This window comes from Solea senegalensis, linkage group LG1, assembly GCF_019176455.1.
Source record: "Solea senegalensis isolate Sse05_10M linkage group LG1, IFAPA_SoseM_1, whole genome shotgun sequence".
In the NCBI taxonomy this organism is placed as follows: Eukaryota; Metazoa; Chordata; class Actinopteri; order Pleuronectiformes; family Soleidae; genus Solea; species Solea senegalensis.
The window spans coordinates 18,785,941-19,074,298 of NC_058021.1; the positions used below are offsets into that span (position 1 = coordinate 18,785,941).

General features: G+C 41.5%; 2 protein-coding genes and 2 long non-coding RNA genes across 12 annotated transcripts in view; 1 reads left to right on the plus strand and 3 right to left on the minus strand.

Moving 5' to 3' along the window:
• astn1 (astrotactin 1) overlaps positions 1-14,882 on the minus strand; it is a 371,669-nt gene extending 356,787 nt beyond the window's left edge. For all 6 annotated transcript variants that reach the window (XM_044033647.1, XM_044033610.1, XM_044033638.1 and 3 more), the window contains exon 1: positions 14,528-14,882. In XM_044033647.1, the coding sequence (XP_043889582.1) occupies positions 14,528-14,843 (316 nt within the window). In that variant the 5' untranslated portion in view covers positions 14,844-14,882. The remainder of the gene's footprint in view (positions 1-14,527) is intronic.
• Positions 14,883-46,526: 31,644 nt separating this feature from the next.
• On the plus strand, positions 46,527-222,907 carry brinp2 (bone morphogenetic protein/retinoic acid inducible neural-specific 2). The gene is made up of 9 exons (XM_044031466.1): positions 46,527-47,276; positions 126,658-127,113; positions 153,920-154,110; positions 158,869-159,050; positions 167,095-167,200; positions 181,904-182,140; positions 214,208-214,430; positions 219,301-219,607; positions 219,974-222,907. The coding sequence occupies exons 2-9, from the start codon at positions 126,725-126,727 to the stop codon at positions 220,793-220,795; spliced, it is 2,457 nt and encodes an 818-aa protein (XP_043887401.1). The 5' UTR covers positions 46,527-47,276; positions 126,658-126,724; the 3' UTR covers positions 220,796-222,907.
• Positions 65,011-67,875, minus strand: LOC122773085. Of its 3 annotated transcripts, none has more exons than XR_006360853.1 (4): positions 67,569-67,875; positions 66,465-66,496; positions 66,173-66,265; positions 65,011-65,943 (listed from the first exon to the last, which is right to left on the minus strand). It is a non-coding gene; the product is annotated as an uncharacterized LOC122773085 (long non-coding RNA). The 3 variants fall into 3 exon arrangements; XR_006360855.1 differs by lacking the exon at positions 67,569-67,875 and adding an exon at positions 66,978-67,436; XR_006360852.1 differs by lacking the exon at positions 67,569-67,875 and having other exon boundaries at positions 66,465-66,971.
• A 51,169-nt stretch (positions 222,908-274,076) lies between the features above and the next one.
• Positions 274,077-274,978, minus strand: LOC122779214. Of its 2 annotated transcripts, XR_006361529.1 has the most exons (4): positions 274,754-274,978; positions 274,595-274,666; positions 274,429-274,518; positions 274,077-274,335 (listed from the first exon to the last, which is right to left on the minus strand). It is a non-coding gene; the product is annotated as an uncharacterized LOC122779214 (long non-coding RNA). The 2 variants fall into 2 exon arrangements; XR_006361525.1 differs by having other exon boundaries at positions 274,595-274,978.
• Between the last annotated feature and the right edge of the window lie 13,380 nt (positions 274,979-288,358).

Below are 288,358 nucleotides of genomic sequence, written 5' to 3' on the forward strand. Positions count from 1 at the left end.
AGCAGTTCCTGTTTGGTCATTGCCGCAAAGATGTCGGTAAAAACATGTACTTATTCTCCAGGTCGTTGTTGTGTTGTGTTATAGGAATAAGAATTGCTGTTTGAAAAAACACTGTAGATAATAAATAAATACTATTTTCTTTGTTTTGTAAGTCCTGGTGGATGAAAGAATAAAATAGCAAACAACAAAGCTTAAAAGTTTAAAACAAAAATTTCAGTTTTAGAATAAAATGCCATTAATTTCAGCGTATTAGCACTGCATCAAACAGCAAAACACATTTTTATGATTTCATCCTGGTGACAGCCTGGACCAAAGACTATTATGGAGTTGTTTAGTCTCGCACATCGGAAACAGAGGGAGTTTCTCCAAATTTGGCAGAAACAGTTTACTTGGACTTGAAAATGAACTGATTAGATCTGAGTAACTAAAAGGTGCCTGTGACCTTGGATTATAAATTAATTTGCTAATTAAGACAAGACTGCGATGCTATAACACTGTGAAGTGATAACAATTTACAAATATATACGGTCAAATGTCTACTTTGCTGTGATGGCATAATTTTCTGTTTCTGGACAATGTTCAACAGCAGAACTCGGGAACAGAAGGCGATATTGGAGGCAGTGATTCCGGATGATCTGATTACCAAGGAGCAGAAGGGAGTCAGGTCTTTATCAGAACGTTCTCTCACACATGCATTATTTTGCGATGCCCTTCATGGTCATTTAGTCGACAATTAGGCCGGATTCCCGATCAATGCCGCATAAGAGGAATGACGATGATGCCGAGTATGGCTGTAATCATGAATGTGAGCCATTTTGTAAAAAAATTAGGTGTTGGCAGTGGCAGAAGGCAGGGGCCACTTGCCAAAAAGCTGATTAAAAACTGACTTGAGTTGATATGTAAAAGACAACTATTTTTGTTTTGTTTTTGACTTTCTGTCGTTCACAAAGTATGTGTGAAACTATTTTTTGGAGTTAAGGTTGAGTTTAATATTCAATGTTTAATAGATTTAAATACTGATGGAGCAGGTCACCATATTGCAAGGATGAGTATTTGAACTGTTCCCAACATGTGCAGTAACATATTTACATATTTCATTTCCATAGAAGATAAAACAGTCCACAAGTAGAAGGTTTAAACAGCAGCCTTTGGGATATGCTAATTCTGATTCACATTAGAAAACTATTAATTGCTCAGACCTATTTAGTTGTTCTACTTTTACAAAGCCTGCAACTTCAGTCAACAACAGTCAAACTAAATTGTTAAAAACTACAATTCCAAGAACGTGTCAGACAAGACACATTGAGGTCAAGGTGCACAGGAACAAATGCTAGTCTTTTAATTCACCCTTGACCCAGGCTCCAGTTCAGATATAATTTTACCTTGTTTTGATAGTGTTGAGAACAAACCGGGGGGGAAAAAAGTGAAAGAAGTGCCCTATTTTGGGTGATGACGGGTTGATCTTAAGCAACCATATATTTCCCTGGATTCAGACAGAGAGAGACTGACATAACAAGGTCAGGAGATGCCAAAGGAATACTGAGATGTGCCAGTAGCTAGCAGCAAATATCAAACAAGTAAACTTTACAAACAAAAGCTTGAGAAAGTCTTGACTACTGGATGAACCTGCATTTTATGAGTGAGATGACAGTCAACAAGGGATGCTCCAATTGATTAGTGACTGACAAATATTGGATGATCTTTACGTCCGATCATCTCACCTTGTTTGTTTGTGGTCATAAAATCCTGAAGCCAAAGTAGCTGACTTAACATTTGTGTGTGTGTACTGGCATGGTAGACTGGCCAGTAGATGAGTGAGTTTACTCTAACACAAAACCAAATATGTTATAAATAAGTATGCAACTGAGCATGGGAAGCAGATGTGATATAATGCCAGGATGAAACATCAGTCAGCAGCGAACTGATCGCACGTGGATTGAAATGCTTCCGGGCTGCATACGTCCTCCAAATACCTAGAGTTTTTGGTTTTGGGTGGTGGATTCTGTGATTGCATCTGATGATGTGTTCTGGACAGATTGGGATTGTTCAGACTTTTGCACAATCTGAACTTGACTAGATAACTCAGTATGGATGTTCATACCAGGTTTGAACAGGGGCTTAAGGACGTATAACCAGATGCCAGCTGCACTACTTTGAAAACCAGCTGCTCGTTAAGGCTGGGCGATATAACGGTAGTAAGAGTTATACCGGTATATTTTTGAAAAAGACATGTAGTTAAGAGACAATACCGGTATATTATATATTATTTTCATGTCCCACCCATGCTATGCATCACGACAGACATTTGAATGAAAACGTAGCGGACATGGTGAAGAGTGAGCAGTTGGTGGCTAAGAGAAAGAATAGTAGCGCTGCTATTTTCCTAAATAAAAGGTGTACTTTTACTGCGATACATTTTTCTTAACCATCTTCATTACTCGTTAATACAAAATAAAAGTTGAGCTGGTGACCTGACGATAGTTTAGAGCGGCACCAGCTGTTAGCTGCAGATTTCGGCTCCAAGTGGACTTAAAACACACCAGCGGCTCGTGGTTTACCGTGTCCGACACAGAGGCTCTGGTCTCCGGGTTTCAGCTTTCAGCTGTTTCAGCTGTCAGCTGAGTGGCCAACCAGTGAGCTAGCGAGCTAACCCATTTTGTTCAAAATATCGCTATAATATCTGAACATCTGGACATGAGGCCACTTCTTTTCAAAAGAACCAGCCAAAGGTTTAACCTGAGGAACTGATGCTGATCAAACGCAGCTTGATTTTATTTGTATTGTATTTTAGCTGAGAAACAAGAGTTTTTACACCTTCAGGGAATCAAAGAGTTTTGTGCAGAGTTTAGTCAAACTAAAACTAACCAGCCGTCTACACTGACAGGTAAAATTCGTTACTGCCTTTGAAATGATGTCCTTCTCGTCGTCACGCCTCTCCCCAAGGTTGAGCAAGTGACAGATCGAGGCCAGCCTGTGATGACACTGGCAAATTAAGATGTATTGCTCTTACAGGATGATGAAATCGGGACATCAGAGAGGCAAACCTAGAGACTATTCCTCCATGTGCTGCCTTTAATGGAAGCTAATCTGAAGAACCGCAGGGGAATCTGTTTTTCATGGGCGTGAATTTCTAAATGCTTGTGTGTGTGTGTGTGTGTGTGAGCACGTAATGACAAAATTCCTCAATCTTTCATTTTGTTTGCTTAAAGAACTCCCAAAGGAGGTGTGTACATGGGGTTCCATAAATTACTAAACCCTAATCTTAAAACAAGGATGAAACATATTTCTCGCTGGTGTCTGACTGTTTGTCCAGCTCCTAACGCTCTCTGTGAGCCTGCATACAGATTACAGTTCCTTTTCTCCCCTTGATCTCCCTCTGGCCTGACAGCCTAATAAAACACACATGGGCAGCTGTAACATTTGAGAAAACTATATCAACACGTTGCAAGGAAGCAGGGCCAAAACAGGCTATGTGTGTTTGAGTGCGCTTTAATGTTGCTGCCATGATTTATTTGTTTGCATCTGCAACAGGGCTGACTTTCTTGGGAGTGAGATTAATATTAGAAATGTTTGCCTGTTTCATCACGGTAGCAGTGCCACTAAAGATGGAGAAGAATCTGTAGAACCGCTGTGTTACTCGGGCTGGGTATGGGTTTTTTTTTTTATACTTGAGTTTAACATGAGTTTTGAAAGCAGTCCAGTATTGAAAGTTTGCAATGTTGACACAGTTTGTTGAAAGAGATGAAAACATTTCTCAGCTATTGCATCTGTCGTCAATAATATCACGATACGGGGGTGACAATACGATATACTCGTCGGATTGCGATAAGCAACTCCATATACTGGTATTTTCCCCATCAAAATAGTCTACTTTAACTATTTCAACTAAATCAAATGCACAAACACCGTCAAGAATACTTCTATATTAATAGAACCTTTCAAAGAATTGATACAGAATCAAGCGTCAGAATATTAAGATATATTAGTGTATAACCGAGTAGAAATGGACTCATTTGTTGTTTTTAATAACCCACATTTGATGCTCCATTACTAACAGATCTGTCTTCAAACATCTGAGAACAAATGACTGTTTTTTGTTCTTCTTTACATGTCTAGTGTTTCAGTGACTTGGACTCCAGCCCTCATGATTCCAACATGAACTCAAGCATTGATTGCATTTGGAGTTGAAGATGAAGACTACAAATTTATTTGTTGGTTTCTGTTATTTTGCATACAGTAATTTGGCTATATATATATATACACACATATATATATATATATATATATATATCTATATATACACATATATAGATATATATATATATATATATACAGAAACAAAGCCAATAACAAGGGTGAGAGGATGAAACTGAAACTAAGTTGGCCCTGAGTTGAACAGTATTTGATGATTTGATACTTTATTGCTCCGTCATTGTAATCACTGTTCAGTTCGTCAGTGAGAGTACTTTTAAAAAAGTGCTACAGCAAATATCTGTCTCTCATTCCTCTTCCGACTTCTCTCACTGCGGCAATAAAAATGCCACCTTTCTTTAGAACTCCTGTCTAAGCACCCGATCATGTTGCCGTGGAAACCATTCACTGCTTTCCAGCTTCTTTGCCTCTCTCGTTCGCTGTCTCTGCATCTTTTTGCTCTCCTTCTGTCTAACTCTTCCTGTTTGCCTTGATCTCTGCTTGATATTTATCACAGCTTTACCCTCAACACAAGGACAATAGAGGAGGTGAGAGCTGTTGTGGTGTTGGTGGTAAATCAGGGTGCACGGCCTTCGCAAATCTGGCCCAAAGCACACCGAGCATCATCATCACCATCATCACCATTCACACACGGCCGGCACAGCTACCAGAAGCAATATGGACTGAAGCATCTTGCTGTGTCTAGCGCAGCAGGGGATTGAACCCTTTTGGTTAAAAGATAACCCACTCTACTGCTCGATCCAATCCCGCCTCAAACCATGCATCAAGTGAGCTGATTCCTCTATAAAAAAAAAACACAACATCCACAAGTTAGAGGCCAGAGGATATGAAAACAAGTCGGTGGCACTTTGTTCAACCCCATCGTACTGAAGAGCATATCAGAGCGATGATGCCACTTTGACTGAGACAAAAACAGAGTCAGAGGTCAAGACGGTGAGACTGTAGTGGAGGGACGAGCGGCAGGTGCAGTTCAGTGGCCAGAGTGGAGAGTTTAGAACTGAGATGTGCAGTGAAGGAGGGAGACAGAGGTACACACACCTGAGCCCTGTGGTTTTTAAGCAGAACAGGCTGCAAGTGAAGTCATTCCATTTAAAAAAACAATTACTTTTGGTCTGACAAAGCACACTCAGTGGTCTTAAGCTATGCTCAAAGCACGTGACTGATCTGATCTGTTATACAGTACATCGGCAGTAACAGCAGCAACACTGAAGGCCACTGTGTGTACACAGACGGGCACAGAGGAGTAACACTGGCTCGGTGTGTGTTGGAAGGTGCAGCAGCAGCAACATAACAATTGTCTCCACTGAAAGAACACAATGCAGTGTAACACCATAGCAAGACATAGACCAGATGGGAAATGAGGGAGAGAGAGAGACAGCGAGAGAGAGAAGCTGACACAAATTGCTAGGCTGTGACCATTTCTTCAGCCACTGTCACTCAGCCTGTTCAGTGCAGTAATGATTCACTTTTCCTTCTGCCTTAACATTCCGTAAAAAGAACAGAAACATATGATGATTGAGGCTATTATTGTAATGACGGAGATAAGAGTGAGTCAAATCATGATGATTTGAGTGTGTTTTTTTAGTCAATGTTGCAATTTGATATAGTTACAGAGTTGAATATCTGTCAAAATTATTTATTTTGTGCCCCTATAGTGTCAAACTAAACTTATACAGTACATTGTGCAGCCCTATATTTGATTCTGGAATGAAAAATCACACACTGCAGTAGCATTTTCTTTGGGCTTCATAACCAAAGACGGCAGAATGTGTTCTCAGATACTGTCTGTTCTCCAGATGAGTGAGTGTGATGAATACAGTCTGCAGCAAATATCTCTCTCTCGTTCCCTCTTTCTAGTGGACTATAGTCGGGGTTTAGTGCTTCGCTGCCACCGACTTGTGTAATAACATCATTGCTACTTTACATGAGTGAGGGCACAACTGCTCAGCATAGCAGTGTCAAAATCCATACTGGGGGGAAAATCTATACCAGTCCACTTTCTTTAGCATTTACACACTTCACATCACTTCCAGTAAAAGTTTCATCAGTGCACCGAATGAGAGTCATAATCCCAGCAGAATTTCGAGAAAAGGATAAAAACTGGGAGTTGGAATGGAGCGAAAGCAAAGAGAAAGAACTTCACACTTCTGTGTGAATAACATCAGTGGAAATGACAATTATAAAATATATGGATATATTCCCTATGTTTGCACAATAGCCCCTAGAGACAAATCAATCAAAGGTAGTAGGGAGAGATTTTCATGTTTTTAATGCTACCTGAAGGCTGTTTTTCATTTGCACTTGGGTCGGGAGCATGAGGAGAAAGGTGTTTGTATTTAATATCTAAATTATACAATATTTTCATTAAAAATACTGTTTTTAATTGGACTGCAGTACAAGACGTAATGCATAGATTGAAGAGAGTGCCTGGTAACTAAAGTTTAGCACTGTTTTATGTATTATTTGTTACACTTAGATACAGATACAGGAAAAAGAAGAAGAAAGAAATCGACTGCCCTCATTTCTAAAACTCAGCAACGACGTCAGTGATAAAAAAACCACATTGTTTGACCTCTACCTCCTTTAAATAAAAGTGATATCTTTGAAGAATATACAGTAGTTAAAGCAGCAATAGCAACCAATCTAATGGTTGAAGGACTTTTGTCTATGTATACATTACTGTATAGTGGTGGGAATCGTGATACGATACGTGATAAATAGCCACAATCCTACAGCTGAAACAATTGCTTGATTAATAATCGATTATTAAATTAATCCACTACTATCAATCTACTAAACTATTTTGATAATTGACTACTCGGTTTGATACTTTTTTCATGATTTCCTGGTTTCTTTGCTCCATATAACAAAGAAATCCTTAAAACTGAATCAATTTGGTTTGTGGACAAAACAAGACATTCGAGAACATCATCATTTCTAGGTTTGACAGACACTGATCAAACTTTATTAACGTTTTCTGACATTTTATGGGCCAAACGATAAGTCAATTAATCAAGAAAATAATCAATAGTTGCACGTCTACACGATACCAACAATATTACGATACAACGATTCTGCGATCATCAATATATTGCAACACAAAGTGATAGACTATGATATCTGTCTAACTGAAGAAATTTAAATTGTTGCAGGTTTTTTCTATTTATTCACAACATAGAGAAAAAAGTGCATAAAGTCTAAAAACTCCCTCTTCTTCTGCCAGGTAATTTCCACCCAAGTTTCCCTCATTCATTTGAGCAGTGCCGCCACGAGGAGACATGAAGTAGCACCACCCGGCAAGTGAAACTGGCAAGGATTGTTTATTTTTGAACGCCTTATTTGTTCATTAAAATATTGATATTTTCCCTGGTGTATTGATTATCATATTGTACAAGGAAGGATAATGTTACACCACCAAATTCCATATTTTGACCCACCCCTACTGTATATACTGTAAAAAAGTCATTTACACTGCACCTGTGTCAGATAGGGAAAAAACAAGCAATCACAAGTCAAGGACTGGGTAAAGAGACTCTAATTCTGGAATTTATTGCAGCACTGGATGTCCTGTCAGCACTGAATCCCCTAAAAAAAAAGTTTACGAAGGGCACAATGCACTCAGGACTCATGTAAAACGCCACTGGAGTTTAATAGCCGTTTCACTGGCAGCCGTATAAAACTTTCTGCTGCATGGAGTTGCATCAGCCAAATTATTGATCCACAAAAGCCCAGAAAGCTTGAATGAGAAACAGTTGAGCGCCGACTTCCCTCCATGAGCCTCTGGCCCAGATGTTCAAATAACCGCAAGCATAAATATAGCTTAAATCTCTCCGTGGTCAATGTTATTACCTCACCTCGTGCACAATATTTATGACACAACAGCAAAAGGGTAAATTTTTAATGGCATATCCTTGCTTCTCTGACACTAACGAGAGGCTGCAGTCCTGCAGCTGAAATTTACTGTCAGTCACAGAATCCCCCTATTTTTAAATTGCCTCTGTGATGCTTACACAGTGAAGCAATTTGGCAAGAAAAATATGAGCTATTGTAAAAGGTGGGGTGATTTGGGGGAGTGGATTTCAAATTGTGCGCGGCCCATCACAGAAACACATGCATTTTAAAACCAGATGCATTTCTCAAATGCAATCCTGATAACTTCCCAATATGAGGCAAATGGACATGTGGACATGAATAGAGGACTGCACTCACCAGCAGGACTCAGCTGCTGACCAATGGGGGTACAGTGTGCTATAAGCTGTAATATTGTACAGTATAATAATTGACTAAGGTGTTCACAGTGTCAAAACCCACTAGTGTTACAGTTATGCCGTATTTCCACTGGCTCTACTTGCCTCACCTCACCACGGCACAGTTTAAATAGCGTTTCCACTAGCATAGTACCTGGTACCAGGGACAATTTTTAGTACTTGCTCAGCGGAGGTTCTAAAAGCGTGCTGAGTAGGTACTATGCGATGATTGGTCAGACTGTCGGCCACTGATTGGTCCTAGTGCCGTCACAGGAAGAGACAAAAAATGCCGAAATGTAGATCAGCATAAAACGACGTTTCATGCAGCTGTGCAGTGATGACTCCGCCCACGTTGAGTGGGTACTTTTTTTGTAATGGAGATGCAACCTAACCGTGCCGTGCCGAAGCAAGCCAGTGGAAATTAGGCATTAGTGTTATCGTTGTACTGTCAAACACTGCTTACCTATAGACTTGAAAGAGACGGCTCATTTTTATGGTATGTGTGGTTGTAGGAGATGCTGATAGAGCCAGCAACCAACCACAGAAATGATCACAGCCACTAAACACAAGCCTCACCTAATATAGAATATGTTTGCTGCTTTTTCTCACTGTTAAGACATTCTTTTCTGGCACTACAATGGTGTTTGTGTCACTTTGAAAAACCCCTAAGTCTCCCGCACCAAAGTCCATAGAAAAAATCTGCGTTTTTTACATTATGACACACAATAGTCATTGATCCATTGCTGCCTCATCTGCTCATCAGTAACTTCAAATGTGGGTCTGGGTCTTAAGTGTTTGAAAACGGGTTCTGATTGACCTACATGACACAGAGTAACTAAATGTGGCAGCAGTGTCCCAGTAGCTACTGTGTTAGTGCAAGCTAAAAACAAACAGTTTCTCAAAGGACTTTAGTGTTTTGTACTGGAATGAGATTAAGTCGGGAACATGTTCTTAACTCATCGTGAAGTTTAAGCTTTAACGTTTCAGCTTGTGTACTTGCTGGCAGACATGTTTTCAGTGGGAGTAAGAGTCTGTGTATCATGCTGGAGCATACAGGGAGCTGTAATGTGCTCTATTTGTAAGCACATTATGTTTTCTGTGTGCTTACACACAGAAACCGGTGAAGGGGCAAAAGATATGCTGAGTGCTGCCCTGTATCTCATTAATCATAAAGTATGTGATGCAAGTTTCATAAGGTCCTGGAGTGATCTGGATCCTTAAGTCCAAAATCTTGAAAGAGTTATGTACTCTTACAAACAAGAATTCACCTTATTACAAGTGGAGTGTGAATGTAATTACTGCCACACAACATTTAGGCAAATGTATACAAAGGTTCTTGATTGTAATTCAAAGCTGGCACCTTTACTTTCCCAGAGCAGGGTTTGTTAAATGCTTTAAGAAATCAAGTGGCCAAACAATTGAAGAAAAAAAAAAATGCAGGCTGCCCGAGGGTTTATGTTTGGGTGGAGCAGGGACGCTTGTTGCACCATGAATGTGAATTTTTTTTTTGTTGGGCTCCCCAGTGTGAATTTTCATTAAAAGTTTTCCCGCAGAAGAATGCTGCATAACAAAATGTCAGACACAAGTTCACACTCATTAATATGCACCGCCAGTCTTGAGACATCTATTGTAAAGTGCATTTGCCTTAGCTTATTTCCCTGCACTCTGTAACAAATTAACTTCTATCCAAATTAGGCCTTTAAACAAACTATTCAAACTAGTCAAAGAAGTGCCGAGGACTTGTGGTCCAACACTCCGTAATGCTGCAAACTTCATTAGGGATCTTTACGGGGCTATTTTACAATATCGATATGGACATTTATTATAATAGACATAAGAATGTTTTTGTAATTGTGTACGCACTTTTGTCTGTGTGTGTGTGTGTGTGTTTGCTTAGGTACTAAAAAAAATGGGCCTGAATCAATCTATTGTGAAAATAGCTCCACAGGGGTTCACACAAAATCTGCTTGGTCAAAGTAGAAAAAATAAAGAAAATGTGTTTATGAAATAAACTGGAATAAAACTGGAATTCTGAAATCAATATCTCTCTTCTACCTGCTCCAGTAATAAAAATCAAAAACTATCAAGTTTTGTTCGATTGTTGTAAATCTTTTTATTCTTCACTCAAATATCTGACACCAAATCAGGAACATAACCAAAACTGGTAGCCAAAAAGCATATTACTAGATTAAAGATGGCAACAATACCCACTGCTATCCATGTTTTACCATAAAACAAAACACTTTTTGTGTGAAATCCTATCAAAATAAGTTTAGCCTCAACTTACAGCTGTTGTTCTTTTGGTCAAATCTGTGTTAAATACAATCTGACTGACATTTGATCACTGATGTTGGTCTCTCAATCTCAGGGCTCTGGCAATAAATGTAGGAGAAACTTTTATAGTATCCTGCAATACTTCCTCCAATCAGGAGCCACAACTCCGCAAAGAGGTGGAGTTAGCCAGAACTTAGTCAGTGTGTTAACATGCATGTTAAAAGTCCAGTTTTAGTCAAACTAGGACAATAATTTTCTTAATTAGTTTTCTTAATTACATAAAAATGCGCTAGTATCACTAAAATCGAGCTAGTCCTAGTCAGACTAACATACCAGGATAATGCGATTCATAGTCTGATTACTCCTGCATGTATACGCTTAGTCGGACTTGAGTTAGAAAATTTTACAAAATTTCTCTCCCAATGTTTGACCCGGAAGTAGAAGGAGACGGTGTGGAAACTGCATTAAGAGCGAAAGCTACGGAGAAGACTCACTTTTGGACTTTTACTGACATGTACAGCAGGCACAAAACATACTGCATGATCCACCTTGTTTTTCTGTGACGTAAAGGTCAAAAGGAAAATTATTCAATACGCACTAGCTTATAGAGACATACAGCACCACCTACGGAGGTGGATTCAGACATACGCGGCTAGATGTTCATGTATACTCAGACTCGGCAAGTTGTCAGATTGCCCGTCTTAGTCAGACTATGGTATTATCTCAATTAAACTATGCATGTATATGTACTGAGTGATGTGTCACAGTGAAGATTTCTACATATTTAACGTTTGTGTTGTGGTCGCTGATGAAGCTGCTACTGGATTTTACACATGAACTGATATAAGGGAATTCAAACTCATATTTCCACTACATTTCGACAAAGCTTTGGAGTCATTGACGCAAACGTTTGCTGTGCATTTATGTCAGCCACGCCACTGTTTACAAGCAACACATTCCCCTGAAATTTGGCAGGCAATTACCTGATAATTGTTATTTTGAGATTTTCTACAGGCTTTGTACGGGCACATGCTGCTTCTGCATAATAAAGAATACAATGAAGAAAGCTCGACAGGTCATAAGGAACGGTGTGGCAACAAATACATGGACAGCTTAACAAACCTACTTTTTAAATAATTTTCTTTTTCTGAATTATGCTTACACAGAATACTAAATAATTGCTGCTGAACCACCAGCTCTCAAAATGCTCCCACAGACACATATTTGACATTGGAAAACACACAAAGCCGAGTGCTCACAGTCAGAGATGCAGAGCTACACCACAGACTGACAAAAACAGAAAAATGGTAGCTGTTTTATTCGTGTGTTTCGAGACATTTCCAAACATGCTCGCACTATCAATCTGTTTAAAGCTGACTCAAATGGGAGAAACAGTGGCAACAGCCACGTTTCATTAAATATTAACCCATAATGTGCAATGTCTACAGGGTTGATTATACTTCTCACAGCAGGTGACTCAGATGTAACTAACAGCAAAACTGCAGGACACTGGAATCATCTAGGTTTTGGAGATTACAAAGATTAAAGACAGTTCTAACTGAAACACTCAACAGAGCACAATTCCATGGAGCAAACAGAGCAGTTTGGCTTTGCTTGCTAAGTACAGCATTAGCACAAACAAAGTATTTAGTCAATGGAAAATAAGACTACTCATATTCTGAATAAGAGTGAACAGATGAACAGTAATCCACCAATTACACAACACAATGAAAAGCAGTTACAGCTAAATTTGTCTCATACCAAAAACAAGCAGGAGGGACTCCTGCTTGAGGGGCTAGAAAGACAAATCATGATCTTTTTGTTAAATACTTGTACACAAAAATCAATGAATCTGAATCAAGCTATTATCTTGAAGTAAACTGTAAATAAAGCTGAGGACATGAAATATCACTATTGACTACATTCATTAAAAGGTCAGATAATATGTTAAATTGTTCTTTTCTTTCCGATTTACCAATAAGAATATCAGAGAAATTAATAGAACTTAATGCTGGGATTGTGTGGGGCTACAGGTTAGCGGTCAACTGATATGGGTTTAAGTGTGGCCGATGCTAATGTGGCTGATGAATACGATGACAATTATATTTATATGTATATATTTTTTTTTTTTGACATTTTCTTTCATCCATCCGATAAAGTATTAGCGTTAAAATTATGACAAATAATGCACATTGTTGCTTAAACCAAATAAACACCTACTGAATGACGTAGTCATCGATCTCCAAACTGTGTTTTGTGTCCACACTGAGATTCACTCATATATTTTAAGAATGATTTTAAATAATATGTTACAAGATTTAATAATGACATGATTGACATGATCTAGTTTGTGAAAACAAAGATGTGTAGGTTTAGATCTGTTCAACTTCTAAATACTGACAAATGTCTGCTACATTAAAACTACTGTCTTAGGAGGTCACATGAGGCTGATCAACACACGACTTCCCACTCTGTTTAGATCTGTGTCATTATCATCCTGCTCTGCACACAGGAAATAATTTGTTTCATAACAATACAGATAGAGGCAACAGAGCAAGTAAATTGACACTTCGGAGTGTGACTGTAAACACAAAGAAAACATATGCAAAAAGTTTCAGAAGTAAATTCTACTCCTCACAAAAAACCTGGTCGTTAAAGTAACTCAGGGGCACAAATAATGTGAGATCTTTTCTGTTGAGGAAGAATAATAAAATATTAACTGATTATTAATTGATTACTAAATTAATCGTCAACTATTTTGATAATCGATTAATCGGTTTGAAGCTTTTTTCTTTTTTCTGAGTGTTTCAGCTTCTTAAATGTGAATATTTTCTTAATTTCTTTGTTACATTTCTTGTAACAAAAAAATCATTAAAAGTGAATTTCCAGGTTTGACAAACACTGATCAACGTTTTTAAACATTTTCTGACATTCTCGATTAATCGAGAAAATAATCAACAGATTAATCGATTATGAAAATAATCGTTTGTTGCAGCTCTAAATAATAATAACATCAACAATGACCAAAATAATTGAAACTTCACATAATAAACAAACTTCAGCTTCAGCTGGCCATGAAGTGCTGCGAGAGGAGCTTCAGCACCATGGACAGCGAGAGTTGGGTTCAGCACCATGGACAGAAACCCAGCAAAGTTCACCACCCCTTGCCAGAAAAAGCTCCACTTTACACAGACTTAAAGTAAAGCTGCTTTTTGTGAAGTCAGTCAGTTGTTTCAACACAAAACACCAAAAATAACATGGAAGGAACACAAAGTTACCCGTGGCAACAATGTAACAGCAGCAGGACAGCAGCAACGCCTGTAAAGTTAGTTGTAGCAAGACTAGCTTTGTTGTTGCTACTCACCACATGTGAGCTGTTACACGTGTGTAGGTTTAGGCAAAAATAATATGTAAAAAGGACTAAATATAACTACATGAGACAGGCGAAGTAAGTTTGTTAGCATTGGGATGCTAAGTGGCCTGTTTTTGCAATAATAAAGAGCAAATTAGGATTTAGCCAAACACACTGTTAAGCTAATTAACTGCACCTGTGTGACACATTTTGAGAAAAAAGCAGCTCATTTTATGGTCAGGTCGACTGTTCGTTCTTGTTCTTTTGTGACATATATGCTTTGTTTTTATCCCAAAAACAGTGATAACATGCAGTAGCCAGGCCTAAGCTAATAGACTGATGCTGCGGTGTAATAATGTTACAAAACAGTGATGAGTTGTGGCGGTTTGTAAGTGCCTAACGAGCGGCGTTAGCAGCGCAGCGAGTCCCGCAAAACACTCACCCAGGACGAAGAAGGGCAGCTCGGTGTTCTCCAGGTCGTCCACCACCACCACGTCCCCGGGAAAATCGTTCCTGACGGAGAAGAGCAGCTTGGGCTCGGAGGCCGACGGGCTATGCATGATGCTCAGGTCGTTCTCCCGCAGAAACGGCAGCGCCGACACGGTGACGCTCTTCATCTTGCACTCGGTGTCCTGGCCCTGGTCCTCGTCGCCGTTGAGACAGCGGACGCGGCCCAGCAGGAGACACACGAGCCCCAGCAGCAGCAGCGGCAGGACGAGCGGTGCTGTCGGCCCCATGTTGATGAAGGTGCTCGCCATTCTCCGTGTCTCCGTATCCTCGGTCTCTGTGCCTGTCTGTCTCTCCTCCTCTCTTCTCTATAGGCTGCGGAGCGGAGACTCTCAGCCTCTCAGAGCAGCACAGTGAGCGAGAGGGGGGCGTGACTCACCGGAGGGCTCTCCCGGTGTTGGAAACACACGCCTCTTCTTTCCACGTGATTGATTTATTGATTGATTGATTTTTTTAAAAAAAAATAATAATAATAATAATTGTCATTATTTTCTAAAATTGAAAGAAAGAAAATATAAAACAGCATGAATTCTGAGTTAAAAGTCAAAATTATTTAATCTCAGAATTCTGACTTTTTTCTTTGTTTCCGTTTTATTTTTACATAATTTTCTGCCAACCGATACCAATAATCAAATGTTAGGGCTGCAACTAATGATTATTTTCTCAATTAATAGTTTGGGCCATAAAAATGTTACAAAATACTGATTGGTGTTTCTCAAACCTGGAAATGATGACTGTTTTGTCCCCAAACCAACTCAGTTTTAACGACTCCTTTATTACAGGGAGCAAAGACAAGCTGAAAACTCTGAGAAAATTGTTTTGATTCTTTAAAATTAAATGTGGAGGATAAAAGGGTTGAAAATGGATGGATGGATATTTCTTTAACCCTTAGTGCTCACAATGCACCCATGGTAATGCACCCTCAGGATGTCCATAAAAAACACCTTTAATGGACATCCTGGGGGTGTTTTTGTTTATAGGTCACATATTCAGGCTTTTTACTGTCTTATGCGTTTTTGAGTCAAAGAATAAAAAATAAAATTGTGAAGAAGTCACAAAATAGTAATGTTTTTGTTTGCTGTCTGTTCATAAAAATTAGCCAATTGAACTTTGAACTGTGACTTATTTCCAAATTTCACAAATTCAATCCGATTTTAAACATTTTGAGTACTTTTCGAGATAGGCTTTGCCTAGGTTGTGCTGAAAAAAAGGTTATAAGACGCTCTATGTTGCACATTCTCATAGCCTCTGTATATACTGTACACTGTTTTTACATAGTAATGGAAAAAAACAGCCAAAAATGCTCTGTGTTCTAAGGGTCAAATAATGAAGAACATTCCCTATGTCATAATAAATCTGACTGTATACGACACAAAAATGATTCTGTCTGTCACTTCCACAGTCCGTGTTCCTCTGCAGTGTCCCTGGAGTGTCTCCAGGGCTAATGGCAACATTCCACACGTCCCATCGTTCACTGTGGTTGTTTTACATGTGGACTCTGAGTGTTTTTTCGTGCCGTTTGACCTCTTTACTGTAATTGATTGATGGACGGTCCAAACAGCTCTGTAATGGCAGAATAATGACATGTACCCAGAACACCCCACGGGTCTCATCATCGCGAGCGTCACTTTTTTGTGATTTATTATCAGCAGAAATTGAAAATACAACTCAACAGTATGTTTCTATGAATGTATTTATATGAATTTAAACCTGTTATATGAACTATACTGTAGCAAAGGGGCTATAACTTTATAGAGGCTTGTTTCTACAGTAGCCGAAATGGACAAACGCATGCATTTTGCTTTTTGTTGTGAAAGAAAAATAACCTTCTGACAACGACATTAACACATTTGTTCATACCCATATTCTCATGTGCTTATGAATGAACTGTTTTACATCATTATTTGCTGCACTATTGTCATATTTTATGCTTCATTTTAGTCTAAATTTGTGTTTTCTTTTGTTCTTTTTATTACTCTGTACTCTTTATGTTATTTATGTTGTAAATGTGTTGTGTTCCAATTGTACACTTTAATAGATATAATACATTTTAAATGTCATTTAGTTTTTGTTGTCAAATGGCATTTAGTTTATGTAAAGCACATTGAGTTGCCTGTCACTTGAGATGAACTCGAATGATCTCTAAAATCACTTGAGTCCAATAAAAGTAGTTTTAGGACTCTATAATAACTTATTTTGCATTCTACACTCAGAACAAATGTACGTTTGCTTCAGTTTTACATGATAGTTAAAATAGCCATGGAAAAAAATGACAGCAGGGTTAAATTAATATTTTGCTTCTGTTTGCTCAATCACTGTAGACATGAGACCTCTGACTCTCAGTGAGACTTCTGCATAGGTGTCTGGACCCTTAATCATTTACGAGGGATTATTGTCGGATATTGAATATACGAAGTGAAAGCTTACAACGTAAACCGAGAAAAAACATTTATAAAAAGTCCTCCGCAACATCCACCTGGAACAAAATCACACGGCCTTCACACCAATTTTATCTGTTGTTGTTGTCGTCGGTCTTTTAACCGTGTTTCCTATGTCACTGCTTGTATTTCGAGAGTGTTGAACGTACTGTATTTTATTATTGACATTAAAGTCTATCTACAGTATCTATAGAAACAGGATGAACAAGCAACAAAGAGAAAATGGAGAGGGTTGTTTACATCCTGCAGCAGAGGACACGTCACTCATCTTCACGTCGCACACATTCACACAGTCCTGAGAAAAACAAGACACAATGACAGCTGTTAAACATAGTTTGCTCGGAAATTCAATAATTATTATGCTGAATGACTAAAGTGTTCCCTCCATTTGTTGCATGAAGCACCACAGATGAGTAATCCCGGGCATCGCAGCCACGGAGAGGCTGCTCCTCATAATGACAGCCGTGAGTTACTACCCGGCGACAATAGGATAGATATTTTTCATATTAGCAGTAGTCAGTCAGTCTCTCAGGGGCTGATGGTAGCTGAAAAGTAATTGTCAGTGCTGAAGGAAAACATGCTGCAGTCACATGCAGATAATATATTACGTCTGAATATGAAGCCATAAGTCATTTTGAGAGGTGCGAGCGTCCCAGTGTCAGGCGGTGGCTCCCGTAAATGAAACGATGCAATCTTCATGTCACGTGTGGAGGCGACGGGAACTTTGTACTTCATTCATGACGTCACCGTTGGAAAACACTGTGCAGCATTGTTGAAAATGAATCCTACTGTCAAAAGAAGCAGTATACGCTGTTTAATCCCACGTTGATTGTGGCAAACGTCACTGAACTCAAACTGCTGATTCATAGAGACATTCTCAGATATACACACAGGTGCTCTCTCCATATCTTTGGGTACTAAGGCCCTTGACATGGAGCCAATACACGTCCCCCCCTACACCATTTGTGTGCATTTTATGGTCGTGCACTGCCGGTCTGCCAGCTGGCAGTGCCCGTGCACCGTGTTTCCGGTGTCTCCTTCACAGCCCCCGTTAATTGCTTCAAACAATGGTGACTGAATCTTTGTTCGGTCTCTCTGCTCAATTCCCCATCTTTTTCTTTTTTTTTTTGTAACTCAAATTACGCAGGCAGTGGGATTTACTTTTGAAAAAGTAAAGCATTTCCTGGCCACTTTATTAGGGACACTGGACAATGAATAAAGTACTGTTGCTTTTCTACCATTTTGAACAAGATTTTCCACACCATTCTCGATAAACTCCAGACTCAGACTCTCAGACCATGCCAGGTTTAGATTAGATTAGATTGTATTTGTGGAAATTCACTTGTGCAGTAGCATACATGTTGCAAAGGACAGAACAAAACAGAATGGCATTAAAGTCATTCAAATCAGGACACCGTGAATAAATTACAACTCGCGTTACTGTAATTGAGTAGTTTTTTTAGTTTTTTTGTGTGTACTTTTCATTTTTAAAATGTGTAATTTTACTTTTACTTAAGTGTGTTTCTTTGTAAGTTACTGTACTTATGATGTACTTTGACCCATTTTGACTGATACGTTATGTGTTTACATATTTTCTTCTGTCAACACTTTAATTTGCAAGAACCAACCTTGTTAAAAAAAAAGCTACCAAAGTAACTTTTACTCTATTTACACTTTACTCTATTTTAACAAGCTACTTTTTTACTTTAACTTGAGTACATTTTTAGACCAGTACTTTTAGAGTATGTCAGTACTCTTTCCACCTCTGCTGTCTGATGGTCATAGATATGCACATACCTTGCAGGATTGACTTGGATGAATCTATGAACCAGGATTTATGAGCAAATCAAAAGCATGTATTTCCAGTTGTCTGACCTATGAACATTTGGAGTAGTGTGCGTTATTTTTCCAGCAGACCCTTTTAGCTCCTTGTCTTTGCTGATGAAATCGCTGCATCCCTAATGAGCAACACCGACTGTCAAGACAAAGAAACAAGACAGAACCAGTGACGGGACGGGTAACACAGTGTTGCCTGAATTCATTTGCACATGCGTGTGTGTGTTCTGTATAAGATATCACTGCAAAAAGGGAGCTTCTACTCTTTATAGACTGTGACCATCTCTTCATTTGTGGGTTTCTTTACACATTACTGGCAGCATTTTCAGCAGTACACTCCTAGCTTTTCTGTCCAAGTGCTGTATGGTATTTTTGTGGTATAATCACTATGGCAACCTTTTTACACAGAATATAATCACTTTACTTCCCAGGTATGAGTGTCATAAGACTTGGCAGTGTTTTCTTTTCTATTTTCTGATTTTTTCATCAGTGAGACTGACTGAAAGCCCCACAACAATCAAATGGATAAAAAAAAAACTAAATAAAGAGCATTCCATTGAGAGACTAACATTCACACAGACTTTAAATCCCTCGACTGCTTTATTGACAATTGACATTTAGATTTAGATGCAAAGCCAACGAAAAGAAGATTGTGTTTTTCTGTGTCACTGCTGTCCATCCATTTAATATTTAAGCAGCTCTGTGGTCTCTCATTGACCATGGTTTCTGATCCATTGGAAAGTCTTTTAAAAGTCCAAACTAGGACAACGTTTGGGATCACAGCAAAGCCTTGACTGACCTCGTCTTCATGAAATATTAACAAGTTAACTGTGATTGAAGAAAATGAGCACAATATGACCCAGATTATTATATATTAATTTTGATGGCAGGGTGATGGATTAAAACGATTTTTTTTTCCTGGAAGTTTATGCTTTTGGATGTCTTTGCCTCTTTTTCTGTTTACTTTCAAAGTCCAGAGGAAATAAGTGGCGGCGGAGATAAGGGCGGAGTGAAAGTTACAGTGAAAGTACATTGCCTGGAGGCACCCGCACAAACTTTTAAATGATGGTTTTGAAAGATCTTCAGACAAAGTGTCAGTGTCAAATGAAGTGTTATTCTCCGTCTCGGAGCTTCTGCAGAGAAAGGCGTGAATTCTTCTCCATTTGTCTGCAGTGCACAAAAAAAGACCCCAACCAAACAAAGATTGAATCCTTCCAAGCAGAGTACGGCACTCACATCCAAAGCGTGATTTATCTTTTTCTCCCTCTGTACACCCACAATGTAAATTATTTTCTCTCAACCCCGCCATGAAATGTCACACTCAGTCGGAGAACTAAATACATATTAATCCACAGTAGTTCCTGAGATGGAGCTGTGAGACATTCACAGGTCATCTGTAGCTGTTTCATATATTAAATTGTTCTATGGATTTAAAGCAATAACAATTCACTGATTATAGTGTCACCAAACGCATTTGTATTATTTGAGGTCATGTATAGTATTAATGGGTGCTGACCGAGCGAATTCATTGGATTGTTTCATGTAATATGTCTACTGCTTATAGTTTTCTATAATACTGTAATTTCTTGAAACTTAAATCTATATTTAGTTGATAAAACACTCATTATTTCATATTGGAACATTTATATTTAAAAAAAAATGAGATATGAACATTTGATAAAGACAATTGGGGTCCTTGTCTGTTTTTAAATTGATTTTATTGTTTTTATTGTATGGCTGCTATTCCTTCTAGTGTTTTTTATGTGCTTTAATTTATTTGAATCTATTTTATTTCATTTTTAACCTTTTACTTATTATGTACTGTGGTCCACTGTGATTTGTTTTAAAGTGCTAACAAAAAAATCTGGATTGGATTGGATAAAATGGTGACAATTTAAATAATATATATAAACTAGTGCTAAAACATCATTTATGTTGTTGTCAACAAGTTCTTTTGTCTCTGTATACGTTCTGAAACATGAATACTAAAGTATATTATGTTTATAAATCCTCTTCACAGTCCAAAAGGTCACATTTTTATTTGTCTGTGTCGGGGTTTGTAGGTGGATTTGTTGACAGTCGGGAAAATGAGGTAGAAAAACACCTTTTTTCTGTCCGTGATTTATTCTAGCAGTTTTACTTTTGCACATACTGTCCTTCAAATGAAAGGACTCCGGTTCAAAACCCTTGTAGTGCCAAACACACGCCACCCTCCGCAGTGTCCTTGAATGATAACCCACATCTCTCTAAATTTAGGTTTTAAAAAGTAAAAAATGTGTCCAAAATACAAATGCCGTCATCTTCAATTGCTTTTACGGACATTTGGGCCTCAGCTGAAACTTCAGTAAGTGATTTTAACATCAGCTCTGGAATTGGAAAGAGTTCCCTGCATATATATATATATATATATATATATATATATATATATATATATATATATATAATACAGTGATAAACAGAGGAAATGAGTGAGCGGCCTGAGTCCATAGTCTGGATTATGTGGCGTTCCATTATTTTGTGATTAAAGGGTTGAGGGAGAGGTTTGAGGAGAGAATGACAAAATGGGTTTCTCTCTCTCCACCTCCCTCTCTCTTTATGTGTGTGTGTGTGTGTGCAGGGGAAATGAAGAGCAGCACATGAATGCATGGCGTCAGATGAGACAGTGTGCACATGTGAAAAGTGATTGCAAGCGGCGCAGAGATGAAATTCCGATAGATTTGCTAGCATGAGTTCTGGGCCGCTGCCGATAATCAAAAGCGGTGCAAAGGGAGGAGGGGACGGGGGGACGGGGAGAAGAAAGAAGACAGTCTGTGAAAGTTGAGAGAGACAGAAAGGGAGAGCGAGGGGAAGAGGAGAGCACATACATCAGTGGCTGTGACTAGCAGGTGCACGGATGGCGGTGATGAGCAGACCCGGGGTCTGATCAAGAGAAAGATCCCACTGTTTAATCTTGAGGCTCTTCCCCTCGCCAAACTAGCAAGGCTCTGGACCGCTGCATGGCTTGTTTCTGTGATCAGGAGCAAACAGATTCATCTTTTCAGCCGCCTCACACCCCCCGCCTCTGCGTGGGCTGCAAAGTTGATTACGACCTCAGAAAAAGACCTTTTTGGCAATCACGCCATTTGAAGCTCCGGCGACTGGTGCAACATCATCATCATGCAGACGGTTGCCGCCACTTCAGCGGCTTCATGTATGACATAAACGAGCCACTTCAGGCGAATCGGGCCGGATTAATCTGAGCCTTTTTATCCTGCTTCTGCACGATTAGGATGGCCTTTAGGTTTTTTGGTTCCTACACTACTTGAAGACGTAACGGCACTGCACACAGAAGAGAAAATCAAATCAAACTGTTTTACTTGTATAGCACAAATTCACAACATACATTAAGAATGCATAACTTAAAAGGAAGAGAGATCTGAAAAAAAAAAAAATAAATACAGGACTAAACTGATGCACGTTGCATTTCTGTCTACATCAAAAAATTAAAAACCAGTTTGTTAAGCACATACAATGAAATGTGTTAAATTTGAATAACGTGCATATTGAGTTGCCGTGTTGGACTCTGACTATTTTATCTGCTTGTTTTATTTTGTGTATATTATTGTAATTTTGTTTTCATATACTATGTAAATTGATTAATTTGGGTAAAGATTGTTCTTCTTTCTGCTCCTGCTTAAATTCTGTCATAAATAAACTAAGGTGAACTCTAAGATTCGCAGACATGTGCATCAGCAGGTTGTGGTGAAAGGTTGAATTAGAGGAGAGAGGATTGGTAGAATTGTACAGCAGTTGTAATAACTTCTGTCAGACTAATAGATGTAAAGAGTATATCAGTGTTAGTCATCATAGCAGCAGCACTGTCTTCACTGCTTTTAAATTTTTTCAAGGCTTTTTTTGGGGGGTTCAAATAGATAACATGTAACATTCCCAATGTTCAAATATTTAAAAATGTTATATATTTTGTTGAGCAGTGAACTTACACTCGCCAAAACTAAAAAAAAAACATATTTGAAAGCACAAGGCCTCGTATGAATCATCTGAGTGATGAAGGACGTGAGAAAGTTGTCTTTTGTTTCTTTGTGGGTTTTTTTTCATTTTACTGTGGATATTTGTCACTAGTGGACTAAAACTAACCCAGGTGAACCAAAGGACACAACAGAACAACCATTTCCATGAATGCTTGCTGCTTCCCGACATCAACAAACAGTGTATTTACAAAGCTCAACCAAGACTGAACTAAAATAAAATTGTCCAATTGTTGTACATGAGTTAAAGAACCTGAAGAATCAATAACAAAACTTATTTTTTAGGCTTACTTATGCACAAAATTGTGTCCAGATCCAGACGTTCCAGCATATTGCAGCTGTGAGATGATGAAACATAATCGACTGGCTCGGAATAAACGTACTCAGATTAGAAATCCACCGTGTCCCAGTGGGACGCACCAATGAAAGTGGGTGAGAGCAACAAAGATCCCGAGATCCTGAGGGACTGGTGAGCAGCTGCTGGTGAACCAACCAGTTGTAGTGGCAGCAGATAAGGAGCAGAGAAGGTCGTATCAGTGATGCAGTACATAGATTTGGATGTCCCAGCTGAGCAACATCGGAAACAAGGAGCGCGAGGTAAAGAGGAGCTGGAGGGAAAAAGTGGAACAGATGTCGTAGTCCCAGTGGTAATAAGAGCAAGTATCCACACTGGGATCTGGGCTCCAACATATTTCAGATGCAGACGCAGATTCAGAAGTGTCGTGGCCCAAAGCACGTCAACTTTAGATAACACGTAAATAGACAATCCATCAGACAACATGAATGTTTTTCTGACGGGGGCATGCCCATGACTTTTTGGAATGCAGCGAGCATCTATTCATATTTGGGCCAAAGAAGTAGGTGAAGTTGGTCTTTGTTCACTGTGAAATAAGCTTTCAACCTCTCAGTATCCAGACAAACCTCCCGGGTAGAACAGTAGAGAGAAGTAGAGAGATCTGCTGTTATTGTTTGGTTGGGTTTGAATCAACGAAGCGGCATCAACTTCAGTCATCTCAGCGGCTCCCAGGTTGTGGTTGCTTCGTAATGACGGGCACAGCAGATGTGCAACTCCACAAATACTTGGCCATGAATTATTCTTCTTCTTCCACATCTACAGGCTTCCAAACATTTTACGTGGAAATTAACCTCACGAAGCAACGAAACAAAAACATTTACCCTCCAAAAACACACCCACATTACCTGCCTCAAAAACAGTTAAGGCGGTCTCTTATCTGCACAACAGGCCTCTGTAATATCCAAAACAAATACTACATCAACTTACTATTGAATTCAATTTGAAACATATGTACACGAAATTATATGCCCAGAATTTATTTCTTTTAATAGCTGTGACATGTTCTTCAACCATTTTTATCGTCTCCTAAGCCTAAGTCTAAGGCGTTTAGTGCTTCTGATTTACTTCCAACAAAAAGTTCCTTCTTTGGCCAAAAGGAGGTAGCTCTTCTCCTTCTCAACTAATAAGTAATTAGTAGAACATTTTGTTACTGTCTGCTTTTATTGCTGAGCAGCTCAAGCAGTTCAAATTAAAGAAAACATCTTCATCAACACATAAACTGCGAACACACCACAATAAACAACCAAATAAAAGAGGAAATATAAACAGCTTGTGAAGAAAGTGTAGCACAGAAAACCTGCTCGTGAACATTCCAGCAGTCTGGTGAAGAATGACATTGTGGGAGCACAGTTTGGTGCAGTACTGAATGAGTGGAATGCTGTTTTGATTAAATGTGTATGCATGAATGAATGAATGAATGAATGAATGAATGCGGGGTCGCCGGCCAAGAACGACCCTTCACTGTTGATTCTTTAATCATCGTCGAGGTGGTGGAGCAGTGGTGCCGCCCCCTGTGGGCCCACGCTTGATTGAAAATGTGTCCTTTTTTTATTGGAGCCAGATGCCCCTTTTTTTTTCTCAGAACTCCTTTTCATGTACCTCCTCCTCTGTCCTCTGCCTGTTCTTTTGAAATATCCCTCAGCTTTGGAGCCTGTTGTTCCAAGAGATGTCTGAGAAATGTTGGGTAGAAACTCGAGTGTAGCCTCTGCAATCGACTGCCAGAGGACAGAGGAAAGGTCTTCACTCACAGATGTGGTCCAGGTCATTTTCTTTTAATGTATATTGCCATTTTAATGCAGAACGATCATAGGTGGAAATAGGAACATTAACCAGGTCCATCACTGCAGATATTTTTGCTATACCATGTATTTGTGTCACAGTTGATGTGCAAATGTAAACCAGACCCTCTTATCACTTTAATATGGTTCCTGGCGACAGGGTTTGGCATGTTTGACATTCACTCACTGCTTTAAAATAAATAAATAATGATACACCCAAGAAAACAGCATCAGATTCCAATAGCCTTTTTCTTGTAGTGACAGTACAATAAAGCTTTCGTGATGGACAAATTAATCTTTACTCTGCAGATATTTTTTTTCTCTCCTTTTTGGAAATGAAGTCTGAAAGTGACCCTGTAGATGTTTAAGTTATTGCTCTCCTCTGCAGTTTTTTTGGTTTTGCTTTGTCGTAAAAGCACTGAATCTGCTGTGGAGGAAATGTGTCAAGTGAAGTGAACAAGGGAAGGCGAGCGGTGTTAAACGTTCAAACTGTGACATTTACATTGTTTATAGTTGACGGGATTTTACGCACTTTTAATGTAAACGTCACAATATAAATAAAATACATCTTGACTATTTTAACGTGTGATAACTTGTATTTTATTGTGACTGTGTTTTTGGCGTGTGATTCGTGCAGTTAAAAAACACAGTATTTATACAGTAAAATGCTGCTAAATCACGAGAAAATACTACAGTGAAGTTACATGGTGTGACTAAAGTGAAGTTACATAAAAAAGTAGTAATAAAAAAAAATATAGGCTTGAAAAAGTTTAGTATCAGATAAAACACAATATCAGTAATACCAGGATGGAAATTGTCACGAATGAACAAGGACAAGGACCCAATTGCACGACTCGGGATTGCACGACTGGAACGCCAAAAAATCAACAATCTTTTACTTTGAAAATTAATGCTGTGCCCGTCATTACGAAGCAACCGCAACCTGCAACGAATAACCTCTCAAAAGTACAAAAACCTGACAAGTATAGGGCACGGCGCAAAAGCTGCTGAATCTTGAAAAGACAATGGCTCGGGGGTTACGCTTGTTCTCTGGTTCACAAGACATGACGAACTGGTAACAGACAAAGGGAGGCACAGAAAAACACAAGCGGAAAGAGTGTAATTTCAAAATAAAACAGGAAACCACAAGACAACAACTCAACACAACCATCTTTCTTGGTCATGACAGAAATGCTACTAAATGCTACAGTATACTGCTGAATCGCAGTTATATATATAAGCATAACTACAATCAAATTAAAAGAGTTAAAGATAGTATTTATACACAGGATAACTACTGCTATGTCATATCCAGTACAATACTGCTCTGTCACAGTAATATACAATAAATAACTGCTGTGAAATGACAGCAGCTGACACTGAACATTAATAAACTAGAAAATAAACCTAGTGTGGAAGTACACCGCACAAAATACACACACAGTCATGTGACTTCTGTACAGTAGCCAGTCATTTACAGTCGGATGTGTAAGAACTCCACTGAACAGGCTGCAGTGAAAGTTACAGTATCTGCTGCGTGAGATGATCACTGTTAGCTCAAGTTCCCTCCGTGTGAGTGATTGCCATGGTAACACAGGAGTCGTGGGGGGCGGAGTGGAGAGGACGGATGACTGGAGGAATTACCATAAGAAACAGATACTGTGTAAACCTCTGGTTGGGGAAATATTTGGAGAGTGTTTTCTTCACAGTGTTCTTCATGCAGAAAAAGCACTTATAGCAGCCTCAGCAACTCGTACTCTGCTGCCGCCACAATCCTGTTAGAGCAGCCACGGTGCGGCCTCGCTCGCTCCCGCCGACGGTCCCTCTCCATAACAGCATCACTGCTCAGTGAATGAGTCTGTAGTGAAGCAGAACCTAAAAGGTGAACTGCTGCCGCGTCTGCTTCATCACTCAGAGGCAGAGCGTCGATTTTAGGTGGAAACGCAGTCGCTGCTTTATGAATGATTCTGTCAGTGATGGCACGGACACAGCTGAGAGGACAGACTGAGGCAGTTGTTTTGTTAATGGTTGACTTTCATTCACAGGTTCATTTACCTAAAAGGGAACAAGTGCTTTTACCAACGCTTGGTAAAAGTATGTTTGGTATCTCAAAATATGAAAATTGACCACCCTTTATGGTCCTAGAGTAAAGAAAAACCAAGTCAAACGGCATGGTTTTGATTTTCAACAATCATTTTCTTGTACTTGCGGGAATAAAAAGCTAATCCATGTCATAAAACTACAAACATACACGTAAACTGTGTTGTGATAATGTAAATAACTTTTGTAAGGAAGATTTTCTAGTTTTTTTTGCATTTTAAAAGGAAATATAACCTGCTATAAATGTTGGTGTATGTATACATTGGCTCTTTCCTTATGATTAAACTCACTTTGTATCCTTTCTCATTGTCAAAAGGTAAATCCCTGGCATCTTCAACTAAATATTGCACTACTGACTTTGTCCAAATGTGTATCTGACATCATTTGATCTAAACTCTGCCAATATTCTCTTTCCCTTTTTAGTTTTCTTGGCAGTGTCGGCAGTGAGTTGTTGCCGGTGCTGTTGTGATTGTTCCCACTGAAGAGACCTGCAGAGGTGCATACGCAGGTGTTTTAACTGTCTGTTTTTAACGCACTGCAAACACTATTTTCCTTTTCTTCTGGAGATCTTGAACCTTCACAATCTTCACAATAAAGCTTTGTCGGAATAAAGAAAAAGAAAGAATGGAACCAGGAAACTGAAATGCCGGAGTCCTTTTTGCATGTTGTGATTGTGGCATATGGGACGGATATAGACCCTGAAACTGTGGTGAAAGATCAGTTTCATTGTCTATTTTTTGCTGTGAAACATAACCCTGAAGAAAAAGAGTTAACTTGAGGTTTCAATGTTGGATTTCTCTATGTTTCTTTTACAGTCTTGAGCTTCATCACAGTTTTTTCCTGTGTTGGACAAATTAGTGTCGTAAGGCGTCTGATGAAATATAGCATATAGGTTTTATTTTTGTTTGCATGGTAATCATGAGCCCTTTAATCGAATCTGTGTGGCTCGGGTGAAATGATATCCGGTGGATGTCAGCATGACGATGAATGTGATACAGTTCAGCACTGATAATGATCTGACTTAGAGAACAAAAGAAGATGAAAAATGCATCCACTCGTGCTTTAGTCCCGCGAAAGAATTGCCATTTGCTCTTTGCAGAAAACACATGAATGAGAACAAGGAAAAGGTCACTCGAAGAGAGAGAGAGCGAGAGAAAGATTCCACCGTGTGAAAAGGAGGATCGCTTACATGCAATCTCTTTGTCTTTAAGGAGAAATACGCAGCGAGCACAATTGTGAAAGAGGTGAAGATGACACGAGCTTGTGAGAAGAGCTGATTCAGAAGAAAGCAACTCTCCTGAGTCAGAGGCATCAGTCAGTCCGCTCTTGGACCGCGCTCAGGATGCAGCGCCAGAGCGACATTAAGAAGGACAACGAGGCTGAAAAGCATTCAAGAAGTGCCAGGTGCTTGTGCTCAGGTGTCCACTTTCCCCTTTCAAAGCTAAAATTACTCATTCATCGCTCCTGTCACACACTGTGAATCACCGACAGGGAACTCCCATCATCTCCCCAACCTACTGTCTATGTCTGCCTCCACATACGCGTCGAGTGATTTCATCAGTGTTCATCTTGGAACCCACTTAGATGGCTTAGATTCATTTTCACCCAGCAGTGATGATAACCCGAGTTATACTGTTCAGGTGTTTTTGAAGAGTGCTTGTTAGCGCTCAGTGCATAATCCGAGCCCCCAGCATCTCACAATCACTAGCAATTAAAAACGGCTGGTTGCCAGCAGGGATTTTAGCCACTTAACAAAGGGTTTACAAAGGTCTTAAAGGTGACATTGAATGCTTGTATGTTAGTTATGGAGGTCTATTTACATATATTAACTTGTTTTCATGGTTAAAAACCTCCTAGTCGCTGCAAAATATCTCCTCACTGACGCTCTCGTCAGCCACGCTGTTTCAGACCAAAACCACAGCCCCAGAACGTGGACTGTGTTGTGATTGGCCAGCCAACGAGAGCTTTCCCACTGTCCTGTGATTGGCCAGGTACCTGGAAGTGACGTAATTGGTAGGCCAGCTCTCAGATACACAGCTCCCCCTCTGGCACGGTGGATGCTCTGCATCTCAGCAGCGAGAGAAGTTCTTCTTCTTCTGCGGTTGAATGTACGCACCCGGATGTGCCCGGACTAGTGCCTGCACCAGGAGGCGCTACGGTAGTGAGAGGAGTGGTGAGGATTTCTGATGACAACATCAACATACGGAAGTGCCGATCCGCTTCGCAGAGCCCAGGAAAACAATAAAACCCTATTTTCTCAGCAGTGGCTGAACTGTTTCATAAACGAGGTAATGACGCAGATACACACACAAACACAGCGTTAATTGGAGCTTCTGGTCTATGTCACCTTTAACATTTCATAGGCTCATAAGTGTGCACATTTAATTGGGTGAGTGGCTAAAAGAACTGTGTCCCTTTTAAGGTCGTGACAGAAATCATAAGATTTTTAGCACATGCACCTGAAACAGAGCTCCCGCTAACTGCTGCAGATTTCATCAGAAAACAACAGAAGTCCTGGTCCAGCTTGTGCCCCAGAGGCCAAAGATTTCTGTAGGCTTCTGTTTCACGCTACGCAACCCTGTTGAATAAAGACAAAAAAAAAAAAAAGCAGCATCACAGCTAGGTATCAAGCTTGTTGTAATTTCAGCAGCCAGAGATAAGATGAACAGAGAGTTTTTAATTAACAGGACCCAGCTGGTGTGTTCTGCCAATCGGATTAAGTTCACATGTGGAGGTAAAAACCTGTTGTTGTGTCCAAGCGGGTGAAGACACTGGGCGATGTTTGGAACTCACCAGAGGGATTAGGCAAATGCCTCAGGAGAAGACGGAGGAAGTGGCTCAGGAGTTGCCCATTACCACGAACAACTGCACCCTGACAAGCGGCAAGAAGATGAATGTGAGTGCGGTATACGTGCAGATACTGTGCATTTACTGTCTGCCTGACTGTCCTCAAACGACTCAACACAAACAAGCCACCCAGCTTTTGGGAGCCTTGTTCGTTTCCTCACCAAAGAAAAAGGTTTGACTTCCATTTTCCCCTCCAATTAAAGCGGTACTGAGATAAATAAAGATAAGTAAGGAAGAGATGAAAAGGAGTAGTACTACTTAAATATTTGATTTTCAACCCCCCAAAACCACACACTGTTGTACACACACACACACACACACATATATATATAGAACAATGGGTTATCCTTTTGTCTGGTAAGCAACGTTTGTTATGAAGCTTTGAACTGACAGGCCAATTAAACGCGTGTGCTATTCTTTGCAGATATCAGCGGCGTCTCCTGTGGTTTGATGACTGTGGTCTGGCAATCGACGAGGACGTTCTTCTACGAGGAATCTCTGCTCTTTTAGCTTGTGCCGCGGAAGCGGCAGCGTAATGAGCAGGAAGGACGGCGCGATGGGAGGCGGTCGATAGATTTTTAAGCAAATTCGGGTGAGGGATAATTTGTTGAGGCCGTTCGTAATTTATTGACACGTGTGAGTAATGAGGCTTCCATCGCTGAGGACAATAGCGGAACTCCGTGGTGGAGGAGTCGTCAGTGTGCTGGCTGTATGTTGTGATTTCTCTCCAAAAGTCTTTTTTCCTGGCAAAACTTGTAAATGCAAAATGAGTAACATGATTGGGAAATGAGGAACCTGGAGACTCTCGAGCTTGCTTTGATGTCGACTGCCAGAGAGAGAGATGTGACTGGAAGTAATTACCTACTGACGATTGTATCCCCGGATTTTTTTATAATTTGCTTCTTAAATTCACTCGAGTCTGAATTCTTTTTTTGAAAAGGTCCGGAGTGTACTGTAGGGTTTAGTGGAATCTATGAGCGGAAATTGAATGTATTATTCATTATGATGTGTTAATTCCGTGTATAAGCACTTGAAACTCAGGCTATAGGCTCAGATTAGCAGCCACGTGGTTCAAATCTGATTCGCCACACATCAGATCTGAGATGTGTTCATATTCATGACTATACAAGTGTCCTGCATTTGAATGAGATGCATGAACACAGGACACTTTTTGTGTGCGTCAGCCACAACAATAGACGCTATATGACCACTTGGTTTGAGATATGTAAGACAATAAGACAAGACAGATACTTCACAGCTATATGCCTGCTGTACATATATATATGTGTGTATATATATATATATGTATATGTATGATTTAGAACCACATTCTGAAGTGACACAAATCAGATTTGAACACTGGAATTGGGTGATTAGATAGATTCTGTTCTGTTCACAACCATGGTAATTTGTGTAGGAATAATACACAACTCCTTATATGGACATCCTGGGGTGTGTGTATATAGGTCACATATTCAGACTTTAAAAAGTCATCTTCATGTGTGTTGTTGCGTCAAAGTTATGATTCATTTCATGTCGCATTTTTTCCCATAATAACTGTGCAGAAGTCACAAAATAGACGCGTTTTCCTTTTCTTTTTGTTCATAAAAACGAGGCAAGTGAACTTTGAACTGTGACGCGTTTCAAAATTCCCCAAATTCAATCTGATTTTAAAATTTTTTTTGAGTACTTTTTGCTCAGGTGTGTTTATATACTGTAGTTGGAGGTAGGTTGCCTATAGGTTGTGCTGAAAAAAAGGATATAATGGTATCCAAACCTCCTTTAACCCTTTAACACCGAGCGCATCGCAGACGACGCGTATTGCATCACCGTAATTACGCGACGGTTTGTGCTATCTGAAAAAAATCCAGTGGTTCCTGAAACATGATAAGTTGCACATCAAAGCCAACAATTTCAGTTTATTTATTTATTTGAAATTTCACTCGTGCTGTTTCAGGAAGCCAGCGAATCAGCGTCTTTTGCCACCAGAGAGGAGAGAGTTGGAAAAACGCCTGTAGATTGAGACAAAGACCGAACCAAATTTTATTTTAAACACATGTTTTTCTTTCTTTTTTTTTATTTCTCCTTTATTTAACCAGATAAAAGACCCATTGAGATCAAGATCTCTTTCACAAGGGCGACCTGGCCAAGAAAGGCAGCAGCACACATCATAATTCAATAAAAACAGGAAGGCAGCAACTGCAATACAAACAGTATTGGTCACAGTAACAATTTTAAGAACACAGGATGGACATGGATTTTTGTTGTCTATCTTTTAAGATGGAGCGGAGAGCTCCCGGTGAAATAAGAGCATGCAATTTAAGTTCAGTTTGGACGGTATTCCAAGCAGAGTGGGCAGAGAAACTGAAAGCTTTTTTTCCCATTTCGGTCCGAACACGTGAGGCAGACAAGTGCAAAATATCATTTGAACGTAAGGCATAATGGCTTCTGGGCCGCTGATGAAAAGTACTTAAATAAGTGGGCACCAAGCCGAGAAGAGCCTTATAGACCAGAGTCATCCAGCGTGTGTAGCGTCTTTCAGACAGAGAAGACATGGAAGCTTTGGCATACAGTTCACAGTGGTGGGTGAGGCGGCTACAGCCAGTGATTCGTTTTCATTTTAAATCATTAATACTCTACTTTAACATGCAGTCAATTGTAAGTAACTGCCAGATATTGAAAGTTATTCTGGAAAATATATGCAAAAGCACTTTCCTCACAGACGGACAGTTTGAGGCTTAGGTGTTAAAGTGTTAAACCTTTTGGCTCAGACATCCTCTCTGGACTGTTTTACCCTCTTTTTTTAACCTGCTCACTCCCAGAGCAGACATTTTTCCATCTAATGGAGGTAGGAGGAACTAATAGCAAGGTGCAACTAATTACTGTAGGAAAACAGCCAAAACATCTCAGTCTCTCTTTCTCTTTCTCTCACACACACACGCACTTTCCTTGCATTCACCCCCACCTCATACTCTCATGAGATGTGACTGCGGGGAGCGCTCCTATACGTCAGCTTTGCAAGACGGATGGTCAACATCTGCCACGGAGCCTCGCCGGACGCATTACCTGAGACACCAAACAATAACCTCCACACACCAAACACACGCTCGCATAGGTCTGCCCGGCCTTAACTGGTCTGCCAAGACCTGACCTTCTCATTACGACCATGATCACCCCCATGAGCACGAGTGGCATCTGGTGAGGTAATGTGCATATGTCTGTGTGTGTGTGTGTGTGTGTGTGACCTGTGTGAGCTCAGCATCGTGTGTTGTTCGCTCGCCTGTTTGCACGACCGTCCCTCCATGTGTTTCCCCGCGCCTGTGTGTGTGTTAGTTGGCATGAAGAGCAATGCCGCGAGGAGCCCGGGCAGCATCAGAAGAGCCGCCGTGCCCCCAGAGTTTGACCATCTGTCCGTTATTGGTTGTCATTAAGGTTTCTAATTCGAAGGTGTCTCGGGGATTAGCCAAACGAGGGCAGAAAATGTCATTACGCTGTTCCTTCCCGCTGAGCTGCCGTGACCATATTTACATATTTATACACCTTAATTGTCTTTGCCTCGCCGCCGTGACATTGAGGCGGACAAAGTGAGAGACGAGGTGGAGTGAAAGAGAGTGAGAGAGAGAGAGCGAGGAATTTACACACGATCAAATCAAATTAAGCAATTGTGTGTTGTCCGTGGGAATTTGAGACACACACACAGGACACAATAACTGGGGTTTTATAGCTTTACTCAATGCAATGGGACAGTTGTCCAAATCAGTAACCCAAAAAATCGGAGGGCTGTTCACAGATTTTATATTTGAAAAGAAATAGAAAATAAAATACAAAAATGTCCCAAAGTACGGCAGTAGCCAAGGAACTAATCACACATAACAACAAAATACAAGGTCAGTAAGATAATAATTTAACAAACACAATTTGGCATGTACACAGACACTTCACCACTCGTCTTCACCACGTGTTTGATAGTGATGTGTCCTTCGTGAACGATTCGTTCAAAATGAACTCATCATTTATATGACTCGGGAGTAATGAGTCATCTCAGTGAGTGATTCGTTCATTTTCATGCAGTACCGTCCTTCGCCACATGGCAGACAGCTGCATAAGCTCAGCCAGCAGAACAGGAAACAGAAATGATTAGTTCAGGATTCACTCAACTGAGCGAGCGTCCGTCCTCAGGTCACGTGACAGCTACCGAGTAACTGTCGTGCTGTTAAACAACAATGGCAGAGAGGATACAGGACACAAGTCACTTGTCACTTTATTGAGGTGTGTATTTGCTTTCCTAGGGTTTCATATGGTTTGAATTGCATTTTGTTTATTATACTTTGTCAGCTGAAGGAAAACGATGTTGCCTACAGTGTTAAGTGTTTGAGAACTGCGGTCTTTTTTACAACGCCCACAAGAGGGATACAGCGCCACCCGCTGTTAAAATGAACGAAATGAACGAAATGACTCAAAAAAAGATTAGTTCAATTTACTGTCCGAGAGTAAAAGATCCGAGTCAGTAAGAAGAGTCGAACTTCCCATCACTCGTGTTTGAGCTTTCTTCACTCGGCACCGAAGTTAGCTGCTCATCGTGGTTGTCGCATACTGTAGTGTGTTCACATCCTGAAACATATTTCCATTAAATACCATGTTCGGTCGCTTCACAGGCTGTTAAGTTCCAGTGAATAATATGCTCCACCATGTGTGTACTTTAGTTACCGTTCGAATCAAGCAAGTGTCCACTTTTAAGATCAGAGGGAAAAAACCACAACAACCCAGAATGCACTTCGCGGCAAAACCCTAACTGGGCTCAATGCTGCCACCCTGTGACCAAAAAGTGTCTGTGTGCATTTCTGTGTTTTACAAAAAGATTACATGGAGAAAGAGAACACGATAAACAAAGAACACATAAAAACATTACAGTGTACAAGAACTTCTGGGTTTATTTACCACCCGGCTACATGTGGGAAAAAAAAAAAGTGGAGTCAGTTGAAATAAATAAACAACACAAAAGCTTGTTTAGAAGAAGGAATATGTTTCTGCAGCTGTGTGTTTGGACGTCTGCTTTATCAAACGTCGGACTCATTTATTTTCAAAGTAAAACTGACAATTGCGTTGTTTTTGGTGCAACAGTGAATTAAGTTCCCTGTGCTCATTTTGGAGGAACAAACACTAAGTAAAAGGAAGCAGTTTTATACCCCGAGTGCAGTTGTTCTCAAACCACCTGAGAAAATATTGTCGTGTTGAGCTACGGACTTTTAAGTAATCCTCCTCTTCCTCACACGTAATTCAGACACTGGTATAATGAAATTAGATTGAGATGGAGCGAGAGTTAAGGTGACTCTCTTGTACCACTGGTGGTACATGTACGAGCATTTTGTAAGGAACCATATCCCTTGGATTTAGGATGTAGAGGATACCCTCCCTAATGAGTCACAATTCCTCTAGCTCGTTGGTGTTTGAGATACTTTCTCTGGACACAGTGACACAAACTGACGACTGGAGGCAGCAGTGCAGTCGCCCCGGCAACTCCCGTGCACCTGCAAGCTAAAAAAAAAAACCCTGATTTTCTCTTTGAAATTTGGTGCGGGAGGAGTGAGCAAATGACAAAAGTTCAGTTTTCCAGGCATTTGGGTTTCATGGGGAGGTGAGAATAGAAAGTAGATTATGACTCCAGTTCATTATGTGGTTGCAGGAAAATCACTATGTCATTCATTAAAGGCTACATTAGTCAAAGTTGCTTCTGGCTCAAGTGTTCAACGAATGACTGGCACATATTATTGGCTGTTGTTTTCAGTTTTGAGGAGGACTCAGTTGATGTGGAGGCGCGTAAGTACCTTACGGATCCGGGAAAAACCTCCACTGCAGTGAACATCTGGAGCCAAAAACCACACCAAAAAAGTAGATTCTCACACTGCAACAGTTTCCGGAGCTGTGTCTCACGTCACTCTAACGTCTTTCTCTGTGTGTACCAGTGATGTCCATCCTTAAATGGAAGTTTTAATAAAAACAGCAGCTCAAACTGTATATTTATAGCAAGTCTTTTTCAGCACTTTTGTTTTTGTTACCTTTTGCTCCCGTCAGTTCTCCTCAGTGGCCTGGACCGACTCCAGCCTCTTGTCCACCGCATGTTTACCCGCATACCTGGCTCCCTGGACTCACTCTCCCTCCTGGTTCACCTCCCTGTCAACTGACAACAAACTTCAACCTCCTGCTCCGGGTTCAGCCTCTGATCTTTGCCGAGCCCAGAGACTCTGCAGTGGAATTATTGATCACGCTCTTCTACACAAACAAATCCCCCCGAATAGTCTCTTATGTGTTTTGAAATGTGGCTTCATGTGAGTTCAGCGTGAGAAGGTGAAAAAACAAAGTTCCACTTTACCTCCAGCGGCACAGACAGGCGTAAAGTGTAAAAGCCAAAGCCGTGTTTATTTTGCACTGACTTTTTAATCAGATGATGGGAGGAACCTGACAGCACATGAAGTGATAACCCGGGGATGCAGCGGCTCCATCTTTCCCACAACATTATCCTGTCATGCCGTCGCCTGTGATCTCCACTGACAGCGTTTCTGTGGAGGATGTAGAAAATAAATCTCAAGAAGTGTTCATCATTTAAAAAAACAGGTTTCATTTCTGCATGTTGAGATTTAACAGTTTGGAATTACGTCAATTTTCTACTTGAAATTCACATTTTCCCCCCTTGAGCTCGAGCTGGGAGACTCACCTGAGGAGGCTTTTAGCTTTAGCCGCATCTATTACATATACATATCATTTTCCCGTGCTTAAAACGCCAGCCAGAACCACCACAATGATTTAAATTAAAGACGAACACTGTGAATATTTAATCACCACCTTTTCCCCGTAAGGTTAATCCTGTCTGAATTGGGTCTTCGCTCTCTTTCAAATGTCTTTCTTTCATTTTTTGCCTCCCTCCTTTTAATCCAAGAGCATAATATAGACACAGAAACAATAAAACCGGATCAACAAGCGTGCATTTTCAAATCATAACCAGTACCTTTATTATAATTCCCTTACTAATCGATAAATCTGCAGGTGATTAGTGGCTGTTGAGCGGAAGTTTTATCAATCAAGTGAATCCATAAAAGAAAAAACACAGGTAACGACTTGTAACTCATTAATTGTTTTAAATGAACATTGATATTTAAAGGTGTTTTTTATTTTATTTCTCCTTCTGTGGACCCTTAAGTTCTTTACGGGCCGTTGCCTTGATCGGTAAAAGCAGGTACTCCATCATGTTCTATTCCTGGTGTAATTAGAGGAGAAATGGCTTCAGTGCTTTTTTTACAGGGGGACGGGGGGTGGGGGGGGATTCACTGTGGCAGAATCACACACTTGTAATGTGTTGACACTGACATGAGAGCCTGGAGAGGAGGCTGTGAAGCAGTTTAACACGTTCGCTCCACCACACAGGTGTTTCTGCACATGGTACCTTGTTTTTTTTCTCAAAACAAAAGCTAATTTTGGACGGTAATTGATAATGCTGACACAACAATGGGAAGACGTGTTTTTTTTTTTTGCACTTCATCCATGCCTGGAGCAGAAATTTGCTACTATCTCTGTGCCTTTTTTTTTTGCTCCCTGTGTGCCGTTGCATCTCCCTGTTAGATTAGTATGTGATGCAAGAGCCTGTAGTCGATTGAATGCAACTCTGCCATGTGCTTACACCTCCTGATCAGATTTAATAAAATATTAGCTTGAAGACGGCCCAGCCAATTGAAGAAAATGTAGAAGGGGGGGCATTAAGTCAGCGTGGCCAATTAGAATGAATGGAGAACTCGCCTTTAGTTGGCTCCATTAATCAGAGATAATGAAACACTGTGCATGTAGACACCCAGATCAGGCGGCCTTAGCTACTAATTCATGTTGTGCAAGTACTTACACTTGTAATTTTGGGTGCTCACACTGATAAATAAGGCAATATGCAGTGAACTGTAAGTCGCCAAGTGGTCTAATGGTGCGGCTGTAATACCTCAAGACTTCTGTGTGTAGTTGGACTGAAACACCAGTGGGTTTGGTGTCCGTCTATGATGAGGACGCAGATGTAGGACGGTAATAGTTACAGTTAGAAAAGTCCATCCATTTATCCAGAGCTGTGGGACCCAGCTCACTCTTACATTAACACTTAATATCACACATTTGTTCAATTTTGAGTTCCCAAATGAAGTAAACGCGAACTAAAACATGAGGCAGAGAACCATTTTCTGCCCCAATTAAGCTAACTTTACTCAGAAACTGGCACGCTTGATGCACAAAAGAGGAGCACAAAACAAACAAACAAGGCCTTGTTCAGACTGCCAAAAATGATGTTTTGTTTGATTCAAATGCGACTGTATTTTCAAAGGTGAAAAAAAGTTGTATATAACACACAGTTCATTCAGAAAGTTTTTCACTCATCTGACTCCACCCACTCTAAGTGCAAAGACACACCTCCTCATCAAGCCAGCATGACTGACCTGTGATCACAGCTGCTCCTCATCTCCTGAAATCAGCCCTCCCTATATACTCCAGCTTCAGATTATTCTCAGCGCTCATGCAGGACTCTCCAGCGTTGATTTCTGACCCTGCCTGTCCTTGACCTACTTGCCTCTGCCTGAACCCTGGGCCTCACTTCAGCCTCTCTGGTTTCTGTTTGCCTACCTACCCGCTTGCTGTTCCCCCTCAAAGAAACTACGTGCATCTCTGCGTCTCTGTCGACGAGTGCCTTCCACATCCCTGCTGATTCCTTGTCTCTTGTCCTGTTTGCCATTACCTCTACTATGGTTTAAATAAAGACCGATACCAGTACTGTGCTGCATTTGGGTCTGTACTTCAACCATTGCATTTGTAAAACATGTCTTGGAAAGGATCAATGGAAATGAATTTATCAATCTGATAGGTGTTGTAGATATGGCTGTAAATGTGATGCTACATTACGCACAAACTTGTCATGGTAGTTTTCCATCTTTAAAAAGTGAGTTTGGGAAACACTGCACTAAACTATGATACACTCTTAACACACACACCAGTAGTGACAAGGATTGAGCCGATACAATACTCAATAGTATCGGTATTGGTAAAGTACAATACAGTCAAAAAATCCTATACTGTATATCGCATGCTTTATTATGCACTGTAAAAATTTTAAAAATTAGCAACACTGGACTGTTTATTTCTCTACAGGAGAAGAATGTGTTACACAGTTGGAGAATGGTTTGAAATGTGTTAATATCAGCGTCATAGTTTAAAAGGTCTAAAATGACTCATATCCGACTGATATCTCAAATTTGTGACATCGGTATTGGACACAAGGAAGAAGCGACAAAATAAAACAGGAAGTAAACCCAACAGAAAACCCAAAAAAAGTCAAAATTGAAAAGCAAACAATAAACATACAGTAAACATAAATAATATTAAAAAGAAATCGACCAGGAAAGAGGTTCAATGTGGATGCAGTGAAATGAAATGGTTGCCTCTGTTGTCAGAACTTGGCAGAAAACTGAGCAGTCTGGCAGAAGCAGCCTGTTTTCCATCAGTGTTGAAAATACTGATTGCTGCAAAAAATGCGCTCCTTGTATTTATTCACTTATTTGTCATTATGTCCGACTGCAGGATAACGGGCCGGGCTTTATGGTCCAATTACATGGTCATGTTCATTATGGTCAGACAAAACGACTGACTTTACAACATGTGTAATCAAAACCCATCAGCTTCTGTCACATAAGAATCAAGTCAATTTTGTTTAAAAAAAAAAGGAAAGAACTGAATGTGTTGTTTACATTCATCCAATACCGTAATTTCAGTACAAGGCATGGACCATATAGTTAAAGCTGTGCCAGCAATACTATCTCTCGGGTTCTCAGGGTTCCAATGGGTCCTTGAAATCCTTGAAAGTTGGTGAATTTTGATTTTTGATGTACAGTATATATATACATATATATATATGTGTATATATATATATATATATATATATATATATATATATATATATATATATATATATACAAAAACATATATATATATATATATATATGTTTTTGTTTTTTTTCCAGGCCCATGAAAGTTTTTGAAAATCACCCTACATAGACATGGGGTCATAGAAAGTGCTCACATTTTGTGGAAGAAAGAAGTTAAGTTGATATTTAGGTAAATGTCTCCCTCGTTTGTTACGACACCACCTACTGTTTCATGCCCTGCGTTGCTTGATGTGCGTAGATTACTAATGGTGTTGTGGACACTGTCCACTGTCCCTCTCTCTCGACTGTTGACGCGAGTTTCCGCGCAGAACAATGAGCGAGTCACAAGCAAATGATGTCATGCCTGGGAAAGGATAATTCCAAGATCTCTGTCTCACCAGAGAAAATTACACTTTGACCACGATCTGAAGAACAATCACTTGTCCAGATGCAGAACGTACTGCCAAACAATAAAAGTGGACGCCATCATGGACAAAGATACTCTTACAAGTTGCCCACTCCTATCTTATGCTGCATCAGCATATCATGCCCTTGAATTTGAGGGAACTGGTCCTAGAAAGTCCTTGAATTTGATTTCACTCAAGGTGTGGGAAACCTGGCACTTAAAGGTGTTTAAAGGAAGAGTTATTTAAGGCATATTTCATTGACAGCAGCTTTAAATGAACCCCTCAGTTTTGATACATAAGGCTGGTATTAAAATGAAGGAGGTCAGGATTCCATTTCCTAACAGAAAAGCGTCTTGTGATTCCTGTCATTCTCAGCTTCTCCTGTTAACACAACAAAAGTGTCTCTTATATAACCCCACTTTGATCTGCATTTGTATTCATCTTGTGGCATTCACTCTCTTCCAGGAAGGCCATCAGTCTTAGAATCACAGGCGATAGCAGCCATTAAGGGGACGCACACATGAGTATGTGTCCCCATATGGAAGAAGACATGATTATCTTTCCACTGGGATTAATGCATCAAGCATTTAACACCACAGCGAGAAAAGGAGCAGATAATGAAAAGGTAGATCAAGCCGTGGTACTGAGTGGGTGCTGTACTGTGTAAGCCCCAAGACAAAGGAGGTACATATCCCGTGGATTTCAGAGAGCTGCCGTCTTCCACTTGCTCCGCTCACATCACAGTCTTCCTCTGTGTAAGATGTCTCTGCTCTAATCCTCCGTTTGTTTCAAGAAGAAGGGGGAGGAATGGAGGTGTGACAAGAGCAGGAGTGTTCATCTCACTCTGAAACATCCTGATGAGGACACATAAAAATGGAGGACTTGGCTTTCACTGTACCAGAATCTTCTGGTAGAGCTCTGCTGCCAATAAAATCCTCCCCTGCAGTGGACAGCAGAGATGAGGGCCTGGTTCAGCGTGTCCATAAAAACGAGGTGAGGGACGTACTTAAGAATTTAGATGTGTGCTGTCAAATCTGAATTTAAATGTCTCATGTTTTACACACGCCCGGCGTTTCATGTGAAGATGCGTTGGCCATAAAAATATAGATATGCGGTTTTACATCCCATCCCTGAGGATTGAACAAGATACCATATGTCATGTTCCTTTCCTATACCTCCTACCATCTCTTCCTCCTGACACCTTAAACAACCCCAAATCGCCTAACTAGCATTTAATATGCTCACTCAATGAACCTCATCCTTCATAGTTAGTTTTGTCCAACATATTTCACACTGAAAACAGCGTTTACTCCGAGGTGTCCTTCTGTACTGGAGCTTTAGTTTTGTCCTTCAGCTGTGAGTCACTTAAGGAAATAAAATGTTTGAGAGTTGGTCCATGTGGGCGGTGACGCTAAAACCTATTGCAAGACCTGTCAGCTCGGTTGACGGCAGAACTTTGTATTTTGATCGCGTCACAGTATTTCAAGGGCAAAATATCTTATAAAATCCAAAAAAAAGGATATAAATATTTTACTTTCCACTTTTAAGATTATAATTTTTACCCCAACTCAGTTCCAAGGGGTGTCTACTTATTGCGTTAATTGCGATTAATTAATTAATCACAGTAATATTTAGCGTGTTATGTTTTTTAATCGCGTTTATCTAATTTTTAATCTCTAACTTTACTGTTTCTGTTCATTAATAAAGGTCAAGTGATAAGCCTTCTGTGTAAGAAGGAGTTAGCTTACCACCGAAGCAGCTCAAGTTTAGCCTACCCCGTCAATGCTAAGCACACAGATGCGGGTGCAGCCACAGCTAACGTTAGCAGCGAAGACGTTAGCAATTTAGCGAGCAAAGCAAAGCACTTCGCCAAACTAAACTACACCCCATGTATGAACAAGTAGAAGTGGAACTAGTCAACAGGCTACTAGGCTTGGAATGTTTGTATACAATGAAAGGGTCTATATGGACCTGATGTTTTATTTTCTAATTATTTGGAGTTCGACAAAAGAACACAGCAGAATTTAAATGGCCGCATCAAGTTTGTTAAAACAATAAATTACTTTATAAAGCCACTTTTTGTTATATATCAATCTTTTGATCTGCCGTAATAATGAATTTAAATGAAAATACATCAAGTTAATTGCTCTCAGCATTTTTAGGTGAGATTGAAAAATAGATTAATTAGATTAATTAATTACAGTTCATAATTAATTAATCTCTCAATTTTTTAAATCACTTGACAGCACTAGTTAAAATCTACCCCTGTACCCCCTCTTCAGGAACATGACATGTCATCACCCCAAAAGCAGACATAGCTGTGGTGTGAACAACAACAGGCACATTATGTTCTCGTCCGCAGCAAATGTCAGACAATGCCTTCAACACCTAAAGGTCGAAGTGCGCGTTGCATATAGCAGACCCTGTATACTCGCGTGTCAGGGTCCTGCAGTATCTGACTTCACCATCGGGTGGTGGTACAAGTCTGGGCGCAGGGAATAGGACGCATTCCCACCAAAGAAGAAGAGAACGATGCTACAGCTTCCTCGGACACGTCTGGTTTGAGCGGCTCACAGCTGAAAGGCCCATCGGTCAGGGGAGTTGGTTCGAGGGTTGCCAGGTCGAGGCTCGGTTCCAAAAGTAAACCAGGGCCTTAAGATCACCAGTGGACCACTTAATGGCAGGTACAAGACGCAGCCAAGTGATTAGCATAGCAGCTGTGCTAATCAGTGTTAGCTTTATCATGGTGACAGCTTCCTTGGGTTTCTCTCATCATCCTCCATTTGAAATTTGCCCCTGAAAAAGCTCAGTTTGAAAGGCTAGTTCACTTTACCCCTCTACCTCAACAAGGAATCGGGACACTTTACATCTCCGGGGGGGTTAAGGCTAAGTGGTAGGGCAAAAAGGGGACGTGAGATCTAGCCACAGATGAGGTTTTGTATCAGCAAGAACAAAGAAAATATTTGGATCCTGATAGTTTGACATTTTGATGGGTACTGCAGGAGAATATCTGGGTAGCACCAGGCTTCATCGTGGAGGAAGCATAACACACTTACCCATTCACTCACTGCAGATCCTCAGAAGTTTCCCTCACATCAGATATTGACCACAGATTACACTTGGGAGCCAGGAGGAGAATCTTCTTAGTTCACTGTATGTCTGAGTGTGGTACGTTTCTGCAGAAATGGCCTCGCTTGAATGCGTGCACAATCTTTGAGCCGCGTGGCTATTTTTGACAGCTGCAAGTTTTGAATTTACAGTACCTTTTCTGCTCATCTGATCCCGTTTACGCTTGAGCCACTTCCCGGCATCCCACAGATATCTGCAACCCCTCTACATGCTGCATCCATTTATACATTTATCTGCCAGGCGGGTCTGGACTGCTCGTCTGATGTCAGTTGTGATGCCCTTTTCCTCTGAGTTTGTCTTTTGTAGGTCACCCATGGGTGGAGCTGGGGGAGGGCTTCACTCAGCGGGTTGTCATGTGGTGCAGACCGGCCATTTGAGATGCAAACCTGCAGTATCTCTCTCTCTCCAGTTCTCTGTGTATCTCTCTCTCCGGCAGTAGTAAGAGTTCAATAATATATATCATAATGCACAATAATGTTTACGTGGAAAAACGACCTGCGGGCCCTAAAGTTAAAGCTGGTGTCATCAGGGTTAGTTTGGTGATTTCCCACCATGGTGTCATTGCAATCTCCAATACATCTATCCATCCATTTTGTACTACTTTATGCTCCACATGAGGGATGTGGGGCAACAGGAGCCAAAAGGAGGGGTAGACCCTGGACAGTTCATCCCGGGGCAAACATATACAGTCAATTCAGAGTGTCCTAACTAACCTAATCCCTAATTTTGCATGTTTTTGGACTGTGGAAGGATGAAAATACGGAGAGTAGCTCTCCAGTCATTTTGCTGCTTTGAAAAGCCAACTCTGTCAATAATGACTATGTTGTATTGTTGAAAAGTTCTGTATTTGTCTCATTATTTTTTTGGTTGGGTTTTGAAATCATTGCAGCAAAAACACCCTTTTTCCACAGTCACGTGAAGAAACGGATCCATAAGGCAGAGTAAATGAGCAGCATCTTCTGTCGACGCCTTCACTGCACATGTGTGAGGCCACCATATGTGTGGGAAAAAAAAAATAATGCAACAGATACGTCTCCCACACTCTTGGGAGTTGTCCTGTCAAAGCGCTGCACAAAAACAAGGGAAGTCACACTCTGTATTGTAACGATGAATTTTGGCAGCACTTTCTCAGCCATTTTTGTTCCCCCTCGTGGTTTGCTTGTTAACTCCTGGCCAACAACACCTCTGCTTCCGTGCTGTACGCTTCGTGGAGACTGCGGTTATATGCTACACGAAGGTTATGCCGGCCGATCGTTCTGTCTGAATAAAATCATTTGTTTGTACTTTTCATTTATTTATGGGCCGCTAATCAGGATTCTGGGAGAATTTCAACAAATAACACTTTCAGAAGTGGCCACAAGGACGTTGTGGTGGTTAGCACTCTCGCCTTTGCAGCAAGAACACCGGATTCTAGACAAAGTAGGAACAAGGGTCTTTCTGCACGGAGTTTGCATGCTCTCCCCGCGTGTGCGTGGGTTTTCGCCGGGTTCTCCGGAACCCGTGAATGTGAGAGTGAATGGTTGTTTGTCCGCAATGTGTACCCTGCCAATCGCCCTATGCCGAGAGCATGGACAGGATACACCCAGGTATGTACACAAAGGTTGCACTTTTCATTTATTCATGGGACATATATCAGGATTTGGGGAGAATTTCGATAAATACACAGCCCAAATTTAGTGGTAGAAGAGAGATGGAACACTTTCAGAAACAAATGACTGACCTTAGCTGAATCCTCCTTTCCTTTTATAAGGATAAGGATATAAATGCTCTCTCCACTCTCCCATACTCTGTTGTTTCCTCTTTCCTCTTCAGTGATTTATGCACCAGGCTTATGTTGATGAATCCTTCCACTTCATAATGCGAAATGCATGTCCTTTCAGGCAACTTCAAACATGGCGGCACAAAATGGCGACCTGTGTAAGCCGAATTCTAAGGCTACAAATACCATTTAACTATTATTTTTTTTCTTGTATGTTGAAGTGATTACACACTTTTACAAACAGCCTTCATGGTACTGAATTTCGGGCCAACAAGCCCTCCTATATCTTACATGCTGCAGCTTTAATTGGAAGGTGCGCTTGCTGCTGAATCTCTCACATAACACTCACCGAATATCAAGATGTTCCTCGGGTGCAGGTTCCTAAATAATACGCTGCCAAGCTTCTGGTGAGTATCTCACTCCAGCATGGCAGCGAGTGATGAATGCCTCATGTGCTTTCCGCGTTAACCAAGTTCATATTGAAACACTCCCTGGAGCTTTGCCATCAATCAAAGCCTCTCCCTTCAGCTGTCAAGCTTTTTTTTTTTTTTCTCGGCCCTCTCTCTTCTGCCATGTGCGGCTGTGCCACAACAATATCCGGCCCACCTCATTTGCTCCCATTACAGAGGCGGCTCACGCTGTTACTTATTTCCCTCTCGACGCCCCTCGGCAGTATATTCAGCATGCACTTCGCTCTCCAGCCTCCCTTCAAACACTTACTTATTCATCACAGACTGGAGGAAGCCGCTCGGCTGACAGACACCAGATTTCACAAGGAGAAGAAGGCAGAACGACGGACACACACAAAGTATGTGACTCTCCGCTCGGTAATGGGAGACGCTGTCAGTATGAATTCGGTTTTGCCGCGAGTCAAAGCTGATTTGCGGACACATTTGGCTAAAGTGCTGCGAATGAATGAGAGAAAGGCAGGAAAGCATTTTCACTTTCATTAGCCAGCCTGTCCCTTTGGGCTCAAACCCCCCCACCACCACCACCACCACCACCTCCCTATCACAGTCTCAGTCTCTTTCCCTCTCCCTCCTCCTGTATCCCACTTTTACCTTCTTCCTCTCCATCTTTCCCCCTCTCATCAACATCCATCTCCCTTCAATCCACTCTTCCCATCTCCTCTCCTCGCTTCTCTCCCCATGTGCTGCTCACCATTGCACTCCTTTCCTCACCTCCTTCCCTTCCCTCACCCCCCTCCTCCTCCTCCTCCTCCTCTGCGGCTTTCAGCCAATCGCTGCCAAGCGAGGTGTGGTTTCCCTACAGGAGGGTGGAGAGAGCCTGTAGAGGAGAGGAGAGAGAGGAAAGACACGAGAGGAGAGCGTCGGTGAACAGACACGCTGTCTTGAGTCACTTGGAAAAGCAACGCCACAGTGAGTGGCGGCCGTGGCGCACAGAGACTCCAGCGGCCTGGAGTAATTACCAGGAAAATAAAGCAGAAAACCCGGAGTAAAACGCAGACACCAGAGAGCGGAGGGTGCGCAGTTTGTGGATACCTGCGCGCCTTCACTCCGGCGGCAGGTGCACCACAGTCCCTCTCACGAGACAGAGTTTCTTTCGGTCCGGGGAAGGAACCGAGAGAAGAAGACATTTCCTGGGATTATTTCTCCCGTGTCTCCGCAAAAGCTGCACGCAAACTTTGCCGCAGGCTCCTGCTTTGACCAGACAAAAACAATTCGAAGGGGGGAGTTTAAATCCTTTAAATTCCTTTTAGTCTGTTTCCAAACGCGGATAACCCGGGACACCACCTCGAATTCAGCTGAACTGTAAACTTGTGTCACGCAAACCGGAGTCTTTTCCATCGTCGTCCCTCTCTCTGTGTTTATCTGTTTTAAATGTTTTGAAAAAGAAGACGGACAATGCCTGGATTATTACAGCCGCTGCCTCTGGGGAGAGGTGAGGAGTGAGGGAAGCCAGAGAGAAAGAGAGGAAGAAGGAGGGAAGTCGGTGGCGAAGGGCTGTCGTGCTCGACTTCGTTTGCTCTCCCTCCTATTTTCTCTTTACTGGATACAGGGACACACGCATCCAGAGACGCACGGGGAGGACCTGCGTTCACACCCTGGGTGAGTTTTTGCGCGTGTGTGTGTCTGTTTTAATTACATACAAAAGGAGCCTGTGCGTTTTCGTGCCAGGCGCGTTTTTACGCACAGCGCACACGGCAGTGAAGCGGGTTGGGATGGCCAGTTGCGGTGTGCCAAAGACCAAGTGGTGACGCATGATGGATGGGCAGAGTGGGTGAGGACGAAAGGAGGGGAAGGAAGGAAGGAAGGAAGGGGGTGAGGAGGAGATAGTGGGGCTTGAATTAAAATGAGTCAGGCTCGTTTTCACGCGGCCGCACAGGAATATTGTCAACATTTGTGCGGATGAATAAATAAATATTGTGCCCACTTATATGCACAACTGCGCACATTTTAGTCTCCGAACGATGTGTGTGTGTGATGCCTTTTTTGATATGAATGTGTGCGTGATTTGAACGTTTTAGACCAGTGAAGGTGCTGTGGTGCAGTCATAGCAAGTTGTGGAAATGTGTGTGTGTGTGTGTGAACCACATTAGTCCACCACACCACTATTCCATATTTTTCCTGTGTGTTTATTCCTGTTCTTTCCCACCCAGTAAACATCTTCCTCCCTTGCTTCCTCTCTCTCTCTTTCCCTCCTCTCTGCCTCTGCATGTGTGTGTGATACTGTTGCTCCATCACTCACCCTGAAATGCCTCCTTTACGCACGACGCATTCTCTCTCAGATTCTCTGCAACCATGTTAAGCACAACATTCACCTGTCAGCTACTTCTGTCGAGACTGCACTGTGTGTACATGTGGCTGCGAGGAAATCCTTGGAGAAGAAGAGGCGCTGCTGCCTCACATTTCCACTGAACGCCCACTGACGCTGCCACAGAGGGCTGCGAGGTGGGAAAAGAGGTCTTTGCTGTCAAACAAATAATGGAGGAGAAAGAAGGGAAAACATGAACTCTTCAAACAGTGGGAGAAAGCAAAACATGCCTATTTCATCTGTTCAGTGCCAGTTGAATACATAGTGTACACATGCGGGTTGGACCTGATGGCTCAGTTCCCTTGTGTATTCATTCACCGAGCCCTTTATTAGCAACACCTGCTTCTTCAGTTTGCAATTATCCAGTCAGCCAAACGTGTGGCAGCAGTGCAGTGCAGGGATTCACAGGAGCTTCACTTCATATTCATATCAGTGTGGAAATGTGATCTCGGGTTACTTTGGCTGTGGAACTGATTGTTGGATCAGAGCCGGGTAATAAAACCACAACAATCGTCATAATGTCACAGCTAAACTTTCAATACGTAGCCGCATAATGTCATTTAATGCATTGTACAACACACTTTGAGTTATGGCATTTTATTGCGTTTAATGTTTGACCTTAATCCATCGTTTTAGCTATGAAGAAGTTGTTTTTTTTTATCAAGTTTTAATAACAATCACTCTTAAGGTATTAGGATTATTATTATTGTTATTATTATTTGAACTTTGTCAAAAGAATGATCTGAGTATTTTTGGAACTGTGGACACACACACACACACACACAGCTCTCGCAGCCATCGTGAGCACTTTAATGACCACTTTCTCCGAGTTTGCATTTCTGTAGACTTTTGACTCTGCAAATTACCCAGAGTTCATATCGCCTGGGTAACAAACCAATACAAAACCGACAATGGCAAAGCAAAATCCAGAAGAGACCTGAACTGATTTTACAAGGAAATAAAAATAAAACATTTACCTTTTTGCATAATGATGACAGTAAATTAAAGAATCCCCTTATCCTCTCTCTGTCAACAAAAATAAACAACATAAAAAGTCCAGAATTCTCCAAATTAGGCAACATTGTTTGCTCACAGCGTATAGTTCAGCAAAGGTCTGGCACTGTGGAAGTTTTTAGTTGACTCTCACATGTGGTGACTGCAGTGATGAATCTCAGGTCAGCAGGCAGTAAAGGGCCACAATAACTGAACGCCTCCTCGCCACTCTTTGGTCTTATTCTGGAGACGCTTCGATGGCCTGATGGCCTGGCGGGCTCGTAGTCGGTGAGCAAGTCTGAAATGTATTGCAGGGCTAAACCTCTAAGTGCTCTGTGGACGACTGATGGGATTTTTAAAGTGATTCTGGTCAGGGTTTAGTGGAGGGACATGGGCCTGTCAGTCCTGCCGATGGAGACGTTTGGTGGATGAAGGGTCAGACTGGTTGAAGCTGGCAGAGGAGCTACAGTAGCTCAGAGAACTGCTCTTTACAGGCTTGAACAGCAATGCTGTTCAAGCCTGAAGTGGACAGACTTCAGATTCCGCTCATCAGCCAAGAACAGAAATCTGAGGCTGCAGTGGACAGTGGTGATGTAACTGTGTGTGTGTGTGTGTGGGTTTATGAATGTCATCTGAAACTGGTTTCATGAACGTGACAGTGAGTTCAGTGAACGTCTGTGACCTCCTCAGTCACCAGACGTGGATCCAGTGGATGGGGGGGAAAAAGCTTTGAGATGTGATGTGATGCAGTCATGTCAACACACAGCAGCAGGATTATGGTGAGGCTGAGGAACAGCACAGTATTAAAGCTGCTGTCAGCCATGTTGTCTTTTGGCTAACTTCCTGTCCCTTACTGCTGTTCGCATTCTCCTCCCTCTGTCACCTACAAATTGCCTGTATGCACAGAGCGTCTCTTGGACATAAGCCAGTCCATTTGACTTCCGGTCAGTTGTTGTTAAGGGGAAACTTGTCTTGTAGGGATTCCAAATTTACATTTAAGCACTGCTGCGTCTCTCTGATCACAGCCTCTGCTAAATTCTATAATTTATTATGAACACTCTTGGTAAGTTCTGCAAACACTGACTGTCTCTGCATCTTTAGCTGACAGGAAGTCATTAGCAGGGACTCGACTGGTGATATTCCCCCTTTCAGCTTGTGAGTATCGGGTGTTTTCAAAATTGTCCCATCCCATCACAGACCAAAGCAATTAAGTGTTGTTGTAACTTAATGTCTCATGCCAAAATATCTTCTTATTAAAGCTCAGCTCCAATCCTGGATTTTGCCATGTGTTTCCTCTCCTTCTGTGTCCTGGCGTCTTCTGTGATTTCAGGGTCAAAACCCAAGAGCGAGAATTGTGGCTCACGCAGAGCGATTCAACTCCCAGCACACATTATCTAGAGTTTGTTAGTCTGACTTTGAGGAATTCAATTTATAGAGCACTTTTGAAGACAACAGACCTTTTGCTGTGAAGGTTATGTAACACGGTTGTGTGTGGACTGGGTCAGTGGAAGTGCTTTTTCAAACGTGTGTTTTAAAAGCAGTATTTAGATTCTGACATCATGTAAACTTACCGACTATTTCCCAAACGTTTTAAAGATGGTGAACTGTCCTGACCCAAATCGATGAATGTATCAATTATTAACATATCTTTAACAGATGTTTGGTTTGTGTTTTGTGCATAAAACTTCATTTTATGCACATTATTCAAAACATATACACATCAAATCTTAACTAAAAGGTTTTGAAAATTCAGCAAATTTTTTTAGGGACCCCAAAAAACCTCCTGCGGCCCCACTGTGGGTCCCCGGCCCAGTCTTTTGGGTATCATTGACCTGTATGTATATCCAGCCTAGGATAAGTGACCCAAATCTACATCTGCAAAGCGGGATTGACGATCAGATTTCTGTGTCCACGGAGCCCTGAAGAAAATCAGATCTTAGTGATATCAGCCGAAGAAATTAGATACACTGTAAGTCACTGCAGCCTCGTAATCTGACCACAGCCTCGGTCGGTGACAGCTGTCGCCGCGCAGAGCTACTCACCGCGTCGCTGAGGCGTTTGACCGACAGCAGCTTTAATAAAGTGCGGCGAACGAGCTTAATGGACGTTGTTGTGATATCCTGGTAACAACGAGAGTCTGTAAATGACACGTTGTTTAGCGGCTCGGTAGGGCTGCGCGTCTGTGCCGACACCACAGCTGGATTGAAAAGGTGTATTGAGCGTTTGAGTCAGTGGTGACGGATATTGATGAAGCGCAGAAGGAGTTTCCATTAGTGAGTCTGTTCAGGTGGGCGGGGGGAGGAACCAATGACAAATGCGGGTTGTTTTTCTTCCACACGACTCCGGGGCTGTTTGTGTTTGGCCCTGTCCGTGGAAATCTACTGCACTGAAGAACAGTGTTCTATTAAAAGGTCTGCTCTTGTTTGTTGCTTTGATTTGACATTCGGTCTTTTTATTTTTAACCAGCTGTTCAGTTTGTGCCTTTTTTTACATGGAAGCAAGTTGCGTTCATTCTACGTGTTTTCAGGCGTGAATTGATGGGCGCGAGAAGGTGTAGCCTCGCCTCGACACAGTATGGTTATTTAGCGTCTCCACTAGCATGGCACCTGGTACCTGGTATTATTTTTAGTACCTGCTCTGGAGAGGTTCCAAGCGAGCTGAGCCGATACATGCTTGACGTCGCCAGACTGCCGGCACAGGAAGAGACGTCCGACACAAGAACCATGCCGAACAATACCGAACTGTAGACCCGTTAAATATACTTAACAATCCTAAAAAATCTCCAACAATTACCAAGGAAGGGCGAGGGGCATCACAACCCCTGCCCTGCCACTGTATTTCAGTCCAGTGACTGTGTGAGACGGGGTCTGTGCTCCGGTCATGGAGGAAGTACTGAACAAATCTGTTTAATTAACTGATTGTAGTGATTCACGTAAATGAAGTCACCGCAGTTTCATGCAGCCGTGCAGTGACGACTCCGCCCACATTGGGGAGGTACTATATTGTAGTGGAAACACAATCCAAACCACATAGAGTCGAGCCGTGGTGTGCCGAGGCGAGGCGAGCTGGGACCATGTCGTGGAGACGCGGCATAAATGTCCACAAAAGTTGCTCCAGATGTTTTGTGGAGCTTCTGCCCACAGATGAGAAAGTGATGGTAAAGAATGGATAAAGGTGCAAGAGAAATCATGTTTCCATCATTTCAATGTGAAGGAAATGATGAGCTTTCCGTGTGGGATGCACCGGTACAAGCAGAGGCATTTTATAACAAAAGATAACTATCAAAAGTTTAGACCCATTGAAGGCAGTGAAATGAGGGCATGAGGCCACAGACTAAATAAATGATCAGATTCTGAGGTCTATGTTGCCTTGTCTTTGTTCAGAATATTGACGTAGCAACAGTAGGTGGAATCAAACCAATGACTCACCAGTTTTCGTATCGTCGACATCTTTTATTTGGCAAAGCAGTGAAATAAGAGCAAAATGAAACCCCTTCTCATTTTGTTTAAGCGGACCCAGTGGAGTCCATTCAAATGCCCCCGATTGTCTCTCGATATATAGATGTGCAAAAGTAAAAGTGCGCGCTTCCTGTGCTGTATGGAAATTGGTTTATGTGTTGATCGTCTCTCCCACAACTGTAATAGACGAGCCTCGACAGACACATTCAATAGCTCAAAACTCCATATCCAATCTTGTAAAGATTTCTCTGCACCCTCTAGTATAATGCTGTGTATGTTTTACTATCTTATTTTAGTGCCTCCTTTTAAAGATGCATCCCAATAACGAGAAAAGGTACAGAAAAGATACAGTGAGGTGGATTACTGTTGAAAAAAAGTTTCATATTCACTCACAGAAAAAGATAATATCTCTTCTCACCTATTGTCCTCCCGTAAAGAAGAAAATAGCATCCATTTGACTTCTCTTATTAGCTCCCTTTTCTCCCTCTTATTTTGTTGTCATCCAAGGTCGCGTTTGCTTCGTGATACTCTCTCTCTCTGCCTCTGACCTCTCGCTCCGTTTCATAAGCAATCGGGGAAAAAAATCGGAGCGCCGGGTCTAGCGGCGCCGCCGCCGTGAGTCACTCGGCAGAAGAGTGCATCAGCTAAATGCGTGTAAATATAAATGTAAATGTGTTTGCACACAGCGCACAGCTGTGTCCTTCAAACTGCAAGGACAAGCGGGGAGATATTGGAAATGCTGCATTTTCAGAGATTGATACATAATAGCGGGCTTTTAAGATTTGCTGCCAGTCTCATCTCTCAGAAGTGCACCGTGTCCCTTTTAAATTGAGATACACCAGAGTTTGAATGGTTGCATCCAAGGTACTCAAAAACACACAAATGCTGATTTATAATGAGACCTGCACGTGGCTCCACCACTCATCTATCATCCAGCTGTGGTCACGATGGATGTTTTTTACAGTAGCTTTATAATATACACACGTTTCACTTCTTTTTTGGGCTTTAAGTGCTTTGCGTCCCCGCCAAGACCTACAGGAGAATTTTTCAATATTTGTAGTCCAGGTTTGTACAAATCTGACAACAACTTCCTACTTATCTCATGTAGTGCAAACCACTCATAAACCAGATTAATATTAGATAGATTAAACCCAAACTACATCTATAGACCCAAGTACAACCGCCCTGCGGTAAATCCTTCATCGTGGTGATAATATTAGATTTTTTTTTTCCGGCTGATTCACGGTGCTACACGGTGTGATCTTTCACCTGCAAGCAACAATGTTTCATATTTATTTCTATTTTATTGACTGGCACGTGCGATGCTTTATGTGCGGCGTGTGCACACGCTGGTGCAAAAAAAAAAAATAAATAAAATAAAATCATTAAGCAATGTTCTGGAGCCGCGGCGACGGTGAAAGCGTTTGTGGTCTCGGAGTAATTGATTATTGATTCATGGAGGTATAATGCCGTTGTATCTCTTTGCTGTAATATGATTTGGTGAAGATATCAGAGAGAACGCGGGACGCGGGAGCACAGCACTCTGGGATATTGACTGGGGCATCATCATGTGTAGGTATGTGTGGGATCGGCGAATAAACGGCACGGAATTCAGATTCATATTGATGCACTCTCTCGCTTATGATGAAGGGAATAAATTATCTCAATGAATACCAGGTCACTGAAGAAGAGAGGGGAGCTGTCTTGGTCCTGGACCATGTCACTCCTTTAGGGTGGACTTTGGAAAAGACCCAGGGTTCAGGTCCCGGTTGGAACAGGGGTCTTTCTCCATTTTCTCCAGGTTCTCTGGTTTCCTTTCACAAGCCAAAAACATGCAGTGGTTAATTGAACACTCTAAAATGCCTGCAGGCGCGAATGGTTGCTTACGTTGGCCGCTTTTTGCCCTGTGTCGGCTGGGATTGGCTCCCGTGACCCGCGTCTCTTCATGTGGAGGATAAAGCGGTTTTAAAATGTATGTGTGCATGGTTCTGATTGGTTAGATACTCATCGGAGCCAAGCATTGAAAAGAAAAGCAAAGGTCAGTTTCTGTGAATGGGGTTTGTGTGTGAAAAGACCGCTTCGGAAGCTGCACGCATTTGAGATCCTGAACTGGAGGTGGACTTGACTTTTGACCTTTCACACCATGTAATCAAGAGTTACGGATTTAAATGACACACAACGTTTATGTGGCCCAATTTCCAACCATATTAAGTTAATACAACTGCTTCATTAGCAACTTTAAAGGGGTTGATTGAAACCAGTAGATTAGAATTGTTATCTCACAACTCTCTCCGTCTAATTAAATGATGGTAGATGGAGCCCTAAATTATTTTTAGAGTGTAAAGTGAGACGATGTGGATGTGTGAGCGGAGCGTCTTGCTTTAATTCTTCTCTAGACTCCAAAACGACCGAGTGAATTATACAAGTCGTTGACGGGGGACGCGTTCGTGATTTGCTACTTTTCTCATTTCCAGTTGATGCCACCGCATTTCATCTCTTTGATTCAGTACCTAATCAAAAGGTTCGTGAACAAAGCTATGGATTTCCATACAATTTTCCCTCCTCTTCTCCTTCCTTCCAACGATACAACCATATGTATATGTGTGGGAGAAGAAGAAAAAGAAGGGAAACATGTAAACTGCATTAACTCCAAATTGTGCAAACATACCATGAAAGCTAATGTAAACCATTTTATGACGGCACAAACAGCCAGCACATGCTTGTACACGCCATCAATCCCTCCGTACTTGCTGTGCTGAGTGAGTGCGCGGTGCTATTTGTTTTCCCCTCTGCCGTGTCAGGCAGTCGCTCATTAGTTTTTCACAGATGGTTCGACACACACAGCAAAACACAATGGACACTCATTTATAATGCATCACGTCAGTTAATGAAAATGGACATTATTTCATCTTTATTCATATGTAATAATCAGTCATGCACTTTTAAAAATGTGAAGGTAGGGCCTGGCAACTCCTCATTACATCCATGTCATATCATATGCAAAGAACAGTTATATTATATTATACATAGAACATGTGAGCTTTGGCAGGAAAACGTTGGACACATGTCCAAATTCTGATTATTTATGTGGCTAAGGCATTCTGACAGGTTTTGTTGTTGTTGTTTATTGTAGCTGGACACTGAAGCGTCAGCGTTTTTGCTGTTAGCCGCTGCCGTAGCATTAGTACTTTATGTTAGCAGCTAGCAGCAGCATCTGACACATGTGCTCCCGTGCCTACGTCCACCCCCAAAAAAGCATCAGTTGGCCATCGTAGTTTTTGAATTATTACCATTATTTACTTCAATTCTGGGCTCTCACAAGGCGTGATGGAGTGGAACAGGTTCCTAACTCTACTATAAGAATCTTTCCCAGATCTTGAAATTGACATTTGATTATCATCATTATTGGTGCATATATGTGGGGAAAAACAAAGGCAGGCAGTGAATCCTCATCAGAATGGGCTAATGTTGGCGTCCCTGCGTGATCATTAATCCATAATCACAAGTGGTTGTCACTTATTTTCCCACTGATTACCAACTAATTCGAGCCCCGACTCATGGAAATGACTTTAGTGAGGTAGCCTTTTTCCTTATTTTCAGTTGTGCTAAGTAAGTAACCTATAAGCTTCTGCTGCCCGAAGCCAGTATTGTGAGACATCTAAGCTTTTTATCCAAGATTGAGCTTTTTTTCCCCCCTTTATCTTTTTTTCATTTTTGTGCTAGTCATTAGAAGCTCTTCCTCTGGGGAGGGAAAAAGAAGAAAAGAAGATGAAACAACAGTACTAACCACCGACACCATCACTGCTGCTGCTCCTCCATTCTGCAGTGCTGATATGCCTCTTGTGGCAAACCCTGGAGATGCTCGTGCCGGCTTCAGTGGCTTGTCGAAGGCAAATCGGCGGCGTGTCGGGGTGTTGGGAGGGAGGGAGGGACATGAAAGGCGGTTAAACTCTCTTTCTCTCTCCTCTTTGGCCGCTTCGCCTCTTATCTCCATACATGAAAGTGCTCATCTCTTCTGAGAAGAACGCAGAAGGACGCATGCACGCACGCACGCACACACACACACACACACACACACCCAACAGCAGCGTTAGGAGAGTGAGCCTGTGTGAGCAGAGTGAATTGTTTCTCATATGTTCTGCACTGTACATTAATCCTGAACGTGGACTGTAGTGGCTCAAAGCCATGCAAACTCCCTCCTACTCAGGAGATGCATGAGACAGACAGTGTGTGTGCTGTGAATGTGGGAGGAGTGTAGTGTTATAAACAGCAGATGGTAAACCCCCAGCTTTCTTTTATTATTATTTAATCCTCTAAAACGTTGTTGTTGTTGTTGTTGTTTTTTAAAGCTGATTCCAAATACTTTCGTGGACAAAGCAGCTGAGTTCTTGTCTGATTAATAGTTTTTCTTCTCGAGGGATCGTCAGCTTTGAGAAATAGTTTTTCACACCCTTATTTCAGGAAGGTCAAGTACAAAAAAACAACAACTCCAACTTGAAAATCTAAGAAGTGAAGTGCAAGACGACAAAGTGGTGAATACTTCATTCATCTTAATCATCTGAGTTTTAGGTTTAATTATGCGAAAAGGGGACATTTTTAAATGAACTATGCAGCCTTTTGTACAAATGTCTGCAGCTTTGTACACATTCAGAAAAAAATATCATTTCTCATTTTCAGAGCAAGAAATTCTTTTATTTTGGCGGTTGGAGGTTATTTTGGATTTCTCTTTTAATTACTCGATTACTCAAAAGTTTTATAAATCCAGATATATCTTTATTAGTCATTTAAGCAGCTGGATGCTTATGAGAAAAGTTCATATTCCATGTCATAGTTTTACCCTCTCTCATTATCAGTGACAAATTGTTGTAATTTAACTTGAGCTATGTTGTAGAAGCTCAATATTCCAAATGGTTTTGCTTGCATTATCTTGCCTATAGGCGTTAGAATGCTGTGGCGTTCATTTGTTCGTACATCAAATGAATATATTACGTTCAATTGAATGCACACTTCATTTTTTTCCATTTTGCATTTGTGTCTCAAACCTGGATAAAATCTATCTCTGCCCCAGCGTTCCGTCTTCCAACTTTGCACTGAGACTTTAACAGCATTTTTGCTCACACCTGCGGTGTTCCTGTTCAAAAACGGACTGGAATGAATGCAAGTGAATGGGCGTCCAACATTGTCATAATCACACTCACCCGCACAGTGACCTTACACTTTCTTTTTTGTGTCTGCTGTGTAAATCTGGAGCAGGTGGCTCTTTTTTTTCAGCCACTCTCATCATCCCTGACAAATAAACTGTCGCTGCTGCCAAACAGAAAAATGCATTCACTTGTGTTGGCAGGAGTTTTTTTTTTTGCACAATAATCACCCCCCCCCACCCCACCCCAAGGACTTGCATTTGCTCTTTCCCTTTTGAATGAAAAGTGAAAATGGACGAACATTTGCATAGAAATGCATTGCATTTTTATTTCAATCTGTGTGCGAGCTGAAATCTCGTCGGCCTGCACAGGAAGCGGGAACATTAAAGGACACTAAATGTTCTCAGCAGCTAAAGCAGTGCAATATTAATTATTCAGACGTATGGCACGACTGCGCCGGGTGACTGCACGTGAAGCTCTTCCTCTCACCTTCCCTTCTTTCCTCTCCTCCTCCTCCTCCTCCTCCTCCCCTCCATGTGATGAGGAAAGACATTTAGCAGTGAGAAATACAATGATTATAAGTTGCGGCATTGATCTTTGTATTGACCTATATCATCCTGAGTCATTGACTCTGACATCCAAACTCCTCCCATTGATTTGCTGTTTAAAGCGGTGTAACCACCACCAGCACACACACACACACACACACACACACATACACCTACACAGACGCTAATACGCTTTGGATCCGGACCCAGATGGTGTCTTAGTCAGACCTGGACGGTGATTTTAAGTGGTGCAGCCTTTATGGCACCATACATACAGTATATCTCAGGAAATTAAACCCGGTGAGGTTCATGAATGGGGAGGCACTGACTGCTCTGGGGTCGGATGTACAAATATATGATCCTAAAATCAATTTTGACCTTAATTGAAAACTTTTAATTATGCTTTAATCCATTCCATACTGTTCAACAATACGATAGCAAGAAAAACAAAGGAATATTTATTAATATAAGGTCAAAGTCAATTTTTTCAAATTTAAACTTTACCTTTAAATGTATATATATATTGTAAGTCCGTGCACCTAATCCTTCTCCAAGAATATCTCTGTGTTAAAAACCGCCCTTTGCATAGAGAAGAGCAGCTCAGCACTGCCCCCTATCAGTGCGGCACGGTACTTCCTGCCTCACCCTGTGCATTTTCACTGCATATTTATGGCCGATCAGAAAGTCACACACATTCATTAAATGTATTAGACAGACTGTGGAACGTCATGTATAATGGAACATGTATACTGGCGATATAAATAGCGGCAACAATGGGCATGCACCAACTGCACACACCGCCTGCTTCAGTCAGTCGCTGCCTCACCTCACCGTTCTCCCGTGTATTTGAACAGGAAGTGCGTAAATTCAGCGTTTTTTTGACTGTAGAAATGTTGAAATCATACAGAAAACTCATTTATAGAACAATAAAGTGAACAAATTGATTTTCTTTTATCGTTGTTAGTATTTTACTTGACTGCACGTCACCAAATTCAGATCCAGCATGGCTCCTGGTGGGGAAAAACACTCAGGGAGTAACAAGGGGATCAAAGAATAAACCAGTAACCAGAGAGAATTAAGAGGAAAGTGACTTCATATCGCACGATCTGAAGAGAGAAACATGGACAGAGATTTAATCAAAAACGTTTTTAGTCAAAAAAGAAGGGAAAAATTACTTGGTTTCAATGATTGAATTAACTCCCTTTTACATTTCATTCGCCTCAGTGTAACCACTTTATTTTGAGAATCCATTCACGTGCATCTAAAGCGTCTTCTATTTTAAGACTTTCACTGCTTTATTTGTCACCTGACGTTATAAGAGAGCATTTATCTTTGAATTACAGTGCTTTTTTTGTCAATGGGAAAATTGGTACAGGATCATAGAAGGAGAAATGTGTAGAATATTCCTGCTTGCGTATGGAGGAGAAAGGGTTTGCTTTACCTTGTCTCCTATAGCAGTAAGATACTGCGATTGGCAGGTGGAGTTTTCCATTTTAGAGTCAGCGAAACACAGTTGGATGGCCAGTTTTACTTATTAAAAACCTATTGATGGCCTGAATCGGCTCAACGCTCTTCACCGGGAACATCTGTGGGGAAGTGATAATCGCCTTCCTGCTCCATCAGACGTGTCACCACAGTCCCCCGTGGAAAGTGTTGGTCACGGCGCGTGATACGCGTGAGAGGAGCGGAGGAGCAGTGATGAGGAATCTCCAGAATAGAAGTCGCAGTGACAGCACTCGGACTGCTCTCATTGATTTTATGTAGCTGACGGGGAGGCAACAGGTGGACAGAGGAGGCCAGGACGTCTGACAAGCAAGGACACTTAGCCCTTGTAAGATGCTGTGGACAGGGATTCAACTTTGCAAACGTACTGCATGTGACTCACTGTTTTTATTTTTTACTGCAAGCTTAATCACACAACAGCTAATGGAGGTGAAAATTGCAGGTTAACTCATGGCACCGTGATTATGTGACAAAACGCCCCCTAAAATTAAAAAAGTACAGGGTTTTGGAGGAGTCACAGCCGCCTCCTTCTTATATAGGGTGGTGGAGTGGCTGAGTGGTTAAGACCAGTACTCTGTGTGCGAGAGACGTCATGGTCGCAATGGTCGCAAGTTCGATTCCACCCCTGGCTGATTGTGCTCATACCCATTGTAAGTCGCTTTGGATAAAAGCGTCTGCTAAATGACATGTAATGTAATGTATAACGTTTGTCCACATTGTTGTCCACGTCCCTCATTTCCGTGACGAGCACAACCACAAGGCGTCACAGAGTGTCGATGCAGAGGAGTCAAATATTGGCATGGACAATTTTTCTAATCAAATCTAATCAAGTGTCATATTTATTAAAGTTAGGATATCGCTATTTTGTCCCACCTTTAATTAATTATTAGGGTTGCCCATAGACAGTTTAAAAACATAAATGGAAATGTACAGATTTTTGACTGCCATGAGTCACAGATGATTTCCTGCAACCAAGCTCCTACTGGACAATCACACTGGTGTCCGTACTCCTTTCCCTCTAAATGGGAACATGATTACCAAAAGTGGCGTCACATGCTATTGAAGAAAACCTGAAACTAGTGATTAAGCCTGTTAACTCCTCAGGAAATTGTTGACTGTCATTGTAAATCAAGTGACAAGTTAAAGCCAGTTTTCCCATAGACTTCCATTCAAATTGAGTTATTTTTGCAACTAGCGTAGTCGCCCCCTGGTGGCCGACTGCAACTCCTGTCCTACTTACTTTCAAATTAGAAGACGATATAAAGTTTTATGTCCAGTGTTCTTTATCTTTTCTTACCGCACTTATTTGAAAAGCTATTGATACCGCACTGCAATAACCACTATAGTTAATCTGCTGTCTAATAAAAGACTTAATTTCCCATGTGTCATGAACTCATCCTCTGAATGTCTTGTCAGGATGGAGTTTTTCTGTCATTGGCCTTTTATTTTGGCACACTTTCCTCGTTTCCACGTTCCCGCAAATCCACTCGTAAAAAAAAAAAGAAATTAAATATAGTCTTTAAAAGCCTCCGTTTTTAATGACTCTGAATCACTGTGTTCCTAAAGTATAAAAATACATTGGCGTTTAGGGGCACAACACACAGCTGAGGTTTTGTATTCATTAGCTCTGTAAGTTTGTCAGCTTCTCTTCTTCCTTGTCGGAGATAATTGTGACACTTAACAAAGTGAAATGAAAGAAAAGATCATTCTGCACCAACTGTGGCTAAGAATGCTGATCTGAAGAGGGATTCTGTCTCCGGTTTATTTGGCCTGGTTTCCAGCGGAAACATGTGGAAACTCGTCTTGGCTTTGTTTGCATGCCTGATTGCATATTTAATTCATGAGAAGACTTTTCCAAAACTGTGAGCACCCACCCTTGGCCTGGCGTTTTGGCTGACTAACCCGGCGCGTGCCTTCGAACTCGCTCGTGCGTGCAGTTTTTTGGGGGAAAAAGACCAAAGACCAAAACGTGGATCCTTTTTTTTCCCCTCCAGGTTGGGGATGAATACTATGAAATTGATGCTTCTTTCTCTGTGGGTGCTATATTTATGCGGTTAGAGGAGTAAGATCGCTTTTGATTTCAATCAATATCTCTAAATAATAAAGCAGTTTGGGGATGAAACACAGGCGGATACTTGAGATGTGATGAGTTCAAAACTGGAGCAGCTGCAGCGCAAGAGTGCAGCACAGGGTTAAAGTCCAAATCTTTGGATATTAACCAAACATACAGTACGTACAGTATTCCTCAACTCTGTGTAGGCAGTGTCATGATCTGGAGTTGCTTCAGTTAGTTCAGCAATGATTTACTTTACTGTGAATGTGAGTGAGGGATGCAGTGATTACGTAACCTAACCCTCTTGTTTTTTTGGGATGAAAGAAGAAAAAAAACAGATGAGTGTGATTTTTATTCAAAATGATGAAAACACCTGTGACAACATTCAAGTTTGACTTGAGTGAAGCGGCGACTTCATCGTGACCGTTCTCCGCGTTGTGCTAAGCGGGCACAGCTTCGTTCTTGCACTTGAAGTCGCTCCAACTTTGACGCGTCACTTGCAGCCCGGCGTCTCCGCTGATCCTGCAGTCGGCCGCGACGTGCCAACTCCGCTGAGCAGCTCTAACAGGATTGGACCTTTGCCTCGACAGTGACGCACTAAACCAGTCAAGGTCACTGACGGCGTCGCATAAGAGAAGACATCAGCTCTTAATGAAGTCATACATCACATTTAGCATATGGTTCAATTAAAAGCTCTATCCAGATAATTGAGATTATATTATCCCAGCACATCCATTATCTCGGCTCCGAGAGTCGGCCCATTTGATTGGAAACACTGAGGGGGATTGGCTGTTGCTCACTGAGACACATCCAAGCACGGAAGGAGGTGTGGTCACTGGGTGGTGCAGGGGATGTAGCCGACATGTTCCAGTACGTGTTCAATTCTGTGAATTCTCCCCTTTTTGTGTAAATGCATTATTCTCGGAGCAGGTGTAGCACTTAAATACTCACATTGTGTGTGTGGTTGTCTATGGACAACACGAGTGTGTAAATGGAAGGCGAGGTCATGATCTCCTGTTGGATTAGTGTGTTGTAGGAAGTGTTGAGTAATGCAGCCGATCTGCACTGATGGAACTTACTCAGTTTTCTTTCGAGGGACACATTGTATTTTTCTTTTGGAGTGTTTTTATAATGGATGAGGTCTTTTCACTGTTGTTGCCCTGGGTGAGGGAAACTCACTCACTCATCTGATACATGGTGGGGTACACCCTGGATAGATCGCCAGTCCATCACAGGGACAGATATAGAGACAAACAACCATCCACTCTCACACTCACGGTCAATTTGGAGTGTCCCAGTTTGCCTAATCCCCAAATCTGCATGTCTTTGGACTGTGGGAGGAAACCAGAGAACCCGGAGAAAACCCAAGCCTGCTGCCAACTAGTGGTTGGAGGCTTAAATACACCACAAAAAAAGAGTCTTAGCGTATCAATCATATCTTTACGCCGCTAATGTCTATGGTGGTTGGAAAACCTTAGGTTAAAGGTGACATTGAATGCTTGTATCACACATATATGTTAGTTATGGAGGTCTACTTACATATGTTAACTTGTTTTCATGGTTAAAAACCTCCTAATCGCTACAACAAGCCGATCAAAATATCTCCTCACTGACGCTCTCGTCAGCCGCGCTGTTTCAGACCAAAACCACACCCCCACAACGTGGACTGTGTTGTGATTGGCCAGGCAACGAGAGCTATCCCACTGTCCTGTGATTGGCCAGGTACCTGGAAGTGACGTAATAGATAGGCCAGCTCTCAGATACACAGCTCCCCCTCTGGCACGGTGGATGCTCTGCATCTCAGCAGCTACAACGAGAGTAGTTCTTCTTCTGCTGCGGTTGAATGTACGCAACCGGATGTGCCCGGACTAGTGCCCGCACCAGGAGGCGCTACGGTGGTGAGAGGAGTGGTGAGGATTTCTGATGACGACATCAAATTAAGGAAGTGCCGATCCGCTTCGCAGAGCCCAGGAAAACAATACAACACTATTTTCTCAGCAGTGGCTGAACTGTTGTTCTGAAACTTTAGGGTTTCATAAACGAGGTAATGACGCAGATACACACACACAAACGCAGCGTTAATTGGAGCTTCCGGTCTATGTGGCCTTTAAGCGTTATGTTGACCTTCACCGTCTTCCTCTTTAGCAACATGATGGCCGTTCCACTGGGTTTGCGTAATTCATGGCCAGCACGTCTTAAGACTGCTTGGTTCTTCTCTCTCCCTTTCGCTGACTTGACTGAGGACACGACAGGAGCAGAGGTTTGTGCCTGGACCAGCTGCTCCCTCTGTTGGATCTTCAGACACTCTGCTGTCCAGGACACTCGCACACACCTGCAAAATGACAAGTAATCTCAGTGCCACAGATGTGCCTGGACGTGGAAATCTCTTTTTCTTTTTCCTTTTTTTTTCCCATCTGTGTGATTGCACTGCTCTTCGGCTCTTGCACGTGCACACTCACAATAAATCACATCTGGCCCCGCTCCACCAGGAGACCCCGTCTATTCCGGGGTCATCTCAGAATCACCGGTTTAATGTTCATCGGTGAGGCTGGCTTTGATATCAACATCAGATAAAGTAGAGTTTCTTGATTGCTTTGGTCGAAAGAGGCGCCGCTCACTGAGAAAATGATTTATTGGACATGCAGATGTCAGTGGAGATCAGAGGAGATGGACGGGCCGCTGATGTGTAGTGAGTGTGCTTGAAGTGTGGGTTACTCATTCCCAATTATGGGACGTTGCTCCTTTTTAATTGGCAGCTGGTGGAGAGAGAGAGAGAGGAGGAGAAGGAGGAGGAGGTATGAAGTAGAAAAGGACTAAAAGGCCTCACAGGTTAGCAGGGAGCTCAGGCTGGAGCAGAGAGAGAGAGAAAACTCTGCCACGCCATCCTCTCCTTCAGAAAGAAGGTGACGGCGACGGAGTAGATGAAGTGCAAAGGTTTTCGTTTGCAGGAAGAGAATGAAACTTGTGGAGAAAAAAAAAAGGGTGAGGTATTGATATTAGAGAGTACACTGAAAGAAAAAATCTGTTGAATTTACATGAAAAAAGTATGGACATCGGTTGCACACAAAAAAATCATGTTATGCCAACATGAATATTGCACATAATAAAATCATGTTACACCATAATGAATATTTCCTTTTTACTACACCTAAGAATTTTACATTAGACAAATATGATTTCATCATGCAATTATCCCCAATTTGTTCACATTTAACAAACAATAAAATTACATTTTAGTTGCACAATTATTTCATATCATTATTACGTGATTGCAATTGCATTTTTATTATGCAATTTGTGTCATTTTTTTATGTTTATTATACTATATTTCAATTAGAATTTACCAAACATACATTAAAATTAAATGTACATAATTTAGTATGATGTACATTGTTTAGTTGCCAACTGATCAATTAGTCATTGATATGAAAAGCAACGCAAAATTCATCAAACACAGGACACTTAACACAAATTTGCACTTCAACCCTTTTATTAATTCAACTAAAAAAATATATCTTTAGAACAGTGCAAAAAGTTGATAAAGTTGAATTTCATCAACTTGAACGGTCATTAACTATTAACTGAGCATTGACAAAATCTAACATTTCGGTGTCTTATATCAGCAACTTTTCAAAGATGCTCTAAGCCTTTTAAAGTGCTCTCCAAGACGCCCTAAAACAAGACCTAAAATCAGTGGCTATCTATTTTGGGACTTTTTTTGGGAAACAGAAATGTCAAACAGAGCAAGGTACCGCATAAACCCACTCTCAAAAAAAAGAGGAAAACAAAGGAACCCGACTTTACAAGGTTATTATTGCAGTCCCAGGCAATCTCTGTATGCTGCTCTTTAAAAAAAAGACAAAACTAAGGCAACGCGAGAGACTTAGGCGCTCTCATAAACATATATAACAAAATTTGCAAAACAGAAAACTATGACATTTTCTAAGATACCATCTGTATTCAAAGAGTTGGATTTTCAGGGCCTGAGCCCTTTTTGACAGCACTTTGCCTTCCAACTCCATTACAACTTTCTGTACCACCTCAAAGGTGTATCTGAGTTGAGGAGAGTAGTCCAGGTTTAAGTTGTAAATAGGGCCAAACAGCATGGCAACCGCCACTCCAACACTTGGTAGGTCGACCAATATGGCCTGGCCTTCAAGGACCACAAGGATGTCCTCTACCTCACTACCGCCATTTTGCCTTATGAGGAAAATTCCCACCGTGGTGTCCCCGATTCCGTCCTGGATTGCAGCATGGTCTTCACTCTACAGGACAGACAATAATTTCAATTAAGTTTTATAGGAGCAAAATATGACCAATCACCACCTGAAGGGGAAGTAGAAAGGTTTCAAAGCATTGTTACACACACATTCACAACAAGCATTGTTACACACACAGCCGGGACTCAAATTATCAACTCAAATAATCAACAAAACACTTGTCCTTGTAAAGTAATCTAAATTCTGCTGTCAATGATACATTAGTTGGACTCACCTCATATTCCATGAACAGGTGTGCTGGGTCCTCGTGAAGATATACGCACAGTCCCTTTATGATTAGTTCTCTTACAACCTCAGTGTCCTCACTCTGGAAAGAGACAGTTACTTTATTAACAGGTTTATGCAGATTTTCCAAATCAATTTGACTCAACGAGGCCAAGGATCAAACCTATTAGGTTTCTTTATGACAGTATGGAGTGTCAAATCACAGGTACGTGTGTAAAGTGAAGTATTCACAATATATGTTGTGAAGTTTAAATAAAATGTGTGTAGATTACACTACTCACTGTAATCTGGCGGACACTGGAAGGAAAGGAGTCTGGAGTACATAGGAGAGGCAATTATGAGAATTCACATGCAAACTTCAGAACAAATATGAATCTTTACTACGTGTTAATTGGCTCACAGATAAATGTTTATGGTTATTGGGTTAACATAATTATACTGTTTTTAAAACCACATAGACACCTCTGGTCAATTTGACCCAAACCATCTTAAGGATAAACATGTTACCAGGGGTTAACAGAGGTAGTGGGATAACTGTTCAAACTCTATATTATATTACATTTATCATTCTATCATAGTTACTCACACCGTTTACCTGACACCCACGCTTTATTTCTCCACTTTGACTTTCAGAGCACTGGCGATGCTTTGTTTTAATTAAACAGTCGGATTCCACTAGTCCACACCAGTTCTAAGTTAGTTGCTAGACGCTACCTGAGGCGACCCGACGGCAGCGACGCGCGAACGGGGACCTGACGCCGACCGCCGTTACCTGTTCCCCTCGACCAGCTCACCTTCATTCCGGACACCGCCACGCCGAACACCGCGGCCGACCGGTTTACACAATAGTCTCCGGGGCTGCAGCTGGATGCTACTCGGTTTATAGCCCACAGGCTGCAATGTGCCGGGCGCGTGACAAACATGACGTCATATACTGTGTCGGGCCGGGCGCGTCAGGTCCAAGCTCTGAATTTTTGAAACTTTGTCGGATGCGGCGCGCGCAAACTCGGATGCATGGACGTGGAAAAAGTCTTCTGTACATACAATGTCTGTGCGTGGGGCTTATTTAACAGCAAACACCACAGATTCACTTTTACTATATGTCAAACTCCCATTATAAATTACAAAAAGTAATTGATATACCGCACATTTCACACTACACAAAAACACTGTGTGCACACATTTCAATGAATATCGTGAGAAAGCATATACAGTTCTGTTCCAGGCATTAGCATAGCACTAGCTCGCGGTAGCTAACGCTAGAATTAACTTTGACTTGCTCGATGTTAATAGCAGATTAAAACGTCCTGCTTAGTGAAAACAACGATTCTGAAGTGATGTCTCCCACTTCCTAACGATAATTTATTAGAGTGAATTAAATTTACCTTAAGCAGATGTCTCGTTGGTGCTTGCAGCATCAGTGGTGAAATGGCAGACCCCAAAATATTCCCTCGTTGAAAGTTTCTCGATAGATGGGGTTTCCTTCCACTGCTCCAAGGGGGCGGAGGAAAACCATAACTATTTCATTTGGTATTAACATGATTTAGATATGTAGATGTAACACCGCTGAAAATTAAGTGTGATCTTCAAGATTGGCATATGTTTTGAAGGGAAACAGAAAGATTTCATGTTATTTATACAAGCTTAATATTTGTAAATTGAACAACTCCACTTTTCCCCTTTTTTCAGTGTAGATTTGCTTTTGAGATTGAGAGCAATATCACATTAAAGCCACATTGTCGGACCCGAATGAGAAACTAAAGCCTGTGAATCAACCCCTCTGCCAGTTGTTGTTTTTTTTTTTTTTTTTCTTGTTTCTAATAACTTCCAGCCTGAAGTGCAGCACAGGAGAATTGCAGCTTGCGAGATAATTGGAAAAACGTCAGCGCGCGACTGTGCGGTTATTGGAGGAATAGGAATTATTCATGCGGCGGTGTCCAGATATTGGTGCTGAGAGGCACGAGGCTGTTAAAAATAAAAAGACAAGACAACATGTGAAATATATTTACACATTCATGCCGCAAATCCAGACCGTAAAAACACTTTATGTACTCTACATCACTTTGCTCACTAAAATGAACTTTTGACATTTGGGTATTTCATCGGCTCTAAAGTTTTTAACTGGAATATTACTTGGAAAGTGAGTCGCTGCTTTACAATTTTCATGTCCTTCACTGCGGCTGCTGCTGCTAAACAACACACAGTAAAGGCTATTTTATTTTACATTTGTAACATTTGATTCTGATCATAAACTATTTACAACAGTTGCAGTAGTGCACAAGAAACACATACATATATATGTATGTATACATGTGTGTATATATATATAAATATATATATATATCTATATATCAAGACTATACAGTAACAGTGCTGTTTAAATACTAAGTAATGCAGATTGACAGATTGTCACGCAGAGCAAATGAGCCGGATAATGACACCGTCAAAGTATCTTGTTGTTTTCCACTTGAACAGCAACTAATGTTCGTTTGGTCCATGAAATGTCAGAAAACGTAAAAACGGCCTGATCAGGGTGTGTCAAACCTGAAAATGATGTCTTGTTTTTGTCCACGGACCCAAATGATTCAGTTTTTAATGATTTCTTTGTTTCATGGAGCGAAGAAATGAAGTAAATATTCACATTTAAGGAGCCGAAACAATCAGGAAACTTGTTTTAATCATGGAAAAAAAGCTTCAAACCGATTAGCTGACGATTAAGCAATCGATTAATAATTGAGTCATTGTTTCAGCTCTGTACTCATTGGCATTTCGAGAAAAAGAAAAATCTGGGCTCCAAAATTGCTCATAGGATAAAGAAACTTGTGCGGATTCACCTTGACTCGTTTTCGTGTGGACAGCCCTGAAATGTTGCTACATTTTTATCTGTGTTATAGATTTAAAAAGACCACGTCATCATTGTCCTGAACACAGCCTTTATGAGTTTGGTAATTGCTGTGCAATAGCGATTTGAAAAAGGTTATTTGTTGGGCTCTGACACCGGGAGCAGGAGTGGCTTTTGTGTGTGCGACACTGTTGTCAGCGTTCCTAAGATTTAAAGACTAAAAATCCTTCACGCTGTTAAAGGGTATAGTCATACTATTATAAAATAAAACAAGAGAAGGTGAATAGATGTGGTTCCAAAGATGTTGGCTGGCAATGTTTTAATCCCCTTGACTTTGGCCGACAGCCAACACTGATGGAAAACGCTGAAATAAGGTAAACACAGATAAAACATGTGTTTATTGTCCTTTTAATCCCAGGCTGTAGCAGCAAAATGTTGATTTTCAGACTGCGCAGTGGTAAATTGTCTGTAAACTGCTGAACTAGTTCCACATTACTCGTAGAAGTAATGGGGGGATTCAGTGGAGACTAAAAGACCGTGACCACTTCCAGTCAAGATAATAGGTTTTTGTGAGTTGCTGTTGTGAGACCTTGTATACATACAGTATATGTAGATTTTCAAATCGTGTCCAATCAATAGTGAGTAGCACCGGAGGAATCCAGGAAATGATCAGGTGAAATGAGCATCGGGAGGAACAAGTGCTATTTAACATTGACCTGCCTTTTTGGGTTTTGCTTGACTTTATTTCATGACTTTCATGAAACCACAGAAAACAGCAACACAATAATCACAAAAACCTCTAAATCCTGCACTTTTTGTACCATTGACAAAGATAAATGTGTTGTTGTGTATCATTATAAGATGCTTTTGCAGAGTCGATGTATTCCCATTATTTTCACCCTGACGTACAGTGGCGTTAGCTGAAAAGACTGCTATCATGTGTATATAAATATTTATACGATTATAAATGACCGGACACGCACAGTTATTTATGCTCTCTATGAAGCCTTTGCATTAGCCGCTGGGAACAGTGCAGGATATTTACTGCTGCGAAAACCACACCACCCATAACATTAACACTACTACGTGTAATGAAACTAATGCAGCGAAAGATTTTGTTTGCATATTCTCCCCTCGCCCCGCGTCTTCATACGTAGTGCACCGACGGAGAGTAAAGAAGACGGCGGGAGAAATTGGGAGAAATGGAGATTTATGGCTTACGCTTAATTAAAATCTCTGGAAGCTAATGGTGGGAAAATTGAAATGTTCCTTTTAGATTAAATTCCCCCTACTACCGCCCGGTTTCATGGTACAGTCAAGCAGAGTGTGACCATCTCGTGATCTCGGTGTATAATGGAGTTTTGTACATGTAATTGGAAAGTGGGAACAGTCCAAAGCTTGTCAGCTGCCAACGAACATTCTCTCCGCTTGCTTGGGGAGAGTCTGACAGATCCATTTCTGATGCAGTGTTTCACTTTATTTTCAGCCACAGGCCTGCACTCATTCCCGAAAAAAAAGTGAACTCAGAAATTGAGAAGTGATAGATCCGTTTAAGCGTGGGTCACACTCTTCGGCGCTCCGTGTCTGCAGAGTGCCGCTACCCGTTTATGCATGGACACAGCCGTGGTCCCATTTGTTCTAAATGAGGGTGCATTCAGTCTCACATCCCATTCTAGTAGTGGTTTGCCATAGTTGTACAAATGTGGATACCAGCAGAACTCCAATCCAATCCAATCCAACTTTATTTGTAAAGCACTTTAGAACAACCACAGTGGACCAAAGTGCTGTTACAGGAAGAATAAACCGCAGCATGGTACAGTAGGTCATCAACGAGCTTAAAGGAAGATAAATGTTGACCTGAGACCATCTGTGGTAGAATGGGACCCAACTGGGACACTGTCCAACTCAAGACCCTGGCTCACTCGCTGTTACAAGGTAGTTACTGGATCTTGTCTGGTGTGTCTTTATAGTGTGATTTAGTCACACCTCAGTCATCTTTTTCAAACCTATCTTCAGTCGCTGTGAGCTTTTTCATCAGAAATGCATGAGTTTCGCTGAGCTGAGCTGAGCATTTGAGTGTTACTTGTGACAGTTACACATCGACTGTGTAACTAAGCATCGTGTGTGATGTTGCTGATGAGACACTGAAAATATCCCAAGAAGAAAAGAAGGTGGACAGCTGCAGCTTTTACACAAGAATAAATATGAATGTTTAAGCTATTTAACCAAGAAATATCTGGGGTTTTTTTTCTCGTCCACAAAATCGCTTCACGTATGTCACACTTGGTGTAAATAGAGAGGAAAATTAACCTCCAAATGATTTGAACTTTCTTGCGGTTTATGTACGTTACCACTGGTGTGCAAAGGCCTTAACCCTTTACATGGCACTCATTAAAAATACTTGGAAATTTAAAAACAAGACCTTTTTCCTGGTTCCTGGTCCATATATGTATAAGAATATACAAGAAAAATAGAAATAAAATGAGAGGAACATTATCTTCTAGAACAGTGTTTCCCAATCCTCGTCCTTGGGGGCCACTGTCCTGCATGTGTTGCGAGTTTTCCTGCTGATTTCATCAACTTTCTTTCATCCGTTTTTAAGATATGACTGTAGATGCAGGAGAAGGCCGAGCCGCATGACCGTAAGGCCTGGGTGTGTCCGCAAGTTAACGAATACATCTTCAGCAGTACAGTAGCAGTTCAGTCGCACGCCGACAGTCGCAGAGAAACGACGTAAACCGCCGGGAAAGCGCTGAAACGCTGAGCACAGCTGGGCTGCTCGTAAAAGACGTAATAAGAATTTGGAGCGACAGCATGTAGTGCACACATCACAATACATCATAGACCCTGGTGGGGTTTTCTGTCCACACATATGCCCTCCCTACCCGCCCCCGCCCCCCCCGGCCGTCACTCCAAGATGGATGTTTGTCATTACGTACCTTCCTCCTGGCGTCGGGCTGAGGTCCGCTGGCCTGTTTCTTGGGTCACTACCATCAGGGATTACCTATCGATCAAATGCTCCAACATACGGAACTCATTGGAAATGTGTGCGCGTGGTACGTGCGGGGGTCTTCCACAGATGTGCACCCTGTGCAATCAGGCAGGAGCATTTTTTGTGGTGAAGGTGTGCGTCTCCTTGAGTTAGGGATGGCTTGATACTTCTTTGTGTTGTCTGATACCCAAACGAGATCAAAACCTTCGGTATCTACCAATACTGACTTTAATCCCATACATTTGAAACTATCAAACATACCACCCGGTAGGGCTTCAGCATTTAACTGATTACTATTTGATTATTAAAGTATTTGCCGACTATTTTTCTAATTGATTGATAGTATTTTTCAGCCTCTTAAATGTGGATATTTTCTGGTTTCTTTGCTCCATGTAACTCCATGAGTCAAAATTGAATAATTGTGGAATGGTTTGTGGACAAAACAAGACATGTGAGAATGTCATGGTTTTGAGGTTTGGGGAAACACAGATGAACATTTTTTTGGACCAAACAACTAATTGATTAATGGAGAAAAATAATCAATTCTGAAAATATATATCACTTGCAGCCCCACCGCCAAGCCAAGGTTCCAACAGTATAGCATAAAATAAAATATAATAATGTTCTTCCATGAGGAAGCATAAACCCAGACTTTTACAGTCCACTCTTCCAATCCAACTTTATTTATAAAGCACTTTAGAAGCAACAACGGCCGAAAACAAAGTGCTGTACATAAGACCTAAGAACAAACAATAAAACAATAAAATACTGTAGAAAGTATAAATACAGCGTCTCATACTGGGTCAAAAGCCAAAGAGTAAAAATGGGTCTGTGTCTCCTTGACCTTGGTGACGGGTGTATCAACTCAAAGAAGGTATTAAAGTTGATGAGGTGATTTTAAGTGAGCAATATGACCAATGGACTGAACAATGGGCTGCCGAGGACACAAATGAACACACCCACTCATTCTCTTCCACACACACACACACACAATGAGGGCACCGCTCTCTGGTTTGTGTTCTGTGTCAGGTCTTTACTCTCCTCTTTATATTGCTCTGCTGCTGTATCTCTGCGGGGTCAATCTCGGGTCCAGCAGGATGTTTTGGGAGAAGTGAGTGATGAATGATGAGCCCCGCGTGCTGTTTGTCATGGAGTTAAGCAGCGGCGGCGGCGGCGCTGAAAGTGTAAAAGGAGATGGGGGCCTCCAGAATTGCTCCCATCCATAATAGAAATCTTCCCTCCGCAACCCTTGTGATGAAATATGGACTCATATATCCGCCATAACAATTCACAATATGGTGTCATCCGTGTCATGCAGAGATGGCGCTGGGCCCCGGCGTGTGTTCGACAACTGCATGGCTCTCTGCAGCACTTTCTGCTCCTGTGGTGTCTGTGCTATTGCTTATCGATGAAGCACACAATAGCGATTGGCGCTCCGGCTTGTAAAGGATCTTAAACGCTCTGTTAACACATTGCTGCACAGAAGGTGAGGCCTTTTTACATTTTGTGGCAGCAGCCGCAGTGGCCTGCTGTTTGGATATGGATATTCGCCGCAGGTGGGGCCCCATCTGCAAGTTAAGACCGTTAATTGCTCTTCGTCCTGTGCAGCACTCTCCTCAATGTCTTTTAATCTGTCTCTTTTAACCTATTTTTTTTTTTTTTTGGGGCCTCTGAGTCCGCGGCTCTTACCAGTTGCCCTCCCATCTCTTATCTGTGTCAGCACATTCATTCCTTGAATTTTAGGGAATGGGTCCTGGAAAGTCCTTGAAATTTGATCAATGATATCACCTGTAGCACCTGTGTGTGCATGGGTTCTTTCTAGGTTACTCTGGGTTCTTCCCACTGTCTGACTACATGCAGATTGGAAACTGTATACGCTGATGATAGTCTTTAATGTTAGTGTGAAAGTTTGTTGCTCTGTGTGTTGATCCACTGTTGACCTCTCCACAGTGTACCCGACCTTTCACCCTAAACCCTGTGTCAGCTGGGATTGGCTCCAACTCCTGGTGTAAAAATGAATGGTTGACTCCGCATTTTACCAACTGCTTCTGTTTTTTTAAAGGAGATTTTCACTGGATCTACACACCTGTGCCTTGCACCAACTTTAACGAAAAGAAACAAAGTTTGAGAACAACAAGTCTTGCTTGGAGGCAGTATTACCGCATGGATCGGCTCCGGCGTCACTTGAAACCATGTGCACATACTGATTATCCGGTCAGATGCCATTTTGTGATTCATCAACTTTTCCCTCTGTCTCTCAAGAGGGGGTAAAAAAAAAGAAAAGAAAAAAAAGTTCCACGACATCCGTATCCTTGAGCATCTTTTTAAGGCAACTCTCCACAATCTCCTTGTCTTGATTGGTTCTCTATCCCCGTCTCCCCGTCTATCAGTCACCTTCACACCTCTCACCACGCTTCCCCGGGCCTCTCACCTCTCTCTCCCTCCCTCCCTCCACCTCACTCTGTCGCTCCTGATGTGATGTGCCTCACAGACGGGTCTGTTTTGATGGCTTCGCATGCTGCCAGCGAGACGTCAGCTCCGACTTTCCCTCCCGTCCATCACTGCCTGCTGCCGCATCTATGCATTAAATATAAAGCCGAGTGAGAGTTGAGTCGCGGGACGCCGCGCTAGGGTTTGAGCTCCCTGTGGCAGGTCTGAGGGGAATCTCTGCACCCGTCTGATGATTTAGCCAGAACAGTTGGTGAAGCAGGGAGAAGTGGTTATGGAGGAGCTTTTAATATTTCCCTGATGCGAAGGCACCATGGGAGCGTTTGAATATTGTATTAACGCCTGCTGAGTTTGGCATGTACACACACACACACACTCACACAGAAGCACACAAGAAAAAACTTCAAACTCATTTATACACACGCACACTGTCTCACAAACACTCATGCAAGCTAATGAGATTAGTATTCTGGTGGGTTTTTTTTAAAGGAGAGAGGAAAGAAAATAGGAATAAACACTCTTATTCAGAGTTAAGCTGACAAGGTAGTGATGGTGCATGTTTCACCTTCAGCTGAACATCCAATACTCACTTTCTTTGTGTCTACGGTGAACATAAAATGTGAAGAGAAGAGGAGTGACCTTCATTTTCTCTTTACATTAACTGTACATACTGCGTGCCACACACTTGGGGTAGGGCGACATGAAAACTTTATGTTACGGTTTTGTTGATATCATGACTATAAAAAAAACATTCTTTATAGTTAGGTATGGTTCTAAAAGTAACCGAAATCATGTTACTGTATATTTTGGTTAAATAAATGGTCCCAAAATCTTTATAGGTGTTTTGTTTGTTAATAGACTCCAACATAGAATGTAAATATGATCACTTTTATTCATTCTAAATCATAACACGATAAATGCATTCATTGCAAACTGTATCAGTGTGGAATACAGCTGTTACACCCGAACCTGGTGGTGCAGTGGCTAGCATTGCTCCCTCACAGCAAGATGGTCAGTAGTTCGAATCCCAAATTCTGAATGGACCCCAACTGCTGAAACGTGTTCTGGTGTGCCCCTCTTTAAGAGAGTCATTTTACAGACACTACAATCACTTTCATAATGGATTCATCTGTCGCTTGAATTTTGAAAAATGCTGATTGTGGTTTCCCAAAACCTCAAAATGATGATGTTTTGTCCACATTCCAAAACCATTCAACCATTCAGTTGTTATGATTTATTCTTTTATGGAGCAAAAAATAAACCCCAAACAATTACGTTTAATAGACTGGAAAGCCAGGTTGCTTCTTTTTATTATTAAAAAACCCCACTGAAAATAGGTAGCATATAATTAATTGTTGCATCCCTAGACACAATATCACGTGTTGTGTCTATGTGAAGTCGTACAGGATGGCGGAGGCTGTCGATCGGCTTTGGTGCCACTTTACAGCTCTGATCCAACAGAGAAGGAAATGATATGTGTCTCATCAATGGAACAAGGAGAGAGAACAGAGCCTGCGTCTCACCTGCCCGATGTGAAGTATGGATGTGACAGCTTGTTTGTGTGGAAACAACAAATCTCCCTCAGTCTCAAGATTTCCAAGATGAGTTTGTTTGAAATCCGTCGGGACTTGATTTATTTTCGGTGAAACAATCGGTTCCTCTATTATTAACTCCAGGTGACCCACAAACACTGACGATAAACTAAAAAGTAACATGCCGTGCTATGCTTGAAGGCCCAAATCATTATCAGACATGATTGATTACATTTTAGTGGGTTTTCTTTTGCAACCCCGTCTCATGAAAAGTATATTTCTCAAATTTTCTCCCAGATAGGTTTGTTTTTGACATAATTACCAGTAAAGCCATAGATAACAGTGATGATTTTGTAAAAATTTTATAAGAACAGACGATGTGTTAATGCTGTATTTTTTCCCCTTTTGTTCCTAAACTTAAACACGTTCATAACCCAGAGATATTTATTGACCGCCTAATTTTCTCAAGATGTCAATAAAACTCTGGTGAATTTATTTTTTGTGAAGAAAATGATGTCCCTTGCGACACGGAATACAAAAAAAAACACAGTTCAAGATTCAAGGTTTCCTTCTTGTCGAGTAACAATTGCAACATTATTACCAGTAATTTTAATTTACCAAGTATATAAGGAATAGAATTAAGTGCACCACAAACTGGCAGCACAGTTTGAATTATGAGTTTAATTGTGTGGGAGTGTCATTTGTTTTTGTTCTGTTGAAATGATATTGTAAAGTTTTTTTTATTTCACTTATTCTGGCAAACTAAAACTGTTCCGAAATCACAGCACGACGGCGGCGCACACAGAGCTTAATTTCCATTTGTCTTTCCGCCCGGGTGTCGTGTTCACGTTTGAGACTTTCCGCTGAGGCAGATCAAGAGCACGTCAGAAGCTTCAAGGAGCTCAAATATTTGACACTTTAGTCAAACTGCTTTTCCGGGGTCTTTTTTCTGGGACGTCACTGAGACGTTGCTCTGAAGAGATTTGTCATTTTCTCGCAGTCAGACACGAGAGAGGAGTTATAATACAATCAATTTGCGACGTGCATTTTTCCATTGATTCACATTAGCATTCATTTTAGCATCCCAGTTATCTTCAATAGTCTTGTAATTGGAAACTAAAATGTTTTCACCTCATGTGAAATTGCATTGTGGCCTAAATGCGTTTTAGTATCATCACATGCTTGGCGGGGGCATTAAAGTGTAATAGAAAAATCAGTTTGCGGCCGTGATTGTGCTTTAAGCAATCACAGCCACATTGTTTTGCTTTTAATTGCTGTTGTATTCTCTTCTCATGCAACTCCTCTAATGGGGTTGAACGGAGCTTTGTGACCATTGTTTCTTTAGATGTGTTTGAGTGTTAAGCTGTGTATGGAAAGTTGAATACTGGATAGTTTTATCTAATGCTGCAGACCCCATAGATTTGTCATCCTAGTATCATAGTCATCACAACAGATGGCACTTGTTAAAACCCTGGAAAAAGGTTTAAGTTCTCCACTTTGAGCGGTCTTAACCAGGTGGTGCTGTATATTATCCTGCACACATCCGTCCAGTAAGCACACACTTAGCCATTCTCTTCGACACATTTGTCTCCTCTTGTCTTTTTCTCTCTCCCTCTCCTTGACCCTTCTTGCCCTCCCTCCCTATCTCCTCCTCCTCTTCCCCTTTCTCTCATTCTGTGTCTTCATCTATTATCTTCCTCCACTTTGTGTCTCTCACTTGCAGCCTTTTTTCCCTCTTATCTCCCTTCTTCTTCTTCTTCTTCTTCTTCTTCTCCCTCCACGTCCCCCACTCTCTCCTCCTCTCCTGACTTGGCTGTGCCCCCCGGCCCTTCATTATTTTGTCGCTCTGCAGTGGCCACTCCTCTGAAACCTAATGCCACTCTGGGATTACCGTTATCTCCATCTATGTCACTTGCTTATCTGTTTTCTAGACTCTTGAATTAAAGCCGGGCCAGACGTGAGATGTACTTCAGATTACCTGAGGCGGCAGGCAGGTATGGAAATTCTCATCCGATTACATGCCCCTCTTCATTCTGAGAGAGATGTGCCCAGACTGCTGCCAAACACTGCATGGATACACCTGCACACGCTAGATCCTGAGAAGGAGAAGTATGGTAAAATTACTCACAGCCAACACTCTCATCAATGTCAAGGGCTGTCGCGATTCTCCAAATCCTCGATTAGATTTTTTAATTTAAGGTCATAATTTGATTCTCTATCTTCTCACTTTTAGCGCAGATGGGTCTGCCGTTTTAGACTGGTCTTGTTTAGTCTAGGATCATAACTGAGGTTTGCTCACGAGGAATGCAAAATAATTCCACACCGGTGATGTCAGGGAAGACTGAGTAAGTTTGAGTTCTGTCAATGTGTCGCCCAAATAAGTAGTTGCTGTTGCAGCTTCGGGTTAAAAACGGAAGCAGTAACATCTCGTCAACACTGCGTTTTATTTTTACCTTCTACCAATTTATCAGGGGGTGGAAGTCACAGGGGTCCTCACCAATACGCAATACATGGTGCACGATAATAATAATAATAATAATATCACGATACAGTGATAAACGATATCTGTCCAACTGATGAAAACAAAACGTAAAAGTGAAGAGTTAAAAGTGTAACGTAACTTTCTCCACCATTACCCCGCTGTGAACTCTCTCTTCTTTGGCCAGGTAACTTCCATCCAAGTTTTCCCTCGTTCATTTGGGACTGTTAACTGTAGAGCGCCTTCATTTGTTATTTAAAATATCGATATTTGCCCTGGCTTATGGATTAACGCATTGCAGGAGGAAGGACGGCGATATACTGTATCACCAAATTGATATTTTGACCCATCACTGCAAGTTATGCAGCAGAAGGTTGCAGTGAGCAAAGCTCGGCCTGCGTCCAACAACGCTCATCAGAAGAAAACAGTGGAGGAAAATAAGAAAATAAGCAAGCTAACCCGTCGATCACAAACACCGAAACATCTGAAAAGTGTCCTCTATGGTGCAGAACAGGAAGTATGTCGATGTGACAAACAAATCTGCAGACTGAGGAGTTAGCTTAGCAGTAGAGTTAGCTGTTGAGAAAGCGCCATGTGCAAATGATTGTCGCCCGTCTGTCAAGATGGGCCATAATCGGGTTGACTCACTTGCGTGTGCGGCGACGTGACACATCTCGTCACAGATTTTCGCCAACAAAGTCGACTAATCCTCGCACCCCGTCTTTTCAACATGCAATGGATGTCCCAAAATACCACGCACAGAAGGTGACAGATTAATGATCTGCCCCGAAATGACATCACAGTGAACCTTCCTCACGGCACTTAACGCAACTCCACTTGCAAGATAAATGATCTCAGGCTTCTTAACACTGTCCAGAGCATCGCATTAGACACCAGAGTCGGGGTAAAGATCAGAGGTGTTTAATTGAACGTCAAACCTTTGGTCTTCACTGCCAAACCCAAGTCTTTTCCCACTCTTCTCTCATACTCTCCATCCAATCCCATGCAGGTAAATGAGGTAAGAGAGGGTGACATTGAGTCAGTGATGCATTAACCATAAGGATTCTCCACTCTCTAACATCAAAACTACAGAGTGTCCTATCAGTCAAACTACTGTATGTGCTCTCTCCCTGTGGACCCGAGGACATATTATCTCTTAAGACCACACAACAGGCAAAGCTACTCGCCTCTGTAACTCTGATACTGTCTGAATTGGCATCTCTTCTTCCTTCGACCTGTCTCGGGTTTAATATGTCAGACTTCCAGACAAGAGCACGTTGTTCAGATCAAAAATGGATTAACACTTCAGCTCAGGGCCCTGGAGCAAAGGGGTCGGCTTTAAGATGAATCGCTGGGTTAAAGGGTTAAGCTTCCTGTCAGCGAAATCGTAAAATGTCCCGGATTAAAGATGAACATAGTACCAGAATGACGCACTGATGACTTTCACTCATGGCCAGTAAATCAGAATCTAGTCCGAGGGTTTGAGGGACTTTGATCGATAATGTTCAGTCACTTATATTTTTAATTCAGTTTTCTGGGCTACATTTGATTTGATCTTAATATGATCTGTGTGGTTGTAGTGTGTCCTAGGGGAGGTTGTGTTTCCCGGCTCTGCTAGTCCACATGCCGATGTGTCCTTGGTCAAGACACTTTAACCCTCTTATGACCATCATGATATTCAGGATTTTATGGCTGTACAATTGTCAAAAAATGTCCAATGAGTTTGCCCCTTTTTTCCAAGATAAATTTCACTTTCAATATCCGGCAGTTATTCAACCATTTAGGTTTTACGGTACTGAGAAGCTGACGTCAGAAACGTGTGGCGCGCTGGTGAATCTTGTCTGTGATTGGACGGTTGTAACATGAAAGTCCTGAAGGCTACCGCAATGACAAGTATATGGGTTTAAAGCTCTATTTGTCTGCTTACCGGTATCCATCCATCCATCTTCTACCACTTTGTCCTCCACATGAGGGTCATGTGAGCAGTCTAGGAGTTACGGTGTCTCTTATGACTAACATAAGAGACACAAAAAGTATTTTACACTTAAGTGACTCACCCTTTGTCACATGAGCTAACATTTTTTCTTTTTTGTTCACACTTTTCTTCTCTGCCCCCGTTCCTCATCATCCCCTTGTCCTTCCTAACCTACGGGCACACGTCTGCCAGACCAGGATTAAGCAGAACGGAAGTGCGATTAAATGGCTTTGGCAACTGTCTGCTCACACATCTTAATAGAATTCAAAAGTCTCTCTGTTTAGGGTGAAATTCAGCTCCAGTCTTGGATCCTTTTTCTCGCTCTCTCTCTTCTATTTATCTGAAGTGAGGGGCCTCTTTGAGCCGACAACTGGCTTAAAGCGCTCATGGGCAGGGCAGAGCAGATTAGTCAATTAAATGAAGCCATGGAGGAGAAAAGGCTCAGTATATGCTCATCCTTAAGCCTCTATTCTGTTAGCTTTAAGAAGCCGCTGAGGGAAATCAAATGACCAGATTGTTGGGGGAAAGTGAAGAAAACAAATGCAGACATGCTTGAACAAACTCTCTGTAATGCCACAAATTGAAAGATAAGAAGTTTTTCATTTGGCAGACACAAGTGCAAGAACATCACAGTGGACAGGCCCGAGTATTACCCTTTTCTCCTTTGTCTACACACACAAAAACGCTTTTGTACTTGAAAGTTGAGTGCAGATTTGTGAAGCTGGAATTTGTCACTCCAGTGATCATCTCACAAACAAACTGCAACAGAAACATTCCGCTTCCACGTTAATTCGGTAGTTTCAACTTCGGAAAACATCCTTTTTTTGCGAATGCTCCGACCACTGCACCAGCTGACTTTGCCGTGTGTGTGTTGTTAGCGTACCGCCATCACTGGGAACGAGCCACGCAAGCTAACCCTCATTAAAAACGATTGATTTGAACCTTTTACCAAAAGTCTCACCTGATACAAACATAAAATAACCATTAGACAGTATTTTCTGATTGGGAACTAAAGTTTGTTTTGTTTTTTGTGAATCCATCACTCACCTACACCAAAGTCCATAGAGAAAATGACTGATTTTACATCACAACACGCTGGAGTTGTTGATCCACTTATTGGATACATCACTAAGTTAAAGTGTGCTTTTGAGTGACTTCTGTGTTTAAAATTCTTCGTTTGGATTCATTTAAGTGACACAATCTTGTTAGATTCAACAGTTTCAAAAGTTTCCAGTCTGACCGGGCTAACAGTGAGACAGATTAATCCAGATTATTCACAAATTGCAATTCATTTTGAATCCAAAGATGAGGAAAATTAACAATTCCAATGCCAACGCTGCACAAATAGGCAAATAAAGAGGCTCGGTTATAATAGAGAAGATAATTACAGCCCCCGCTACCGTCTGTGGTCAGGATAAAGACCCATTGTTACGGCAAAGATCCTAAACTAGGCGCATATCTGTGACAGACTAGCTTAAAGGTCAGGCCATTGTGTGAAATTAGCAAAGACAGAAAGGTCATTGAGATTGTTCTCGGCTAATAGATAAGCCCCGAAGACTTAATGGGTTCATGTTTTCCCTTTTTTATCATGGGAGGATAATGCACACGAGCTGGCTCTTTTGTCTCTGATGGACACAAACGGAGAGGGAGAACGCTGCAAAGGCAGTAATAAACAGTCACTCATTGTGATGTGGAAGTCTGAGGTTGAGTAGGTTAATAAATAAGAGATGGAATATAAAGTGTTGTTCTCTGGTTTTTGTCTGTACTGTGGGGATGCATTTTTCTTGGCATTCAGCGGGGAATGAGGGGAACGTGCTCAGGGAAGCCATGCTAAGTTGAGAAGCAGCCAGAGAGCCCATCAGACTTACAAATGAAAGAAAATGGGAGGACGAGACCCCGTAAGATAAAATTGCTCCTATAGGTTAGGAAAGGTGATTTTCCCCCCACGTATTTTCCAGCAGCTGCTGGGAATAAGTACGAGGCTTGTATTCTGCTCACTGTGTGTCGGGCACAGTCTGTCCTCTCGCTGACTGCGCCTGTAACTCTACTGAATGAGAGTTGTTTTCAAAAGAAAATGAAAAAGTCGAGGAAGTGTCAAAAAATGGTATTGTGTAAAAGAAGCGGTGAAGGATGTGTGGAACATTTGTAAGGATTTATCTTATGAAGTTATCCAAAAAAATAAAGAATTCACATGTTGGAGTCTCGTCTTGGGGCTGCGCGATACATCGTAAAGCGATTGTCATCGCGATATCAACATGTACATATCGTGATCGACCTATTGTACTGCGATACATTTTTACCCCAGATTCAGGCCATGCAACACACACCGTTATTATACAAGACATTACACTAATAATAATGTTTGTGAGTGTCTATACTGTGCCGCTGAAAAGAAAACAATTCATGCTAGGAGTCCTGTGTCTCTTTCACACTGGCCTTCAAAATAAGAGGCACTGGCTTTGGCTACAACAACTTCCTGTACAAACCTTTTGCACTTCCTCATTATTTCAAATCCCATATTTATAATTCATAAAGTTGGAATTGTATGCCTCCATCCACATTAGTGGTGGTTAATTCAGTTTATGTCACAATTATTTAAAATGTCATACCCCTTCAGTTTATCATAAGAATCAATTTGCCGTAAAGCATAGACTCTCTGATGTTGGAGATCCCGTGAAACTCACTCCTCCTTAATCCAAAATCTTAATTATGAATCTTAATCGTTTCGTGAGAAACTATAAAACCTCTGCGAGTAACACGCCGAGTTAACCAGCTGCAGCCTTTTCAGTTGGCCACTACCAGCCATTTCCACCTCCTCAACAAAAGGGAGGATTTCCTCATCTGTGTGATTCTTTATTTCGGAAAAAGAGACTCAGTTTCTTATACAATCTTTTCAAAGCCCTGGCTGATACTGAGGCTAAAGCTGTGCTGATGTGACAAAAGATGAAGTATTTCCAAAACCAAACAACTTCAACTTGTCATGGGCTGCAGCTGAAAATAATACCACAACATCGTTCTCGTAATATTACAACTTTTTTCAGTGTGGCCGTAAAATACACAGTTGAAAAAGATGAGTAGATATGCATAAACAGATGGAGGCAGGGAAAGAATGATGCAAGCTTTTAGAGTCAGGTTGCATGTGATTTGGACATGGTGGCGCTTCAGGGCACTTCAAAGCACTTCCACATCCAGTATGAGCCGAGCGTTAGGAGTCAAGTAAATGCATAGTCTACACATTAATAAAAAACAAAAACTCTGCAAACACGGCAGGTAATATGGTCTCATTATGTCTCCTCCTTTGGCTGCACCACTCAGCTTTTCTTAGTCTGTAATAAGGAGGAAAGATGCTGATGCTGTCAGTTCAATGGATCTATGGCAGTTGTTAAAGCAGCATCTGGATCACATCTTGGCTCTCGGTGGCTTTTTTTGTAATAATGTATGACTTTTACTTGGCGTTGTGAGAGGATTTCAGAGGGAAAACGGCCTCATCAGTGTGACACGGCAGAACAAGTTATCCCTCGTGCTGTTTGCTCTTAAAAGTCACTTCCTAAGCGTTTTAAAAATGTTTAGAAGGGAACAAATCCGATGTCTTGTGTGCGTCATTTATGGTAGTCAGAAATGTTCTCTGTAAATACCGTCAGCTTAGATGAAAATATGTATTTAATGGCAAGTTTTATAAGTTTTTGATTGCATACATGCACATTTTAAAGATTAAAAGTAGTGCTGTCAGTTAAACGCGTTATTAACGGCGTTAACGCAAACCCATTTTTGCGGCGTCATTTTTTTTTGGTTGTTGTTGGCCTAGCAAACTTGGTAGTTTGTTTCATAAGCTGTTGCAATAACTGGTAACGTTAGAAAAACTATAACACCACACCGGATCTAGCTAGACCGGAAACAAAACAACACACACTTGTTTGGGCTTGCGAGCCGGCCAGAGGGTAGTAGGCTAACTTTACGTTTTGAGTGGATGGCGAGCGCTGTGCGCTTCTCCGTCTCCAAGCGGGCTCTCCGTATCCAACGCAGCCTGGATCATTTCCTGACGCACTCCCCACATCCAAGTAATGATGTATGCAGTGTTACCAACCAAGCTGGCAGTCCCCCGTACTGTAGTAAGGAGACCCCCCAAAGACGGCTAGCTCCTTTAGCTCGGATTAGCTCATTACAGCAACAACACATTAAACCGCGGGACTCTGCATTGTAGAACGGCACTTTATTCACAGCACTGCAGGGTGATACACAGCCTCTCTTATTATTGTGCGGCTCTCACAATAAGAGGAATAACTCAAAATATGCAGGGTGACAGAGATATTGTCTCAATAAAGCAAGCCGATCCACTTTTCTATGTTGATAAGAGCATTAAAATGAGAAAAAAGAAATCAAGGGACATTTAGAATAGATAAAAATGTGCGATTAATTGCAAGTTAATTATGACATTAATGCGATTCATCGCAATTAAATATTTTAATCGTTTGACAGCACTAATTAAAAGTTAACAATGAAATGTCATGTAATTCTGAAGAAAACTATTGGAAAAAAATATATGTAAACCATTGAGAGCATTGAAAACATGAAATAATAATGTTGTAGGTTGGTAGGCTGAGCTTTGACACAGCATGTAGTGATGTCGTCACAAATCCCAGAGCTGCTCCACACACACAGTAAATACTACCTCAGCTCCTCAGAGACAATAACTTCAAGGCTGGAAGATCTGCGTTCAAACACAACTCATTTGTGTCCGTTGTGTTAAACAGGTCAACAAAATGTCACTTAGTGTGAAATGGAACAAAATGGGAGCCGGTGTGTGACGGGTATCGTTGATTATATTGAACTCTCCATCACATATGCTTGGTGCAGGCCTCGACTCGTTGTGCCACCGCTGTCCCAGCATCATTGTCTTTAATAGGAGGCGGTGAGCAGCTGAGCCGCTCCTCAGGGTGTCTTTGCCCTCTGCTTCTGACAGAAGGCTCACAGCGGGGCGGCTCCACAAAGTTTCTGGAAAATAACAGCAGTCGAGTGTAGTCGATATGCACGGAATGACATAATGCCCGAGTTAAAATACACACATGAACGTGAAGTGAAGTGAAGTGTGATTTATGTGTGAAGAAAGTAGATGAATAGGGAAATCTTGCAAAAGCAAACAAATAATGCGTCGTCGAGATTCATCGGGTTGACATTTTTGTGCAGATCAAATCAAGAGCAATCAGGGGAGTATTCATGCTGTCATCACGGTGTCAGTGTTGTGGTTCCGAGTTCTCTCTCTTAGACTCCAGTTTTTGAAAGCACCATGATATTTGTGGTCGTGCAGAGAGAGGGAGGGATACCAAAGATTTAGGAGCCAATACTTTGTTTGAAAATTGGTAAATTCAATACATTTGAACATAAACTCTCATTTGTATGTTCATATTGTATTTTGTCCTGATGACCACTCCATGCACACCAATTCACCATAATATATATATATATATATATATATATATATATATAGGTGCAAGAGAAAGCTACGTTAAGAGATGCTCCATCCATGTTCAATACATAGACTTTATTCTCCATATTGTGAATAAATAGAGAAATCCTGTACTTTTAAAGTTGTGTTTTCTTCACTTAGACAGATACGGTGATATCACTGGTATCGTGGACCATGTATCGTGACGTACCCTGTGATTCCCACCCTTAGTGATCCGTATGTGCTTAAATAAAAAAAGAAAAACAAAAAAAAAGTAGCAAGGCATCTTGAATAAATAATGGCAAACACATGAACACACACATTGCTCAGTCTCACCATGTGCTCGCTGCGTGTGTACACATCAGCACCCTGGAAGCAACTCTTCAGCACTTTCAGCTCCCTTTAATTAAACTGACCACAGCAGCGCCTCCAATTTTGCCCCATTAAGGAGCTGTAAATCTTGCGAAGAGCTCCGACGAAGAGCATTTTATCCACACAATGATGCAACCCTGCTTACATTGGCCTTGCAACCTAATCAGCTCCCATGAATAAATCACATGGGGTGGGAAGGAGAAGAAGAAGAAGAAGAAGAAGAAGAAGAAGGAGCGGTTGGTGGTGATGTGTGGCCACATGTGCGTTGACATTTACTCTGATGGTTTCCTTGCTTTCAGGCTTGTATGTTGGACGAGGTTTATGTGAGGTTGTGTCGCCACGGGAGCTCAGTGCTCAGAGAATCTGCTTAGGATGAACAGATGGAGAAAGAGGAGCGGTGTGAAGAGAAAAACGTGTTGTTTTGCTCATCGTTTGTTTGATTTTTTATTGTCGGATATTCGTCGATCGCGGCCAAGAGCAATCTCTGCCATGTGTGTTGTACAAGATTGTATAAGACACGCAGCCATTAGTAATTGTCCTGTGTTTTCTTTGCAGGAAACTTCTCTTTTTGCTCCTTTCATCCTTTTTATTGTCATGTCTTTTCCATTTTTCCTTTTTAAATCCTGTGACTGGCAGTCAACAGAGATTAAAGAGAGGAATACAAAACATGTACATATTCACGCGTAAACATACAGTAGATTCCAATATTTACCATATTCATTTCCCCTGTGATCACTGTGTATAAAACGCCAGCGATTTCCAAAGATTTGTGTCAAATGCAGCAAGTGTTGGCTCCACATGCTACAGAGCAACCTATTGAACAAGTGAGAATCCACACTGAGAGTTGATTAAGCACCAACAGTTCATGGAAATAAGGAAGCACAAGTGGAAGTGACCAAATCACCAAGGTGTGGCTTGATTTGGGCCCTTCCAGATGTTGGATATGAAACAAAATGACACCAACTATATGCAGTGAAATAGTTTTGGCTACATTTTGTGACAATGGATCCTGGATGAGTCATCTTGATGGGTGAAAGGTATAAGGACTCCTTATTCTCACATTTAATGAGGAATACATTTAAATAGCAGTGAAGATGCCTAGAATCTGAGTGATATAAAACGCTGGAGCCATGTCGCACTCCTGCAGTGCCTTCCATAGTAATTTAAAATAATTTATAATTACATGTACTTTTATGAAGCCTGCGCACTCTGTTCAGAATGAAACTGTGCATCATTGGCCTCACACTTGCCGTCTTGTGTGTACGAGTTACTTTGGAACAGGTACAGAAAACTGTTCCACGTATTTATGTGTGAGACATATTTGGCAGATGTAGGCAGTGAAAGATGATTGTCACTGTCGGGTTCACTGTAATCTGTGTGCAGCATGTGGTGAAAATGGGAAAGATGGGCCTGCGAGATGAGAAACAAGACGTTCTATTGCTGTTCGTGCATCCGTTGTGGCCCGGAGTCTAGCTGTTTTCTCTTTTTTTTATTGTTGAATATTACTTTGATTTCACGTATACAGTGAGTTTCATAAAGTGGAGAGTTAATAGTCAAACAAAAATCATTTACATTATCACTAATTTCATCGGTTTACGGAACATCTTATTGGGAGTTTTATCCTCTTTCTTGGTAACAAGCGAAACAAAATATTTATGTTAACAGCCAACAACAAAATAAATCAATATCTGTTTTATTCCCAGTAAAAGCAGCAACTCATCCTCTAAGCAATTCAAACGGCACACTGTTGTTGTTGTTGTTGATGTGAATATGTCCAGTGTTTACATTCGGAGATTACTTTTGTAGGTTTTGTGCGTGCGTGCACGTGTGTGTGTGTGTGTGGGTGTGTGAATAAATCTGTGTATATCTGCCTTTGAGATGAAACGTGCGGGAGATAAGACGCGGAGAGAAGAGCTGAATATAAAAAGCACCTTTTCAGAAGCACATTTAAGATAAGGGAAGAAAGAGAGAGTTTTTTTGTTTCCTTTAATCCACCCACACCTACACACTCTCCTGCTTCTTCTCTCGAGCATCTTTTTTGTATTCTGCATACCACTGCATTCTGTGTGTGTGTGTGTGTGTGTGGAACAAACACGCAGCCTGAAAGCAAAGATGAGAGGAGAATTCAGCGGTCCGACAGAGGCCAAAACAGAACCCGGAGTTGTATTTTATCTTGTGTTAAAACAATGCCAGAGGCCCGGCTATATTTACTGCTAATTTATGGCTCCTGGCAAGAGCCGGCGCAGGAAAATGTATGACGCAATCCTGAGATAGCACATGAAAAATGTGTGGGTAGGTGACAATCCAATTTGTTGAGTCACATCGGGCACCGCCGCACACACACACACACACACACACACACAATATATAATAAAAAGACCTCCCTCTTTAAAATAAGCCAGCAGGCATAGTCACTGTGTGAAGGTGAGGCTTTCTACTGCCATTTGAGTCACGGAGGAGATCTAGTGGCTTCATTAAAGTTAAATAAGCGTTCAGTCACACAGCAGGTGAAAAATCACTTATGTGATAAGTTAAGTGATTTCTTTTTTCTTTTTTTTTGCAGGAGCTCCTCCTCCCTGCTACTGTACAACAAGCAGTTATGTCATTATCGACCACGTATAACATGTTACTCATTTCATTATCATTTTAATGCAAGTATCATTGAGGCATGTGTTCTAAACAGTACTTTAGGGCTGCAACGGTTACTGGATTATTAATTGATTACTAGAAAATAGTTGAAGATTAGTGTTTTTTCAATAATTAAAACAAGTTTCTTAAATGTGAACATTTTCTGGTTTCTTTGCACCATATCACAAATAAATCATTTTGGCACACTACAAGACGTTTTACCGAACAATTACTCAATTAATCAATCATTATCGAGTACTAAATTAATCGCCATCTATTTTGATCAATGATTATTCGGGTTAAATTGTTCTTTAAAGAACTAAAACCAGTTTGTGTGATTATTCAGCATCTTAAATGTGAATATTTTCTGGTTTCTTTTGCTCCATATCACAAAATAATCGTTAGTTACAGCCCTAAAAAACGATTATGACCTTATGGATTTATCACATTTACATGTTAAAACACGTGAAAACACATCTGTATACTGTATGTTCTCGAAATGTCTTGTTTTTGTCCACAAACCAAAATGATTCAGCGTTTTCCAACGTTTAGAACTGAGACGACTGGACAGCACAGTCACAGAGAAACCCTGTTTCTTCCATAGATCCCGATGTTATATGATATACTGTATGTAAGATCCACACGCAACAATAAATAATATGTTTCTATAGGAAACCATTTATCGACCTATAATTGTATCCTTTTATCCCCGAGGGTCGTTACAATGCTCTGCGGTCAGTATTTGCACATATTTTACAGGACGTATAGGTTCGTGTATGTCAGGATAATTGCCCGACGGGAAAAGCTTTCCATCAAAATAAAAATGTTGTTGTTTTAATGACTTTTACTTGGAATCGTCACACTGAGGATTTGTCGACAGAGTCAAGTGAAGCGGCCGTTAGTGTAAAACCAGGAAGTCACTGGCGCTTTTACAGCGTTCCCATCAGTTTCCTCGTCTGTAGGCACTTAGCATTCTGCACTGCAGTGCACAGTAAGCACACCAGGGATGACACATAAACCCAAAGCAGCTACAAACCTCCTTCTTTTTTTTTTTTTTTGTTACCCTTTCCATGATCAATATGTCTAATGTTTCACACGCAGTTACAACATCTCAGCTTTCCCTTGCATTCTGAATTCTGTCCCTCAAGACTGAACTCTAATGTTGCTGCATGGTAATAAAATAGCACAAAGATCAATACACAAGAACTGGCATTCTGCGAGATAAGCCGGCCTCATGTTTCTTGTTGTTATTTGTGCCAGTAAACAGCCTTTTTTGCTTTGAGGCAAAGATTCTACAACATTAAACCAAAAAGAGAAGAAAAGGCTATAAATACTGTACGCGTGATGGAATTAAGCTGCTTATTTGCAATATTGCAAGCGTAGTACAGCTGTGTTGATTCATTTTACACTTTACTTATAATAAAAACGGGCTAAAAAATTATAATACATACACTAATAAAAGTGTATATGTGAAGAACAATGAGACAATTTACTCATAATATGACAAATTAGGTCCACGAATTTCACCATAAAACCATTACCAATAAAACAGAACAAATATACGACACACAAAATCAATTTAAACTACAATTTATCATAATATAAATAATAACAATAACAACTGCACACCACCAATTAATAACAGAGAAAATAAATATGCTGTATTGACACTTTAAAGCATGCAAAATCTCTTTAAATTGAGTTTTTTTTGTGTCAGAATAGTGCTGCCTGAACCCAGTGAGACACTTAATGTGTGACACAGGAAGGACACCTGGGAAGGACGTGGCAGCTGCTGCTGTAGTGCAGGACAGATGACTAACTGGGGACCTATTAACCCTGTGGATCTGAGCGTCGCCCTGAGTCCGTGCTGCGGCCTGAATAAACACTTTCCGAGCGGCTATCTCGTGTTTATTTCACCTTGACATCCAGCCGGGGCGACAATTTCCTGCCAGACCTTGGGAGTGAATGCTATATATATATATATATATATATATATATATATATATATATATATATATGTATGTGTGTATATATATATATATATATATATATATATATGTATGTGTATATATATATATATATATATATATATATATATATATGTGTATATGTGTATATATATATATATATATATATATATATATATAAATATAAATGAATATAAATAAATTACATATACACAGCTCTGAGTACATATTGTGAAAAAGGTCTGTGCTGCTGAAGACAGATTAAAGTCTATACAGTATATGATACACTTACTTAAAACTACTTAAAGCTCGGATTGACAGATATTTGGACTCTGGATGATCTGAGAGACAAATGGACGTCTGCACCTCTGCGACTTTGACCAGTTCAGAGAGATGGAGCGCCTCCTATTAGTTGTTCTACTCAAGCAGCTGCAAGTCCACCATTGGTGCCACCACTGCCTACAGTGGTGGCTAACTGGTCTGATGACTCCTCTGTTAAGTATCGAGATTTTAGACATTTCCCCGGTAATTGTTGGAGATTGGATTGGTTTTAGGATTGTTAAATCTTTTTAACTGATCCACAGTTCGGCATTGTTCAGCTTGATTCTTGTGTCGGACGTCACTTCCTGCGATGGCACTAGCGGAAACGCGAGTTAACTGTGCCGTGCCGTGCTGAGGCGAGCCAGTGGAAACACGCGATATGGTTTTGTTTTTGCACGTGCGACACGTGTGATAGCCTTGCTGTTTTGTTCTTGTAGATTTTTGTGGCTGTGTGGGTTAATCTGAATGAGTTTGTTGTGTTTTAGTTTTTTTAATTACAGTGAGCGTGTTAAGGAAACAGGTGGTGCAGTTTGTATATATATAGCAAGATGGGGTTGCAATACCCTTGTATATAGTAACAGAAGTAGGTGGGTGTCAAAATGGAGTCCTTTAAGTTTGCGTAAGTGTCGTCTCTTGAGTTTCTACATCCATTTACTTTTCTATGTTTCATTCTTTAAGCTGGCACCATGTTTTTTCTCCCTGTTGTCCTTCTCTTTTTAAGTTTTAGTTCATTTAAATGTATACATTAAGTAGTCATTTGGCTCCCAAACGTCAGGAAGACCAGAAGAGAGAGGAGTTAATGCCATTCTTGTAATTTATGTTCCCATTTAGATGATAAAACATGGCACATTACAATAGGTGCCTGCTCTGTGGAGTTCTGGATTCAAAAACTGACACGATGTCAGTCAAATTGCAAATCCTGAGGCTTTTACAACCAGATTTCCATATTTTTTGTGCCTTTACTTTACAGCCATGAAGAGTGTGAATAACCTGGGGATAAAACTGAACAATCTATTGGGATTTTTTTTGCCTGCGCTTCAGCTTTTACCACCATGACAAATGAACTGTATAACCACATTCAGGTTTTTACCTGAAAAGTCTCACAAAAGTCCGGACGGTGAAGGAATCACTCCAGCTAACGCTGCGCGTCCGTCCGTCCGTCCGTGTGCCGCCCAACACGGGGCCAATCGTCTCATATATGATCAAACTGTGTCATCAGACTCATACGGCTCTCAGAAATCGGGGGAGAGTGTTAATTAAAAAGCGATCTCCGCTCTCGTCCAGCCTGAAATTGCAAGTCGTGAGCTATTTCTGGTGGAGGCTTTGTCAGCAGCCCGGCACTGAATACACTCCCTGATGAGCCAGGTTATGCCGCTCATACCCAATTCCGCTGGAAACGACGGTCCAAATGTGATCATTACGGCCGCCTCGCTGAGGGCCACCTAAAATATTCAACATCATTTTCCAGGCGCATTAGCCAAGAAGCTCGAGTAGCATGGAAATGTAACGTGGCTATGGGTCTGTGCGGACACAGCAGAGAGAAACGTGGTCGGTGAAGAGCTCGGACGCGGGCTTATGCCAAGAGCGGAGACGTGTTACTAAAAGTTGATGATAATTTAGATGCCCCAACATCGCTGTTGGAGTATTGATTTAGCAGTTTTCTCAGTAGACTTAATTAAAATGCATTACAGATGAAAATCGAAGCTTAAATATCTTGGGATATTAAAAAAAACCTGTTTTTATATGATAGATGTGAGGTTTCCACTCAGGGCTGCTCTTTTATTTATTTCTAAGTGATAAATGATACAGGGTCTGTGTTTGGAACGGGACTAAACAGGATTAAACACAACAAAAAGTCTCTTAATTTTCACACAAACCTTCCCACATCTATCATCATCATTTTATTTTGAAAGGACATTGAAAATAACTATGGAAAAATGAACATTTGCAATAAAAATAAAGTTGAATATTTAATTTGTTTTAAGTAAAAGTGTACTGGCAGCAAAGGTTGGGAAGTTAAAAAGTTGATTATAGTGAATGTCCTTTCTCGTGGTGATTGTGAATGAGGATAATTGTTAATAATTGTTATATTTTTGCATAGTTTGTCCTGGGAGCCGCTAATTGTTGTCTATAAAATCTTGAATCCTGATTCATTTGCTCGCCATCATCGTGACGTAACGCCTGCTGACGACTGTGAACGCTGCAGGCTTTTCACCTGCTGCTGCACGTGGCATCAAAACCGGAAGAAGACGCAGCTGTGAGTCTCCGGAAAAATCATATGGTCCTAATCCGCCGCTCTGTGCCGCTCCTGTTGTTCTGTTTGATTTGCAAGCTCACCTGTTGAACTGTTTTTGCCCCCCCAGAACCTGGTTCATGTGAGGGGGAACGAACACCTGCGGCCCAGATTTCTTTGACAGTCACACGCTCATATTGTGTATTTTATTTTTTACTCTTGAATCGGATCATTTCATGAGGTGAAAACGCGCGCGAGTATGTATATTAATGTTTATGACGACTATCGGCTGCTCGGCGAGCCAGTCGTCAAAGATTATAACCCTGAAAATAATGCTGTTTCTCACGCCAGTGAAGCTCAAAGTAGATTCTACATAAATGCCCGTGGATATAGATTCCAAAGAGAGCGGGAGAGAGAAGAATGAGAGCGTTAAATAGTCAAATGACAGATACGGCAAAGACGGCAGCCCTCCATTATCTTGTAATTCATTATTTTTTATAAAGTTTTGGAGTGTTTTAAGACTCGGGACTGAGGCGACTCCACGTCCCTGAACGTCCGTGTGTCACTGTGGAGGTGAAAGCGATCGCTGCCTCAGAGAGTAACAGCTTTCATTACAGGAGACTTCAGTAATCACTGCAGCCATTAATGCTCAGTTAGCCGCACACACTTTATTTGTCAGGTAAAGTGCTCCACCCTGGTGGCCGCTCTCTCACGTTTATACATAACAGAAATCAATAGTTCTAGAGAAAGAGAACGAGGGTGAGGCAAAAATAATCAAGACCTCGTCTGCAGACACTCTTCAATGTCCACATTATCGTCCACAGACCAACAAAGTCCGAGCAGTTAATGTTCTCATGGAGTCCAAGTCTCCCAGGTCTCATTTTAGGTTTCTTCTAGGGCTGGACAATATCTCGATATTTTAATATATATCGCTTGTATCAATTGTGTCACTCGTTTCCCAGTGAGAGGGTTCAACACCCACACTTTTTCCTCAGTTTTGCACAAACGCCTCACTACAGTCGCCTCCGCTTCCTCCTCGCCTCCTGTCGTTCTCTCAAACATGACACTAGCGTTGAGTGTGACCGGCTGATGATTGGCTGTTCTGCATTAAGTCCCCTCTCTTGGTGTGTTACATTTATTGTTCAGCTTGTGCAGTGGTTTATAGTTCAGGAGTCTTAGTCAGTCATTTTGGACTAACCCAGTCAGTCAGTCAGTCATCCTCCACCAGAGGGTGACGGGGGGTGCTGTGGGTGCTCAGCTACGTCGGGCGATAGGCGGGGTACACCCTGGACAGTTCGCCAGTCCATCGCAGGGCCACACACACAGATAGAGACAAACAACCATTCACTCTCACACTCACTCCTGTGAGTGTCCAATTTACCTAATCCCCACATTGCATGTTTTTGGACTGTGGGAGGAAGCCGGAGAACCCGGAGAGAACCCATGCACACACGGGGAGAACATGCACACTCCATGCAGAAAGGCCCTTGTTCCAACCGGGGCTCGAACCCGGGGCTGCTAACCACTACACCACCGTGTGGCCCTCCCGAAGTTGTCAATATTGATAATAAAATATAAGACATTATTTAATTATCATATCAACAAGCTGTGTGAAAGGGTCATTATTCTTAACATCATAACGTCGTCAGATTTGACCAAAATCATAACAGATGTTATCTTGTTGCCTCTCTTATGAAACAGATGTCTTTAATCTTTGATACAAACCGATTTGTACGTTTTTTTTGCATTGTATTAATGAAAAAAATCAACGCATTAGACTTTTTGAACCAAAAACAATCGATCGATCAAAGCAGGTCCAGACTATAGGAATGCCTTTGTTTATCACTTCATTAAATCGTCTATCGGCAGCTTTCTGAACCTCGTGTTTTGTTGTTTTACCGAGAACCTGTGGGGAAGTAAGTTGTTTACAGTGCAGCACGCACACACACACACACACACACAGTCAGTCAGTCATCCCTCACACACAGCACACCAGACGCTCTTTGTCTTTGCCAAAACAAAGAGCGATTGCCGCTAACAACTGTAGCTGCAGCTGTTTCTGCTGTGTCGAGGCGGCAGCCAGCAAATTAAACTCCCCGATGCAGTTTTCTCCTTCCTCATCCCGCCGCCTTCATCTCCTTCATCGTTGTCGCTCTCTCTTTGACCTCCTCCTCCTCCCCCTCTCTGAGGCTGCAGCTCATTGAGCATCGACAACACAGGGGTGTTTGTTTCTCGTTAGCTGTTGCTCGCATCCTCCCGGAGGGATCGGCTGTTTTGTGGCGATGCAGGACACATGATTGGAGTTGGCATGGCAGCGTTGCCAGGGGCGCTGTGCCTCCAGCTTCACAGCTCTGTGCCTACACGGAGAGAAGTGACTGTGGCCAAAATAACTCAATGGTGTCACCTGAGAGTTCCTCTGAAAGTCATTTACATAATAAGTCCGCCTGTTTTTTTCCCCCCTGTTTCGTGTAAACATCACATAAGGCATTTTTGGTTTTCAGCACCTGGACCTTAAAGGTATTTTTTAAAGAGACCAACCTCTCCTCTGAGCCTATGTCCTCTTTTATTTCCTCTTCCCTGCTCCTTTGCCCCGAGGGCCTGGAGGAGTTGGCATGAGAGTGTTGCAGATGTGCTCCAAGGTTCAGCGCAGAAAAACTCACCTGCTCGTTATTATTTACCACCGCAGTTCGGCGAGGGCCGGACTCTGTGCCCGCCGACGCCCGAGAGACATCTCGTATTCATTTGTGCTCCTGAGGGCTGCAGTTGATGTGAGGTTGATAAACAGCGGAAACAACTTCCTTCATTCTTTACTTCAGTGAAGCAGGTAAACAAGCCTCACTGAGACGGAAGGTTTTTCTCTAGAGGTGTCTTGTGAGGATGCCGGCATCAAATCCCCGACACTGTCATGGTAACGGCGACACCACGCACAACACGAGTCGACTCGGAAAATGTGACACACTCCACGAAGGGGCAGAGACAATTTCCACTTCAAGAGATTAGGGTGATATTAGCTATTAGTGCACTGCAACAGGAGCAGGCAAAGCAAATAATTGCCTGGGGGGCTCGAGAATAGGTGATTTGTTTTTTTCTGCAGTTTTATCATGAGACTGTAATAACACCACATATTGGAAAGTCTTTGTTTTGGACAATCGGTACATTTCTATACACGCTTATGCACTTTAATTGGACTTCTGTCCTTGTCCCAGTATACAAACACTGCCTCCGCTGCACTAGGTGGCGATATACTCCCTTTCAGCTCGTTAGAATCGGTTGTTTTCCAGTTAATCGATCTTTGTGCCGTTCTGTCTTTCTGTCATGTGTCCAGAAATGCACCGATCTTCATTTTACAGTGGTTTTCTTGCCGTTGTCTTCTTCTGTGTGTCATTCAAGGTCTGGAAATGTGGAACACACGTGTGGTTGTGACTCAATTCCCAATCGCATTGTCTGGTTTGGTGTTTAGCGCGGTTTCAGTCAGACTCGTACACATATGTAGGGTTTGAGTCGGACTAACTCAATCTTTTCAGTAAACATGGTGAATGACTGGAGTGTGTTTTTGTTTTCAGGTCAGTGCAGCAACATACTGCTCAGGTTAATCTAATTTCATCAGCAAGGCAATTCAAGGTGAATGAAAATGTATAACAGCATAAAGAAATTGCAAAAGAAGGAGGTATATGACACATTTTATTTAAGAATGAATGAATGTAAGAATGTAAGGTTGTAGTATTAAAAAAAACAACAAATAAAATTTAAATAATATACTTTATAAAAGGCTGTGGCAAAAAGGGCAGTCTTCTTCAGCACTGGAAAGTGAACACATAGTTGTTAACATAACAGCAGAGCAGAAAATCATTTGCAACAGTGTTTACTTTTGAGCCACTTAAAGCCTAAACATCCCTGTTTCCTCACCCTCGCTGTCCTTTTTGCTTCAAGTGGAGATAAAAATAAAGAAAAAGAACACGAAATTTGTTCAGTAAGATTGAGTAAGCGCTTGCACAAGTGAACAAACCTCCCAGGAAGACGACGTGTGAAAGGAACATAAATGTTTTTGCTTCGTTAACATCACTGGAACGGGGCATTGGCAGTTCTGCAAGTACAGACACCAATATTTCATCCACATGAAGGTGTGCGGTGGGGTGGACATTCATCAGCTCCACAACTGAACGGGAACGTTTTTTTTTTTGTCCCATTACAGTCTTACTGACCCGATGTTACCTACGTTTCCCCCCCTCGTCTTCAACTCCACATCCATTTTGTATGAGCAGAGCTCATTGTGGCTCAATCTATTTTCTCATCTCCACTCCAGTTCTGCACAGCTCAGCCCAGTGTTATTAGGTTGGAAATGAAATCCGGTGCACGCAGTGACTTTACAACCACATCACTCACGGCATCAGCGTTTGCGGGGAAAAAAGCCTGAGGGAGAGGTTTCCGTTGTTTGCATAGTGGGAAATAAGCAACTATGACCAAACCCCCCAAACATCCACCCCTTTAAAGCTGCTTAACTTTGTAGCCTGGGAATAGTTGCGGTGATCAATTCCTCCCTTCCTCCTGTCTGCGATGCAGAAAAACAGCTTCTTACCAATTTTGAAAGTGGCCCCATGAGCAGCCACGCTATCGTTTTTTTTTCCATCAAAATGTGCTGATAGCAAAAGGGTATTTAAAAAAAAAAATAATGAAAAGAATCTGCTGCACTGACTTGGACAGCATTGAGTAAAGAGTGTGCACCCTACACACACACACACACACACACACACAGAGGCTGGCAGTATCAAGCCACTTTTACAGGCCACAAAAATAAACGACTCCCCTAAGGAAATGTTTCCAGGCTCCGGTCTTTACTGTAGGAATCAGATGAGTCACGCACGCCACTCTGCGAGTAATTAATTCACCAGGCACAACTATTGCTATATTGATCCGCAAAGTGCTACCACAGTAGAAAAGCCAATACATGTGTTATTGATCGAAAAGAAAAATAGCTGTGGGACCCCGTAAGCCTGGTACATATACTACTTAAGCTAAAGAGACAGGCGAGTGTGTAGGATTACTATATTAGTAGCTCCCTCAGTGTTTCTAACTACAGGTGGATGAAAACCCAGATGAGTCCGAGACTATTTTTAGCAGCTTGAACTCGTCTAATAAGGAGTCTATGAAAGTCTGATGTGGGTCATTTGGGAGCTGGCGAAGATGTCGGTGATGCGTTTGGGGGTTAGTGGATCATTTAACTATTCCTGACTGATTACTTCTCATTCGTAGCTGCTTTTTTCTCCAACCCCCTCTCTGATCTTATTCCAAATTAACAATGCATGAAGTTCATCAGAATTAATTTTTGAGATTTTTACGGTTAGACACCGTCCTTGAAATGAAATGGCAGACTGTCATGTGTATTCACCCAGAGCAGAAAGATGAATAAATTAGTGGATTTATAAAATCACACCGTGTCTGGTTAGTGAGTTGCTCTGTTACCCCGACACAGTGTGTTTCTTGGAGATTTTTTGAACATGATTAGGGTGTAGGCTGGGATAATCCCATCCTCTGTCTCCATTAAGTGCAAAGATCATAGATTAAAATGTCTAAATTGTAGGCGGTCAGTAGGATCCACTAGAACTCGTCTTGACTGTTGAAAAATGGTACAGGCTTGGTGCATGGGTTTTCTCCAGATTCCTCTCACAGTCCAAAAACATGCAATATGGGGATTAGGAAAATTGGTAGAAAATGGATGGATGAATGGCACAAGCTTAGCTTGCAGTGATGATTTGTTTGTGGTGTTCCGACGTGGTGTTTTTTTTATATTCTCAATATTCTCCTTTAGTCATTTACTCTGGGGTCCTTTTGTATCGAAGATATGAACAAGCGCTGCACACAGTTCTGCTATTAAACCATGGGTTTAATCTGGGTTTGAACATTGGTACCGGCCATCAGATTTAACATCAGATCGCTCCTTTTTAGACGCTAAATTCATGCCCTCAAACTCCTGCAATCTGAACCCAGCTCAGATACCAAATTGCACCATTACAATCAATCAATGTCCACACGGGGAAAAAAAACTATGGTACATTTCCACAGACTAGGTAATTAATGGCAAGACTGCACTCGGCACATGAGTGTATCATTAGAGTAATGTTGCTGCCAGTGAATTCTAATACCTTGTGGGAAAATGTACACACTAGTACAGAATCAGTAATGCTTTACGTTGTAATTCCGCTGCTCTGCAATCTGGTACTTGCACATACTGTATGTGTGATCACTGCGATTGCTGCTGTATAAAGTCTTATTGATATTATACACGTGAAAACAACCATCATTGATCTCAAAAACTAAATATATATTTTGGATGACAAATTAGGGCAAACGGGGGAAACGCTGTTGTAACAATTTATTTATTTATGAAAATGAACCCTTAGCTTGCCTAGAAGACATACTTTACGCTGTAAATCCATCACGCTCAGAGACACAGGTTTAAAGTTACCTCCGATATGAAAAGTCAATATTCTTCCCACTAACGCAGAAACTTTGCCACCTTCCTCTGAGGTATAAATAGACTAAATTATAAATTAGAGCACAACTAATGTGGACCATTAACGAAATTTCATCATTTCCGTGTCACACTTTTCACATTTGTCCTGGCAGGACTATAATCAGCAGCGGAGCACTGATGTGTAAGTAATGTGCTTTACAAATGGGCTTCATTATGGAGGTGAACACATAATGAAGAGTCTCGTGGCATTAATGTGTGTGCTGCAAACTCTGTTTGACCATTAATGTTCCTTCTGCTCTGCAAAGATGTTTAGTTTAAGAAAAAGAAATATGTCTGTCTGTCTATCTATCTATCTATCTATCTATCTATATCTACCTATCTACCTATCCATCTATCCATCCATCTATCTATCTATCTATCTATCTATCTATCTATCTATCTATCTATCTATCTATCTATCTATCTATCTATCTATCTATCTATCTATCTATCTATCTATCTATCTATCTATCTATCTATCTATCTATCTATCTATCTATCTATCTATCTATCTATCTATCTCTTATTTAGCAAACTTTCATTTTCGCTAGCAAGCTCTCTTTTGGTTTGAGTTTTTTTAAAATAATTAAAACAAGCTTTCTCTCATTTTTCAGCTTCTTAAATGGGAATATTTTCTAGTCTCTTTGCTCCGAGTTACGGAGCAAAACATACAGCAGTAAACCATCCATCCATCCATCCATCACCTGTACTGCTTGTCCTTTGAGGGTTGCAGGGGGAGCTGGTGGATTACTCACCGATCACAGGATCAACCCACAAACAACAGAGACAAACAACCATTTGCGCTCATGTTATTTTAAAGTCTCCATTTTCACCCCGGGAGAAAACTGCACAATCCACTTGTCATCTTCCTCCACGAGTTTTCTTTGGTTGAGCAGGTTTTAAACCGTGGAACTCATTTGTGAACTCATTTCAGTCGGTGTGTATTTTTGCACGAAGACGCACAGACGGAGATGTTGAATGGATCACATTGGAATGTTCCTTGGCAAAGAGCACAAAGGCGTAAGAGGGAGCACAGGGAGGCGCACGCTTGTAATGGCGAATCCAACAAAGAGATAATAATTTGGCTCTAGCATTTCAGAGACATTTACAGTCCAGATTCAATCACAGCCACAACAGTCTATTGACCGCCCAGAGGATATCAAACAGATTTGATATTTACAGCCATCGGCAGGGTACAGAAACTGTCCTGTGGTTCATGAAGGGCTACAAAAACTGCAGATAACCTGCACCTACACGTAAAACACAGGGTGAGCTCACACACACTGTAGGTCTGATTGAAATCACGCTTATCACAGAAAGGTCTTACAAGATAAAGAATGTCCTGAGGTGAGTTTAGAAACCATCACGAGCACAATTTCTCTCTGTGTGAGTGTGAACACACACAGGTTTGATTTGTATGTTGCGAAAGAACAAGCCCCCTCATGTGGCTCCGATGTGTTCTGATCATTTCAATTCTGTGACTATTTGGAGGGCAGAAAATTCAGGTGTTTGATTCCGCCTGACCCAAGTTGCCCCCATTTCAGAGTTAGAGCTGAAACAAAGGACAGATGTGTAAAGAAACAAACATTTAACATCATCGTCATCTGCAGAGGCAGCCGGGCTGAATGGATGATCATTGTTACCTGAAGGCTGAGAGGAATAAAACCGTGAAAATGTCGTTGTATACACACTCACTCGCACACGCAATCACACCCTCGTTTGAACCTGCACTTCAGACACGTATGGCGAGGAAGAACAGACGAGGCATCCGAGCTGAACGGACGAAGGAGAGCTTACTGGCGTGACAGTTTCTCAAGTGCATGTCAAAATAAGAGCGGAAATTTGAGCAAGATTAAAGAACTCTGAATTCCCCTCCTCACCCTCAGCCTCTCTTTGTAACATTAGCATTGAGATCGAGAGGTGAATAAGAGGCGTATACTTACTCCAAACTGTGCTTGTGGTGCTGCTGAGGCGTGACATGAATACTGCGCCGCGAGGCTTCATATCTACGCAGTAGGAAACGTGTGCATTTGTTGTTGACATTGTCTCATCTCGCTTTGGGCTAATTCATCTCAGCCTGCAACCGTCTCTGCGTAAAGTGTTCTCTTTGTTACCTTTGGCGTGAGCGCTGAGCGTCAGTTTACATCCTCCATGACCTGCCTCATAAGATTTCTATGCCTTATTGCAGATGTGGGGATTTCTGTTTATGGTGTCTTTAAACTCCTTTAGTTTGCATGTCTATATTTATGTAAACAAATCCTGCGATTCTTCTGCGATTTCTTTGTTCCTCTATAAAGGTTTGGCAAATAACTTTTTATTACTTTTTTTTACTTTTTTTATTATTTTGGCAGGATTGTGTCAACGTGTTGCTACTTTTAAGCTTTCATTAAAAAAAGCTGCAGAACTGTCAGGATTTACTGGATGAATTGCTGGCAAAAGCACAGATGGCCAGTGAGTGAATGTTATAGGTGCTGTCGGAGGTGGTGCCAAATGTGGAAATGTCAGTGTGACAACATGCCTCTGAAGTGCTAAGTGTAGACCCCGAACCCAGCTGTCTTTTACTGAGACGTAGTCACCCCGTGGAGCTGAACCTTGAATCCAGTCACGTTTCGGCATTTCAGCATTTCAGTGCTTATACAGATGCAGCATGTGAACACAAAACATGGTGCTTTATTTCATTATTAGAAGAATCTGATGATTATTTTTCTTCATTGCATTGATCCAGAAAAAGATGATAAGAAAAAAAACAAACAAACAAACAAACCACTATTTAATAGTTGTGCATAAATAGACCATTTATGAGCCTATGAGGCTGTGAACAACACATTTGTGCCAAGTCATTTCAAAGATATAATTCTCCAACTGCGTGACAAATATTGTTCTCCTAAAAAGAAGAAATTAACAGCCCAAACATGACTGAATGACATGAATGAAGCACCAAATAGCGGACTGATACCCAATTCCCATCCCTTAAACAACAATTAAAATATAAAACAAAGATACTTTGTAGGTTAGAGACTTTTATTGGTACTGTATAATGTGTATTTTAAGTGATATAGATTCAGGTTCAGTTACAATACCAAACCTTTATACTTGGCGAGGCCTTAAGCAAAAGAGCTGCACGTGGTCGTGCACTTCAACATTCAACATTTTCCCCTCATGGCCAGATTCAAGATTAGTCGCTTTACGCACAGGAGAAGGCCCACCGTATCGTAAAATATTGTTGGATATCTGATTATTTAAAAAGGAATCTTATTTAGACTGTATGTTTCCTAGCCACAGTTGGTGTAGTGGTCGGCACTCTTGCCTTTGTAGCACGAAGACCTGGGTTTGAGTGTCTGTGTGTGTGTGTGTGTGTGGGTTTTCTCCAGGTAGTCTCCACAGTCCACAAACATGCAGTATTAGGTAAATAGGACGCTCTAAATTGACCATGTCAGCTGAGATTGGCACAGCATCCCCTGCTGTGCGGAGGATAGAAACTGGATCGATGGATGTTTCCTAACAGCAACTGTGTCCAGTCTGTGTCCAGTATTTACTCACACGTGTCATAGGGTCACATAAATAACTTGCCGTGGAGACCGCGTCCAACAGTGGATTTTGCTAAATCAGAGTGCACTTTATGCGGAGCGCGCGGCTGTACTGACATTTTCTGTCTGTCGGATGTCAATGTATTGACTGTGCACACCCAGATAGAGGAGTAATGCTCCATTAAACTGATTGTTTGAGAAGTGTTGGAGGAAAGCTAAAAGGACAGGCGGCAACAATTACGTGCACATTCACACACAATCACCGACATCAGAGGCGAGGCATCAGAGTCCCGGCTTTTGAGTGTATTGAGTGATTTTTTTAGTAGTGGATTTTTTTTCTGACGCTGCAACAGCAGATGTGTGTCTATCCACCGGTTGTCTTCGCCTCGCTGTCGCCCACCCGCCCTCCCACCATGCTCCATCTATATCTTATAGCGAGGGTCTCCGAAGATGAGAGAGAGCACTCTGCACACAACGCCGTAGTGCTTCAGTGAGATTCCAGAACAAGTGTGTCAAATTTTGTTGCAAAGAAATGTCAAAATCCATGAATACAAGTAGCAGCTGCAGAGAAAAACAAACAATGGGCCAGAGTTCAAGAGTTTATTTTCTCTCTCGTGGTTTTCATGGTGTAAATGTCTTGTGTCTCACCTTTGTCATCGCCTTTTTCATGCACACCTCAGGTGCCGTGTCCCTCAGGTGACACCGCATTAAAAAGTTCCATGAGGCAATGACAGTCTGAAGCATTTGGATGGTGAAATAATTGGAAAGAAATCCTATTCATGGACAAGGTTGTTTGGTAATATCCCCCTTTTCATCATTCACTGGCGTGGAGGAGTATGCGGTTCGAATTTCATGCAACGCTTGTTTTAAGGATTGACAGAGTTTCACGGTTGCTTGGTTACTAAGCAATAATGGTTTAGTGGATCTCCGTCTTCATGTATCCGCTTCAGCTCGAAGAGTTGAGAGTGGGTCTTAAGCTCCAGTGGGTGGGTCCAAATGCTCATTAAGTGAATATTAGTTGGTAAAGTTAGGGATAATGTGCAGTGAGCCTGACGTTAACACCCTGAACAGTCAGTGCACATTATGTGGGTTACATGATTGTATTTCATTCTGCTAAACCTGTTTCCTGTCATTTTCCTCTCACTTTCTGATAAACTCTGTCTTTTTGTTTTTCTTGTCTTAATGTGGAGGGAAATGTCACATGACCAAATTACATACATAGTTGAGGCAAAGTTGCATCACACGGGGCACCATTGACACCGTGTCTGGCCACGCAGTGAACTCTATGGACATGATGCAACAGCAAGCACTGTAGCGCAAAACGGGCATGTCTCAACGTGCACATCAGATTTTGTGACACGTCATGATGATCAGTCATCTGCAAGATATGACTGACCTCACCGACTGTGACACTTCTACTACTCTACAACTCTGAGTAACTTCAACCATGATTCCGGTTTTCTTGTCTGGTGGAAATATGCGGGTTTCCAGAAATCCCATCACTGGGACGGCACAGATCCAAGCCGCAGGTGCACCCTTGGTAAATTGCCACGGGAATAATACACAACCCCTTATATGGACATCCTGTGGGTGTGTGTTTATAGGGCACATCTTCAGGCTTTACTAAATGCATTTTTTTCGTCTTCTTAATTTACAAGTTATGATTGATTTGCATATTGCATATTTAAAAAAAAAACAAAACAAAACAGAGAGTAACGGCAATTGTGTAGAAGTCACAAAATATTGTTTAGTTATAGTTTTGTTTAACATTATTTTGTTCATAAAAATGAATGAACTTCGAACTGTGACAAATTTTACAAATGTAATCCAATTTTAACATTTTTGAGTACTTTTTGCTCTGGTGTGTTAAATTTGAAATTGGTGAAAATGGAAAAACATTATCGTTTTCATCGGATTGTCTACAGGTTGTGCTGAAAAAAGAATATAAGACACTCCAGATTAACCTCTGTATATGCATTTTAACATAGCAATGGACAAAAACAGCCTAAATACTCTGAGGGTTAATATAGCACATGAGGCCCCTTTTCTATAAATTATGTTCCAAACTAGGTGAAACTGGATGATAAATTACAGCATATACTGTATGACAGCTATTATTGTACAAAAGGTTGCAGTCTGTGAACTACCTGATACAAAAACTGTTGCCGGTCACATTTTACAACCATAAGACTTTATCAATTTTTCTCTTCGATTGTAATACAATAAAAGTTAAAAAAAAAAAAAATCATTATGTGTTTTTTTTCATTTTTGGACTCAGACGGTTATACCACAGCAGCAGGCGAAATAACAGACTGCAGAATGCTGTAATTGACCAATCACGATCGAGGATTCAACCAAGCTGTGTAATAACTGCACATCAAACATTTTCAGCGCTCTGACAGTGCTCAACTGTTGCAGGTCAAGTCAGGGACATCAGTTGTTGGAGACAGACTCTGTCCACACTGAGTTCACTTCTGTCTTTTTACATCTCCCATGTCCCCAAGAGCCTGTTCATTGTGGTAACCGCTGGCCTTCTCTGTGCAGCACTGCCAGGCCGTGACCTCACTCTGTTAACCGCCTCGAGGTAATGCAGGTTAAGTTTTGGTGCAATATAGATAAAATTGAATGGAATTGAATTGGACTGAAAGCAGCTCTCTGCCATGAGCCCGCCAGCCGTTCTAGGTTCTGCTTCTGCACATTATTTTTTACAACCCTGCCCCGAACGCTTATGACCATGGCACACGAGTAAATTTTGCCTGGCAGTTCAGGGTCTGACTGCCGCTTTGGACCCATGCGCACACACACACCAAGTTTTCTTTTTTTTGGCGTTTCCTTTCAAAACCTTCATGTATAATTTGTGTAGCTCACTGTGCTTCAAAGAATCTCTCTCCCAATACAGAAATGAACCTCACTGCTGTTAATTAGAAATCCTTCTGTTTGGCTTGATATATATATTTTTTTCTTTCTTTTTTTTTCTTGGACACAGCAGAAAGTTTTTATGAAAGCATTTCATTATTACACGGATTATAGTTGGGTAGGGTCATATGTTGAAGGTAACCTTTTCTACTTAAGTGAACTGAGAGAGAATGTCACTTCTGAACCTCCTCTCCGCCTCATTGAGCTTCCATCAGCGGACTGACTGCTACTCCAGCACTGGCAACGGCGTCCCATGCTGCAAAGAAACCTTTAACCCTGTTATGATCATCAAGATAATCAGGCTGCCTGGATTTATATTGATTTTATGGCTGTAGAATTGTCTGAAAAAGATAACTTTCACTTTTGATATCTGGCAGTTTTTCAACCGTTTAGGAATTACGGTACTAAGAAGCTGACGTCCCAAACGTGAGTGCAAAAAGCTCTATTTCTCTGCTTTCCGGTATCCATCCATCTTCTACCACTCTATCCTCCACACGAGGGTCACGCGGGTGATGCCGTGCCAATCTCAGTAGACATAGGGCAAAACGAAAGGCGGGGTCACACCCTGGACAGATCGCCAGTCCATAGAATTTTCTAGATATCACAAATGATCTAGGAGTAAAAGAGACAGATTTTCAAAGATGGAGATATAGTCTTGGTTCATCTGTTGTGTTGGAAAAAAGTGCCTCTGTCTGTGCTCATCACAGCAATCAACCATTTTTCTTGTGATCCTGTGCAACGGCAGTTTTAAGAGTTGTCTTACTATCATATGAAGAAAAACTAATGATTTATCTGCCTTTCACAGAAAGCATGGAGCCATTATATAGTACAATATGAGCGGTAATGATACACGTGTAGCCTACGCTCTCGTCTACCAGACAATGTGAGCCATCGCATGTGTAGCATTACTCTTTCAGGAGGACGTGTCGTGTGACACCGTCACAATCCCTGTAAACAGTGAGTGACACACAATGCTACGTGTCCTTATTGTACTCAACAAAGACACGAGTGTGGAACTCCTTCATAAGCATGTAATGACTCCCATAATCTCACAATGTGTCATTTATTCAGCGACACTGTTTTATTAAAAACAGCTGAAAGCACGAGTAAGTAAAAATTCACCAAGTGTCAGCGAAGAATCCGGCGCGCTTGTTTTCTGCACCATCTTCAGGAGATGTTGCTCATCATCACAAACTTGTCTGAACAGGCGTCAAACCGTGCTTGAGTAGCAGGAGCATCCCTGTCGATGACGCACGTCAAGGTGGAGAAAGCTTAAATAATATTCCTCCATGTTCACGTGGGTCAAGCCAAGTGATTGTCTGCAGTTACTGATAATGAAGTGTGACAAATCAAGCCTGGACGGTTTAAAGGAGTAACTGTACGGAATTACACATGCCTGTCAGCTCTGATACTGTTAATGTTAACCTAACACATTTTTCACCAGAGTTGGTGATGGTTGGGTAAACACTTGACTGGCATCTTTCAGTGTTTCAATCACAGTGATTCGATTTTACGAGAGCGGGGAAGGTCAAAGTGATGTTGGCAGTAGTTTGGGAAGGGAACGTTAAACACAGCACCGAGTGCATTATGGGCCATTCCTGCGATGCTAGATGCTACCGCGGCACTTTCTGCTCAGCAAAATGAAATGTTACCTCTGTGGCCCGGCGAAGCAATCACAAGACCTCCACAGGCTTTATTTAGGGGGAGCGGGTACTGCTAACAAAACGGTTTTCTATAGGAAACCCATGGGAAGGGATCATTAAGAAATAGCTCTAAATCTATGTGCGATGCAGTGGGAGATATACTCGCCGCGTGTATATGCAGACAATCTGTGACCCAGGAGACTCGAGTCCATCTGTTACAGATGAAGGGACTTCTTAAACACATTCCAATGAAGTGCTATCAGCTGCTAATGCGCTGCGATAATGGAGTCAGGTTGTTGCTGATGATGTTGGCCGGCAAATAGCCCTTAAATCATTCCTCTTTTCATTAATCTGCAAAATGTATGTTCCAGCTAGTCGCTAACTAGATTTAGTTTGCGTGATTTCAATGAGCAAGCCTCTCTGAGATATTCCTCCACATTATTCTTTTTCAGTGTATGAATTATACATTACAGCTGTGGTACGGAGCACAAGATAGCCGGAATCATGAGGTATGATTAGCAATACGCAGGCGCCAAGTATGGATGTTTTAATTAGACGAACCCAGTGCTTTCACCTGTCAGTTTGAATCAGTTTCAAAATCCCGAGTGTCACCACTTCTTGACTCCTCACGGTGGTGCTCAGTGCAGAAATTAGGGTAATGGGATGAGAGGAAGGAGCTGACAGTGGGATATTAGCGGACACGGAGAGATCATGTGTGATTACATGATTGTAGAATCACTTTATCATGATATTAGCATCGCTGTGGGCCATGTGTTGCGTAACGTATTATGAATTACAGTAGACTTCGAATCGAATGGGTTTATTTGTATTATTTAAATGTTTCTCTATTAAACGTGAAGCATTTTTATTTGTCTTACAATTGTTTACATGTTTGTTTCAATTTGACAGACGGACAGTGAAACATTACACTCAATAAATTCAGCAGGTCAATTGGTAGTTTTAATTTAAAATCCAAAATTAGAGGCGTCGGCAGTTTGTTTCAGTTGATACTACATTTTAACCCTTTTAACACCGAGTGTATCGCATGTGTGACAACATATTTACGTGAGCTTTCGCACTTTACATTTACGTAACTACGCAAAGCTTGGTGGTATAGGAACAATTCCAACGGTTTCTGAAAGCTGAGAAGTTGCACGTCAAAGAGAGTTGGGAAACGCATGTACATAGTTTCCATTTTTTGGCCCGTTTTTGCACATTGAGACAAAAACCTAAACAAATGTTATTTTAAATGTTTTATACTGTTCAAATTTTAAATTTAACACAAAGTCTGGTGTTCATGTGCAACTAAATTGTTTTTTTGTGGTTTTCTTTTAAATAAAACTTATTTTCCTTCATTTTAGATTGTTAATACACTATTTTAACATGCAGTAAATTGTAAATAACCACGTTCTGGAAAAATCGCCAAAAGCACTTAACTCACAGGACAATTTCTGGCCTTTTTATGGTTAAAATAAGCAAAAATAAAATGTCCATGTGGACATTTTGAGGCTCAGGTGTTAAAGGGTCTGACTAAATATCGCTGGTATGTGCGGTTTACTGAACCTTCAAATGTGCTTCTCTTTTTTTTCCTAACGCCGCCATTTCTTCCACTTTCCTCACGCATCGTCCTCCGTGTTGACATCCGGGTAGATCAACGTCACCTCCACACCTCGCATGAACAGATTAGTCTGATTGGTTCTCTTCCTAGTTTGTGTAGTTTTTATTTGCTCACGAAAGGATCAGTAGATTTTGTCAACTTTATTTGTATTTATTTAACGTCTTGTTGGTGAAAAAGGGTCGTCGATGGACATTGGTGCACATGGACTCTGTGGAGGAACAGGAGCACCTTGACATTTTGAGACCATGTGAACTGTAGCGCAACTAGGGCTGGGTATTGAATACTCATTTTTAACAGTTAAAGCCATTCATTTGAGTCAGCCTGGTCATATTCTTGCATTCACGTACAGACGTAGTCAGCAACTCTGATGCCCTGTCACACTCGTCCCCTGTGGTAACGGAGCGGTGGCTCAGCACTCGTCCCTGGTGACGTGTGTGGCCCACACACGCTTCCATACAAATAGAACAGGCTGCCCACACACAAACTGGACTCTGCACTGTTCTTTCTTAAACTATGTGCTGGGACCTACAATATTTCACAGCCCTACCTTTGCTGGAGTCGCCACACGGCACTGGCAGCAGTGAATAATGAGGCTGCGCGGGACCCAGGGGATGGGATTACATTTTTCATTTTGGTTCAGAGCAGATATAGGTTTTGGGCCCCTTGAATTATGCAGGGGCTGCCGCGCTGTTTATCAAAAGCTCTCAGATATAGAGGTTATTTGAGAGGACAAACAAAGGAATGAATCAAGATTCAACATCACACTTTTCTTTTTCCGTTGTTTTCGTTGTTGTTTCTAATGATTCAAGAAGCCGGAGGAGTGGAACAAATGTTTTCTGGCCCATGAGGGTGCAATGAAACGAGCAGCTATTTGTCTACGACTATATGGAACCAGAAAAGGGCAAATAAGAAACATCTCCACAAGTGTGACGACAGCAGAGCGGTATGCAGATTGTTTCTGGTTCTACCACGAGTCTGTCGGACGTCGTCTGAGCCCAGAGTCATTTTGATTTACGAGATATTGATTAAAAAAAACAGGGATTTATGCCCATGTGATGACTTAAAGGCAAGGAAGGATAAAGGTCGTCAGTAAAAAAAGCCATCTGTTCACATTAGCCGCCTTTTACGCGTTCAAATCATAGCTTAGAGACTGTAACTGGGCAAAGCTTTAGATTTGTCCAGATGGTGAATTGGTGTGTCGTGTTGCCAAACCTTTGTGAGGGCAGTAGTAACATAAGTACTTATCTTAGCAGCTCTTCATTTGACTTGGGAAGTTAAAATTACAAGCTTTGACTTGCTAAGCTTTGTTTTTGGCCACATCTGTTTGACGTAGCTCAAAATGCAAAGGGTATCTGTATTCAAGAAACGATTGAATATTGACGGTGATTTGATGGAGTGAATTTACACTTTGTGAAACTGAGCCGCTCTGGCAGAGGTCTGTAGTTGTCACTTGGAAAATGTAATACATGTGGGAAACAATTCTTATCTCGAAGTTTCAGTTTTCATCCTTGCATTGTAGTTATTAATATTCCATAATGCTTGACGAACGCAAACAAATACTGAACTAGGACTTGAATAATTGTAACACAAATCAAAAAAAAAGAAGAAAAAAAAAGCGATATCTGTCAGAGAACTTAAGCAATGAGTTATTAAACCCCGATTTGTTCTGCTTCAGGAGCCAGTGGAGGTTCTGTAGGGAGTTTATGTGAAAATACTGGATGTGGTTTTGCTGATGATGTTGATGTTGTTTTTCAGAGGCGACGTCACCGTAAAATATCACATAAATAGTAGGGTCACGTTCTCCAAAATCCTGTGATAAATGAAATGAAAAATGTCATTTATCAGCTCCCACTGCTGTGGAGCAAGGCAAGTTTTAATTTCAAGTCTTATTTATGTCTTACTTTTGTGACAGTGCGGCTGCTGAAAAGAAAACAAAGTGTTGTCTCACAGTCCCGCTCCTGCTCCTATTTCTGTTGGTTTTGTCTTGTCAGCCTGTTTTCTCCCATCACAGCTTGATAATCCTTTTAAACTTTGTTTTATTTTTAATGCCGGTATTGTGATGCTGGTGCAGTGCCGGTTCTCCTGGGTGAGATGCTGGTGCATAAACTAGCGAGGTTCTTTTATAGCGGTCAGGATATTTGCTGAGGAATAACACCGGTGTTAATTTGGTCTCTACTGCAGTTTGATGTCAGTGTCAGCCTTGGGAATTGTCTTTTTTTGCCTATTCAGACTATAATCCACTCAGGAAATCCTAATCAGCATTCAATGAAGTTGTCTTTGTTCATGCAGTAAACAAGGTAGAGTCAGTGCTGATGCTATACCTGTGTGTTCAGACCGTGATGCCTGTGTTGTCATCCTCTTCTGCCTTTTGACTTACACTCTACAAATACTCTCCAGCATACTGGGAAATTATCTTTTTTTCCCTTTTTTTTAATGTTGCTGCATTCAGATGCAGTTGAATGGCTTGTTAAGCCCTGTAAATGTCAGAGAGCTTTAAGCTTCCCAATGACATTTCAGGGTTCTTACAGGAACTAGTTCAAAAATTGTTTTCTAATGTTAATAAAAGTCTTGTAAGGGTTAGAATTTGCCATTCTCAAATATATGTTCCGCGTCTCTACAATTTACATTTATATTGAACAATTGAGGAATAGATAGATTTTATATAAAGTTTGCTTTTTCCCCCCTTCAGTGTCATGTTTATTCAGTGCTACAACGGGTTTGTTGCACCAAACCAAGACAACCAGTTGTGTGGATATCAAAATACAAATGACTTCCCACACTGCTTTTATTTGTTCACGTACGGTAAATGTCTGCAGTTTCTTAGACCTAATATATGATCTGCTGTTGTGCACAACTGTCAAATATCTGTGGCGCTCCATTGTGATGGTTTTGGACTTTACAAGGTCCTACAGAGGCTCAGCCATTATTATTTATTGCATCCTATGTGCTAATGTGTTTTCATGCCAATAGAAAAAATTTAATTTGGCAGCCTTGATGAGTGAATGGCCTCAAAAACTCTTCTCTTTTAACAACTCTGTGTTGTTATTTTCGCAGTAGTTAATAATGCTTTTACTTGCTTTTTTTAATAAAGGACAACAACTTATGTAACTGAATGAAAAGACGCTGCACATCAGGCCATAATATGTTATTAACCTTCACTGTGACTGATCGTCATTTCATAGGTCAAGCAAAGAAACTTCTGTATGATTAAACTTTGGCTGAGCAGCTGCGCGGGCGAGCGCTGAATGAGCATAAACGTGACAGTTTCAGAACAAACTCACCGGCGTCTGTGGCTGCGAGGCGGCCCATGGCTCTCAACCTGCCTGCTCGCCACTTACTGAAGATGAATGACTTCTAAGTGGCCATTACTTACCACAGGAAATGGCCTTAAAAGGAACGCCGTCGCCCTTGTGTGCGCAAATGTGACCAAAACGCCATAAAGCCTCTTATCACTTAAAAAAGGCTCCATTACATGCTGCGAAATATGAGGTCCACATGAACTTTCAGAGCGGCCGTGAATTAAAAACGCGTTCACGTTTCACAATTTAGTGTTTTAGAGGTCGGAATGGAAATCAGTCTGTGAAAGTAACTGAGTAAAGCGTCAGAAAGTAGAACAGAAAGAGCAACAAAATAGACAGATGAATACTGTTTTGATCAAATTTGACCAAAGTACAAGTAAAAGTACTGGTCTACAAATGTACTCAAGTTAAAGTTAAAATGTATTCCTACTACTTTTTTAACAAGGTTAAGTAAAATAAAATAAACACATAATGTATCAGTCAAAATGGGTCAGAGTTAACGCCAACTCACCTGTCCTCATCATTTACCTGTCCTTATCATTCATTAACCTGTCTTTGTCATTTACCTGTCCTCATCATTCATACACCTGCCCTCATCATTCATTCACCTGTCCTCATCATTCATTCACCTGTCCTCACCATTTATTCACCTGTCCTCATAATTCATTCAACTGTCCTTGTCATTCACCTGTCCTCATCATTCATTCACCTGTCCTCGTCATTCACCTGTCCTCATCATTCATTCCCTGTCCTCATCATTCATTCACCTGTCCTCATCATTCATTCACCTGTCCTCACCATTCATTCACCTGTCCTCATAATTGATTCAACTGTCCTTGTCATTCACCTGTCCTCATCATTCATTCACCTGTCCTCGTCATTCACCTGTCCTCATCATTCATTCACCTGTCCTCGTCATTCATTCACCTGACCTCACCATTCATTCACCTGTCTTCATCATTCATTCCCTGTCCTCGTCATTCACCTGTCCTCATCATTCACCTGTCCTCATCATTCATTCCCTGTCCTCGTCATTCACCTCATCATTCATTCCCTGTCCATTCACCTGTCCTCATCATTCATTCCATTCTGTCCTCATTTCATTCCCCTGTCCTCATCATTCATTCACCTGTCCTCACCATTCATTCACCTTTCCTCATAATTAATTCAACTGTCCTTGTCATTTACCTGTCCTCATCATTCATTCACCTGTCCTCATCATTCATTCCCCTGTCCTCATCATTCATTCAACTGTCCTTGTCATTCACCTGTCCTCATCATTCATTCCCCTGTCCTCGTCATTCACCTGTCCTCATCATTCATTCACCTGTCCTCGTCATTCACCTGTCTTCATCATTCACTACCAAAGTTTCTGGCCAAAAACACATACGAGAGTGGAAGTAAAGTTACACAATACATGAAAAACCTACTCAATTGTAAATGTACTTCATTACTTTCCACCTCTGAATAAAGTAGAAGAGAAACAGAATAAAAAGACTTACAAAAGAGAAAGTAAGTGACAGCAAAAGAATGTAAAGAAACAAAGTCACAGAATTAAACAAGTAACTCCAGTACAAAAAAGAGAAATAGTTCGAACAGAAGTCGGTTAAAGGCTAAACTAAGTGAGGGAAAAGGCGCGTGCACTTGAACCCTGAAAAGCTCCGATAGCTAATGAGCATCCCATTGTTATTCACCTCGAGTATCGGGTGCGTGTGTCCAGCATCTGGTCACAGTGTCCCAAAATTTAAAATAAATCTGGGACACACACGCACATGTCTGGAATGGGAATGAATCCACCTGTGATTCCAATGCTAGAGTTTATGCGGATCATAGCAATTTGCAACATGGAAACATCCAACACGTTATTACCGGACTCACTGTAACATGATTGGCTCCCATATGACCCGTCAAGTTAAGTCAGTACTGCTAATTATTCTAATATCCATAAAAGCTGGGGTATGTATGCAAATGTATTTGTGTATTTGTGTGTATTATGCAGTACTGTACACGTGCATGTAAATGTGTATGTGCATGTATCAAATAAGCTCAATACTATACTTTATCTGTGTATAATGCCATATCGTACAGTACAGCACAGCTAAAAGCTCAGTTATTTAGCATCTCATGCACCACTCGTATCTGCCTTTCTCTGATCACTGATAAACTGATTGGTTTATTTGTTATTTCAGTGTTGTTGTCTTTGACTCTACATCTATTTTATGTCTAAGTTGAATCAGCGGTGTCACACACTAGACCTTGCATTGTGTAGACGAAAGACAAAGGGTCTTTTGGAGATAATGTCCCTTTAATTTCTGACCGAATGTGGACAGAGCAGAGACTAAACTTCCACTTCGACACGGCACAAAATGGCAGCGCTGGGGCAACCACAATAACGGACAACATGGAAACACACAACTGAAACAAAAAGTTCCATGTGTCTGTCCATGTGAAACAATGGACACAATACAATAAATAAATGATGGTACATAAACATACAAGATCAAATTCTAGGTGATTCAACTGGAGTAATTGTTTGAGTAGCCGTAGATTCAGCACACTTTCCTCTGTTCACAGCTTCGTCCTCTTCATCTGCTCCACTCTTGGGCTGCTTGTTAATGGCTGTAAGCGACTCTATCCGGAAGTAAATGACCTGCTGTTTGTTCATCTATGGATTTACTTTTAAAAAGTGCTTTGCCCTCGGCCACAGCTAATTCTGCCCATTAATAGTTGCTATTGTCAACTTAGCAGTATTGACAGACGGGAGAAGTGACCACACGGCTGATTAATGGCTGCTGCGGGGGTCAGCACTGCATTCCAAATGTTATTAGAGTGACGCCGTCACCGTTGCCTCTGAGAACAACAACACGAGGGGGGATCGTGACATTAATGGGAATTTGAAGCACCTCCAAAATCAATCCGACTCAAATCCAAAGCCTCAAAACTGACATGAAATATGTCATTATCCACTGCCGCCGCAATCTCAGAAGCAAAGAATTGCTCAGAATCAATCAGCAAATTCATCTCTGGATGAAAGTCTGGCCCTTTGACTCCAATATCGTGCTAATTTCACAGTGCAGTGGGGATAATTTGAGCTAGTTTCTATTTCTATTCCTCCTCTGTGTGTACATTCACACAGTCATGGACTGAAAAGCCACCATAGACTTATGAATGGACGTGCAATGGTTCATAATAAGGCTTTTTGCTGCACTGAACACAAACAGCCCGTGCTCCATAATCAGAGTTAGTCCAGTTGTTTTTACCGTGACACTGTGGCTAGTTCGTGTTTTCGGTCAAAGCCCTTTTTGTTTGTCTAATAGTGGGAATAATCATTACAGCTACATTTGGACCATTACTAATTGCATGGCTGCCCTATTAGCCTACGTGGTCAGACTGGTAAGCATATGATAGCCCACGAGGGGCCCGATGCTCACTCAATTATCGGCCAACAGTTTGTGTATGTAAAGGCTTTCCTCCTCATCTGTGGACACTTCCTCCAAGAGCTTGTTAACATTGTTGTCGAGCTGGCTGTGTGTGTGTTGTGCGGATGCACGCAACATTGATTATTTTTCTGCTCGGGGGTTATTCGCCAATTAGTGACTGTGATGTATGAGATTTGAATTTTGCCATATTTTTTCTTTCTTTCTTTCTTTCTTTCTTTCTCCGAGTCCGTGTAAGTGAGACTGAAGTTGCACAGGCACTTGGCATTTTCGGGGACTGTATTCAGCCGACCTCAAGGTAGCGGATACACGTTGTTAGCTTGCATATGGCACTGTAAAGAGTTTAAATGAGGTGTGAAAAAAAAAAGAAATGTCTGACAGGCTTTTTTTTTACGGGCTGTAAATTCTACAAAAATGTTTTCAAACTTCAGTGGTTATATGAAAAAAGAAAGAGAACATAGTTTTTCAGTTGAAAAAGGAACTCCTTTTGTTTTGAAAGTGGATGTTCACAGACACCACCTGCAACAAGGCCAGTGGAGTCATGTCTTCTTGTCATGTCACACTTCCAGGGCTTCATACAGTCTAAGCTATTAGGGCTCAATTAATCTGTGGATTATTTTATGGTCCATTAAATGTCATAAAATGTTGAATATTGTTGATGAGTGTTTTTCAAATCTGGTAATTATGACATTTCTCAAATGTCTCTATAAGTGCAACTTTCAAACAGGTCCCTTTTTTGCTTGAGTTTTTGGTTCTTGTATTGTCCACAAACCAACCTGATTCAGTTTTAATGATTGCTTTGCTATATGGAGCAAAGCAATCAGAAAATATTCACATTTAAGAAGCAGGAAAATCAGAAAACTCAAACCAATTACCGTTTGATTATCAGAATGGTTGGCGATACATTTAGTAATCGATTAATAATCGATGTTTGTGATGATTTGTGGGTGTGTATATGAGAAAAGTGTGTGTCTTTCAGTTCACTAGCAATGAAAAACAAAATGAATAATTCAAATAATTTGTTTGTTTGTTTATTTGACCTCAGGTGTGAGCAAAGAGCACACTGACAGCTGCTGTTCAAACCAGCAGTATCGGCACTTTGGAAAGCAGTCAGTCGAAATGAATACATTAATAAAGTATTGCTAAATTTGCATGTTGTTGTTGTGCAGGCTTATTTTTGCACATCACTACCATGTAGACACAAAATAAGAATTGTCCTTGTCAACAGGATAGATTTATTGAGAAAAGGTGAATGTTACTGATATTGTGGTATTATTGGTATCGTGATATTACTGGTATTGTGATATTACTGGTATCTTGGTATTATTGGTATTGTGATGTTACTGATATTGTGATATTACTGGTATCTTGGTATTATTGGTATTGTGATGTTACTGGTATCTTGGTATTATTGGTATTGTGATGTTACTGATATTGTAATATTACTGGTATCTTGGTATTATTGGTATTGTGATGTTACTGGTATCTTGGTATTATTGGTATTGTGATGTTACTGGTATCTTGGTATTATTGGTATTGTGATATTACTGGTATCTTGGTATTATTGGTATTGTGATGTTACTGATATTGTGATATTATTGGTATCGATATTACTGGTATTGTGATATTACTGGTATCTTGGTATTATTGGTATTGTGATGTTACTGGTATTGTGGTATTATTGGTATTGTGATGTTATTGGTATTTTGATATTACTGGTATCTTGGTATTATTGGTATTGTGATGTTACTGATATTGTGATATTACTGTTATCTTGGTATTATTGGTACTGTGATGTTACTGATATTGTGATATTATTGGTATCGTGATATTACTGGTATTGTGATATTACTGGTATCTTGGTATTATTGGTATTGTGATGTTACTGATATTGTGGTATTATTGGTATTGTGATGTTATTGGTATTTTGATATTACTGGTATTGTGATATTGGTATTGTGATATTACTGGTATTGTGATATCATTGGTATCGTGGACCATGTATCACATATTGTATACATTTTGATTTGTGTGCTATTAACACATGTACCAACATAGCATCTGTGTCAATGTGTTATTGTGGCTGCCTGACCTAGGATAACTTAACTTAAATGCTAAAGTTGCGCTGGGTAACTGTCAATCTGCCTGCTGCTACATTATTCTCTGTTAACAGTCGCTTTTGTTTAGGGATTTCACAAGTGCACAACACACACACACACAGAAATAACTATGCCAAAGGTTCTCTCAAGCTAATAAATGAAAAGAAATTGCTCCTGTGATTACAAGTGACAACTCTCACACTACACTCTGTCAGCTGACCCTTTGTTATTATTTAAAATTGGAACACTGTAACACCCAAAATAAATCAATGCAGGCGTCATTTCGTCACTGTGCTCCAAGAATTTTAAATCATTGTTTGCTCACATCCTCCCTGTTGTATTTGTTCTCTCGCTCTGTAATTTCCCCTTCAATAGTTTCACGAGTGACCATGCCGCGTCATTACAGTGCAGATTTCTAAAACAGATGGCCTTAATGAATCTGATGTATAGTCTAAACATATAAGCCTGAGGCACGCTGACAGTATATTGCTGTGCGGCATTGGTGTATAATTTGGGTTCCTTGTCCCACGCGGCCCTTTCAATTACCAGAATTTGCTTTCTGCTGTTGCTGGCAGAATATCAGCCGTGGCCGGCTGACTCTGTGTGGACCTATTTGGGAAAGGATTAAACTAGCATAGCAACTAATAAAGGGGATGTTGCATGTGTGCACGCTGAGACTTTATGAGGCCGCTTGACTCAGGAATGAGCAGCTTGTGTTATTATCAGGAGAAGGTAAGGGAGCTAATGAGGGAGGGAGGGAGGGAAATGCTGTGCTGAGAGGAGTGTGGGTTTGTCTCATATGTAGCTACTGGATCTACTTTTTTAATTCAGCAGAATATTCTCTAATAAATAATGAACTATTTATAAGATAAAATAAAACTGTAATGCTGAGCAGGTAATTAGAAACTTATATTATATGCATTATATTATATATATATCATATTTAAGCTCTCAGCAGACAAAATGTGTGTTATTATAATTATTGTTATTGCTATTATCATTTTTGTTATTATTATTATTATTATTGTTGTTGTTGTTATTATGTTATTATTTATCGAAACGCTTCTCCAGGACCTGACAACAGTGTTTCACTAATAAGAGTGGATTTTTAAGTCTTTTTAACTGATCTACAATTCGGCATTGTTTGGTTGTTTGGTTTGACATCGCGCTCATGACTCTTCCAGTGACTCGGCTCGCTTGGAACCTTGCCAGAGCAGGTACTAAAAAAGTACTATATACTTTACCAGGTACCCGGTACTATCACTAAAAAAAACTAAGAAAACAAGAAGAGTCAAGCTGTGCTATGTATGACTGTAGAGTGGAAAAAGCGCCATAAGACATTCATATTCCAGAGGAATTCTCCATCTCTGTTTCTCGGTTTACTGATTATGATTTATGTTGTCCTCCCATTCACAATTCCACTAATGATCCACTCGAATATGGTAGTTGGTAAAAAGCCATATGTCCAACAGAGGGAAATGATAGATTTCCATGATGTCGGCAGTCTATTTGGATAATGTGGATTGTGAACAGTGGCTGCTTTATGATGTGTTTTATGTGGGAACGGCATTGTTGCCAAAGTTGACAAGGTTCCATAATAAAATCTTATGTCACTCTTGGTTTCTTCTTAATTAGATGTGCCCGTTCGTTAAGGAAGTGCAAAAAGCCTCTTGTCATGTTTGCGTGTTTTAGAGGAATTATCACAAAAACAAAAACACTGTCAATTCAGGGGATTAAGTAGTAATATAATTTTTCATTTGGAGGAGGAGGAGCCTTTAAAGGTCCGACGGCTCCCCTTTTTTCTTCTCTTCTCTTCTTTCTTTGATAATAACTGAAACGACATCCAGACAATAATGGTAATAGTGTTTTATATGAGTATCTTTTTGCTACATCAAAACATTATTTTGTAAAAATGATTCTCCACTCCATGAAAACAAACACAAACAAAGTGCAGGGTCTAGGAAAGACAGGAAGTCATGAGGTCTATGGCGATGTTTGGAAACGTACTTAATTTTTCATTTGTTTTTTTCACAATTTCATTCACTGATCAAGCCTTGCTTAATTGTGTGTCTTTTATTTTTTCGGGGGAATATAATAACACTGAATTATTACACAGTTATCATCTCTTTCATACTTGAAACTATTGTTTTTCTGCTGAATTTGACTATTGTATTAATGGCTATTGTCAAAAAAGGCCTGCCTACTGTACCTTGAAATGTTAACTGATTATTAAAAAAAAACAATATTGAGGTGTTGTTTTTTAAAAATGAATATGCAGCGATGTAACAGGAATACATTTGAACGTGCTAACAGGTCGAAAATTAAAAACCTAACGAAAGTATTAGCATTTGTGACTTCCGATCGCGGGTGATTTAACGTGACGCTCGGCGGCGGAGCGTGACGCCGCTGACAGGCCGTCGTTTTCTTAATTATCAGCTGGTAAAGATGTTAACAGAGGTATTGATGGGCCTTAATTGACCATATGGCTTTGTGTTTGTCTTTGCTGGAGTCTGGCCAGAGAATAAATGCATGGATGCAACATGTGCAACACACACACACACACACACACGAGCCAGCTCAGCATATAAATTGCAGGGCTTCTGGTTTCCGAACACAGCCTTACAGACTGTACCCTCCAACATTATTGGCATTATGCTGTGTGCAGATATTATTGCTGGCTCGGCTGCTTCTTAATCCAGTTGTGTGTGTGTGTGTGTGTGTGTACACATGTTTCTGTGGCAGTGGGGATGGGGGTGAGGGGTGGGATTGTACTTCCTGCTTGTTCACAACCAAACTTGGCCTTAAGGCACTGTAAGCCTGACATACAAATACAACATAAAACAAAAGCATTTATTTGTTCCTCCTTTTTTTTTATATGTTCCTTTTTAATTAAATGCACCCTTGTGGCCATTTTTGTTCCCTCCTCTGATTAATCTGGTCACACTTTTTAATTGTAGAACATTTAAATTATCTGTAATCATTCCTTTTATTCTCTCTCTGGATGTTTTACGAGTTGTTGTGGAGGTTTTTTCTGCCTCATTAAATATTGACAGCGACATATGAACGTTAGCTCCAACACAAGATGAATGTTTTTTGTATTTTTAATCATGTGAGGTTTCTGTACTAATAACGTGATGCAATTAGATTGTTGAGGTCTGCACAGAGACATTCTTATGTCCTTGTGCTTTTCTGTTTCGCTTCAGTGAGTGGGAAGACATGGATGGATTTATTTATTTTTTTTTGCTAAGTTTATTTCACAATATAAATTTTTCCAATTATCTCACCCCCCCACATTCACGCCTCGTGTTCCTGGTTTCAGCATTTTTTTTTAATTATGAGAACAGTTGTATTAGATCATAAGTCATACGGTGATTATTCTCTTCATTTAACTGATTAATTATTGTGGAGAGTCTTAGTGGCATTTTCACAATTAAAAATGGATTTAAGAAGTGCAGCAGAATCGCTCGGCGTATACGGACCCTTGACAGCTATGTTTGTTATTCAGCGTGGGCGACACACAGCGATCTGAATGTTCCCTTCCCGTGTCTGCAGCAGTTCATGTGGACCCGTATGTGGCGTCCAAAGCTTTCAGATTGCGTTCACCATATGTGATGTTGCACCCTGCAGCCAGCCTTTGCTATTCACACCTCAGCCCCGATACATCTAAATGTAGATCTGAGCTTCTCTCTTGTCTGTTGCCATCCACTCCCTCTCTGTTTTGTCTGCACCTGTCTCTCCTTCTGTCGCTCCCTCTTAACCTCCCTGTTTGTCTCCCTTTGACTGTCGTTCCATCCTGTTAGCATCAATCCTCGGCTCACAAAGCTTTCGTCCACCTCCTCTCTCTTTTCTATTTTTTTTTATTTTTTTTTTACTTCTCTCTGCCAGCATCCATCCTCAGTCCACCCCAGCGTTGGCATGTGGTGAGCCTGCATCACAGGCGAGGAGGGAGGAGCAGGTGTGCGCATCTGGCCGGCCACTGCTGACTCGCAATAAACACTGAGAGTTGAGTAGTGAGCTGCCCGCTGCTGAGGAATACAGCTGGCCTCTAATGCTGATCTGCCCTCACCTGTTCGTGTGCTTGCCAAAGGCCCTGCCAGGTGCTGGAGGCTGCATTCACTCTCACACACACACACACACACACACACACACACACACACACACACAATGAGCTACGAGCGCAAATGAAACAAACACTGCATGTGAGTCAGATTTAAGAGGGGATTCCCAGCTGCAGTAATTACAGTGCACAGACACTGAGCTGATGATTTCTGGTGAAGGTTTATGTTCTCTGGTGCAGGAAAAAAAAAAAAAGAAAGTTGTCATTTCTTTTTCTTTCTTTCTTTTTTTTTCCCCCCGGATGCTGAGACGGGAAAAAGTGGACACCTGCTTACCCACATAATTCTCTGCCTTGTGTCCCTGAACACAAATTATTAGACAAGTCAGGAGGTCACTTCTGCCTTTGTTGGCGCGAGATGCGGTAATTGCTGCGCACAGATACCGAGCTGATGAATTCCGGCGCAGACGGTTTTTCTTTTGTTTTTTTCTCCCAGACGTGGAGACGAAAAGGAAAAAGGGACATCTGCTCGCCCACATAATTTCTCCGCCTCGCGTTCTTGACCACAAATTATCAGACAAGCCAAGAGGTCACCTCTGCCACTCATTCACAGGGTGGTTACGTTTAAAGAGTCATTTTCCCCTCTTGTCTCCAGTCTGCCTGCATTTGTTTTTACTCCTCTTGTTTTCCTCCGTCATCGCTCTCTCTCAGCTTTCCCGGTGCTTCTCATTTCCCTCTTGTCTTCCCCCTTCTTTGTGTGAACGCGGTGATATAACAACTCGCCTCTTACTCACGAATCCCATGTGAAGGCGATGGTGGAGATGGGAGAAAAGAAAAAAAAGAAAATCCAATAAACAAAAGCTCCAGCTCCCTCTTGACTCCAGTGCCGTCTCTGAGATGTTGTTTAAGCACAACATGTGGTCGATTTTCTCCCATTCCACCTGGAGAACCTCATTCCCCCTTCATACGCGTCCGCTCCCACCTGAGCGCCAGTATGGATTTGTGATGTTCGTGCCATTTTACCTTTGGAGAGGGAGAAGGGTAAACACGCAAAGGCTGTGTGAATAATGCAAGGCAGACTTAAAATGTCAGGGCTAAAAAATTCACAGTTTTGCTATTGTCTCACTGGCATTCGCGGCATGTTTTATGTATTTTATAATTAGTAGTGGAGTCTCGGGGGGTTGTAGTTATCTGTGTGTGTGTGTGTGGGGGGGGGATTCCTTATATCTGCGGGAGATGGAGTTTTAAGGAGATGCAGAACCTTCATTTGAATTAGAAAAAAACACTACATGAATGTATGTGTGTATCAATATCACTTGTATGTAACATGTCATGTGTGAGTGTGTTTATATCAGTGCAAATATAAATATAGAGGGCAGTTTTGTTAATTGTACATGTTTTAAAGTGTATTTTTCTTTTATTACCGTCACTTTACATGTCATCGTTGTTTATGTATCAGTTTATTTGACAGGGACAATGCATGTACACGTTGTTACACCTCATTAAAGTGCAGCCGCTGTAGCGTACACAGCCATGGATAATTTGCTGTGCTTGTAACCGATGAGGCTAAGAAAACATCATTTTAATATAGACATAAAAAACTAGGTACACTCACAAAAGCGCAAGGAAACATCGGATAACTTGCCGAGTATACATGCAGAGGAGAAAATCGATTTATTGGTTGATTGATTGATTTAAGTACGTTTGACTCCGCCTCACAGAAAAACAAACAATGGATGTTTCATACCTGCTGTACATGTACCTCCTTCTACTTCAGGGTCAAAGATCAGGGAGGAAATGTTGGGGCATGTGCAGAACGCCAAGCATATACATGCAGGAGTAATCAGACTATCTAGATATGTTAGTCCAATTAAGGCTAGCTCGATTTTAGTCACACTAACCTCAGGAAAACTGAATTATTGTCGAATTATTTGACTAAAATATAGCTTTTAACGTGCGCGTAAACACACTGAGTGAAACACATGTACGCCACAATTACACAAGCAAACTGTGAAGATGATCAGTTTAATAATGAACTATTAAACTGTATAAAACATGTCTTAGGGTTCACAGATGTTTCTGGCTATGTGTCACAATTATAAATTGTAATACATGTATACGTGTGACTAATAACCTGATGTGCTATCATTATAAAAACTGTTTATGACGACAGCTAACAAGCATATTTCGAATTATATTCCATCTGTACTCTAGCTACTTGCTGGTTTACCTGATAGAGGATTCAGATTTACTGTTATATTGAATAAAACAACTGTGAAAACAGTGTGATATGGGACCAATATGAATGCAGATGGTGTAATGTTCTCTTTACGTTACACAGTTTATTTATTTAACTTGCATTTCCCCGTTGTTTAACTAGCAACCTTCGTTTTTTCTTTTTAAATGTACGTTCCCCGGTATACTATTTTCTTTCCTCCCAAGACGTAACAGAAAGAGAAATTAGGTTTTACAAGGTGGCACAATTTTAATTCACACCATCTTTACCTCTGGGGCTGGAGAGTGCATGCCAGAGCAGCTGCAGCAGCAGCAGCAGCAGAAGCTACCGTGGCATTCATCAAGCTTTCTTCCTGCTTTTAGGGGCATAAATACATTCGTTTGACAGATGACTTTACTAATTGCCTTTTTAAACTGCGGTAATCTCCTGGTGCAGTGAGTGAAAATTAAAAATGCTGCACACTTAATATTGTTTTTTCACGTCTGAGCCTGCATCTATCCACCTGAAATTAATTCTCTAATTTGCGTCTAAGATAAACAGGGAATACATAGCTTCCCCTCGCACTTAAAGTACCTTCTCGGCTACTTTACATATCCATTTTGAAACACTGATTTGTCCCCGCAGATTGCACCCGGCAGCCCTGCTCGTCATTAGCACTGAAATGAGGAGCGAGTCTCTCCTTTTCCGTTTTGAAAGCGGTATGAAGTCTTATGTGACAGTATCACCTTATAAATAGAAGTGTTACGACAGCATGCGCGCGTTTGATGTGAGACGAGCGCCGCTAATGCTGCTGATGTGTAAGGAGGCGGGTGGCGGCGTCGCTGTCCTCACACAAACGTATAGACGAAGCAAACGTCACTTTCACATTTTCTTTTTTTCCGCTCACTCGCTTCTTCTGAGTGACTTTGAGTCATTCGGAAACTTTTTTTTTTGGCAGTCTCGTTTCAGTGTTGACCTTTTAAGGATTAAATATAGCCTTGTTGTGATCACCTCCGGTTTGACAGCTGCGTGATTTTGCCACAAAACAAAGACATTTCATGGTCAGCAGTGTTTGTTTTATGAGATTTTTTGATGAATGGACCAATAAAAAAATGTCCTTTTTACAATTTGTGATTAATATATGCTTACTTTTTACTTTATATCTTATTTTCTCCCACAGGGCAATGTGATGTTGGTGTTTTATAAACTAGCAGCTTTAGGATAGATTTTGTGGCCCAAATTTCACACGTGTCAACAGAGTCACGTCTGCTATACAACTACTAGCCATTTACGAGTATATAGTCAAAGACAATAGATATAGAGCCACCTGCTGGTAACAGGAAGTAAGCCTCCAGTCGACATCATTCCATTTCCATGCGATTTTAATGGTTTGGCTTCTGCAGTAACAAAAACGTTGTTGCTGATGTTCTAACTGTTTGTTCGTCATGAAGAGAAACAGTGTGACACTGTTTGTTTGCTGCACGCCGTCAGGAAGCATTTGTGTGTATTCACCAGCTGTGCAGGGGTGGGCGGGGACAAGAAGCTTGCATGCCATCTTGCGCTCCAACTAATGATTAATCGACAGACAAAAATGTCAGAAAATGTTGGAAAAATGTACACAAGCGAAGATGTTTCAGTCTTAATGAGTTCTATGTCAGAATGGAGAGAACCAGAAAATATTCACAATTAAGAAGCTGAAAAATCAGAAAACTGAATTATTATCAAATCGCTGAATGACTCGGTTTTCTACATTATAGAATTGACCGCTGAAACTTTTTGCGTTTTCAGTCATACTTAAAACGGTAATATCTGTGTCGGTGCTAATGTGACAAAGCTTTTGTTAAAACCAGACGACTTTGGACAGTTGCATCATCTCTTCTCTCGTTATTAAAGCCACATGTTTCTGTGCTTTGTTTTTTTCAGGTCGGTGGGAGGTGACTGTCAGAAGAAATGCCGGTCCCAGGTGCCCTAGCACATCACCACCGGGACCATGGCAACTCCTTGGCCAATGAAAAGAGAGAGGTGCTCCCATGGCTCCGCCTGCCTTGCTAGGTGGTCGGCGTTGTCCTTGATGCTCCTATGGTTGCCCTGGGTGTTGCTCTGGCAGCCGTTGCCCGCCCGAGCTGAACAAGCGGGCGGCGGCGGCGGGGGACACGGCGGGAAGGCCCTCGCCGGGTCCCTAGCGTCCTCCTCGTCCTCTTCGTCGTCCTCCTCGTCCTCTTCCTCCAGCTCCTCACTGTGGGGCTTCAACACGAGGCAGAGTGAAGGGCAGCTGGATTGGCTGCTGTCAGAGAAGGGACCTTTCCACAAATGTCCGGAGTACACGGACTTCAGGGATCGCTTTCAGAACGGATTTACGACCAGATACAAGATTTACAGGTGAGAGCGCGTCGTGTGCTAAGAATACGCTTTGCTTTGAGATATTTGAGCACTGAGTTCTGGTCATTCTTGGCAGATCATGGTGAACAAAGCTTTTTTCTTTGTACAATAAAGGTAATTACATGCTTGCCAACATGAAAACAAAGCCATAGTTAGTTTGACATTTAAAATTGAGTTAAATGCCCCACATGGTGCTGAATTAGTATTTATACCACTCCAAGTTAAATGGAATGTTAGCTTCAAGTTTTTTGATAGATTTTTGTGGTTATTTCGTTTCAGAAAATGGAAATCAGCAAGTTGAGTAAGCTTACAGGTGTGTAGTGACATCTAAATGTTGTGCTACAAGTATTTTTGTCCACTCGTAGCGCCGCGAGATGGCAGCCTCTACAAAGCCAGGCCAAGTGCATATAAAAGGCTTTTTTTCCAAGGCGACAAATATCAAATTTTGTTTCATTTCATAGCAATTCCACACTTATACAAACATACTTATCTGAGCATGTTCAATCTCTGCTCCACGTGTGGCGCAGACTCGCTTGCTCTACATTTTTTTAAGAATGCGTTCTCATGCAGCCGTTGAAGTTGCTGCAATGAGACCATGTGAGGTGACATCCAATGCCATCCAGTACCAACCTCTATTGACCGTGATAATCATATTCTCATGATACGGGGATTGTGCAGTAGACAACCATACATCATAATATCTGACTAGCTAATCAGATAACATCCTTTTCACTGCGGTCCGGCAACATTATTATTATTGTTATCATCTTTGGCCGGTCAGAATGTGCTTCCTCATTCCTGGGATAAGTGCCACAGGGAGGAGTCATGAAGCAGTGGCACTGATGAGATGAATCAGCGGGGGAAATGTTTATTTGAGCGTCGTTTATTCAGTGCTATAGTATTAAGAATGAAATCTCAGTTGTCAGGACAACAATATATTGACATAATGAGTAACCAGCTCTCTCCAAAGTATCGAGTAGCTAAGCTACAATAGCAGCGGAGCACTTTTGGGTCACATGCCCATTCACTCCATCCAAACCAACACAAAAACAAAAAAAAGGTCCTCAGTTTGAGCAGCTAAATAAGGATTCTTCAAAAATGAGTTTCACCATATTGAATCCATTTCTTTTTAATACTGAAGCACTGACTCATGTGCAGGAGAGCATATAATGAAAAGCTGTTTCTCTCTTTGCTTTTACTTTGACGGTATATTGTCAAATACAGCGCGCTGTGTAAATCTCTGCTGCTGGCCTGAAATTAAATTTCCCATCTCTCGCGCTATGATTCGCTCATTGTTTGGAGCCAAATTGTGTTACGGCCCGATCTCCTTTCAGCTAACGACACCTGGTTCGCTTAAAAAAAGGTGAAAATGTAAAACTCTCCGTGAATTCTCACAGCTTTTTGTGTCCTTTCTTCTCTTACTGTTCAATTTGGAGAGCTAATTAATCAGAAAGGAGATTTTGTGTCTTTATCTGGGGTGTGAATTAACTTTAAAGTTAGCCGCCGCTGCTGCTGCTGCTGCTGCTGGTAATTTCAGTCAGTAAATCTCAGGTAGCTCGCAGGTAGACTCTATAAAGAGCAGCTAAATTGGGAGCAGAGGAAATGGTGAATGTTTAGTGTCGAGCAGATGAAAAGCATGGAAGACGGACATGTTTTATTTGCTGATGTTTTTTTCTCTTTGCTTCAATCTTTTTAGTAGTGTTTGTTTTTCTTTTCTTAATTCTGAGCTCAGCAGGAGCGGGAGAGAACATAACACGGGCTTGAACTTGTTAAGGGAGCAGGAATTACAACTTACAATAGCAACTAATTAGAGATGTTTTTATCATTGAACTTCACAAAGAATATGATATGATATAATTCCACCAGTTCTTTCTAGTGTAGATAGAGACTGTAAAAGTTATAAATCAAGGCAAAAATATCATTTAGCACAATGTTCTTTTTGCAGCTTTAGGGCTGTTGGGTCGAGGTTTCAGGACCAGATGCGGTTTTGTTGGCCTGTAGCAGGAGAAGCCAACACCAACAGACACGCGGTGAAGGGTGTATCAAATGATAGGCCGACCCAAATCCCACACCAGAGCAGGTCCAAACACCGCCAAAGTCGGCAATGCACACACCGGTGCCCTTAATAAGTCACCTGCCAAGTTTGAAGCCTGTCAAGACATTCAGATTCCACCGTTTTATATGAGGATGTTGTCAGTGGGCTTGGTTGTCTTCTCTGAACTCACATGACCTTTAATCATGTGACACACAACATCAGAATGTCTAATTATCTGTGTCTGTTATTGAAGTCGACTACAACTGTTTTTCAGTACGTATTCATGCAGAGAACCCAAAGGGAGTCGTACAGGCTGTCTCTCTCTCTCTATCTCTCTCTGTCTCCCTCCTTCATCGCTGTCACTCGTTTTTCTGCCGCTCCTCTGGTCCACTTGGACAGCGGGAGGTAAGATGTGTCTCCATCAAAGACAAATCTAACTGTTCCTCACGGAAGAATCACGTCTCTCCTTTGACCACGTCCTCTCATGTGCCGTCATTTTTCTTTTTCATGGTTTCAGAATGACACCTTTTTCCTGTCTTCCTCCTCCTCCTCCTCCTCCTCCCTCCCTACCCCTTTGCCATCTCCCCTCTCGCTCACTCTGCCTCTGCCTCAACTTAAATCATATGGAAATGACAGCATCACTTACAGTTGAAGGGAGAGTGAAGTGTGAAATGGCAGGTGAAGTTTTTCGGTAAGTGGGGCAGGTTGTTATGAGTCTGCTTTTAGCTGTGGAAGTCAGCAACGCTTCCTCCAAGACACAAATCCTTTTCTGGCTTCTAGTATTTTGGCATATGCTTCTGTCCTTTTTCCTCCTCCTGGTATTTTATTTTCCAGTTTATTTATTTGCCAAAACGTAGAGGATGACCTTATTTGTAATGCCTCCAATTCAGCAATGTCCATGTCCAGAGGCGTTATGTGTCCAACTGTGTGTGTCTCCCATTCTTTTGAACATGATGACTCATAAGAGCACTTTCAAACTGGCCAAAGGTCACAATTGGCTCCCAAAACATGTTTTTGGGACATTGAAAATGTTGGTCAGTGGAGGCACAAACCACTGAGTGTTCGCTCGTTTGCTTAGATTAGAGATTATTTGCTTATTTGCATCGTGCTCACTTCCTTCACCAAAGTCCATAGAGAAAACCACAGATTTGACATCATGGCACACATGACTTGTTTGTCCACTGCTGACACTAAGATAGAGCGTGTCTTTTTGTGATTATAGTGATTAAAATCCTTCCTTTTTTTGGACCTATTTTAGTGACACACACTGACTGGATGAGGCAGCAGTAAACCATGACCTCTTGTGTCCCAGCAAGTTAAAATTGCTGGCAGCCACGTTTTCCCTGTGAGTGTGTGCGTCACCGTGTTTGTGGCAATGTGCAGTGCAGTCAACACCGGCTGTGCTCTGGTATGTTGTACAGCTAGACTTTTAAAAACCTGCCATTTTTTCCTTTTAGCCCCTGGATCACTTCAGTCCTTTTCTCCAGAAGGTTTTCAAAAATCAGGACATTGATGTGATGCACCATGACTCACTCATGTCAGAAATGACTGCTGCCTCTCGTTTGTCTCTCGTCCGCGTGTGCTTCACAAACGCCTTCTGAAATCTCAGGGATTTTTTTTTTACCCCCCTCCCCCTCCAACATTTTAGCCAAGGCATCTTACAGTGTGTTCCTCAAGTCCGCTGCCACACTCTCACTCACCCCCAAGTGTGTGTGAAAACAATGACAGTGGCAGTGGAACAAGGCAGACGGGGGCCTGACAGCATGAGCTTCAAGGCGACTGTGCCAAGTACGACTGTTTATCCACAAAGACAAAATGCTCGAGAACAACAACTCTGTTATCGGCTCAGGACACTTTAAAACTCTTTTTTTCTATTTTCTTTCACTTGTTTGTGTTGGTTTTCATTTACAAAACAGAACCAAGGGTACAAAATACACAGCGATACCAATGCTGGGAAACTCAGTGTCTTAAAATGCCTCTGGATTAGGGATTCTGTATTTTTTAGTTATTCTTTGCCAATGGTTTGAGTTAAGAAGAATCCTCCCATAGTCCAAAAACATGCAATACGGAGATTAGGTAAATTGGACACTTTAAATTGACCGTTAATAAATTGAATGGTTGTTTGTCTCTCTATGTGTCCCTGCGATGGACAGGCAAACTGGGATGTGACCCCGTCTATCACCCTATGTCGATAAGATTGGCACAGTTCCCCCTTGCGACCCTTGTGTGGAGGATAAAGTGGTAGAAAATGGATGATTCACCTTAGTGACAAAAACAGAAGAGCTGGAACTCCCTTGATGAACTTCAATGAGGAGAGCAGTTGACACTAACTCCTGTTCCTAGCTGTAAAAGCCGTCTCAGGGTGAAATAAAGCCGCAAACATATTCTTGGCACACACTTTTATGTGGGGAGCCTTTTCTTAAGTGTTTGAAATCTGCTTTTCCTTGTGTTTTCCCCGCAACGTCATTAGCCAGCATCAGAGGAAAAATGTGGTGTGAAAAGCACTTATCTTGTGTTTTCCCCTCTGTTCTCCTGTGACATTTACAAATGCTAATATGCTATCTGATTATCATTTAGGATGCCAGCAGGCTTCTCTCTGCATTATCTCTCAACAGAGCAAGAGCAAAATTGGCTGCTGTCATTAGCTTTTAATAAGGGGGTAATGGAGATAGGAATACATGTTAGCTACATTTTCCTGGCCTCACCCTAATCTGTTAAATCCTTTAATCTCCTCATTGCGCGAGATACATCAGCCGCCTCAGCCTTAAACACGCTGGGAAACTATCAATGGATGAGGTCGTGATGGCTGCACTTCGCTGGTAGTTGGCAATCTCCTCTGCGGTGGCTCCCTGCGGAGGAATCCCACTGTCAATTCCATATGAAAGGCTTTGCTGTGGATCGTCATGTAATGTATATACGATAGAATTGTTGTACTCGTCTCCTCTTTGAGAAGGAAGTGGAGACACTTAACAGGGCTGACTGCCAATGTTACCGTTGTTGTTTAGATGCCAACATTTTGGGATTGGTATATTTACACGGTTTGGACCAAGGTTGCATGCCCTACACACGAGCATGAGTTCAGGAGAATCAAAGGTTTTGTATCTCATTGGCTTCTTTTTCCACATGGAAAACACTATTTATGGAAAACAGGCTCCAGAGGTGGATCATGAAACCATCAAATATGCAAATGTGGGGAAACAATGATGTCGTAGGCCCACCTCTAAACGCCCTGGTATATTTCCACACACATTACATTACATGTCATTGAGCAGACACTTTTATCCAAAGCGACTTACAATAAGTGCATTCCAACATTTGGGTGCAAACAAGCGCTAGAAGTAAGTAAGTGCTTTAAGTAAGCCAAACTATAAAGTGCTAGTCATAAGTGCCTTTTTTTAACCAGGGTCTGCGATATGCGGCGCACGATGCGGGCATGCCAAGGATTATCCTTGGCGACTACTTGTTCTGTTGTCGAAATGTTTTTCCTGCTTAGTGGGCAGGGCTTAATACTCCACCTACTGGTGGGGCGGAGACTAAGTTTGTGCATGGCACCCAACGTGCTGTTTGCATGCGGTTCCAAAATTGTTGTGCGTTGATGACGCAAATCGTGGAAAGTATACCAGGGCCTTTGAGCTTTATATGCATGCTCTACTTCTTCTTCTCCATTATTGTCGTATTTCTATGGCAGCATTACAGCGCCACACACAGGCCTGGCATATATATTACAGCCTGTTGTTTGGGCGGTGTTGGTGTGTAGCCATTTCTTGAAACAATGCCATGTTTAAAGAAAGAAAAGGAGAAAAACGATTGTATCGGGAAAGCTCTGTTTCCATTTTTATAAATTTAGTGTCCACATCAGTCTTTTGTCACACTCATACAGTATGTGCTCAATCTCACATTCCATTCCTGTTGGGGCCGTTTCTCATTAGGCATTTGAGGTCACTCGTTTGTCCTTGTATTGTTTGAGCAGGTACCATTGGAACTCCTGACATGACCTCAAGCAAGTTTCCATGGTTATTTTTTTCTTAGTTGTCTTTTCTAGACCATAAAAATTGTGTGGCACCATTGCGGTAGTAAAAAGTTGCTCTGCAGGGAGCATGTACAGTCAGGGAATACGTTCCACGGGGCCTCAAAATGAGGAAGTGCTTGTAAAGGTTTGCATGCACAGCAGCAGCCATGGAAGGATGATGACATTTACATCACAGGGGTCATAGGGGACACATGGATGTGGAGATCATGACGCAGGATTTACAGCCTAGTTGCAGCACTTCCCAGTGTCACAGATCAAATCAGACAAACCGCTTTTTATGTTTTTTTTATGATTTCCTCTTCAAAAAAAAAGAAGCAAAGGCTTGAATCTCTTTTCCTTGTCATCGATTGCATTTGATTACCTGCTTGCACATACATCCCAGTTTCGCAGGTGCACAAGGCTCATCATGCCTCTCTTTCTTTCCAAGGTCTATTTGAGGCGGCGTGCTTGTTGCATCACGGCTTCTTTATCTTTGTGTGGTTGATGTTCATCCGTCAGTTGGAAATCAGTTGAAAATGTTGCAAAACCTCAACTGTGACCTGGAAAAGATATGTCAACATACAGTGTTTCCCATTGTGATGGGATTTATGTCGGATTCTGACATCCTTCACAGGAGAGACCTTTGTTCTGCCTCTTCTCTATAGTATCACTGGTAATATTCAATTGTCTAAAAGCTACTATGCAATATTTATTCATAATTTATTGAGCTGTATATTGACAGGCTCCCTTTGACTGTAACATTTGGTTTCTCTGTGGTCCACAGCATCACAAAGAGAGAACTGAGTGTGCACCGAGCAGCGGGACAGAAACACGCCTGTGGCTCTGTGATGGAAACAGTCGGGGAGGCGACACTTGTCTGTTGGACACACCATGTGGTGCCCCTGTGTGTGTGTGTGGCGTGTGTGGACTGACCAACACAAGTCAACAGACAAACAAATGCTCCAGAACACAAATGTGGGTGACACATCCCTGTGTAACGCACAGACTCTTTGGTGTCTGTTTGATATGTTAACCTCTCTGTTTCATAGAAGAGGGTTCAAACAGACGCCAAGAGACAGAGGGGGGGGAGATGAAGGGGTGCCAAGAAAAGCATAAACAGTGACGCTGAGAGAGACATGCATACATGTAAGTGAAGTAACAATGTGAAAGAAAGGCAGATTGTTTCCTCTGAAACTTTACATAAATATTCATAATGGCTGCCAGACTGCAAACAACTCACTTTATACGAGAATAAACCCAGCGATGATTCTTTTTCTTAACACACTAAGATTTTGCTGTGGGTCAGACCAAACCTTTTATAGCAGGGGTGTCAAATGTACGGCCGGCCCACCAGTGGGTCCAATCTCGGCCCCAAGGATGAATATGTGAAAAAGAATATTACATTTTCAGTTCCATATACCTGTGGCTGAATGTTGTGTGCCTTTGTAAATTAGGCATAATTTAGGCAATTTAGGTTCTGTAAAAAAATACTTAACATAATGTAAAACAAAGGGAAACATTTTGAGTGCTTGGTGTTCATAGGTTATTATGTTATTATTACTGAACTAAAATGATTTTGACACCCCTGTTTTATAGTAAAACGTGGTCATACATAAATGTTTTTAGTTAGTACATGCTGCGAAATAAGGTATTTTGACTGAAAGACCTGTGCATTTAAAATTTAAATAATAATAGCAACGTCTCAAGATGAAGTGGTTTGGTTTTGTCAGCTTTTGTATACATGACAGAATTAAACCACAAACACAGGGTTGCATGGAATGAATCTCTTGCAGTCAAGGAGGAGGAGCCAGCAGACACCCGGTGGAACAAAGTGTCTGCAAAGTAACCGGTGAATGTACAGGGGACCTTGTCCTCGGAAAGTGAATAAGCACACATTAATGCAAGGAGGCTTTCACCTTAACCTCTAATGTGTGCTGCTTTGCCATCAGATGGAGCTTTAGGTATCGCGAACGCAGTGCAAATTCAAACGTACCCAAACAAACATTGTGCTCTTTTGACCGAAACCCATTAAAAATCATGAAATTATTGACACAGGCGGGCTTCGTTTAAGTGCGTCAAGTGTTTTAAAGCTCTCGGAGTTCACACAGAATTTCAAGCGCCGCTGAAAAATCTATCTTTTATGAACAGCTTTGCCCTCGTAGGCTTGAAGGAGAAGCGTCTACTGGTATCAGCCCATTTAATTGCCACTATCAGTTGTCACCGGGAGTGTGGATGTGGGTTAGTGGGACCCCGTGTTCCTCCTGCTCCTGGTCGACTCTGTCGGCTTTTATCATGTGCTCGATCTTTGTCGTCATGGTTGCATTATTGAATGTACCAGGTCAAGACGCAGGTGAAGAACAAGGTTTGGTTTAAAAAAGTGACTGAAGTAGCAACAGTCTCGATGGGTTTAAAACAGTTTCCTCTTTCAAAACGATGCCTAACCTGCCGCTTGTTTGTTTTTTCGCGTTGACACGGTCACGGCATTTATGAGGAACCTGTAAGTGACGATGTAAGTGAGCGGCTCCTCCCGGGCCGAACCGGTTGGCGCAGTCTGCCTCCTGTGAGGCACAGTTGTGGGAGCAGGCTAATGACTTATGATAATGGTCTTTTAATGAGGTGATAATATTCAAAGTAGCTGCTCTGGAAAACCTGTAGCACAGGCTGACGAGCAGCAACACACGGTGGATTTCACCGGGGTCATATAATGCCAGTTTCTGTCTAAACATTTTGGAATATTCACGTTTAAAATAGGCTTTTTTCAATATTAATCTGCAGTTTTAACCACAGTAATCGTGATGGCACGTGGCACGGAGCCTGTTTTCAGGTAAAGGATGCAGCGTGATCTTTGTTCATTAAGACCGAAACAGAGACAGAATAATGAAAACCAGCTGCAGCTTTAAATGTCTTGCATCTACTCGCGTGTAGAAACTACATTTCAGTGATCGATGGATTCCCTTTTCGGACACAAAGTGCTTTACCGAGTCCCTTTGAGAACAAACAGAGCACATACACACACACACACACACGCAAGCACATGGTATATGCACACACATGCACTGACAGCACTTTTACACTCTCTGCCTCCTGCTGTGCGTGTGAGCCTGAGAGAGAGAGTGTGTGTGATGGAGAGATGGGGAGAAAAAGAATGTGGAGCTGCGCAGAGACAATAAAACATCAAAAAGAGCTTTTCTGTCAAAGAAGATTATGTTTCGATGCAACACTGACAGGATGGAAATCTGGGCAACATTTCCCCTCCTCTTTTTTTCCCCTCATCATCAAAAGATTATATTTCCTGAATAAAACAGTCGACAACTATTTACGATACCTCCTCCCACCCACACACACACACACACACACACACACACACACACACACACACATCTCCCACTCTCTGCCATCTTTATCCAACAAACACAGAATACAAGAGCTGATGAGTTTAAGGAATCAGGATTTAAATGCGGGTTGGGATTTGCTGAGATTGATGTTGGTTCAGGTTTTCTGCTGTTTTAATGGGACTGCAAATAGTCTCAGGGAGACACGACAACAAGCAGATGTTTGGTTTTGGTGTGAGGAGATTATGTGTATTTTTTTCTATTCTGCTGAAATACGTCCCAGTTGTTGAGAGTTCAGGGCCTAAAGTTCCTAAAATAAGTTCCTAAAATAAAAGGATGCATCAAATGTCTTAACTCATCGGAGGTCTCCGCTCCGGATGTGTTCTAATTTATCGGAGCTGCCACATGAGGGTGCTCAGGTTGAATAATCCTGCGAAAAAGAAGAGAGATGTTTTGGGAACACATCGAGGACAACTTGCTTATCCGGTGGATAAAGTTGTTTGGATGCAGAGGAGCAAACATGCTGTCCCTGCTGAAAACCAATGTCCTCGCTATTTATTATATGAGGGGCGAATGCTCCTGTGCAGAAGTGATGATTCTGTCACAGCCTCCAGCTTCAGTGGCCATCCATCAGGCTAATGTGTCTCTTTACAGATAGATGCGCTTTATTGATCCAAAAACTGGGGGAATGTTTCAGTTTCAGGCGTCTTACAACTCTGATTTCGATGTGAAATATAGAAACATAAAAGACGTGGTACAGGTGTAGTCTGAAGCAGATGACATTGGTTTTAAAAGAGAGGTAATAAAATATGGAAATGGGCAGAAGCTCAGAGTCAGAAGTGAGGTGTAATGAAGGATCATTTGACTTCTCCTCAGATCCATTTATCTGATTTATACGTCTCAAACTCTCGGCGGTGGACATTCAGTATTTTTAGAATCCGGGGAGTGAAGCTGTAATCCATCAGTAATTTATGAAACATCCATGCTGACTCGAGCTCATATGTTAAAAAAACACACTGACATGCGACGTGGCTTTAATAAATACCATTACCACAAATGTCCTACGATACAAATAACCCGGCGCTCGTTGCTTTGCTGAAAAGATCTGTTACACAACTTTGGCTGCAGAGGAACAAAGTCGAGGAGAGCGCGTGGGCCTCTCCTACGTTCTACTGACCTGTAAAACACAGCGTTTTGCTTTTTTTTTCATCGTGAATATCATTAATGCAAATTTCCTTGGAGTATCTTGTCTTCTTCAATATTAGGATCAAGGAGTTGTTGCCTCTTTATTGTTCGCATTCTCCCCTGACATCGACAAGGACACTTTGGCTCCAAGAACTGCTGCTCACTTGATATTTTCTCTTTTTTCTAATAGTCTCGCTAAACCCTTGATGGTTGTGTATGAAAATCCCAATAGACCAGAGCAGAGCAGACTGTATGGCAGCAGCTAAAATGGCACATTCAACATCTACGAAATCATCTTTTATTTCCTGATTCTGATGTGGAAGAAAGGCAACATGAATGCAGTGAGTTCAACAGGTGTACCTAATAAAGTGGCTTTGGCTCTAATAATAATAATACTAATGGATATATATGTATGGCTGAGTAACGTAAAACTATACTGTAAAAACTAAAAACAACAAAAACAGGTCGCTGTACTAAATTGTTTCCCCACGGACAGGAAAATAAGGTTTTCTTGCAAATCATGATACAAAGCCCTCTCAGTAAACTTGATTGTGGTGAATTACCATTCATATGTAATAATCACTTCGGGGACTGGGGGCGGGACTAGATAAGCTTTGCTTCTCCCGCTTTCCCTTTCGGTTATGTGTATCGTGTGAACTGCACTGCTGTGTGATGAGTGATCTTAATGTCATGACCGAAATAACAACAAATAAACATAAACATAAACTTCATCATATTGTCATCTGAAAAAAAACACCTTAGAAACACGTTTTTGTCACACTTTGTTACATTTTAGACGTTTTCTTGTAATGGCAGTAGCAAATATTTGAGACATGACAACATGTTGTACCATTTTTGGTTGTAAACTTTCAGACATGTCCATGTCGGTCTGGCAGATGCCACTAGACTGAAAAATAGTTTCTATTCCCAGACCATCAGGCTACTAAATCACTAACTGTCCATGATGGTGCACATGTCACCATCTCATTGCCTCTTTTGCACATTTGAATATTTGCACTAAATATCTACCATTGAGACAGTACTGCACAAATAAGCAACCTGATGTACATAATTATTTATTTCATGCCGCACTTTTGTTACGTTTGTATATTTGTATAAGGTCGCAAAATAATAATTTCATTGCTTAGTGCACTGTGCACATGACACATAATAAATACCTTGAATCTTGAGTGGTCACCTGGTCTCGATGGTGTTTTTCACACTGCCTGATGTGAGACAACCCCAACAGCAGCTTCTTTTGTGTGCTGATAATGCACCTGGAACTCTGAACAATTATCTCCTCATCGCTGCTTCAAGAGCCTGCGTTTCGAGAGCTTTTCCGAGGAAGCTGATTGATTGAGTTCCCGGAACGAGCAAGAATCTGTTCCGTGTGCTGGTGAAGGCCCGAGCACATGTCGAGTCTGTACTCGCCGCTTACCGCTGGAGTTATCTCTTCCTCTATATTCAGCAACATTTTCCGACATTTCCTCCGCTCACACGTTGTAGAACTTCTCCAGCACGTGTTTTAAGTATAACGAGTCTGTCAAAGCATTGAACAAACACGTCGTCACAGTGTTTAAGTCAGCACAATTAAACATTTCACACTCTTTTTTTTTGCAGTCATATGGAGCTCTGTAAGAAGTGGCAACTCCATACAGACCGCAGTGCTGTCGCTATGTATGTTGACAACTGATGTTATTTTTGCAGCGTTATACAAGCACGTTGACAGTTTTTTTTTTTACTCCCTGTTGTGTCTGCATGTGTGAGGCACGGTGACTCACGAGCCAGCAAACGGCAAACTATACCAAGACAGGATTCCTGTAAGATTTGTTTTCACACTCCCTCTTACGTTTTGTCAACAGCAAACAAAGCATGACAGTATTTTTCTGCTTGTGTTTACATTCAGCAGCCACTATGTGAGACACACAGGACACCGGGTGCGGTCCTCTGCTTCAGTCTCATGTTAGTAGGTCTGGGTATCACTGCTCATCTCATCTTGTGGATATTGTTCTCCCCGTGTGTGTGTGAGAGTTTTCTCCTGCTTCTTCCACATGTCCAAAAACATGCAGAGGTGAATTGGACACTTGTTTCCAAGCGATGGACTGGTGTCTCCTTTTGCCTTAAGTCACCTGGGATTGGCACCAGCAGCCGTGTGACCCTCTTGTGGAGGATAAAGTGGCAGTTTGTCTCACTAATGGATGAGATTTTCTCAGAATTAATGTTGCAAGTTGTATTGAATGTGGATCTCTAACCTGGTCCATCATTAAAAACACATTTTGTTCAGTCAGAGGTGATAATCCGAACCTGAACATTGAAAAAACACGTTTAAGTTCAAAATATCCCGCCTAGAAACGTGTCAAGACATTTTGTTTTCATGTAATGAACAAGTTGTCCAGCAGAGGGTGCTGTGAGCGGAGCGTGACCTGTGTCCGTGCCCTCTATGCTCACGAGAAGAAGACAACAGTGACGTCATGTGGTTTTGAGGTGACCTGTGAGGACACAACGAACCAGACTGTCCTCCTGACCAATCACAACACCAAAGCATCCAAAAAGCAGCACATATAAGCAGTTCTGGTTCCACACCAATGAATCTCACAGTCATGCAAAACGATCACGGTACACAAGCCCTATGCAGAGGAAGTGACATGTGTTACAGCTGTTTATATCACCATAATGAATCAGAAAATCTATTTTTATCCAAGAGAACTATCGCTTCATGGATGTCTTGTATTTTCTGAACCATCCATTTTCTACTGCTTGATCCTGCACATGAGGGTCACGGGGGGCACTGTGCCAATCTCAGCTGACATAGGGTGATTCTTTTTAAACCCTAGAGATGGTTGAGCTTGTGAATCCCACTTTTTTGTCTGAATAGAAATTTGCGTCAACAAGCAGATAAATAGGTGTAGCTATTAAACTCAATATATACCGCAGTGTCTTCTTTCTCTGTCTCCTCTCCATTTTTCTTTCATGTACGGCCTCAACAAAGAGCTGAAATCACAATGTTTGCTTTGTTCAAGCTCATACTTTACGTCCACCATCGTTGGACAAAACTCTGGATAGAAGCAGCCAAACGACTTACTTAGCAGAAACACCACCTAAAAGCTGAGTGTGTGTACAAAGAAGAAGAAGAAGAAGAAAAAACACTAATAGGGCAAAATAAAGAGCAGGGAAATGAGGGGAAAAGAGAAGGAAAGGCCAGAGGAGATTGAATTAAGAGGGGAAAAGGAAAACCTGGTGAGACAAAGATGAAATGGAATTGTTAAAGAAAGAAACAGAAGGGCTGTGCTGTTTCTGGAAAGGGTTAGAGAACAGAACACAGAGTGTGTATGTGTGTGTGTACAGTATATACGTGTGTGTGTGTGCTTGTTTGTTTCCCCTACAGCGGAAGACAAATTGACCATATGGATAAGAGCAGACGGCGGCCAGGTTGTGCTAAGAAGCAGTTAGTACGACCACATTGTAGTGTTTGGCAGGAAGCCTAATGTTTAGCACACTGGAAACTGGCAAAGTTACAGAGCTTCAAAGCTGCAGCTGCGCGGCAAGGCAGGGCAGTTCTGCAAAGTAAATTACATTTTCATCATCACTGCAACAATGGACACATTACAAAAAGGCCTTGCCAAATCACAATAAATTATAGTCCTTTTTTACCTTCTTTTGTTCCATTTGGTGAGAAAATCTTTGAAGGCAATCTCACAGGCGACCGAAAATTTAATTAACACTTCTTAAAAATCTACAATTAAATTAAATCAACAGAAAGAAAATAGAACACATGCTTATGTCTTTTGATGAAATAGAATGACATCCCTCAGACTTTATTTATATTGCACTTTATATGCAGATAAGATAATACATGAATGTATGTGTACTACTCAAAAATATACAGTTTTTTCATTCATTTGCAGAGATGAACGTGTTATTTCACCATGGGACCTAAATTAGATCTAAAATATACACATCTCGTTCCCACAACAACAGAGGAAGTTAAAAATAAATTAAATGGACATAAAGTCGACGTCAAAGTCACTTCCTTTAAGAGAAAATAAAAGCCCTACTCTACTTACTGAGTAAGTTAAAAAGTAAAAGAGTCAAATTTGGTTGAATTAAACAAACACAGCAGCATCATAATGATTTTTGTTTTAAAAAATGAAAGAGCGCTTTAAGGGAAAAATAAATGATGAACTGAAAAGGGAGGTCTTACATAAACTCAATTCTTGTAATGTTTGATATATATACATGTATCGCTAAGAGGCACGTGTGCAGATGGTAAATTACCACGTAAGTCATACCCTCATCACCTTGAGCTGATTCAAATAATCTAAAAAACAGCCCAAAAACGGCACCTGGCTGAACAGGTTGAACTGCACAGGTTCAATGCTGACACTATAAAGTGCCAGACAGAAACATTTGTACTCAGGTCATGTGGCTAAAAACCTGTCAGAGGCACAGGTCACTTCAGCGAGACAGACTTCACTGCCTCTAACAAATGGCCTTTTATACGGAAAAACAACTTGTCACTTTGGTGAGAAAATCCCGGGGCCATGTTTCTCGTCTCATAATAAATGTGTGTCGTTATTAATCTGTCGTTGTGCGGAAACACTACCGAGGGAGCATGTTTATGAGGACGGAGAGCCAGAGGCACCGTCTCGCAGGTGCCCTCCGCCGGCCGGTCGTTGTGAATCACCGGTCTGGCGCGGGAATCCGCACGCGGTAATTAAACGACAAAAACAGCACATGCGAAAGATGCCCGTGAGCCGTGATGATTAAAAAAAACCAGGCGAGCCTGAATTTGCCTTGTTCAGTCATGTTACGTCACTGATGGCAGATACCGGCTGCACGCGTTACGTTTTAAGTACTGTACATGATTTGTTTGAATGCTCTTCAATTCCTGGTAGCACTCGGCAAATAATGTCTTCTGGGATAAAATACCCAGTTTTCATTCGGGATAATACTAAATCAGTCAAAAGCATTCAAATTTTTGTGAGTAAAATGGTACAGTACAGTCAGGGTTGAGCTACATGCTGTCACACACCTAGAGTGCCGTCCTTGGGGGAACGACCTTGACAGCAGGAGGCGTGGTCGACCCGTCAAGTCTGACAGGAAGATCACGCCTCCGAAACAACAGCTGATAAGGCACGTCACGCCACCGTCTAACATCAGGTGACAGTTCTGAGGAAGGACGGAAGATACACGCCGTAACTGGTTAACAAGGTGAAGGAAAACCTCCTGAAACCAGCCTGCGTACACCCCGCCTACCAAGTGAACCGTACTGTTCTCAGTTGAACTGAAGCCTGACCCAGGGCTTTACCATTCCAAACCGTATCATACTGTATCAAACCGAACTGTACCATGATGGACACAGAAAAAGCCACATTTTCGAACTTCCCCTTAAGAACCTTTGAATTACGTGACGTGGTCAACACCGTGACGGGCACAGTGTTGTTGTATCATCTTCTACATTATCACTGCCTGGTGAAATGGAGTGGACGTACTTGTCGTTAATGTGTCTAATCTCCTCTGTCTTTGGTTGCATTTAATTCTTTGAAAGAAGTTCCTGGGATTTAAAGTTCCAGGTACAGACAGAGAATTTATATTACACATTCATATACAAGCTTGATTTTTTTTTCTTTTCTTCACTAAAGTGAGATTTACTGGTCTCACATTCGCTTTAAAATATATTGCACTGAGCACTGGTTCACACGGGGAGTGATTTAAAAAGTGTTTGCCTTATATTAGAAGAGTGCTGGTGTGTTTGTCAGCGCTGCAGCATTGGGTTCAAATAACTGTCATATTACCGAGTCCTCGGTGACTCAGGCCCGGCAAACAATCGTCACCTCACAGCCGAGCAGCAGAATCAGATTGTAATTGGTCCTCATTCCTACATGTGTGCACACGTCTGCACGCGGCGTGCAAAAGTGACATCACACCGGGGCATAGTCGACCGCCAGCTGTGATAATAAGTGTCACTGGATCTGAGTATAAACACGTACTGATTCAATTATTTTATCCCAGCTGGAATTTAACCCAACAAAAAAAAAAATTCATTCTTGTTCATTTTATGTGTGGATGAAAAAGTCTTCAGGGTGATTCAGATGAAATGAAGATACTCTCTTTTTAATTTCGCAAGAGTCGATTTGAATTATTATCTCCAAGGCCAAGGTGTGTATTTGTGTGGAGAGTAACAATACCAATACCATCTCATTTGGTTGAAGTTGTACGTGTTAGAAGAATAGGAATATATATGTATATATGTATATATATATATATATTTATATATATATATATATATATGTACACGGCTCACTGTTTTTGCTTTTGTCCGCAGGCTGAAGAATTTAATTTTTTTACATTTCATTTCAGTTTCACTCCTCTAGCAAAGAACGGGGACACAGAAAGAGGACGGACCAAAGAGTGACATGAATACAGAGAAAATTGTGTCACTGAATACATTATTATCATTACTGCTTCTTCTGCACCTTTAAAACAAGCCGACCTAGAGAGTACAAGCAAGTCGATACCTTCACAGTCTCCTGCTTCTGTGGCTGGACTTTGACATCTTTCTCTTATATTCCACACGTGTAGACTTTTACTTTGTCACGGACACTTTTATTTTGTGGCACATTTGTGTTTGTTAGTCACCGTCTGTCGCCATCGATCGCGGCGATCAATCCGGATGTCAATGTAAGAGCCAAGAGCCTACTGGAGGAACAGCATGCGGTTACTATGGAGACAACTGAATCCTCTCATCGAAGCATAAATTGTTTGTCGCTTTTTATTTTTGTCACGCAACAGAGTGTAAATTTGGTTTCACTAATCTCTGACGTTTCGAACAACTGAACCATTTTTCCCTGCAGATGTTTGCAATCAGCTCTGCAGAAGTCGAACCCTGGTGCCCGCTCTCCTGCACCATATCCAAGTCCATAGATAAAATGAGCATTTTTTACACCACAGCACACGGGAGTTGTTGATCCACTGCTGCCTCTGTCAAATCCTAACTTTGGATTTATCCAAGTGACACAAACTTTCTTAATGAAGATTCAGGTCCTTTTCCATTCTTGGAGCGGAGATGTGAGATGGCAGAGGGACGGAGATACCCAGAGGTTCACCTCAGTAACAGACAGGACTCTGGGAAGCCTAAGAACCTTTGATTTATGCAGCACAGTGCTGCAGATGTTGTAGCCAGATGTTGTGCTCTATTATTTGCTACGGTCTCCTGGGGTAGCACGGTCACATCTGCACGGTGGAGCAGGGGTTGGGACAGTCACCTCACTGGAAGAGGTTTGTGTGGACGCTTCTTCAAGAGTCTGAAGTCAGCTTACGTTAGTCTCCGTGGGAAAAGGTCGCTCCTCGTAAATTCCAGCTCATTATCAATTTTCCTTTGATTAGTTGTGCAGAGCGAACCCAGTGCTTCGGTGTTTCTGTAGCATGTCACAGGACCCAAATGCAGATAGAAAACAAGCGAAGACTCGAAACTAGAAAACCACCTCCAACACTGGGAACAGAAATCGGGAATATTAGGAAACTGAAACAAACTAAATGAACCAACGTAGATTAGAATAAATACACGAGGGAGGCAGGGATAATCAGGCACAGGTGAGACAAGTGGGACACAGGTGAATCACATTAGGGCGAGGCAGACGATCAACAGAGAAGACAGGACAGGGAGTCAAATTAGCAATTCCACAGACTAGGAGGCAGTGTGAAATAAAACAGGAAACAAGGAAATCAGAACTAAATCCCTAAAGCAAAGACAACGGATCAATAAAAAGTCCAAACTGAATAAATGTCCAACAATCTACTGCACTACATTACAAACTACATCACTGTTCATTCACACATGTACCACTATCAGACAATTGGCATACACTTTAGACAAAACAAACAAACACAGAATTCAGATAATATCCACTTAGTTCAGCCCCAGAATAAGGCAAAAAGGTTTTTGCATCTACCTCCCATCTGCAAGGTTTCACACCACCAGAACCAGAAGTTGTGAGCTTGCACCAGCGCGATATTTCATATTTTGACAGACTACGATAGACACGTTTTGAGTGTGCGAAAATAAATGGAATTGGACACAGATAATGAAGCCTTAACTATAGGCAGTGCAGTTTAGAAGAGTAGCTCTACTTTGAAAAATGAAGCGAGACAGTGATGAAGAGCAAACAAGCTGCTTGTCATATACTGTATATACCATTGAGTATTTAACCAGGTCATTGTTGACGCAGTTGCTGCACAAAAGACACACAATTGAGTGTGTCTTCTCCTTTAATCTTTTCATTAAATGTAGTGACTGTGTCTGTGCCTGGAATCTACCTGCATACCCGCACATGAACTCCATTAACACCCATGAGAACTTTGGAAACTTTCCCCACTGTGTGTTCGGGGACGTCGACGACGACACCTATGCACATCAATAAGTAATCTCCCTCTTCAGTTGCAGTTATGAATAATGCAGCCGCGCCACACAGCCATGCATTTTATTAAAAATCCCAGTTTCTTTCAGGACAATTATTCAGGCCCGAGAAACAACCGTCTCATTTGAAATGAATTCCATTTTAATGCGAGAAAAGGGTAAGTCGTGCTGAAGGGAGAGACCTTATCGCTCTCTCTTAGACACTTCAGAAGTGGATGAAAATATTAATAAACTTTTTTTTTTTATTCTAATTGTGACGTAAAATAGGACACATCAGCCCGCTGTCATACACACACACACACACGTGTGTAAAAATGGGTGGCGGCAATCGCTATATCACAGCTCTCGAAATAGCAAAGAGAAATTTAACAGGGAAGGTGAAGCGCTCAGGTGTGTGATTTCTCCTGCACGATGCGGACGGAGGAAGGCAGGTACGGGTTGGCGAGCGAATTCAGAGCACGCAATGCAGCTGTTTTTATTTTTAAAGCTTTCCCTGCAAAAATTAGTTCAGAGGAAGAAGGAAAGGGCCTCTCGCTGAAATTAGCTTGATGCTGTTGTTGAGTCAACACCACGTGGAGCCTGTGAATCTGAAGCCAGGGAAAGGCCTCGTTCTGTGCAGGTTTGATAACACAATAATGAGATAAATGTGGTTGTAACCTGCAGATGCAGGTTAGATTTAGATGCAGATTTTGCAGATGACATTGTGATCTGTGGTGAGAGCAGAGACCAGGTGGAGGAAAAGCTCGAGCGGTGGAGATATGCTCTAGAAAGGAGAGGAATGAAGGTTAGTCGCAGCAAGACAGAATGTATGTGTGGGAATGAGAGGAACCCAAGTGGAACCATGAGGCTACAGGGAGTGGAGATAAAGAAGGTGGAGGATTTGAAGTATTTAGGGTCAACAGTCCAGAGCAGTGGAGGTTGTGGAAAAGAGGTGAAGAAACATGTTCATGCTGGTTGGAATGGGTGGAGAAAAGTGTCAGGGGTAATGTGTGATAAAAGAATATCAGCCAGAATGAAAGGAAAGATATACAAGACAGTGGTGAGACCAGCAATGATGTATGGTCTAGAGACAGTGGCAATGAGGAATGAGGAAAAGACAGGAAGCAGAGCTGGAGGTAGCAGAGATGAAGATGTTGAGGTTCTCTTTGGGAGTGACGAAGATGGATAGGATCAGGAATGAGTCAATCAGAGGAACAGCACGTGTTAGATGTTTTGGAGATAAGGTCAGAGTGGCCAGAATGAGATGGTTTGGTCATGTACAGAGGAGGAATAGTGAGTATATTGGTAGAAGGATGCTGGGGTTGGAACTACCAGGCAGGAGTTCTGAGGAAGACCAAAGAGAAGGTTTATGGATGTAGTGAAAGAGGATATGGAGTTAGTTGGTGTGAGAGAGGGGGATACAGAGAACAGGGTGAGATGGAGGAGGTTGATTCGCTGAAGGGAGCAGCCGAAAGGAAAAGAAGAAGAAGAAAGAAGAAGAAGAGTCCGTAGGTAGTAACGTTGACTCTATCCTGGCCGTAGGTGTGAATGTGAGTGAATGGTTTCAGATGTTAGTTGTTCGATCAGCTCCAGCTCCCTCGCTGACCTTCAAAGCATAAGCGGTACAGATACTACAGGGTTGTATGGAATCTAAATGTGGGGAAAAACCCAGAAACAAATAACTGTGCAAATGTGCTGAGTAGCTGAGCATAAACTGTCAAAAAAAAGTTAACTTTCTCTTCCTCATCCTGTGAATTCTTCATGACATTATATTCCTCTTGTTTTTTGGAAACTAAGCTGCGTACACTTTTCTCCTCCGTATTGTTGCGATGGTGTCAAAACCCCAGCAGTGTCATATTTACGTAGTATATCGCGCTCACTTTGGTGCCTTAAGCCGACGGGATTCCGCTGGAGCGCGGCAGATTTTTTAAGAAGAGCTGACAGAGACGTCAGCCTCATAAGAAGGCAGGTGATGTCTCGTACAGATTCACGACGCACACAATTCAACATTACCCCCGCACCTGTAATTGGTTTGACTTCCCGCTCCGCATAATAACAAAAACGCCAAACCCGCCCGGACTGCAGCACGCGTGAAAGTTACCAAACAAACTTTTTTCTGTGTTCACCTTAAAATCCCACTGAAGCAGCCAGAAATCTGTTGCAGTGATTCATTTTTTCTCTCCAAAAGATACTCGCTCTCGCTTTTCCCCCTTCATGTCACAGCCCCAGCTCCCTATCATAACAGGATCGCTGTTTCAGGTCCCTCGCAGTGAGCTTCTGGTTTAATTCCTTTCAGGAGATGTATAATGACTCTGGTGGGAGCGACTGGGATATCATTAAAAAATCATGCACAGGCTTCCACTCACCAGGCAAGGGAGGAGCGTCTATTTCTGGAGGGCTCCCATAGGACTGGAGGGGATTTTAATGAACCTGAGTCCTGGGACAAGAAAATGGACTTTGGTTGTGGCTCCTTGGCTTAAAATTAAAAAAAAAAAAGAAAAGTATAACAACACTTGCTCGAGAGGGGTACAATTCTATTTATGAACACTGATGAATGTCAGTAAGCTGCTAAAAGTGGCACTTTCTCCGGGAAGTACACAACGGCACAGTTGCTGCTGCTGCTGCTGCGGATGGATTTATTGTTCTTTAACACGTCGTCATAATCCTCCATCAACATACATACTGTAAGTGAGCCCCAGGTGGATTTAAAGATGGATGCTTGGAAGAGAAAATAGACAGAAATCAACTGTGAATGTCACCTGTTTTCGATGGTGGCAGTAACAGTAAGTGTGGTTTCAGAGAAAAAAGTGAAACTGAGATAAAAGTTAAAGACACGGAAGTCAGACAGAAGGTGAGCGAGAGAGCTGAAGACACAGAAGTGCATTCATTGCACTCGTGCTCTGTGTTCTGCCGTACAACACAAACCCATTTGTTCCACATTTGGAGTCATGATGAGAGGTCTGTGCTGCTGAAATTGAGCAGAGCCCGAAACTTTATAATGAGCAGTTCCACCCGACTCAGTCAGACTCTCACCTGGAGTGACCCATATACAGCAGCACACACACACACACACACTGTAGCTCTGGAGATTCTCCGTGGAAGGTTGTGCTTCACCGCTCACATCCCGATCGGCGAGTATGAAAGGTGACATTCTCAGGATTCAACGTTCTTTATTGTGCTGTAAAGAACTTCTAAGCACCACCGCAAACTCAGCCAGTAAATCTATAAATGCATGGGATGTTCGTCACGTCACGGTCCTACAGTTTGACTTAAACTTGGCAGGTGACTTACTAAGTGCACCAGTGTGTGCATGTGCCAGATTCAGAGATATCGGTGGAAATGCGACACATCTATCATCTATCAGAGCCGCCTCTCAGACCCAAATGTTATAAAAATGATTTCAGTCTGTCATTATTTGTCAATGTTATTATTATTATTTCAATATCTGTATATATGTTGGATGTAAAAACATACATTTTGCTGCACATCTCTTTCTCTTTCGCTGTTTTATTATTATTTCCTGTAGTACGTGTTTCGCTCTCTTCATTTATGATTATATCCCTCTGCCGCACGTTGGTTTCTCGAGTAACAGGTCAATTCCGTTAATAACGTCTATGTTTAGCAACCTCTGCATAGGCAGAGGACTGTTTTTAATTCTTTCTTTTACTATTAAAGAAAAAAAAAAGAATCCAGAGCAAGCGCTGCAGGCGCAATCAGTGCCGGGCTAAAACCTTTTAATTAACACCATCCATCATCATTAGCCAAATAGTCAGCCGGCAGTCTCACTGTTAACTCTTGGAGAGCGAAGCGATGAGAAAAGTAAATGATACACTGCTCCCTTCTTTTCTTTTTTGGCCCTATCGCCGTCAGCGGAGCCTCCCTGTGCTCAGTCACTGTGGAGCAGCTCAAAAAAGCACATCAGTCTAAATCAGCCGCAGTTAATCGCTGTGCAGCTACTGGCTGCCAACCTGTGACTCGCCGGTCTAAATACTAAAGCTAAGACTAATGGCTGCTGATGCCTGTGATAGCCGCAGACTAATTGTTATAGTTTGCCGCCTTTAAATGAGATTGACCCTCGGGTTTGGGGGTATTTGTCATGTGACTGCTATGGGGATTTGGAATATGTGTTTGAAACACTGGAGGTAAAATAGCCTACAGGGTGTTTTGTTTCTCCTTGTAAGTACAGTTTTGTTAAATAAAATGACGTGATGTCAGTAATGTCACCGATTACCACCACAAGTCCCGTTTTTGACGGACATTTTTCCGCCGGAAATTCACCAAACTTACCTGCGACCTTCCTCTAAACAAGAACATCGTTTCCAGATCTTACACTGGGCTGTTGAAGATGACCTGAAACCAGTGATTGAGACAAATAACCCCTCAGAAAATGTTAAGGGGCATAGTTAATCAAGCAAACTTCCATTCACATGGACTTATTTTTGCAATTAGCAATTTTTACCCCCAGTGGCTTTGCAATATCTTATTACATTTGGGTTTGGCCTCATCCAGGCAAGCAAGACAACTATATCCAGCTGAGACAATTAATCGATTACTTAATTAATCGTGAACTATTTCGGCAATTGATTCAACGGTGCTTGCAGAACGGAGTTAAATCAAGTTTTCCGATCGTTTCAGCTTCTTAAATACAACAATTTCTGCTGTCTTTGCTCCAGAAAGAAGAAATTAAAACACAATAGTTTTTGGCCAAAAAAAAGAACATCGTCCTTTCTAGGTTTGAGAAAGTGATCAACACGACATTTTATGGACCAATCGAGAAAATTATCGACAGATTAATCGATTATGAGAATAAGCGTTAGTTGCAGCTCTATTAGGAACTCAGGTGTGCTAATGCATTTAGCACACAGCAGTAAGAGTGTTGATATGTCTCTTTTTAAGTATTTTTGACCAGTATGTGTCCAACTATACGTACTGAACACTGGACTCCTACTTCTCACTCGCACAACAAAACCACAGTTTCGATAACTGTAGTTCACAAGTAACAGAGGCTAAATTCCCGGTGGGATTTGAAGAGGAAGGAGAGGATGTGCATCAAAGCGAGACGTCCACTGGACGTCCACCAAGCAGCTGGCAGCAGTTGAAGCGGCCGCTCTGACACAAAACATTGGAGAATCTGTTGACTGTGATTTTTGTTTTGTTATGAAACCCCTCTGGTGTGTGTGTGTAGTACTCCTGCTACCCACTTACCCACTGAGGGGGGGATACTGCAACCGAGTAGGCAATTGCCTCAGGCCTTGAGCTGAAAGTGGACCCCCGAGTACAGTCGATTAGACCACAGGAACAACAAGTTTTTGTTTTTTTGTTGTTGTTTTTTTAAAATCCCTTTATATTCTATGATAATCTTGGCACAGTTGACGCCAGCAACAACAAAAACCTCTCTGAAAAGGCTCAATGCCTGCACAAGTTTCTATCAAACGTCAATTTCAGACGGATTCATGAAGTCAAAAGACAACAAAAAGGTTTTGGTTTGTCTTTTTTTTTTCTTTTTTTATGCTATTAACATGGATTTCATCACGAACGGGATGTGAGATGAGGCTCTGTTTGGTTCAGTGCGTGTTCCTTTAACCTCCAGGCTGACAAAATCCCCTGAAACACAGCTGCATATGAAGGAACGAGGAGCAGATACCCTGTAGGTGTCGCCGCCTCGGTCTCGCTTGGCCTACTTTTTGCGGGAAGAACAATGTGGCCGGAGTTAATGACATCTTGTATGAATTGCACTGTGACTGTGGCCGAGCTGCAGATATTAATTGGTACATTATGGGAGAATGAAGCGTCTAATGGCGCACTTGTTTGACCATATGCTGCGGGCTCCGTTCCCCCGTAAGAAGAGCTTTGTCATGGTTTGTGCTAAATGGATACAAATCGGCGAGGCCTCTGTGTTGAGGACTAATAGACGAAGCGGCAACTAAAGCTAATTACGGCGCCTTTGCTGACTTTCTGTGGTGCCATCTGAGTGACCCCTGTGCATATTCATTTTGTATTCCGGGGCCTGTTGTACTGTATGTATTTTAATATAGCGGCACGATGCTGCCAACTGTGTAATTACAGTGTGATGTTGTCTGCGAAGATGAAATGTTGACTGCAAAAAAAGGCTCGCTAAGAGACGGAGACAGTGATACAGTGTGTGTAGCTCCCTCCGTGTGTGTGTGTGTGTGTGAGACAGAGAGAGTGCGAGATTACTCATGGGGAAACAGTGCGACACTGCTGGTATTTTGTTCCGAGAAAATAATGCGCTAATACTCAGCCCCTCTTCTTTTGTAGCAAATGTATGCAGATGTGGTGGGTTCTGTACTTTTCTGCAGGTATTTGCATAATCCTCACACACACACACACCTCAGGGTTTCCCACTGGGTGCAGGACAGGTGTGATGAAAAGATTATCAGTCACTCGGAAATGGATATATTCCTCAGACGCTTCCCTCCGTGTCACTTTCCCGTGTTGACCGCTGGAGCTGAAATAAGGTCCCTGCTCCCGCCTGACATTTGTCTGGACAGCTAAAGAACAGGGTGTAGCGGGGATGTGGTGTTTTAAATGTCACCCATCTCCAGTGTTTCCCCTTGTACTGTAACTGGAAAGAGCAGGTTGGGAAATATTCTGTATTTTTCCCCCCGTCGCCTGCGCTGTTATGGCGCGACGTACAGTGTGGTGGATTTATTTTGCTTTGCACTAAATCAAACGTTATTCGTATCATCGCTTCTCACACACAAACATTAAAAACATCATAATCAAACGACATCCTGTGAGATAATAAGAGTGAGTAAAAAAAAAACAAAAAAAAAAACTGTTAATTAAATAAAGCACAAGAGGGTGCAGCAGGTTCATAAATAAACTAATCAAAATGTAGTGTTGGAGTTTACAGCATGTGCTGGACTCGGAAGCATTAAAAGTGACAACAGTGCGGGAGATGTGATAAATAAGAGGAGGGATAGATGAATGAAATGTGGAGTGGTAAATCATATAGTAAAATATAAATATGAATGCATTATTTTGCATAAATTGTCACTGTTCTACTTGTTGTTTCTGTTTTCTCGGTCAGTCGGACGCCTTTTATCATCTCATACGTTTTTGTAGAAGATGAAACATTTTTAAGGCAGATATTCTCACAGTCTCGTGTGTCCACGTTCATTTGGATCCTCGTTTGTAGCCGACTGTCGAAAATCCCGATCCATTATTCACTCTGTTTAATCTTTTATTCTTTATTTTTTTTATGGCATTATGGCGTCTGTCGTCTCCAATACTTTACCCAGAGATACTTTAAAGTAGCGAGCTGTCAATCATTAAAATGTAGCGCAGATGTGAAGCGGTTGCTGCGGCGTCAGGTGATTATTCTCCGCGGGGGTTTCGGCGTTAAGCCATTAACCTGATTTGAATCTAATGCTGAATTCTGATAATTAGCCTGCGTGGCATGACGATGATTGGTTTAATGAGCTAATGATACGTATCAATATGGATTCTATCACCGGCACAAGTCCCAAACTTTGCGATATCATTATTATTCCTACTTTTTTTTGTCTTCACGCATACTAGTGAAGAGCCAAATTGGATTGGACGTGAGAAAAGTGGTTGTATTTTTCTCTTTCTCTATTTTGGAACAACACAAAATGAGATCTAAGGCTTTGAAACGTTCTGTTAATAGCAGGCGGTAGAAGGAGAATTGGAAAAACCACGTCCATGTTGATTCTTGTCAGTCAGTACCTTTTACTTCTAAAATCCTGGATCGCTAACACACCTTTTTTTCCAGCTTCTCCTCTCTGTACTGCATGTCTGAATATAATTGAACTCACTTCCCAATAAAAAGACGATTGAACCTTCGACTATGTTCATCTTTTCAGGGAGTTCAGCCACTGGAAACTGAACAGCCTGGCCACCGAGAAGAGAGATTTCCTCAAAGCTCCTCTGCCCTTAGCGCCAGAGTTCCTGCGCAACCTGCGGTTACTGGGGCGACGGCCAACCCTGCAGCAGATCTACGAAAACCTCATCAAGAAGTATGGGACCCACTTCCTCGTCTCTGCTACCCTGGGAGGTAAGGAAGGAGTGCGGGTGACACGCTCACCTTTATTCCTCACACGAGGAAGTGTCGAGGCGAGCCAGAAATAGCCGAGCTCCTTGAGTTCTAATGTGTGTTCAGGATCTGTCGCTGTGCTTTTTCCCTCCTCATGAGGAAATGTGAAAGGTGACGATTGCAACACAAAAGCACCTCCTGCATTCAACCAATGTACTTTTTTCCGCTCACATATCGCCCCTTGATGAACATTGTGCGGCGCAGCGAGGGCCCTGAAACGAGAAGAAAACACAAATTGATCCATTTCTAAGTAGACGTTTCTCTTTGATTCCTTTGTAGCTCTCGATCTTACAACTCGGGAAAACAGAATTGCCGGCGGTATCGATTTCGCGTGCGCCTCATGCAACGAGACCCAGACTTACATTCAAAGCATCGTCGTGACAGTGATACACCACTGATCTTAGCCCACACACTGCAGCACATATACGTAAAATCAATATCCTAATTAGTGGATACCTTGAAAGGAAATAAAGCACCCACTCTTTCTCCCGACCAGCCAAAAGTTTTCATACCCAGCAGGCACTTCCTGTTGTCGTTTTTTCATAGTTTAATTTATAATATCAGTGGACAATACCACTGGTTATTAGTTAATAGTCCAGTCTTTCAGTCTTACAATTTTGTCAATTATTTTCTCATTTAGAGGAAAAGAGATGATAAAGCATGGCATATATATGAATATTTTTATAACCGATTAATGTGTCGATTATTTTCTCGATTAATCGAGTTATCGTTTGATCCATAAAATGTCAGAAAACGTTAAAACAAGTTGATCAGTCTTTGTCAAACCTGGAACGTGATGATGTTCTCAAATGTCTTGATTTGTCCACAGTTTTGATGATTTATTTCTTATATTGATCAAAGAAATGAAGAAATATTCACATTTAAGTGATCGCTAAAACGATCAGAAATCAACCAATCATTGAATCATGAGAGGAGAGGGGAGCGTGTGCCACCTCTTGCATGCTCGCAGGCGCTCAGATCCTCCAGAGATTCTCCTGCCGCTGTGAACGGCGTCTCGTCCAGACTATTCCTGCTGCCTTTTGTCTGATGTGAAAGAAAAACCTTGGAGAATTAGGTGTGGACGTCATCCACAGCTTATGTGCAAGAATGGCTTGAGAGAAAAATGTAATTGACTTAACACTCCAGCTCGGTGTTTCGCAGCCATTTTATATGGCACTAAATTCTGGGCAGTGGTGATTCAATAATAACGTAGCTCGCAGTATTGTTTTCTTCAATATACAGTATATCAATTGAATGTGTATGCACTTTGCAAAAAAACACTTTGAGACATAATACTATTGGTGTTAATGTTTCTGTTTTCTGGCCATAAAGGTTTTTAAGACTGAAAATGAACAACTCTTGTGATAATGTTTTTTGGCCATAGAGCCCAGGCCCATATGGTACCAACTTTTAAGGATGATATACCAAATTTGTATATCAACCATTTCTGCACAACTGAATATTCTTTTGAGTTGATAAAACCAGCCCTTCTTAACCCTGTAACACTCAGCATGTTGCAGATGACACTTTGCGTTACGGTAACGACGCAACAGTTTGTGCCATCGGGAAACGTTCCAACACTTTCTGAAAGCTGAGAAGTTGCACGTCAAAGCCAACATGTGGTTGTTATTACGGTAATGTCACTCTGCGAATCGACATATTTGTCTTTGTCACCAGAGAGGTGAAAGTTGGAAAAACACTTAACATTTTCTTCATCTCAAATTGTTGATTCACTATTTTAACTGCGGTATTGAAAGTTATTCAGCTTAAAATAAGCAAAAAAAAAAAAATCTGACATTTTGAGGCTTACGTGTTAAAGGGTTAAGATGTATATGATTTTAAAATGAAAAACAGATACTTACTTCTAAAAAATCTTTATTTTTGGACTGCATTATTTGTCCTCAGTTTTAACATTTTATGTACTTTTTACACCGTTTGGGAGAGGAAACAAAGTGCACATAAGAGCAGAAAATATTATCTCAAGTATGGCAAGAGGAGGTTAAAACAAAACAAGCAGAAAAATAACAATAGTAATACTAATAACAACAATAATAATAATAATAATAATAACAATGATTAATATGTATATACATACATGCACATACATACATACAAATAAAATACCTATACCTATACATACATGTAAATAAAATAAAATAAACAAACAAACAAAAATCTGGACCATACTTATTTAACCCACTTAGACCATAACTTAATGAACACTGTTTCCTTAAGACGGAGTGAAAAAGTGATCCCCTCCATAACATAAATATTATTTATCATATTTATCCATTCCTTGATTGTGGGAGGTTCAGGGACTAACCAATGTCATGTGAGTGCTTTTTCACAAGCACGTATCAAAACACGAAACATGTATCCATCAGCTTGTCTTGTTTGGAAATCATAATGACCAAAGAATAGAGTGGGAAACTGAAAAGGCAAACTTTTAAATACTTTATAACTAAATGAAGTTATGGCCGCCCCAGCTGTCAAAGCAGAGCCCTCCTCCATGTATTTCAACAAAAGTAGTTCACTGGCAGTAGATTTAATCACCTATAAGTGACTTTAATTTGACGAGATAATCACGTGAGCGTTATATATATATGCTGTCAGACACTGGACATTCTGTTTAACGCTATTGACGGAGGACAAATCTCATTTCTGCCCGGATCCATCGCACTGGTGCCACTTATCACGGGCAGTATGCACCGGAGTATCAGTGCAGGGTAACAAAGCAGAGATTAATGCATCAGAAGACTTATAGTTAGACTCTATATGTAATTAACAGCCTTGAGTAAATGGGTTAAACCAGTCTGCATACTGATTAGATGCAGACGTGGCTGAGCAAAAGCACATTTCCCAGAGCTCTGTTTTGTTCTATGGCTGGCGTTTAATATCCATTAGCTCAGCTTTAAAAGAAAACTTTGACATTGAAAATAAAATGCAGCTATCAGAAAAATTTGAAGAATCAGTTAATACTACGTTAGTTTTAGTAATTGGACCCTTGGGTTGTCGCCCCGCTTGTTTGAGGTGATGTCAAATTTGGATTTCAGACGATCTAAAGTCCCGGTTATAGAGACCTTGACCAACTAAAAAGAGATTTGACTGAAGCGGTGGTGGATGAAGAAGCAAGCAAAGGACACATTTTCAAAGAATGGGATTTATCAGCCCGATGCTAATGAAGCTCTTGGTCCATTTATCCTGATGTGCAGTATTTGATCACACTCCACCCTCAGCCACATCATTTGCACAAAACAGAACCAGGAAGTCGGACCGGGTTACACCAAACCGGGAAATCTGCTGACAAATTGAAGTTAACTGATACAAATTACGATGACATAATAGTGTAAAGCAAATGTATACACAACTGCAGTGTCTAATGTAACAATTCAAACCACAATTATCCTTATTTAAGTGTATAAACACCAGATTATGTGAATTCTAATTCATTACCATAGAATGAGCCTTTTATATCAGCTCTGAGGCGGCCATTTTGGACCACTGTGTTTTTACAGTAGCCCACAAGGGACAAACTGGACACCTTTTGAGTTTCGATGCTAACTGAAGGCAGGGTGAGCGAGATTCAGCTGCGACGTCCAACTATTACTACAACTACTAACATAACGACACCAGAATAAATTCCTTGTATGTGCAAAATCGTACTTGGCAATAAAGCTTTTTCGGATTCTGATTCTGATAAATGTTTGCAGTAAATTGAAGCTGCAACTGACGCAGCTAAAATGTCATCAAAAATGTTGATCAGTGTTTTTCAAACCTGGAAATGAAGACGTTCTCAAACGTCTTGTTTTTGCCCACAAACCAAAATCATTATCATCAAGAAGCTGAAAAATCACAGAAACTGGTTTTAATTCTTCAGAAAACACTCTGAATAATAAATTCAGATTAATTCAGAAATTGCCAAATAATCGTTTCAGCACTAGAGTGAATACATTTTACACACTGTAGCTTTATTAAATATACTTTTTAAACCGACACATGTCTTGTAATTTTTATGGAAATTTTGATTACATTTGATTTTTTTCATTATGTATTTAAGCAAAATCAGACATACTTTTCAAAATCGTCTCATTACCTGAGTGAGCTGCAAGGATGCTGTGATTCACAGCGTCACACTTCGGTGAGTGTTTATAGGAATTGAATGGAATTGCAATGAAAGAAAATGATACATTATGATCTGCACCGTGGACAAACCACAAAACCACAGCGAGGCGGTGAAAGCCAAAGAAATGTCAAATAAAAGAGGCAGATTCTCACCGCCGCTCCTCTGACATCGGTCTGCTCTCCTCACTTACAATATGACTCGGCGAATTGTGACTATAACCCTGTCATTTGGCATTTTTCAGCTTGTTGAAATCACATTTGGTCGCAGAAATTAGGAAAACAACCTCAGGTTCCCCCCCCTGTCAACTGTATTCTTGTTTCTGCAGAGGTGTCGTCTCGTGCGGTGACAGCCAATACGTTTGTGACTGGTTTAAAGAAACAGAAACAAGTCTAGCAAAATATGATAATGGGAGTAGCCAGTGCTGACTCAGTCCTCTGGAGGCAGATTTGGCTGCGCACGGCTATAATAGAGGTCACAGTCATTTTGCCTCTGTGATCGCATAAACAAGCAGATTCAACATTTTCTCCAACGCGATTCAAAAAAAGAAATGGGATATTTCACCATTGTTTATTTATCTTCTTCTTATTATTCCACAGGAGAGGAATCTTTGACCATTTTCCTGGACAAGCAGCAGCTGAGTAAGAAGTCGGAGGGCAGCAGCAACAGCTCCGTGGTGTCGCTGGAGCTTCTCCACCAGCTGGCGGCTTCTTACTTCACAGATCGAGAGAGCACACTGAGGCGTCTGCACCACCTCCAGATCGCCACCTCTGCGATCAAGGTACTGTGTGCACACACGCGCCCGCACACACACACACACGGCGAGCGGCCTCGCGAAATGTCTGTTTCATTATACGCCGCTGCACAAACGCACTGTTTATTTATATACATGTAGACTTGTGTTTGCAGTGCTGCCATCAAGCTAGACACACAAACATTTGTCCTCCTTTAAAACTGTCCCTCTGGGATATATACACACGCCGCGGCGCTCCTCCGCGCGGCACCTGTGACAGATCGCTCCACTTGTTTGCAACGCGTGCAAACACACGCTTCTTTTTAAAGATTATTTTCAAGGTGCATCATTGCTCAAAAAAGCCGGAGGAGAGACGAAAGAGAGTGAGAGCGAGCGGGCGGGATTAGAAGCAGCGTAGACCAGAGAGGCAACGCGGCATAGCAAATGTCTCAGCGGGAGACGGTGTGTACAGTGTTTCCCACAGAATTGATTCAAGTCTGTGGTGGTAGCGTTGTGTATGTGTATGTATGTGCAACATGCTTGTTTTTACACAGCCTACAGGAGCATGACGGAGACATTCTCGCATGAAGTGCATCGTATGCCACAGGAGTGTGTGAAAGGTCTGTCTCCATGTGTGGACAAATCCTTTCCAGAGTGAGCAAGTGATGCAGGAAGGGATGTACGTGGATTCAAAATGAATACGTGCTTGAATTAGTTCTAAAAATGCACCAGGACAAACTGGATCACCTCAGTTGGCCACACCCCCAATTTGGGGCGTGACGTTATAACGGGGAGGGCCCAGTGAGACCGTGTAAAAAATGCACAATGGTTTGAAAATATTTATACGACAGGCATAGCAGTCAGCCACCAGGGGGCGACTCCAATAAGTAAGTTTGAACGGTATCTATATTTTTACATACAGTCTCTAGCTGAGGCTTAAAATATCTTTTTACGAGGGGAGGGGGCCCTGCAAGAAAAAAGTATGAGAACCAGTTTATAATTAATGGAAAATACATAAATACTCAAATCCATCTGGTCTGGGTTGTCTGTATTTCTGTGCTTTCATGTGTGCAGTCGTGTAAAGCGAGGATTAAAAAAAACAAAATGTTGTAAATTCCCATCTGTTTTGTAAAATCTTGTTATGAACCAACACATGAAAGCTGTGTTTCCAGATCCTGTAAAAGGTTTAACACAATTTCATGCCGTGCATGCTGCGCTCTACTTTATTTACCTTCACACACACCACTAGACTCAGTGTAGTTTCACAATAATTCCCCACCTTCGCCCGCTCTTTTCATCCATGATTTTGTTGTGCGTCCTCTCAAAGACTAGAAAAAGATGGACCCTATCATCTCCTCTTCTGTGACGACTGCAAGCGAAGCAGAACCGAGCAATACATTATTCACATGTTGGCTTTCATGTGATGACAGCAGGTGTGTGGGTGGACCGTGCGTTCGTGCTTCAACTTAAATAGCAGAGCGGATTCAAACGAGGTAACTGCTTTGTGTTTAATTCCAAAATGGTTCTCCAAGTGCTGGGTCTGAACGCTGAGGTGAGATTGGGCTCTTGTGCCGTCTCTGTTTCCAAATCACTTTAAAAAAAAACAGACAGTGAAGCACTTGTTTGCTCGAGAATGTGTTTTCTCTGCCGTGAATGAGTTGCATAGGAGAACGGCCTCCTTGACACGGTGCTAATTGCTTTTACCACAAGATTTTTTTTTTTTTGCTGTGAGTCTGAGTGGAGAAGAAGAGGAAGAAAACAATCTCTTCATACTTGAAGCAGATGCAGCACTTTGTGTTCCTGACGAGCCTTATCACAGCAAAACACGACTTTAGTCTGCGAGCCAAAATAACAAACAGAGAGTTTTCTTTCTTTCTTTCTTTCTTTCTGAACTGCGGCTAATTGTGAATCTCAGCCTCGACATCTGGTAAGGCTGAAATGAAGATGAAGTGACTTACTGTATGTCTAATGAGGACGAGTCTGTGTCTGTGCCCTGCAACAATCTGTGGTTTCGTTTTTTTGCAAATTACCAACGGACGAGCATCAAGATCTTTGTTCAATCTGTCAAACGGCAACGGACAAACCATCTGCACGCGGCATCTAAAGCCTGCTCATTTTTACTTGTGTGATTGTGTATGTTTATGTCTTAGACACAGGGGACATTTCACAATTTCATGTCCGGCCATCCATTTTCCAAATCTTTATCTTCCACATGAGGGTCACGCGGGGGGTGCTGTGCCAATCTCAGTGGACATAGGGCGTTGGACAGTTCACTCTCACACTCACGGTCAATCTAGAGTGTCCAATTTACCGAATCACCGTATTCTATATTGTCTTTGGACTGTGGGAGGAAGCCGGAGAGCCCGGAGAAAACCCACACACACACGGGGAGAACATGCAAACTCCATGCACAAAGGTACTTGTTCCGACCGAGTCGCAAACCTGGCTTTTCTTGCTGCAACAGCTATATAAAAAAAACTTTTTTTTTTAGCTTTAAAACTTTCCAGAGATGCATCAGAGATAGTTTGCACATACTATATATATATATATAAAAAAGTTTTTTTTAAGGTTCTGTAATGACTGGAAGAGGCTCCACCCCTCTTGCCACTTCACCCTCTTGCAATATTAATGTTTTTTTCCACATTCACGATTATTTTCCACATTATTATGGAAATTCACCACGCCTTTCTGCATGGAGTTTGCATCTTGTCCCCCCCTTGTGTGAGTGTGGGTTTTCTCCGGGTTCTCTGGGTTATCTGGTTTCCTCCTACAGTCCAAAAACATGCAATATGGGGATTAGGTAAAAAGGACACTCTAAATTTACCTTCAGTGTGAGAGTGAATGGTTGTTGGTCTGTTTGTGGAAGATGGATGGATGAATGGATGGAAATTCACCACCATTGGCTCACATTGATCAAACAGTCACAAAAACTCTCCGATATTGGCACAGGAATGTTTGGACGTTGATTAATGTTATCATGTTGTGACTAGTTTTTGTTTAGCAGCCTGAAAAAGTGAAAGCGAGGGGAAGTAAAATAAATCAAACTCCAGCTCAAGATCGAGATCAAACAATAGTTTCCTTTAATATCTGCATTCACCATTAATAAAAGATGAGACAGAAAAAAGGAAATTCCTTCCATACAGTATATATTTTTTATATAATGGTGATATTTAATACATCAAAAGTGGAGTTCCTAAAAAGTAAATACAACCTCTGGCTGAAACCCATTCATTTCATCATGTTATATATGGGTTCCTTTAAATCCTGCTAAAGATAAAGCGGCTCCCAGAGATAAAGCCGCGGCTGGAGATAGGGAAGCCAAATTTAATATATTAAGAAGAGCATTTGTTTCCTTCAGTGGCACCTAGTTCTCCGAGGTATATAAGTCTTAGTAATATTCCTTCAATCTGATATATTGATTTAAGCCACATCCAGTGGGGATTTATAGAGTTGGCTTTTAATCGTCTCCTGAACATAGACAGTGCAGCATGTATAGTACAGTATGTGTGTAACCGTTGATTATTTTGTCAGGTCATCAACCACTAAAAACCCGTGTCCCTGCAAACTCTTTTTATATTTATATGTTACAGTTGTTTAATCTCATTAGTACGGAAAAGTATTAGGGTCACAAAAAGTCTGAATTCAGACTTCTGAGATTAAAGTCAGAATTCTGAAATGAAAGAAAAAGGCCTTTTTCTAAGAATTCATGCTTTTTCATGCAGGTTCTTTCTTTCTTTCTTTCTTTCTTTCTTTCTTTCTTTCTTTGTTTTCTCTGTGGCCCTAATCCTCTTCTGTACATTAAACTGTACATTTTAATACCAGTTTTTTAAACAAATATCCACTGACTATACACCTGCACACCTGCTTCACCTGTGTCTGGCGATGAGATTACAGCTGTCGCGCTGAGAAGCATCACGGACGACACTCGCACTCCCTCTCACAGCTCTTCTCTCGGAGGTGTTTACTCGTTTGCTTGTTCCTGCTAAATGAGGAAGCATCTGCCATGCAGGCCACCTGCTGTGTCGTCTCCTGCCAGATCAACTCATCACCCGAGGAGGAAGGAGACACGGAGCGGGGATGTGCTTGACCCCGTGTGTCCATGTACGCCTCTGGGCTCACTGTGTCACTGCGCCACCGGGTCGGCAGTGGGAGTGGAATACATTATCTCCAGCAGCACAGAGGAGGGAAAAGAAATTAAAACCTTCACTAACAGCTTTGTGCAAATCTGCTGTTTGGAAACGACACGAGAACTGCGTCTCTGTTTGACACCGAGGAGGGCAGAGTATTTTTGTACGTCAGTGCTGCGGTTGTCAAGAGTGGAAATCAGCAGGGGATGACAGTGACACTTTACTCCACTTTATTTATTCCTTTTTTATTCTTTTATTCTTTTAATTAATCAAAGTACTGTTAAACAACCGCGGTGAAATAAATCTAGGGCTTTTGGAGTCTAGGACTCTGGAGATTCCCCTCATGATGCAACCTGCAACCTCATATTCATAAAGTATTGTTTTCATTATGAAAGGAAAGTCTTTGAAATCGGTCTCAAAGAAGGACAAAGCAAGTGCAAAAAGATAAAGAGGATACAAATAATTGGGAAAAACTCTAATTAGCTAAAAATAGAAAAACTATTAAATAACTGTTTTCACTTGCATTACATACAGTTACTGTAATTTACTTAACACTTCACCCCCCAAATATACAGAGTTATTTGATCATCAGACAGTGGATCTGAGATTAATGTCTCATTCCCACTATAACACAGGAAATTGGGATTGAAAAGAATAAATAAAACTAAGAAAAAATTGTATTTTACATATTGTTTGTTTTTATAATTTTCTTTTATTTTTATTTTATATTTATCCTGATTGATTTTGTTATCTGAGTTGCATTTTCTTTTGCTTTTATGAGACATTTTCTATACTGTTTAATGTAAAGTTATCACTTTTTTGCCCCGCTGTCTTTATTTATGTATTATTATTATTAGCATTATTATCTTTATTGACATTTACCATCTCATAATCACTTTGTAAACTCTATTTTAAAGGTGCTACTGTTACGACCTGATTAACCCTGCTTTTCCTCATCACTATGTTTAAACACACAGTATATGCAGCGGCTATAAGAATGTGCAATGTAGAATGTCTTATATTCTCTATTTCTTTATCTAATCTAATTTTCACCAACTCCATAAACACACCTGGGCAAAAAGTACTCAAAATGTTTAAAAGGGGATTGAATTTGTGCAATTTGGAAACACAATCACAGTTCAAAGTTCACAAAAACAAAGGAAAAACGCTCTATTTTGTGGCTTCTTGTGACAACTATTGCTACTTTATATCACTACTAAAAATGGGATATGAAATGAATCATAACTTTGACTCAACATGTTTTTTAAAGCCCGAATATGTGACCTATAAACACACATACTGTACCCCAGCATGTCCATATAAGGAGTTTTGTGTTATTCCCATGGCAAATTGCCATGGATGTGAACAACTATAGTTTGTATTTCAACGATCTATTTTTTTTCCACTCATCACTAAAAGGCAGAGGTCGTCTTGAACAGTAACGACACAATCGCCTCTTGCTCATCTTTAACTCGAGGTGATATTTGAGGAAACGTCTGAGAGCTGCCAAGGTGCCTTCAAGGAAGCTTCCTCTTCTTTTGTGATAATAGATGCAATCTCAGCGCGCGACAGAGAGAGAGAGAGAGCAGACGCGAGGAGCAACGAGCCGCATTTAAAGACAGCAAATTCACACAAGTGACTCCGTCGTTTGCCAAATGGAGTGATTTAGCTGGAGAACGGCTTTGCCACGGGCCACATTTATCTTCACAGGCTAATTGCCCTATTTTCAACACTCATTCCGGGAAATTAACCATTTGTTGTCGCTTCACTTTTCTTTAAAGTTCTTTTTTATTTGTCATTAGTCCCTTTTATTGTCTCGGTTCTGTGCTTTGTCTTTGCAGCGTTAGTCTCTGCCCTGAAGTTCCACTGTTTTGTAATTATATTCCATACGTTATCTCAGCCGTGCCAGCAGCCAAGTTACACGCTGGTGCTGCAATTAATGTTTTATTTACCTTTAGTGTAGAGATTACTAACTGCAGTCTCTATTTTAGTATGTGTGGGATCTCCTTTTTAGTAAATGAATGCATTTGATTCCATTCGAGGTTCATGTGGGATGATATTGCTCTACATTTTAAGCCACACATAATGACTGCGTTCAATAAAAACAACATTTATGTTCACAGCGAAGGTGAACCTCTCTTCCTCATTCTTATGCTCAGTTTTGGTTTTTTTTTGTTTTTTTTGCTTAGAATTAAGATCACAATTCTCTAAAGTGCCTGAACATGGCCCTGCAAAATGTGCTGATTGTTATTATTGTTGTGGCTTAAGTGACATATGGCGTGTTTCCACCAGCTCGACTTGTGATGTCATAACCAGGGGAAATGTAGAAACTGTAGATCACTTAAAAAAAAACACTTAACAATCCTCAAAATGCGGGTTACTCTCCAACATTTAGTAATGGAAATGTCTAAAATCACATCATTTAACAGAGGAGTCTGGTGTATTTAGCGACAGCACTGCTGAAAGCCCGCGATCGCGAGCGGCGAGCCAAATGTGAACCTCATTTCGGCCTCAAGCGGCAAGGCTGCCATGGTATTGGCTGTTGTATATTGGCAGGTGTCCCTAATAAAGTGGCTGTTGTGCATATACAGACAGCATTATATCAGCTGTATGTCAGTGTCTGGATCCAGCCAACAACCCGACTCTTTTATCTCTCATGATTTCCTTTCACGGATCCAGTGAAGCAGCTCTAAGAAAGAAAAAGAAAAAAAAAAAGAAAAGCACCACCGTTTCCTAAATGTAGCGCCTTACAGCACAAAGACATAGTTAGCGTGAAGCTGGTGAAGCATTTAGCAGCTAAAGAGCCAGATATTTCCCTCGGGGTTTTGGTAATGAACAAAATCAGAGCTAAGAGGGAGGTAAATATTGGACTAGGATTTAGCAGGTGGGCAGAAACAAGCTTCAAATTAAGATCACGGTGTTCTGCGAGTGCTGGATGTGTAAATAAGCAGCTGTTTTACTAGCAGGTTTCGGCGGTGCTGTATGATTCCCTGTCTTTTGTTGTTGCTTTTCCTTCTAAATGTCCTCCATTCTATTCCATTGTCATGGTTCTCAAACGGTGGTACGTGTACTTCCTCTGGTGGTACCTGAAGAAATAAATGTTTAATGGTGTTACTTTTTCGCAGGCGCAACTTGGTGTAAACAGTTTCAGAAGCACTGGACTAGTCAATGTAGTCTTTTTAAATCAAAAAAAAAAAAAGAGTAATGTAGTAATGTTTTGGTTTTAGAAGCGTGAGCTCTAAAACCATGTTTAAATGGACATTTTTCTAAAGCCCTCTTAACAACATGCAGATTTAGCCTTATTTATTTTATTTATAAAATAAATAATAATAATATTATTTGATATAGATATGGATAATGACGACCGAAATTGTGGTAAATAGACACTCCGATGTCTTTAGTTGCTTTGAATTCACGTAAACTGTTGTTTATCGCCAGCCATTTTGCTACAGCACAATATTCGACACATGGGTTCAGGGTTACAGGAGACAAGAGGAAACAATATTTGTCTTATGCTCTTCTTCAGTGTTGCCGTCGCACTCTTTTCTTCTTCCTGGCCTTGTTTTTCATGGTGGGTGTCAGATTTCCATACGTCGCCACATACAGGCGTCCTTTTCTTCTCCGTGAGTGAAATCACCTTTCACATTCGTCCGCACCTGTTCTCTTTCTTCACATCCTCACATCCGCGCCTCGCTCTTCGCTGTCCTCCGTGAGACAAAAGGCAGCTGGAGGCGAAAGTGTGGGAGGCAAGCGAGAGACTGACATTCTTGTCTTCCTCTCTAGGTCATGTGTTGGTCATTCACTGCTAATGTGGCTTTAATAGACTCTCTGTGTATTAATATATATATATATATATATATATATATATATATATATATATATATATATATATATATATATATATATATATATATATATATGTAATTGTATGTAATGGAAAGGTCTGTACTTTCTCTGTTTCCCAGGTAACTGAAACACGGACGGGCCCTCTCGGCTGCAGTAACTATGACAGGTTGGATTCAGTCAGCTCTGTGTTGGTGCACAGCCCAGAAAACAAGATCCACCTAAAGGGTAAGCCTACTATTCTTCTTAGGACACTGCACTAACCAACTGACCTTAATCATGACCAGTTTATCCCTAAACTTAACCTTAACCTAACCAGAATTTGCCCCGGTCCCTCAGAAATTAGATTATACCTCACTAAAACCGGGTCCTGGTCCTGACAAGGCTCAGTGTTTATGCCCAAAAGAAAGGGTCCTCAAGAGATGACAAATACAGGTACACACTCACACACACACTAAAGCTGCCAGGCTGTTCACCTCCAGTGTGTAGTAACTGGCCAAGATGACCCTTTATTTTACGCTGCAGTAGTTTATATGTCCGTTCTGCCTGAGCGGCTCCCACTCTCCGGGGGAGGCTGTTATCTTACCAGGCTGTAGATGGACCGTGTCTGGCCACGCTGACCCCGAGCGCAACCTTTCCAACCACATCTGGAACGCTCGGTGTGCAAGGAGCCCAGAGCTCAAATGGTTATCTATGGACCGACCGGTTGGAGAAAACCTTCAGTATGTCAGTGGAATTTAAAAAAAAAACAAACAAAAAAAAAACCTTCGCTTGAAAATACTTTGTTTGAAATTACTTTACTCTGTTGTTTGTTTGCTCCAGTCAAGAAATGGAGGAGAAGGTCGACGATGTGAAGCAAAATCAAACCTTTGAAGGTTTCAGAATGAGAGATTTAGGTGACGTAAAGCCGCGGATGTCAGTCAGTGAGCACTTAATGTGAAGGTGGATTATCCTAGTTCATATCTAAGTAGGCTTTCAGGAACATCACAAGCCCTTGAAAGCCCTTCAAGGTCATTGAAAGTGCTCGAATGTTGTGCAAGAAAGAAAGAAGTTAAGTTGATATTGAGGTAAAAGTCTCCCGTGTTTGTTACGACACCGTTGTTTGATAGACAAATGTTGAGTCGTAATTACTAACAGTGTTGTGGACATTGTCCACTGTCTCTCTCTCTGCCACTGACGTGCGACTCCACTCTTAACAGTTGCCCCTCCCATCTTAATAAGCTGTGTCAGCACATGAGTTTGAGTAAATTGTTCCTGGAAAGTCCTTGGAAAGTGCTTAAATTTGATGTCAACCAAGGTGTGGAAACTCTGACGCAGCCGGAAAAATGTAATTGCACTCTTATAGTTTCCACACAGCATAACGGGCCCGTCCTTTACTTTAAGAACTATCATGTCAGGATAACTGACCTGTAGCTTCTACAAAAAACATACACCAAACTTTTCTACATATAGAAGATGTTTGTCCTTGAGACGGTGCCTGATTCCAAGTGTAAGGTATCAAACTTTGTTCCATTACTTCAGAGCAGGTACTTGAGAGTACTCGACAGCTGAAATTTCATTTCCTTTTCCTTTCAAAAGGGAACAGTGTTATCAGAATGCAGCTCCGTGCTTAACGAAACGATCCCTATTATAAGTGTATAGGACGTGAATACCGCACATGTTTTATATGAAATAGGCTGTTTCAGTCTCACCAATGACAGGCATGTTGTGCACAACATTCAGAAATCCATGTGCTAAAGTACAGTTTGAATCTATTTAAAGGCCATGACTCACACAAGGAGGTATCGAAACACGTGAGCATTCAAACAAAGCTGCGAAAATAGTGATAAATATTTCCTTTATCTACTTTATAAGACTGTGTGTTTCTGCTGAATGCACCGATGGCAAAAGGAGTTAAAGTGATCGAAATTCACATAATGAGCTTCATGGGCGGATTTTATTAGTGCACTCCAAACAGAATGAATGCACAGAAACATGCAGGCAACACATTACTGTGATTAGATTCTCTCACATATGCAGTATTACATATTTCACCTGCTCAATACATCACTAATAAGCCCATATCAGCCCATATAACACAATGCTGTGTAATAATAGACAAAATATCCTTTTTTTTAAATACAGTTTGATGCCGTATAAACAGGAGCATAACATTTTCACACTTACCCTCGTCTACATTCCTCTTCCAAAGTATCTTTTTGTACATTTTCAAACTGATTTGTATTTGTACGCAGCTCCAAATTGGAGAAATATTGCAAAACAAACCGTCATCTGTCATTTGTTTGTGTCACTTGTGAGGTCCAGTCGTGGAGAAGTCGAGGTCAATTTGTCTTTTGCTAAAAATGAAATTCTCCCCCTACAGTCATTTGCATATAATCTGCCTGTGGTGGAGAGAACTCCTCCTTACGGATGACTGCAGTGATTGCGAGGCAGCGTCGGGTTGTGAGGAGGGAGGGAGGGAGGGAAGGAGGGAGGATCCTTCAGCTGCTTCAGGCTTAAATCCCCCTCCCTTGTATTAACTAATGGCGTAATGTATGATGTGTTTGCTGTATGGTGATTTTCTTAAAATGGAAATTGCAAAAGTGCAACCACAGCAACGTCCAAGGGTAAACTCTCCCTCTAATTCCAACCAATTAGCTTGATGTGTTTCCATTTAACTGGAACTTCAGATCTCGTTTCCCCGGGAGCCCAACTAGCACAAATTAGGTCATGCAACTTGTTTTCCTTGTTTTGGTTTTGTTTGTAGTAATAGGCATGAGTAAATTTTTTTGATAATCCCTACATTCCTCCAAATTGCTCGTGTAAAAAGCTGTAAAAGGATGAACCGCTCTACCTACTCATCATCAGCAGAGGCAAAACAGTGTGATCAGAGTTAGATGTTGAGTCCCCTCGTGGTTCAACACTCCACTCTACCTGCTCTTTCTGATCTAATTGTATGCCACTGTGTACCTATATAGGCGTCGACTCTCCCCATCTCTCATCATTAATGGTTGACAAAAACAGCTTGGATTTAGCCTTGACTTGAGTGGTGCTTTGAAGTGGGGCTGGGAGGTCATTTTTTTTACCTTGATTGAATGTTTTTGCCTTCCAAATCAAACCTCTTCAGTTGTTAGTCGTGCAGTGTGTGCGCGCGTGTGTGTGTGTGTGGTGTATGAGTGAGTATAAATGCATTGACAACACATGGAGAGACCAGGATGAGCAGCACTGGCAAAAAGAACTCGAGAGAAATGTGACGAGAGAAAAAAACTTGGTTTGGTTTGGACTGCTTTTTACTTCACAATGGTCTCAGCTCACAACACTAGAGACTCTTTATTGCTGGAAAGAATCAGAGAGTACACGGGTCTCTGCGTATGTACAGTAGCATTTGGGGTGTTGGAATCGGCACACACTGAAAAAAATGAAAATATGCACTTTATCAACCACAATTTACAATGCTAGATAAACAAAAAGATTACTAACATTGTAAATAGCGATCAAAAATACAAAGAATTTATAATAATAATCCTAAAAAAACTGTAAAATAAGTACTACAATCCAAATTCAAAACACTGGACAACATTCTCTCCTCCTACCCAGACTCGAGGCTCCCACAAAAGACCAAAGCATACACAGTGTGTAAATTTCACTTATATGTGTTGTTAAATTGTAGATAGAGGTTCTGTAATATTGCAGCTCCGTGTGTCAAAACATGAGCAGGTATGAGCAGTATTTGAATTGTTCGTCTTTCATTACTCTGTGTCACTTCACGATTTAACTTGATTAACTTCTCAGATAATGCAGCTTTTTTAAATAAATGAGTAAAGCTACAGCACAGCATAGTCAAGTGATAGAAATGTAAGTCCACTGGCAGCAGGCACTCACACATGCCACACATGGAACTCTGCTGGAGTCTCATTGATGGTCGGAACGGGGTCCAGGTACAGATGCTACTGTTCATTGTGAGTTCCTGCAAGGCAACAGATTTATCATGTGCTGAGCAGCCACTGAAACCCAACCTGCCTCTTATTCTCTGCTCAGTTTCTTTTACTCTGACACCAGCTCTTGGGTCAAGTATCGGGATAATGGCCCAGTTAGCCCACGTAGGGACGCGCCAAGAGAAACTTTGAATATTTTAAGTGTTTTTGCAGCAGGAAGACCCGCTCAGAACAAGGGCTTCTGTATGGAGTTTGCATGTTCTCCCCTAAATTGACCATAGGTGGTTGTTTTTACATTATTACATTATATGTCATTTAGCAGACGCTTTTATCCAAAGCGACTTACAATGGAATCAAGTACAATTAGCCAGGGGTGGAATCGAACTTGCGACCATGATGTCTTTGGTACACAAGGTAGGGTCTTAACCACTGAGCCACTCCACCCCCCTGTTTGTCTCTATGTGTTGTCTCAGAGCTTCAGCCAAGCATCACTCCTTCTTTGCACCACAACATTCGATCGGGCACATGTCACAAGTGAGAAAGAAAAATATATGCAGGTGTAAAGATGAGCATAAAAACGTGTGACACAGTTTCATGTGTTTAAAGATCCCATGTATCTGCGTCATAACCTCGTCTATGAAGCCCTAAAAGTCCATAACAATCAGTTCAGCCACTGCTGAGAGCCCAGGGTTTGATTGTTTTCCTGAACTCTACGAAGCGGAACTAGTTACATCATTGGCGAATTTCACCACTCCTCTAAACAACAGCGCCTCCTAGTCCAAGCACTAGAGTCCGGGCACATCTGGTGACGTACTTTCAACCGTAGAAGAAGAAGAACTACTCTTGTTGTAGCTGCTGAGCTCCGTACAACCGATATGCTCAGCAGCTACAACGAGAGTAGTTCTTCTTCTTCTACAGTTGAAAGTAGCAATATAAAGCAGGACACAGCACCAAACTTCACCTAAAGGAAGGAGCAGTGCCAACAATACGTATAACTGTCTTTGTGTGCTTGTTTTGTCGTTTAGCATTAGCGATAGCCGGCCACACGCTACGCCCGTGTTTCATTTGCATGTGTGTTTATCATCTCGGTAACCACAACGTTATCCAAGCTACAGGCGTCCTGCAGCAGTCTTTCACATTGAACAATTATTCTTATTATTTGATAATTGCTAGCAGTGCATCTGCCTTTCCAGAGGGGGAGCTGCGGGTCTGAGAGCTGACGTGTCAATTACGTCACTTCCAGGTAACTGGCCAATCACAAGACAGTCCGTGTTCTGCGGGTGTGGTTTTGGTCTGAAACAGCACGGCTGACCAGAGCATCAGTGATGAGACGTTTACATTGGCTCGTTTGTAGCGACTAGGACGTTTTTGACCATAAAATAATTTCATGTTTGTAAGTACACTCCATATCTCACATATAAGTGAGCTAGGACCATGCTATAGCCGCTTTAATGTAATTTAATTTAATGGCGGCAAAACAAAGAGACTAAGAGTTCAAGGATACCACACCAGTGCCTTTACAGCCAATACACCTCAGTGTTGAGAACACACACACACACACACACACACACACACACACACAGATAACAGAGGGGTGGTGATCATGGGGGAAGCTTAGGAGCTTGAAATTGCCCAAAATGGAAAGTTTGCTCACTGTTGGAGACCAGGAGATAGAGGAAACCGTGGGTCGGCTATTTGTGGTCTTCTGTGGTGATATAAATCTGTGGCTGAATCGAAGCAAGGCTTTATGGGTAATGACCCTAAAAGCCCCCCCCCATCAAAAGCAGATACCCACAGGGTTTTTTTTTCTCCTTTCTGCCCCTGAAATGTATCCTAGTGAGAGGAGAACAGACGCCAGGCGAGATAAAGAAAGACATTTTTAATCACCGTCACAAACAAGAGTCATTTATAATCTCGATCATCTCCTTTTTTTGTCGCTGGAAGTGCTGTTCAGAATTGTACACACACGGTATGTAATTAATTGAATTACGTGATCATTTGTTCCTTAAAATTCAGTTAAACGTTGGCTATGAATAAAAAATGACGCATCGTGGCAAAGTCATTGTGTTTTGTCTGAGACGTTTGGCTGAACTGAGAACTGTCTGACATTTCGAAAAATAAAAAACAGCCTCAATAATTCAAATGAATATGTTAGTAGAGGCTGCAATATTATATTAGTAGGTACATTACTGTATTTTCCCAGAAATTATGCACTTTGGAAATAAAAGTGTTGCACACATTGTATTTTGTTATGCTCGTTCCTCCTGAAGCCAACCAGGAATTGAAAATATATTGATTCGTGGTACTGTTTGCAGAGAGAACTCTGCTTGAATGAGCCTGCTTCTCACTTGATTTATAACATCAGTAAACATTTTCTTGAGGAGTTAATGTTCTCAATCACTACTTTCAACACAGTCATATTTGTTTTTAAATTCTATTCACAAATTATACAAATAACGAGGATAATGTACTGCACACGTGTGATTGACAGCTGCTATCGTCCAAGAGGATCCTCAACATGATGTTGTCTGGAGGCTTTAAAACAGCTCAGATTATTGGGTTATTGCGTTTCAAAATGATTATTCTTCGATTAGCTCAAAAAGCAATTTCATCAAATCCATCCATTACAAAAAAGAAAAAGTGGCGAAACACGATGCAATGTAACTATGACAGCCAGAGGGTAGGGCCATGAAAATACTGTGTACTGTACTGCAACAATTATCAAATGCAACAGAATATTATCAGTCTTTAGTGACTTGATTTAAATGACATTATGACTTAAAAAAGGCAATAATAATAATAAAAAAACAATATTTTCCCTTTTTATATATATTTTTTCCAGTCCACAAACTACTCTTAAGTTTAAGTTTAATTATATATTACATAAGAAGTGGCTACCATCATTTTACTACTCCTCACTAATATGTAAAGTGGGTTTTTAATTAAAGGCAGGTTTCCTGGATGTAAGCGACATTTATTGAACGTTAGTGGTGGTAAAAGTCAAAAAAACACGGCTGCTGAATGACACTGAAAACGTTCACCGGGCGATGTGCTGCTTGATTGCACGGCTGGTGAAAAGACTTTCATTTAAACTTCTATTCAAATGTTCAAGGATGTGGCTCCTTTTCAGCTAATCCCTCTCTCGCAGAGTTAATGTGTACTCTGACTTTTCACAGAGAGTCACGTTGACGGCCCCTTTCAACCAAAATTAGCCCGCTGTATCATTCCCACCTCGGCGGCGCACACGCCGACTTAATTGCATCGCTGGGGCTCGTGTGGCATCAAATGATATGAAATGCCAAATAGAGGTTATTAGTCAACCCGGACACATGTGACATATTGAGGTGTGCATTTTTATTCATTTTGGATCAGCAGATGAGAGCGGCGTGATGAATAATCACGTGTGTTCCAGGGAGAACTAATGTGATGCTGCTGTGTGGAAAAGCTAGTGAGAGGAGGACAGAAAATTCTGTATTGGTGCTGGTAACTAGCACCTGGTCCTTTTTTTGATACTGACAGACAGTCGGCCACTGATTGGTCAGAGAGTGTCGTCGCTGGAAAAGTCATGAGCGCAACGTCCGACTCAAGAATCAAAGCGAACAATGCCGAACTGTAGATCAGTTAAAAAGACTTAAAAATCCCTGAAAACACGAGTTAATCTGCAACATTTAGCAAAGAAAATGTCTAAAATCTTGGTGTATTTAGCGACAGCACCGCTGAGAGCCGGGCGATTGTCAGCCAAATCACAACAACGCCGTATTTCAGTTTCGGGAATTACTGAACGATTCGGGGGAATGAATTGATTCTAATGATTCAGTTGCACTGAAAACAACTGCTTTCACCGTCACTAGTGTGTGTGTGTTTGTGTCGCATTCCCAGCGACGTCACAGCAGTTTCGTGCAGCGACGTGCCCGATGCCATGTCGAGTCGAGTACAGCTGAGTAGTGCTCGAACCGTATAATAGAAAAGTGCCATGAGAGCATGGAAACCCGACCTGAGCCTGTCAGAAATGACAGAGAGCAAAAGGAGGAAGACAGATGAAAAGGAGAGACAACAGGAGAGAGAGAGACACAGGACAGCGAGCTCCTCTTCTCTACAGTAAGACAGGCAATAACAGGCTGTGAGCCTTTTCCTCCACGACAACTCAAAATAAACCAACATTTTCACCTCTGCTCACACATCAGCGACAAAATTTAACTTCTGACTTTGACACGTTTAACACATCAGAGCGTGCTGTTGTTGATCGTGTGACTCCGCCTGTTTATTACCATAATTGTGGTTTTGTTTTTCCCCCTTTATGTGACTCACATGAATACAGTGATTTAATGTGAATAGTAAGAATGCGCGTTAATGCACCTTTAAATGATTCCATGCCTCAATCTTACGAATTCTCATCACAAGGCTTCCATATTTTAGATCGAGGCCAAAATAAAAACACCGTTTGCCGACTGATTCAGAGTGAATGCAGAGGACATTTTATTTTGTGAGCTCATCACTGTGTCTACAGCACATTTTATTGCTCCCCTTCCTTGCTTATCCTTTATCACCTCATCGACAGCAGCCAAACCACGGTCAACCACATCAAAAACAAAGCAACCTTCAGTTCTAAAGTACCAGTACTTTGGGAGTATTTGCAACTCCTGCTGTAGCTGAAAGACAACAAGTCCTTCTATAAAGAGCTAACTGAATGGATGAATGAATGAATGAATGAATTAATTAATTAATGAATGAAGAAACAAAACAGAGGAGTGTTTGAGTAAAATGGGGCGATGACTGTGTCTGTGTGAGTATTGTTTGTACTTTGTACAAAGAAGAGACGACCACATGCATATTCATCGCAGGGCACAGTTCTGTTGCCTTGAAAATGATCCAAAATGGATCTGTGAAGGCAAAAAAGCGGTAGGTTTTAATGCCCAAAAAAAAAAAAATGAGATGATTATTAGAGAGTCAGACAGAGAGACGTAGACCACAGACAGATTCAGGGGCAGCATGACCGCACTGCTAGTCTTATAAAAGCCGCCTGCTGCTTCAACAGATGATGATGCATTTTCAAATGTGCACAGCAGCTTTTAATTTCCTCTCATACGCCGTGTAGCCATAAAACTTTGGCACCGTCATTAGCATACCACAGTTTTTTCTGTGTTTTTTTTTATTTTTAATATAATTTAAAACATGAAAGTGGTGAAATGAAATCTGTGATGTCACCCCCGCTGTTAAAGGACACAGCGATGACGGACGGTGTTTACCGCAGCGTGAGCATTTTCCTTTTCTGGCACTCGAATCAATTGGCTGAGTCCTCGATTGTATATCGTACACAAACACATTTTATAGTGTCGTGAATGTAATTACTGATTAAATTGAACTGCATGCTCTGTCAGCTGTGCGGTCGCAGACACTGGGGGGAACCAACTCTGGACGGGTAGAAAGCAAAAAACAGAAATTGATTTCTGTGTATGAGTGAGAAGAAAACATGAGCTTGTCTTTCCAAGAGGATGTTTGGCATGTTTTTACTTTACATTAAAATGCTGGAGTGGGCCGGATGGACATGAGAAATACACATGGTTCTCCTGTGGTCCTGAGCTCCTGCGCTCAATTGCACTTGTTTCAGATGAATCATGACGATCTTTCCGCGTCTGAAACTCTCATCAGCGTGGGTTTATGTGTAAGTTTGATCCTCTATTACTAACATCCGTTCTTGAGGCTCAATCTGAATTTTTGGCGACATGTTGCCAAAAACGGACCGGGGTTCGAGTCCCAGTTGGAACAAAGGCCTTTCTGCATGGAGCTGCACAGTCCAAAGGGGGATTAGGTAAATTGGACACTCTAAATTGACCGTAGGTGTGAGAGTGAATGGTTGTTTTTCCATTTGGTTAGAATCTAATCAGTTATTGTGTCCCAAAAAAATCCCCACCTTTTGCAATGGGCAACAAAGGATTTGAACACCTCCTTCTAAATTGAATCCTCCGCAGGGCATTGTGGGTAAACACAACCAAAACATACGCTCGTGAAGAAAGATAGCCGGGAGAAATGTCCGAGCCCGTCGCTGCAGCGTATCTGTGTCGTAAGTTCACATAAAACAATAAGATTTGCTGCAGACGAGCAAGTTTTCTTGTTCATTGTTTGTCGTCTTCTCCGTCAGTAATTCCTGATGCAGCGCCGCCTCAGGCGAGGAAGGGAATACGTTATTCAAAAGGTTCGGTTAGTTTCAAAATTTGAAATCTAACAAGTTCAGATGTGTACATCTCAGTGACATGTTATGTAAGATGGTGATGTCTATCAGCAGGTAAAGTTCTATACAGTGGATTGAAATGTAAACATTTCAGATGCTGTATGGTTTGTTTCTCTCTAAATCCTCTTAATTCTCTTTCGATTTTATTGTCTGCACTGGAGTTGGCGATCTGTAGAGTTCTTGTCCTCTGAGATTATTTCATTCACAGTATCGCAGAGTTTTTGATCAATAACGCCAAATGAAATATTGAACTTTTAACCTCAAAGTAAAAAAAAAATATGCTCATATTTATGGGTAAACATTGTTTAAGCTATTTCAAATGAAATACATGGAGGAAAAACCTTTGCTAAATCAAATTAAATTAAATAGACACACCGCATTAAGGAGGCAGAACGTTCTCTGAACATGAACACATTTAAAAAGAAACCAAAAGTAATATATGAAGAATCCATTTTTTAGTCAGAGATGTGTGCTGAATTTAAGGCCAGCATTAGATTTGTTGTTTTCACAGCAGAACACGTCCAGAAAATCAGGGAAACATGTTTGAATTTAGAAAAAAACAAATAAAACTATTTCTACAAGTGCCTACACTTGAACAACAACACCGCCTCTTAAACCTGAATTAGTGTTATGAGTAAAACCGCTGTTTATCTGCTGTGAAAAAGGTTTATTCAACACATCCGTGAGCATAACACACATATGTATATAGATCCACCACCAATGATTCGGCAGCCATATCACAACAAATCTGACCGTTACGTGACAGTTTAGGACCCAGGAGCACGTACTGACGAGGAGACGCGGCACTTTTCACTGTTTTATTAAAAAGCGTGAGGGGAAATAGTCGAGGTGTCGGTATTGGGGGATAAGCGTCAATGGCAGCATGCGCTCGGGAAGAGCGCTCTGGACACAGGAGAGCACAGGGGTGAGTGAAAAATGCAAAACAACAAGCAGCGACGAGACACGAGAGTAAACGATGTTCTCAGGAGAGCCGTGACATTATCCCACAGAGGCGACTGTTACGATCTGAGGCTGAGCTGATGAAAGGAGTGGAAGCAGGTGAGCTGATTGGGTGAGCAGGAGAGAAAGGAGGAGGAGCCACAGGTGGAGACAAGGCGGGGAAAGAGAGGTGCCCAGTACTGTCAGACTCCTGCTTCAGCTCACATGCAAACAGCAGATACTGAGTTTATACAGTTGGGAAGTATAGAATACAGTTTACATGGAGTCCAGGGCTTTCAGCCACTCTGCCTCCCGCCTCTAGAACACTCTTATTATTATTATTATTATTAGTTGTAGTAGTCAGTAGTGTACCGTGGGGTTTCAGTAAAAAAAACAAAAAAAAAACACGCACAAACGGCGACTTTATTCACGAGACAGTTGATCTGCAACAACCATAGCACACACACACACCACTGCGCATCTATAGGCTACTGCATCATTACCACCACATCTTCCATTAAGTCCCTCAGCAAACGCAATTTCACAAGCCACTATATGACACAAAAACAAGCTTCCACATAAGCATTGGCGTCAGCTACGTGGCGGAACACGTCCCCCACTATTTATGATCAACATTTTTGTCCTCACCACTTCCAAAAAATGTTATCAATTCATCGTTTACACTACCGTAAATGATGTACCTCTTGGGTGTAGGTCTTCCTCTTGAAATCATTTCCTTCTTTTCTCCAAACGATCGCCGTGAAAAGTGCACATGAAGGAGATCAGAAACATGATGGATCGGTGGTGTTAATGCAGTGATCATAGCTTACTTCAAAACCCGCCAAAGGTTCAAACATCGTTGATGACAACGGCGGGGGCTAGCGCCAGACACATCACTGGGCCTGGGGCGTTCTGTCACTATGATATCACATTTTGATTGGCTGACGACACACGTCAGTCAAAGATAGAACCAAATAGGAAATGGCAGCTTCAACGAAAGGCCAGCAATACTACTAGAGCAGGTCCACGGAGCTATGATGCGTTTAATGACATCCAGGAAAATCCAGCTCAGCTTCACAAAAAATAACCATATTCTTTCTGGAAATATAATCATAACATACTGAAAAAGTAATTGATTTCAGACACGTTCAGACACACATTTAGTTGATTATTAAAAAAAAATAATAATAATAATTAAAAAATAAAAAATACTTTTTTGATATTGCCCTGACAGCCCACCACTGGTGGTAGTAGTAGTAGTAGTAGTATATTTACATAAGTTATAAGTGGAGACCACCAAACCTAAAATATTAGACTGTAGAACATTCCAAAAACCTTGGTTATGCGTCACACTTTATATATACTATTAAATATATAAAAGATGCATTCATTCCCTAAAGTACACAAAGTAAAAGTGGGCAACTCACGTTCACTTTTTCCACGTATTCATGCTGTGTGTGAGATTATTGACAAGCACCTGATTTAACCTGCACTGTAACTGCTCTGATCCCAAGTCGCTCAAAAATGTCCCGTAAACACGGGTGAGAGAGAACTCGACAACATCAGGACCTTGAAGCCAGACCAGCTAAATGGAATTCAGCCGCCGTTAATATAATTATATACATATTGGCTCTGCTTACTCTGACATCCAAAAAAAAAAAAACGCCTGGGGGAGAGAGGCAGAAAAAGTGCATGAATCCATTTTGCTGCGCTAATATGGTAATAATATACATGATGGAGTAGTGCGTTACAGTGTGGGAATGAGCTGGCTTTTTATTACTCTATTTTTAGTTATTGTGCTGCTGTGGGTCTGAGGCAGGCGTCTTCTCCTGAGAGAGGAGAAGTTCCAAATGCTAATACTATACAGTAGTTTTTTATTGTTTATCCGTTGTGCTTTTCTTTGTACTTGGAATAAAAGCCACCACGACATTTATTAAAGCAGGGAAAAATACATTTTCTCTTTATTTCCTGTGAAATAATTGAATGGGGGGAAAAATCAAATGAAACATGGAGAAGGGAATGCAATATTCCGTGTTTTCTGTCTCTATAATAATTATTACTATAAGTTTCTTCAGTGGAATGTGTTTTAGGCACATGTCTGTGCACAGGTGTGTGTGTGTGTGTGTGTGCAACATGCAGTAAATAGTTTCTATTTATCAGTATCTTATGGAAGTCCATTTCTGCCAGAAAAAAAAGAAAGACGTAAAACAGCCTCGATAATAAAGATATCCACGAAGTAAGTAGAAATTACAAGATTAAAAAGTGATAATTATGAGCTAAAAAGTCATTATTATTAATTTTCACTTTTCATCTCATAATTGTGACTTTTTATCTCATAATTTTGATTTTTTATCGCATAATTATGAATTTTTATCTAATAATTTCAAGGCTAAGTTTTTCCTCTTTTTTTTCGGAAATGGGCTTCTATATTACCTAGTATATCTTTAAGTTGGTATTAATATATAAGGAATTTGCTTTGGTGTCAAACAAATGTAGAAATAAACATTAATGAAGACTCAATTCTACTGTAAGTAAAGCAAATTAAAGAGAAGAGAAAAAGTGAAAGAAGAATGTTGTTTTTACCCAGATTGAGTTTACAGATCATTCTATTTCTGAATAAAGTGACAACACTTGTCCGTATTTGTTTGGCCGACCCTAACCTGTGTCTTAAAAATGCTTTCATGGCACTTTGAGCTCCTCCGATACAGAAGGAAGGAGGAATGATAAGCACCGCGCCGTATGTGGGACGGCAGGTTGTTTATGGAGACTGCAGACTGTACTTGACAGTTTTCCGCTGATGGCTCCCAAAACTACTAAAACATGCCTGCGAGCAGCCTTCAGACCTTATTGTAAATGCACCTTCATTATATCTGAGGCAGGAGCTGCCACTGAAATTGATACAAGGAGGAAACAAAGCTATTTTCCCTGGTAATAACACGTCTCACCGCCAATCAGCGACCGCGGCACCGGGAGACGTTTGAAATGTGGTCAAGTGACGGGTCTCTTTGACGTGACGTTTGCACAATAGCCACAGCGGCCTGATAAGCTGTTTTCATCGCACCAGTCATTTCCATTGGCCTGGGCCACGGAGAGACGTGTCATTAGTGTCAGTGTAGCCGTGCACGATTCAATAATCATAGTATGCACGGAATATCTCAGTTACCGTGTCCTGTTGTGTATATTGGAGCTTGAATTAGAGCCGTCACTTTGGTGTAACCTGAACGCCTCACGTCACTAAATTACAGGTTTACATGATTGTTGCCTTTAAGGAAATATGAAATTACAGCATGTTGGGAATAAAATTTTGTATATATATGATATATGTATGTTCTTTAACAGACTGATAACACTTAGTTTTCTTAGCCTTAAAATAAGCCCTTAACCCTTCAATTCCTTACCCTGAAAATGTCCGTCTGTACTACTTTTTGGTTATTTCTTTTTCCAGAATAACTTTCAATATCTGACAGTTATTTACAATTTACTGCATGTTTGAATAGTGTATTAACAATTTAAAATAAAGAAAAATAACAAGTTTTATTTTTAAAAGAACAAACACTGTGGTTGTACATGAACACCAGATGTGTTAAATTTGAAATTTTAACAGTATAAAACAAAAACAGGCCAACAAATGGAAACTATGTACAGTTTTCCAGCTCTTTCCTCTCTGGTGACTAAGACTCAGATTCACCGACTTGGTAGATGGTAGAGAGATGCTTCCTGGTCTGCAAAGCCCACCATAGGTCCCCTGCACTGTGCAACTTGACGTCACTAATTCTCACTAATTCTTTAAATCACCTGCATCGACACATCCTTTCAACAAGACTCTGTTGTTGTTGTTGTTGTTTCCAGGTTTGCAGGATGTTCTCCCAGAGTTCCTACGTGGGCGTTTTGTGGAGGCAGCACTCAGCTACGTCGCCTGCAACTCTGAGGGAGAGCTGCTCTGCCGCAACAACGACTGCTGGTGCCGGTGCTCGCCACGCTTCCCGGAGTGCAACTGTCCCTTCGCCGACATCAAGGTCATGGAGGGGAACCTGAAGAAGAGCAAAGAGGCCTGGAACGGCTTCAACCAGGACTTCATGGAGTCAGGTAGGCTGCACAGAACCTTTGTGAACCTTTATGAGGTGTTTTACCAGTGGCTTTGTCTGAGGTTTTAGGTTTCAGACATGAACTTCCAGTACAGGCAGCAGGTGACGACAACTAGTAAGGAACAGGAGATAAATGCTGAAAACCAGTGGCAACTTTAAAACATATCTAATAACCTAACCTCATTTGTAGGCATTCTGTAATGTGAGAGTGAAGCTTCTGTAATGAAAGATTGTCGTTTAGTCTCTTCAGAAGTGTGGTTGAATGGGGCATTGAAAGAATGACTTTTTTTCAATAACTCAGAGAAAACATTTAAAATGAGACAATAAAAACACATTTTAGCCACTTAAAATGCTCACCTAATTAAAATCTTTGCCCGCTTAAGTCTACAACGTCTTATCTCATTGTTGAAACAAACAACAACCAAAGTCCATAGAGAAAATCTGTGTTTTTGTTTAATACTTTCTTTTATTTTTTGGTAAGTTTGTATCAATATTATAAATCCAAATAAAAGGAAACGTCATAAAATAACACATGAACTGAACTGATGGAGGCAGCAGTGGATAAAAAAACTCCCCAGTTCTCTCGTGTAAAATGAAATAACTGATTTATTTTGGAGTAGGGGGATGAGCACTGCACTGAAAAACAAAGCTTTACGAGGATCCATAAAAAACATGCATGGTGTAATTTCTCTGTTTCCACGTAGCAACTCTGAGTTATTGCACATCCAAAAATGAACATTTCCTACTGCTACGACATCACAGTCGTACTGATTACCTGGCAATGGGATTTTTATCACATTGAAATCATGTGGGGAAATGTAGAGAGGTTTTTACTGAGCTTCAAAAAGCAAAAAAAAAAAATCACCGACAAGAAGAGACAGCAGTCATTAAGGTCCACAGTGAGCCTCTCAGATGACGAGCTGCGGGCGACAGGCTGCACACTGCACACCTCCAACTTCCCAGCGCAGTTTCCATTTCCTTTCCCTGCGAGTGGCTGCTCACAGACTCGTGTGTGCGCGTGCAGTATGAAATGACGTGGTTGTTGCGCACAGAATGTTATTTCTTTATTAAAATGGCAGAGCTCGTGGTATCAGACTCCACATGATGTCGCCAAATCACCAGGGTTATGACTGTCATTGTTGTTATGTCTCATACGTGCTCGCTTATCATGTGAGGAAACAGTTAATATGAGGCTTTGGCAGCTCGGCTGGGAGACTGTTGCATAAGCTGGTTACGTACACTGTGTAGCTGGTGGGGTGGTGATGATTGATGAGTCCAGGACGGGCTGTTTATTCTCAATAGCACTCTATTTATGCAGTGTGCACATGAAGTGTTGTTCTAACTGTGTTGGTAATCACTTGTGATATTGACAAACACAGCGCAGTCAGCGAGGATGTGCGATAGTCTGCTTGGATCACACTTTTGAGTTGCTGCTCGTTTTCCACATAAACACAGGACGTTATGTAAAAATGGGTGTGCTTTTGTTTTCTGACATTAAAGCTGTCGTCGGTACCTTTATGATACGACAGTCGTCTGTTACTTTCAGGTAATTGTTCCAATTCCAATCAGCCACAAAATACTCGTGTGTTTCAAGTATGAAAATGTTTCAGAAGTGAATTCTATCGCTCAAAACTAAATCCAGGCAGGATAGGTGCTTCTTGTCCCCGCCCTCCCCTGCTCCCCTGGTGAATGCACACAAACGCTCCCTCGTCAGGTCTGATTGGTCGTTTTCAGATGAAAGAACATGGTGTACGATGTTACATCATTTCCGTCCATGAAGAACCAACAGAGGCAGAATAATGGACAATCAGCAGCAGCAAAGAACAGGTTACGTACTGCAGCTTTAAGAATGCACATATAGTATTTCTGTGCGTTGACACAAACTAATCTGACCAAAACACTTTACTTTACTTTACAGGGTTGTTTTTATTTAATTTTGCTAAATATTTCATCAATATCCATTTGTAAATCATTATCATTTAATAATCTTCTTAAATTATTGCTGTTCATAACAAATGTTTCAGAGACTGACTAATGACCTAAAATGATCTTTAATACCTTTAACCCTAAACTCATTTGAGTTCAGAGGTCACATAAAAGGCTAATTTGATCTGCAGAGGGCCGGACCAATAAAAATAATAGCATAATAACCTATAAACAACAAGATCTCCATTTTGTTTCCTGTCCTTTTACAATTAATGAAGCATCTTATTACAAAAACATGACATTTCTTGAGGAAAAATTTCAGAAATATTATGCCTAAATTTAACACTTACACATGTATATAACAATTTACAGATCACAGTGGATCAACAAAGACACAGAACATTCAGTCAGGGGAGTCTGGATCTGACAAATAACATATAGTTTTTCACATTATGAATGTGTAATCTTACCAAAATCCAGTTCTAACCCTAATTTAATTAAAACCAGGTCTTAACCTGGTAAAAAAAAAACCTTTAAAGTTGTGGGGCCTGGACAAAATGTCCTCACCTCACACAGATATAAATACAAGTACACACACAAAGATGGACAGCCTTTAAAAAGGCATTATTCCATGTGTATTATTAAAGATTTACCTAATTTTAATGTTCACACATACACTTTGCATTCACACGTTCAAATACATGCTCTCACCTCACAACACAGGAGCCATACAGGGAGATAACAGGAGGGTAATCTACATGGACAACTGTGTTTGACTTTCAGTGCTCTTTTCTGTGTATTAGAATTCATTCTCTCTCTCACACACTCAGACACACACACACACACACACACACACAGAGGGGTTTTTGGATACCGGGCATTGTCTCAGATTCTGGGCTGACTCTCTTCTTTTTTTTCCCCGGGATTAGCTGATAAATGTATGGGAGTGATATGAAAATAACGGGGGGGAGGATTGTGTTTGTGTTTGTGTGTGAATTTGTCAGAGAGACAGAAGGAGGACGAGGAAGACATTAAATCATTCTGTGTGTGTTTGGGAGAAAAGGAGGAGAATGAGTATGTTGCGGTTGGAACATTACACCGTTGGTTTTGTGCAATTGGAAAACACTTATCGCTGCAAGGCTGAGCGTTATATTCGTTTTTCACCTGCCTTGGTTCTGTTCAGTGTCACATTTCTTTGTTAATGACTCACCCTTAAAGAGCTTTATGAAAGCCCTTAAGGTGTTACCTTACCTTCACAAGGTTTATATAAGTGTATGTAAGTGTATATAATAATAACCTTTTTTGTCTCAGATATCAACATAGATGTAGATGTAGACGAGCAACGTGTACTAAAACAGGAAATCACTCAAAAATGTTCTATATAAAACATTTACAAGATGTTTATTTGTTGGTGACTATTTTTAAAGGTGAATAAGTATATACACTCGTCACAAGACGTTCACCCTTCCTATCAAGACCCTAGTGTTTGTCAGAAAGTCCGAATTATGAAATTAGAGAAAAGTCAGAATTCAGAGATTAGAGGAAAATTATGAATTCTGAGATAAGAGGATGAAATCAGAATTCTGAGTGAGTCAGAATTCTGAGGAAAAAAGTAATCATTTGGAGATTAAAGAAAAAGTCACAATTCTAAGATTAAATTCAGAATTCTGACATTAAAGACAGTCCAAATTTTGAGATTAATGAAAAATCTGAATTTTGAGATTAAATCAGAATCCTGAGATTAAGTCAGAATTATTAGATTAAAGACAGAATTAAAGAAACATTTTGAGATTAACTCAGAATTCTGAAATTATGTCAGAATTAAAGAAAAAGTCTGAATTCTGAGAAAAAGGAAATCATTCAAAAACGTTCAATAGACAAGATACAAGATGTTTATTTGTTGGTGACTGTTTTCAAAGATGTATACACAAGTATACACACAGTTGTACGACTTGTCACAAGTCGTTCACCAGTCCTTACACTGGATTTACACACTCCAGTGTTTGTCTCCAGTGTCTAGAGTTTTTATTTTTTAATGCTAAACAAGAATGAAAGCATTGTCACTGATGTTAAGTCAGTAACAGAACACTAGATAAAAATGTTCTGTGTTGTTAATGGTAAGGATTCAAGTGTTTTATATGGACTAAATATTCACATAAATAAATGGAAATGCATAAAAACAAGATGGAATCATGGGATGTGAGGTCTGTGGCTCCGTGCACGCTGCGGTGGATGTGAGTAACTAATGAGGTCACTCTTATATGAAGCGTTAGAACGGAATTGCTCTGTAATTGAGATTCAATTCCCTGCTCCGAGGGGTGGCTGCGAGGCAGTGTCAGCTGCCCGCTGTGAGGAAGACGGAGCATCTGACTTTTTTTTTTCTTCTTCCTTTTTTAAAGAAGCACTTTCATCTGCTGGCGTTGGTCAGGGGAGACATTTGTTTATCTATGAACTGGGAAGCATTGTCTGATCACATCAGAAGGTCATTTATCAGAAATGACTTTACGTAGAGTGTCTTTAACAACATGTGGGGTTATTGAGATCAGTACAGATTAAAAGAGATTAAAGAAAAGATTTTGACCTTTATCTCAGAATTCATGCTTTTTTATTTTTAATTTTTTATGTGTGGCACTAATACTCTTCCATATACCATGCAGTAAATCATCCTGTGCTGTTGTTATATTATTATATTTAATTGTCAAAAGTTTCTCCCCATCTTCGAGACTCACATCGATCCGCGTGCAGCTGTTAAACCTCGTCTTATTCTATCGTCAGTGTTTTTTGTCGTCCTATTCATTAAAGGATGAACAACGGAACACTCACTCGCTTGTTTTGTTTTGTTTTTCATTATATCAAAAACGTGACCTGACCCCGACACATCCAGGCATCCATTTAAACAATTTCACCATTGTGAGGAGCCATTATGTCTACTTCCAGTCACACTGTGATAATTGGATGTGCTCAGCTTGCTCAACGGATTTCTGTCATCCGTGTGCGGAGAAAAAAAAAAGAGAAATAACAATGATAATAATAATAATCACAAAAAACAGGCTTTGAAGCAAATAGATGACAAGACAAACAAGACAAGACAATTCTTCTGGTCATCACTCATCTTTAAATCATCTGAAAAAAGGAGTGTATAATTCAAGTTAAAGCTCCATGAAATACCTGACATTGACTTTATAATGGTCCGAACACAACAGTGTCTGTGGTGTTGATGGACAGACAACAAATTCCAGAAACCAGAAACCAGGTTCTCTCTAAATAATAATAAAAATGATTGGGGTAAACAGCCATATCTTCAGTTTTTAAGGATGGCTTGGACATATGAACTTAATATGTGAAAGTCAGTATTCAAATCTGTGAAAAGTATTTACAGAGGCGATAAGAAAATGTCTTACATCCTTTTTTTCATTTCTCACCAACTATATAAACACACATGAGCAAATAGTGCTAAATTTGGTTTAAATTGGATTGAATTTGTGAAATATATGAAAGTTTCAAAGTTCACTTGGCTCGTTTCAAAAAAAAAATATTGACTCAACAACACATTAGGAAACAAAAAAAAACATTTTTTTTAAAGCCTGAATATGTGACCTATAAATAGATAATAGATCTTATCTAGAAGTAGATAAGAATATATCTGTTTCCCATTTTTCTAGTACACACGTGTAAGGTTTTCCAACACCGACCACTTTTCTGCATTAATCCAGAGACACAGAGCCTTCAACCCCTCGCTATTCGGCTTCCACTCCTCCAACTCGTGCGCACATAGATTTATCCTGTCAATTAGCTTAATAGTTTCCTCTTTAATACATGTTCAAAAGTCTGTCCAGCCGTTGTAAATCATCCAAAACTGTCGCGAACTTTGACTGCGGCCTATTTTCAGAGCAGAGAACGCGATGATTTGTAGACATCGTGAAAATCAAATCGCGTTGATGTGTTTATGCATAAACAACACGCTGTGGAAGGACACCGTGTAACCTACGAAGGTGGACGCCACATCACCGCTGGCTGTGTCAAGCGTTTGTGTAGAATCATTTTACAAAATATTGTTGTTGTTTTTTTTGCCATAAACTAAGTCTTAATGATGTACTTAAGGGAAATGGCTCCTTGCACAGGCATTTTTGTTTCCTTTCTGGCATAATGAGACGTGTTCGTTATAATCTATAGTCTATAGAATTAGTGACTATAGTCACTAATTCCGGCACACTGGACCTTAAAGCAACACTTGTGCTCGAGTGCTGTGTAATTAAGGCTGAAAGATTTGTGGCATTATCTAATTGGGAATCTTGCGAATGCCATTTAATTAACACGTCAACAAAAACACAAGTCAAGGTTCAGTTCAATGTGTAGAGATGTGCAGAAGTACCACCCTGTGTCCTTAATGCAAGCATGATAACTTGTACATGTTCAAAAATAGAGATGGATCGTGATGAATTGTCCAGCCTTATATGTCTTTCTTTGCAAAGCCGTAACGATTAACTTCACACTAAATCTAGCACTGTCCTTTGTCCCTGGATGAATCCTGACATCACCGGTGTTTACATCTTTTTTCCTCTCCCACCACATTACTACAACTCCTTATCTTCTGTAATCGCCCTCCTCGCGTAGTTCTGTTTCCCGACAAGCACTACGTCTTCTAATTATCTCCGCTCTCCTCCTCCATTATGTTGATTAAAAAGTCTCAGGAATCAGTTTGATCTGTTTTCGGTCCAACCTACAAATAGTCCTGGCATGGATTCCACTTAGCGCTGTCCATTCCCACCTTTACTGTCGTCGTAAAGCATGCTGTCATTGCAGCTGTAGATGTCTTGGACAAGAGAGTAAGAGACGGAGAGGCACATGGATGGATATCAGCTCAAATCAAGATTTGGCAACGCTTCCTTTACCTTCACATTTATTCCACAGGAGTGTATTTGGCAGGAACGGTCCACTCTGCTTTCTCCTTGTTCCTCTCTGTCAATATTTATTTATTTTCTTACAAAGTATAGATTTATTTTTTGTCTGGGACGCTTTAGTTTGTGCCGCCGCCTTCACCGCGTCTACTTTTAAAGCAAAAAAAACCCAAACATAATTGTTTTATTGCGTCTGGCCCCCGATCATTCCGGCGGACTCTAATGAAAAGTGTAATGTAAATAGAAATGAAAGCTTTTATGTCGTGGCGTTATTTAGAAATGCGTTCAAATAGAAACCTCCCCCCGTGTGATTTCATGGATAATCCATTAGCTGCTGTTGCAGAGTCGCATACACATATTTGACATTACGAGACATTGAAACACAAATGACTTTCGGCTCAAGATAAAAGACAGCATTGCTTGTATTATTATTTTACTCATTTTACATTTGAAAAAGCATGTTAAAGGCATGTATAGGCAGTGTTCCTTTTTATAAGGTCAACAATAGCGTGGAAAACATAACATTAAAGAAAAATAGCAGGACAAAATAAGTAGATGTTAAAACTATCCCATCATGCACCAACGATCAAAATCATCAAATTCTGTGACTATTACTGATAATTTACAGAGAGTCGGAATAGGTGATTAAAAACCCACAAATTATGAATGATTTATTTAATGTTTTTATTAATTTAGTGATTAAGTAAGTGTTTGTCCTCAGTAAACAAGTAAAAGTATCGGCTCCACTCAAAATTGGGATTATTGACGGGGATTATAAATTCCCCATGTTAGCATTTAAATCACAGGCCCTCTTCAATGTACTGTAAGTGTAATGCAGTTTCTGTCGAAACCACTATCTAAAGTCTAAAACCACCATTTCCAGGTTACTCAAGAGCAAAAAATCTGTTTTAAATCATGATTATCCGTAGATTTTGATTGCTGACATATCTGAGACTTGGCTCTTAAGTAGTTGAGATGTTTGTGACGTGTTATCAGCTTCTTCACCAATAATAATAATAATAATAAGGACAGAGGCTCATTGTAAGCGTCCTCAGTTTGAATATACTGTCGGACTGTCAGTTCACACTGACCAAGTTTATCGAACATTTATCTAATAGATGTGATGAAGCTTTTGATGACAGTGTTACTCTGTTACTGAGTTATGGAAGATGGAGAGTCTAATACTAGCAGAGGTGCAAAATCACAACAGTGTCCACTAAAGAATCCAGGCCATTACTGACTGAAAGCGTTTTTGTTGAACATACAGTGTGTCAGAGGGTAGTTTTGTTGTCGAACACTGTTTTTGCTCAAACTTGCAGTCACTATGTGAGTTTTTTTTTTCAATAATACACTGTTGTGTACGTCTGCCCTGTGTGTGTCAGGCTTTGGGAGGGTTAGATAGGTTTTCTCCACAGGTGCCAGTCACCTGTTGGGACAGCTTTTGTGAGTTTTATTGGTTCTATTTATAGTTTGACCGGTACAGCAGCAGCAATCCTTGAAAATGCATCCTTTCAGTCTGCATTCACATCCATGTTAAGCTGTTTTGCAGTGGAAGTGCACACCTAGCACAGTTAACCACAAGTTATAATCACAGCAGACAAAGAGACGTCACCATGTATTTCATCTCGCTTTAAAATGTTCCTTGGATTGTCCAGTGCACAAAAGAGTTTTTGTATCTGCAACTGTCCATTAATCTGTCCCTTATTTCCTCGATAAATCAAGTCAATGTTGAAAAATATTGATCAGTGTCTCTCAAACGATGAAAGGATGACGTTTTCAAATGTCTTGTTTTTGTCCACAAACCAAAATGATCCAGTTTTTTAGGATTTCTTTGTTACATGGAGCAAAGAAATCCAGAACATATTCACATTAAAGAATCTGGAAGATCAGAAAACCCTGAAAATGATTCATTGACTTTCAAAATAGTTGACGATCAATTCAGTAATTGAGAAATATTGGCTTGGATTTGGCTTTTTTGTTGTAGTTGTTTTGTTTTTTTCTCTCTCAAGTAGACGCCCCCCTGGTGGCCAATTGAGAGAATACAGACTTCAGCTGCTCCCACATTGATTCCGCGTTCCAGACAAGACAACGTTTATATTCATGTGCGATCTCCGCTGCAGATAAGTCATGTATATCAGGACACCTGAGGTTTATGGTATTGACACATGGACTTGCAAAGGATCATAACCCTGCTGTCTGTTTTTACTGTTTCTCTTCTAAACCCACACCACAATCGATGATTCCCTCATTGCTTTGACTCATAACTCACGAGTTATATCAATTTTCCCAGCTTAAACTCACGGCTATAAAATGTGTTTCATCGACCACATCTGATCAATATTTAGGAGAGAAGGGGGAGGAGGGTGCGGTAAGAGCAGATACATGCACAGCACTATCACAGGAGCAGCGGTGAAAGTTTTAGCTGACCGTGTTTGTCGATTTACGGCCGTGTTTGCTGCCCTGAGTCCATTGTTGACTCGGTCTGCTCGGTGAACAACCAGTGAACAACAGTGCTGTTTCAGTTGACCGGAGAGCTGAGCCGCCTGACGTACTGTAGGACCACATACGTCCTAACACTCTGTCCAAATAATTGTCGGCTCTGCTGTTGGTGCTGTGCACGAAGTCTACAGTCAGTCAGTCAGTTAGTTAGATAGTTAGTTAGTTAGTTTCCCTTCCCTGCAAACATCTGCCTGCTGCGTCTGAAAATAAGACTGCTACGACTAACCCTTCCCGCATTTTAAATCCATCGTTTCATGCATCATTGTCATAAAAACAGAAATTACAGCTGCTTAAATAGATACTTCTTATCTTCATCTAAAACCCAGAGTCTAATAAGATCAAAACGCCACTTGTAAGTGGGTTTAAACTCGTTCCAAGTCCCATCAATCAACATGATCTTCCCGGGCCAAATAAACGGCATTCTCGATTTATGTTACCGTTGCCTATGAGGTAAAATTGTAATGGAAGAAGACAAGATGTCTGCCTGCCCAGACCGGGATTTGTTGCAGATTATTACAGAGTTTTGAGAGGATGTGTTTTTATGAAGAGGGGAAAACCTCATAAGAGTTAACAAATCATCTGTTTTTATAACTCTTTTTTCTCAGCCTTGACGAGCACTTGAAGCTCTTCACAGTAAAGCGTCTGCTGTCATTCACACCTTTTTTACCTGCTGCCAGCACAGCTGCCAGGAGACACACACACGCACACACACTCACATGCACACGCACGCACACACACATGTAGATGAATGCATATTAAATGAGACGGGGATTTAACCCCCCTCACCTTCTGGTTGGAAAATAACCTGCTCAAGATGTTCTCTGTGGGTATTTATAGAGTTATACAGTTAAAGAACATACTAACAGGCAAGTGCTACATAATGTTTTTACTGGTGTACTTACATGAACCGGAACATTAGTGACTCTATTTTTAATCCATAATGATGTACTACACACATACATACTATGTGTGTTTAAAGTAAAATCCATGATCTTTTACTAATACTAACCTGGTGCTTTCTGTGTCTTAATCCCACCATATTCTAAACCAGGGGTGTCAAACTCATTTTTGTTCAGGGGCCACATACAGCACAATTTGATCTCAAGTTGGCCGGACCAGTAAAAATAGTAAAATAATAGCATAATAACCTATAAACAACAAAAACTCCTTGCTTTTTTTCTCCTTTGTTTTACATTTAATGAAGGATATTTTTACAAAACATGACATTTCTTGAGAAATATAAGTGCAATTTCAACAATATCGTGCCTAAATGTACTATTTACACATCACACTGGATCTAAAATGGCACAAACGTTTAGTCACAGGTATCTGGAAGAGAAAAATATTGTATTTGACATTTAGATTGTAATCGTAGTGTGAAATTTTAACAAATACATCCTGTGGGCCGGATTGGACCCTCTGGCGGGCCGGATCTGGCCCCCGGGCCGTATGTTTGACACCCATATTCTAAACAAAAAATACATTTAGAAAATGAATTGGTATTGAAAGAAATTCCCCTTATTTCTCTCCTAGTGTGACCACCAGCCCCCCCTCCCGGACAATGAACCTCTTCCAATTTCCCAATTTCCCGTTTGAACCGGAGCCTTGTAAACACGTACATGTGCATCTGCTTCGCCGTCTCTTTAAGTGACTAAAAGCCAGATGCTCTGCAATTTATCTGCCACAGCTAATTAGGCCTCCAATAATAAAAAAAAATGTTGAGAAATATTCGAGGAGAACGTGACCACGGTCTGTTCTTTAACTTGTGCGGCACATATTGTATACGCCCCGTGACTTCTTTTAATGGAATGGTGCTGTGGGGTCGTGCTCATGTGCTCATGTGGATATTTGATTGGATCGTCTTTTCAGAGTGTGATCGCACACAGTCAGTCAGCTTTGATGGTTGCTGCTTGTTTCCTTCTGGTCGTCTTTTCATCTTTGGCTCGCCTGCGTTGACCTCGCTCGTTTCTCTTTGAAAATCTTCGCACAGAAAGCAGCTGCTTGGTCACCGCTGCAGCGTTACAGTAGGAATTAGCAGGGGAGTAAAGGCTTTTACGGGGCCTGAGCATGGACATCGTCAAGGATCTACACACATTTGCCTTATCTACCAATACCACGTCAGTCTGGCACAGTTGTTGCTGTTGCGGTGCCATTTCAGAGACATAAAACTCCAACTGTGTCACGAATGAAGGATGAAATAAACGGGCTACGACGTATCTCGGGTTAAAATGCTGTTGCTGCTACATCTTTACAAAAAAAATGACCCACACATCTGACATGGTTTCTGAATTATTGTGTGACTCATGTTCTGGTCACATGGCACATTTGCTTAGTGAAGCATTTATGTCATCATAAGGGTTTACAATATACAGTCCAGGTATTGGACCATGGCTCTTAACACATATACTGACAGGATACATCGACACTGCTAATATTTCTGCTTTTAATAAAACTATCTCCACCTGAGCTGTTCCATTTTTTTCTCAAACATCATGGTTTAGTGCATCCAAACCTTACCTGCCAACACTTAATTTGATGTTCCTCATACTCGTTGACTAAAACCATTCGCAGTATATAAATAAAATAATACAAATAATTGTGTAATCTTCTGGGTTTCCACCTGATGCCAAATCTGAAATAGCCACTAGGGGGCAACTTCGCTTTTTTTTTTTATAGAAAGAGCTTCTACTTCTTGTGTGATTTGTAACGTCGTGAAACATTTTCCTTGATGAAATAAGGTCTTTGTGTCAACATGATATCAATTTCATGAATTATGGTTCCATTTCGAGGAAAATAGATGATAAATCCGACACAGAGTGATTGAGAGCTGGTGTCAGACACAAAACATGGTACCAGACAAATCAAAGCTTCTTTGGGGTGAGGTCAGAGGTTATCACGCGCTACAAATGTGGAGATAAATATACACAGCACTGACATTACATGGTCCAAGAGGTTGCAGGTATGCTAAACTTTTAATTTGTTTGTCATTACTCGGAGAACCATTCAATTCATCATCCTCCATTAATGTTTTATGTAATGTTTAATGTCCTTTCTCTGCTTCATTTGTTCGTGTTTGGACTGCGTCTCGTATCCACTCTCCTGCTTCGGAGTCCACCTTGTCACAACTGCTTTCTCACTTCTTATTAGCTCCTATTGCAGCGTTGCAACAAAGTGCATAGAGTGGGAGAATAATTGAGGAGGAAAGACGGGCACTTTTCTCCGTCTGTGTGCCGTGTTTGAAAAAAACACGGTCCCCCCAAAAGACTTGACCGCTGGCATCAGCAAACCCGGCACAGATGTCTCTGGAGGAGGTCCTGGCGCCAGAGAGCGGAGACAGAAATTATGCAGAAAGACGTAGGAAGACCAATTCTCCGTCGTGACGAGTCGACAGACAGAGGCAGGTGCTGTTTGATTGTTTTAGTCAGAAACAAAAGTGCCCGAGGCGGACGGAGAGGGGACAGGGGCAGGAAGACGTCCTGAAACAGACAAAAGCTCATCAGTGACGCTCAGTGTGCTATTTGCCTTCCTTGCGCGTACTTAAACGGCTTCCAGGCCTATCAACAGCCCAAGGGCAACAGCTCCGAGCTGACAAAAAGGCAGGCGGCAGCAGTTTATCTCTGAATGTTGCTCTGGGTGAGAAGAGGTGACGCTGTGGCTCTACAAGGCAGAACCTTTTAGCTATTAATCCTTTAACACATGTAGAGGGGAGAAAAAGACAAGGCGAGGGAAGTAAATCAAGGTAGAGAGGAAGATTGAAGGGGAAGAAGACGAGGAGGGAGGACGTGAGATGAGAAACTGGAGAGAAGAAGTTTTGGAGACAAGTGAATGGCATTATTATTATTATTATGGAGAAGTATAGAAAATGAGGACAGGAAGTGGTAAAGAAGACACAAGAAAGACGAGAAGATGAGCAGATGAGGTCATTATTTAATATCCTTGTATTCTTCTTTTCACATTTCTCATCCTTCTGTTTTCTTTGTTTTACTCTCTGAGTGCCTTGCATGAAATAAACTCACCAAACATCAGGACCTGCGTTCTGGTTTTCTGGTTTAGTGATTTCTAGTTAAAAAACAACTCATTTTCACAGCTTCGACTTTCACAGCAGGCGTCCGCCCAGACAGACTCTTCTCTCACCTTCCCTTTGATCTGTGAGGGGGTTACCATGACAACCATGGTAGTGTCCAAAGGTATGTTAGCGTGAGCGGTAAGCAGCAGGTTCCTGCTCCGTCCCTACTGTTTTTTTTAGGACCTGTGGGTCCTCAATGATAACCTGCAAAGCCGCACATGGGTGTGGTCTACATTCACTGTGGTCTGCTCCGGTTTTTACTCTTGATCCCAAACTTCAGTTTCTCCCCAAGTGTTGAGGAAAGACTGCCCCATGTTTCCCTGCAGATACAGATAAGAGGAGTAAAGAGGAGGAGAACAAAGTGTGTCTGGTTCCCCCGTGGGGGAGTCTTTTAATGAACACACTTATCGCTCTGCCCGCCTCGCTTCCTCGGACGACACGGAGACGACCTCTGTGAGGCGGTAACGAAGGCGGGAAAGATGGAGGTGATGTGAGGATATAACCCGCTCACCAGGAGCATGCGTCGCTGTTGTTGCTGATGTTTCTGACACTTGATGATGTCATGATGTATATGTTGTTGTAAATGATAGAAATAGCTAGTTTTTACGATTTCAAGCGAGAAGAATTATCGTATTTTTTTTTCTTTTTTCAAAAGTTAGAAAGACAATTGTCTATGAGAAGGACAGCAGCAAAAGGGAAAAGGAAGGTAGTGAGACTGTGATGCTGTGATGTACGGCTGGGAGACATTGGCACTGTCTAAAAGACAGGAAAGCTTATTTTCATACTTACAACCATGAGCAGTCGCCCCCTGATGGTTAATGGTCTGTATTTATCAAGCGTTTTCTCGTCTAATGACCACTCAGAGTGCCTTAAACTACAGTTTTTGCCAATCACCTTTTCCCACACATTGACATTCACTCGTTCATACAGCATGCATGTGCTTTTAATATCACATCTAATATCTGTCATAGCCATACCCTGTTCTGAGTCATCTTTAGACAGTTGCTTGTAGTCAAAACTCATTAAAACTCAGATATAACACACTTTGAGTCTGTGAATCAGTTGAAAGTCTCACAGAGCGTGCGTGTGTGTGTGTGTGTGTGTGTGTGTGTTTGTCTCTTTCTTGCTGTGATGTGTTGTTGGCCTGAGTGGCTGGACCAAGGAGCTGTGACATCATGATCCTCCAGAGACTCAATTATAGAACACACACACACAGTCATTGAATGTCATGTCAATGTGTGTGTGTCTCACAGCTGCCTATGACCACGCAGACAGGCCCTCCAGTTAATGAGGTGCTCATTAACAAGCTCTTACAGCCAAAAGCAGATTTTCTGTCCCCTTCTTGGGTCCCTGTAAAGTTCATCCTCCGTGGAACGAGCTTGTATGAAGAAATGAATACTCAAACAGACGTCATTTATTCTGGCGAGGGTCTGCCGTGTGTACGAAATAACACGTATTAGCCCTTTAGCCCGATCTGAGGAGGAGAATCAATGAGGTAACCCTCGTTTAAGTATAAGCAAATTCATTCATTCAAGGCGTTTGCGTGATTTCAGGGTCAACCTGAAGCAGTGTTTTGGTTTGAGTGCGTGGTTTGATTTTTTTTTTTAGTTTTTCAGAATAAAGTATTTGACCTTGAGGTGACCGTTGAAAGCAAGCATGAGCCAGAATTTTTCAGGCTATTGAGAAATCATGAAAGCGTCACGCGTGCTCGCCGTGTTCCTGCGTCAGTGAACAGATCACATGGAACTGCAAGCAGAAGAAATTCGATCTCCCAGTGCCATGACAACATAAAACCTGGGTAATTGATTTTTAATTTTCATTCTTTAAAAATTGCTTTCACATTTATTTATAATGCGCGCTTTCAAGGAATTATATCATTTAGTCTTCATGGTAATGGGTTGTGCTCCCGTTCACGGAGAGAGGAGGAGAGACAGAGCGCCTGGCTGAGAGGATAAAAGCCAAATAATCAATACGTTCATGAAAATGTAATATTTTTGTTCTTTGTTTTCTGTTAGCTGGAGGGTCAGCGTGTGTCTCTCCGTAATGACCCGAGGGTTTTAACTAATGGTGCTCTTTTGTTAATTTTTACAAATGCCACAGAAAAATGACAGGCACAAACATTTCACTTTGCACACACGTGTCTCCCCCCTCCTCCTCCTCCTCCTCCTGTCCCTCATCAACTCCTTCTGTGATGTCATCCCCTTTAATAACCCTTCAGCTCTGCTCCCCAGGGCCTCCTCCACACTGCTTAGCCATACCTTACAGAGAGAGCGGTGTGATGTGTGGCTTTACTCTTGTTCTGGCCCCAAAGAGCATTTGCTGAGCTGCCTTTAACCACGTCTCTGAGGTGGATGGGCACTAAAACTTACCTCAGTGGCACCATCTCATGGAAACACATCAGCCGTATACTGTCCGTCTACTGCCCGTATATTTTCGTCCGTCCTAAAGCGCTCTATAGTAAGCAGTCCCTGCCAGTTTCACTCAGCCAGGCGTTACTACTTGTCTCCTCACGGTGGCGCTGCTCAAATGAATGAGGAAAAACTTGAGTGGAAGTTACCTGGCTGAAGAAGAGGGAGTTTACGGCGGGATAATGGCGGAGAAAGCTACGTCAGTACATACTTGTTCTCTATGTTGTGAATAAATAGAGAAATTGTCTATCTATCTGTCTATCTGTCTATCTATCTATCTTTATATCCATACATTTTGTCGGGTGACATTTTAAGCACAAAGGCTCCTCCTCATATAGATGAATACTGACTCTTTATCTGTGGTGGTTTTTCTGTTAGACAAACAAAGACAAAGGATTTGAGGCATGCTGAATATTTACTTACATGGAGTCCTACAGTTGATTATCATTGAGAACGTATCGGCAGTTTGAGGAAACGCCTTTGTGGTAAAAAAAAAGAAGAAATAAATAAATAACGTCCTCTAACTGAGGCTTTTTAGGTGTCCAGATCTTTTCCTTTTTTATTTTTACTTTACTGCCACAACTGTGAAAAGGGACTGGTTTTACTGCTGTGGACGACTGCGGCACTTTCCCCAGAGCACTTCACCATTTTATGTCCCGAAGCTCAGATCATTTTCCCATTTCTGCCCTTCACCCTCTCTGTAGTGCTGCCCCCTTTATTTGATTAGAGTAGATTGAATTTATTTTGCACAAGAAATTTTATTTTTATTTTTATTTTAAGTAGCTACTGTTCCAGAACGTCCAGACGTCCACTGGATTTCTTATAAATGTCTCTACCTAAATAGAAAATTGCAATAATGCATAATAAATATAATAATATGTCCATGCTACGACATGCATTCATTAACTCACTTATTGTCGTCACTGAAACAACTGTCATTTTCAAAACTGGTGCTAATTTGGAGGTTTATTAATTAATTACACAATAATATGTCAGTTGTCAGTTTGTGTGGAGAACATTTATATTTATATTTGTGTTATTTCAGTATCGCATAAACAAACATAGTTGGTTGAAATGTAAATATCAATTTGATATAGTATAAGTATATGTATTGAGATTAATATTATATATTAATATTAATATATTATATAATATAAAGATAAAATAAAATAATCCTTTATTAATCCCACAATGGGGGACTTTTAAGTCAATGTATTGGTAACAAATAATAAATGTGCATTTTAACAGCTATGAATGTACAATATAGAAAAATATGGACTATTAAGATAAGAAAGAATAGAATACACAATATAGACATTGAGTAACAGAATACATACCGTATATATAGCATGAGTGTAATACCTGGTGATATAGCTGTTTCAGATTATTCGATATTGATGATGTATGGTCTAGAGACAGTGGCACTGAGGAAAAAACAGGAAGCAGAGCTGGAGGTAGCAGAGATGAAGATGTTGAGGTTCTCTTTGGGAGTGACGAAGATGAATACGATCAGGAATGAGTCAATCAGAGGAACAGCACATGTTAGATGTTTTGGAGATAAGGTCAGAGAAGCCAGAATGAGATGGTTTGGTCATATACAGATGAGGAATAGTGAGAATATTGGTAGAAGGATGCTGGGGTTGGAACTGCCAGGCAGGAGGTCTGAGGAAGACCAAAGAGAAGGTTTATGGATGTAGTGGAGGAGGACATGAGGTTGGTTGTGTGAGAGAGGGGGATACAGAGAACAGGGGGATGGAGGAGGTTTATTTCGCTGTGGCGACCCCTGAAGGGAGCAGCTGAAAGGAAAAGAAGAAGAAGAAGAAGTAGAATGATTTTTACTATAAAAGATCAGACAGTTAAAGACTTTAAAAATGTTGCCCCTGAAAGAATGTAGAAGAAACCAGAAAACAACAAAACTTTTTTTTCCAAATCTAAATCAGAGACGTTCATCATCAATTATGCGTTGTGTCTCAAAGAATCTGATTTAAGGACATAATCCAAGTCCCTCATCGATACATTTCCATCCACTGCCTGGTGCACCATGAGCCAAAGTTGTGAAAAGACAGCTTGAACAGTTAGTGTCTCAATGAGCCCGTTGGCTGCCGTGTCATTAATGAAGCGGCTTATTCATTAAGCAGTTTATATCTGTTGACATGAGTCAGCAGCTCGGTCATTACACTGTGATGTTCACCTTTGATTGCACACCAGATGACACTGGCTATTTATAACCCCTCATTACTCACCTCGGTGCTGACATCTTATTGGTCGGCGGTAATTGGAACCACATTTGCAATTCATAGATTCACAATGGGCTCCACACTGGGATTTTGTTCAATTATTTCCCTAGCTGCGTGCAAAAGGTTAGGTGTTAAGTGTTGGAGGATAGAGGTTTGGCCTCGAACTAACCAGAGCCACATCCCACATCTCTCACTGTGGTCCTCAGCCAATCGTCTCTAACCTGACGCTCCTCCTGACCCTCTGCAGGAAGCAAAGTCATCCCCATCCGTTGCCCGCCTTCACTTTGCCCTCGGCTCCAAACCTCTGAGGTGTCTTGCGGGCCAACTTTAAACTCTTCTTCTAGTCCGACGCAGCACGAGAACAAAGATGTGTAGCTCGCATGTAGCTTTGCCGTAGGACATGATGTGGTTGGCAGCACCGATGCGTTGTGGTTCAATAAAAAAAAAGGAGGCTAAACTTAGCACGGGAGAGATCTGGTTACGTGAAACATCAACATACCGGTTACAATCACAAGTGAGGGGGATGATGTATGAAAGCAGGAAAGGGGGATTTTGTGTGTGCTTGTGTTTTTATTGCTCTCCACACAAGGCTCTTACAGAGGCAACGTGTGTGCATCTGTGTCTTTTATTGCTTCATTGTCTTTGAGCGCGAGGCTCGGCCCGGGGATTCCTGTGGACATTTTTGTTAAAGCCTTATTATCATGCCACGGTTGGAGGTTAATAAAAATAAATCCCACACAACACACAAACACACACATGAAGCAGCATATAACTGGGAAGGTATAGCAAGTGAGAGCTCCCACCACTTGTGCTCAAAGCAGTGGTAATTTAAGAGCACAGCATGTAAGAATCACGAGGTGAATGCTCCCAAGGATTGAAAGGAGCAAAATGGCTGTCTTCAGGCGTTCTTCAGCTTATTCTCCACCGAGTCAGTCCAGACAGACGGTGAAGGCGGTGCTTTCAGAGAACACGAGAAATACATTTGAAAGAAAGGAAAAAGGGAGACACACAGTATGACTAACAGCTGAAAGGCCCTTGATATCACTGAACAAATGAATGACTTGAACGTTTTGTACTGTAAGAGCTGCAGCCTTCGGGCTGACTTCATCAAAAAAAAAACAATTTCCCACCAGGACTATATGTTCTGGAGCGAGCGAGCGGGTTTTAATCAAGGTTCCACAGCGTTTGAGGAGGGACTGCACTTCTGCATTGATAGCTTTAGTGTATTATTACGTCTATAAAGAGGGACTTGAATGAAAGTATCTTAACAGTAGTAATACTTAGTAGTAAAGGGTAGTATAAGTCCTAAAGTATAACGACTGTACTTGAGTATCAAAAGACTCAAGTTTTGAATGAAAATGAAAGTGAGGAGTTAGAATGGAACGACAGCAGCTCAGTGGTAGAGTGAGTCGTCTTTCAACTGGAAGGTCGTGAGTTTCACTCCCGGCTCGTCTTTGGGCAAAACACTCAACCCCACGTTGCTCCTGACAAGCTGTGCCGGTAGCACGTGAATGGGTGAAACTGTCAGTGTAAAACATAGTCATTAAGATTAGAAAAGCACCATTTAAATACAGAGTCAAATTTGCTATATAGATAACAAAGTAAAGTACATATATGTACATTTTGTACTTACAAAGTATTTATTTAAGTTTTTAATACTACTGAGGTACATAAAGGTCACTATATAAAGAAATATAACTCAAAAACAAAATAATTTTACAAATGACTGCAGCTTGTGTCCAGTCACTGAAATCACATGCTTTTTTTTTTCTCTATTTTGATATATTTTCATTTCTTTGATGATATTTTGACCTGTGACGACGGCACTTTTGTGGTCAGGTGAAATTGTGATCTTGATAAAATAAAATAAAAAATAATAAAATATTATATAAATGTTATATATTATATAATCTAAAATATTTTTAGCAGTAGAATCCACTTCTGAAACTGTTTGTGGAGCCTCTTGATGCTGCAGTATAAAATTGTGCAACAGCAAGGGTCTGAAGTCTGAATGTAACAGACATCAATACACTTTTTAAAAGTTACACACTACAGCTTTAAACATAAATTGCAAAAACAAAAAGTCTCCTCATCAGATATAATTACTATATACAATTACTATATGTTCCTTAGGGCTTTTCTAAGTCTTACTTATAAAAGAGCTTTAATTCTCCATGTGACATCTTGAATAAAATAAAGTTTAAATATTTTTGGGGGGATTTTGGTCCAGAAACATGCACAATATGATGCTGTCCACTGATTTTTCAACATAGTCTGACATTTTACAGACTGAACAAGTACTCGATGACATCGAGAACATTGATTTACGAAAGTAATTATTAGTTGCAGCCCTAATTACAATATTAGTAAGTTTCATTGTTCCATTGGAGCTGCCCTCCCTGCTCAATACCCTACTGACGCGATTGGCCTTTTTCACCTTCACGCGTACAAACAAACTGGCCCATAATGCCAAAGGTGTAAGAACATAAACAGCAAAGCAATGTCATAACTTGGGATTGTTTGCAGCTTGAGTGGGTGACTCGTTAAAATCCATCTGCCCACAGTCAAACGCAGCCCGGGCCCATCTGGGTTCCTTTTTGCTCTCCGAGACCTTGGGGAATATCCAGGGGATAATTTATTAGGTGCAAACCATCAGACCCCACAACGGTTTCCCCGTTAATCTGTGAGGTCTTAATCTGCTGAGGAGCGCCTCACACTGGTTAAGTGGAGGTTGACCATGGTTCGCCACCGCTGTGCGTGTGTCCTCCATGTATCCTTTATTGATATCGAGGAGGCTGCTGCTGTAGGCCATGCAGACGAATGAAATCAAAGATTATCGTGTGGTGTAGCCTTGCTCACAGATTAAAAAACATAATAATTTATGAAGACAAAGTTTCCTTTGGGAAAAGAGAATTCACTCATATACAATGCATGCAACTACACCATTATCTTTAATTGAAGGTTAGCTAAGGATGGAAGATGTAATTAAATGATATTTTTAAAATCTCTAGCTGGCACTCGCGGTTTATATCATATAAAGGTTGTCATATTGATTCAATTTTGCCAGTGTTGGTAACTTAGCAACATGTCACAGAGACGGAGAAGTAAGCTAATTATGGGCTGAGTTAGATGTGGTTTTGAATGATTTGTCGTCAAACAGTCAATCCAACAGCCACATCTCCTTTATCATTCAGTTCCGTTAGAATATCCAGTATAGGATAGAGTTACTATACTACTGTAGACATGTACACGCACTTGCAGCAACAATTATTTCATTATTAATCATGACATCAACTCGTCTGTTCATCGATTTATCAGTAAAACAATCACTCTGGTTCTTAGCTTCTAAAATGTGAATATTTTCTGGTTTCTTTGCTCCATCTCACAAAGAAGTCGTTAAAAACTCACTGTGAAGGACACAAGGCGACCAAAAAAAACACATTTTAATGCTGGATGTGTATGGAGTCTTTGTTGTGCCAGCACTGAAGGCGAAAGTGTTCCAACCTGCTGTGAATGGTCTGTCACAGTCTCCTGCATCCCACTGTCAGGGTAGTGGCAATAAATCCTATAAATGAGTATAACAGCAAAAGCTTTTGTTCAGGCTCATTTCCACTCTCTGCATAAAGTGTGTTATTGTCGCCTTTGCCAAAAAGAAGAAATGGTTGGATGTAACATCTTGTGGTTCTGTTGTCAGGGGTTTTAAACATTAATGTTGGGGTGTAGGCAGGATATTTTGGGCCTCATTGAACAATAATTCAATCATAAACTTTTTGGAGAATGTAAAATAAGTTATCTAGAGAAGAAGTTTGCACTTCTTCTTGCCTCTTTGTCCACTTGTGAAGGAATTGTGGTCTTTAGTGAGGGAGAAATGAACCAATCACCCAACAGTTCAGATGTAGAGGATGCTCTTATTGGCTGATCAGCTGTCATACCTATGTCTGTCCATGCTGTCGTCTTCTAAACATTGGTATTTAATGACCTGCTGATGAGATTCAATCAAAACTTTTTTTCCACACAGGGACATTTGATTTGTAACACAAATCTTAATGTACCCTAGTGTGAGTACTTTGTTTGCAATGTTGTGTGTAATGAAGCTAAATACTTTTTTTTAGTAAGTTTATGTTAAAAAAACTCTCGACATTTTTACTTCATCATTTGGAAGAAAAAAAAAGCTGAAAGCATTAGTTTCCATGTGACGTGAGCAGTCGCTTTAGACTGAGACAAAGTGAAACTTTAAGAAAGACCTACAGCTGCAACTAACGATTATTTTCGTAATCGATTGATCTGTTTATTATTTTCACAATTAATTTAGTAAATCGTTCGGTCCATAAAATGTCAGAAAACGTTTGTCAAACCTGGAAATGATGATGTCTTGTTATGTCCACAAACCAAAATGATTCACTTTTAATGATTTATTTGTGGAGCAAAGACATGAAGAAACGATACACATTTAAGAAGCTGAAAGAATCAGAAATCTTGTTTTAATCGTGAAAAAAGCTTCAAACGATTAATCGAGTAATTGTTTCAGCTCTTCTTGTACCCATAAAATACATTCCCAACCCCTTAACCTCACCTCAGCCCTCACAACTAAATTCTAAAACCTAATCCAGAATGTCCTCACTACTATAGATATACATGCACACACACACACTAGCTGCAACAATTATATGATTATTCATCAATTATTACATCAGTCATCAACTATTTATCTATCTCTCTGTTTGTTAAACAACTAAAACAACTTTTCTCTGATTTTTCAGCTTATTGAATGTGATTGTTTCTGTTTAGTTTCTTTTCTCCAAATCGTAAAAGACGTCATTAAAACTGAATATTTGTCGGTTTGTGGACAAAACAGGACATTTGAGAACATCATAGTTTTGAGGTTTGGGAAACACAGATCAATATCTTTCTACATGTTTGTGGACTGAACAAGAAATAGATGAATGATTATAAAAATTAGAGAGTAAGTCCAATAAAAACATAGTAACGGGAGATTAAAGGAAGTGTATGTAGGCACAGAAGGTTAACCAAAATACTTGTTGTAAACAACTGACTTTTTAAACACCGTCTACAGAGACAGCAAACCTGAGTTGGATGTGTAAGGCATTCCACATTTTAGGGGCTCGGTCAGGTTTTTAGATCGAGAGAAGGTTTTGGCTGTCAGATCTAAGAGAGTGTGCGCGGGTGTGTCGGGGTGAATTAAGTCTGCCATGCAAAATAATTGTTAGTTAGAGCTCTAACACCCATGTAGACCTGCACACACACTGACTCTGCCTGACAGTGAATCCCCACATCCTTCATTCAAACACTGTCTAATTTAACAGATCTGCAGGCAGTAAAACACCACAGTGTCTCGTCTTCACACAATATCTCAATCACGGTGCTTGTCAGGGGGAAGTGAACCCATAATGCTCTCCTGTTCTTTAATGGCTGCTGTTAAAATATCCTTGAGAAGATTTCAGCCGCTCACAGAAAACTACATTTTACTGCCACAGCCTCTAACAGTGTGGAACAGAGCATCGTTGAATGGCGCATACCGTGTGTCTTCTGTCCACCTTCCATAGATAAATGTGCTGGAAACGAGTGATCCCCCTCAGGTGGAAGCAGCCAACACCCCCCCCCTCCCTCTGGTGTTAACCTGAATCTATTATCCATTACTCGTCTCTCGGCAGGAGTCAGGAAGGTGTAGTCCATCTTCTGGCAGCGATGCTAAAGGTGCACTGGCCTCATAAGGTGTTTGTTTCAACAAGGGAAGGCCGAGTTTGACCTGGAGGAAAATACAGAGCCACGGTTTTCTAATAGATCCTATATAAAAGTGGATACAGTCTTCCAGTCTCCAGGTAACCTGGAATTTTCAATGTCTTTATTAGCCTAATGTCTGTAAACAGAACCGTTTAGTCTAATTTGTTAGCGCTATGTCTTCCTCTTTAGCACATGATGTGACATTTGTAAATTTTGTTCCCATTTTGAAGAAAATAGATGATAAAACACAACAGATATGAGTGGACACTGTGACACTGACATTGGAGCCTGGTCGCAGGTGATGTTTGTGAACTTCTGGTTTCAAAATTTAAAAGTGGAGTTTGTCTGTCAGCAGGAAGTGTATGTTCACATTTCATTTACAGTTTATGGATTTTTACATGCAGATATGAGTAGGATTTCTGAGGCTCACTGGGTCGACTTAAAGTTTGAAAATGGCAAAAGGAAAACAATGAGCAATCATGAAAGTGGTTTTCATCATCCCCGTGTTTCCATTTCAACCAATGTCGCGACAAGCACATAAAACATGTGGCACACCTGTAGATATGTGAAGCATGAGCTCAGACATTTTCAAGCAACCGGTCAAACAACAAGAACAGCGTGTGCAACAACACTGTCGAGAAATGTCGCTTTATAGAGGAAAAATCAGAAATGCCAAAAAAGGGAATGAGTCATTTGCCTTTCCTGTCAGTTTTACAGTTTATTTTGAAACACGTGCTAATTCTGGTATAAAAGAGGCCACGAATTAAAGCAAAGAACCACCAAGAAAATCAGCTGCTTCTGTATCAGAAGCATCAGCCTTTAGCCGCAGAGTTTCCACCAAAGCTGCTACAGATCGCTCCGTGTAACGAACCATCTGGTGCATCAGGTAATAGCTGACAGCCACTGTGCGCTCCATCTGGATTATTAAATTGTGAATCTGATTTTAACAAGAGAGTGAGAAAATTGTCACTTTTTAAGTTAGTTAGAGACCTGGTGTCCCACAGTCTGTACAGCAGCCTTTATTCAGAGCTGGGGCGAACCGTATAGCGTGATTCTTGCCTAAATTCAATTGAAAAACTCTAGTTGCGTGTAAAGGACGTTACAATTTAGCGACAGTTTCTGTAATGTAGTGCTTTAATTTTATACCCAACATCGCATTTAAATGTAATTAAATGCATGGTGTTTTATATTGTCTTACCTGTGTCCTGTGAGAGCAATGATTTTACCTTTAAAAGATAGATAGATAGGTAGGTAGATAGATAGATAGATAGATAGATAGATAGATAGATAGATAGATAGATCTATCCGCTCCCTCACCAGCACGGGAAGAAGCCTCGTGCATCTTGTGTAATCAGGAAAAGACGCATTAAAAAAGAAAAAAAGAAGAAGTCTGTAATTATTTTTCTTGTCAGTCAACAGGCAGAATCAGGATATACACTTGTCCCCGGTGCTTATTCCAGCACCCTATAATATAGATACTTACACAAATAAACACATTCATATTCACACATGCACTGATACTGACAGTAATCATCAGTGGCACTGGATGGATTTACATAGTGAGGTTGAGATTGTGAAATAAGCCGTGGCATCAGTGTAAATCTCTGATTTTCTCTGTACACGCAGGCTGTCGTCGGTACACTCCGCTCCGCCCGAGACACTTCTGTCGAGCGTCGCGTGCGATGTTTGATCACGGTTCAACCGTAGTGACATTTCTGAGGCTCATCAATGCTGCGTTTATGTATGAAAGGAGATGTCGCGTCGAACCGTGCAACCGCCACTGCCCACATTCTTCAATGCGTCCCGTAAATCAGGGAGTCCCAAACACTGGATCGGGACCCTCAGGTAGGCCACAAGACCTTTCTTTGGTGGACCTTGAACACATTTGCTGATTCCTTTAAAAGTCATGGTCCTCAAAATTCGTCGTGGCTGTTGATTCTACAAAAGGGCCGTACAGTAAACAGTAAATTGTTGTAATTCGTAATAAATGCTTGCATTAGAAGTTAATATTTTAATGATGTCACTGGTAATCTACTTTGAAATCTATAACAGATTAAATAAGAAAAACTGAAGCTTTACTTTTATCGCAGATCAAATCGCACTCAAAATCTGTCAGAAAAAAAGACGTTCTTGAGTGACGTTATGCCGAATGGTTATGCGCAATTGATGCAATAATAATTATGCCAATTCTACGTTTAAGTGGCATTGTTTGACTTTTCAGATTAAAGCATTGCAGGAAACAACTCAACATTGTTGTGCTTTTTGCTAAAAGTACAAAGTAAGTAAAGATAAATAACTTTGGATTTAAATGAATGAATAGGAAGTGATGCCATGTTTGTGTCTGTTGGGTTCACTTCCTGTGAAATGAAAGCACATCCCTCACATCATATTCAGCAGAGTCGCTCCTTTAATCCCCGGTACGTCTGCAACTTGCACAACACAAGTAACATTTGCACTATCGAAATCCATCAGTCGTGAACAAATAAATGCTATATCATGCCTATTACTGGAGCTCTTTTACGCCTCCTCTGAGAAGCTGAAGAGAGAAAGCCATATTTCTCAGCCTCTCAGCCTCGTATGTCAAAACACAAGAGAAGATACAAGCTTCTCACAAACCCTGCAAGTAAAGGCAAAGTGGTGCCACTAATTAAGATTGATCCTTGGTGGCAGCTGACGGTACAACACCAAGGCAATTTTTATTTTCCGATTACAATCACCCTCTGGAGTCCAATAAGCAGACCCCCCCCCACTCATAGTATTTCTTCCATGACATATCACGCCTTTGCAGATATTGGTTTAGCAGAAAGAAATGTCGCCAATCTCTCACTTATGCTGTGGTTTCATATAAAAAATGGAATGTCAGTGAGTGCGTTTGAGATGTTAAGTGGAAATCTGTCACTACATGGATTCATACGCGTGTGTTACAGTGTCAGGACTCACGGGGGGGGAAACATCTGGGTGTCACACAGCTGATGCCACACCAGTGTAACATTGTCTGTTTGTCGGTTTCAGTCGAAGTGAGTTGCAATTCTCCGGCTTAAAGAAAAAGCCATGGCCTCCCCCTGCAGCAATGCCTGACATGGAGGGAATTGGTCTGTCACTCTTTCTCTCTCTCCATTTGTATTCCACTGAAAAGCTGGAGCTTAGAGATTCAGGTTAGGAATTTGAATGAGAGCTGTTAGTACACGGAGTCCTGTGTGAGCACCGGGGTGACTGACGCTGCAGAGCACCATGGATGGATAACACTTTTAGGAAGCGTCTTTCAGTCTTCATATCCTGGCAGAAAGAGTTTTTGTAAAACCACTGATGTTTAAGGAAGAAGTCCTGCACACTGGCACGTCTTGTGTAATGTGTAGTAATTAAGCCCCTATTTCACCTATGGTCCCAGCTCCACCCCTCGCATCGACGCACCTCGGCACGGTTTAGGTTGGTTTTCCACTACAAAATAGTCTACTCAACGTGGGCGGAGTCATCACTGCCGTGACTTGTAAAGCAGTTGTTTTCAGTGTAAATGAATCATTAGAATCAATATTTGTTCAGTGCTGTCACTAAATACGCCAGACTCCTCTGTTAAATATTAAGATTTTAGACAATTCCGTGATAATCATTGGAGATTAACCCACATTTTTACGAATTTTAAGTCTTTTTAACTGATCTAGAGTTCGGCATTGTTCGGCTTGATTCTTGCGTCGGATGTGTCTTCCGGTGACGGCACTCCATTGACCAATCAGTGGCCGGCAGTCTGGCGATGTCACGCACAGTATCGCCTTAGCTCACTTGGAACCATGCCAGAGAAGAAACTAAAAATAGTACTTTGAGTCATTTAAGTGTTTTTATTGTCATTAATCAAAACACTTAAGTGACAGACCTGAGAGTCTGAGATCGAGTTTAGACGAATCCACCAAACCCGGCATTTTGGAAGCCGTAAAATGCTCTCAAAGATGATCATCAATGATGACGTCATAGCTCCACCTCCTGCTCTTGTATTCGCGGTCCCCATCTGTGTCACTGACGTCGTCCTCTTCTTGTGTCTGGAGTTTGTACACATGCATGCATATTATCCATGTTTGGTGTATTTCTGAGGCAGCGTTACAGCGCCACATGCAGGCCTCGCATAATGTGCTACAACCTTTTGAATAATTTCACTCCGGTATGAAGATGTTTCTTGAAATGATGTTTTGTAAACCGAAAGAGATTGTAAAGGCAAAGTTTCCTTGAATATAAGAAAGCACATGCTCACAAGTTATAATACAGGGGAGTGATAGTGTGAGTCAAACATAAACTCCTCCTGGCGTCAGTATCGTGTGAGCAAAGCCTGCTGCATGGCGCCTTTAATGTGTCAGAGCATCTTTGAAGTATATGGAGATTTTAGCTCAGCTCTACCCAACCCTCGCTTTTCCACCCAGCCCGCATCAATGGACAATGAAAAAAAAAAAGCGAGAGCGATTGCTGCATTCGCCAGAAGATATTCCCAACTCAACGCCTTATTTTCTGTCACGTTTGCAACCGAGCTAAAGGCACAGAGGGAGACGGATGATTATTGAAGTTGTTGTTGCGAGAAATCATGTGGGATTTAATGAGAGGATCGTCACTTAGATGTGACTGACAGGCCGGGGCACTGCACAGGGAAGTGGAAAAAAAAAAAAAAAGACATCTTAAGAGAGAAGATGAGGTGTTCCACACACCAGCGCTCACCGCTACATATGGCAGGTAGCTACAAACCCATCAATTCTAATTCCAGCTGTGACAGAGATGCTGTGACAGTGACTATGTACAAGGGTTACAATTGATTTATGCCCATCTGTCTGATAGATTTCTATTTATTTATTTGATATTATACACAGCCAGTGTGGAAGTGCTACACACGCTGAAGATAATGACTTTAGAATGGAAGAGGTCACTGAAGTTTGAGTCCGAGATTGGTAGGAGTGACTACTTTATATTCACTTTATGCCACTCAATGTCCTTAATATAGTTTCCCACTCTTAAAGGTACAGTGTATGAAATTGAGCAACATTTATTGGTCATTGGTGATTGTTTTAAATTTCGCTATTATGACTTTTTATCTCAGGATTATGACTTTTTAATCTCACAGTTACGATTTCTTAATCTCAGCATTATGATTTTTTTTTTTATCCCAGAACTGTGACTTTTTAAACTCACAATTGTGATTTTTTTTTTTTTATCTCACAATTATGACCTTTTTTTGGCACTTTCCCCTGCATCAAAGTCTTTAAACTAAACTATTAAAATAAATCATGAAACAAACGACCTGCAGGCAGGACACAGGAGCTGCTAGTGTTAATGCTGCCTCGTTTGTGTTCAAAAGGATTTCAGACACTAAAGTCACAAAATGACACAATTAAACATACCGATGAGACAACAGTGGATCTGCCCACCACGATGTTAATTAGCTGATTCTCCTCTCTGGACTTTTAAGTGTTGAGTTTACAAAGAGGCACAAATTAGTTTGTTTCAGCACCAAAAGAGACCTTAGAGACCTTTGTCGCCATGGTTACAATAAGGAAGACGTGATGAAGCAAGATGAGGAGAGGGGAATACGTTATAAAGTTACAGCCGTGATGAATCCACGGCTTTCTTTTCAAAGTGAGGTGATCAACAAAGACCAAAGGCTTTGACAGTCTTAACGAACACTGGTTGTAATACGTCCAAAAAGCAGTATAGCACTATAGATTCTTCATTTCCCACAACGCTGTGACTTTTTAGCCTCGTTGAATCCTTGCTCTGGCTTTTTCAATTTCCTTGTAAGGAGTTGAAAACGGCCCTCACTCAGGCTGCCAGTCACCGAGCTGCCGTCTTCGCTTGATGACGTTATGAATCACTAACTCAGCCCCAGAGATGGAGATTTCAGGCCCGGCACGGTCAGCCATCATAGAAACGACCCCTCCCTGGCCTCTTTATTGGAGTGATTTTGAGCGAGCCAAATTGTCCATAAATCCGGAACATGGGGTCATAAATGTCAGAAAAAGGGAGGAAAAACAGAGGGACAAATTTCTCCAGCATGATGGCAGTGCTGGTGATTACAGCGACGAGTGTGTGAGAACTGAGTTAGAGGGAGGGTTGACTGAGGACTGCTGAGAGAACGTGACTGGAGGAAAAAATGAATAAATGCGGGATGAGGTGGACAAACAAAGATGGATGTGTGTGTGTGCCGCAGTAAAGGACGCAGGCACGGCTCAGGTGAGCCAGGATTCCTGTTTTTCTGTCTCAACACTCTTCAGACATCATATTAAATGAGGGTGTCAAACATTTCCAGCAACTCCATCACCTTCAAAAAAGAACCGAACTATCACTTTAACATCGCCCTAATTCAGCGCCGTGTCAGCACGGAGAGCGGGGGACGTTACAGGAGAGATGAAGGAGGTGGGAGGAGCGAGAGAGTTCGAAGCTGACAGACAGGAACACACAGGGAGACACACACACACACACACACAACCCAACAGAGACGCTGAGACATCACCAACTTGCTCGTCCATAAGTAAAAGATCGTGCACAGAGAGAAGGATGGAGAGAGACAGAGCATTGTGTCATCGGGGATCACTGAGCACTGTAATAGGCTTGAGTCTTGTCAGTTGCTCTCAGCTCAGGTCGGCTTGGCTGCGGGGCTTCCCTGCTGTCTCTCTGCCAACAGCAGCACATGGGAATATTGTTCTCCGGCACAACAACACTCCTAAAAGCTCTCACTTAGCCGGCTTTGGAGGGGAAGAGAAATAATAGGTTTAAGTATCCTGGAGGGTTTTGCCCTGGTATAATATTTGTTCACTGGTTCATAATAAAAACTAAAATTATCTTTACCGCCGAACATTCCTGGCAAACGCGGCGCAGTGCACAAGCGGTGTCTAATGTGCCAACAATATTCTCAGTGCAATTTGTTCCTGTGTCGGAGATTCTACACTTACACGTGCGTGTGAAATTATTACGGTCTTTGAATTTCTCTCTTCACTGTTGCCGCACGGGGGATAGACGTCCGTGTATTTAGTGCAGGAATGTAGGAGGTGTTCCGACTAAAGCACCCATCAGGGAAAAGTAAAAAATGTTATTCTGAATAGTATTAGGCAAGAAAAAGGGAGGCAAGACTCCAGGAATTGTAGCTTATGATTCTTGTGTTCAATTCCAAGGAGTCTTTTCCTTGATAATAAAAGATATATAACAATAATCATATGTTTACTTTATCCTTGTCATGGTCTGGTGATGTTCATTGTGTTTCAAAGCTGGATGCATCAACAGTCGGATGAATTTACTAAACGCAGACATGACGTAAACTTCCACTCACAAAGTTACACAAATAAAATCTGAATAAATTCACTGACGACGGCAGCAGCAGCCTAATACAATCAGAGACACAGAGACGAGACAGACCACTTACTTCATTTTTAATAGAAAAGTCTGAAAAGCAGACGGGAAAAAAAGCCAGAGACATAACGTGTATATCTACCAATGAATGTTGCCACAAAGACACAAGCACGGAAGAGGAGGATCGATATTTAACAATAATAAAACATGAAGAATATAGAACGGAACATCACACAAGTAGGAATAATACACATAATATTGAGTTATAATGAGCTCTTTGTCTTCCATATTACGTTCCATATCAACACAGATGCTTTTATTTTGAAATTCTGTGAAATATCGTCATAAATGTTGTTATTATGAAAATGTGATGGAATATCTTGATATAATTTGAAGTTCATATCTCCCACCTTTACTGAACACTTGTTTTTATCCCAAAAAATGTTAACAGACGACATCATAAATCCTTAAAGCTTGTTCATTAACGGAAGTCAACATTACATCATGGCACAAACAGGCAGGACCAACAGTGTACGTGTGTGTGTGTGCGCGCTGTCTGCATTTTACTGCCTGCTTTTATTTGTAATCTGATCATAGATCGTCACCTATAAACAAACGTGTGTGCATGACACTGCGCCGTCTGCCGCCGCATGTCAAGTGTTACCAAATAACAACGTTGCAAATGATGCTACTGTGAACACAATGAGCCTCAGACGGTGTGATAAGTGTAAGCGCAGATTAAAGCACAGGTGTTTTCTTTGTGCCGGCAATTCATTGGAACATAACAGCTCTTTTTTTGGGATTCTAATTACACATGAAACTCCCCCAGCTCCTCAGTCATTATCCACGCGAGCCACTGGGGGATGGAATAGCGTGCGGTGAACAGGTTTGCAATGCTCAGAGGAACATTGTTAACGTTTAAATTAAACATACAACCATAATTTTGTTGTCTTTTTTTTCCCCTCTGCTTCTCTGCAGATGAATTCAAGGCCTTCCTGAAGCGCTTGCCCACGGACCGCTTCTTGAACGTGTCCACGGTGGCCAAGCTGTGGTCGGCGGACATGTCCCTCCAGAAGCGCTACGCTCAGCTGGAGTCCACCACCGCCATGGTGGTCGGAAAGGCCCAGAAGATCATCAGGAAGCTGTTCACGCTGAGCAAACGCTGTCCCAAGCAACCTCGCATCAGCCTGCCCCGAGAGAGGTAACCCACAGGGATTCACTCAGGGAAAATAACCCAAAATGAGATGTACGGTTTGTTATAACTGGGTCTACAGGCTCCTCAACAGTGAGACATGAGGAAAGTGATACACTAAGGTCGATAATGTCATTTAGGATCGACAGCTCCATCCAAAACTGGTAGAGGGGAATCAGACATAATAATAAAATACTAAATAATAGATGTTTTGAACTCCATTAACACAATACATTACACTATTAAAAAAAAGAAAAATTCAATTAAAAGCCAGACTGAAAACTTGTTTCTTTGAGTTGACTCTCTCTGCTGCCCTCAGGTCTTCAGGGATTCTGTTACACAGATGTGAACTGAGGTAATAAAAAAGAAGCCTGGCTGTGGTTGAGTTGTTGTTCTGGCTTAAGGTTTAATTAAAAGGCCACAACCAAATGACCTCGGGCTTTTCAGAAGATTCACAGGATATAAGCAAATCTGATAAAGCAGAAAGAAGCCGGGGACCATTAAGAGCTTTATAAACCAATAAAAGGATTTTAAAATCAATTCTGAAAGCAGAGAGGCAGCCAGTGAATGGACGTTAAAAACTGGTATAATGTCAGCGCTCGCTCTCTCTCTCTCTCGCTGCTCTATTCAACATAAAGGAGAAGCAGCTGAGTTTCAATATGTTTATATGTTATTTTTTATACTCAGAATTTGTGCTATGAAGAAAACGGAGCCTTACCCACATTTAACAAATTGAAAAAATGTCATAAAAATGCATGAACATGGGCCAAGGGAGCTTTTCACATATTTGTCCAAGACTCATTTCACTGGCGTCTGATGGGTAACCTGCAAATAATTCTTATAACATCATGGAGACATGCAGCGTTCGGTAAAATCAAACATATCATGCAAGTTCTCACTTCCATAAACTAAGTCCTGATATGATATAGTTTGAGTTCTGATGAAATATTTCTGTTCCAATGAGTGACAGCAGCACTGTGTGTGCAACTAACCACATTCACATTCATTCTTTTTCATTTTCACTGTCACAGCAAGAGCGGGTCATGAACTTGAAAATGAAAAATGATTTTAGCCTTGTAAAAACATATTTTGTCACTTATGTTAATTCTCTTATTTAATTCAATGCTCTGCTGCTCCCTTTAAGTGCAAAAAATGACTTTCCAGCTTTTTATTATTATTGTTATTATTATTATTATTATTATTATTATTGTTATTATTGTTCAATTCTATGCAGATGATGCTCTCTCCCCCATAGTCAACTATTAAAGTCCTTTCACAAACTCCAGCTTACTTACATGTTTCCCATAGCACAGAGGAACAGTGTTTCCTTCAAAATCTTAATGGGAAAATTCTGTAAAAGGTAGGATTTATGTATTTTATTCAGTCTTTAGACCAAACCCCCAGAGTCAGATAATCATTAGTTTAAAGACTGACCTCGCAGTTCTCTTTTCATTGTCACCTGTGGGGAAGGAAAGAAAGAAAAGGGTTGTGATAAAACAGATGCAGTAGATTATGATGACAGGATGGTGACCAGAGAGGCAAGAGAGAGAAGCGCTTGTTACCAGATGTGGACGCTGTTGCCGGGTGAGGAGGAACGCAGTTGTGTGGCACGCTGTAATCAAGTCCTTCCCTTGACTGACAGCTCGGCACTTGTTTACCAAGGACTTTCATTTCCCTGGCAGTCCGCTTCCTCTTCCCATCACTCCATCTCCCCCCTTCTTGCACTTCTCGCCTTATTTTCTGTCTTTATTTCTCCGCTTCACTTACCTTTATGTCACTTTGCTCTCTCTTCCTCTCTGTGCCTCGCCCCTGTCACTCAGAGGCTTAACCCCCTGCACGGCAGCAGTGGCGGCAACTTATCAGGGGCTGCTCCGCTGACAAAGCTCCCTACTTTAGTCTGCACAAAGCCATTTGTTTTATCATCGTTCATTTTGGTCTATTTACACAGGCCTGAGGGTGAGGAATAGTTGGAGCATTGGGCCAATGTTGTGTGAGGCTTCCTGAATGTAGCCCGGAGATAGAATCTCAGCAGAGCTAATTTTCAGTCTGAATTTTATTATAAGTGTATAGTCATATATGCATTCCTCCATTTTCATCTCTGTTGCAGTCGTACCAAACAGCTTCTCTTCCCTGAAAATGTGTCAAATCAGGGCTTAATAATCCTGTTTAGAAACGATATGAAGCAGACTGGGAATTAGGTTGCCACCCATGAAAATGCAATGCATGCAGTGAAGCAGTTTAATTCAAAAAATGAAAGAATAGAAGCAGCACCTTGGACTTAAAGAGGAGCAAATAGTCGTGTATTACACTAACAATCAGTGGAGTTCTTCACAGGCTCTTCCCAAACCGGTCTATCATTAGAAAGGTGGAACCCAGACCCATGCAGAACTCTTAGCCCTGCTGGAAGCAGTGCCGCAGCCAGAGAGCAATCAGAATGATATATATTCTCTCTGTGCTCACAACCATCAACATCTTATTTTATTATTGTATCCTTATTTTAAAGGTGACATAGAATGCTTGTATCACACGTATGTTAGTTATGGAGGTCTCCTTACATATATAAACTTGTTTTCATGATTAAAAACCTCCTAATCGCTGCAAACGAGCCGATCAAAATATCTCCTCACTGACACTCTCGTCAGCCGCGCTGTTTCAGACCAAAACCACACCCCCAGAACGTGGACTGTCCTGTGATTGGCCAGGTACCTGGAAGTGACGTAATTGGTAGGCCAGCTCTCAGATACACAGCTCCCCCTCTGGCACGGTGGATGCTCTGCATCTCAGCAGCTACAACGAGAGTAGTTCTTCTTCTTCTGCGGTTGAATGTACGCAACCGGATGTGCCCGGACTAGTGCCCGCACCAGGAGGCGCTACGGTGGTGAGAGGAGTGGTGAGGATTTCTGATAATGACATCAAATTAAGGAAGTGCCGATCCGCTTCGCAGAGCCCAGGAAAACAATACAACACTATTTTCTCAGCAGTGGCTGAACTGTTTGTTCTGAAACTTTAGGGTTTCATAAACAAGGTAATGACGCAGATACACACACAAACGCAGCGTTAATTGGAGCTTCCGGTCTATGTGGGCTTTAAATGATTCACAGCTCGTCCCAACTTGGTACATCATCCTCAACACAAACAAACAAGAGGAGATGATGTTTGACCCCAAGTGTTTTTAAGATCTTTCACCAGTGGTCATCCATAATTGGACCATAGTGCAGATGGACTCCTTGTGAGGATGCCCGCATTCCTGTGAAGGCTCAGAACCGTCATTGTCACCCAGAAAGTGCAGATCCTCTTCTCAGGAAAGGTCAGTCAAGGGCCCAAAGCAACAGACTTTTCCACCTATGGAGATTATTGGAGACAGTCAGCATTTTTCGGACATTTTCCAACAAACTATAATCAGATAGGTGCCAAACATCATCTGAGACCCAACGTCCTTCACCCTTAATATCAGCTCCTTCCCTCCCAGCCAGCATGACAATAAGGGTTAGATTTGGGCTGACAATGTGGATCCCAAGTGGGATTATGCATGGTGGTTACAACCGTGTTTGTACACTTTAAGCTCACGCCCACTTCGTACCCTTTCCAGGCTACTTGGGTACTAAATTATGCAGGTCCCATATGGTTCCAGTAACATGGGGCCACCTCGGAAGCCACAGACAAACCTGCTTTGGACCCGCTCAAGCAGAGAACAGAGAATCCCACCAAGCAGACACAACCATTTCAAATATTCCTTCGTCCCCCTTTTCATTGAACAACAACACCACTAAGGCATGTTTTAGTTGGCTTGTTCATTTTTTTTATTTCTATTTGTTGTTCTGTTTTAGTGTCTGACCGTGTGTCCTGTTTTTATACAACAGACACTGTCGAGTCCATAGCAAATTTCCCACGAGGGGCAATAAAATCTACCCTATCAGCCCTTTAAGCCAACATGGATTTACCATGCCACATTAAAAATCACAATGCAGAAAGAAATAAAGTACTGTAGAGGTCTCTTAGATTTCAGTGTCACCCAGCAGATAGATGCACAGAGCTGCCAATACTCACAGCGAGACAGAGTCATTAGTTTTCATGAAGAGGTGCAGGCCAGCTCATGGTTATTTCAAATGGGGACGCATATATTTTTGCCACCAAAACGGAAAACAATCAACTGTCCAATTACAGCTTGGAGGCAGAGCCGTGGATGGTCAATACTCACTGAGAACCCTGCCAAGAATTCCCTCAGCTTGTGTTTGCGGAGCCTCCTGAGGAAACCGGCCAGCGCTTAAAAATACAGCCAGTCGATTGCAAATGTAACTAAATATTTCATACATAGCATCTGAGTGGCCGTTCTGCCGGGACCTGTTGTGTGAGGCTGTCAATCATCGCTGCAGTATCGGCAACTCATGCTGGCCACAATACGTTGCAACTTAGGAGTGAGTGGTATTGACGAAATCATTTCTAACTATTCTCTGGGACGCTGTTCATGATGGCAGTTGGATGATGTCTTGAATTTGTGCAAGTTTGTCCCAAGTATCCACGTAGGAACATGTTTTGTGTGACAGCACCAGACATAGTAAAAAAGAAATAAAATGAAATACAAGTAAGATCAGATGCAATGTTGCTGGAAGGCCAATGAAAAGCTCTAAACTTTAACCCAAGCTAATGGAGTTAAAGTAGGACATTTTGGACCAGCAATTGTAAAATAAATGTTAAATCTGTTGGCTCATGCACGCAAACAGAGCAACTGTTGTCCAAACTTGAGGAAATTAAAGCAGATTTGATGGTTTTTATGTGTCTTCTGGATAAAATTATAAAAATGCCTGTAATGTTTGGATTAGAGCGCTGTCTAATCTCTGTGTTTTCTCTCTCTCTCTCTCTCCCTCTCTCCTTTCTGCAGGTCTGCTGGGTTTTGGCTGAGCAAGGCCCAGTCGCTGCTATACTGCAATGAGCATGGCGTACTGGGTTCCTTCTCTGAGGAGGTGAAGAGCTGCAGCTGCCCCGCGGAGCAGCCCACCTGCCAGGGAGCCATTCCCTGTGTCGTGGGCACCTCGCCCACCTCCTGCTCCTCCTGCGCCGCCGACAACTCCACCCGCTGTGGAGCCTGTCACCACGGCAACTTTCTCCATCTTGGTTCCTGCCACCCGAGCATTGCTGCATCCCTAGACCACTACCTGAACTTTGACCTGGACATGCCTGATGCAGAGGTTCTGATCCTTTATATTTATATACAGTTTGTGGATATATATATATATATATTTGCAGGATTCCTTTGGTGCTAAAACCTCTGTGGACCAAATGATACATAAGTACTTCTCTTAACTTGGACAGGAATTCACAAACATAACTACAGTCTAATCTATTGTTATGCAATTGCATTCCTGTGCACTACATCTTGTGGGTTTCACCTTGCCCTATTTAGTTTGTCTTATGTTTATTTATTATTGTCTTTACTATTGCACCAGTTTAAGAAGAATCCACCACTACTTTCATTATCCTGATATTCTATACAAGTACAGTACAAGACACCCTGTGTTCTAATGTTGTATGTGTACCTGTGTGTCCCTCCTCAGGTGAAGTACCTGCTTCAGAGACTGGACAGCAGAATAGAGGTCCATGCCATCTACATCAGCAATGACGTGCGCCTGGGGAGTTGGTTCAATCCTGGCTGGAGGAAAAGAATGCTGCTGACGCTCAAGAGCAACAAAAACAAGTCCAATCTCATCCACATGCTGATGGGCATTTCTTTCCAGATATGCTTGACTAAGAATTCCACGCTGGAGCCCGTGCCTGCGATTTATGTGAATCCTTTTGGCGGGAGTCACTCAGAGAGCTGGTTCATGCCAGTGAACCAGCCCGACTTCCCTGACTGGGAGAGAACTCGACTGGACGCCGTTGTCACGGCACAGTGTTACAACTGGACACTGTCTCTGGGCAACAAGTGGAAGTCCTTCTTTGAAACGGTGCACATCTACCTGCGAAGCCGCATTGTCACGGATGACCCGACGGCGAATGAGACTCTCTTCTATGAACCGATGGACTTGGATGACCAGACGTCAAACCTGGGGTACATGAAGATCAACACGCTAAAGGTGTTTGGATACAGCATGCACTTTGACCCGGAGGGCATCAAGGATCTGATTCTCCAGCTTGACTATCCCTACACGCAGGGGACGCAGGACGCGGCATTTCTGATGCTGCTGGAGATGAGAGACCGGATTAACCGCCTCTCTCCACCAGCGCCGCAACCGCTGGACCTGTTTTCTTGTCTGTTGCGTCACCGACTCAAGCTGTCAGCGGGAGAGGTGGTGCGCATCAAGGAGGCTCTGCAGATCTTTAACTCCAAGCTTCCCAATGCATCTCCTGAACCTGAGCTGGCGCAACTGTGCAGCTAGCTAACCAGCTAAGAAGACAAGGCGGGATCTGGAGCGACACGACGCATGGAAGATTGAGTTGTGGCTTCAGAGGGAGTCAAACTTGACTTCCTGTCTTTATGGACCCTTCTGGAGTGAAGGAACATCCAACTCTCAAGGCGGACTGGGCATTTTCCTGTGGTTTATCCTGGCTGGTTTTCTGGTGCCACGTTTTTATTACAAATTGCTACCAGAGCCCTTTGATAGAAAGTAGATTATTATATCAGAGACGGACAGATACATAGACACTTATGCAGAGGTACCACTGTCCCAGCCTGGGAGTTCAAGTTTGCCGTTACTGCCCTGCTTTTGGAAAACTGAACGACTGGTTGAAGCTACAGACTCTCACACTTACACTTGCAGCTTTTTTGAAATGGAGTCTCAGAGAGCTGATGTCATTAAGTATACATAAGACCCCCTGCCTTGCAAAGATGAAGCTGATTTTCATATGTAAAGATGAACTCCTAAGGGGTCTTGAAGTTCATGGAGAGTGGATTTCCCCTTTTCTACGCCTATTTTCTTTGGCTACAGAACAATCTCTGGGGACGGGCAAATGGGAAAATATTATATGTGTTGAATGAGTTGTTATGTTATGCTTAACAGTTTAAAATTTGATAATCCTGAACCCTCGTTACTGTCTTTGAATATTTCTTTTCGATCCCTGCCTTTATTTTATATCTGTTTGTTTTTTCCTGGCATTTGAAAAACTCGTAAGTGTCTATGCTTAACATTTTGAGTGAGAAGCCAGTTAGTGATGTTCTGTCCTTGGTGGCGTGTCAATACCGAAAGAAGGTGAAAACAGCAGCAGCAATCTGAATGGAAAAATATCTAAAAATGAGGACTTTTTTAAAAAACAAAAAAAAAGCTGGAAAATCACAACAAAAACTTCTGATGTGGTCACGGAGAGGAAACGCTGTAAATAACGCTCCATCTAACTCCAGGTGTGGACAAGTGCACATTGCTTTTTAGATAACCAAGGGCAAAGACCAAAAAAATGTTTATAACAAAACAAATTCATGCCTTATATGGAAAATTTAATGTTAAGACAAGAAGCACATTTGGTTTTTGTGTTTGACTTCTCAGCGCAGGCTGTATTGCTTTTTATATTTCAGTATTTCTACCAAGACAGAACAGCAAACACGTTCTCCAGGATAATGTGGTGATGTAGCTTTTTTCCATGTAAATGCCAGTCACACTTTCTGCAGATACTTGTTTTGATTTTGGTGTCGTGAAACTATCTTGAGTCACTATCACACACACGCACACACACACACACACAGTGCACACCGGTACTTTCCGTAATTACTCTGCAAAAGCCTTCTATTAGACGAAATCTCAGTGACTGAATTATAAATTAAAAAGGTTTTTTAATTGTTTGGTTTAGTCTCAGGTCAATGAAACTTTTTTGTCTGTTCATTTTCTTTCTTTTTTTTTTGTTTACACGCGGGTCCAGTGTCGGCTGACATTTACCACAGCTTTTCCGCAGGATGATACTTGACATGATTTTACATTAAATTCACAAATTTGTCCCTGGAAGTCGGTAAAAAAAAAAACCTTGTACTATGTCATTTTCAGCTGTTCTCCTGTGCTCAGCTTGCTTCAGTAAAAACAAAGTGGTTTATCTATCTGGCATTCTTTTCATTGTTTCAAAACTAGTTTTCAGTCCTCACTGTTATAACGTGTACAATGAAATACTAAATATATATATATTGCCTACCACAGTATCTGTTGTCCTTTGGGGGTGTCGACAACTCAGATGTATGTATTTACATGGGAGAAAATCCACCCACACTGATTTGGTGAGAACATGGCACGTCGCTAATGTGAACAGGTGGAGGCGGGATGTGGTGTTGATGCAAGGGTGAAATTCAGCCAAAATGCTGAATAAAAAGCAGTATTCATGAGTTCAGACTGCATTTTTGTGATCACAAAAAATCACAGGGAAAAACAAGCCACCGGCCCAATATTGTGATTATATTTAATATTAACTGTCACTCAATTTAGCTTTACTTGTCCAACATTCTGTCAATGTTTCAAGCCAAGTGAGTAAATGAACTGATTTCTAAAATAATAAAGTTAAACATGGCATAATAATGTTTACAGTCTTATTGCCGTCTTTTGCAGTTACGTGAGCCTTAATTACAAACCTTTAAGCAGCCTGTATGGTCAAGTGTCATGGTACAACTAGCTGTGTTGATTTCTGCACAAATGTGTGTAAATGCAAATCACATATGATGACAATTCGAAGCAAATAACACTGTGTTACATCATGAATGTCAGCTAAACCTCATTACATAATATGCAGGTATATGGAGTGTTAACCCACCACAGATGGGCCGAGATTTCCACTTAAGAATGCACAAGGATACATTTCAACGCCCTTTTTTTTTTTTTTTTTTTGTAACAGAACTTGCGTCGCTGTGATCACTTTACACATTTCAGATTGACAGAAAATCACCACACACACACACACACAGCAGAGTCTAATGTTGATGACCGTTACTTTACCATTTAACTGTTTTTGGTTCAATCTTATACCCCGCTCACAGTTCCTTTAGGAGCCACAGGTGGCAGCCACTTTTAAAAACAATTTAATAGTAGCTTGCCTAGACGGTGGTACATTTCCTTTATAGGTTAGGTGGAGCCAAAAACTCCAAATCCAGAGCTCAAAACATGTGCACACACCGGTCACTTTATTAGGTACACCTGTTCAACTGCTTGTTAATGCAAATATCTAATCATCTGAACACACGGCAACATCTCAGCACATTTAGACATAATTATTGAAAGGGAATATGAACATGGCATGGGTGTTATGATTTAATATTTCTCCCCCACAACCATTATCTTAGAGTTAACAGAAGTAGAAGAAGAGAAGAGAAGTGGTCAGAGGAGAATGGCTGGACTGGTTTGAAATGATTTCAAAACTCAAATAACCCCAAGTTACAACCCAAGATATGCAGGAAACCTTGAGGCTGATGGACGACAGCAGCGGGAAACCACACTGGGTGCCACTCCTGACTTTTTATTATCAGGTGTCATCTGTTTTACCCTGTCGACTGCCCCATAGTGGCCAGATACGTTTCTGCAGGTAAAATTAATCCAACAGAATACATAGTAAACCTCAAGCTTGATCCTATTTCTCCTCTTCATTCTAAAGATTCACTCATTCATGCTGTTTTTGCACAGACGAGTGTACACGGGTTTGTCTGATTCACTTTTCTTTGTATGCATTTATGTTTCTCTCTCAGCTCAAGTCATCTACTCTCACATACTGGCTTAATCAAGTACAGTTGACAACTACCGAATTGGATTATTATTGCTTTTTGTTGTCACTTCAACGTTAGTAACCGTATTGTTTGTCCAGTTATAATTTCCCCTTAGTCCCTTTGAAGGCATTTGTAACAGCGAAAGAGGGATGCACTTTGGAGCAGCACTTAAAGCCGTGACTCCTCTTAGAGCACTTGTTTCTCACTTCCAACTCAAGCCTGGCACAGAATGTGTCACATCTGCACCTGAAAACGACATCGCACACACACAAAAAAGAAAAAAAGAAAGCCTCAGTAAATCTTGCGCCGCCAAACGTTGGCCATAAAACGAATGCATAAAGTTCCAATTACCCTCTGCCCCTCATAATAAGATGAATGCCCCCTAATATACAGAGTGCTGTGGATTTTTTTTTATTTTTTGTAAGATGAAAAGCCAATTTCCTGGGTTGTCAGGAGCACAAAAAAATAACCAAATGCACCCTGACACATTACATCAGGCTGCTGGTTTATCTGCTGGCAGTGAGAGGAACAGGAGTAGGAAGGTGAGGAGAGAGCGAGGGGGGGGGGGGCTATGTTGACCAGCTTGAGCCACCTGCATCCCATAATGAGGTAGTCACTTCATATTGGGTTAATAAACAGTTATTCATCTTCAGCGTGGCACCCAGGAAACACAGGTTTGCCCTTGGGCTAATCTTCAGGCCGATAGAAGACAGCCAATTCATCAGAGAACTATTGAAACTGCGTACTGCAAAGTTTCAAGAACTTCCCCCAAACCCAACCCAACACAAGCCCAAATGAAGCGAGAGGAAGAGAGAGAATGTGAGTGATTGAAGAGAGAATAGACGACACAGAGGGAGAGATTGGGGGAAGATAAAGTCGAGAGAAAGTGGAAGGTAGAGGGAAAGGTGAGAAGGGGTGGAGCCGCGAGTCTTGGAGTGATTTATGGTGTTTAGAAAGTCAAGACCGTTTGAATTAATGAGGCAGAATCGGCGGAATCGACTGGCACATGTGTGCACGTGTCTGCGCGTGTACTTGAAGGTCGTTTGACGTGATCATCAATAACCGTGCGCACATTTCAGGGCTTTGAAATTACTTTCAAATTACACTATTACAAATGCATCCAGAGAAATCATTCATGTTTGGAGAGGATGGGAGAGAAAGAGAGGGGAGGTGGACGTTTAAATTCAAAGTTAGAGCTCTGGTTGACCTTGACTGTGCGAGCATAGTGAGCAGTTCTTATCATAAGGTGGTTGATTATGATGCCACGTGTGACACGCGGTGGCGTCGTGACTGACGTGTCTGAAAGTCAGGATTTATGGAGCTCGTCAGTTTTGTGACAGCTCGGAAAAAGTCCAAAGATAATTTGTCTCCCCCCCCCCATATTGCACTCCCAAGACTCGCTAAGCAAACTCATTTATTACCTCTGACTAACAACATACAAGGTCACATTACAAATTAAACAGTATGCAGAATGTAGACATAGGGGGAGAACTGCTTACAGTATCTCCCCCAACATTATCCTGCCTATTGAAAAATGGTCAAATAAATCATGCTGGTAGTCTTGTTTTTTCAGATATAATAGCGTCAAGATCACTAGAGAAAAAGCTGATTATTTTTTGGGCTTTTTTTTGTCACTTCCAATGCTGAAATAGCGATCTCGTTACCTGGTAGATCTGAGTCTGATTCTCACTGTTTTTGTAGAATAATCAGCACATTTTAAGTACTTAAGGCAAGGGCCGCACAGCACGGCAAAGGGACACGACGGCCGTTGTAGTTCCCTGGGGTCCATGGAAAAGGAAGCAGGGAGTGGAGGAGTCGTTTGACACGAACGTTGAGTAATTACTGTCGTGGTAAACCATTTATGTCTCTACCAAAGGTGAGGATTGGTTTATCCAGCTGTGAGAAACACCAGCAGTACCACCGGGCATCACACGCCTCGAGAGGCCATGAGAGAGGTTAGTGTGTTCCGCTAAAAAGATCTTTTCACCTCGACTTTACTGAACTTGTGTTTTGCATGTTCTGTAAAACAAACTGTGTTTGTTCTACGTTGTTTTTCAGTATTAAGAGGAATCCTGACGAGAGAATCAAACAAGTCACGAGGAGCAACAGCAGTGAGTCAACATCTCTCCCACTCAGCACATTTCCATGATCACATTTAAGCCCAGCCGTTTCCGGAGCTTGACTATGCCATTCAGTTGTTCTACTGCCCTTTGTCCCACTATACGAGCACTATTAGGGAATCGATTTAATAAATGAAGTTTTTCTGCCTCTGGGGAGAACGCCGCTTTTCAGGTTGTTAGCATTTAGGTGGTTTCCAGGTTGAGCCTGTGGCTAGTTGTTACCACGTCAAGCACCATTCCAAGTCTTCCCACCATCCAGGAACTCTTAAATACCCAATTCTTTTCTATCAGGGGACGGTCCAAAAGCTGTCCTGTCGTCTTGCAACAGTAGCTCGACTCCCAGTTGAATATGATTTAGTACAATTTCAGTTGGACGAGCACAATAATTTAACTAATAACTTTACTGTAACACGTTAAGTAGACATGCTGCTGTTCCACAATAACATTTCAAATGAAAAATCAGAGAAAAACAAAGCATGCTGCGCTTTGTCGAACACGGAGCCTGCCTCTACACAACATGTCTGTCACAAACAGGGTAAAACGACTCGAGCTGAAGGATTTGTTTGACCGACTTGATCTACAACAACAGTCCAGTACCAGAAACAGTGATGACGGGGTGATATTATATATTTAACCATGTAGTGTCTTACCTAAATGTAGCAATGGGACAAAGACAAAACAAATGTACTTATTCAAGATTCAAGAAACAGGCAGTTTCCGGAAATTGTGGTTGTTTTGTCTGTACAGTGTTCAGTACCAGGAACACAGTTTCGAGAAGGAGTTTTTGTTTCATTGAGGTGCACAGCAGATATAACAGTCGGTCTGTTGATTTAGTTCAGTTAAATCACTGCATTAAGGGTCAGGGACTCTGGGAGGCTTCAGGGCCAAGTTGGACAATAAAGAAAAAAGTATCAGCATTTTCATTTTTGTGTCGGTCTTAAACACCATTACCATGCTGCAGGCAAGGTTTCTATTGCTCCCCCAAGAGTGAAATCTGTAAAGTCATTTTCCCTATTTACTATTAAGCCCCGATGCAATGATTCTTGCAAACAAATGTTTTCACTGAGTGCTGCGGGGAGAAAGAGAGATTTTGACTCCTTAAACTAACGCTCCAGTTAACGGGTGTGTTGCCAGCACTTATCTGCTCAGCTAGCACTAGATCCAGAGGATGATCAGACGTCAAAGTGCCCGGATACTAATGGCCCCTCTGAATGGCCCCTTCGTCATAGAGTGCTGTCACAGGAAGAGGCATGGGCAGCCTGTGGTCAAGTGGAAAGGGAACTTGGCTTGTACCTGGAAGGTCGCCAGTTCAAGTCCCCACCAGGTTGAAAGGGCTGGGGTACCCCTGAGCAAGGTACCCAACCCCCATTGCTCCCTGGGCGCTACTCAGTGTGGCAGCCCACTGCTCCTAATTCTAGGATGTGTCAAAATGCAGAGAATAATTTCCCTAAGGGGATTAATAAAGTATCTAAAATTAAAAAAAAAAAAATGAGCGCGACGTCCGACACAAGATGCCGAACTGTAGATCAGTTAAAAATACTAATTCTAATACTAAAATCCTAATCTCCAAAACAGTCACCTAAAATCTCAACAGAGGAGTCTGGTGTATTTAGCGAGGTCACGGCAGTTTCATGCAGCCGTGCTGGAAAACCAACCAACCAAACTGTGTAGAGGCGAGAACACGTAATGGACTCTTTGTGGAGAACTGGCTGGTTTCTTTAGAAAGAGCCATGGTCAGTGGTAGCTGTAAAATACCACTGACCTGTTATACACAGATTTTAAGTACGTATTTTACAGCAGCGGCTTTTATATTTTGGGAAATAGATGAAATTTGCCTAGACTGAGGGCATAACCCTGGTCGTATTCCCCATGATCATTTTTTGGCGTGCATATGGAGACTAAACATTTGATTAAGTCAGATGAAAGTCCGCCAGCTCCTACACATTCAGACACGCATGCTCTCAGCCGGCTCGACTGGAGCACGAGGAAGTGCTGAGCCTTTTTCATATGCCGTGTGAACAACATTCACATCGCTCTAAATCCAGCCTGTCTCGAGCTTTGAGTCAAAAAATTAAATGCAGGATTTTTTATTTTCACTCTGCACCGCCCAAATCCCTAAATCCGCCTTTGCTCTGAGAAATCTGAAAGTGAAACCATGAATTTCTGAACAGCGGCTCAAGTGATTCTCGGATAGTTTTAGATTTGATTTATTTAAAACACTCATTACAATAAGCTGGGGCGACAGTTACTTTACATTGTTATCTTGTGTTTACCTCAATGCAAGGCGGACTATTCTATGACGCATGAGCTACGTGCTAGGATTAGGCGTTTGAATGTTCATAAATAAATCATTTCCTGAATATGCGTTTACACTACAGGTGTGGACTTGGTGTTTCTGGCAAGGCCCAACACCAGACACACACTTGCACACACGTCCTACTGTATAACATTTAATAATGTGATTCACATTTACACCTAGGGTAAACATAGAATATCCACTTAACCCACGCGCACATTGAGAAAACATGTAAAGTCCACAGCCGAAAGGCCACAGTTGAAGAATTATTACTATTTCAAAGAGTAACTTTTGTTTTTGCGAAGAATTAATAATTTCAGAGCTTACTGACGCTACGGTTTGTAAAAGTGTAGCCACGGGGCCTGTTTAATTCCTGATTACATTAGCCATCCGGCACAGGGTCACTCTGGAGCACATGCAAACCTCTGCTGCTGCTCCTCCTGCAGCTGAAGTTGATATTGATGATGTTTCAAGTCTTCCAATCCTGTTGCTATGGCAGCCAAAGACACGTATACACAAGTTGACTTTGCAAGTACCTGAGGATTGTATACCTCTTTACAGCAGATGATGTAGGAAACATATTAACAAGAGGTAACGTCATCTTATCCAGTCTGGATAATAAATAACCAACCATTCCATTGTTGGCACGCTTCCTAGGGTCCCAGGATAAAATGGTATACTGTGGTCAGGGTGGCGTTGGACCCATGACAGTCAGCTGATTGGAGCGACAGAAAAATGTAACTCAGACAGAGCCCATTCTCAGATTAAGGACACAGCATGATGTCATATTATTTCTGTTCACAGAGACCAAACAGAGGCAGAATAATAATAACGTGAACAACAAGAAATGTCACGCACTGCAGTTTAAGCAGTTTTAGCTGCTCATTAATATCAGAGTATCCGAATAGTAAGAGGCCAGAGAATGTTGCATGATACTGGTTGTTGGTGGGGTTGGAGGGAGCCTGAAGCTGCAACCCATTCAAAATAAAGAACCTGGACTTTGCCCCAGTGACACATGATGTGTTTCATTAGAAAACTACACAGTTGGAGGTGGTAATTTGCCAGTGTAGAGGCTAGAGAAACACTTCACTCAACAAGACTAAATCTACACTATATTTATTTCTTTATCCGCCACACAGCGAGAGAGGGAGAGAGCGGCAGAAGGAGTTTGTGGGGGAAGACTTTTAAGAGGCAACTGGATAACAAGAAAATAAGACAATGAGAGGATGACAAATTGAGACAGAGAAAGAGAGAGCCGTCTGGTGTGAAAATACTCCCCAGCGGAAGTAGCGGTCCCTTGTGATAGTGATCCTGTCATTTGAGCAGGAGTCTGAGCAGAAGAGAATGCCATACCACAGAGGAGGACAGTTCATCCTTTTGGGGCAGGGTGGAGAGAAACTTCTGCCATAGTTATTATGAGTCAAACGACCCTGACTTACATTATTTCATGCATCCCTGAAATAATCTAAAGGCACCGTTATCAAATGGGATTTGTGTGTTTCCATTAGTACCTAGTAGCTTGTGATTTTTTTTGGTACCTTCTCTGGTGAGGTTCCACCAAGTAATGGAAAATGACAACGTGCCTGAGACCCAACGCGAGCAGAGTTGAAACGAGTAGTTCTTGAATTGAAATATTGATAATATTGCTCTGATCGTTGCATATTTGTCATGTATCAAGCAAAAATGCAAACCACTTCTAATATCTTCTCACATGTATCTTCAAAAGGTCTTTTCTCTACATAACTGGAAACCAATTTTAAATAAATCTTCTTGCATTTTGGTGTCACAGTAACGGACAGTTCTAAAAACTACCTTCACTTTTTGAGATTTGAGAGGAAAAAGGAGACGGACAAAATCTTTTTTTTTTTTAAATCTTTTAAAAATGTTGGTTCATCAGATAATTCATCTTTTAGGATTCAACGGGTTTAACCCAGGAATAGTGTTCTGGATTGCATGTATCAGCTATGCCACTGGACCTTTATCAGTGCTTCAAACAGTGAAGCACTGAAGGTTGTTTTAAAGTAGCTTTTTCCATTCGAATACTTCCATATTAACTGTATTAAAATGCTAACGGTGAACAGCAAATCCCTTGGGTTTTTAAACGCTCCACTGAATAGAATATTGTAGCCTAATGTGTCACTTTCTTTCAAGGCTAATTGGTTGTTAATGACTGATTCTCATTGAGAGTCTTTGTGGAGGACAGTACAGGAAAAAAAAAACAACGATACCATGAAAATTTCATTGCCACTGCCACTGGCATGTTCCTGGTATTAAAAAACAGAGAGTAGTGTTTGTTTAAGTAGGCCACAAAGTCAAGTGTAGCCCACAGTCCCAGCACATCGGCTGACAAAAGTGGATCCTTTTCAGCTGAGGACCTTCTGTGCATCCTGTTGGCAATTATTATACACAGTGTTGTGTTTCTTTCTCTTTCTCTTTCTCCCTTTCTGCTTTTATAAAAATGTGCCTCCATTCAAGCTGCTCATTTGTATCCAGGCTCCGACTCAGCCAATGTCGTGACTGTTGTGCACTAATGATTAAAATCATATTGTTTGTGCCGATCACGAGACAGCGAGAGGCTGCCTGTGAATCTGCATTACTCTGCTTCCTTGCTTTTTCATTTCGGTCTCCGCTCCGTCCACAGGTGTCTTGAATAATGTGACGACTGGGGAGAGAACTGCTCCATGGTTTAGTGGCTAAAGGCTGCTAGCTGCTCCTCACTGGTTTGGAAAATAGACTGTATATTTTTTTTTTTAAATGGACAGAATATCCAGATCTGGAGAGTGAAGTCAGGTTTTATGAGAAATTGATCTTCTGCTTCTTACTTGATTTTGAACGATGGTAAACGTCTTCCTGAAGAGTTAATGGTCTCAATGGAAACAGTTCTCCCATTTACAGTCAAATACAGTAGATGGTAAGGCAAGGAATATTTTAGGGCATGGCTGTGACAGTGGTTGTCACACATGGTGACACGCCGACTTCTTCAAATCCAAATATTCTCTCTTCCAGCTCCAAATAGCAATTGGATCCAAACGTCTTGGGTGTATTTTTCACCTCTCCTTTCATTTAAAACAATGTCTGAAGAACACTTGACATTTGGGAATTATCATCTGAAAGAATCACTTCAACCACTCAAAAACAAAACGCCATTATAGTGTAAACTTCTGCTGTGATGTAATCACTCCTTTTAGCCTCACAACAATGGACTTATGTGTGAGAATTGAAACGTAAACTGATATGAACACCTGAAGATACAATCTAACCTCTGCCAAGACTCTGACATTTAACTTTCTCTTCTTTCAGCGCACGTAAAACCAAAAAAAAGTGTGCAAATGATTGTAGGTGGCACATAAAGCAGGTTTTTAATCTCTTTCTGCTGCGCTTTTATGTTCCAGAAAACTTCAGGCTTAAACAGCTTGTTCAAAAAAAAAATACAGACGTCGTCAAAACAGACGTCGGAGAAAAGTCCACATATCCTGCTGAATCCCCATATGACGGCTGTGACTGTTTGAGTCTCGATAAGGGCAATGTGATAAATCCTGCCTGTGGCTGAAATGAAAAAAGACCCTGTGACCTATAAACTGTAGGAGTGGAGTGCTAAATCTGACAAATGCTTGACTCAGTGGTATTGAACTCAGAGGTAAATCTGTCAAGGGGGGGCGATAACAATGTAAACAAACCAGAAAGTTAAATCAGTTCACTGCAGAAAAATACTGCTGTGCCTCCTTGTTGCTCCGCTCATGGTCAAGTTACAGTTACAGTTTAACCGTGTACTCTCTGGTGGCTGCTGTGTGTGTTTAGCTCCAACATAACACCGCTCCAAACTGTGCAAGTCGGAGACAGGTTGTAAATGTTAAAGACGGGGGAATGACTGGCAGACTTTGTTTTTGATAAGAAAATAAAACACCTTATAGACATAACGTACACCGAACATTCTTCGGCTGCTAAATTGTGTACTCATTCATTGTCTACCGCTTTATCCTTTGTATGCGAGTGGTCATGGGTGGATGAACAAGGACTATGGCAGAGCCCGGCAGACATGGGACATTTAGAATTTTGGGATTAGTTGTGTGAGCAGTCACTACAACCCCATTCACACTCCTTTGCTTAGTGGTAGCTACCACTGTCATAGAAAGAACGACACAAAAAGTAGAATGAAGAGCTCGCTCATTTATGTAGGGTGCCAAATTACGTAAATTGCCAAAATTCAAAATGGCCGACTAGACTTCCTGTTTAGTTGAGGTCATGGTTACAGTTGCCATAGAGGCATTGAGCAACACACGGGTCCGAGAACTATGTCAATATCGCATTTTCGCTAGACCTGACCTCCGAGCCAACTTTCAAGAGTTTTTATGCACGTTAAACTCCTCAAAAACGACCGCAAATCCACAGATAGAATAATAATCTGAAGGATAAACAATAGGTTGTGCCAGGAGCCATTTTGGCCCCTGCCATTCGTGGCTCGGGCCCCTTATTATCACAAGCTGTATCATATCACATGTATCATCACAGACGGTGAACTGCTCGATGGAGTTTGTGGACTGTTTTACGGACTGAGCATGTCCCTTTAAGGAGGGGTAGTGGGCATTGTGGGCAGTGGGTTGAGGAAAACTGGGAAATGAAGTATGCTAACATTGTTGTGATTAGCTGCAGCTACATCAGGTCACACATCCATGTTTCACCACAGAGCCAAAAATGGAATGTGTTTGTGCTCCAGCTTCCAAAGTAAAAGTGCCTGAAGAGGTACCTGTTACCGCTAATGAGCTAAGGTAAGGTAACACTGCTGCGTTAGCGTGGTTGGATTTCGGTTTGGATGTAGCTGTGTGGACATTGTTGTGAGAGAGTGAGTGTTTTAACATGTTTCAGCATTACTAGTGATGGCAGTTTGAGCCACTAAATTACACAGTGTTCCTCGTACCCACTTACCAAACACACAAAACACAAGGACAAGGGTCCAGGTGCAGAGTAAATATAAAAAGAGGCTCTCTTAAAATTCACTGAGCCTCTACAGTCGCTCTTATTTGAAGGTACAAAACAAGTATATATATTATATAAAACACTGGGAAACCATCAGACCTTCTAACCACATACTCACTTCTGTTTTACATCACAGAAACAAAGTGTCCTTCAGGTCTAAATGGTGAATTTCGCAAGAGTCAGAGACAGAGAAGGTCAAAGTTATTGTACTGTGGCATTCGTTTTATCTTCAGTGACCATGGACTCTCCCGTCGTACAAACCTGTTTGAAGCCCCGGGTGTGATGATAAGTAAAGTCTGGCAGATTTTGTGGGGCAGCGTGGTGACCTCACTGCCTCTTGATTAATGTTAAACTGAATTTTGGAAGGTACTAAAGCCGTGTCTTTATTGTAATTAAGACACAAAAGTGCTCTTGACAAATAGGAAAGGTAAAGCAGAGTCGGGTCAGTTTCCAGTGCTTGATTTACAACAAGTGATTTGCAAAACTAATGGAATTGCCCTCCAGTCTCAAATGTGTTTTGTCTGTGTTTAGCTGCAAATACCAAATGTCAGCATTCTGGCGTGCTGGAATTAGATGGCGAGCAGCGCTGTGAGCGTATTAGCATGCAGGAAGCACGGCAAGTATAGTCTCACGGCTTTCTTTTGCTTAAATGAAGTACCTGCAGGACTTCAATGTTACTTTTGATTAGGAGAGATGTATCTATTATTATTCATCTTACCTTATCACTTATCTTTTGTGTCAAAATGTCAGCGCGATGTCACATCGGTGATTGGTTTAGGCAAAGCCATTCCCCACAGGAAATGGCTGAGATAAAGGGGGGAGAAAAAAAAGAGGAGCGAATAACAAGTGGAAACAAAATGGCCTTTCATTCTAAATACCGAGCCATGAGAAGATCACTTTCTAAACACTACTGGCACACCACCACCACCCTTCTTTTTTTTCTTTTTTTCTTTTACAACAGACTAAAAGAGCGATATTTCTTGTCACGGTGGAATAAAGTTTAGAATGGATTATTTACCCTTCCTGCCAAATCTACTTAGAGCTACAGAACAAGCCAAAGAATGAGAAGGGACTGCAGAGAGGGAAAGTGCAGGGAAAAAAAATGGAGGAATTGTTGTGCAAGCATTTGGTCAGGCAAAAGATCAGTGGATCGATCGGCTGACGGAGGGCTGACAGAATGACAGCTCTATGCCGATCACTGAACGATGTGTGGAAAGCAGCAGCGTTGCAGAGGGAGAGAGGAGGAGGTGGAGACACAGAGTATTAGCAAATGTGAGAGAGAAGTAGCAGGTCGGAGAGGCTGACAGCTCGCAGTAATGCATGATAATTGGTTATCAAGTGGACATGCTCAGTATGTGGAGGCGAACACTCACCCCAGTCACTCCTTGAGCCTTCCACCACATCGGAATGAAGCCTGTCAGTACACACACAAACACAGGCGCACACACCCACACTCATTTGTACTCTCCTACACGCTGCATACACTGCAAATACTCTCACTCACAGTAGCATCTATGGATTAATATTTTATATTTTTTTAAAAATAAATAAAATATGTGAAATATCCAGTGCTGAGAAGTTAGTTGCTGGGGGGTAAAACAAATGTTTTTTATGGACTTGTGTTCTAAATAAGAATTATATTATCTCACCAGTGCATTTAAGGCCCAGTGTGTAACATTTAGCACTCCTATTCTGCTTAAAAAATAGGTTATATAAGTGTATAATCACTTATATAATTTGCTGTACTTATGTTCTGGGGCTTGTTTGATCCAGGCAGCCATCTCGAGACCTAACACCTCACATGGATTTCATCATTTTGAGCCGTGAGCATTATTGCGTGAACAATGGTCAACAGAGGTGAAAGAGCACAGAAAATAGGGCAGTAGAGAGAATTGGGAAAAGGTTTTTTTTTTATATCCTTTCTGGCATTCTAGGACCGCTGTAGTTCCCTGACACTCTTGAAAATGGAGGACTGAGCAGAGGAGTCCTCCATTTATTGCATTTTGCAGTCTCACCATTGGATGTCACTAATTCTCACAAGTTCTTACACACTGGACCTTTGATCAATGAACGAATGTCACTTGTATATGGAGGTATCTTCTACACTACTGTCATGTTATCTTTTATTTAAGTAGTGTGTGGGGCAGTGTATTCTGGGCTAGAAACAAACACAAATCTACAGTATATTGTTTCCTAATTTCATGATTATTCACAACAGCTTTGAGAAAACCAGGGAAAAACAGGAAAAGGCTGCATTTATAGTGAGACTATCTGACGTCTGATGCAGAACAACCAGGCTGGAGAGCAATAGTTTGCCCAGTTTTAGGTTGGCTGCAGGGGCTTTGTTGCAACATCCACCCTCAGGTTTCTCAAAGACTTGGGAATCTATTAAAGAAACATCAAGGACTGCAGAATGCTGCAGCCAGTGGCTACAGATCAGAGGTAAGACGCCCCCAACTGGGCCCCGAGATCTTACAGATACTTGCTCACTATGTTTACATGCATAGCTTAGCTGAGCTGCAGGTGTAGCTCGACTAATTCAGGCCATCGGACACAACTTGCCGAGTCAGGGAGGAGAAATTCGATTTTATTGACCATATAGGTCTGGCCCCATCTCCCATAGGTGGTGCTGTATCTCTCTAGAAGCTTGTGCTATCGAGTCAGTTTCCTGTTGACCTTTACCATTACAGACAAACAAACAGCCAACGGTGAGATGGAATATTTTAGTTCCTTCAGCTGCCCAAGCATGAAGGCCGTCTCTTAGTCCGTCCAAAAGTGGGTCTTCTCTGCAGCTTGTTGTTTGTTTGTAAACGTCGTTTTCCTTCTACTTGTAGGTGAAAGACCTGGGAGGACGTTTTGGTGCATGTGCAAGTCCATCTCCGGCCTGTTTAAGCGTATGCATGCAATCTAACTATCAAGGTATGTTCTTTACCTGTGAATATTCCCACCTTATCTTTAGTACTTAACTATTCTGCTGCACATAATTGCATAGGTGCTTTAACTGTACATGCTCCACTGTTCTTTGCATTTCTGACTGGATGCTAAACTGCATTTCCATCCGTCCATTTCCTACCACTCTATCCTCCACAGGAGGGTCGCGGGGGGTGGTGTGTCAATCGCAGTACACATAGGGCGATAGGCGGGGTCAAACCCTGGACAGTTTGCCAGTCCATCTCAGGGCGACATATAGTGACAAACAATCATTCACGCTCACATTTACACCCATTTAAAGTGACCAATGTTTTTGGACTGTGGGAGGAAGCCGGGGAACCCAGAGAAAACCCACGCACACATGGGGAGAACATGCAAACTCCATGCAGAAAGACGCTCGTTCCAACCTGGGCTAGAACCCGGGTCTTCTTGCTGCAAAAGCAAGACTGCTAAATACTACACCAACCGTGTGGGTGGCCCATCACCCTGTACTTGATTATTGAAGATTATTGAATCTAGTCTAAAACTGGACTGTTTGATCAGTCTGGAGTGGGCCTGTCTTCACCAATAGTCTTATCAAACACCTAATAACATTTAGATGACAACTGATAACATGTAGCTATCATCCACTGGTGATCATTAACACCAACTAAGGGTTGTCCACCTCTCTTCTATCCACTGTTCCATTTTAATTATTTAATTAATTAATGATTTGCTTTTTCACTTGGATGTAATGCATGGATGCAGACGTTAAAGGTGAACGCTGGATATTTTGTATGCACATCCACGAACCTGACCTTCAACACAGCCTTACTTTAGCTGCCTCACTTTATTGTTACACTTTGTACTTGCTTTGGTTCCGCTCCAGCTCTAATTACCGAACACTTTCATTTTTCTGCTTCACCTAGTTTTAAAAGGTTCTTATGTATGTGAGGCTTGTTTATATAATAAAAGGTATTACCAAAATAAGCCATTTACTGTCTCGTCTAAAGCAAAACAGTGGTGTATTAATAATGATATTACGTGCAGGAGACAGTGTTTTAATGCTCGTCTTCCTTTTAAGTACATTGTATAAATAGAGTGGCTGTGACTCACAGTTCAGTAAGGTAAGGTAGTTTGAAAACTTTATAGCACTTTATCGACATTACGAGTCCAAATTACCATCTTCCCTGAGACATAACTCAGATCTAAATGCATAGACAGGATATTTTCAGATTCGGTGTAATGAGGAATTTGTCAGCTGGGAAAAAAAAAATCATATTTCTCATATGATTGCCTGCATGAAAAACATGTTGATTGGCTCTCACTAAAATATCATTCATCATCCGTAATTGGGAGTCCCTGACCCGAATCAAAAACCTGTCAAAACTTTTATTGTGTTTCTCTCAGTGCACTTTTTTTATCGTCCTATTTTTTTTTCCAGCTTCCACTTTCTTTCGTCACAGTAGGTACAAACATCTGAGATGTCCAAACGAAATGTAACACGGACAAAAGAAACAATAAGAAGAGTACAAAAATAAAAAATAAAAATCACACCGTCTGCTTTGAGAAGACTCAAGTCTCATGTGGATTTCTTTGCCGGCTGCGATATATTGATAAAATATTTCTCGGTCTTGCAAAATAGGCTTCTGTAAAGGTCGTACTCAGCACATTCTTTTATACCAATCTTCCTTCCAGAGAACGAGATGCAGTTAATAAAACTTCACTGGAGAAGAGACAAGGGACAGAAGTAATAGAGAAAATTGAAAGATAATGAAAAACTACGGAATAGGGGGTGCAACAAAAATCAAAAATCTTGAAGCAGAGAGCTTTTTAGTTCGACTTGTTTAATCTGTAAGTTATTGTCACATTACCTGACTTCTCAGGTACTTAAGAAATTAGAAAGTGAAAAAATGGATGTATTATTTTTACCTCTAATGTAACACTAACACACTGACTGTTAAGTGGTTCTGAAATTATTTGTGTCATAAAATGAAAAAAGGTCAGGTCTCTTGTGAAATATCTAGTTGAAAGTTATCAGTGACGTGGCTTAAAAAGTAGATATTAAACAAATGACTGTATTATTGCGTCAAATCAACTTTAACTCAATCAATACGTACCATTCCGTGCTGAAAAGCATATTCCCTGAATTTTACCGTGGCACCTCAGGACGCTCACCTCAGGAGAGAAATGAGACAAGTGGTGGGTTCATCTGAAGGAACACGAGGAGCTCGATTTAGATAGCCAGTAGATAGTAAAACAGAATGAAGACACCAGTGAGTGTGAACAGCAAATCTCTGCGCTCTAAACTGAGCGCCTGTGTCAGAAACAAGGGAACAAGCATAAAAATGGCAGAGCAAAGAAAACCGACTCACCACCGCCATGTCCAGAGGACAGTGAGTGGAGAGAAAGCATGTACCGGCTGTCTTGAAAAATAATGAAATAATACAAAAATAAAAAAAAGGAAAGCAGAGGAGTGTGAGCTGACCTGACTTGATCTTTGCAGTCTGCTTCAGGCTATTGCACATGGAGTATAGGACCAGGAAAGAGACCTGTGTGAATGGCTATGGCTCATTTGGAAGCTCAGATGTACAGATCAGTAAATCTTTGAGGTGCCCCTCTGGAATTTTTATGGATGTAGAGATGTAAAATGTGCTCTGACACAAATGTTTGCTGAGCTTTTGATGGTGCACCGTTGGGGATGGAAGGTCTTAATCAAAGCCTGGGAAGAATTTGTAATGCTACACATGCACATTATGCACAACTGCCACCAACCTCCATGTATCTACATATGATGTTTTTCTATTTAACAGTTTTAGCACTACTCAGCTCGACTCTACTCGTACCTGGTACTTTTTTTAGGTACCTGCTTTGACGATGGTTCCAAGCGAGCCGAGCCGAGACTGAAATGTGACAGACTGCTGGCTACTGATTGGTCAGAGAGTGTCATCACTGGAGTCATGAGCACCACGTCCAACACAAGAATGAAACCCGCAATTTTTAAAAAAGCGGCGAGAGTGTTGAGGCCCTGCTATACTTATCGTGCTTGCAGTTAGGTGCACGTGGACAGCACATGCGCAAACTGAATTTCCGCCCCACTAGTAGGTGGAGTATTAAGCCCCACTAACAAAGCAGAAAAAAACATTTTGACAACAGAAGAAGTAGTCGCCAAAGATAGTCATCCGAGCCTCGACCTGGCGACCCTTGAACCGGCTAATGCCCTGACCCAACCCGATGGACCTTTCAGCTGTTAGCCACTTGACCTCTCTTTTGGCGCATTTCCACCGGCTCTACTCGCCTCGCCACGCCACGGTTTAAGTCGTGTTTCCACTAGCATGGTACCTGGTACCAGGTACTATTTTTAGTACCTGCTCAGGCGAGTTTCCAAGCGTGCTTAAGTAGGTACTATGCGATGATTGGTCAGACTGCCGGCCTCTGACTGGCCAGAGTGCTGTCACAGGAAGAGACGTCCCACACACAAATCAAGCCGAACATCGCCAAACTGTAGATCACTTAAAACTACTTAACAATCCTAAAACGTGGGTTAATCTCCAACAACTACAGGAGTCTGGTGTAAAGTCACTAGTCACTCGTGTGTGTGTGTGTCGCGTATAAAATGACTTCACCGCAGTGTCACTCAGCCGTGCAGTGAAGACTCCGCCCACGTTAAGTAGGTACTTTTTTTGTAGTGGAGAAGTAACCTAATTGGGCCGTGTTGTGTCGTGCCTTGCCGAGGCGAGGCGAATAGAGATGTCAGATAAGGGGTAGGGTTTTATTCCCAGCTACACCTCTGAGTCCCAAAGCCACGACCAGTACCTAATTAGCTTAGGTAATTTACAAGATTAACCTATTAAGAGTAGAATTGGATATTTCAGACCAGTTGCAATAATTAGAAAGGACATCTTGAACTTATCTTCTTCCTCCCGTGTTTTAAGACATGGTGCGTGTGAAAGGCTCATTGCTGATCACATAACGATGTCTCTGTTCACTTCATGTAAATCAGGACAGCGTGACGGTGAACCAGCATGCACCCTGACACAGAGGGAGCTAAATGGAACACAACCACCATTAATTTTCTTGCATACTGTACACCTGTGGTTTTCCTACTGTAACCTGTCAAAATGGTTGCTGTGAAAAGGGCCCATTAATCTATTGAGATCCTTCATTGCACCAGCCCGGGTGTGTGTGTGTGTGTGTGTGTGTGTGCATGCCTGTAAGGGTTCCCCCAGCCTCTGCTTGTTCCACCAGATGTGGCAGTGTATCATAATATATAATAGAGTCCAAAGCCACAGGCCTGTAATAAATCCATGAGAAGAGTTTATTCAAATCTATGCTAATTTGATGTGTAGCCTAGTTTGTGCCGTGGCAAGAAATTGCCTTCTACTGAAATGGAAACTTAAAATCTTTACTGAAAACAAGGAGATGCAGCATAAAGTGCACCACTGTTGTGATGACACAGTGTGAAGGAAAACATACTGCATCCCATTTGTGAATATATTTCAATACTTTGGGCCTCATGAGTGTGTCTCACTCCAAATGAGCAACTCCTTTATCTACTGTCCCACGGAAAAATGGTCCGACTCTCGCCAAGAAATGATTTATCCTAGGTTTGTGCGTTTAGACTGAAATGTAATTCAAGGCCACTGACGTATACCTGCAATAAATCTGCACTGGCGTTGAGCTTGTGTATTGTGTTTCGCTAAAAACAATGTGTCACAGACACCTGGCTTGGTTCTGGGGACAAAGCAACAGCCATATAAGGGTCATTATCCCTTCATTTTTCACAGGACAGTTGCTGAACAAATAAGACTGCCACAGCTTGTTCCTATATTAAAGATTAAAGAGGCAATACGGGGCTGTATTAGCTTTTAATAGTTGGGACACTCCTGTCCATTGCTGTCATTTTTCTTTCCTGTCCCATTCTTACATCAGCAAGCGCAGAGCCACATACACCTTTTTTTATATCATCAAATAAATCTTTTGCAACCGCAGAAAATTGTCTCCCTATTGACAAAATAAGTAGAAAATATATTCATCAAAAGTTTTCGTTGGTAACAAAACTTACCACACAGACCTACTGGAAAGACACATAGTCTGTAGTGTATGCAGCTTCCAGCTGGAGGTTAGCAGCAGCAGGGACTGAGTTGGTGTTTGGACGGCTGCAATCAGCATAGTGGCCAAAGTGCTGCTGCCCTTCCTCATGCGTATGCAGCATCATGAAAATGACACGTACCCATGTTATTTTCAGTTTGGTAGTCAAGGGGTAAAAGGTAACATGCTTTTGTATATCTTAATCTTAACGACTCTTCAAATTGACATCACCCTTCACTTGGAATCTCTTGAACGTCAAGAGCTGAGCAGTCTGTCTTTCACGTCCACTCAGACCCAAATACCTTATCCAGTCAAGTGGAAAAACTTGATAAAATGCCTTATGCTGGAACACATTTTAAACTTTTTTGTACCACTAGTTATCTGTTCTGAGTGAAGATGTATTCCTGAAGTAACTGTCTTTTAAACCCAACTTTAGTTCTTTGTGGCAGTCAAGAGATACTGAGCAAAGACAGGATGGTGTGTGCGTGTGTGTGTGAGAGAGTGAGAGAGACATTATGAAGTGACAGAGCCTCAGAGTGGATAAATCAGCCATGTGTGAAAGCATATTCCACAATCAGGGCTGTGCTTTGTGATTCGGAGAGTGAGGAGACAGCAGTGAAAAGCAGTTAGTGATTTTCTGAAAGCAAGAAAGAATCTGAGAGCTCCTCCAAGGTCAGATATGTTATTCCTGAGTTAGTGTGGAAGGCACCATTCACAGGCTCTTTGTACTGCCAGTGTGCATCTGTGTGTACCTGTGTTTGCTACCTCTTCTAGGATCTTTTCTGGTATAAACGCTGACCTTCAGAACCAGTAGTCCTCATGGAAACCAAAACATGTCACCAGAACCTCATTTCTGAGGAGCTGGTTGAGTTGAGTTTAAGATTTGAAAGCCATTGTGCCATATTATTACATTACATTATTACATCACATGTTATTTAGCAGACGCTTTTATCCAAAGCGACTTACAGTAAGTGCATTTAAACATTTGGGTACAAATAAGAGCTAGAAGTAAGTAAGAGCTTCAAGTAAGCCAAACTTCGAAGTGCTAGTCATAAGTGCCATGTATACGTTACCGCTGTCCGGATGTTGATGGGGAGCTCGTTTCACCATTTGGGAGCGAGGACAGTGAACAGTCTTGAGTTCTGCGAATGCCTCTGCGATCCTCTCAGTGAGGGGGCAGTGAGCAGGTTTGCTGATGCAGAGCGAAGTGGGCAGGCTGGGGTGTAGGTTTTGATCATGTCCTGGATGTAGGCTGGACCGGATCCGTTTGTAGCATGGAACGCAAGCACTAGAGTCTTGAAGCGGATGCGAGCAGCTACAGGAAGCCAGTGAAGGGAGCGGAGGAGCGGTGTAGTGTGGGAGAATTTTGGTAAGTTGAAGACCAGCCAGGAGGGAGTTGCAGTAATCCAAGCGTGAGATGACAAGAGCCTGGACCAGAACCTGTGCCAGAACCTGTGCCACCATATAATAACTATAGACACTTGTCATCTTCAGAATCAAATGATTGAACAATAAATGAACCCTGTAACGTTTGATGAAACTCTGTACCAAGGTGGTTTGATTCCTATGTCACTTGGTGGACCATCGCAGACTTCAGTGGATGTTTAAACTATAAATTGCCCTTAATGGTTACCAGGCCCACAAAAGCTGGCCACTTTTTCCCAATGACTCCCTCCGCTGTAGATTTTAAGGACGCCTCTCCATTGGGCACTCCACCTGGCACCCCTGTGTATTGTCTCCTGAAATTCCTCCAAAACCTCCAACTAGAGAGAATATAAAACAACATAGTAAACCATTACAAAAACCCATGGAAATTAGTTAAAATAATCATCATAAATGATTTTTTTCCCTCCAATTTCTTAAGGTGCACATCTTGTTTATTTAAGAGCACTGATGTGTTTTTTGAACTGATTTTCCTTCAACATTTCAAGGAGTCAGACAGTAAAAGGTTCGGGGGGGGGGAGCAAGTAAAAGAAAAGTAGAGAGATAAAAAGGACAAAATGTCTTTTTGATAGTCTGACAACTGTGAGAGCTGCTCTGGAGAAAAAAATGATCTTTGGTAAGACGTTTTCTTTTTCTTCTTTTTTGCCTCTTTCACCCTCTGATCTCCCTCTGTGTGTCTGACACACTTCACTGCCTTTGAAAGACTTCAAGGTCTCCCATCACACTGCTGCTTGTCACACTGGTGCTCGTCAAACCCTTTCACGACGGAAGTGCAGCCTTACCACTTCACTGTCATTAGGGCCCAAGCACCGACTGGTACAAAGGCTATTGCCTATTGCATCCACTCTGATTTATTCTTTGTCATTATTATCCTTCGTTTCTTTTGTTTCCACTTACTCTTTGAGGGCCTTTCCATGCACCTGTGAAGACCGAGTTTGAGGACGATTACGATTCATTTTGCAGGAATTATAGTTCAAACCTTCTTCAGTAGTTGAACTGTGGGCGACTGGACTTGCTTGAGTTGCGATGAAGACGTTTCACCGCTTATTCAAGAGGCTTCATCAGTTCTGCCAAAATAGTAGGAAGAACCAGGTTTTTAATAGGTTCTGAGGCTGATACCGGTCTATTGAGTCGTCAAGTTGAACAATGCATATCGATCAGGTTGTTGGCTTCACCTGAGACAAGGTGTGAACGGATCGTTAGGGTTCGATCGTTACAAACACTTTCTCACACATTTTGTGTTCCCACTAGCCACACATCAGGCCTCCGCCCAGACTGACTCCTCCCTCAACTTCCTTTGACCTGTATGTGGGTGTTTTTTTTTTGGGGGGGGGTGATATCATAGCCCCACCTTTATACACAGAACACAAGCTTTACATGCATGCTCCACATCTTCTGTGGCAACGTAACAGCACCATATACAGGCCTGGCATATACACTACAGCGTAAACAGTCATTATGGGATGTTTCTTAAAAAGATTCTGTGTATAAACCGAATATTATTTAAGAGAGAATTTAAAAATATGGTCTAAGGAAAGTTCTGAAATAGCTGTTTTTGGATTCCAATTATTTTTCAGGTAGCAGTTTCAGCCAGTTGGTCCTGAGGCAATTGTTTATTACACTTTTAGTAGCATTTGGTTTAGGAGATCACCCAATCAGGAATTTACTGGTGTATTTGTGTAGGAAATCAGCATGTAAAGGCTGAAATACAAGTAAAAGAAATGTCAGTAGTGTCTTTTTGTGGCTATTACTCTCACACATGACACATCAACAGGAAACAGAAGAACAAAAAAAATGGTTCATTTTATTCAGGCTTTGTCCCTGCTGACTGGGTCCACATGCATATACAGTATACACAGTGAAGCACCACATCTCCAGTGACCAAGAAAACAACTTACATACGTACATATGTATGAGCTCTTTGCTGTGACAGATGTGGTGACCCCATCTCTTGCTCTGCTCTGGTTGGCCTGCCCTGCCTTGTTGTTTTCTCCACCCTTTTTCACGGAGCAGCCAAGCAAACCGTAGGTCGTCAGGGACGAGGTTCACCTGAGCTGTGGGGGGTCGGAAGAAGCTTTAAAAGTCACCCACCACACTTCAGAATCACCCATCTTCACTGAGTCAACCTTCTTTTTTCTTCTTCTGTGTAATACATCTATTTCATTTACTTCCTGTATTTCCTCAACTGTGAGCTTAGTCATGATAAAAAGGGGCTTTGACCCTTCATGTAGAGAGTGTGGGTATAGTGGTTGACCCATGGATTGGGTGGAACGGGGTCATTAAAATTAATATTCCTAATTAAAAAGCATGTGGGTTGCAGGCGCATGTGATAATTCATATTTGATGAGAAAAAGATTAATCAGCACCTACAGAACCCAATGGCAGAAGTGTAGTGAGATATCAGCACGGGTGAGGGTTTCTAAATTTAAGAAGATAATTGGTGCAGGTGGGTGGCAGATGGATAATTAACATGCACATGCAGTTTCATGGTGATCTGTGGACGGCTAATGGAGCGCTTTTGCTCATGTGGTGCTCTCTTGGACTCAGTTTTATTGAAGTTTTAAGGCCAATTACTTTGGTTGTAGCCTCTCCTTGGTGTCTATGTCTATGTCAACCGACGTTTCACGTTTATACGACAGGTTGTATATGTTTGAGCTCATTTATGCGGCTTCCTTGCAGGTGGCTGCAAAGCAGATGATTTCATTGGGTATTGTGATTAAAGATCCTCTGGCTCTTAGCAGCCCTTAAAAAAAGATGGTAGTGTGGAAGTTTGTTCTTTTCTAAGCTGCATTTAACTGGACAGTTGTGAGTTGTGTAACTGGGTGTTCGTAAAGTAGATTCCACTTATTATTGGGTTTTTTTTCTCTTCTCTTCTTCTTTTTCTTCACAGCCTTTCTGAAACATGGCCTCTTCAGAAGAGACGATTTCTGCAAAGTCTCCCACTGAGGAGATTTTGGAACAGTGTATTATTTAAAGAGCAACTTGTTATCATTAAAGAGCTACTTGCAAAAGAACTGCTGCGCACCGTGACCTTGAAATTTCTGACACAAAACTCAACACTGAGAAAAGTGTAAAAACACTCTTTCCTCAAGACACTTGTACTCTCTACTAGATATTTGTTTCTGCATATCTTGCATGTCTGAACATTGAATACTTTTCTGCCATGTGCACAGGTAACTCTGCTGCTTGTATCACAGACATTTGATCTGGATTGGAATCCGTTGTAGGACTGGTTGTTAAAATCCCTGGAGTATCAGCACATCAGTTGGCATAGTTGAGTGGTGATGACCCAACAAGTCCTCCAACTGAAACTGAAACTATGGGTCGGTTTTTCCAACCCCTGAATCCGACCCAAAGGTATGTTTTTACTACACTGGTGCAGTGTTTTTCAACTCGAATACGCACAGGTGTTACTAAGGTTAGGGTTAGGGCAAAAAAGACAGGGTTAAAAAATATTAAAAAGGTGGTATAGGGAGTCGAAACCCCACTCTGGCCCAGTGCTCTCACCACTGAGCGGACTGCCAATGACGACCTCAGCGAAGCTACTAAATACCACTTCCAAGGTACCAGGTTGCTGTCATGTATACAACCGCTAGGGGCGCTGGTTTTGAAAATGTAGACATAGGTTGTAATTCCTGCATAAGACCTATAGTACGTTTCATTGGAGGACAGTCTCGGATGACCACATAGCACCGCCAATACAACACATCAGCAGTTGTGCACCTCGTTTTCAGCGGGTGTTTCAGCCTTTTATCACAATACACCCTCATCTGAGGCTGGCCCACCGCACGCCGATCAGACCTGGGTGTGTGTCACACTGGAGGCCCCATGCGGTCATTTGGCAGCCCACATTGTCTCTTTTCTTCAACGACACTGGCGAGTTCCTTGATGGTCCTCCGTTGGGCCTTTCCTCTGATTCCCACTTCCTTCAGTAGCCTTGTGGTGGAGCAAGTTCCAGCCTCGGTCCTCAGCTTCAGCTGCCAGGTTGGTATACCACAGCTTTTTCCTTTGGAATGCTTTATCGATGGCTTCCTTCCAAGGGACTGGAAGAGGCAGGTCTGGGTGCAAGTTGTTGCAATTTCAGTTGGGAAGGCAAGCATCTGACTTAGGTCTTCTTCCATTTTCCAATCTTGGATCATATATTCCTTGCTCTGCTTTGTTTTTTTTTTCTCACTACACATGGCTGTGGTTCCATAATGTCCATTTATACTAGTGAAAATTCTGCACATGTGTGCTCGGTCCCATATTCCATTCCACTCACACATATTCCTTGCCAGGAGTTAATTTGTATGTCCTTACATACAAATGAGGTTAGGGTTATTTACCCTAACCCTATGAATGATACATTTGGTATCATGTGCCGATTACCAATAGACCTCCTCACATAATCTCAAGTCAGTGTCCCTGTTTTCCAACTTCTGTATGCAGCAACGTCCTCATACAGTGACACTTTGCAAGCCTGAACTAGCCCTTTAATGTAAGCTGTGTTATTCTGTTCTTTATATGCAACTGTTGTCGTGGTTACTGGTTGTTTCCCCGTGTTTGCAGACACATTTAGTTCAATCGATATGAGATTCTAAAATATGTATCGCAGCCATCATTACCAAAACTGAACCATAATCAGAAACTGTTTCAAAGTAATGGGTCCTGATGGGATCAGATCAAGTATCACACATTATTTAAGTATGACTTGTGTTGATACTTATGATAAAACTAGGTAAAGATAAACCAGATAAATGCTTTGTTTTTCTGTTTAAAAATACTCACCCCCTGCATGATGACTGCATGTCTTCATTTCAGACTGCACATCTCCCCGACAGCCCAAACCAATCACTATTAAATTGAGGCTGCTTTTATGTAGCATCACAGATGGTAAAAGGTAGAAGAGAACCACTGAGTAATACTCAAGTAACCACACTCATTGTGTTGTGACTTTTTTATGTCCAATTCTAAAAAAGGCCAGCCAGCAAAGTCACAGTAGGTACAACTTCTAATGTATTCTCCTGGGGCTGGCTTTGATTTTGCATTCAGAAATTCTTTTCTGCAATTAATTTCAAGGTGAGAGCTCAGTGTGAGACGCAGTTTCACTCCCTTTAATGTGGTTTGACTCTGACAAAATCAAGAGGAGAAAAGTCAGATTGCACTCGCTAATTGTTCCGCTTCTACAGTCATTAGCCGAAGAATGTGTTTGACGAAACAAGTAAAGATGCGTCTACCCACAGCTATGATTATAAATAATGCCAACACACTGCAAGCATAGAGTCAATAAGGTTTCATTTTTACAGCTTTACCAATTTCTGTATCATATCCCCAACTTTTCTCATACAGATCAGTGCGAAAGGAGAAAAAGAAAACTGTCTGTCCCCCCATTAATTGCAGCGCCAGTGTTTGTTTACTGATGCTTATACCCAGTGGTTTTTGGCTTTGGCTTTTGGAGAAACTTGTGTTTGTGCTCACATATATTGATTAAACTGTCTAGGATCCATATGGGGAGAGAAAAGTTGGAATTTATAATCCCACAGATCTAAGTCCGATGAGAAAAGAGGAAGATGAATCAAATTTACAAACAAGGCCTCGGTATATTGCAGCTCCCTGAGTGTTCAGTGCAGCACAAGTATATCCACAGTTGCTTTAGGTAATTATCAGACTCCTTTTTTATTTTCCCACAATTGTGTTTAAAAGGTTTTTTGTTTAATTTCAAATCAATAAAAGTCCCCACAGTTGCACATTCATCTGCTTTGCTTTGCAAGAGCGAATTTAAATGTGTTATTATCATTTACTTATTTGCCTTTATAAAACTTGACTCATGTCAGTTTGCCACTTGTGGGTTTCCTGTCTCAAGGTTGATTAAACCAAACAAAACACTCATTTGAATAAGTTTCTGATTTTTTGACAAATGTGTAATCATTCAATCAATGTGTATCATTTGTATATTCACACAGACTTAGCAACAGAGTGGCCACTTCAAAAATGCCTCACAAAAGGCTAAGGGGGAAATGTCTAAAGCCTTGTTTCCCTTGTTTTGAGTGGAACGGTACGATTACAGAACACATTTTTCCGCATTTCCATTAGGAATAACTGGCCCCTACACATACAATTTTTGGCTCCCATCCCTTGGGTTACCAGAGTAAAATGGTATGGTACAGTCCAGGTGGACTTTCAGCTGATTTGGTGACAGAAAAACATAACTCCATTGCGATCGGTGTTTCTTTTACACCTGCCTACCTAAGTAAAGGTACTGTTCTCAGTCGAAACGCAAACCTGACCTAGGGCTTGAATGTTCCAAACCGTACTGCACTGTACCAAACCAAACCGTCCCAAGATGGAAACATGGCATAACATTACTTGCCCTTAAAGGCCCCTGACAAAAATGTCTCAACCAGAGGAGAAAGTGGAGGTAGCTTCATAACGTGAAAGCTGAATGGAAATTGAAGACCGATGTGGCTCATTTTCTCGTTCCGGAACCTCATTTTGGAACGGGGAAAAAATTGGTTCAGAACCTGAAGTGGAGTAACATACAACCAAATTGGTTCCTCTTAAACTGGTGTGAACGTGGGCTGGCCAGAAAGCGCAAAGGTTCTGAGGCTCCATAATGGCACCAGATCCAGAACCAAAACCATGTTTATCTGAAAGCACTATCTCTCTTCGTTGGCGGACATTTAACATCTGTTTTCTGCCTTGTCCCTCACCGCTTCTCTCTCAAAGCCCTGCCTTGAGTTGGAAATAATCTAAGAAGCCGGTACACAGAAGAAAAAGAATGAAAGATTTTGAAGTTATTAGACGATAGAAAGACACGTAATGGCGCTCGACATTCTGTGACGTAATGCTGGGCATACTGGGACAAGGGCGGTTCGACTCAGTTCCCACTGGGTTTAAATGCAGCTCATTGTTTCCACGTTTTGAAAACCTCCTGACAACCAATGCTCTCCATTTCCACTATCTTTAGAATTGGGGAAATTCTAATGGCTACCGTTTTATGTATTTTATACACGGTCCATTTAATGCAGGAAATGTAGCTTCCAAAATTAGGAAGGAAAGGAGGATAAAGATGAGGATATTAGGAATATCAATATTGTCATGTGCATCATAAAATGTAAAATAGACTTTTAGCGGCAAATCCATAAAAGAATAGACGTGCACTAGCGCTTTGATCTATTAGCAAGACTGATGGAGCTGGATAAGTAAGGGTAATGGCTAGTTTAATGTGCTGCTTTGGTTTTCTGGCCAGCTGTCATATTCAGAGAAGTGACAAGTGTCTTTCACTGAGCCCCCATTAAAATTCACTCTCTGGTTCAATGTGTACTCAGGCTGCAGTCTGCTGTGAGACACGCGGCTTCCAGGAAATCAGCCTCCAACTGTGTCTTGCAATAACTCTCCCTGGCTGTATTAACTGTCCTCCACCCACGACTGGCGTCTTTACAGTTGAATGTAAGAGTGATCATACAGGGAAAAAAATGCTTTTAAAAAAACATACCATGAACAAGGATGAACTGGTGTTTGTTTGCAGTGAGTGATCGCGCAAACAGAATGGGGAATTTTAAGTTGTTTCACGTTGTTTCAACCGTGTCAAAGGTTGTAGTAAGTATGTGGTAAAGTATACCATCTCTCTGAAACTCACTGTATTGTGAGTCCTTTGCTCGCATTGCAGTTGAGAGACGTTCAACTTTCCATGACAGTGACGTTAGCAACTCTTGCTGTGTAGTTAGCTGTTACTGTGTAGTTTCTGCTCGGCTGACCTCTGATAGTTAGCGTGTCCATGGATGTGAATCCTGCGCGAGAGTTGACCAGCGTAGATAAGTATGAAAGTATGCTAACCAAGCTGTTAACAACACATTTGTGTTGATGCATTTACCTCTGAGCCATCACTAGCTATTTAGATCATAATTTTCCAACTGTAAAACAAATGTTCTGCTGGTACAAAGAAGGAACTAACAGACCACATTTTTCCAATCTTTTTCCGATATCTGATGCGCTGATTTTTTTTGTGTCCAATACCTATATGTACTGATACCAACCGATATAAAAATATTTCGTTTGAGTATTTTCCATACATTCCAGCAGAAAGTGAAGAGAAAAAGTTTTCCACCACAGACGTGAAACGCGTGGAGCAGCCGCCACATGTTGACTATACAGTACCTACATAAAGAAGGAGGCACATAGCATATGAGAGGGTTATGTATTATTCATTACCGCGGGGAGAATGACGGACTCTTTTATGTGCTGTGAGTGCCGCGATGCTCTTGTACTAGTTTTTGCCCGCAAGACCCTGGCAACTGCTGTTCCAGAAGCAGTGTCTGGAAGTAGAAGGACAGAAAAACGTCACTCAGAACAGCTGCATCCACAATGGTATAATGATCATCAAAAAGTTATGCAGCACATGCTCGTCTCACGCGTGACAGATGACCCAAGGGAAAATTTCCTTCTCTGAAATCCTCCACTAATACTGACACAAGCTTTATTGTTCGACTCCCTTTTGGACTTTTACATGTTTTGAGTTTTCGTTGCAGTATAGGAAGTAGTTGCTTGGTAGCAATCACTTCTACTAAAGGGACCGAGATTTACATTATGTTAGGTCATATTGCCCACTGTACCTGATCCATCATGTGACCAATATAAAACATAATATTATCTCCCTTTCATGATATCTTTTAGTAAACCTAAAGGCATTACTGAACCCATCAGAGACTGAAAACTGTAATATTACACTTTCAATAACACAACTGGACTTTCCTTCAGTGTTTGGTCTAATCGGACACATTATTGTTGTGTTTTTCATCTTACTGTCTCAAGACCTCACGATATCCTCTGGACAAATACAATTTCTCTTTACGGTGTCAGTGAATTTTGAGGGAGTGGGACTATTATTTTCAACAAACCGATGGAAAACATTCCAGTACATGCAGACATTATGACGCTTAACTGATTGCACAGTGGGAATGTGATAGAAAAAACATTTACTTGGCCCCTGTAAGCCGTGCTTTCACTATGTTATTCTCTTTGCAAATGGACAACGGAGATGGACTGTATGACTCACTAAACAGGAGCTGCTATTGCTATGAAAGCTGTCTGTTGCCTCTTTGAAGAGCTCCGTTACCTCAGGTTCAACTGAAGCACAGGCGATTGCTTTACAACGGCAAGGGAAACCCTGCTTCCTCTAAAACGTCATAAAATAAAATAGTGCACTATAGGACTCAAGTGGTTTGTTCAAAATCACCTGTTTATCACAGATCGTCTGAAGCACAGAATAGTTTTTGTCGAGACGTGATTAGATAAATGCGGCTAAATCACTTCCAGGGAAGCTCAGCATCTCTGGGAGTCAATAGGGCAGTGGGCGTGTGCCGACGCTGGGCTGATGCATGATGATTGGAGGAACTGTCTAAAAGGTGGAACCAGTAACTTGGCCTAAAATTAGCCCCCCCCCCCCAACTGCCACTGAACTAAAGTAATGCTGTAATCTCAGTTCTGGTGTGTGACTACCACTCATGCAAAGATCGTCTTGAAATGATCATTTATGGAATCAAAATGCACTTCAAATGAATGTGCACGCAGAGACGGGAATTCATTTTGACACAGCATATCACCGTCAGTTTAAACCGAGTATAAAATATTCAGTGTGTTCATTTATTATGCTATATCATCTAGGGGTTTCGTTCACCCTGCGTGTCTTTGGACTGTCTGGTTGAACAGCACATAACAGTTTGTTGTTAGGATTTGTTTTGTGTTTTGGAGACTTTGAACATTTCGGTGTCTTTTGGACCTTTAAGGTACTTTTTGGACTTTTGGAGCTTTCTGTATGTACATATATTTGTGTGTTTGTATTTGTATTAACTGTGTTGTCATACTTTATTGCTTTTCTCCAGTGTAGCATGTCTAAAGTACCTTCCTGTCTTACCTTGTAGTTTTCCTCCTTGTAAGTCCTCCCATGGCTGTGCTTCTTCACCTCCTCGTCTCTTGAGGAGTTTTACTGGTGTCTGTGTCTTAGATTTCACCCTCTTGCCTCTTGTGTGTATAGTCTTCCTGCTCCTGGATGTCAGTCTGTTGTTTTTGTTCTTTCTTTCTTTTTTTTAGCCACCCTGATAAACCTGTAGTTGTGCAGTTGCATACGCCTGAATTAGGCTTTAATTAAATTGTTTTGTTGTCACACTTTCCCTATGTTTTTGTCCTTTAGTTAGTTAGTTACTCCACAGATAATGGTTGACGGAAACCTGGTTTTATGATATGTTGGTGACTGTTACAGCCCAGAGCCTGTTACTTGTATTCTGGTGCTCTGCTTCTTTACCTGCAGGTCTCAGGCTGAGCTGATTGAGTAACAGGGAGCACCTGGCCAGGCCTCCCAGCCTATTCAACCCCGCCTCCCCAGAGATCAGTGTGCAGTTCCTTTATCTGTGGAATTGTTGATGTGACACAAGCACACAAAGTTGTAGTTGCAGCTGTTTTCGGTGCGACTGAATCAATAGAATCAGTTATTTAAAAAGATCTGTTCACAGAACAGAATCGTTCAGTACTTCCTGCATGACAGGAGCACGGACTCCGTCTCATACTGAAATACGTCTGAACGGGTTGTGATTCGGCTCACGAAAGCCGGCTTTCAGCAGTGCTGTTGCGAAATACACCAGATTCCTCTGTTAAATAGTGAGATTTTAGACATTTCCATTTCCTTTCCTTTTCCAGGATTTTTAAGTCTTTTTAACTGATCCACAGATCGGCCTTGTTCTCTTTGATTCTTGTGTTGTCACGCTCATGACTCTTCCAGTGACGACACTCTGACCAGTCAGACACATTTTACTTTCGGCTCAGTTTGCTCAGAACCTCACCAGAGCAGGTAGCAAAAAAAAGCACCAGGGCACTATCGCTAATGGAAAAGCAAAGAAAATCAAATAGAATCGATTCCAGCCGAGTAGTACAAAGAACTATATGATAGAAAAGTGCCCAAAATGCAACTATCCATCCATTCACTTGGATACATTCATATATGAATATCATATATATTCGTGTATGCAAAAGGCTGGATGTTTTTTTAGTGGACTAAATAGTATGGAGGCAATCTAACCTCTCACTCTTGGTAGAAATATAAAGGATCCATCAATTAGAGTCTGGATCTTACAGAGAAAACAATGTCAACACACTAAGTTACAATCCAGTCCATAGAATACCCGTAAATGATGTTGACAGGGTTTTTATTCGAGGTGTAGATTTACTTTATACATTGTCCTAAAGGGTAGGAAAAAGCAAACAGGTGCAATTCATATTTCATGAGATACAACTGTATAAGTCAGAGTTATGAAAGGTCTGCAGTACAAATGCATTTATCAGCACCATAAACCCTTTTCATTTCGATAAATTTCCCTTTTATTATAGTCGACTGTCCCCGTTGACAGAACTGAGCTGTCTCTGAGAACAATATCGTCTTTCTTTTTTTTTTTTTGCATTTTCAGATTCATAACCTGCGTCATGTGTGGCCCCCTGTTCAGCAATGCGTGTAATATACTGTACTGTTTATGGCCGCATACCAGAATAGAAAACGAAAGAATCATCACTTGGATTACTGCCGGCCCCGGAGCAGAAAACAGACACTGCTCCGTGCTCGCTCACTCAAAGAACATGATGTTGTCATTTTTACAACTCCTCTCACCGTCTCCCTCCACGATAAACAAGAGAAAAATGAGTATCATTCCCACAGAAGCCGAGCCTCAATTTCCTCTCGACGATTGCGGTGTGAAAGAACAAGTGTATGAAAATTTCCTGAAGGAGCGGGCTGCTAAACTGACTGTGAAATGGAAAAAATGTTTGTCTGTGTGTCCAGCACATTCTGTGTGGAAGCCAGGAGTGGGCAGCTCATCTAAAAGCTACCAACCCCCGGAGTCGAGGGTCCTCAACTCTGCAGCAATCTAGTGCTCGATCCACCTGTGGCTCCTACAGAGTCTTCATTCTTATCCTCCCTTAAGTGCTTAATGGCCTTCTGTATCCAAAAGAAAAAGAAGAAAAAAAAAGGTGTTATCTCACTATCTCGACCTTTATATCATCTTCACAGCCTGCGGTGAGTCGTCAAGACATGCCTAGATCGTGCTCGAATGTTGCAGCACAACATTTTCACAGAACTCTTGAAGCGCTCAAGAGTGCTGAAGGAGTAAGACAAGAAAAAAAGAAACAACGGAAGCATCGACCACCAGGCAGGGGGATAATTGCCCATAGGGGCAGCTGCTTTGCACAGCATGGGGTCATGTGAACCCAGTGGCAGGAAACAGCAAAGGATAACAGTGAGGAAATTACTTGTGGGCTTGAAAAAAAAGAGGTGGAGAAGTGAGACATGGAGAGTGAGAGGAGGAAGGGGGGGCGGGGGATCAATAAAGTAATCTTTAGTCATAGGCAGCGCACAGGCCCAGTGCTCAGGATTACTCAGTATGGGGCCATTACATGAAGAAGCCAGAAAAGCAATTATGAGTCTTGGGAGGAATTGACAATAAGATCCCCATGGGGAGAAACCATGGCGGCTAAAAGGATAGGAAAGGTGTGTGTTGGTGTGTAAGTGTGTGAGCATGATGGAGCAAGCCGGAGAAGAAATATCATTAACTTGCCCTCCCACCCCGAGAACCCGAGCCCCCCCCCCCCACTCGCCGTTTCATGCTGTCTGCTCACATGATGTAACATGGAAACTAGATAGAAAGCTTTTCACCAAGTGTTCACACAGAGAATAAAAGCATTTTATCTGCGGCTCACACCACGCTGCCTCGCTATATGTCTTTGTTTCTGTCAGGATGATTGAACTGCAGCAACACTGCGGGGTGACTTCATCAATGCATGCACACCCAGCGGCTGGAGTTGGGAAGTCACCAGTTGAAATGTCACATTTCCCCTTTATCTAATATGACATTTGATGGGGAAAAAAAAAAATCACACTCTGCAGTCCAAACACATTATTCCTCACATAATTTTCTTTCAAGTGCAGATTTCCCCAGGATGCATTTGAATGCCAGGTGTGAACAGACGAACTTAGAGGTGTCAGTTTGTGATCAGATCTCTCATGAAGGATGGTTTGAACCTCATACCTGGTGTGCAATACATATGTAAAGGTCCATGCCAAACGTGATGCATAGACCTATGAAGGCGGACAAAATGACAAATGAAAAAGAGAGGAAAGTTGTCAAAGTGTGTAGATCCTTTCTGGTATGTGCAGGCCACCGTAGTTCCCTGACACACCTGGGGAAGGGAGGTGTGAACTGAGGACTCTGTGGTCTCTTATTTTTTATTCTTCTACAATTAACTTGTATAACTATGTATATGTATATACATATATATATATATATGTATATATACATACATATATATATAAACACACACATATATATACATTTATCTATATACATGTATTAATTTTGTATAGGTATAGTGTAGAAGCCAGTTTCAGTGTAACTGATGATTCAGTTACACTGAAAACAACTGCTTTAAAAGTCACTAGTCACTCATGTGTGTGTGTGTGTGTGTGTTGTGTGTAAAACCAAGTCACGGCAGTTTCATGCAGCCGTGCAGTGTTGACCCCGCCCACATTGAGTAGGTACTATTTTGTAATGGAAAACCAACCTAAACCGTGCTGTGCCGTGCCGATGCAATGCCAGGTGAGCTGGGACCATAGGTGGGAAAGGGCCATTAGTTTGTATCAACAGCTAGATATTCATTAAAATGTAATTTGGTCAAAAGAATGTGTGCATTCATGTGTGTTTCCACCCACTCCTGATAAGTGAACATTGGGGGTTTAGTTCACTGCGATAAGAAGCGGGCGATGCAAAATTGAGAGCCACCACAGAGGAATAAGGAGGTGCAACTTGGTGACATGAATAACGAGCGCCAAGTAAGATAACAGAGTTGCTTCTGGCTATTACTGTAGTAATATTGGCTTGTTGCACTCAAAACATTTTTTTATAGTGCAGTAAAAAGCCGGGGGTGGACATTGACGTGATTTCGAATCTATTTCCCTTGCACTTATTTGCATTTACCTTTTATCTGTATGTCCATTTTTCCACCTCCCTCAAGAGTACAAATCTTTATTTGATCTTTCCATAATCTCGCCCTCTTTCCACCAAGCAGTGCAGTTCAATTCTGTTCTGCCAAGTCACGCTGTTGCTTGTGTTTCCATAGTCACATGGGTCACAGGTATCGCAATAACGTTTCCATGGGTATACAAAGCACAGTGGTCCACCTCCTATGTGACAAACAGATACATGCCAGGTCAAAAAAGAAGAAGAAGAAAGAGAACATGGAATGGTGGCTGTGCTCCATTGTTGCTTTGTTTACTGTGTTTTCTTCTTTGTTGACTTTATGATGGTGTGTAAATAGCTATGTGATTTACGTATACAGTGGTCCCTCGTTTATCACGGGGATTACGTTCTGACAATAAAATCTGCAAAGTAGTCAGCTTTATTTTTTACAATTATTATATATGTTTTAAGGCTGTAGAACCCCTCAACATACACTTTTCTCAGACAGACATTACCATTTTCTCACATGTCTCACTAGTTTAAACACTCTCAAAGTTCCAACCTTTGTAGATTTTAAAATATAAAAGTATTATAGAGTGAAACCAGAAATCAAAACATGTTTTCAGGCTCAAACCTTTGTGAGAAATAAGGCTGGTTTTCTGCTAACGGACAGTAGGGGGCAGCAGAGATGGCCCGCAATAAGCCATTTAACCATCACGATGACTCTGAAGCTGTTCTGCATCGTTCCTGTTGTCACGTCAGACATCCACCCTGTTCATCCACAACTCAGCTTGTGACCTTGACTTCCTGTCCTCCAGCAGCGTAATAATAATCCTCATATAGCATCTGTAACTGGATGTGTAGGTGTGCTTATTTAATATTATAATATGTCCATTGCTTTGAGTGAAATATGCTTGATGTGCTCTTTGGGAATTGCCACAAAGAAGTAGCGGGAATGTGCAGCGCGCGTGTCGTTTGGAGGTCATATTATAAAGTCACAGTTGGAGACGGATGACTGGAGCACTGGTGAGGCACTCAACCGGCCGATCTGTGCTTGCACACTTGGGAGCGGTGTACCATGTTGGGAACACAACGGCGAGTGCAGAATAACAATGGTAAACTTACATATCTCAGGAGGCAAACATGATGCATGCAGCTCACACACGCAGCACAGGGGTGATCCTTCTCCGCTGTGTGTTTGTGTAATATATTCCTCTGCTGTTAGGCCGCGTGAGTATATACATTTGGGTAATTGCGTTCCCCTTCTGTTGCCTGCTCCCAACAGGGAAGACGGATGTTAATAAAAAATAGCTTTTAGGAATATGTATGGCCAACGTTTTACAAAGCGTAAGATGCATGTGCCACATTCAGAGTTGCTCATGTGCAATAGACCTTAATGCGCCATATTTATCCCATTCTGGAGGATTTTCAAGTGCACTAATAAATCTGTCCACTATTACCGCCATATTTTTTGTCATGATCTGCCCCATCAGGACTTTCTGTTTTATACGTTTGATTAGTTATGATTTTCATTTCTATATAAGATGGTGGATTCCACCAGCCGACTTCCCTTTCCCAAGTGAGTCAGGCAAGAATGGAGGTTCAAGGTTCAAGGTTCAAGGTTTTTATTTGCCATTTGTGCTTAAACAGACAGTCCAGGCACATTGGAAATCTTGTGCGGGTTCTCCGAGTCAGTTGTAGGAGACAGAAACACACTTAAGTATAAATATAAATATAAAAGTATAAAAGTAGACCTCAAATTAAAGTCTATACAGAGTAAAATGTGGATGTGGAGAAATAAAAAAATATATACAGATATACCTTCACATCCTAGTTTGTACACACTGCGGCGGGATGGACAGTTCGGCAGCTGTAGAAACGTGGTGCTGCAAGATGACCATCTCAAACCATTTTTGTTTTCAAGTGATTGTACATTTGCACAAACATACGTACTGTGTTGTATATTCAATATCTGCCAGTAAAACCTCCAAAATGCACCCTGCATTTGAGTTCTACACTCAAATGCATGGAGTTGGCCCCCTTTACAATATAGGGGGTTGGAGGTCTGTGTGCGGGCCAGTCGAGTTCTTCCCCCACCAATCTCAAAGTCAAACCATGTCTTCACAGTTCTTGCTTTGTGCACTGGGGCACAGTCATGTCCTCAAGCTGTTGCCATAAAGTTGGAAGCATAGCATTGTCCAACACGTCTTGGTATGTTGAAGTGTGAAGATTGTCCTTCACTGCAGATAAGGGGCCTAAAGCCTGATTGAAACACCTGAATTCAATACTTAACAGGCTACTTAGTTCACAGCTATTAGCGGCACAAGTCTTCCACTAAACTGAAGGAGTTGGTGCATGTGTGTAGCATCCACAGTGTGTTTTTATGAAGAAAAGATAGATATTTTCTTAACATTTCATAAGCAGGAAATGGTCTCCATCAACCTCATTTCAGTTAAAAGTGCCACACGAGATTATAAACACTCTCACATTTGTATGCACATCTGTAAACATGTAAATAAGTAACGCCGTGCGCTCCAACGCTGGTGTAAAGACACAGACTCATGAGCACATCTGCCTGGTCCCATGTCGCCCCTTTTCATTGAGAGGGTTTTCATTAAAACTCCCTAAATTGGGTATTTTAACCCGGGGATGAATTTTAAATGAAGCAATTTATTATATCTCAATCACAGTGACATCCGTCCCCTGGTGGGCAGACACGCGCCTGAGCAGCATACTGTAATTACCCACTGCCAACTCAACTTGGTGGGGGGTATGTGGGTCACAAGTGAGCCCCAGGCACACTATTATGCATGTGTACTGCTGTCTTCCAGTAGGTGGGGTCTGGACCTGACATGGCATCAAACTATTCTGTAGATATTGGTGTCAGGAGCTACTGGCTGTATTAAATGGTTGAAGCTTGGTCCTCAAATCAATCCTCAAAAAAGCTGAATCTGGGCAACAGACCAGTTAAGTCCTCAATACACGATGAATAAAAACATGAGAAGCACTTTATCTCGCAGGTGAAATGTTTACTTTATCTGCAGGCTGAGCATATGTGTGAGGATGAGGCAAGGTCCTCAAGTTGAAGATACTTGATTTCAATAGGGAGAGGCGTGACTGGCCAGCTGCTGCCAACACTGAGCCCGTGGCAGCCAATAAAATACAGTTACGCTTAATCAGTTAAACATCCGCAACTGTAGCAGCAGAGGAATTCGAAAATCCAGGAAAAAACATTAAATTGTGACACTTTTTAAAAAAAAATAATATATGTGAGTGTATGGATATTTTATTAAATTGTTTAAAGGCCATCTTAGGTGAACATTTTTAATATAAATTGTTATAAGCCAGACAATAGCCAGTGCCCCTATGATCACAAGTAATCTGATTAGATTTTGAATACTGGACTGGATCAAATCCTGAAAATGGGTTGAGCAAAAAGGTTCTGAAATATGAATAAACCACATAATCCACTCCTTGTTTCAAATCTGAGTCAAACATTCAATATGTACTGGATTGGGATTGCTCTGGACCATGATGGACTGGATAAAACAGTGAAAGTGGAAGGTTCTCATTGTTTTCTGACTTATTTGCTGTTGCAGGAAGATATTTTGAGATAGCTGACCCTGGCTATTCTTTAGGTTTACAGGAGGCCTTCAGTGTGAATCCTCACTGTCATAAAAAATCACTGCTGACACACAACAACAACAACAACAACAACAACAACAAGCCATGGAGCCAGGTCCATGCCTGCCAATGGAAGAACAGCCAAAACCACCCACCGAAAACAAACCGACAACGGATCATCCATAAAAATGGTCGAGCAAATGCCTTTACACCAACATCGAGGGAGTGCAAATACACATAAATACATAGAGAACAGTGAGTTTATCCCAAAGATACTTACAAGTGCAACAACAAGAACACCAGGTCGGCTCTTCCAGTACTCTTCCTCGCTTCCTCCGACATCGGTTCTCTCTGCTTCTTTTTCGCCGGCTCAGCCATGATGAACATTCACAATAGTACTATCAATGCCTCGGTCTTGATCTTTAGTGACTCTGAAGCTGTTAAATCAACTTTAATTTGTCTGTAGCATTACTTTCTTCTTCCTCTTCTTTGGCTTCATCGACTCTGGCTCATCCAGATGTCGCTTTCCATACATGCATGACACACTAAAATGTGCCATGTCTGAATGTCTAAATCCCTGTTTTTATTAGTCGTTTGCTTTCATCTTGTTTTTTATCCCCCTGCTTGCTATTATGAACTGCTTGTAAACATGTAAACACTACAGCACAGCGCTCGCTGCATACCGATGCGACTGCCCGGGCAGCGTAAATCCCCGATGCACGCAGCTGTGGGAACCCGAGCATCCCTTTGCAGCCCCTTTGTTTCTGCTGTGACCCGGGTGTTGGATGATGTGCTGCAGCCTGTCCAAGCCCGTGACTGATCACTAAAAACACCTGTGCCTCAACTCTTCTGCTAAATTGTTTGTGTTTAAAGAAAAAAATTACAATTAATATTCTGTCTTCTGACAGCTATGACTTAGGAATTATTATATCCCTTGTATACTATGTACAGTATGTACTTGTAAGCCGGTCTCAGTTTTGTATAATTGATCATAATAATAACAAAGTGAATTTAATATGGCTTATTTGAAGCTAACTTTCCAAGGAAAGGTGAGGCAAAGGCAGTGTCTCCTCTAAAGGGTAGACAATTGAGTCTTTTCTTGCCTCTTGAAGATAATCCTCTAATTTTGAAATGTCAGCCATCACTTCAAGCTATAAAAGTGTCTTTCTACTGATGAGGTCTCTGAAATCCTCAGAAGTTAAGTCATGCTGCTATTGGACTTAGTAGTAGCTGTTTGTTTTTTTTCATTCTGTTTTGGTCAGGTTTTTTATTTTTATTTTAAAAAAACTGTCTTTGTGTTTGTCTGAAAGGAAAAGACTCTAGGCTTCTGCACCTTCCTCTAGTCTTTTAGCCTTAAATATGAGCCCACATGTGTTTGTGGTTTACAGAAATGTATCATGGCAACATCGAATATGATCTTATAGTGATTGGGTTGAGCAAACATGAGCAGTGCTTTCAGCCCAGACCATTTGGAGCGCTATAGATAAAGGACGGCAGTACTATGGTATGAAAAGATGAATAAATGCAAGGATAACATTATTTCTAAAACCTCTTTACATATACATATACATACATATATATATATATATATATATATATATATATATATATATATATATATATATATATATATATATATATATAAGCAACAGTAATTAAAGGATGATGAAGATATTTTATAGATGTAGATGAGCTCTAGCTTTAGAAGGTGAAGAAGGTAATTGGTGCTGGTGGGTGGATAATTAATATGTGCATGTGGTTTGTCACAGCTGATCCACACCCAGGTCTATTCACTTTCACTTGGGTCACTTTTTCTCTATGTGTGTGTGTGTAAGTTTGCTTAGTTTGAGATGATACTTTGAGAATCTTTGTACACCTGCCAACGTGTCACCAAACACTGAAACCCTATTCATTATTAAATAATAATGTCTGCACCTGCCTGCCTGCCTGCCCCTGTCTGATTTCTATTTTTGGATTCCGGTGTCAAACTATATCTGCAGCGTTGAAAGTCACGCAGCTTTGGCTACAATAAGTTCCCTCTCTTCTGCACAGACAAACGATCCCCTGCTGACTGTGTCACTGAAGGGAAACATGTCCACATGGAAGCGAGTGGAGGTGTTTCATCCACAGGGAAAACTCTGAGTCTCTGCACCTGTGTTTTTTTCTTGGCGACGATGATTACCCTACGTTGGGAATGATGTCATAGTCCCACCTCTCTTGCTTCGTCAAAGTCGTGTTCCTCTCCTCAGTGAATTCAGACATGGGGGTGAAATTATAACATTTACAGTGACACTGAATTGTAAAAGCGCTAGATTTGTCGTTCGTCGCATTTTTCACAAAAACTGGCAAAGAGTCACTAAATATAGTGACAACGTCAACAAGTGGTCAAAACTGCTTGCTTTATGATAACTTTTATTTTCTTTCTTTAAGATAATTTCTTCCCTCTGGCTCGGTTCATTCCGTCTCTGTTTCTGCCGTTTTTGGTGTAGCGTTACAGCGCCACTTAGAGGTCTTAGAGGTTTCCTCAAACGATTACTACTGATTACTGGGATGAGCTGAAATGGCTGCTGCTTAATGTACCAGAATATATTATGTGCATGTTTTGGGATCATTGAGCGATGAGTATTGTGATTTTTATTTTATTTTTTAATGACAGCTCACTGGCTGTAAAGAAACAAAACATTACTGTAGAAGATTGGTGTGTGTTATTATGCAAATGACATTTGTTTACATCTTTATACAACAATGAAAAGGCTGCTTCTCTCTCTCTTTACTCTCGCTAATTTTCTTGCCTTCCCCTCTCTGCTCTGTGTTCTCTCCCACTGTTTTATTTCCAACTCATTTCCACAGCTGCAGAGCATAACCCTTAGTCTGAGGAGAAAAGACCACACTGCTCTGCTCTACTGGATGCTGAAATTCTGATTGATCGAAGAGTGAAGAGCTGGCGACAGGTATGCAGCCGAAAAATGTAGACAGTCTCAGAGATTGGAGTTTAACCAGGTGACAACAGATAGCCAGATAACATGGCTGAATGAACAGAGCTGCTTCTGCTGCCAGCACATTCAACTTAAAGACCAGGGTAAAATCTGCCTTAATTCCACCACTTTCTCTGTGTTGCCATGTTATAGTGTTAGGCATCTAATATGAAGTAGAATAAGCACCCAAAGACTGAACAGAGATCGCAGATAAAAATGAAATTACATTAAGATTTTAATAAGAGATAAGAGGCAAGACCACGTCACCCATACAGGATGTGGCATCGTTGATATAAGAAATAAAGCGTGATAATAATAATGAAAATAGTGGTATTAAAGAGGAGGAATTCATGTCAAAAAAAACCTTCAAGATACAAAGTGTTAATGTTCAAATTCTGTATCTGAGGCTTGAAAGTTAATCTTAACACATGATCTTGAGAATATAATAAAATAAATTTAGATATAAATCAAATACATTTCTATTTCATATAGAAGTGTACTCTTCAAGGATGCCAGGCCATTGTACATAGGATCACCCTGCAAAATGATTTTTCGGAATAGTGATAATGTAACACAACATCTAAACGGAGAAATAAAGTAGTTGTGTTCGAGAAAAACAAAAACACCAGAAACCTGACACTGTCTGAGGTTTCACAGAATGAGTAACAGTTTCCCAGAGCACTTTAGCCTTGCCTGCTGCTCTCGTGGATGGAGCATGTCCAGGGTCATCCTGCCCATCGATCGGCCATTGTTTTCCAATACAGCTGCGTCTGCAGGGTAAACATCTTGCACCATGACACATGTCAGACACAGACACTCTTACTCACACGCGTGCACAAAAAAAATGAAGCACTTCCACACACACACTGGCTGACAATCCATATAAATACTAGAATAAACAAGCAAATGGCAAAAGTCCACAGATCAGACACAAACAGCGTTTTAATTAAAAATGTATAGATTTTGTCCAGTCTGGGTGTAAGCAATAACTTTTCATGAAATCCATATGGTCAAGTTCTTTGTCGATGATAGAGTTTATACAAACATCCAAGGACATGCAAGGCTTTCAGGAATATTTTGCCCAATGCCATGGTTCTCAAACTGTGGTTCCTCATGCCATGCATGCCATTTTTGCCCAGACTCTTTCGTATGGTTACCTTAACTGAGGTAAGTGAGGCCTGCAGTTCTTTAAATGTTGTTCTGGGTTCTTTTGTGACCTCTTGGATGAGTCATGACTCATGGGAAGGTTCCCCACTGTTCCATGTTTTCTCCATGTGTGAACAATGGCCGTCACTGTGCACCAATAGTATGGAAGTGCATTGCATTCATTTGAAAAAACAACAACAACTAACTAGTAATTAATTTTATGGTTTGTTTTTTTGAATAATGTTTTTTTTTCTGTTTTTTCTGAGTATTTTTTTTACCGTTAATAAATAAAAGCATCACTTAAACAATGCATTTTGTATTTACTTGGGTAAATTTTCTTTGTCTAATATTTAAATGTGTATGATAATGTGAAACATTTAAGTGTGACAGACATGCAAAAAAATTAGAAATCAGGAAGGGGGCAAATACTTTTTCACAGCACTGTGTAGATGGGTGCGTAGAAAATGAAGCAAAAAACTATAAATTACATAATAATATTAATTAGAGTCACCTTATATGTCTCACTCCAGCCTAATCTGATTTCGTTATACCAGTGTCTGAAGTATGTGTGAGGATGACAAGAGAGCAAATTATCATATTGGGAATAATCTACCACCTGTGTTACTTTGAGAGATCAATATCTTCTGAGGTGTTACTTGGTATGAAAAGTTTAGCCTAATCCTCCATTCACAACTATGCCCTCTATGTGAGAAATAGCCACACACACACACACACACACCTACACACGCAAACACACACATACAACCAAATTGGAAATACAACTTTTGAGCAGAGGTTTAACAACCTGCAAACCAACAAAACTGATATAAGCACAAACCATCTGAAATGCAAATGTGCTGGCAACAGCACTTTATGGTGGTAGTTCCACCAGTTTACCGTCCAACTGGGATAACTTCAGACATTGTTGTTTCACCAGTGTTAAAAATGTCTGGCATATGAAGTAAAAAAATTTAAAACAAAAATGCTGATTGTGAGTAACCCGCCAAAAGGCTTCCCCCCTGAGCTGTGATATTTATCTAGCCAGATAATGTTTGTGCCATTTTGAACTGGGTTATAAAAGGGCGGAGCCTGAAGCAGCGAAAGCACAAAATGGCTGCCGTTGCAAGTCACATACACAAACTCTCTGAGGACTGGAGGGCGATTTAGTGATGCTGCCGACATCAGGTATTTACAGAACATGTCATCCTGTGATATTTGTCACGTGTGTGTGTGTGTGTGTGTGTGTGTGTGTGTGTGTGTGTGTATATGTTTCCTGCTATGGACACAGAGTTTATGAGGCTTGGTTGTTTTGTTTGGTGTATTGAGGAGCATACTGCTGACAGCTAGGTGGCACAAATGCTAATTGTGTTGTTTGTTGATTGTGTTGTGTGTTTCTTGGTATCTGTGGGTTGAATTATTTGGTGACACTGCTTGAGCAGCAAGCTAGTTAGCTTAGTTAGAGTTGGCTACACATGATTTGTTTGGTCTGCTGTTGGCCCAGGCTAGTGTGGCAAAATGGTGGGAGGTGAGGAAAACCGACAACGCCACCTCAGGGAATTTCACCCGAGGAAATAACTAAATACATTTACTACTATAGCCCACGTTAGGTCTCCACATAGACTAAGGGCACAGGTTCGAAAAGCACTTGAGATGAGACGTGAGTCCAACAATAGGTGAATATTTTATTAACAATCTTTAAAAATACCATTAGTAAAAGGAGTCAAACACTGTTTAGTCTTAGTGGGGGACAATTTAGACTACCTGCCCGCAAAGCTCCACTTAATAAAAAAACACAAGGCTGGGCCAGGGCTGGGGGCTGAGAGGGAAATCTGAGACGGAAAAGGGGTCTTAATATACACCACAGTGATTACCGTACACCTTCCGGATGACACCCAAGTGCTGTACGGTCGAGGGACCAATGACGGACACCACCACCAGGGGACCAGCCGCTATCTGCCCCTACAGCTCCTGCCCTGCACAAAACACAAAAATTATCAGCAGAGTGAACCCAGCAGCTCACAACTACACACACACACACACACACACACACCCAAACCCAACTGATACAAAATGGAATGGAATAAATCAGAATGAACATACAAATAAACAGGATACAAAGAAATAAAACAATAACATGCACAAACACAATCTAAATAATTCACAAGGCAATTTAAAGAACAAACCAAAATAATCAAATCAAATTAATCGTAAAGAGAAAACATGCAGTAATTCAAATCAAAACAACTTAGTCAAAAACAAACACACAAACAACCAAACAAAAATAAAGCAACTAACAAACTGAAACAATATTCATAACTATAATTTAAACCATCACAAAATTGTACTCGTCACGAAGTAGTGGTGATAGTTGTAGTAGTAGTAGTAGTAGTAGTAGCGGCAACATGAACTAAAACAATAAAAGAAGAGCGGGGGACAAAACAGCAGTCGGCCACGGCTTGGAGGCTGAGGTTTCTAGAGGGCCGCGGCACCGCGATTCACACGCTGGCCCAATTACCTGCCAAGCGAGCAAAGAGCAAAAATACTCAATCTTAATGTGGTGTAAAAATTTAAAAACACACCAGGATCAGCCTGCATATACAGTACCTACCAGAGGATAGCAGCGCAGCGCTTCCAACTCGTGAGGAGAGGGAGAGCGAGAGAGAGAGGGAGCGCACGGCTCACTTGCCGTCCACAGCAACTAAAGACCAAAAAGCCATTCAGTCAGCGGCCCAACAAGAGCTACCAGCGGCCAGGGCATAATGTAGCCAGCTTACCTTCCGACACTGATGTGTTCACCCACAGTGGAGGGAGCACACGTCAGCTCCGCACAGACAATGCAGCAGACTCTGCAAACAACAGAGGGGAAGCGTGACACCACTACCACTCGCCTTAACTTCATCACTGCATTCAATAATCCTACAAGCGTAACCTACCGCACAATTAGGGAGTATGGATCACCGATCTGTCACAGCCACGCCAAACCACGATCTGACTGATCACAGCATCCGGGAGAAAGGTATGACGCACGTCAGAGGCGCAGTCACCTGCCCATATATATAACAGTGGGCGGCACTGCCCCGCAATTACGCAATGACGTGACAACTGATTCTGTCAGGTAATTGAGTGCACCCGTGAAGAATGCGGGTCACTTCAACTTGCCACATTCTACCCCCCCTTTTTGCGTCGTCGCCCCGACGATGACACAAGAGACCTGGAGGGTTAGTACCAAGGTCTAAAAATGGCAAATTGAGCATTAGAGGCCGGCGCTGGAGTTTCAACTGCTCCATTGTCCGCCACACCGGCTGCCCGAGGAAGGCGGTGGACATTTGAATGTTGACCAGCTGTAGAGCGTTCAGTTCGTCGCAAGACCATCTGACTGGAACTGGGTTGGCCTGCTGAAAAAGAGGAGTGGGTTGGTGGACCAGAACTTTCTGGTACCAAAGGTGTATCTGGAATTGGCTGAGCTTCCACAGGGATGACAACAGAAGACCCTCTGGCCTCTGAAGAGTTAAAAACCACTTCTGAAGGCAGCAAAGAGGTGTCAGGGACCAGCAAACATAGGTCAACATCCTCAGACCCGCTGGGTGAGCTACCAGGCAACATGTGGTTGAGTGGTTGTGAAACCTTTGCAGGTGGAGTTAAAGGCGCTGACCGAATTTGGGCCTTCAACATGTTGCGATGTACATTACGTACCTTACACAAGTCATTCACAGGAGCAATGGTGTAAACCGCTCCTTCACCTACAGGTACACGCAGCACTTGAAAGACCACGGGACTCCACTTGTCCTGGATTTTATGGCGACCCCGGATACTACGGTCCTGAAGGTAGACCAACTGGCCCACCTGAAAAGGTGCGTCATGAACCCTCTGGTCATGCCGCTCCTTCCGACGACCTGCTGCAGCCAACAGCCTCTCTCGAGCGCCTTCCAAGGCAATACCCAATCTGGCTTGGTGCTCCACAAGCCAGTCCTGCACTCGCCCTGGAACAGGGTCACGAACACGGCCCAAGAGAAAATCTACAGGTAGCCTTGGCTCCCGACCAAACATCAACAGAAAGGGAGACTCTCCAGTACCCTGGTGAGGAGTGGTATTATAACAGAACAGTACCTGTGGTAGGCAAGAAGCCCAGTCCTGTTTCCTGGAAGATGGCAGTGTGCGCAGCAGATTGTGGAGCGTTCGATTGAACCTCTCGCACTGTCCGTTGCCAGCCGGGTGATAAGGTGTAGTACGAGACTTTGCTACTTCATACATATCGCAAAGTTGATGGATCAAGGAACTCTCAAAGCTCCTCCCCTGGTCTGAATGGATGCGGCTGGGAACACCAAACCTGAAAAACCATTCCGTAGACAAGACCTGTGCCACAGTGGAGGCTCGCTGATCCCGTGTTGGGACAGCCACAGTGTACTTGCTAAACACGTCTGTCATCACAAGGACATTTTCTAGTCCACCCCGAGAGGGTTCTAACAGTGTGAAATCTATTGCCACAATTTCGTTTGGCCTAGAGGCCAATAAGTGACCCATGAAGCTATGTGGCACTGAGCCAGAATCCTTTGCAACCTGACAACGTTCACACTCTTGAACCCACTGCTTAATGTCTGCCGACATCCCCGGCCAGTAACAGCGCTGTCGCACCAGCTCACTGGTCCGGTCAATACCTTGATGACCATGTTCCTGGTGCAGCTGTCTCAAGGTCTCTGATCTAAGGACTGTTGGTAAAACAAGCTGAAACTTTTCCTCCCCCCCATCTGAGCGGAAGATCCGACGGTATAAGACACCTTCGTGTTCAACCAGACGATCCCATTGACGCAACAATGCCAACACTGGTCTTGGAACCTGTCGCCTCTCCTCTGGAGTAGGCTGGACCTGCCTTCGCCAAAAAAGCAAAACATTTTTCAGGATAGGGTCCACCTCCTGCATGGAGCGGATATCTGAAGAGGAATGGCTTGGCCAGACTGATATTAGAGACTGCTTCGCAGGTACCCCGGAGTCCAAGTGCGAGGCTTGTTGGAGGGCCTCTGGGACTAGAGTGCCAGGTACAGCCTGTTCAACCAGGCTAGGACCAGACAGACACTGACGGGAAAGCGCATCAGCATTCTTGTTGCTGCGACCTGACCGATACTTAATTTCGAAATCAAAAGCAGCAAGTTGAGCAGCCCATCGGTGCTCCGTGGCCCCAAGTTTAGCTGAATGGAGATAACTTAGCGGATTATTGTCAGTAAAAACCACACACCTGTTGCCGAGGAGGTATTCTCGAAACTTTTCTGCCATGGCCCACTTGAGTGCAAGAAATTCCAGTTTCATGGAACTGTAGTTAGTCATGTTACGCTCAGTGGGCCGAAGGCCTCGACTAGCATAAGCTATCGGTCGTAGGCCGCTCTCTGTCTCCTGGGAAAGGACAGCCCCGAGACCGCTATGGCTAGCATCGACCTCCAAAACAAAAGGGCGCCCAAAATCTGCATAAGCAAGCACAGGAGCAGAAACCAACTTGGCCTTTAAGGCCTCAAAACTCTGCTCACACTCAGCTGTCCATGCAGGACCCAGTGCCTGTCCTTGCCTTTTCTTGGACTTGGTATCTACCAGTTCAGCTACCAACTTATGAAGGGGACCGGCCATCTTTGCAAACCCCTCAACAAAGCGCCGGTAGTAACTAGCAAACCCTAAAAAGGAACGCAGCTCTGACACATGGTGTGGGCGCTGCCATTTAGCCACTGCCTCAATTTTGGCAGGATCCGTGGAAACTCCCCCACCAGAGATGACGTGACCTAAGTATCTGACCTCTTGCTGGAAAAAGGCACACTTGTCAAGTTTTACCTTAAGCCCCTCTCTTAGGAGCCGACTCAGGACAACTTCAAGTCGCTGCACATGCTGAGAAACAGAGGATGAGAACACAACGATGTCATCCAAGTAAAGGAGCAAAGACTGGCACTGCTGATCCCCAAACATCCTCTGCATTAACCGCTGAAAGGTGCTTGGGGCATTGCACAAGCCGAATGGCATCCGGTTCCACTCGAAAAGTCCAAACGGCGTACAAAAGGCCGTTTTGGTTTTGTCCTGCTCTGAAACCGGTACCTGATTGTATCCACTGGCCAGATCTAAAGTGGAAAACCAGCGGGCCCCTGACAGGGCATCAAGACTTTCTTCTATACGAGGTAAGGGAAAAGCATCCTTCCTCGTCTTGCTGTTAAGCAACCGGTAGTCCACACACATGCGCAGACTCCCATCTTTTTTTCGAACCAAAACGATTGGTGAAGCATAGGGGCTACTGCTCTCCCTGATGACCTGGGCCTCAAGAAGCTGGTTAATATGAGCTTTGACCTCCTCATACTCAGATGGTGGAATGCGCCTGTACCTCTGTCGAACTGGCACATCATCAAGCAGCGGAATGTCATGGGAGATGAGGTTGGTGCAGCCCAGATCACCATCGTGTGCAGAAAAGACTGAGCTATATTTCTGCAACAAGGACCTCACCTCCTTCTGCTCTGGCTCCATCAAGACAGACAAGTCCACGGCCTCTACCCCACTGCACACAGGGTGACTAGCCACTTGAGATGACACTGTGGCTGTAGTGGACCTCACCTCAGTGAGTCCGGCGGGAAGACTGACAATATGGGCATCGCCCAAGACACCAAGAGTGGTACGTGGATAGAGCAACACCTCTGTTAACCCCACGTTGACCACAGGGACGTAAACCGTACCACGGGAGACATGCACAATACAAGGAGATGCCAAAAGCCCTGCTGGCAGGCCAGACTCAGTAGGCTCAAAAAGTACCGCCCGGCCAGAGAACATTTCAGAACAAGTACTAGGCACCATTTTCATAACTCCGCCAGGAATACGGACAGCTTGTGTACCCCGAACCCTGGCTATACCAGAGGAACGTCTCGGGCACTGAGTGGTGGACTGATGGAACTGCTGCAGAGCTTCAACAATGGGGACAGGGGCATGCACCACAGAAGAGGTGCCAAACAGCTCAGATCCATGTGCGCCAAAGAGCTCTCTGTAGCATCCACGAATAACATTCATCCCCAGGATACCAGGGACAGAAGACACTGCACCAAGTGGGTTTTTGACTACCAGGATGCCACAATTCGGAATCACCTTACCACACAGAGTCACATTTAACTCTAGATAACCAATGTAAGGGATCTCCAGGCCATTAGCTGCCCGGAGCTGCAACCAGTGACACGACTGAAGACGATCATGACTCCACGGTGCAAACTGCTCTAGAAAGAAACTCTCAGTAATGGTGGACACCATTGACCCTGTGTCCACCAAACAGGAAATGGAAACCCCCCCCATTGAAACCTCAATGGTGGGACAAGATGACATCAATTTGGCTGTAGGACCAACCTGTGAGCCCATCGGCTCCCCATCTGAGCTGTGGCTCAACAACTCAGAGGGCGTCAGTTTTCCGACTGGTGAGAGCGGGGAAATGGCCTGGCCCCGTTAGAGGGAAATCCAGCGGCAGAATTAGCACGAGCAGGAACCCGCTCCCCAACACATTCTCTCGCGAAATGCCCCGGCTGATGGCACCTTCGACAGATCAGCGGGCCACCGCGAGGAGGGTGAGTCTGTATGGGACGGTTCTGCAAGGACGCTACTGTCTGGGTGAGCTGATTGAGCTGTTCCTGCTGACGCTTCAAAAGCTCCTTTAACTCTCCTAGCTCTGACCCATATGAGGCAGCAAGGGGGGCTGGGCCGGGACGACTCTGCACCCCATACTGAAGGCCATACGTTGAAGGGAGGGAGTAACTGCGTTCTCTAGTGCCCCCCGGAAACCCTTCCCTCTCCCACCTAATGGCTTCTGCACGCACCTCCAAAAGAGTAGCATCAGGTTGACCACGGACAAACTGTTTTAATTCTCGACGAAGAGCACTGTCAAGGACATGCTCTACAAATTGGTCACGAAGTAACACCCTGGCATTAAGCAAACCATCAGGAGCACATTGTTCCACCTTTTCCATAAGAGCCATTAGGGCCAGGGAAAACTCCTGGAGTGTTTCGCCCTCTTGCTGCTTCCTAGCAAAAAAAGCTTGCTGTAAAGTGACGTATGACTGGGCACAACCATACAACTCCTTTAAAATGGCTAAAACCTTAATGGGGTCGCCACGCTCCACACTAGTGCGATACTTAATCTCTTCCCGTGCCTCTCCTTCCAAATGATCGAAAATAAAGAAGGCCTGGTCAATGACAGACAGATGGCGGACACGCATGCATGCCTGTATCTCCTCGGTCCACTCGGCTATCCCTATGCCTGTTCTACCATTAAACATAGGACACCGGCGGTCTCTAGGCACTACCACCAACCGCTCTGTAACAGAAGCACTGCGGCCTAAAACTGGGGCCTCACTACCAGATGCCGGGGAAGCTAGGTTAGCTGCACTAGGACCCGCTGGAGACAAAGCCCTTTCCCGCAATAGTCGCTCGTTATCGGTCCGGAGCTGCATAACCAGGTCTCTAAGCTGCTGCATTTCCTCCTCCATAATAATAGGTAAAGTGCACACAATTCACTTAATATAAAACTAGTTCACCCGGTGGCAAATACTGCTGTTCTGTCCCCCCTACAACACACAAATTCACAGTGAAATAATCAATCCCACAATGTAATATTAGTAAAACAGAATTAAAGAAAACAAAAAAATGGAATTCACGTCTCTATCTTCAAGAGTGCATCCTGCCGACAACGCCAAGATGTGGCAAAATGGTGGGAGGTGAGGAAAACCGACAACGCCACCTCAGGGAATTTCACCCGAGGAAATAACTAAATACATTTACTACTATAGCCCACGTTAGGTCTCCACATAGACTAAGGGCACAGGTTCGAAAAGCACTTGAGATGAGACGTGAGTCCAACAATAGGTGAATATTTTATTAACAATCTTTAAAAATACCATTAGTAAAAGGAGTCAAACACTGTTTAGTCTTAGTGGGGGACAATTTAGACTACCTGCCCGCAAAGCTCCACTTAATAAAAAAACACAAGGCTGGGCCAGGGCTGGGGGCTGAGAGGGAAATCTGAGACGGAAAAGGGGTCTTAATATACACCACAGTGATTACCGTACACCTTCCGGATGACACCCAAGTGCTGTACGGTCGAGGGACCAATGACGGACACCACCACCAGGGGACCAGCCGCTATCTGCCCCTACAGCTCCTGCCCTGCACAAAACACAAAAATTATCAGCAGAGTGAACCCAGCAGCTCACAACTACACACACACACACACACGCACGCACCCAAACCCAACTGATACAAAATGGAATGGAATAAATCAGAATGAACATACAAATAAACAGGATACAAAGAAATAAAACAATAACATGCACAAACACAATCTAAATAATTCACAAGGCAATTTAAAGAACAAACCAAAATAATCAAATCAAATTAATCGTAAAGAGAAAACATGCAGTAATTCAAATCAAAACAACTTAGTCAAAAACAAACACACAAACAACCAAACAAAAATAAAGCAACTAACAAACTGAAACAATATTCATAACTATAATTTAAACCATCACAAAATTGTACTCGTCACGAAGTAGTGGTGATAGTTGTAGTAGTAGTAGTAGTAGTAGTAGCGGCAACATGAACTAAAACAATAAAAGAAGAGCGGGGGACAAAACAGCAGTCGGCCACGGCTTGGAGGCTGAGGTTTCTAGAGGGCCGCGGCACCGCGATTCACACGCTGGCCCAATTACCTGCCAAGCGAGCAAAGAGCAAAAATACTCAATCTTAATGTGGTGTAAAAATTTAAAAACACACCAGGATCAGCCTGCATATACAGTACCTACCAGAGGATAGCAGCGCAGCGCTTCCAACTCGTGAGGAGAGGGAGAGCGAGAGAGAGAGGGAGCGCACGGCTCACTTGCCGTCCACAGCAACTAAAGACCAAAAAGCCATTCAGTCAGCGGCCCAACAAGAGCTACCAGCGGCCAGGGCATAATGTAGCCAGCTTACCTTCCGACACTGATGTGTTCACCCACAGTGGAGGGAGCACACGTCAGCTCCGCACAGACAATGCAGCAGACTCTGCAAACAACAGAGGGGAAGCGTGACACCACTACCACTCGCCTTAACTTCATCACTGCATTCAATAATCCTACAAGCGTAACCTACCGCACAATTAGGGAGTATGGATCACCGATCTGTCACGGCCACGCCAAACCACGATCTGACTGATCACAGCATCCGGGAGAAAGGTATGACGCACGTCAGAGGCGCAGTCACCTGCCCATATATATAACAGTGGGCGGCACTGCCCCGCAATTACGCAATGACGTGACAACTGATTCTGTCAGGTAATTGAGTGCACCCGTGAAGAATGCGGGTCACTTCAACTTGCCACACTAGCTTAACGCATTGTTAGCTTTGTGGTCTCAGGTGTTTGCTATGAGTGAATGCTTTGTTGTTTTACTAAGACTGATATTCAGCCGCTGTTTGGAGGTTTGAACAGCATTCTGCTAGTGATTTTTGAAATACCTAGCTCAACATGCTGCTAGGTGGCTCTAATTGGCTAGCATACTATTAGCTACTATAGTGATAGCGCTTTGTTGGGCAGGTGTGCTCCTGTAACACATTTGAATTTACATTTCAGTTGCACTTTGTGAAAGTCTTTGGGTTAGCTTTGTTTTTCCTTGATTGTATTTCTGTATTACCTCCTGTTTTTCAAGCTCTAACCTTGCTAACTTTGTTCTGTTTCCTGCCCCTGTATGTGTTATTTGCTCTGGAGATGTAGTTAATGATGCTTGGCTGGTTTGTTTTGAGCAGCTTATGGCGAGGTGGCTGAATGGTAATGAGACTGACATCAAACTGTATTGCTTAAGCAACAAAAAATAATTAGCATAGGTGCAAACTTAACATTGTTCACACTTTGTTTGGTCTGTTGTTGGCCCAGCCTAACACATGGTTAGCTTTGTGGTCCAAAAGGGCATAAGTGTGTGTGCTTTATTTCTTTACTAAATGTGGGAGCTGAGGCTGTTATTTGGCTGTTGTTTGGAGGGTTCACCAGCGTTCTGCTGCCAGTGATTATAACATGCCTAGTTGGCATATTGTTAGCTGGTGATGTTGTAGCCAGTGTTACAGTTTTGCATCTACTATGCTTCATTTTGTCCTGGGCCTATCATGATCTGTCTTGATGAGTGATTACTGTGGCCTTGTTTGCATTGCTCAAGCTTTTGTATCACTTCCTGTTTATGCTCTGACTTTAAAATTTGTTTTGTTTTTCTCTTTACCACTCACATGATTATTTGCCTCACCTTGATGTGTTTCAATGTTTACTGGTTTCCTTGTGCATTTAGTATTTGTGGATAATTGTTTCTTTTCTGTTGCCTGTTCATCGCCTGCTCATGAGCTTATCTTTTAAATGAGTTTTAAATAATAATATTTTTCTATCATGTTGGATTACCTATGTGTGTTTTGTTTATCAAATAACCTCCCTGTACCTGCCTGTTACCAGCTACAATTATTTGCAGCAACTTTTAATTTGTTTTGGGCTCATAATTTAGCTTATGTTTAAATGTCTTTTTGGTATTGTTGGGTTGCGCCATTACATGTTTGTAATTTTCTATTACTGGTTTTATTTTGCAGTAATTTAATTCCCCTTCCTTGTGCATTTAGAGTCTGTGCCCCAGCCTGTTTAAAATTGTTGTTTAGTGTTTTCCATCTGTTCAGCTCCTGGTTATTGCCTTGTTTTTCCACAGAGCTTTGAACTGTATGTTTTGTCATGTTCTGCATATGTCTACTGGCTGAATCACCAGAGTCAACAAGATTTTCACGTGCTTTTCTACACTGTGTGTGTATTTGGGTGAAATACTTAATCTGCTGTTCAGATTTATATTTCATTTAGAGTTTGTGACTTGTTTGGCATGGTGTCTTTTGGTATTGTTGGGTTGGACGTTAAGTTTGGGTCTTCATGATCCTTTAAACAGCGAAATTACTTTCATAAAAAATACAATACAAAAACCAGAGACCAGACAAATGGCAAAATGTAGTGACCTACTTATGGAAATGTTGGAGCCTTCAACTACTGAAGAGATGTATATTTTCTCCATAGCTATTGCCCTTTCATCACAAAGCCTGATTTCAAATGTTAATATTGTTGAATGTATAGAGGCAACTGTACGTGAACATATCACATATACTGCAGACTGAACTCATCTAGTGTCAAGTTTACTTCTGCAAGTCCCCAGAAATATGGAGGGTTTTTTCCTGTTCAATTGTTTTCTCCTGTACAGGACTTTCTTCTTCCTTTAGTTCTCCTGAGATACATAATAAAAATCTTTGCTGCTTGCTGGGAGCACTGCAACTTATCCAACCTCCTTGCACCTCATCCAAGAGAAATATATTTTTTCAGGATTGTCTTTGGACCTTTAAATTGTATTTTATACTATTTTCAGTTGAGCTGATCTGATGAGCTTAATGCCCCACATATTGATCTTCAGATAGATGATGAAAAAATACCCGTACCTGTAGTTAAACTGGCCAGCCAGCCCGCACGATTGGCAGTTTTTGCTCGGATAACCAGCTATGGTCTTGACATATAATCCACTTTTGGTGGCACTTGTCAGCATCAGCAGTGAAGCATTGTTGGAACTGAATTGAGACTTGCCATTTTCAAGGCATCCACACAATATTGCACAGACTTGAAGCTCTTAAATTATTCATTTTATTTCTCTATTTTTATTTTACACAATGATTTTTCACATAATCCATCCTACTTATTAATCTATACGATGGCAACATGAACACTTCGGTGAACTTAAATATTTGAAATATGTCAGCTACAGCTTGAATGCTTTGACATTTTCTTACAGTATTTACATTGCAATGCATTTAAACTTTAACTTTAACTCACCAAAGCAAAGAACAGCTTGACCCAGCCTTGCAAAAACATTGCATAATACTATTTTAAAAAACCTGAATTCATCCTGATTGTGATGATTGTAATATGTAGAACTGACTGACTTGTCACTCGTCAGTGGGCATGGCAAGTAAGTTCAAATTATGTCAAGAATTCACATCTTACAAGGTTTGTCACACGAAAGCAGCTGTGGATAAAATTATGACATTATAACAGGCCCAGGGAAGGACGTCCTCGTATGATTGTGTGTCCTTCAACTCGGGTTGCATGTCCTCAAGCAATCAAAATCTCATTGAAACAATGAAATGTGAGTACTCAAAATCTGGTGTGTGTGTGAGGTGCACAGAGAGAAGTTTAAACATCCAGCTCTGAGGGATTTTGAGGAGATCTTGGCGAGACAATCGGGGGGCAAATGCTGAAACTTTAATGCTGCAACTTTGCTTAACATTGCAGCATTAAGTCCATTTGGTAGCAAATTACAGTATACTGCCAAGCGAAAGAAGCCTTTTTATTTTGGGGATCAATTGATTCTCCCAGCTGGAGAGGGACTTGTTTTTCTCTGTTCACACACTTCATGTGAGCTACAGGCAGAGAGCACATGTGTGCTTAAATTAACAAAACCAGTAGGAGAGGAAAATATTCAAGGGCTTCTTCAAATACATGCAATAATGCCTTGAAATTGAACATTTGGAGAAATTTGTGGGGGAGTTTTTTAGCTCACCAGGACACAGGATCTGCTGATCTACTGCTGCCTTCACTGGTGAATTTGTGTCACTAATGTGACTCCAAACAAAGGATCTCAAACACAAGTCACAATTATTACATCTACATTTAATAGTGGAGGCAGCAGTTGTCCAGTGATGTAAATTGCTCAGTGGACTTTGGTGGAGGGAGTGAGCAGTTGGGGGTGAAATCAAGCAATGAAAACATTCCTATAATATTGTTGACCCAATCAGGTGCAGATTTTATTAGGTGAAGACTGTTTAATGACTAAAATCAGTTTTTCTCTGTGTCCCGGCTGGCAGCCAATGAATTGTTGGGTTTTTCTTCTTCTGCATGTTGTGATTTGGCTTGAACTTATTATCCTTCATACAAAGCGTGTATTGTATGTTCCAGTATGTCAAGATGGAAGTTGAATCCAAACGGATTTCACACGACATTGAAAAATAAACACAATTGAAATTTCACAACCACCTTCACTGGACTGCAAATCCCCGCTGGGACCACAGATGGACGAGAGAAAGTTGTGAAGTCTGACAGACCAAGCCTTTGTAGGCGAGAACTCGTGGCCATTATGCATATTACTGACCTATCGCTCCAGAGCCTCGAGACGCATCTCTGAAAACTCCTGCAGTACCACTTTTATTTTTGCCATTTTCATACGAGAAGATTTGTTGGGTTTTTTGGAACACCCCAAACACTGCATATCTCCTGAATAAACTTGAATTGCTATGAATATTTTTAAATGTGTCAACATGGGGACCCAGTGCTCTCTCACACGCTGCCAAGTGTTCGCTGAGTGTACCAGACTGTTCCTCACGGATAAACATGGATGGGGGTGAAGGTGTTTCAGGGCAGAATGACTGTTCCTCCGTTCTTGTTGGGAGATGTCAAGGTCTCTTGCTCAAGTTTCTGGTTTTGCTATTTTTAACCCAGATATATTTTTTCCTTTTCACTTCACTGCAGTCAGATCTTCATGCTCTTTTGATTTTTGACAACTTTTAGAATTGGTGATGTACTGCATAAGGTCAGTCTGTGTAGCAGTATATTCACAAGTAACCCCCTTCAAGACGAAGGGGGTTTCATTTTGCGATAAGGGACACTTTCACAAGCTGTCTCCATTACTTGGTCTCCCAAGAGCGGTCCCCTAAATTTAACTGTCAAGTAGCAGTTGAGTCATGTGATGCATGGTCCACTTCATTCTGAAAAGTTGCATTTTAATAGAACTGCAACTAATGATTATTTGCATAATCGATTAATCTGTCGATTAATTGTTTGGTCCATAAAATATCAGAAAACCTTAAAAAAATGTTGATCAGTGTTCTTCAAACCTGGAAATGATGATGTTCTCAAATGTCTTGTTTTGTCCACAAAGCAAAATGATTAACCTTTAATGATTTCTTTGTTAGCCAGAGCAAAGAAATTAAGGAAATATTCACATTTAAGAAGCTTAAACAGAAATATTTTATTAATCATGAAAAAAACTTCAAATCAAATATCAATTATCAAAACAGTTGTCGATTAATTCAATAATCGATTCATTGTTTCAGCTCTACATTTTAATACCAGCTGTTTAATGTCTTCCTTCTGTAACAAATCTCAGGAGGAGAACCAATAAGAACAGGAGTTTAATTTTAGACACATAGCATTAAGTCCATAAATGTATTGTCCAAGTGCCTGGTGCTTCTCTTTAGTGCACCTTCATTCAGCAGAATGAGTCAGTAAACGACTGTGGAGACCATTGTGGCTTCTAGCAACACTTTGCTTCAATTGATTTTCCAACTAAAAACAAATCCGTTAATTGAAATGTGACCATGTATCCATGTATGTGTGCATCTCACTTCCTTCCTTCAGTATTGACATCCTAGTCTGTCTAAAACCATAGTGACAGTAATGCGGGTCCTTGAAATCATTGAAAGTTTGTGAATTTGCCCTAAAAATTTGTCCTAAAGAGAAATTAGTCTTTGAAAGTGCTTGAATGTTGTGCAAGAAAGAAGTTGAATTGAGATTTAGGTAAATGTCTCCCTTGTTTGTTACGACGCCACCTACTGTTTCATGCAAGTTGCCCCTCTCATCTTAAGCTGTGTCAGCACATTCTGTCCTTGAATTTGAGGAAATTGGTCCGGGAAAGTCCTTGATTTTGATGTCAACCAAGGTGTGGGATCGCTGTGAATGATTTCTACACAGAATTGGAAGATGGGGCATCCTCAACCAAGGCATTCCTTGCAGTATGTTGTTACTTCCTGATTACCTTCTGACAGTTGTGGAAGGCAGGTTTCCTTGTACGGCCAACCAAGAGGATGGCCAAAATGTCCATCAACATGCTCCAAGCTTAGATGCTGCTTTTTTGTACAAATATCTTCAAAAACAATTACATTTTCTTTTAAAGTAATCAGGAACACTGGAAGGGAACGCCGTGCCTGAAAGTCTCTGCCGATGGTGACACGCATTTTAAGTTTAGTCAAAAAACACCATGCACTGACAGTTCTCTGTGAAATTTACCCTCTTCCTGAGATTAGTCTCGTACACACACACAAGCATTAGCTTTTATTTCCTCTCCAGTGCAGTCCACACACACACACGCACACCACTTCATGTATGACTGAGAGTGACCTTCACACACCAGGTCTGCTTTCACTGTTCATTTGGAGTAGCTTCCCTCACCGCCACTGGCCTTCACTCACAACACTTCACCCTCACCACCCGAGGCCAGAGCCACATGTTTTGAAGACAGACTGGAGACTCTTCTCTTTCTGTATTTTATTTATATATATATATATATATATATATATATATATATATACCCCCCCACACACTCTCCAGACTCCTGTGTTACAATACTGTGTCCTTCACACTGAGTCGTGGATGAATACAGTGACCAATTTGTGTGTTCTGCCTTCATGTGGAGCCACCACTGCTAACAGTGATAGCAGCAGCATGGAGAGGTGTTTTTTTTTTTTTATGGCAGAATGAAAGCTAACTGTCTGGGTTCTCAGACTGTGGTACATGTACATGAGCTTCCTCTGGTGGTACTAAATCAGAAATACTGTTCTAGTGTATATACAAGGAGTACATAGAGCATAATTAGTCACCTTATCTCTTGCTCCATCCTAATCTAATTTCGCTATAGCAGTGTCTGAAGTGTCATCTATCTATGGTTTTATTGCCCTTTTCAAAAGTAATAGAACATACGATGAAATGGCAGAAATAACAATGTAATAACATATAATGAATCTTGAATGGTCCTGTCTCGCTTATATGTGAGATATGGAGGTGTACTTACAAACATGAAGTCGTTTTTATGGTCAAAAACGTCCTAATCGCTACAAACGAGCCGTTTGACGAGCTCTCGTCAGCCGTGCTGTTTCAGGGCAAAACCACACCCGCAGAACACGGACTGTCTTGTGATTGGCCAGTTACCTGGAAGTAATTGGCACGTCAGCTCTCAGATCCGCAGCTAGCAATTATCAAAACATTGAGTAATGCCGTAATCCCTTACGCATTTGATCCGGAGTCTGACCCAGAGTCAGAAGACACTGTGACAAGTGAAAGACTGCTGCAGGACGCCTGTAGCTTGGATAATGTTGTGGCTCCCGAGATGATAAACACACATGCAAATGAAACACGAGCGTAGCGTGTAGCTTAGCCTGTAGCCAGCTATCGCTAATGCTAAACAACAAAACAAGCACACAAAGACAGTTAAACACGTATTGTTGGCACTGCTCCTTCCTTTAGGTGAAGTTTGGTGCTGTGTCCTGCTTTATATTGCTACTTTCAACCATAGAAGAACGCTCCAACGAGAGTAGTTCTTCTTCTACGGTTGAAAGTGCGTCACCGGATGTGACTAGGAGGCGCTGCTGTTTAGAGGAGTGGTGAAATTCGCCAGTGACGTAACTAGTCAGAGCTCAGGAAAACAATCAAACCCTGCGCTGGGTTTGATTGTTTTCCTCAGCAGTGGCTGAACTGGTTGTTATGGACTTTTAGGGCTTCATAAACGAGGTAATGACGCAGATACACACAAAAATGCAGAGTTAATTGGCACTTCCGGGCTATGGGATCTTTAAATAAATCTCTAATCTCAAGAAGACAATAACTTAGAAATTAAACCTGCACCTCAGGCAGAGGCAGGAGAGTTAAGGTTATCTTTCTCATTTATTATTGTCATTGTTTCATCTCTTTCCATCACCATCCCTCCCTTTGCACTCGGTGAATAACCCTGTTGTGGTTTGCTTTGCTGCAGGAGCTCTCAGAACAGAAACGGCTATTTTCCCTCTGTATGAAATTGGAGGGGCTTTGATAGGAGAAGTGGCAGCCTTTTTAGATGGGGAGCTAGTTAACCTGCAGCATGCCGGCGCCTCGCCTCGTTTTTTCCCCCCTCTTCAAGCCAACCTTTGTCTCAACACAGAGTGTGTGGCTCTCTCTCACTCGATTGTTTCTCAACGACCCCCGCAAATGCGAAAATACCAATTCTCGGCAAATATCAATTTACCTCCCCTATTCTTTTCATGTCTCTGAGGAAATTTACTCCGAAATAACTGACTGCGGTTTATGGGGGTGTCTGAGCAAAGAGGCAGAACAGAGCCGGAGAGAATATATTGGCTGAAAAATATGACAATGAGACTGAAAGAGAAAAGAATTTCATTTTGAACTGATATCTAACTAACACAGCAGCCTCGAGGTGAGAGGGACTCATTTCAGGTGGTATTTGCTGCCGGTATATTCACCTCTCCTCTCTTCTATTATTATTTCTCACATTGTCTCCTTATTCACTGTAGATGTGTGTAATAAAGTTGCAGGTGCTTCTACCCTGTGTTCCGTTGCTTCTTGATTGAATGAAGCAATTTCTGCTTATTCCAGTGTTGTTGTTACCGAGCAACGCTCGATCTATTCAAGCTAAAAATAGACATCAATTAGAGGATATTGATCCGGAAATGGCATCCCATAGATAATCTCATGACATCTGTTTACGTTAATTTTGCAATTTTATTTCTTTATTGATTTATTTCATAAGTGATGTTGACTACCTGTCAGTCCTACTCGACCTTTTCTGTCATTTTTCGTGGAAACCTTGAGGATCAAGTGAGAAATAGAACAAAGACACGTGCATCCAACAAAAAAACATGGATCAATCAAACATCTTCATCCCAGTAAAGGGAAGGAAAGGATGTGCACAGCTTAGAGCTTCCACTCAAAGGTTTATTTATTGCCTGTGACATTTCGAGCACATCAGGCTCTTCCTCAGACTATTGAAAAATACCCAGAATCCACACTGATCCACTCGTGTCACGCATCACAACAGGGATATTTTAGGTGCACTTTAGCTATAGTTTGTAACTTTTAAATGTGAAGTGATGCCTGTTACGTTCGTGCCATTTCCAAGTGAGTTCACGCTGTGCCGTTTAAGCCTGTCTGCTCCACATGATTATCTCTGTGTTTCTCAGTGTAACTGTGTGTTTGCGTCAGTGTCCATGGCAACGTGTCCGCGAAAAGTTACAGACGAGCACTACTGTCGAGTTTGTGTGTTTTGAGATAAGAGAGGAAAATTGTGTGTAATTAAAAGGTTTATTATTGAAGCAACCTCGCGGCGGTGCATCTCAGAAGAGCATGTGATACGGAAAACCAACATCTATTATAATCTATATGCGTATGTGTTGCTGTAAGTGTGATTGGTTCAATAGATGGGGATGAGCTCATGAGCTGTTATTATGGTGCTGTTGTGAGCGAGTGTATTATAGCCAGTAGCTAGCAACTACTTAGTGTAACGTGTATTTACTCTCTTCTCATAGACCTTTGTTCACTTGTTTTTTAGCATGCTTAGTTGTACTACAACTTTGTCTTTGACTTCCAAAGCTTTATACTCGGGTTATGGATCAATAATTTCATTATTACTTACCCCTGATGTCACAGACGACACCTGCATTCTCATTTTTACACATGCCACACTTGAATACCATAGTTGGTATAAGTTGTATTGATCTATGTTGATTGCTGTCATGACGGCTCAGTCTAAGAGAGAGGAAAAACACAACTATTTATCTCTTTTTCTCCCATGATATCTCACAATGTTATGTCACAGCACAGTTTATATTGGCATATGTACATACATTAATTAACTTTTTTAGATACATTATAATGCAGTATAAATATAAATATTAGATTATTTACCATGGAATATTATGTGGAGGGTCAGTCAATATAAGTGGAAGATACAGATGTGATCAAATACTTTCTTCTATGTTTGGATGAATCCTTTATCCTTTTGCAATCTTAATAATGTAATGTAGAGTATTTAAACCCCAGGTGAGAGTGCTGTCGAGTTATCACTGCAACACTCCGTGCACTCGCTGAGCTTTCCAGTTTCACAAAATTAAAAATGCCTGTGATCTGATCTGATCTGTATCCTTCATATAACCTGAGGGGAGGAAAGGCAACATGTTCTCGGCAGAAACACGGATTCAATTTAAAACGAGCTTCAAGGGTCAATAGAAGCCTTTCAGATTGAGTGGGAAATGTATCAACCCCTTGATTTGTTTCTCGGAGCGTTTATTTACCTGAGCTGCAGAGAAGTGCTGCGTCTTTATTGGAATTTTCGAGTTTTTGAAGATATTCCATTTTAGAAAAAGGCACAGTCTTTCTGTTTTCCCCTCCCGACGTCTATTTTTCGGATTGTTAATTGGTACAAAAGCTCACATTATAGTGATAAATGAAATGCGAACATCATCATTCTGTTGGACCAGACTGAAGTATTTCAGTTATTTGATTTCTTTCAGTGGAACAAACGTGTTTTTCAGCCAAAGAATTTCATCCCCTGACCAAGCAGGAAAACATGTTTCACCTGCATATGCTGAGATGTTATGTCAATCATTTAATCAAACTTTGTTTATATCGCATTGTTCTCACAAGGCAATGCAACTGCTTCACTGGATAATAATAAAGAAAGCAAAAACACATCAAACTGGCTGGTGTTAAAAACAGCAATGGAGAAGTGAAGAAGAGAGGAAGAGAATGAAATAAGGAAAAGCAGAAGTAGCGAGGAGAAGAAAGAGAGTAAAGGAAAAGAGGAAATGCAGCCGCAAGGGGAAAACACTGGAGACTAAAATACTAATGACTGATCTAAATAGTTAGTAGGTAGTAAATCTGTACTTAAAATAAACAAGTAAGTGAATAAATGTATTAATTAAATAAGTCAATGGAAGATGAGACAAACTGGAATGTGAAAAATAACAGAAAATTAAGAATTCTCTTAAATTACACTAAAGGGCAAATAAAATGATTTGTGTCAGACCCTAAAATGAAGGAAAAAACAGTACAAATAAATTTTAAAATCAGGTTGAAATAAGGAAGAATTGAATGACAGAAGTAGGGCTGAAACGATTCATCGATTATTAATCGATTACTCAATGAATCATGAACTATTTTTGTGTGTTTTCTAAATGAATTAAAACCAGTTTCTATGATTGTTCAGCTTCTTAAATGTGAATACTGTCTGGTGTCTTTGCTCCGTATCGCTAAGAATTCAGTAAAACTGAATCATCTTGGTTTGTGGACAAAAACAAGACATTTGAGGTTTTGACATTTCCAGGTTTGACGAACACTGATCAACATTTTTCAACACTTTATGGACCAAACGATTACTCGATTCATCGAGAAAATAAACAACAGATTACTCGATTATGAATATGAGCGTTGGTTGCACAAGAACTCGAATGGTGCCGTGCCAGTGAAGTAAGTTTCAAGTTGGATATTTTGCACGCTTAACCCTCAGATCCAGCCTCGCTCCGCTTTGACTTCATCCGCTCTCTTTAAGAGGGAGGAGAAAAAAAAAAGCTGCAGCCAAACCTGAGGTGAAAGCAGGTGCAGCCGCTCTCTCAGTGCTGTCACTGAGTGAAAGCAGCACACATCTTAATCTGTCAGCGTCTACACACACACTCATTCCTCACTCCTCCCGTCTCACTGCTTTAATCAATTAACTGTCTACTCTAAGAAAACCAACACAAATCCGCAGACACGAGAGCAGTGAGGGTAAAGACGGTTGTTTTGTTAGGTTAAGCTATAAAAGTGTATAAAACCACGTTGTCTTTATGTAACATGCAGATTATTGTGAGCCTGCAGGGCCACTCTGGAGTTATTCTGGAGAGCATTATCGACAGTATTTTGTAAAAGCCCTGCTGCATGTGCACCATCATGTAACTCGTCTTTTGAGACTTTTGTTCTAAAAAACATTGATTTTTCTTTTCATTTATAAACTGAAATATCAGGATAAATGTGTCTCTGCTTCATCTCTACATAATCATGTCGGCTATAGCCTCAGTTACACCATGAACACTGTTTACAAAACACTTTTTTAGGGTAAAAGAATATAATTGCTGATGACTTGTTAGAGTAACAGCCCTACAATGCTATTAATGTAAAGTAGCAAAACTATGATAATTTTGTGTTATTTTTACAGTAATAACCACATAATTGCTTGGTCATAACAGTGGGATAATGTGTGTTTGTGGGTATATATGAATTTTAACATGTAATGTGCTTTCAGCATATCATTTTGATATTATTCTGCAGAATATTCTGAACAGGATTTGTCATTTTTGGAGGGGGAAATGTAGCAATAATAATAATCATGAACACTTTTGCCTGAAATGTATTAATATCTGGAAAAATATTCCTTGAGCGTACACAGAAATTGCGATAAATCATGAATTAACTATGGAAATCATGTAATTAATCTCGATTCAACGTCTAACAGGCCTAATTTAAGATTGTGGGGTTTTTTTTGGCTTTGAAGACCTACGTGTTTAAAGTGGAGAATAAACCTCCATAATTCTTAAAAGATACTTGTAATAACAATTTTGTTTCCACTAAGATATGGAGAGAATTGTGCTCAAGTAATCCTCTAATAGGTGACTTTTGGTTTTCTTTTTTGCCGTCCTCTTTGCGTACCGCTTGCAAAGTTTTCCTGAAATGTCGCACCTTAAAACTGTGACACACTGGAGCTTTTATTCTGTTTTATTGAAGCAGTCTTGGTAATTCTCTGTAACAGACCCTTATATGATTGTTATTGATGTGGCCTTTCTTCACAGCAGACTATAACACATAATCCGCCCCCCTGGGTTCCAGCAGGGCCTCTCCACACCACGCACTGATCAGAGCAGAAAATTGAAGTCAAATGAAATTCGAATAACGGCACCAACATCTATCACGGCAGCGCAGAGACACAGACTCGTCTGTCAGCGAGTGAGCGTTGAGCTGTCAGTGGGGTGGGGGGGTTGGAAGGAAAGAGGATAAAGACAACTCTAAGCTTATAAAAACACTAAGGTATTGAATTGCCAGATTATGGGAGCTCCTCCCTAATTTCACAGGCAGAGCAGAAACCACGCCGTCACTGCAGAGCGGATATGCTGCAAACCACTTTTTAAGCTTCTATCATCATTCAGCAGGACACTTTTTCATTTGCATTATCTTTTTCACACCAGTTGGAGAAGAGAGGGGAAAAACTCTCGAGGCATCCTCGCCTCCCCCTCTCTGGCTTAGTTTCATCCATTTTGGCTTCGCGGTTTCCCATCCTCGCGCCGTATGTCTCCTCTCTGGCTCGACATCTAAATCAGACTTTTCTGAAGTGAGCAGCAGTCGGGGCTTCGCTTTAGCTCCATCTCTAACGGGGGGCGGGGGGGGGGGGGAGATGAGAGCCAGCATCTGCAGCGAGGACAAACGCAGTCATTGCTGTGAACTTTCCTTTTAGCCTCTTTTGATGAAGTCGCAGTGAAAGGCGGGGAAGCCGAAGCCGGAGCCTAACACCCCATCATCGCCATTGTGCCCGCTACATACAAAAACCCTACTTCACTATCAAGTTAACTCCCACAGAACTTTTTCCACAGCATGATATGCACTTTGATTTCTTTTCACTTGGTGACTTTACATTGGGATTGTAAAATGTCTTGTTATCGTGTATGTCTTATTTTTATTCGGCCTGTCCCTGTCCACCATTGTATAACTCTCAGAGATTTTTGTTTAACCCTTAGAACACTGAGCATTTTGGCTGCTTTTTTCCCCCCATTACTACGTTTAAACGTACAGTATATACAGAGGCTATAATATCCTTTTTTTTCAGCACAACCTAGGCAATCTGATAAAAAAAAAAAATT

Excerpts from the sequence above, each read along its gene's own strand:
- brinp2 (XM_044031466.1), top strand. The coding sequence starts at position 126,725 with ATGGCAACTCCTTGGCCAATGAAAAGAGAGAGGTGCTCCCATGGCTCC. Across the intron at positions 154,111-158,868 it reads CGTCTCTGCTACCCTGGGAG|GAGAGGAATCTTTGACCATT; the intron begins GTAAGGAAGGAG and ends ATTATTCCACAG. Across the intron at positions 182,141-214,207 it reads CCAGGACTTCATGGAGTCAG|ATGAATTCAAGGCCTTCCTG; the intron begins GTAGGCTGCACA and ends GCTTCTCTGCAG.